The sequence below is a fragment of the Condylostylus longicornis genome, unplaced genomic scaffold (assembly GCF_029603195.1).
Source record: "Condylostylus longicornis isolate FDR11 unplaced genomic scaffold, ASM2960319v2 ptg000044l, whole genome shotgun sequence".
Taxonomy (NCBI): Eukaryota; Metazoa; Arthropoda; class Insecta; order Diptera; family Dolichopodidae; genus Condylostylus; species Condylostylus longicornis.
In genome coordinates this window covers 4200150-4488507 of record NW_026578013.1, presented here as the reverse complement: position 1 = coordinate 4488507, position 288358 = coordinate 4200150, and the positions used below count along the sequence as shown (strand labels likewise).

Genomic DNA, 288358 nt, shown 5'->3' with positions numbered 1-288358 from the left:
AAATAGTTTCGTATATGAATGAAAATAGTTTTAATAGTGTGGTGGATATACATAGATTGTTTTTAAAAGCAGTATTTTCACTTGTTGGAGGGAAAAGTGCTACAACACAAACCATTGGTTTGACCCAACTTTATTATAATTGTATCTTGATTTGCATTTTGTCATTACTATTAAATTTATAATAATTTAGTATGTAAAGTAGTAGTTGACACTTCCTAATAATAGCGAATACCAATTTTCAAATTCCATATAGTTCGAATAGTCTTGTAATTTCCGAATTTTTAAAGCTAAACTTGGGAAATTTGAAATTTTAAAATAATGAGGTACTTTTTAATTTCTCTGTAATGTTAATTTGTAATTATGACTCAATTTCCAATACAAATTGCGGCTATATGCAGGAGGACGTCTTTGGTACGTTCTATACTTTCTTTCTCAAAACTAAATCTAAAATACACGATAGATTTGCTGTTGTAAATTCCTGATTTCCTGATGATTCTATATTGAAAATTTTTTAGTTTTCAGTTTACTCTTGTTAGTTTGTCATCCGGAAAAAAAGTTGTAACGTTTATGAATGTTTTGTACATGTTTTAATACATCATATGTTTCATTACTTTGGTATATAGAGGGCAAAATAAAACAAAAAATGTCTGTTACAAAAAATTTATCGGGAATTAGGTTTTTTATTTTTTTTAGAATAGCATATAATTTGATTGTTGTTTTAGCTTTTAGCATATTATTCTCGTAAAAATTTTCTCTTTAAATTTAAAATGAGGCTAAAATTAAATTTAAGATTTTGACGTAATAAAATTCTTAAATAAATTGAAATTAATAAAGAAAATAAAAATTTTGGAAGCAGTATGGTTCAAATGCATTTGAGAATTAAAATTTGTTGCTTTAATAAAATAGTAACTTGTCAAAAATATTATAAAGTATAGTAAGTTGTCAAAATATTTTTAAAAACAATATTATTAGTGGCGCTTCCTTTAGTTATTTAGTCGGAAGTGTTCTTAATAAAAATAATGCATACTTTTAGGGGATATTAAAAATAGATTTAATTTGTTTGGTATACTAGACTAAATTTAGAAAAATGTCACATAAGAAGTGAGTACCAGAATTGCTGGCCCGAAAATATTTTGTACTAGTAGTCATTAAGAGTGCGTATACTAGGCACTTGTCTTTATACCCACAGGATTTTCATTGGAATCAGCCTGAATTCAATTTACGCCAATTCATAATTACCTTTCGGAAAACTTTTTTGAGTATGATTTAAAAACAGTCTTCACATAAAGGCCCTCATTTGTATGTCCCCATTTAAAGCAACAACAAAAAAGAAGAGTTTGATTTTAATCAAAAAATTTGTATGCTTTTCAAAATATAAGACCTTTAATGATTAACCCATTAATGTTCTCCGACAGTTTTATTTACTTAGTTTTAAAGAAATTTTTTTGTTTTATTAATTTTGAAATATTAATTTCCAATCATTGCTCATTTAAAAGTTTTCCATATTAAATTTAATTGCTTTAACAAATTATTCAGAGTTATAAAAACACTAACTGTTATACTTGAAAAAGTTATGCTTTAAATTTTGTAGCACATGACTTCAATTACATCTTGAGTAGAAATTGTTGTATTTATTTCAATTTCATTGAGATGCAGTGCTCAATCATTGCGTAACATTGCATTTGATATTAGGGTTCCTTCTCTTTTTTCTTTCCATAATTTTTTCCAATATTAATGATCACAACTTTTTTATATTTATTCTATATGGAAAACTATTATATTTACAAAAGCAATTAACAATAATTTTGAAAATATATTTAAAAAGTTTTCCAAAGTGAAATTTCAATCAAAATATTGATGAAATGTAGAAATAATAAACGAAGTGAAATTGTTAAAAAAATAAAGAAAATATAAAATATACTTGGGTTTCATTATCCTTTTTCCTTTCAGATTTATATTGAATTTATTTTAAAATGTAGCTAATTACTTGGATACAGCAATTTATTGTTTTATTGAATTCCGAAGTTTCTAATTATTTCTGTAATAAAAAATTCTGCTCTTTTCTTTACTTGATCTCTAATTAACTTTCTTAATGCTTTAAATACTAAGTTTACTTTTTATTATTATGTGCATGGTCAACTTATGAGTAAAGTTTGTTTATAAGTTAAGCGATGTGAGTCACGATTCTCATTAAACGAAATTTGTTATGTGCTTCGTATTGAGAGTGTAGAACTTATAATAAAATGATTAAAAGATAATAAGAATGCACTCAAGATTCTTCTTAATTATTAATAATAATCAATTTTCATAGAACACTTAACTAATTCTCATTTAGTTTTGATAACTTGCATCATTGTGCAACTTTGTTGTAACGATAAACGGAATTGAAATTTCATCTGAATTATTTACTATATTATTTATATAGTTACTTTTCACAACAAAAAAAAACATTATTCAAGTAAAAACTCGTAAAATTGCAGAATCAAACAGTATTAAATTCTAAGAAGAATTTTTATGAAACACAATGCACTTAATAAGGGATGTATTGTGATCGTATTCAATTTTACTTTTTAATTTTGGAATCCGAACACATTTCTTTCTATTGCAATTTGTAGATTTTTAAGGATATCTCTTCCGGACTACCGCAACAATTCGGACCTTATTGTAGCCTCTCAAAGTCGCCTATAATATCCGCGTTCTAAGTATAATACTGAAAATATTTCCAAGGGAACTGGCCAGCATTTACCGAAGGCTTAGGAAGCCCTGGCTAAAACAGTTGTGACGCCTGGCAGCCAGTACGGAGTAATTGCAAAGAATGTAAACGGCGGTTTCATCACCGCCCGCACAAAACCTGCACAAGTGGTCAATTTCCTCTTCACTTAGCGGAATGCCGTTATGAAATGTAAATTTTATAATAATTTTAAAATTTTCATAATATGAATTTAGTAACTGTTTTAGGGTAAGTTAGGATAGGTCGGAGCTAGTCTTTACGTCGCAAATTACAAATTTTTGAATATATTTAACAAAATAAACGACTACAGAAGCAAATTGGGTTATTTATTCAATATTAAAGGTCAAATATTCTATATTTGAGCATTTCTTATTAAAAGAACAAACCAATTAGTTTCTCAGATAAACCGGACTTTCAGAATTGACTTATTCAAGAATTTTGACCATATTTAATCACATTCAATAATGAATGGATCGAATTGAATTTTTATATTATTTCGTGTCTGTTCTTTTATAAGAATCATTTTTAAGAAGAATTTTTCAATGAAATCGGATTCCAGAAACATTATCGAAATCGGGTATCGAAAATACCGAAGATTGAGACAGTTATGTGCTGCACGTAGCATTTTTTTTTTCTCAAATTTATATAAATCTTACACAATCTGTAAATTACAAACTATTTTCAATTACAGGATAAAGTTCAATGAATAAGAAACAAGATTGTGTGAGCATTTTTAATGAAAGTTTTTTTTTTGTTCATTTTGATTTTTTGTACAAGTTGGTAGTTTATAAAAATTTTGTTTCTCTTTCTTTCAGTTCATTTTTTTGTTTTTTTCGTTTATTCCAACAATATAGAACAATATTGACGGATAAAGGAATAATCAAAGTTAAGCTTGCAAAAAAAAAAAGCGAAATGAAGAGAAGAAAGTTGGGGTTTTTAATTTTTTGTTTGCTCCTTCTTCATTTTTGAAAAAAAAAAATCTAAAGATAAATTTACAGTTCAATAAATTGAAAATTTTCTTTTTTGTTGTTTAACTTTTCCTTTATCGTTCGTTTCGATTGGAATATAAAGTTTAAATTTTTTATAATATTAAAAAACGAATAACAACATTGCGTTTTTAAGGTTTAGTTTTTATTGTGGTGTCATGTGTCATTGCAGATTTTTTATAACTCTAAAGCCGCCATGCAGTATAAGCCAAATATAGCGAAATATTTTATACTACATTCGTTGAGACTCAATTCTGTTATCGCAGTTAGTTGTACTGGATTTTCGCGATGAGAATTTTTAGCTTAAATGTTTAGAAATTGGTAATTTAATTTGTAATTTAATTACAAAATAATAAACAAAACTAAAATGGGACATCATAATTGAATGGGTTAATTTAAAATGTCATTTAACTCAATAATAAATGATGGCCTTCAACTATTCTGGCATGAAATTATCATAAATGTTGGTTATTCTAAGCATCGTCAAAGAGAACGAATTTAAATTTCATTATTTCGAATTTATTACCTACTTACTATAATTTAGCATAGATGCTACTTTTCAACAATTTCTTAATGTGAACTCGATCTTTATTTTATGGGGAACTTGCAATATGTTTTGAGAAATTAGCTATTTAATTATTTAGCTTATTATTAAACTAGGGATTGCTTACAATTATACAGCTTCTTGGAAAAATACTTTTGATTAGAAAAATAGTATATTCATTTTATGGTTTTGATGTTTTTGATATCATACTATAGGGAGAGTTCCCGTACCTATGCTCAGCTTTGCCTATAGACAATAATGTCACCCCAGAAAATATATACGTTATCATCAGATGCTTAAAGTTCCAGAAAACACTTTTCATTTCCAAAAATACCAGTCGAGTCTTATACTATATGCAAAGTCGTGTTAAAATATTTTATAACACTTTCACTTTTACACTATAATATGAGCAATTAATATTCCATCTTAGAGTCTTCTTAACTTATAAACAACGATATTTTGTCTTGATAACATTTTGAAAATTATAATCAAATTATATCCGTATTTTTATAAAAACGTAAATATATCTGCTGGTTCTTACCTTTATGCTATTCAAAATAAATTGTAATAAAATGTTAAATTCAATAAAATTCAAGTATACAATGGAATATGTCCACAAGTACACGCGCAGTTTCTTTTAAACTTTTCATTTGTATTTCGAGTCAACGAGTCAATAAAATCTAAATTATGTAACCGAGTATGTTAACAAAAAACTTTAAATCAAAAATTATTAAACTATGACGACAATTTTTTTCCACTCGTAGGGTACCTCACCCTACTACTTATACAAATTGCATATTTTTTCTAATTTATATTAAAATTACAAAAGTCACGTGCTTTACATCAATATTTACTGTAATCTTTTAGAAATCTAAACTAATGTTCATTCTTAAATCATTTGGCTAATTTTAAAATTTATATTGTTTATAAATTTACTAAAAAGCCTGAGAAAAAAAAACACACAAAATTGACCAAGAAGGCTAACATATTCCATAAGAAATTCTCATGTTCTTACAAATTTCTAGTTATCTAAGAATAGGATAAAACTGACCCTTTATTTTCATTATGCTTGTTAAAAAATCATAAATATTACTTAAACACATTTTTTTTTGAGAAAATTTTAAAATATGTAAGAACAGAATGTACTTACTTCAGCAATAATAACAATAAATCAAACAATAATAATGGGATAATCTAGCAAGATGGATAATCTAGCAACATGTTATAAAACTTGGGAATGTTCAATGGATCTACATAAATATAATATAGGTAGGGTACTCATATTTATTATGTTATTGCTTCATTGACCCCAAACTTATCATGCACGAGTAAATCCATTTTCCATTTCCAAATTCTTTTTGATGTTAGTTCTTGAGGAGAAAATGCAATGTTATCGCATTCATTCAATATTAATATCAAACTGTCTGATGTTTTCCGTCTTCATTACAAAAGTTAGGAGAGTAATATTTTTCAATATTATGAGAAGATAAATGTGAATAACATGATTTACTCTTACTCAACGAGCCGTTGTAATTCATGTATTATAATCAATTATAATGCAGATTGCATAAAATTACACAATTTCTCAAAAATTAAAACGCAGGAGGTTTTTCTTTGCAAGTGGTATGTAGATACAAACTTATAAAAATTGTAAGGGAAAAAGTACCTAGTTACGGTTTATATCGTATTATTGTATAAGATTGAAGTAAATATCTTAGGCTGTAAATTTTTTTTTGAATATTTTGAAAAAATAAGTTTAATTATTCTAATTTCTCACACAATAACTGCTGAAACAATACAAGGATTGCGAATGTTTTTCGTAAAATCAATACAGTCAGTCATTATTCTGCCTTCCAGCACTCTAAAGCAAAATTCAATATGAAAATTCGAATAAACAAGAAATTCGTGGGAGTACTAAAATAGCATGAAAATGTAAATGAAATATTTTTTTTTTTTTTTTTTTTTTTTTCCTTTGTTCACTCCTAGAAGGAGCATAGGGCTAGTGCATGATTTCTCATGCACTAGTTTCATAGCGTCATAGGTTTTAACTAGGTAGGTGACTAGCCTGCCGTAGTTTTTATTTATGTATTAATTATTTGAGGTTATTAATATTTACTATTTATTTTTCTTAGTTTTTTTTTTTAATATCGAATATTAGGATTTGAAAATTACTTGTATAATATTTTTATTAGTATTGTATATTAAGTTATAATAATATTGCATATAATTTTTAGAGTGACCTGACCGGGGTTTGAACCCGAGACCCTTCGGTTAAAGGACCGGTGCCATAACCACTACACCAATGGTCAGATGAAATATACAATTTTTTTTTATATTTGATGTCATAACGACAATATAAAAATGTGTATGTATATTTATGTGTGTTTGAGTATATAGCAAATTGTGTACGTCGTTATAGACATTATACTCTGCAACTATTATTAAATTATTAAATGAAGGTAAGTTTTCTTTTTAAAATAACAATAATAATTTAATTAAATTTCCTTACATTTTTATTGAATCCAATTAACATAAATATAAAAATGAAAATAAAAAATGAACAACATTTTCGTATTAATAAAAAAAAAATTGTAATTAAAATAAAAAGAACAAACTATATTTTGAAGAAAGTCTCATTAAATACAATTATAGAACTAGTACACACTTGATTTTTAATATTAAAATTTTTTCTTTTACTACAACAAGTAAAAAATAAACTGATGGGGTTAGCACATGACAGGGTACAAAGTCTATTTTCAAGAGTCAACATGCCTATAAAAATAAAAATTTCCCGCTTAGTTCAGGTAATTTTTATGTTATCCGAATTATATTCCCTGAATTCGTTCAATTAGTTCAGGTAGCGAATTTGAAAAAAGAGCGAAGAATATTTGAAAAGATTCCGATCATTAATTTCTTAAATATGATAAAAAAATTAAAATTACCCTCTGTTGAAACTATGGCTTGCAAATTCTAATAAAATAAAAAAGAACATAACAATTTCTTCCAGAAAAATTTGGTTAATTTTTTGAACAACTACTATAATAATGTTAAATTGCATTATATTGAAAAGCTAAGTTGCTAATGGTATTACAAATATGGAAGCTATACTTATATATGGAAAATTTAAATAAAAAAAATCAAAATAAAAAAATTACTTGAATTGTAAAAAAGATCAGTAATAAAGAACCTGACATTCTCCGAAAGTTTATCAATCCTTCATATGGAAACAGCAGAAATTCCAGTTGAAATTTGAACAGACCATAGTAAACCAGCAGATCAGAAGATCTAACGGCTGAAAATATTTCGTTAACGTTTCTCTATTGTAACATAATAAATTTCCGTTGAAAACTCAAGTCGAAAATTTGTTGTCATCACAGTACCCCTCCTATTATATACAATGAGGTAGCTAAAAATAGAAAAAGAATCCTTTTTTAATCGTTAAAAAAAATTAAATTTTGTTCTTTGTTTTTTCATCTTTTGACAAGAGATTCATTTACATTTTTTCCTTGCTTTCTGTCATAACGGTATGAGTTCAAAAATTTAAACTATGTGTGTGAGACTAACACACATACATACATTAATATTTATGTATTTTTTTTTTTGTTTTTTAATATAACGGTAAAACATTAATAATAAGCAGCACAAGTTAATTCTTACATTAAAATAATGAGTAGCTTGTAAGGCAAAATATTTTTGGTCATAAAATCCTCCATTAAAATATTACTGCGGCGATCATAATATTATATGAGAACATGGTTTTCTGTTTATTTTAATTCATCAGAGGCTAAAATATTAAGTTGTTTTTTCGGCGTAGATGGTACAAACATTATTATTATTGAAAGAAATATTATATACGAAAGTACTTGCATATTGCCTAGCTTTTCATAATAATTATATACGAATATACATACATATACATACATATTATATGCACTTAAATATAACGGAAAAAGTCTGCGAAAATGTAGAATCGTCTATTGAAAAAAAAATGGTTAAAACTTAAAAAAATTAGTTTTTCGCTGGTAGTGTTTAGACTAAAATCAATTTAAACTCAGATTTGTAGGTTTTTCGATTTCTACAAACTCTCTACAGCACCCGCTCGAAATCCTCCCTATTGATGAACCCGAGCACTTTGGAGACGAAAAAAAACCGCAACTCTCTGTGAGGATAAAGTTCCCCAACATGTTCCTTGTACCCGGAGGGTGAGCATCATTTTGTCATTGTGTTATCTCAGAAGGTTCGTAAATTTTCATTCGTGTAATCAACAGAACAGCATACAATTTTTTTAAACTTATTAGCTTAAAGCAATAAACATGAAAAAATATGGTTATAAAATGAATATATTCGGTTAGAAATGGTTGTCCAATGCGACAAATATTTATTCTTAAAAATTTCAGTTCTATTTAAATAATGAAGTGAAATATATAGATGTGCAGATTTGTAAAATCGGGGTCATGTATAAGAATCACAGCACCCGATCGAGATCCATCGTGCTGATGTACTTGAGCAACTTGTGAGGTGCGGAGGACCACAACTTCGCCGCCGTTAAAGTAAAGTCTCCTTGTATTTTTATTCCCTTCCGAGCGAGAGTATCACACTCTCACGAAAGGTGTGCTAAACGTTTCCCTATCTTCCTCAGAAAACCTGCAAGTATCTTCACTGCCCAGGCTCAGTCTACTGAAATGCCCCCTAACTCTGCAGTGATCCGGCAAAACCTAACCTTATCCAAATTCTTATCCATCCCTATAATTTTCTTAAAACGTTTCCGGTCATAGTCTCCCAGAAGCTGCTTGGCCTGCTGCAGCCCGGAAAAATTCCACAGCGCTCAAACTACCTTCTCTCTGATTCCTTTCATAGTTTCCAACGAATACTCTGTGGTACGATTTTGTTCTTTTAAATTAATTTTAGAAGAGGCAAGTCAATCAAATTGCATTCCAGGGCCATAAATTATAAAATGTGTATTACACACAAAAATTTAACTTTTATATAACAAAATGTGAATGCAATACAGAATATTTTATTACTTAACTACTACCTCATGTCTCTCTAAGATAAAACAAATATAAAAACTTCAATATTTTAAAGACATTCTAAGAAAACAGATGTGCTCGTTTTAGATGTCGTGTAATTCAATTTATTTAAACTATAATATATTCAGCTACAGTACATTATAGAGTACAGATATCCATCCTTACATAAGTATTTGTCAATTATAAATACAAAATAAACTTCTCATAATAACAACTTTATCATTTTACATAACAAATTTAACAATGCATATCTGTCAAATATCTAATTTATGTCAGTTGTGCAAATAAAATATTAAAGTATGGATTATTGAAAAAATACTGTGAGTTATTGCAAGTGCAACATTCCATTTGTGATGCTGTATGTACTCATAAATAATGCTGTGATGCTTGTCTTTACTTTTGTAAAGCTTCATTGCAATTGCTTGCAGCTTATCTGTAGTGTCAATGTAAGTATATCAATAAGTACTTCAATTTTTATCCCCTTAAATTTTGTCGAAATAAGTTTAAAATATTTAGTTTGGTCACAATCTAATCGACCGGATTTACAATTAATCTCACCAATGTTACTCAAAATTTCCTGTATCACAATTTATTGTTATTAGTTTAATGGAGAGGTGCAACAAAGCTACAAAATTTTTTTAATGAAATTAGGTATTAAAATGTAGTTTTTGTTCATATTAATGCTTTACATTTTGAAATCCCCATAACCTAAAGAGGTCGTTACTATATTAGCAAGTGAAGCTGAAATAGGAATTCATAAGTGAGTACGTTGAACTAGCCCAAAAATCAAACTAATTTAATATGCTCACTCAACTCAATAAATTCGATTTAAAATTTTATTTAAATCAGTTCTGAAGAAATTTAAATATGTGCTTATTCTTATAGTTAACTGAGCTAATTTAAATTATTATATTGTTTATTTGCTAATATACTCGTACTTCATATAATTTATACAGCGTGTTTCGATAAGGTGAAAGACAAATAACTTTAGGAAGAATTCTTTGACCCATAGCCAGCAAAAAATTTTCGATAGTCATTTTCGAGCAACAGTCTGCTATTAAAAAGGGAATCAGATTTTTCCTGCATATAAATGAAGGCTTATAACTTCCGAAACATGTGACATATAGTAGCTCCATCGGGGGCTTGTTCTACAGGTAATTAATTGCTATTATTTACGGTCTTACAAACAATTATAATATTAACATATTTAGCCATAAGGGCAATTATATTTTCGAGATAAAGCTGAGCAAACTGAAAATTTTTGCTTCTTCAGCTTTATCTCGATTTATAACGATAACTTTGCGTTTTCTAACTCAAAATTTCTTAAAAATTTGTGTAATGTTTTATTTTTCGATGCGATACAATGAGAGCTAATAGTTTTCCCATATAACATTTTCCTCTATTTCTTATAGCGTTGCTATAGCAAAATGTGTTAAATGTGTTTTTGAAAAACCAGCAAAAAATGCAGAGTTCATACACCATATTAGAAACACCCTGTATATTTTATATGTTTAAAAATTTATTATTAGAAAATGCATATTCAATCAAAAAAATTGCATTTCTATTGAAATTATATTATAAATGAAATTCAATAATATTTCAAAGAAAATTTTCATAACACTTGAACATTATTTAAGTGGAAATTTTATGCATAATTCAGGGGAGTGCATAAACGGTTACTTATATAATAATATTTTTATATAAAACATTTAATGTTTTCAATAGAGAAGAGAAAAATATTTTGAAAAGTTTATGGTTTTTTGTTTTTTTTTTGTTGTTATTTCTCTATGATACATCAATAATAATGTTTGTTTCTTTCCCATATAGATTTCTACTTTATTTTGCTTTACAAATATTTATGTAGAACCACAATGTTAGGCAAGATGTGTAGGTACATAAAATATCCTTGCATATTTTATGAAATTAAAACCAAAATATTTTGATGTTATTGATTTTGTTTTTATATTTTTATTTTCATAAAAAAATTTTTATTTTTCAATAATAAATTGAAGTGGAAAATCCATACTCTACTTGAATATCGTTCGGTTGAAAATAAAACACAAAATGCAGTTATAGAAACCTATGATTTGTAAAATGAAACACTTTCCTCTTACAGTTCAAACCTAAAGTTATAAAAAATAACACATTTAATTTGCATAAATTAGGGAGAAATCTTCGAAGTATTAATTTTATAGCGAGTTGATTTAGTTAAGCATAACTTTTGCTTTTGGAAGGGAAGACGGTTAAGAGGAGTTTGTTAAAGTTAACAACGTCCTTGAGGCAGAAAATCAAAAATTTATATTTTGTAAGCTTTGTAATTAAGAGAGAACGATATTTATAATATTATATTTTGTAAGCCTTTAAGATTTAATTAAGAGAGAAATTTAAATAGTAAAATAAAATATTTTTATTGATAAAAATTGTTAAAATTTAACATTGATTTAAGTTACCTATATTTAGTGAGAGAAAAATCACTTCAAAAATTTGTGAAAAACCAATTCAACATAACGCTTAATTTGAAGATTTACTTTTTTAGCGCGGCACTTATTTATAATTTCTGGTAATAGAAGATATTATTTCTAACCATTCTGCGTTTTCAGAATTTTTTAATTAAACCAATGGTAATTTCAAATTACCATTGGTTTGGACGCAGGTGGTACTTAAAAACTTAATTTTTCACAATTTTGAAAGGCTTTCACTTTAAGGCACAAATAAATAGACAGATCGAGTGAAACTAATAAGCACATTTATTCCAAAATTTTTTAAAGGATTTCAAAAATTTTTAATTAAAGTGAAGGAAATTTAAAAATAACTTTTTTTGATATACTGCGTCAAACTTAAATAAAAATTTTAAAAACGATATTTTGAATGAAATTAATATAATATGTATGTGTTCGGCGAACAAAGAAACAAACCCACTTTAATGTCAATAAGTTCTCAATGTCACCTTTTTGGCAAAAAATTGATCAAAGGTAAATATTGAACACATTTCTTTTGTACTCACAAAAATAGAATTTTAATGTAAATTTAGAATATCGAAGGTGTTATTATTGTGAATTTCCTATATCCGAGATTTATAGCACAAAGTAATATCCTTTAATATGTTTATAAATTATGAATATAATGTGTATGGAACATATGAATATATAATGATCATATTATGTGTGGGTCTATTTATTTCATGCTTATTGGAGAGTGAAAAGCAGATCATTTATTTTTTTAAAATTTTGAAATATTTTTATAATTAATATGTCAAAAATATTGTTAACCCAAAATTTAATTACAAATTTGAAACCACTTCTAAACTATAAAATAGCAAAATTATTTTAGGTTATCGAGGTGAATAAAATTTTTAAACTAATTTTTTAAATTTATAAATCGAATTTTTAATTATTTAAATTATTTTTTTAATTTATTTGAAATTCTTACGATTGTACAGTTAATTTGTGGCTCTCTAAAAATATCATCTGTCAAAATTTGTAAAATTTGAATTTTTGGCACCTTATATTTTCGAAACTGCAAGCTTTCCTATAATTTTATAAATGCAGAATGTTAAACGTAAATGTCATGCCTTTAAAAAATAAAGTTTATTTTTTGTTTTAACTCGTACAATTAGCCCTTAAATTCGAGCATTATGTTACTTGAAAACTTGTCTGCTCCTAAAGGTATGCAATTTTTTAAATATATTCGTATATGAATGAAAGTAATTTTAATAATCCATAATAGCCCTGGCAGTCGAGGATATTGATAATATTATTACAATTTATCATATAATGTTATATAAATAAATAAATAAATAATTTTAATAATGTAATTGGTTGTTTTTAAAAGCAGTATTTTCACTTGTTGAAGGGAAAAGTGCTACATTATTTTAGTAAACATTAATTTGACCCAACTTTATTTACTTTCCAACAAATCGGTTTAATTTAATACCTAATTCAAATAAATTAATTGTATAACACAAGAAAATAATTTTTTATCTATAATTTTAACCTTGATCTAATCGAAGACATAGTTCTTATTATAGGTTTTTGAAAGAGAGACAACTTAAGCATACGACGTTTCAATACTTCATTGTGAATAATGATATAAGGTTTTAAAGTGAAAGTTTTCTAATAGAAATATAAATTTATTACAGGATAGTGTAGGAATTGATTGGCAAGACACTTATGCTTGCCAAAATTTGATTTTTTCAATCTAGAATTTTAGATTAACAGAAAAGTTAAAATTATTTCGGAGTTCTAGCTTTATATAACAGTCCCAAATCTCCAAATTCTCTACATTTTTTACATAATTTATAAAGTCACTCCTCAAGTACAAACTACTATAATGAAACTATCAAATAGTTACTTATTTAATAGTTTATTTAAAAATTTCGTAATAAATTTTACCCAAATTTCATTTTGAAATGCATATAGAATAAATTATAAGAAATCACTAAGGACCAAATTTTACAAAATTATTTATTACAATTTCTTAACTAAATTATGATTGTAATTTTCTATAAAATTCTATAATTCTATTATAATAAAATTTAATTATCATTTTACTATCAACGCAAATAATTTCAGTACAACATGTGTACATACATAACCATAATTATATACGAATAGATGATTTATGCAAATACGTGTAAGAATCTAAATTACATTTTAATGATTGACAATAATATTTCTAAACATATTAAATATGGATTAAAAATTAATTAAAAAATATTTTCTAATGTAGTAATAGATAAATATGTACCTTATCTGTATTATCAAAGGATAATAATAATTATTAATTGTAAATTTTGTAAAATATTTGTACAAACAATAATAATAATTATGATAAAATTCTAGATCTTATTTCGTACAATTTACACACTTTTTGCATTGAAACGTGTACAAAATATTAATCATAGTAAATTAGGTAATAATTATGTACTTAAAAATTCATAAATTATTAAAATTCATACGATATTGAATAAATAAAATATCTATTTGCAATAAAACTTTCCCATATTACATAGCTAGTCATATTATTACGATATTCGGAATGCATTGGAATAAATTACATAGGAATTTTGTCAAATTCAAATGCAAAATAATTCAAATGAATTTTATCATAATTTATTATTAATATTGCACCTTATTACGGAATCATGTTAATTATAAAATAATTATTTTAAATTGAAAATTTGAAAAAAAAATTCTGTAGTAATTTCAAAAGAATTCTATTTTAATTCAAATGAAAAATCAATTACACAGAAAAATTGTGATTTCATTTGGATGAAATTATGAAAATATTATTTATGTGAATTTTGTTTTTAAAATTGTTTAATTATTAATTACCAAAACTCATATGAGGGAGCGAGGCAACTGAAGAGGAAAGATTTCAATTTTTATACATATACAATTTTCATAAAAATTTTTAATTTTCATTAATTCTTATTTTTTCCTAACCTAATTCAGCCGTTTATTGAATTAATTCGCAAATTCGGTCTTTAAGAAATGCACTTCTCTACCTATTTCAGCAATTCTAACTCTTTTATTTCAAAAAATCCTTAATTCTTACTCGTTCCTTAATTGTGCTTTCAAACTAGTATTCTAATCTCTACTCATTCAATTTTGGTGTAGTTTTTACGAGTTTCAATTTTTATTCACAATTTTTATTTTCCACTGTAATTTTATTTGCACAAAAATTTGCATTTTAACCAGCTAATATTTTAAATCTTAATCTTTGATAGACCTTTCATCAAAATACAAGTGAATTGATTAGTTTACTTCAAAGATGCTATTCACATTCAAGTAAATAAATTTTAGTACATCCTATCTTTGAACAACTAAAATGTCAGAAATTTTTTTCGTTTTTATTCATATAGTAATCTTGTTTGATTATTTTATGTGCAATGATAATGTTTTTACTTAACATGTCAGTAATAATTTAAAAGGGTTAAGTGTATATTTTCTAAAAATATTAGTCGAGTTTTTTCAGAAAAATTTTCAAAGGTTTTTTAAAATAAGATTCATTTCAAGGTAAACACAGAATTCAATACATTGTGTACATATAGCTTCATATATAACATAAAGCAGTAAAGTACTATCATGACGCACGTAGTTATGTTGCACTCGTTTTTCGTTTGCTAGTTATAGTGTTTTCTTTATAATATATAATGAAATTTCTTCAAATATTCCACGATTTTTTCATAAACAGAATGAAGTTTTCTGCTTGAAATTTGTTATTTCAATCTAATTGCCGAATCTCAATGTCTTGAAAATTTACTTGCTTTATACTAAATGTCAACAAAAATTTAGTTCAGTTTAGAAACTTTCTGTTCTTAAAGATTATTTTATATTGAACATAGAAAACACTATGATTCCGGAAAATTTAGAGACAACCCAAGAAAAACACGCCTTTGACTCCAGAAATTTTAAGTTACACAGCCGATAAGATATCCGATCCGATCAAAATTATCACGAAAAGTTCAAAATCGAAAAATTTTGAATATAGAATACACATTCAAATACTTCAACAGATTAGCTCAAATTATTTGAAATTCAAATTTCATACAGGGCATCAGTCTGCTACATTCCTTGTATTCCAATCTTAAGATCATTGGAATTATTATAAATTCAATAAAATATTCGTTTGTGTATTATGAATGTTACATAAGTTACTGTACAGCCATAATATTCCAGAGATATTCGAATTTCTTCTCAGCTTCCTTTTTAAAAAAAAAAAAAGTATAATATTTTCGGTAAAAATTACTTTTGACATTTTAAAAACTAACGAAAAAATAAGAAAATAATAAACTGTTAGCACTCAACAAATTTAACAATTTCTATTATTTCCACGCGATGCAATAATGCATTCACTGAAAAGAATATTTTGTATCATTTATCACACAATGTAAGTGATTACAACAGTAAAGGTGTACAGTACCTTTATAACTACTATGTACGTAACAATATTACAGTTGATTGTTTGAAATCCTTGATTTTTAAATTTTCCAAAAAAAAAAAAAATAAAAAATACCTGGAAAATTCTGAATCTTGAATGCATCAAAGTAAATATTTTGAACGCATCGTGTTTTACACCATTTTGGTGTTTCTTGTGAAGCTTTTAATAAGGTGTTGTTTTCTATGAAACGGGAAACTCATAAGATGAGTTTTTCTTTTTTTTTTTCTTTGAAATTGTATATTGGAATAAAAATGTTTTTTATTACTTTTATAAAGTTTATTATTATTACAAAAAATGCATTAAAAGGATTAAAATTCGAAGAAAATTTTATGTTGTTCTTAAAAGTGATGAAAACTTCACTCTTAAATTCATATTTCAATTGGAATTACAGGGTGTTTTAACCGTGTTTTAACCGTTTGTAACGACAAGAAATAATGTTCTGAGATGTAGACTCAAGCATATATTTTTTTTCAGAATTGGATTCTGAGTAGATTTGACCATTTCTGCCCGTCTGTCCGCCTATGTCCGCTTGTCCGTGCGTCACAGCGATATCTCAAAAACTAATTGAGCTAAGCTCAACAAATTTTCATAAATGATTTATTATACTAAATGCCAAAACTCCATTTAAATTGAATATAACCGAGCAACTGGTTCGGGTAATTGCCATACAACTACAAAATTTATTTGGCTACATCTGAGAAATTATAGAAGTTATATTATGGTATTGAAATTTCGCATCACAAACGAATATTTATTATTAGGGCTATTTTATACGTAGTCATTGAAATTGCTTAAGTCTTTCTGGTAGCTGACATATGCAACTTGAAAAATTATTTGGCTATATTTTAAAAACTGTTCAACTGTACAGTACTGAAATTTTACAAAAGCAAATATGGTAAAATGACAGCTATATGACAAAAGTTTTTGAGATATCATGAGCGCTTGTAATAGCTGCCATATAACCTCATAAGCTGTTTGTTCATAGTTCATAAGCTATTAAAGCTATAAAGCTGAAATATTGAACAAACAAATTATAGTGATGTGGCCATCATTTTCAAGAGAACTCTTTTAGGTTATATGGAAGTTTATGGTCACTACCATATTATGTATAAAGTAGCCCTGGACTACATGGCCTAACAGGACCAAAAGCAGAAGGTTATATGAAACCGTATGTCAACTACATCCGACACTTAAAATAATTTATTTGTACGGGTGTCACAGAGATGACACAATCAATTGTATCTAGTCTCATTTTAAAATAATTTTGTTTAAAATTGATAGAAAAAATATTGTTAAAATAATTTCGTTTAAATGAAAATTATTTTATTTGTACTCGTATCGCAATAATGATCGCCAATCAAGTTAAGATAAACAAGTGCCTATTGTTTTAATATTGTTTCTAACAATAATTGCACGTAAAAATAACAGGTTTAACCACCGATTGTACAATATTTACCTATTCGAAAAATTTATAATTAAATTTCGAAATAATATTAATATTTTAAATTCAATACACAAGTCAGTAAATAATAATTTTGAATCCCACATGAACATTTTCTCTTGAATAAAACTAGAGTACTATAACATGGTCATAAACCAAATTAACTATAAATTTTGATATCCGGTTGAATCATGCAAATAAATCAACCACACTTATCTAAACTTTATAAATTTTAATTAGATTTTATTGTTGTATATAAAATATTTCAAAAATTAAAATCAAAATTTTTACGATAACGAAAAATAAATAATTAGTCATTAAATAGCTCCTAAAATAAAACTGAAATAAAATATTTTTTAACTTCTGCCGTCAACATAAAATGTTATAAATTTGCATAATCTTTGCTAATCTAATCTTGATTTGGGTAAGGGATTCATTGTTTAAATCAATTTTAATCAGTCACAAACTATTCAGGTTATTACTTGTATAACGATTGAAATGTGGGATCGTATATGAAATTATTAGCTCCCTTATTAACATGCATCACCGCAGTAAATTATTCTTGCAAAATTTAGTAAAAATTCGAAGTCTCTATTAATATTTGGGTACAAATTGTATGCGTATAACATTAGAAAATCCTTTTTGGCACTTTTCAAAAAAAATTTTTGAAAAAAGTGCTTATTAGTTTTACTCTGTCCGTCCGTCTGTCCGTCCGTCCGTCCGTCCGTCTGCCAGTGTGTCTGTCTACAAAACTTCTACACCCTTGAAGATAGAAAGCTGAAATTTTATACGTACATAGATCTTCACGTTTATCTTCAACACCATACGTTGTAGGAGCCTGAAATTTTTACACCTGTTAGACACTAATAAATGCCTCACTTCGTTTGAAAAAACTTTTTCCCATCTCCTTCCCCTCTCAAGTTATTGCCTCTTGAAATTTGTAAAATTTGAATTTTTGACACCTTATATTTCCGAAACCGCAAGCTTTTTCAAATTTCTATAAACACAAAAAGCTAACGGTAAATTCCATGACATTAAAAAATATAATTATTTTTCTTATCTCACACAATTAAACCTTAAAATCAAGCATTACGTTAACCCCACCTTAAATTTATTTTTGGCTTTATTTCAAAGACTGCGTATATGCATCATCCTAAATATATGCAATCCTAGAAATAGTTTTGTAAATGAATGAAAATCATTTTAATAGTGTGATAGGTATACATAGACTGTATTTAAAAGCAGAATTTTCACTTGTTGAAGGGAAAAGTGCTACAATACAAACCATTGGTTTGACTCAACTTTATTTTTTACTTTCTCTGCCGTTCTGTTTTGAATTTAACCAAGTCTCTAATTTTTTTTTTGCATAATATATTCCAATAATTAAAATATTTTCTGTTTAACCTTTCAATGGTGTTATTTTACCTTAAATTGTTACTGTTATTGATTTTAACATTATAATATTATAAAATTCCATGACATTGTCATTTTTAACTCGTGAATTTGGTTTCAAAATTTTCTTGCAAAAAAAAGTCGAGATTATCTTGTATTATTAAAGTTAACATTATTAAAAATAATTAAAACAAATTGAATTTAAACACCATGTTTTGTAATCTAGATTATTATTGTTTATTAAATATAAATTTATATCTGCTTGTATATAATGAACGTGCAGCTACAGTGTAGTCCAATATTAGGACATAAATAATTAAAAATATTTTCAACTTTTTATCATTCTATTTTGAAATCAAAGATAAACGTAGTATGAATCATTTTTGAAATAACGCACAGAACGTTCGTTAAAAAGCTTATCAGCAAAGCTCATCCTAGAAAGTATGACTTGTTCTTTTTCTTGCTCATAATATTATCGTAGATAATGTACTTGTAAATTAATTTTGAACTATCGCAAACAGTAGACCCTGATTCGGTAGTAATACTCAGTTGCATAATACTATTCAAATTATCAAATAGTATACTCAAGTCCAGATCCTCTGATTCATTTTTGACTGTTTGTTTATTCGTGTTTTATATGACTATTGACTGCAGTTAAATTCTATATTTGTAGATTTTTTTTTTTGAAATTCTTATAAATATTATTTTCTCTTAAAAAACATTTATTATTTCTCGATATATCTATATATATATTTATGTATCATGATATTTTTATCTTCTGATATAACTGGAGTGTGTTGATTTGTACAATAAGAAAGAGTAGAAATAAAATTCAATATCATACTTTGTGATTGCCATGTACAAAGGTTGACTCATTAGACGGGTTGCAGTCTCACTGCCTTCATTAATCAAATCGAAAAGAAAGCAGAAATGGTGGATTTTGGTTAAGTTAAAGGTGAAAGCAATCATTCTAGTGTTTAAAAATTGGGTTGGCTTGTAATGTGTTAAGCATACCATGGACTGTATAATTTATTATTCTATGTACTGTGAATTGGTTTCCTAAACTTCTTGTCACGTTCTATTTCAAGGAAGATTGTATCTTGTATACGATGATACAGTGATGTCGAGTCACGTTTTCGGAATAAGATAGTTCAACAAGTTGGGAAATTGATTGGATTAGTAAGATACCGCTTCATAAGTGGTAAGAGCACGTAACAAGTAAAAATTATTGATCAAGAGCTTTTCAGCCTAAAACATTAGTCTCAGTTAATTTAAATTTTTTTGTCAAATTTTTTTGTGTAACTTTACCAGGATTCGATTTCAATATTTCCCAAATTGTATGGATCCCAAATTCGACAACACGTATACTTAATAAAATTCACGTTTATCATCCAACAAAATAAGTTTCAATTATCTACTTTAGTTGCAATTATTTTTTATAAAATTACTCTTCAAACATTTGATTTATTTTTAATATTCACTTCAAAAATAAAAAAAAACAAACAGTGTGAAAAAAAAAACACTTGAATTATAGTTCAATTTTTTTTTTATAACATTTTATTTTTTAATTGCTCCCTGATACAGAAATATTTTCAAAATGTAAATTTATAGAAATCTTTATCTTCCATAAATTTCAACTTGGAAATCGAGACTTTTACCACGTAATGATTTCAAATGAATTGTAGCTTGTCTTGAACCTGGTCCACCCGAACGTAATGATGGAATACCACATTTTGCTCTATCAACAACATTAATCATTGTAATATTGTAAGCTCCGTTATAATGAACATCCATTGTTACAACTTGTAAAAGTTTACTACCTTTTGTATAATGTCTTGAATCTAAAAGGCGATCGTATGCTTGTCTTCCACCCCATGATGCATGATCAGAAGCTACTAAAGCTAAAACGGTAGCTAGAACTGCGAAAGCAAAAAAATGTTTCATTTTTTCAGTTTTAATTATTTAAAATGTTTCTTAAATGATGTCTACTGTACCAAGTCTAGTTTAGAATTGAAGCGTCTCTTTTATATTCGTTAACTTTTATGCAAGATATAAAAAGATTTTGTTTTCGTTTTAATTTTTTAATTAAATTTAAATTTTACTTGAAAAATTCACCTGATAACAATTCATAACAATAAATTCAAAAAAAAAATATTTTTAAATTGAATGTTTTGAATGCCTGCTATCAACGATTTTTCTGATATCTGTATAATATGGGGCTGATAACAAGTTTTTTGTTTTGCGTGATTCGCTTCTTCAAACATAATATTATTGTCAGAGTTTAAACAGGTGATAAATTAGCAAATTGCTTTTATTCTTATTGTTTTGATGATAACTACGATTGTGAATTTTTATTATGATTGCTCACTATTAGCGTTTCTTCATTACAAATATTTTTGGTTGTGTTTTTTTTTCTTGGCAAAAAGGTTGTTTTTCTTTTTCTAAGAAAGATCTGTAAAAAGTTGTATAATACAGAATTCTTTGGAATTTTTTTTTTTTGAAACTATTAATGGGGTTAACAGATAACAAGTTTTAGAGAAATTGGCAGAATGTTATTCATAAACTTATAATTAATTTTTCAGTTTTGCAATCGTGAATTATAGCAATGCCATATGAGCAAAAAGTGAATACATAAAAATTGAATCCAATGGTCAGCTAAGGACAAAAACATTTCTAGTTTTTGGATAAAACTTAAACACAGCAGCTCTCAATAATATGACCGTTAATTTAGTTGGAGTATTTAAAATTATTTAGTATTGTAGATATTTTTGGAGATATCGTCCCAAATAATTATTTCGGACAATATTTTCCTAATATGCAATTAGGAATATTTAATAAGTTACACGACAATTCATTTTGAAATAGTAAAACACAAACTAACTTTTTTCAAAATTAAATTGAAAGCCGAATCACGTTAACATTGGGTTCAGTACTCAACATGGAGCGTTAAAATTCATGAATAAAAAGCAAAATGAGAATAAAAAGCATAGAGTACTCAATAATAGCTTCACAGTACATACATTCAGAATGAGTGGAATGAACGAAATTAATTGGAAAAAAAGGAAGAACTTTCGAATTTCGCTAACTGCAATGTAGCACCTGAACTGGAGTACGATAACTGAAATTGTTCTTGCTTTTCAAATCAAATACATTTATTAAATTAATACATTAAATTTAATATTATTGGAAAAATTGAAAATTTTATAGAAAATTTATAGAATAGGAAATCCAAAATTTTGTCAACAATTATTGCTACTGTCATTGCTAAGTTTTAATTACCCTACCAAAGAAAAGCTGATAATCTTCGGTGTGACGTTTAGTTGTTATAGGATGCCACGATTGCTTTCATGCGTAGAATCTATCGTCATGGGACTGTAACTTACTGTTTAATTTGCAAATTTAACTACGTTCTTAAGCTTGACTTCAACAATTTCCCCGTGTATGTTTGAATATTAATGATTATTATATTTTAATAACTTTCAAGATCATTTACAAGCCTTTTTACATTGACTTTAATTTTTCATTGAAAATATCAATAAAATGTAGTTTCAATTCCATGTTGTATCTAACGAGCTTGTTATGCATTATTCTTTACAATATTCATTCACAAATGTTTTAGAATATTTTCAATAATTAGCAATATTTTACTAATTTATCAATACGAAATTACTAGTAAAAAGTTTGCTATACTTAACGTTATACTTGTATGAATATGCAATTGTTTTCAATATTACTATACTATTATTGTACGTAACACAGAAAAATAAACACTTGTTAACAAACCTACACATTATTTTTATGGTTAATTATTATTGAATTTTAATTAGAGTAGCAATTACTCAATGAAATTTTCAGTATAACAAATTCAAACCAATTTCATATAAAAGCAACCGAAATAAAATTTTTAATTTCAATTAGTTTTTGAAAAATTGTTTGGGTAACACTGTAAAAAAAAATTAAAAGAAAAAACAAAAAAATGAGATCGCTTGGAGTAATTTTATTGGCTTTATTTGGAATTTTGGCATTAGTCCAATCTGGAAGTATTTCCCTCGGTAATCGTAATTGGTATGATCAATTATTATTGAGACAAAATATCTTTATTCATGGAAATCAATGGCAACCACGTCCATCTTTTAATTTAACTTATCCAGCAAGAGTAAGTATTTCTATTTTTCATTTCCTATATGAATATAAAATTTTTATATTTTGCAGGGAAGTCGTAATTCGAGTAAAGTAATTAATTTTATTCAAATACGAGATTTAACTAGATATCAAAATGGTGGCTCCCCAATTTTATTATCTGGTGGAATTGGCTTCAAACATGTTAATATTTTACTAAAATCACAAACCAGCAATGGATTGAATGTAACTGCTGAAATCTGGGGACGTTAAAAAAATTTTTTTTAAACAATTTTTTATATTTTAAAATATTTTAAACAAAATGTTATGGTCAAATAATTGGTATAATAATTAAAAAAATCAAATTTTGGTTTGGTTTCAAAAATGTACTAAAGAACACTAAATTTATTAAAAATAAAGATATTAGATCTTAATGAATTTAATTAATTTAATTTTTTAAAAGTATTAAACGAGATATATGCTCTTAAAAAGAAATCTCAGCCTGAAACGCGTCAAGGCCGGACACACACGAGCATAGTAGGTAGGTCACCGTCTCCCCCTCCTCCTCCTCGTTACAACAGTTCCTACAGTGACGGTTTGCCGGAAAGCCTATTCTCTTGGCATGATCGCCAATCAGACAGTGTTCAGTTAAATCTCCTATAACCGCGCAAATTTCCCTCCTCCGGAGAGATATCAGGTTTCTTGCGCGACGCAAGTCTAGCTTTGTCGTCAACTTCCCATATTACCCGAGAAGTAAATTAATAAATTTTCCAAAAAATATAGGCAAAACTAAGAAGAGCTGAAATTTAAATTAGTTTTCAAAAAATGCAAATTTAGCTTACTAAACTGAGTTTCGAAGAAATAAACCAAAATATTAAAGAGAAATAAACCAAAAAATGAGAAAATTCGAATTTATAAGTGCAATATTAACGCAACTATTATTATTGTAACAAGGATGTGAGTTAGAATTTTATTCAAAAATACAAATCTATCTAAATCCACCAATAAAATAATATTTTTGCTAATAGTAACATAATGATAATAGAGGGAGGGGTGGTCTAATTGTTAAGAATTTTTCTTTTCTTCCACGACGTATACGATCGAAATTTTTTTACTGATAGAATGGCAAGTACGAAATAGTCGAGTCATCTTTATGTAGTATAACAAATTTTCCTTTAGAACTGTTGTATTAAATATAAGTTTCATGTTAAAATAACTTTTTCAGAAATCTAGTTGAATTGAATTTACCAAAACTAATTTTACTTTGGCAGGAAATCAAAAAATATGTGCCCAAATTACGAAACACTCCAAATCGTGACCAGTTATTAATATGTATGCATACTCTATATAGACACTCACTTACCTAAATTTATTTTTAAAAAATATTTTAAATTTTCAATAATTTTTGTGTCTAATTTTTTTATTTTTCTATTATCACACACTCTTTAAATTTTCACATTATCCTCAATGTCCTTTATCAATCAAAATACTTTTTTTTTAAATAAAATCCTCCTGTCTTATTGTTTAGAATTTAATTCCGTAATCCATCAATTTTACTAGAATTCAATATAATGTTGTATGTTATTGAAAATGTATTGGGAAATTATTTTAGGCTTAATAAAATATAAAAAAAAAAAAAAAAAAAGTCTGAAAAATATTTAATATTGTCCTTTTTACTCAACTTACAAAAAAATCTTTTAACATTCCAATATTAAAATTTCACCTTAACACTATAGAGAAGAGCAAAAAACCAAAAAGAATTAGATACTGAAATTCAATAAAATGTTTTTGAGTCAAAGTTTAGTGATAGACTGGTTCGTATAAAGTTTCAAGTGTCGTAATATAAACTCGTTAGCATTGAAAAGGATATTAAATATATTTTGTCTTTTAGGCTTCCATTTTTCTGTGGTATACCTATGTTTACAATTATTTATTTTGTTTTTATTGATTCTATTGAAAATTGATTTAGATTTTAAGGCCACAAATAAGATATATTAAATTTCAAGGTTTAAAGATTAAGATTTTGGATTTAAAACAATTCAAATTATATTTTGTAACTTGTTGTGTACTAAAATAAGGTATAATTTATTTATTTTGCCTAAAAATATATTTAAATTTAAAATTTTGTATATTTTTGTGTAATTCTGTGAATTTGCGTAATAATTAGGTCACCAAATATTGTTAAGGTTGCTGGAGACTCCGCAGCTTGGTTCAAGAAAAGGATATGTTGGACTCCCCAAGTGGTTCAGATTCAAATTTTTATTATCATATTGTATGCCCCGATTTTTTTTGGAATTTAGTATTTAATATATCTATTATATTTTATAATTTAAAGCAGTAAACTATCACAATTTTCCAAAATATCGTGGCTCAGGATCAAACACTTACTAATGGCCAGTTTAGTAATGGCCGTTAGTAAGTTAATAAGCTAGTCAGTTTACTAGACATTGGAAATAATCAACGTATTTTCGGGAATTTCACATGTTGTTCTGCTTGTCAATCGCATTAATTTTTTCAAAGATATTACACTCTCGTAAGCGAACTTCTATTAAGAAAAAAAATATAATTTTGTTCCTGTAAAAATTATTTAAAAGATATTGTTCAATATGGAATATGTAAATATTTTAAAGTTATTTTCCCAATCTTGTGCAATCTTTCCGTCCAACTAATTAAGATAAATTTCTGATAAAGAGATTTCTTAGTCTACTACACGAAATGTACACTGCGGCTGGTTATGCAGTGCAGAGATCATATAAATTTTTTTTTTCTACGTGACACCAAGGTAGTCTCATGTTACTCATGAGCTTTCTATTAAATTGATCAAATAAAATTAACGATGTTTTGACACCTAAATGGTGTTTCATATAGGTTTCATTGCGTTGGCTTTCTATTTTTCTGGTGGTTTTAGATTTCAAGCCGTATTCACTCTGCAACAATTAATGCAATTTGTGTTGAAAAAGCAATTTCAGATTAATTCAGAAACCAATATACTTCAATAATTCACACCTTAAATTTGAAATAAATTTTGTTATACAATATTTAATAAAATTCTCTTTTTTATGCTCAGATTTCATACAATACTCGTATTTATACACTTTACATCGGTTCATATCAAAAGTTCGTTTCACTTAAATCTTCAATATTGAATTTTAATCTCTCAAATATTTTTTTTTTTCAATTATGGATTCACTTTACAATTTAACAGTTTCACCCATTCACAATTTATTTTTTTTTTAATTTCAATTTAAATATTTTTTATTTAAAAATTTTTAATTCAATTTTCTTATTGGTACCAAAAAAAAAATAAATTACCTTTTTTTTTTCGCTAGAATATTTTTGGTTTTCATTTTTAATAATTTCCCCATTACAAAGCTAGCTACTATATCAATTTATTGACAATTTCGGCAGTTATTAAAAAAAAATTAAAAAAAATTTGCATTTTAACAAAGAATTTTGTTCAATCTTTAGTTCGATCAAATCGACCTGGGTTAGTAAAATAGCACATTTTGTTATAATAATAGTCTTAATTTAAGTCTTAAGCTTGTTTTTGTGCATCCATAATATTTTTAGGTCTAAAATAATGAAAGTATAAGTTCCCTCAAAATTGTGCTAGTAATTGTTAATTGATTGAAGGCGTACGGGCATAATATTTTTGGAAGGAGATAAGCGGATGCCTACTGTAGCATTCTTATGTTAATATAAAAGTCCGATGGACATTTTTACGACCGAACATTCTTGAAGATTTTAAAAGTTTTATAAGGAAACAGGGACGCCCAGTGTGAAACTAATGGCAATATCACTTGTAAATTTGTTTTTTTATTTAAAATGTTCTAAAAACGAATATTTTTATAGCACAAATCATAATTATTGCCAATTCATATCATGAATCAATAAAAATATTGTTTTTACGTATATAAAACAGTAACGGATGTAGGTTTTTTGGAATATATAAGTGTGTATGCATGAATCAACATTACAATATACATACATATACAGATGTAAGTTTTACGTAGTTTAACAGATTATTTATTAAATATTTAACAAAGGTAATTCTCATGAGATTTATTGAAATCATCTGAAATTCAAAATGAATTTTTTTTTATACACAGCTACACATATGCAAATATTTATAAAAAAAAAATATAACATTACATACATATAAAATTTAAATTTTCATGAAAATTTATTTGCAAAAAAAAAAATATGGAACATCAAGGATTTTAATTTTTCATTTTTAATAAAATTTCGACAGACATTTATAAGGCAGGGTGAGCCTATAACTGGGGTATTGTTCAAAAGTTTCCATATTAATCCCATAGGAAACTAAAAATGTTCTTTTTTCTTTTTAAGAAATCAAGTGAGTTCACATAACCTTTCTGTTAGGGTTTTCTTTGTAAAAAAATGTCAGCCGAGGAAGAACTAAAAAAATTCAGCCCCTCTTTTCAAAATTTATTAATGTCCCGGAATATTATATCTAAAGTTATTTGAGATACCAGTAATGAACCGGTTAGTACTAACGTATGTGGGAAAGAATCACAAGTATCTAAATGATTTTTTAGAAACACTGATAAAGTTGTTTTAAAATATTTCGGTTACGTTTAATGCTTCTTTTAAAATTCAAATTATTAAATTTAGTACTTAAAAAAGAAAATGATAATTTTTCTTTTTAAGTTTTTTCAACTCATATGAGATCAAACAAATATAAATCTTAAAAGCATGCTAAAAAAAAAATAAATATTATTGCTTTTATATTTACAGTTGAACCTTAATAAAAGAAACTGAAGACAGGACACTGCGATTTTATGAAAACATCCAGCATCAGTGTCGAACTTTAAAACTATTGCCGTTTCTATTATAAATTTTATACCGGGATTTTTATTATAAAATTCTTTTCAATGCACAAGTAGTGTAAAGCACTACTTATTATTGAAAATTAACAACTCTTCAATATACAAATTAATTTAAGAAGTACAAATTCACAAAGGAAAACAAGGAAATTTTGCTTGTATAAGGGTTAAAATTGTTACAAAAGGTTTCACTTATATCCATGTTCAACTGTTTATTATTATTATCAAAATTAAGTTGCTTCTCTCGGGTACACTAAAATTTTAACGTAATTTTTATTACACGTCATGCACTCGTTTTAAATTCACGTACATTATTTATTTGAATTGCTTTGTTTTTTCTCGAAATTCGTCAGTACAAGATAATAAATTGCATACATTTAGTTAGTAAGGATTCATCGAATTTAAGGGCTAATTGCCGGAATTGAGAAAAATAATTATGTTTTTTGATGACCTGCCAAACAATATTAAGTTTCTGCCTTTAGAAATTTGGAAAATTTCAGTTTGGGAAATGTAAGGTGCTAAAATTCCAATTTTAAAAATTTCTAGAGGCGATAACTTGGAAGGTGATTGAGGTGAAAAATTTTCTTCTAATGAAATAAACTGTTTATTGGCATCTAAAATCTACTGAAATCTCATCCGTTTACTTTTTATCATTTGGAAAGGAAACGATATCAAAAATCCTAACAGTCATTTTCCATTCCCAGCTCAACTATATCATGGTCTGGCAGAGGAAGCCGGCCAGCATTTTTTTTGCGTTCGCAAAATTAAAAAATGTTTGCAGTTTTGTTACAATGAGGAGGTAAATCAATGGCATTTTCAGAGCTTTGTGGAACTACAATTTTTAGAGAAAGTCCAAATAGGTAAAAATTTTCATTTATGGAAATAAGTTTTAAGTAAAGATCTACTTATATGTAAAATTTCGGCCTTCCATCTTAAAAGTTGTAGAAATTTTTTAAACAGATAAACGGATATAAGCATCTATTTTAAAAATTTTTTTGGAAAAGTGCTAAAAATTAATTTGCATATCGTGATGGGGACTTTATTATGTTTGTTTGATTATTTCTAATGTGAACATTTTTTTGTTTTAAGAAGACAAGTGTACTTAAATTAAATTATTAAATTTATTGTGATTTTTGTTCAAAGTGAGTTAAACAGTTGTATTTGACTTGTATTGTTGTTACTTTACAAAGTAAATATTTTACGCCGTCATAAATTAATTATAGGCACATGATTGGAATTAAAACAAATCTTTTTCCTTTTCTTCGCTTAATCTATATACGTAAAATTTCAATGTTTAATTTTCTGTCTAAAAAAATCCACTTATTTTGGAAGCTGTTCATCTTAATCACCTGTACGTTAATCTCAATTTAAATTTCATTTCATAATAAATGCAATAAATTTAATTTTATATAATTTATTAATTTTGTTTTCAAAACAATTGAAAATATTTTATTTGCGTATTAAATATTATTTTAATTTGTTAATAATTATATTAAATGTATTAATTATGATAATTTATTGCAGAAATGGTGGCATAACAAATTAATTTAATAAAATATTTTAATTTTAAATAAATAAAGATTTAATTAACTCAATTATATTTAAAGTAAATAGAGAAAGAATTATGGCATGGATTTGTATAACGTGATAATCAAACAAACTGTTTCAAATGTCTATATATAATAATATAACGGTACAAGTATGCCTATTAAAATATAATGAATGCTCAACTGTTGAATTTGCATCAAATTTTAGGAAGTAAGATGTCCCAATTTATACCCTGCACCTTTGTGAAATGTTTATTAGCTTTGATCTGGAGTCGTCTCCGGTATGATCATGTATATTATGTTTTTGCTCCGCGTGAAATTCTACGTCGATTTAGACATGTCCGTCCGTCGCACGATAACTCAAAAATTAATAATGCAATCGACACCAAACTTTTACAAGTTTTTCATTTTGTGCCAACGACGGCTGCTATTGTAATTGGACCAATTCGGACAACGGGTTCGGATAGCTCCCATACAACTCAAACAGGTCTTTTTAAATATTTCAAAAAGTAATAGAGATATTAATATCAAATTTTGCAAGGATGTATCCAATTACATTTCACATAATATATTCTAAATAATTTTAATGGAATGACTGCACTGGTTCAGGTAGCTGCCACACAACTCCAAAATCTAATTTTAAATATTTGGAAAAATGTTAAAGCTAGAACCGAAAAGCTTTGGAAGCTTGAAATTTATTTTTTATATAGGGTATTTTAAGTGTACTGCTATAATGTTCACAGACAATGGGGACAATGTTCATATCTCGACATTTTCCGAGAAACGGAAATCAATAAATTTAATCTCGACATCTTTTTGTGAGATAGACGAGTGCTATGCAATAAAAAATAAAAAAAATTTTTAATTAAATGGTTTATTGCGAATTAAAATCTAATTAATTGAAATATTGTGGTTTTTAAAGCTTCCTATGAAAATAACAAGAAAAAAAACTAAAATTAATAAAATTACTGAATTTATTTAATAATTTTGTTGTTAAACTATATATTCCAATAATTTAATTAAAAATTGTGTATAGAAAAGGGAATGAACCATTCTATTTCAGTACCAATAGCTTCATAATTAATTAAAAATTATCGTTAGTCGTTGTTACAATTTTATAATTTAATTAAAATTATTTATTTTACACTTTAAAATTTACTTAGAAAACATTTCTCAATTGATTTACAAAAAATTTTTATGAATGCTGACAATAGAGGCAAATATTGTTGAAGTTGTGTAAATTCCCTATTTTGTGAAAAATGCATTAAATTAAATGGCATTAAATTTTCTCACATTGTCCATAAGTTCCCAGTTTATATAAATAATTTTATCTTAACAATTTCTTAAATCACTTTGGAATAATATTTTTAACTTTTATTCTACTTTTGTAACAAAAATCTGGAATTCTTAACACTTTTATATTTTTCAATATTGCATAAGTCTGGTCAATTCAAAGTGAAAATAATTCTTACAATAAGAGTTTCTTGAGAATATAAATGAGTCTAAATGCTACATAGTTTTGTTCATTTTATTTTATTTTCTTCAATGAATAGCTACATCCTTTCTTCTTTCATTGTTTAAAGTTTTTTTTTAAATCTTTTAATATTTTAAAACTTTTTCTATACCACATTTTTATTCATCAAGTTTGCAAGAAATTTCTTCTTAATTTCTTGCAAACTTTTTTATTTTCTTTTGAAAATCAGGAAACAAGTTGAGAGTGTATGGAGAATGGTTATGTAGAGTTTACAAAATGTTAAGTTTTTTACAAAAACTGTGGAATACTGCAATTAAACACTCTGATACTGTACGAACGGTTTTATTGTCCGTAGTTATTTTGTAATGTTGAATTTATTTTGTTAAAACTGGAGTAGAATAGTGTTATACGTGACACACTTTAGAATAATGTGGAAACTTTTTATTTATTAATGGTTAGTAATTTTGGCGATTTTAAATGCAGAGAGCTATAGAAAACATTAGAGCAGAATAGTCGGATCGTATTCTTAGATAAGGTAATGATTCTTTACTGGAACTCACTTTTCACATTTAATTAAATTTATTAAGATTGTTTCACTTGAATATATAAAATATAATTTCACCAAAATCTAAATCAGTATTTCAGGTTGTTTCCACTATATTAAATTTTTTAAATATTTTATCATCGGTTTCTACGAACAGAAAATAACACGATTGTCCTCATGTATAATTCAATTTTTTGACAAGTTTTGTTCATGTAAAAGATTAAACTATTTTTCTTATATTATTTTGTTTTACATTCACATTTAGTTGCATATAAGTTAAATTGTCTATAACGTCATTTCCAGAAACAAGGAAGAACTCATTTACGTGTTTCTTATGTTTTTCGCTTGCAAATAAAAAAAAATATTCATTGAATTTCAATGAAAAACACATTCAATTTTCAAGAAAAAAAATTGCTCTTGTATAAACTTTAAAAGGAAGGACAACACACTTGAGCAGCGATACGTTTAAAATTTATAAAATAAAAAAATGTGCAACCAGCATAACTGTAATAATGCTGTTGTTTCAAAATTTTAACCACATTTAGAAGGGACGAAATGAAACAATTAAAGTTGTTAGTTGCTAACGCCTACCTTTGTATTGAAAATGCCATAAGTGTTTTGGAGGAAAATTTAAGATTGCTTAAAATAGTGGACGTAAGCATGATTTTTTTTGCACTAAGTTTAAATTTCATAATGAGTAAAAGACACACTGCTTATTTCGTGATCAAAATTAAAAATACTAAAATTAAAATTAGATGGTCGCATTATTAACCTATACAAAGCGAACGCTTGAAGGATATTATAAGTTCTTCGTTCCGCTCATAACGTTCAGAAATAATATCGAAATAATTAGGTATAATACATTCGTGATCCGCGTCTAATATTAAATCAGTTTAGCTATGTAACTATCTTTTCTAGCAATAGCTCAAAGGCGAAAGGATAGGATAACCAAATTTTCACAAAAAACTTTTGTTCTTCTGCGAATTTTTACAATAGTATGAAAATTCAAAAAACCATAAAATTCAGAAGATTAAAATTTTTTTTGGAAAAAGTTTTCTCACGCTTGTATAAGTAGTTTTTGCAATAGCTGTCATAGAACTTCAAAAACAGAACTCTATACTAAAATCTTAATAGGAGCTGTATAAAGAGTTTGTGGACTTATGACAGAGTTGACATGATCAACTCTTTTTTAATATTATTCAAAGGAATTTACTCCAACAAATTAGCATTTCATCTTAATATTCAATAACACATTTCCCATTTTACAACTGTTAAGAGCATAAATTCTTATGTGTAACAATATTTTTGAAAAGAAGTAGGCATAAGTTCAAAAACAAATTCTCTTGGAACTTCTATGAATACACGCTTTTATTTTTATGGCTGATGCCTATTGAATTTTTCTTTTAAAAAGACAGAAAATTGAATATTTTCTCTTCTTATACATTCTTGATTTGATATTATTAATTTATCATTAAATGCAAAGTGTTCGAAACTTTTATGAGAGTTTTCCAGATTTTGCAAATATTTAATGTTATACTTTGTTTGTTTTTTTTTTAACATAAAATTTGTAAATCTCAAATAAACCATGAAAAAAAAAATATATTCCAAATCTAATTCAATTCAATGATTTAAAAAGGAAGTACGTTTCAATAATTCAAAACGGAAAATTAATTTTACTTTTTATAAGGATGTGCACATACTGAAATTGAATTGAAAGTTTATGTAAACATTACGCGATGCGAACACAAATAAAATGTTTTTTCTTTATTTTTTGGCTTGAAAAGAATTCTTTCTGAAATTAAGGACGTTCGATTATCTTCATAACTTCGTTTATTAAATAGTACCGTGATTTTCCTTTTGTAGCGCCGAGTAACAAGTATTAGGCATGGAGTAACCGTAATACATGCCGATAAAAAAAATTTCACAATATAAGTTTCGCAAGATGCAGATCGCGAACCGGTTTATTAAAAAATTTTTAAATTATTGTCGCGCAATAGCTATTCTTATAAAATTGTTCTAATAAAAGTAGCTAATCTCGGAACATGGAAAAAAAATTAATTGCAATTAGTTTAAAATATGTAGCCCCGAAAGAAATTTATTTAGGGTTGTTTAAGAAATGATTTTACAATTCCGATCGAAAATAAGATTTAGTGACTTTGGGGCGTACAAAAAAATACCACCTAATAAAATAAACATAATTTGGACGAATTATGACAAAGCGAATGCTTTGACTACTTACCAAACAATTAAACTGTACACTTGAGCAGCAAAACTTAAGCCTTTAATTGAAATTTATTTTTCCATTAAGGCAATTAAAGGCTTAAATTAAATTAACAGAAACAGACCGAAAATCATGGTATGCGCGAATAACATGGCCCTTTTCGCCTACATCTAATTCTACTTGATTGAAAAATAAAAAAATAGGTGACAGTATTTATAGTATGCATCAGAATGATTTCCGTAAAAACGAAATATTTGAGAATAAACTGAAGAAAGTGCTTTCTTGTTTGCATAATCAATAGCAATAATTTTATTATGCTGTGAATTTTATGTAGCCGAACGGAGGCCCCGGTCTTTAGTCTGTAGTGTAATTACTATAGGTAGAGGTGAAAAAACTTATAAAATCAGCTGATAATGGAGAAAATAAATTTGCGAAAATTCCAACATTTCCAGGAAAGCCAAATTAAGAATGTGCAAATGTGCTATTCTTGCGCTAAATCATTACATCTTTTGAAGACAATTAAGATACAATCTATAAATAAAAACTTACCCCAAAAAATTTTGGGTTAACTTTTGGATAATGATATGTTTGATGGTCTGCCTTGCAATTATTTACACTAAAGAGTTCCGGAAATAAGGTAATCGAACATTTATATTATTGTATTGCACATAGATAAGCCAAACATTTAAAAAAAACCTGCCAAGAAATCCATATGAAGTCGTTTTGTTCTGAGAAACAAAAACAACGAGAACGAAGAAGATAATAATTATCAATAATAATATTTTTTTATCGAACTTTAAAAATTTACTACGCATATTGTGTGTAAGGTAGATTTATTACGCATATATTATAAATTATTTAAAAATGCTAGTATGTGTGTATTTAAAATTTAACTTTGGATGAATGGGTACCATCTTTAATTTTTCGTTAAAATCAACATTATTATTTTGTTAGAATACAAAGTAAATATTTATCTAAGCTCAAACTGTATAAAATGCTCTTCAAAATAACAACAAACAATACTCTCACACGTTGCGGCCTATTACTTATATTTATACGTAAAATTATTTGCCCGTATATTTTGTTTTTTAATGGGAGTAGGTATGTTTGTGTTCGGCTTAAATTTTTCCTTTTCATAACGTTTATTATAATTTTTACATGTTTGTTTTCCTTTATTTTTTGAGGTTCTGATTTTATGCCATCGTTTTCTTTTGAAATTCTCATTATACAATCAATTCTTCTTCCTCCTTTTTGTTATTAAAATAAAAATATTACATAGAATTTATATGTATAAAATATTGTGTTCCTTTGTAAAGATCTCTCGTAATTTTGTTCTCAACAATCCGCTGTCAAAAATTGAATTTATATTAAGTTAAAATAAGAAGTACATGTGTGTTTATTTTATCCGAGCATCTTTTAATATAAAAAATTTTCCCAGTCGGAAAATTTTTATAAATTCTTTGGGTGACCTCTTTGATTATAATTTTTTTGGGGTATATCTTCACCGAACTCTCTAATTAGATTTAGAAAAGATTTAGTTAAGATGATTATAAAAAATAAGTTTATAAACTTTAACAATTGGAAAAGAATTCAAGAATAAGGTTTACTTTTTAACAGAATCATGTACTTGGCATAAATAAAGATAACTTATGTGAAAACCCGTTCTGTAACATTTTTGACACTTAAATTTTTCAAGGATTTTCTTGAGTAATCCAATTAATATCAGAAAAATAAAACTGACGAAAAACAATGCTTATTCAAAACCGAAAAAAGTGTAGATTTGCTTTACTAAGCCGATTTTCAATTAAATTAAGTAATAACTTTGGCAAAATTAAAAATTACCGACTGGGAATTAAATTTGTGCTTTTAAATTATATTCCAAATTATGCGTATGATCTCAATGTATACATGCATGTGCTTATGAGAGCGTGTATTTATAAATAATATGAACAACATTTAAACTTTTTAGATTGAGTACATGTACAATAATAATTTTATCCTTGAAAAAATAAATAAAAATGTTATTTAAAAAACAAAAAAAAAAAATTAAAATAATAAAAATAAATAAAATTATATTTTCTGCTATCTGAAATTTTTTTAGAATTTCGTTATTCTCTCACACACAATATTTTCTAATTCTCTTCCTAATCATTTTCTTTTCTATAGGATCTTTTGTGATTCTATCCCCACCTACATTAGCACTATATCTAGGCCTCGACAAATTGATCAGACCACAAAGCCTCTTCCGAAGATCTGAGCCGTTGGTAAGCATTAAGCAACCGCCGTGCATTCACACAATAAGTTCTCTACTGTACATCCTGTTCCCCAAAGAGACGACAGAACTCGGCCTTGGCTTTGCCCATCCTTTTCAGATAGACCATTCTGTGAGGACACCCATCAATTGCTTCAAGTGTGGCCAGTCCCCTATTTCACGCCTCAAGGGAAATATAAATTTTTTGGAGTGAGATAGGCCCGGCCAATTATACCAACGTTCGATACTGGGTCATTCCTTTCAACGCTAAATTGTAGCCCTAAGCACCTCACAACATGGCTCCAGAACAACGAAAGGAGTTGGGGCTGCCCTCTGGATGAGACCATCAGCTCTTTCATTTCCGTCTTTGCCGTAATATCCCGGTGTCCACATTATAGTTACATCGTTATCTTTCTATCCATATACTAAAATAAATCGTGAGTTATGTGTAGAATTTAGGATGAGAATTAAAATACCGCAGTGATGATATCTAACACTCGTAGAGCCTTATAAAAGAACGAATAGAAAAAGAACTTAACTTTTATTACAACAATTCCACTCTATAGATCGTTAGATTTTTACTTAGTATTTTAATTGTTGCTGTTTTTGTTATTAATATCGTTATTATCTGTTATTAGAATGTTAAAGGATAGGCATCATAAATATAACTTTTATTTTTATTCCATGACTAAGCGTAACTTTTTGTGTTCACACATTAAAAATGACTTTATACATTATTACAAAATTGTGTAGGTATGTACATGATTGTATAACGAATTAATATTTTTAACGAGGATTATTTTGAATTCTTGTCTCTTTTCCATTATTCTTCTGTTTCCCTGTTTTTCTTAACCTCATAAGATGATGATAATATAATTTCACACAACTGTTTTGTTTTTCATGTTTCAAATTTTCTCTGTACAAATAAATTGTTGAAAAAGGGGGGAAAAAACTTTTATTTAAAAAAATTTCTTAAAAATAAAGAAAAATGGAAGTATTTCTTGAATTTTTCAAGTTATTTACAATAAGAAAATTTAAAATAAGAAAAAATCATTAAAAACGTTCTTTCTCTCCAAGTTTAGCCAGAAAAAGCGTTTAAAGTTTTTCAAATAATTTCTTCAAATATCTTCAAAAACGCGTTTAAAGTTTTCGAAAAAATATCTCCAAAAATATTTTTCCTAGACCCTATTATTTTATTGGCAGGTATTGTGAGTTCCCAGTGATCACGAATAATGATAAGAGCGCTCAATCCCATCTAATTTACAATTATATTGAAAATTATGACATGATAGCCATAACGTGATATTATAATTTAAGTACTTCAAGATCAGTTTAATTCAGAATCTTATGATAAGATCAGTTTTAGCTAGAGAATGCTTATACCTTAAACGATTTGAATTCTTGAAAATTTTTTCAAAAACCATTTGGAATCTTGATGAAGCTAGCTTCACCTAAGACATTATGAAACACACAATGCACCAAAAAGCACTAAAATGTCATTGTAGAATGAGAATGTCTAACGTTATGCTTCGGAGTAGGATAAAAGAAATTTAAAAATTTTCTGTTTCGTCAATATTAGACGGCACGATACGGCAGTTCAGAACTGAATCATTACATGTGCCTTGTTTTAAAAGATGTTTCGACTCGAATTTTATATACTCTATAATCTAATAAAGTTCTAAAAAAATTCGACAGATTTGAACAATATCATGAGTATTACGTAAGTGCAAAGTAAAATCATTTTGAAATGCAGTCAGAGAAACTGTTTTAACAATTCTAATAACAAAAATAACAATTGATTAAAATAAAATAGATACGTCCTCCACAATATTAACATTTTCGATCAAATTTTTTAAAATCATTAAAACAATAAAGACTGAAATAATAACAAGATGCTTGAAATTTATTGATTTCAATTTAATACTTTTCCTATATCCATAGAACATAATATACATCATAAAGATTAAAGAAAGGTCTAAAAATTTTTTCATAGCTAATTACAATATTATAAGGGAATCTATCCCATATATACAAAAAACCGACAATCGATTGAAAATTTTTTCCCATTTATAGATTTAAAATTTATAATAATAATGTATCCTGTATCCTGTAAAATAGGTAAGCAGTTATCATACTTATGTAGCGTAATAAAATATGGTTTTTCTAATGATTTGATTTTAATTTTCCTTTTCTATGAAATTCTTATATGTATATATACTAGCTATGTATCTATATTGTTCTACGTATTTATAAAGAATAGAAAAAAGAGACCTTTCTTTTATCGTTTTTCCTTTATTATTAAAAATACAAGAAAAGGTTTTCTTTTTCATAATATAAATAATAATAATGTTGATGGCTCTACGTGAAATCTTGATATTTTCACAAAATTAAATTAAATGCGATAATACTGCCTAATCTGTTTTGTTATGTGTGCGACAATGCTGCCTATATTCTGTTTTGTTTTAAAGTGTTGATTTAACTAACCTAAGGTTAAGGTGACAATCCAAATCGAGTTTATGATTACGAGATTTTAACAGTGGCAACCATTTTCTCTAGGTGATAAGATGATATCCTGAGCTTTAAAGATATTTCTATGGAATTTTATTAAATTTCGCAGACGACATGAATTGGAAAACCTAGACTTAATGCTGAAATATTCATTTTTTAATTGTTTCTGTAGAAAGGACACTGATTATTTTTAATTTTACCATATATTTTCTTTTTAAAATAGATTTTAGAAAACAAAACATTCTTGTTACCTTTGAATTTTGTTTGTGATATTAGAAGTAATAAAAATATAATGTAAGTGAGGCTTATCGAAATTCTTCTTCTACTGTATTTTTTCGAAATTTCGTTTATGTATTTTAATACCAGTCTCTATCATTAACATAACTGAAATCTTGTTGGAAAAGTGGTAAAGTTGATGGAAACTGAAAAAAAAAATTTAAAAATAGTTACCCATGTTCTGTTTTAGACCATTAAATAAAAATACAAACAACTCATTGGCTTGTTAAATATTTTATGTATAACTTGGAATAGAATACGAACCTATATTATAGACGGGTATCCTTCGGATTTTAAAAAGGCCTGATATTGGAATAACACAATAAATTTCTTGGTAATGTTTCCTTTTATTTTTTTCAATTTTAAATTGATTTCAGAATCCCATTTTATATAAAAATAAGGTAGCTGAATAGCTATTTAATTTCACCTATACTCGTATATAGGTACAAAATATGTAGGTCTATTAAACCTGAATACATTTATTTATCGTTATATAAATATAGATTAAAATATTCTGTTAAAGAGGTTAATTGAATTAAATTTTAGTTATTTTTCATACTTCTTGGTTTTGTTAATTTAATTTAAATTCTTTTTGAATATTTCCATTTGACTTTAAGATTAAAAAAAAAGAAAAAACAAGGGAAATAAAATTTTTATTGACGTAGGTAAAATACACATTAATTTAGTGTGATATGAAATCAGGTTTGGGAGAAAAATTAAACCAAAAATTTTTGGTATTGACACGTTTTGCTTTTATTTTAAAATATTTTGTAAAATTTATTGTAATGTAGGAAAATTTAATAGAGAATTGGTTTATCTAAAATTAATCAAAAATTTAAGTTTCCATGGAAAATTATGAAAAGCCTCAGGTTTATTAACACTTTCATGACACATTAATGTCAAACAATGATATAATTTAAAATTCATAGGAAAAGATGCAAGTTTTAAATAAAATTGAGCTCAAATTAAAGTGGAATGCTTAAGAGGGATGTTAATTTCTAAATGGTAAAGAATTGAAACTAAAATTCAATTAATGGGGTCAATACTTCCAAATTAACGTGCTAAATAATAAAAATTTTAGTTTTTACTACTGCATACGGATTTAATTGCAAAATTATGTTTGAACCTCCTTTTGTTCTGCTCACAAATACCTAAGAAATCATGAATGGAATGAAAAATTATTCGTTAATTTTGTGTGAAAAAAATAATTTAAAAAGAAAAATGGCGATAAAAATATCCTTTAGAAATTTTCAACTTCTTTTTTTTATTCATTCATTTTTTATTATATTTTTTTTTTTAAACTTGGGTTTAAACTTTTAACACGATTGTAATCAATACATTTTCACTTTAGGCTAATTTTTTATTTAAAATTTTTTTTTTATAAAAAAAAAAAATGCTTGAGTGCCTCTTATATTCAAATTGAATTTTATTTTTTTTTTAAATAAAGAGTGTTTTGTTTTTGTATGCGAAATGAGCTGAAAATTTACGCAATTTAAGTAAATTGTTAATAAAAATGGTATTTTTTTTTGCTTTGCTTTCTATTGTACTTTAGTGAGGAGAAAAATTCAATAAAATATAAAAATTTAAGCACTTAAATAAAATTAATGGTAATTAAACAGAATTGAAATTTAATTTTCAATCAAGAAAAATTAAGTAAATTTTTTAATGTTTTTAGAATTTAAAAAAAAAAAAATAAAAATGAAGTTTTTAATATTGAAAGTTATGGGCAGTTCCCGGCCAAAATATTTCCACAAATTGAGTTTAAGAAAATTTTGTTTATTTATAGCTTCGAATTAAAAAATACTTCTATAATAACAAATAAACTACAATATTTAGAGGAACACACTTTAAACAAGTGAACACCAAATATATTTCAAAAAATTGCATACATTTAGGGGGGAGGGAACTAAAAAGGTGGTAACATTTTAGAGGGAGGAAGATAGGTGAAAATTTTTGTCTACGAAAATAAGTTTTTAGTAAAAACCTGTGTGCATATGAAATTTCAGCTTTGAATCTTCAAGGGTGTAGAAGTTTTATAAACATCTCCACGGACGGGCTGACGGACAGAGTGAAACTAATAAGCACTTTTTTTCAAAAATTTTTTCGAAAAGTACCAAAGTATTTAAATAGTTTAAATACATACCAAAGTATTAAGTACCAAAAGTACCAAAGTATTTAAATAGTTTAGTAAAAAAAGTGAAATTCTAAAATAATTTTAAATTTCCTAATCCAATATTACCCCTAAAAATAACGGCAAATTTTCAAACAGATTTGATTTAATAAATTTCTTTTTTCTTACTTATTTTATTGTTAGGTGGGAAATGACAATATATGCAATATATGCTAACTATTAATTATTGCAAAGTTAAAAAGATGAAGTATTTTTTTCCCGAAGTAATTCGTAAAAAGTTGAAAGAACTAGCGCAATATGTTATTAATGGCTGAAATTCGTATAGTCCAGAAAACTCACATCTCCACAAATTGGAAGCTCCTGTCATTATTATATGTACTAAAGTGTACATATTTGACAGATTTTATCGCTCTTTTGGCAAATTATTTTGGTGAAATTGCTATTTTTTTTTCCAAAATTATTATAATTTTTAAATTTTCTTGGGAAAGCCAATATTCAATAATTTTAATAAATCATTTTTAAAAATTCAGGTATTCTAAATAGTTCTTGGTTTCCCCAAGTACACATAAATTTCATGTAAAATAAGACAATATTGCTTATTCAGATTTGTATACTATTACTTATACAAGTTGAATTGCCGAATCTATTTTAATGTACGAATAGAAGTAATTTCCTACTTTATTATAAAAAATAAATTTTGTTTTTGTAATTATTGTGTTTATTTCAAAAAAAATCAGAAAAAATTTAAAATTTAAAGTTATGTACGAAATTTATAACAAGTAGAATTTTGTAATTTTATTTTATACGTAGACGTACTCAAATTATGCGCCAAGTTTACATATATATTTATTTATGTATGTTTGTGTTGAAAAAAGTGTATAGAAATATTTTAATTTTTCATCACTATATATTTTGACTATGTATGCATTTTTATACTGAATAAAATTTCAAATTCTTGTTAATATTTATGTATATATATACACATATATATCTAAGTTGTTTATGCATACAATATAATGGACATTCATAAATTTGAATTAAAACAATGCATATAAAACTCATGTTTCAGACACTATACTTATATTACCGTCTGCACACCGTATATACGAGTACCGTTTATTTGTAACATATATGTATACGTTACGTATATGTAAGCGTCTAAAATTATGTTTCTGACAGCAAAATATTTATTAAATTGTTTTTCCTTTGGCTTCTTTCCTAACTTTTATTATAATTTTCCAAAGGATAACAACATTACCATTATTATTAATAATAATAATGACGGTACAGTTGCAATCGTAACAGTGTAGTAACAAGAATTTATATGTTGCTGTTATAGCACTAGTATAACAAACTATTTTACATTGCGAAGAAAAGTAAAATTTAAAATGACTCAATTGCTTTGTCTTCAACTCTTTTTAAATATAAAAATGCACTTTATTAGATTGCACAGTTATTTTTGTATTTTTAAATATTAAAGCAAATCAATTTTTATATTAGTTTTGCTTTTTCTCTTTTGTTTACAGAATAAATTTTTTTTTTTTTGCCTTAAGAAGTTGATTATTTCAATATTTCAAGATTATTTTATAAAATCTATTGTTTTTAATATATTTTTCATTTTAATTTACTCAGGGTCGTTGTACAGGTCTTATACTTCAATTACATAGTAAATATGTCTAAGGAAGGAAAAGTATATTCTTATAATATAACCTAAGGGATATTGTTAACTGTAATAAAGATGCTTTAATAAGAAACTTAGAATAGTGAAATAAAATTATGTAAGCGTTATCCGGATATTGTTAAAATGGGATTAAAGCATAAGGTAATAAAAATAGGAACAATAAAATAGGTAAAAGCAATTATCTATATTTACAATAAATGATCGCATAGACAACTAACTTGGTTTTCAATAACAAAACTTTTATTAAAAATCAAATTAGCTGTATATGATTTTCTGTGTCATACTATGTTACAGCCATTTTCCTTTTCAATTACTCATTCTAACCTCCTAAAGGTTGGAAATTTTTTTTAACATTTGATGAACCACTTAGTTATTGTGAAAATAGATATAAAATTTTCATGACACAAGGGGTTAAAGAAATATTTTCTGTTATATAGAATTTTAAAAACAGTTCCTAAAATCGATTACAAATTTTAAAGTTGGACTTTATCAAAACTGTCATCAAAACTGTTATCGAATGCCAACAATTTGAAATTACGATCTTGATAGGTTCGCTTTTTGGTGTAATAGAAATGATGAATATAGGCAATTGTCTTGTATTGAGTTCCTCAAGGAGACATTATTCTGCGGAGGTAAGGTTTAATAACAGAGTTATTAGGTAAATCCTGGAGAGGTTGGATTAAATTTCCGATCTAGATGTTATGTTGGATTGCAGGCTCGATTTTAAGACCCGTCTCAATTTGGTGATCAATAATGAAAATTCTACCCTAGATTTGGTCATGAGATGGTGTAGGAAATTTCATTATCCTTTTCTGGCGAGATATTTTTATGTTGCTTTCGTGAGGCCCATTCTAGAGTACGTATCCTCCTCGTACGCATATTGATATAAGTAGATCGTATTGAGGCTGTTCAAAGCGCGTTTCAAATGTTTTACTCTTTGTGGTATAGATATGTCGCATCCATTTAAACTTACACCTTATGAGTGTCGCCTCGTTATCGTTTGGTGGTTTCCGATATAGATTGCAATTTTCATTCATTAATTTCTGGTGGGTAACGTAGTTGACCCAGTTTTATTGAATTGAATTTCTTGGAGGGAGAATGCTAGTAACTTAGTAGCTAGGTCGAGCTTTTTAATCTCCCGCTTCATAGTACGAATTATTTTAATTATATCCACATTTGTTGCCTAATTGATGTTTATTCTGCTATACTAAATGCTTGTACTAAGCAATCGTCCGGCATAAATTAAAGTATATGAAAAGAGGTTGTTTAAAATTAAAAAGAATATTTAAATATTTAAATGTAATCTAAAATTTATCTCTATTCAACTTTCCTTATTTGCCTATTTAATAAATAAATTGTTAGAAATTTCCTTCATAAATTTTGAGTCATACAAATTTCGCAAATATACTCGTATTCACGAATACTTTACTATTATGAACAGCATAGACTTTTAATAATAATTATGTACATATATAAATTTATAAAAAGTAAACTAGAAAAAAAAGATATGTGTACTCTTCTCTCTTGCATATAAAAAGTTAAATGCTTCAAGTTAAATGGCATAACTTGAATTTAATTTATGCAAATTTAGATTGTTCAGTGAATGCAATTTGCATAGAAATTTGTAAAATATAAAACTTTTATAACTAAATTTTTTCTGTACCTTCATACAATTTACATACATGTTTAAGATGCAAAATAATAATTTTAAGTGACAAAATTCTCACCAAAGTTTATAGTTGAATTTTGTTTTAGAAATATTTATATGGCGTTGCAGAATATATCAAATTATTTGGCATAAACAAATATGCAAATTTATATTACATATTCAAATTATAATACAGAATAAGGGCCAAAAGTAGGTCAAAAATTTGGAAAAAAAATATGTTAAATTTTTGTTCTCAAGTCACTTTGAGTTTCCCAATGATGTAACAGCGGTTTTTAATTCCATAAAGAAATTTGTATACTTAAAACTATTATATGCTAAGTAGATGTTTAGTGTTTTTTCATGACTTCGCGAAAATGGAAGCGGATCAGATCTAGAAATCAAAAAATTATTTTTGATATAACTGTGCTGAAATATTACTGAGCCTAGATATATGCTTCATCGTGAGGGAGTAATTAATTTAAAATTATCGCAGTTGAAAGTAAATCTTCTTGCAAATATTTTGCCCAGGTAAAGGAAACTTCAATAATCAGCAATTAGTAACTGTGACTTGAGTTTAATAAATACATTTTGCAGCTTTGTTAAAATGACTTGCCCATTACATGAAATTTATTAAACCATAGTCTTATAACAAATTGCAATTCGATCTATTTTTATTATATTTAGCTGTTAGTAATTTTTTTCTCACTTTATCACCATTTCCCCACAAAAAATTAATGTTAATAAGCCTAATGAAAATACGGTCATTTGCCAATCTTGGTAGTCGTAGGTGCTCTCTTAACATACGTTCTCTTCAAACTGATTCGTTCGTAATCTATATAGTTATGTATACATCAGCGAAACCAAAATTTTCACAACCGTCTCTCACTGATAAGCTGCTCTTCTTTCACTTAAATATTTTTTAATTATAGCACATTTTTTAAATGATTTGAAACCCCGAAATACAACTATTGAAGCTTGTTAACTGTGATCATACGGGGTATTGTTAAAAAGCTCTCAGGAAAACCTAAAATTCTTGTTACGAAATCAAATTTTAATTATTAAATTTTTGGAAAGCAGCCTAGAGAGGCTCCAGATTATCCAAAATAAAAAATCCAAAAAAAAATATCTTAAATATAATTCTTTGTAGAGTTTACATTATTTAAAAAGAAATTTAAGAAGAAATTTATAAAGATTTAAAAGCCTACGTAAAATAGGAGACCTTAAGGTCCCTGTAAATATAGTACATGAAGACATGAACCAAAAGTGTATAATCATGTAAAGTATGATGGGAAAGGTGTTAATGCTTTCAAGGAATTCGTTAAATCTTTTCACTTCCCTTTGAGATCACAGCAATCCGGCACGAGTATAACGTTTTATTCAAGTATAATATGAATTAATGTGCAAATATTTAACTTTTATTCAGCCTTTTATTGTAACATAAAGTGTCTCAGCAGGGTCTTTTACTTACACTGAAATGAAAATTAACTTTAGGCTGTCAGTTTCATAATTCTTTTCCTGATAGCCAAAATATAAAATGAAATGAAATAAAATTATTTTTCTATATAAAAGTTAAGCGTTTTCATGTACGCTTAAATGATTAAAAATGAGGTCCTTTTGATTTCTTCTTGTGTTACAAAAATGGTTATTGTTATTTGACTTTTATTTTTCTTTTAACTTTTATCTTGTGGTTGATTTCTTTTTTGTAATTTAATTTTAGTACTTTTTTCCTTTTTTCACTCATTAATTATATTGTGTATTGTGGTTTAACTATTATACGAAAGTCATTATATTGTGTTATTAGGATTTAATTTATAATAAAAGCAAAGAAAGTGAAAGTTATTTCTCTTATATAAACTTGTTGCGTTTATAATCTTTGAAAGATTTTTCAAAATATTTTGAAAAGGTTTCTATTCCTTTGGTATGTTCATAAGATAATATGGATTTTATATGGTAATTTTTATCCCAATTAAAATGGTAATTATTTGGCAATCAAGTGTGTATGAATTTCGAACATTAAAAAAAACTATTTGTTCACACTTTGGAGTTACATCGGCAATTCTAAGTCTAATGAACTTTTTGGATATTCAATCGTAAATTATAAGAGAAACGGGCTTTTAAATTCTGTTGGGTTCTATGAATTCTAATTTTTTTGCCTTTTGATTCTAATATTTTGAAGCTTCGATCGTTAGTGTTGTTTATTGCCATGAATTATATTTACCTACCGCATACAATTAGGGAGGTTATGTCTTGGAACCAAATTTTCTAGTAGAAACTGTCGGTCTCTGTTTGCACGCGTTTATCACAAGTTTGTCTTAACCGATTTTAATGAAATTTCATATGCGAAATTATTTTGGCTATGTGTCGCGGAATGATCAACTTTTGGGATATGTCACGCGTCGAGAAGTGAACCTTTTTGCAGGCCGACCTTACATGTTTCCGCATATAAATAGCGGACTTGTAAATTTTTTGCGAATATTTTTTGGGAACAGGCGTCAAAAACTGAATTTTCACTGCGGGCTAACTTTACATTTTTTACAATATATAAGGAAGACTGATGGAATTTGTTGAATTTTGATATTTGAGAATGATTTTGATATTTTTATTGGAAGTATCTGACGCACTTTTTAAGGAATTCGAATGACACAAACTGAGACGCCACTAAGAACCTGTATAATACCTGAAAGAAGTATTTAAAAGGCGTTTTCATAATCTTCTGCAGCATTTTCACTAAACTAGACAATACACATTGTTATCCATTACGGGCTAATCACATCAGATTTTTTTATATATATGAAGCCGAACCATTTATTACGAACTGTGTAATATTAATTAGTACTTTATCTTAGTAAATGATTTCCTAGTTATAATTAACAAATTACTGGAAAAAAAACTCAAGATTTTAATCTATGGTTGGTGAAATTAATTTTCCTCGCCAATAATCCTATACCAAAAATATAAAGAAATTGGGAAAGTAAAAACAGGATGTTGTGCATCGAAATTCTGCCCGAAATAGAACAAGAGTTAAAATACATTTTTTTTTATAAAACCTTGTATGAATAATTTTCATAAATTTCAAGTATATAAAAATATGTTGCTTTATGCGGTTCAATCAAAAGTTGAAGGAAAAAAAATAACCCCTTACGTTCAAATTTATTAGAAAATTAGCATAAAAAAGCATATAAAGGCATATTATGCTTATGATTTACATTTCAAAAGGAATAAAAGCGGTATAAAAGAGAGACAAAAATATATTCTTTTTTCAGTCGTAATTTTCCACCTACACCTTCTAAATAAATTGAAAAAAAAAAATAAAAAGAACTTAAAGCAAAAAGCACTGTGTGTGAATTCTTAATAATTATGCTAATGATAATAATATTTTTAATAATAATATAGAAGAGTGTATTTGGAATATGTAGGTCGTATATGAAAAAAACAAGCCGAGAAGCCAATCTGTTAATGAGAGCTTATATATTATGCTCAAGTGAAAGATTTATTGCGACAGGTGGAAGAAATACTTGGCTTTAGTTATTAAAATATTTTTTTTTGTTTGTAGATTTTCCATTATGGTTTCATAAAATAACATTGACATAATAATTACTTAGGCATGTATTATGAAAATTGAATAGATAACGACATTAAAAATAATGCTAAAATAAAGGGTTTTAATGGAAAAATGTATAAATTTGTGTTAGATGGAAGAACCATTCCATAATGAGTAGTACGTATGATAAGTGGGTATTCAATAAGAATTGTGAATCCCCACTTATCACACGTAATAGGTATTATGGAGTCAACAGAACATTGAAAATAAAATGAGGTTTTTTTTTGAGTGTGAACGACGAAAGTTCTTCTCATTATAAACATTAAAGTAAAATAAATGTGTGTACCTATAAATTATGTCATCAATTTAATGTGACCACACCATCTATGAATTTGGATATCCAATTTTGCGTATCTATTCGAGTAATTACCCTCTTTCGCGCGCAATTTCTACATTCTTTGGCAGGCAGGTAAGATATAAGAGTATCTTGTGCCATCAGCATAAAATAAATTTGATAGAACATCTCAAATGGTAGTTATCAATTTCACAAAGACTTTATTTCCATATGACTATAGAGTTAAACTGAAATTTTCAAAATAATTTCCCCTTTTTGAGTGCATTACCGGTTGATACTCATAAAACAAAATTTTAACCCAAAACTCTTCAATATTAAATTATAATGATATAAAATGTGATGTTCTAGGAAATTAATTTTTAAAATAAATTGTATTTTCACTTTGATGACTATGCAAAAGATGAGATCCTTAAAAAAAAAGAATTATTTTCCCGGAAAGCATTTTTTTTACAAAATATAAGAAAATGTTTAAATTCTCTCTTAAATGTTAAAGGAAGCTGTTCGATTGACCGATTCATTTTTTTTTCTTGCAATCCCTGAAAGAAAAAATTCAGAAATAGTTCTTAGAATTTTTTTGTACAAGAATTTTTATTCTATCTTTCTCCTTTTTCCTTTAGTTTAGCAACACATAATTTTTTCTTAGAATTTTTCCTCTTTTTTTTTGTGAATTCAATCGCAGATATCCTTACACCACCACTCATACCTAAAAAAATTTTATAATGCATTTTATTTAAAATGTTCGTGATGTTGAGTTTTAAATTAGAAAAGAAAAAAAAATGCACTTACGGGTTTTAAACATAATAAAGCAAAAATTATGTTCTTCAATAATTAAAATTTCGGTAGAAAATGTTGTCTGTTATAAAGAGGAAATTTGGAAAATTTACATAAAAATCTGCAATTAAAGTGTTTCTGCAGTTTTAAAAATTTGGAGAGTCATTCATGTCATTCATAAGTCATATAGCACATTTATGTGTAAAAAATAAATAAAATTCGAACGTATAAAATTAACTAATTTTTTTCAGTGTATTCCAATATTTGCATTGACTTGGTTACCAGGTAAGAGTTCGAGGAGAGGTCTTAACAAAACAGTTTATCTAGTTCTTTGCCTCAGTTAATATTGCGAAAGGTACTTTGGTTGTTCAATTATAAATTTCCGTTCGGGAAATTATATTTCTATTTTAATTTGATGCTCATATTGTAAAGCTTGACAACCTATTTTTAAAGAAATTTAGATTATCCGACACTTTTTTATTACAATGCGCTTACAATAATCTCAAATTTTTTTAGGTCAAAAACTCTTTCCGTTTTCATTAAATTCAGTTTTTTTTATACACTTCGGCAATAAATGCACATCGAAGGCGAAGCGAACAACTATGCTAAGTAGCAAATTTTTCAAAATTGCGTTTTTTACACCTATACTAATTTTGAAAGGCACTCTTTTTGTGATTATAGCTTTCAGTGAAGTATGTGAATTAGTTTCCGAAATCGGTATAGCTAACAAATACGTTAAGCGCAAAGTCGAAGTAGCGAAAAAAGACTGAGTGCTTAGAATGACAAACCACAAACATTCTAATTTGACGATCTTATTTGAAATCAAAAACTATCAACGTTATTCCAATTAATCGTTCCAATAATTCGCAAATTTCAAAACGTTCCTCTATAAAATCTTAAATTTGTTAATTATATGCTAATGTGCGCTTCACCATCGACATTTTCAACCAAAAAGTGCAGTTAAAAAATAAAAAGATTCTTCATTTTTCTTTTTTGCGAACATTCTAGGTATAGACATTTCACATTAATTTTAAATAAACTCTGTTTGAGGCAGAAGAAGATTGTATGGATTGAAGTGAAAATGCATTTTTAAAATATACGGGAATAAAGAAAAAAAAATAATAATTATTAGAGCATTTGTATACCAAGCTCAAGTATAATTGATTTTAAATTTAATGGAAGTTTGAAAGGATGAAAAAAAAAATTCTCAAGTGTTAGGAAAGGTAGAGTTAGTCTTGTGAAAGCAGAAAACTTTTGCATGTTTTTTTACTCATAGTTATGCACCTACATACCCTCTATACCTTGAATTAATTTTCATTCAAGAAAATTTGCTTAAATAATTTTTCTTTTAGAAAAAAAAAATTTTGTCATGTTCAATAAATAATTTTTTTTTTTGTAATTTTGTTCACGCTTTAAAGACATTTTTTCTTATTTTTTTTTCACTGAAGATTTATTTTGGAAGAGTTTCAAAGAATTTGTTACAGTTTTATTTTTTTTTTTTTGGCAAATATCCAAAAAAAAATTTTGCAATAAATGTATTTCATTTTGTTGGTTGGTCAGTCTGTCGGTCCGACTATTTGAAAAATATTCAATTCTTCTCCCTCAAATTAAAGCTTAAGGCATAAATTCATAATGACGAAAGTTTTGTATAAGGTAATCCATCCGAACCAAAAGGTATATTTAAAAATTCTTAACGTAAAGGTATAAGTTGTCTTCTACACAACACCTAGTTACAAATTTTGGAATGTTCGCAAACATCACTAAAATTTATTTTGATAGAACAATAAATTTTCTTGTTTATCTATTTTTATACCCGTACGAACGTATGTTCGAAGGGTATACTAAATTTGCCTTGCCGTTTGTAACGCTAAGAAATAATGTAAGGTCTTAGATATAGACTCAAGTGTATGTTTTTGATCAGCGTCGAATTCTGCGTTGAATTAGCTTTGTTTGGCCGTCTATCCGTCCGTCCGTCCCAGCGATAACTCAAAAACTAAATGAGCCAAATTCACCAAATTTTCACAAATGATTTATTATAGTAAGTGCCAGAACCTTATTTAAATTGGACATGATCGGGGTACCGGTCCGGGTAGCTGCCATAGAACTTCAAAATTTATTAAGCTATATCTCAGAAACTATAAAAGCTGTGGTATTGAAATTTCCCACAATCGAATATATTAGTAGGGACAATGTGTTTAATAAAAATCGTAGAAATTGCTTGGCTCCTTCTGGTAGCTGTCGTACAACTTCAAAAGTTATTTGGCACACACAGTATTTTGAAAAACACAGTAATGAAATTTTGCATAAATTAATATGGTAATACGGCAACTTAAAGTCATAGTCTGTCCCATAGTCAGTTATAGCGTATTTATTCGCACATAGGATAATAAATTCGTAGTTGTATCACAGAGTTGACAAGGTCAACTCTATTTTTGCTCGTCTTACTATAAGTTCCGCAACTGTTATGAAAAATAAATACTGGATTTATTGTCTTCTTATTAGAAAGCATGCGCTTATGCCTTGACTAAATCAAACAGCTAGTACATTATGTTTTCTGAAACTTTTCAAATTCCCCTAGATTTATGCATTCCCCTAAATTTTGTCATACTAATAGAATGTGTTCTATTTAAATATTATAAGGCTATTATCATTTAATATAATGCTATAAATATCTTCTCAAGCGTCAGCTTCAACCTGTTATTCAATGGTTACGAAAATGTGCTAATTTAGCCATGGTTTGTTGAATTAAAAATTTTTTTTTTGGTTGCGGCATGTTTTTTCTTCTCGATTTTCCTTCATAAGTTTTATCCATTTAAAATTTTTTTTTCTCTCTCTTTCCCTTTTATGTCGTTTCAATTTTCAATCCTCTAGCAATTATAGAAAGAACAAGAAAAAAATAATATTTCTTTAATGCTCTATTTAAAAAGTGTTCACTTAAAAAATAAAACCAAGAAAAAAAAATTAAAGAATGAAAAAAGGATTTAAGAAATTCCTTTTCTTTTTCTTTTTTTTGTTGGCAAAACAAAAATACAAGCTAAAGAATTCCTTTTGTGTTAATTAACAAATTCTTTTGACCATAAAACGGGGCTTTTATTTTGGATAAAACGTTAGAAAAATGTTTTTTTTTTTCTTCAACCGTAAGGTACTTGAGGAAGAATGACAAATGGATGAAGAACAATATAATGGGCGAAATTCCTGGTATTTCTAATATTTATAACACCACATTATGGTTTTTTAGTTTCGAAATAGACAAGGGAAAATATCAATGATTTCAAGAAAAATTCGAGAAGTGAATTGAGGAATTGAAAAATTCGAATAAGTGAATTCCACTTATAGAATTTAATGCGTTGCATTAGATTATGAATATCAAGGAAATCGGAACGAAATACGACCATCCAGTTGCTACGATCCTAAATGGTATTTTAATGGTGAATTCGAACGTTTAGAAATTTTATGAAAATATTATTTAGGTATTATGAATTTAGTAAGAAATTCTCTATTTCTAGTTGTGATTGTTATAATCAAAATTATTTGTTATGAATACAAAACTCGGTAAAAGAAGGTCTTAAAAACGGAAGAAAATAAGAAAAAACAAAAAAAAATCTTTCATAAACTTCTTAGCTAGAAGCTGTTAAATAATTTTTTTTTATTGTAATAAAAAATTGAAATTATTTTCTTTTCATGAAAGAAAAGCAGAAAAAAAAGAAGAATGAAAGAAAATTTTCCTCTTCAGTTCACATTGGAAATTTTTTCCTAACTAAAAGTTTTCTACTTTTCGCTCTTTTTTCCTATTCTTCCAATTTATATTTTATTTACTCCGAAAGTCCTTTTAAAACCAAAGATATGGAGAGATCATCAACCAAAAAAAAAAACAACTTTTATTCTGTTATCCTTTCCTGAATTAAGATTATTAATTTTATTTATTGTTTCCATATATAAATGTAGCGGAGGATCATATAAAAATTGGTAAGCAGAAAGAATAACACACAAATATTTTTATTCTAAGGTAAAATTGAAAGGATAAGAGCAGATTTTAATGATTTTATTGCACAATTTAAATTAAAATTATTATTTATGGAAAACTGTATAAGCATTTTAAAGAATTTCTCAATCGGATTGGATTAATAGAGTATAGATTAGAATATCTATAAGAGCTATTGTTAAATAACCGGAAAAAGAAGTTGTGACAAAGTGACAGAGTTTTGTTAAAGTAGAACAAAAGGTTTCTTCTATAAACACCAGGATCACACTTCCTTCTTGAGATTAGTTCTAGTTTTTTCTTAACTTCTACGTATTTGGGAAAGAAATTTTGCTAGCTTCCGAGAAGTAATATGTTAATTTCACTGGCACTTGTAAACGAAGACTTCTTTCAACATATGTGTTTCGTTTTAGAGTGTAGTGTATGATTTATAAAGTCCATGTTTTGTGAATACTGTAGTGAAATTTCTGAAATTTTCCAATATCAAAAAATAAAATTTTTAAAAAGTGATATTTGATTAAAAATGGAATGTGGCAAATTTGAAGGTACAATAATTTTAGGGATGCAATAAATAAAATCTTTTCAATTAATTCTCCAAAAAAATTCAAATTTAGAAAATCAATTCTTCAAATTAAAATTTTAATGTTCGTACCACACAGCATTAGTAAACAAAATTATAAAATTTAATCATTTAAAAGGCTTAATTTAGTAGCGGCAGGGTATCATGAATCTTGTATCAATAATGTAATGTTGAGAAATAATTTGAATCATTAAAGATATTTAATAAAGCGTGTCAGTATAGAGTTATTTTAAAAGCGATTACATATATTATCATTAAATTCCCTACAGATATTGAGTTATTTCTCTGTAATGTACTCCGAAGTTAAGCCCCTCAAACACTATCTTAGCTTTTTTTTAAATTTAAAATTCGACTATATTCCGGCTCCGGTATCTGTAAATAAATTTTTGAAAATAAATCTCTTAAACTTTCGACTTCAACTCTAACAATTATAGAATACTGGGATACTTGAACGGAAGCACTTGTCAGAATTTGGCTTTTTGTCATATTTTTACATTTTCATTTTACATAGTTACCTATCTTGACCATCTTAAATTTTGTGAGGATTTGAATCGTTTTGTTTAAGTATCTTTATGTTAAAGACCTTATTTTTGTACGGTAATGATTTTTACTTCGACTGTATTTCTATGAGAAAAAAACAATGAACAAACCAAAATGCTTTTCATTTTTATCTTATTACTATGGGATTTAAAATTTTATTTCATTTTTTAATTTGTTGAAGTGCATCCATCAAAAGTACAATGTGGTAAACATTAATTTTATTTACGTAAAAAAATGATCAAGAAAATTGGAATTAAACAAGAGTTTTTTGTTTGCTTAGAGGTTTTTTTTTAAATGCATTTTGTGTTTGTTTAATATTTTTTTTAATTTATTTAAATTTTTATTTATTTTAATAAAATTTGTATTTAATAAACTATAACAAATGAACAAGATGTAGCTTGTATGGAAATTAATTTGAAAAAAGTAAAAATGGTTTGTGCACTTTATAAAATTAATTTATCAATAGAATTTTAAAAGTTTATGACAACGCAGTTCTGGAGAGAATTCTAATTTTAAAACCAAAATATTAAAATAAGTTTGTACTTATAATTTTAGGGATATTTCAGTGAGGAATAATTGTGAGTGGCAATTTCCCAAAACGTTATTTGGATAAAATTTGCAAAAAGTCATGAATTCCAATAGTTTTTGACGCTAGTGTCATGAAAACTATTTCAGACTTATTCGCAAGTGATTGACAGTTTTTGATTTTCTTCCATTCACTTTAATGTTATTGTGAATAGCCTTGTACTGGAATTGTAAAAGCATTGTTAAAAATGAGTGATATAGTAGAAAACAGATAAGATAGAAATGATTTTTATTTATAAATTATAAGTAAATAGCGAATTTTTTTAATTGATTTAATTGATCTCTAGTAGTGTAGAATTTTGGAACAAAGAAATACAAAATATGAACAATTTCAAAATGCTTAAGCGTCAATTGACAAGAAATGGTTTAATTGCATATGACTGTCATTTGCAAATGCAAGTGATTGACGTGATTGACATGATCGTCATATTGATGATCGTCATCGTAGAAAATGTGAGGTTGATACTGCAGCTAGATAACTCGTAATTATTGGTTTAAAGATATTGACTTTTAAAGATGCAAAAATTTTATAAAAGTCAAGTTTGAATAATATAAATAAAATGTCATTTTTGCACACGGTACATAACTAGTTAGATAATCTTAATAAGTTAGATAATCTTAATAAATTTTTACAATAAAAATTATGCAACTTAATGAGGAAAAGAGAATCTACTTTATTTAAGCAACTGTACATCAATCAACAATTTCAAAAAAAAAATTCTCAAAAAATATTTATTATTAACTACCAAAAATTGCAAATTTCTTTCATCTTTGTGCTCAATGTCGGAGAGTGTTTTCCTTTAAGTTATTTTAAAATGCTTTTCTTTTACAATTGAAACTCGGAGCCTGTACTTGTATAACTTAAAATCTATAAGTAGTGAAAACGATTTATTGAAATAATTCTCTTATTACCGGACGAACTTGCATATATAGAGTGCTGTTCATAGAATTTTGTTTTAATAAAATAAAATTTTCAAATAATTCAAATTCTATAAACTTGCATTTTGCGTGACAGAAAACTAACTCCAAAAATAAGCAAAAAACGCTGGCTTATAAGATAATAATTAATTTAGAATTTTACTTGAAGAAATAATTCTATCCCTTTCTACGAAATTTGCAAATTGCTTTTGGTTTAAACACCTTAGTTTATAAAGAATTTTAATTTTCAAGATTTTAAAGGACTATGACTTGCAGTAGAAGCGGGATATAAAAATGTTTTCTTTCTTCTAAGGTAATACGGTGTATAGAAGCTGATAAATAGAAGGATAGGCGAATAGACAATTTGTACACATTTTAACTTATAATTCGGGAAATTTGGTAGACAGAACAATTTTCGTGATTATTTATTATGATATTCATAGAATTCCCCTTCTAGCAAATCTTGCATTGGTGTCAAAGCATTTTTTAGTTCGCGACTTATGACTTATGACTCGATTTTACATGAAACTTCACATTCTCACCTTGCTTTCAATATACTAAATATTAAGCAAAAATGTTAGGAATGTCATGATAAAGTGTTGTCAATAGAAACAAACAAAATTTTTAAATTGCAAAAAGGAACATACTATGAGAATTTCTTACTTATTTGAGTACTTTAGTGCTATAGAATCCAGCCTTGCCTATAGAAACTGTGTGATATCAAACAATAATATTTTTTTTTGTATTAAATTTTCCATATAAATGCCATTGTTAGAGAAAGAAATTTTTGAATACAATCTTCTTCTAAAAATTTTTGTAAATTTTTATTTCTAGTGTGTAAAAAATAGTTTTGCACTTGCTATAAGTTTTTAATATTAAGAACTTTAAAGTTTGCTTCAAATTCTTCTTCTTTCTTATCTTCTTTGTAAGTTTAAAGTATTCCATTTCAATTTAATCCTGCTTACAAATTTTGAACTACAACCTTTGTACCCTTTTTCATGTTATTCAAGCAAATCGTGTTAAAAAGTAAAGTATTTTTAATAAACTTTTGAATTTTTTTTTACCAGAAATTTTTGAAGAAAATTCTTTTAATGCAAAGTAAGTTCATAAAAACATTCTAAAAATTTTTATTTTATATTAAAAAATATTGTTTCCCACTTTAAGTGAATTGAAAATTTTTATATTTTGATGATAGTTAAGACGAAAATCTTATATATTTGGCTTAGAATTATTCAACTCATACGAATTTGTTTTAGACTTATGTTCAAAATCCTTAATATTGTGTGATATAGGGGATTGAGAAACTATGGAAATATAAGAAAGAATTAAAAAATGGTGACACCGTTTCAAAATCATAGTTCATCAATGACCATTCATGCGATTCGAAAAAAAATTGCACCCAGTGAAAATCGTAGAGGCTTCCGAATGTCGCTAAATCAACTGACCTTAAGTTATTTTACTAAACCACTTCTGCTGATATCGTGGTGTATGAGCATAGTGGCGTAAATATACAACTATTGAATTCCTGATATTCTGAGAAATTCTGAAATTTGAATTAATTTGGGTTTAGTAATTAGGGGTTTGGTAATAATAGGTTAAAATGAAATGTCGAATAAAATGCTTGCGATAGGTCAACTTTGTTAATAAATTCCTAATATTAATTAGGCGACCATAAGGAACAAAGATTCTTCTGTAGATTGTTTGCTACAATAATTAAATAATACAAGCAGTCGCACGTTTTTTTTTAATATTATTGGCTTTAATAATTCACAAAAAAAAATTAATTGCGGTTCATTTATTCTAATTAAAATGAAATTATCCTTAATTTTGGACCTTAATTAAGAAGGATTCAAATACATAATAATTATTGTTAAATATTAATTAAAATTCAATTTTTAAAATATTATCAAACACGAAGGTTCTTATTGTGTTATTTTTAGCGGAAAATTCTTTGAAAATTATCCAAAAATTTTTATATTCAAAATTCGTTTGCGTTAATTGTTGCTTGCCTTAATATTATTGGCTGTGATAACGTATTTGAATACATAATATAAGATTCATTGAAGCAAAATAATTTGAAGAATAATTAAAATAATTTTCTATCTTGCTTGATTAGAGGCATTTCGATGTGTATAACAGTATCTTCAGATTACAAAAATTTTTGAATTTAGAGAGGATATTCAATTTTTCGTTTCAGATTTTTGTTTTAAATATTTTTGTATTTCGTATAATTTCAAATTAAAAAAACAATATTCGAGCACTTGAACACTTGCTTGTTCTTTATTAATTGAATGTCACCTAGAAAAATTAGTCTTGAGAAGAACATAAACGGTTCTCTACACACGGGTCTATCATGTACACGCGCTATATCATGATGAATGTTGACCACATCCGATTGCTTTAGAAAAATTTTTGGCAAAAGTTAAAAAATACAAACGAGAAAGATATTGTTAAAATAATTTATAAACAATACACTTACATATTCTTAGCCAAATTCAAAATTTGAACGATACCAAATGGACCAGTTCAGCGGCTGACGATACCAACTAAAACCTTTATAATATTTTTATCACCCAAAACCAAAAATTAGTAGGATAATTTTAATGCACTTTATTTTAAACAATTTTATCGGGGTCACTAGACATCCCAAGTGAAAAAATGTGTTGATGCGCTTCAGTATTGATTAAAATTAAAATATTATTTTTAAAATTGAACTACACGATTTTTTAAAATTTAAATTTAAAACACCAAACAGACAGATATCACAGAGTTCGTACGGCCAACTACAGTACTATTTTATACACCCACGTTATGCTACCTATTCCCTTACATTTCAAGGTTAATTAGAAAAGAATTAGAAAATTTTTGAACCCCAATTATCTATTCAAAATAAATTTATTAGGCAATTTTACCTTTTTAATTTTTTTTTAATTTTAGCTTCAACTCGACATTCTAGAATATTTTCAAAATCGCATATTGAATTCGGCTTTTTCATTTTCCTGTTATTTTCCCCAAAAAAAGGTAGTTTGTAGCATACATAGTTTGGTTCATTAACTAATAATAATTATTGTACAATATTTTAACTTTTCCAATGCCAAATACAAAGTTTCCCTACGAAGCTTTTCATATTATGTAAATCTGGCAGATACTTACATTTAGCCTTTTTATCCTTGCCTTAAAATTTGGCAAATTCCAGAAAATGGGAACAAAAACTAGAAAATCAAATTTGGTTTCAAAACATTTCTATGATTTCTGAAACAGATTTTCGTATTGGAAAAAGGGTGTAACGAAACCGAATTGCTGCATTTAAATTACAATTTTCAATATTTTAAATTAGGAAAACCTTTAAAATTACTTTAATTTTTTCCACTTTACAGAAACTAGTAAGAAATTTTTTATTTTTAATAACATATGGGTTCGACCTTTTATAATGTTATTATTACCTTCATATTTATTCTTATGTATGTGAATATGGGAATTTAAAAATTTTCAATAGGTACACAAATATCCTTAAATATGAGTAGGTCCTTAAAGGGATTTCTGAAAAATGCTATTCAGTTAATTTTATTTTAATTTTCTTTTATTATTTTATTTTTTCTCAAGGGTGTATGTATTGTTTTTGCAAGAAGATTGTTTACTTAAAGAAAGAATTTTATTTTCAATTGATTCGAAATTTAAAATATTTTTATTTCTTATACAAAGATATTATTTTTGAATTTTATAATACTTTAAAATAAAATTTAAAAAACGTCGTTACGTCGTAATATTAAAATAAATCCCTTATTTAAAATGTGGACATAAAAAATAACACGGATAATAATGGAATAACTATTCGAACTTATTTTGAACTTCTTCAAATAACATAAATTATACTAAAAGAAATTGTCATTCATTTTGCGATGAAATTTTGAATATCAAAAGTTTCGTTGCCAATTGCGGTAAATTGATCAACAATTTGAGTACATCAATGTGAGCTCAGTAATTAAATTGGTTGTTATAGGAGCGAACAATATGATTTAATTGACAAATTGCTTTATCTACAATAAACTGAGTGATTATTCATCATCTCAAATATTAATTTGTAAAATATTAGAACAGGAACATGAAGATTTTCTATAACACAATTCTTAACATTGTGCAAGGATTTGAAAACATAATATCAAATTCGATGATTAACAATAATTCTAGAAAATAAAATGAAAACACACTTAAAGGTTATCTGGAAAAATTATTTTACATCATATTTACAAATTACTGAAAAACTTCTCACATAAGCTTAAAAAATTCGAATGTTTTCTGTAATATGCACTTAAAAATTTTGAAAAATTCCACACCTTACACGTGTAGTAATTATGTTATAAAAACGCCAAAACCAAAATAATAGTGAGTTTTTTTTTATCACAATAAAAAAACTTGTTTTCTTCAAAGAATTGAGTTGTTTTTCAAAAATTGAATTTGAATCTTCGCATACCAAATATCGTAATTTGTAAGAAAAACAATGAATCCTTTCACTTTAGAATTTCATTTTACTTTTCCTTTTCAGAATAAACTTTATAATAAGTTTTAAATAAAAGGATTCAAAGCTTTGCGGCTCAAAACTTTATGTTCGTCTTCCAATTTACGAAAATTTATTTCACGTCCAATTATTTTATAGCACAAATTTTATTTTAAAGAAAAAGAAATTTCCTGCTTAAAAACTTTATTCAATACAGTTGAATCAAAACAGTGGTTTGTAATTTAGCACTTTTTCCTTCAACAAATGAAAATTCTGCTTTACTTTCATTCATTTACGAATAAATTTCAAAAATTGCATACCTTTAGATTGAACAATACATGCAATCTTTTATTATAGGCAAAAATCTAAAATTGTTCCGTATAAAAGGCCAGTTTCCCAAGATTGAAATATTCCAAAAGTTGATCAATCCGTGACATAGCCAAAACAAACCGACAGACTGACTGGTTGCTGGAAATAGTTTGTTTACAGTTTCCTATCATCGAGAAGTGCGTTCCCACCGATATACTCGATATACAAAATTTATTGCCATCACATAAAATACCAATGCGATCGATAAAAAATTTAAAGGGGCGTTAACATAATGCTCGAATTTAAGGGTTAATTGCCCGAGTTAAGAAAAATTAATACATTTTTTCAAGGGCATTACATTTACCGTTAGCATTTTATATTTTCAGAAATTTGGAAGAGCTTACTTGATAACGGTAAATTTTAATGGCAATTTTGTTTTCTATAAAAATTACTTAAAAAATGGCGTTTTTAGAAATTTGTGGGACTACAACTTTTAGAGAGTGGGGGGAGATAGGTAAAAATGTCTGTCTACAGGAATAAGTTTCTAGTAAACATCTAATGAAACAAAATGACAACTAATAAGTCAAAATGAAACTAATAAGCACTTTTTTTCAAATTTTTTTTGAAAAAGTTCTAAAAACCAAATGCACATACCTATACTCGTACATAGATGCAGAAATTATTTTCGTAAAGATAAAAGTTTTTAAAGTTCAAGTCATATGTGGACTCTTTATATAAATGTAGAAACACTATGGTATAATTGCAAACATACAATAATAAAGTATATGAACCAATTTGTGTCCCTGTACAGAAATCTTGTGTTTATTAAGAAAGTTTTTAATAAAAATGTTAGTTAAAAAAGTTTACTATATTACTTTGCTAGTTTAATTTTCACATGAAAAATTTGTTAAAATTATTATCAAAATTTCTTTGGAAACCTTTCGACTATTTTTATTTTAGTTTTTACTCAATGCTTGTATAACGTATACAGTTTATTATTATGTATGGAGGTATGTACGACGTAACTTTAATTTTGATAAAAATTCCCAAGTTTTCTCATGTACACTGCACTCTAATAAATCACCAAAGATGATATAAAGAAAAACATTTTTTTTTTTCTTAAGAAATTTTTGGAAAATTTTTACTAACTAGTTAACTAGAAAATTCAAATAAGTTTTTCCTTTATGAAATTATAAAATGGATTGCATGTTTTTATTGTTTTTCTATATTATTTTTCAAAATTTTTAATTGGTTTGAAATATTTTTTAAATGATAATTTGGAATAATATTTATTTGACTAATGAAACAGTGATATTTTCTAATATCATTAATGGAAATAGGAACCAGAGTCTTGTCAAGAGATTTTGTCTCGAATTTTGTACTTACTAACATATTTATGGTTTGAAACTTTGATAACAGTGGACACTTAACTGAAATTAAACGAACGACAAATTTAATGTCAAAGTGTTGAGGTTTGCAGTGTTCTCCGTCTCAAATTTAGTAATCAAATTATTGCATGGATTACCACATTTTGTTATTAAATTGGATTGGTTAAGTCATAACTTAAAAATACTAAGAATTTGCTAATAATTTATTAGTATAACGTTTGGGATTCATTTACACCAATTGATTTACTAATTTGATTTGAAAAAATTTTGAAAAGCTAATTCGCTAATTCAATCATACCAAATAATGTTATAGTTGCTCCTAATATGGTCAAAACCCATCAATTATTTTGCCTCCTTACCGAACATAAAAAAAAAATGGCGAAAATTACATAGTTGGAAAGAACATCTCGAAATTGTTCGCATTGTAATCTAAATTTTTAAAAATAAAAATTAAATAACAAAACATAAAGAAAAAGAGATCTCAACTCGAGGAGGAATACAGGAAGTTCAAATGGCTTTTGGGAAGGCGTTCTTCGTTGTCAATATACAATAAAGTTTTGATATATTATCAAATATTTAAGCCTGTCTAAGCTTACGGTATTCAGTTACGAAGCTGCGCTGCGCAGATTCATATTCAATATATTCAAAGATTTCAAAATAAGGTATTATAAAGGATTGTAAACGCCAGGAATTTCTCGATCCTAGTGTCACAGATGAAATTAAAAAGCAAACAGCCAATCATAAAATGCGTTTATCCAATCATGTCAACAACGAGGCAATCATATCAACAATCAAATCTTCATTAGGAGACTTAAACGTACGAGACCCCCCGAGTTAGTTTAATGTTTTTTATCTGGAACAATAAGTAGTTAGTACGCTATCAAAAACTGGTAAATAATCAAAAAAGTTGGACCAAAATTAATAGTTAGTGGTTTCCAACTAGTTTTATAATTTATTTTGAGAAGCGTGTTTTTTTAGTGAATTCAAGTTCCACACTACTGCTTTTCGTCTGGTAGTGTCTTTTGAGATTTTTCACCCTTCTTCCGGTAAAAAAAAATAATAAAACTTTCATTAATTTTTTTTAATTGCTTTATCTATATACTAAATTATTATATAGGTATTATAAAACTATTGCCTTTGTTGTTATACAATTATAAATTTCTTGCATGTCGTTTTACATTTTAATTTTTTTATATTCTAAAATTAGTAATCAAATTACAATTCCATTTAAATATTAAATAGTTATTTATCTGCCATAAATTTCAATAGTGAAATTTAATTTTTTACCACGACCAGATTTTAAACGAACAACAGCATTTGTTGAACCAACACCGCCACTTAAAATTGATGCATTGCCACCAGATGAATTATCAATAGCTCTTATAAAAGTGATCGGGGTGAATCCTCTATATTCAACATTCATGGTGACTTTTTTCAATGGGAATGATCCTTTTGTATATGTTCTAACTTCCAATAAACGATCATTTGGTTGTCTTGAACCCCATTGTGCACCATCTGATGCAACTAAAGCAGCTAAACTGAAGAGTGATAGTAAAATTAAGAATTTCATTTTAGAAATTTCGAGTTTCGCTTTTTAATAATAAAAAATAGGTAATTATTGTTTAAAAGTTGAAATGTAACTGTAAAATTATTGTTAGTTGGTAACATTTTTATAGTAAACAAAATGAGTGGAGAGAATTACGCAAATCACTCGATTGAAAATTTTTATCTTGAGCTTTTCTTAATATTTTTGTTTTTGTATTGTTTTGTGTGCCAATTATTTAATGATAAAAATTTTATTTTCTTGATAACGGGATTTGTTTTTAATTTTTTTTTTAATTAATAGATAGGCTCTTAATATTTTATTTATGATGTTGAAATTATCGCGAAAGGTTTTTGTTTTTTCGGAAATAAAAGTTAATAAAAAAAAAATTGTAAATAACTTTTTTCCTGTTCGCTAATACGCGGAATTAAATTTATTTTTGATATTTTTTAATTGACTGGAAATTAAATTGAAATTTTATAATTCGATAAGTAGGTGTAAGAAATATAAGGATTTTGGATTAGTGGCAATATTTCTCGGAATATTTGATTAGTTCAAGCACTTTTTAAAATTAAGTTCTTGAAAAACTAGAAACAAAAATACTGTAGATATGGGAGCAATAGAATATTAAAATTAAGCTGTTACGAATATCTTTGGAGGAAGATAAGTTCTTGTTTTGCTTTCAAGTGATTATGAGTAATAATATGGAACAATTTCTAGTAAAATTATTTGCAATAATCGCAATACTTAAATACTTACAATATATAAATTATTAAAAGAATTATTAAAAGAGTTTAATAATTCATTGAGGTTACTAAGATAATATGAACAATTTTACTTTTACTGCAAATATTTTTGCTCTGGATTTGGCCGAAAGCATTGTTTTCAACATTAATGTTCTGCAGTTTTTTCCGAAATATTGAAAAGTACGATTAACTAATGGCTCGAAAAAACACAAAAATTTGTATGGTAAAAAAATTTTTTTTTTGGGATTGAGTTGAATGCTTTTGCTTCCTTGAATTTGCTTCCTTGAATTATTCTTTACGTTGCCTGCAGTTAGTTCATTTATGTTAAAGTTTATATGCCTCTAACGCTTTCTAATGCAATTAATTCTTCTCCTAAAAGTTCCCTGCTTCGTTAGAAATAAACAGAATTGAATTTTTGTGCATAAGTATAAAATTTAATAAAATCTTTCAAGAAATAAATTGAGAATAGAAATTTACGGAATTCCAATTTTTACAAAGAGCAGTGAATTTAGCTTAAAAAACTTGTTATATTTTCACTGCATTGCATTACAATTTTTTCAGCAATTTGAATTCCCGTCTTTTAATTCTGTCATGGGTATTCTTGCTTAAAATCGAGTTCTAAGTCGTTGTATTTCGAGAAAAGTTATAGAAATTTGATACTTGACATAAATGTTAAATATGTTCCGGCGGAGAGCGTTAAAAAATATCATTAGAAACATCTCAAAGTTAAAAAATTTTGTTTGGTGACTTTTTCAAAAATGTATTTGAGAGATTTCGGGTATCAAAAATGACAGTACTTATAGTCATGGTCTAAAATTATTATTCAATAAAATTTTTAAAAACGGATCGGATGACACCTCACATTTCATTTAATATCCAAAATAATTTGTTCGCTTATTTTTTTGTACAATTGTCAGTTTTCATTATTATTTATGAAAAAAAGAAATCTGATGTAGTCACCACATAAACGACTGCAATGTATATTGTCTAATTAAATGTTACAGAAAAGGTTATGGGAACTGGTTTTAAACACTTCTTGAGATTTTTAGGAACACTAGTATGCTTTTAGTTAAGATTCCTCGAAAAGTAAAAATTTGGCTCTTAGTAGGTTTTTGCTTTGCGCTATCCAAATTTCCTGAAAAATTTGCCAATGAGTTTTGCTAACAACCAAAAATCAAACATAATTTCAAGAAATTCCATCGATTAGTTCAGACAGAAAGACAAAGATTTCTCTAAAAATAGTTGATTTGCCATACCCTTCCATGAAGAAGTGCGATCCCATAGAAAACTCGATGTCTTCCCTTATTGCATGCGATGGAATCGTTAAAAAACAAAAGCATTGTTGTATAATCATTCAATAAAATAAGTAGATCGGTCAGGAATTAAAATTAAAGATTATAAATTCATAAATTTATTGCTCATTATTATTTTTAGAAATTTATTTGTAGGGAATTCCTAAAAAATGGCAATATAAGAAAATTTGCTAAGCCAGACATTAAAGAAAATTTTAATATTAAAATAAATGCGGTATACAAAATAACAATGTGAGTGCAAAAATGAATCACCAAAAGAAATTTTCTATATTAAATGATCGTAAAATAATGAAGAAACCTTATAAAAAACGATAAAAATTCTAATCTATTTTTGATTTATTTAGAATTTTTAAAACAGTTTTAACACTCAATGAAAGCATGGTATACTCTAATAAACGACCAAACCTGATTAGATTTTAATTGATTGTGAATAGTATAACAAGTTATGAATTAACATTGTACCTAAACAATTTCTACTAGATATCAGAATATTAAGTGTTTCTTATGTGAATTGCTTTACACTGATTTACTAATCTTAATCTGAAGTATTCTTCGAAAAATTTTAATCAAAGTAGAAAAAAAAAACCTAATTAAATTTTAGCCTGTAAAGTGGTTTTTATAGGCTTATTATAGCAGTAATTATTATTGTTGAGTAATGATCTCTCTCTACAATCTCTCTCTTCTCTACGATATGGCGGTGTACAAAGTGTACAAAAATTAATCAGACAATTTTAAATTTTATGTTTTTATCGGGCACATTTTTACTTTAAAATTTTTAAGATTGAGAAATTATTAGTACAATGATTTTTTTGTATATTTTATTAGCTTTAGTAATGCATGTGAAGCAATAGTTTAGTCATTTATGCCCTTAATTAAAATATTGCACAGTTGCTACTAATAATACTAATTTATTTTTCCCCTAAATTTTGAGCACCTGGATTTTTATGACTATCTCGATTTTATCTCTATATATTGGATTTTTTTTACCAAAAATGAAAGGTTTCTTTGTTCAATTTACATAAATAGGAGAAATTTGGCAAATTTTATATCCGCAGATATAGCGACAGTCAACTTATGTATGTATATTAACAAAATATCATGTATACATAGATAACACTTTTATTGAGATCTTCTAGTGAAGTCTACGGCAACGAAAAACTTTAAGAAATCGAAAATTGAAATAAGTTATTTGGTTATTTTAATCTTATCTCTTAAATACTCTATTTATTTAAAATGTGCAAATTTATAATCCCGTTCTAAAATATTTTGGCAATAACTTGATTTTTTATATCTACCTACCTTTATTTTACAGATACTACAACATTATAAATGTTTGCACAAAAACAGAATTTCTATTTTATGCATTGATAGTATAAGCAAGTGATTTTAGTTGGAAACAGCAATGACAATTATTAAGACTTTGTATCATTAAAGTGAAATAGGTACACAGTTAAATTTTTTTCGAACTGGGATTGATTTAATTACCTTACGCATGAGTGCTTGATTTAATTACTTAATTATTGACAGGTGGCAAACAAGCCCCTATATCTCGATTTGGACAGTAGGGAGATAAATGGAGAGTTGGCTTTTAAACATCCTCAGAAAGCATCAAATCACATTTGCTAGTGGTTTTTTCTGTTCTGTGTAGGTACGGGTAAAAAGTGGTAACCATATGAGGTTTTATAGCTAACCTAGTTGTTATGTCATATTCGGAATTTTTTGCTCAGATCTCCCAGTTTCTATTGTTCTAAAATTCTTAGAGTTTCTAAGAATTTTTTTTCATATAAAAGTGCTTGCACTTTACTTTCTAATTCATTATAAAAATTAATATTATGCAAAATAGCTAGGCACTTTCTCAAAATTATGACACGAAACATATTTTTTTTTTATTTATATTTTTTTTATTATAACAACTGTATGCAAATGTATTTTTAACTGTACTCATATTAATTAGCAATTCAAACAGATAGTAATCAATATTCAATATCTGTTTTTATACTTATATGTACATAGAATATATATAAATACATGAACAGCCGCGGATCTAGCATATATCTATAATAAACATATGCAATGGGCACTGGAAAATAGAGGCGCAATTATTATACGAAATAATTATTGATATTGTTCATTGCTTTGAAAGCGGAAGGAGCGCCCTTTTTGGAAATCACGTAGGGCACCGAACAAATAACATGCGGACCTGTACATGAATGTGAGTTCATAATAATATTATATTGACATAGTAATGCAAAATTTAATAAAATAGTATTGTTCGTTTAAAAAAAAAAATTACAATTTATTTCAGTTTGTTACGTGGCCACACATCTGTTGGACAGTAAAATTATAAAATATTTTAAAATGTAAACAATATTTTGTAAAATTGAAAAGCCATGTCAAAATAAAATTCTGTAAAAATCTATGAAAACAAGGCAGAATTTGACAGAAATTTGTTAAGATCTAGATAGAAAAAAAAATAAATCTTGTAATTTCTCGTGTTTTTCAAGCAGACGCTTAAAAAAAAACTCTATCATAAGAATCTAATGTTTGATATCGTGTTAAAAATAAACAACTCTCTCAAGAAATCGTACAAATTACAAGTACTCTTTATTATATCGGAAATTAAAATCGTTATTTTATCTTACTTTGTATATTGTATACACAAAAAAGTAGCTTCAAGCTTGTTTAATATTGTGAATTAGATAAGATAACAATTTTAATTTTTGTGCAAAACTTTCATATAAAAACTTAATTTATAGATTTAAATAATTTAGTTTGACTCGCTCAATCCAATCGAATTACAAAAAAAATAAATAAAATTTTTACCATAATAAAATTTTAACGAACAAAAAAAAATAAATTATTCTCGAAAAGGTAAAAAATGTTGGAAACTCTTAATTAAAAAATTATTTTAATAAAATTAAATTTAATTGAGTGTAATAATAAAAATAATAGCGCGTTTATGCTAGTAATCTTCAGTATAGTGTGTAGGCAGTGGAAAATTTTGTAAAAATTGTTCTTAATACCGGAAGCGTCTACCCATTTTGGATCAGAGCTCATAAAATTCCCTAGAAATTTATGATAAATTTAGATTTTGAATTAATACCTAAGGCAATTAGGTCGCATAATAATTGCAATTTAATTTATTTCCGAAAAAATTAAAAATTAAATATTTGCTCGCTTAGTCATAAAGCGAACTGTAAATAGTGCAAGAGAATTTGTTGTTCTCTTTCTCGCGAAAAAAATAATTTAGTTCACTTACCATTTTATGTGCTCATTACGTTATTAAAATTTTATGAAATTCTTACGTCACAAATCACAATTACATACGAATATTTTCGATATAAAAAATTTCCTCTCATGTAACATGAAAATGAAGTCTTCTCTGTGTACCCATAATATGCTCTCAGTTTTATTAAACAAAAAAATACACTGAAAGTTTTGTTACATTAATTTAATTTTTATTTTTTATAGATGAAATTCTTAGGCTGTCTTATTTTTGCTTTAATTGCTGCATTTGCTGTTGTATCAGCAACAAATTCAACATGGGGAGCACGCAATTGGAATGATCAAATGATTTTCCGTCAAAATATCGTTATTAAAGGAAATTATCCAACATACAATTTAACTTTCCCAGCTAGAGTAAGTAAATTTGAAATAATTTTATTCTAACCAAAAATTTATTAATTTTAATTTAAAAAATACTTATATACTTATTATAGGCAGGAGCAAATACCAGAAAAATAACATATATTTTAGCTAGAGATTTAACTAGATTTGGTAATGGTGGACAAGCTACACTTTATCGTGGTGGTGTTGGTTTCAAAAATGTTACACTCATCTTTAGATCACAAAGTAATACTGGTCTCAATATGACAGCTGAAATTTGGGGACGTTAAGTATCTGAGAAAAAAATGAAAATATTTTAAACTGTTTCATAATTATTTGTGATATTAAAATCGAGAATAATATAAAGTAAAAATTTTATGACTCGAATTTCTAATGTGGTTTTATATTATAAGAATGAATTGTGTAACGCTGTAGCATACTAGAAGGCAATGTGAACGAGTTTGAAAGTAGTTTAAATCAACAATCTTGTTGCGAATGCAAAATTTTGTTTGTGGAATATTTCACCCAGTAACATTTTATTATTCATTGAGCTGAACGAAAAATAATGTAAATATGAAATAGACAGGCTTTCTTTGCACACACACTTTTTCTTTATTCAATGTGTCTTTGCACGAGGAAAAAATTAAGAACAGAAAAACATTTCTTTTCGTATATCCAAAAATTCAATTAAATTTCCTGCCAAAATCAAATTTTCCTTTGATATTTTTCTTTCACTTCTTTGTTTTTGTGCCTGCCTCTTAAAACAAAACTGAACTTCGAATTGTCATAATATAAAATTGGTTATCATTCCTTTGACCTATTATTACGTTTTTCACTTAATAATTATTAATTTAAAAAGAAAGACGTTGATTACCTAACGCGTGAAAAATGTTGTTAAAGAAAATTTATTATTGAATTTTCATTGATCTTTTTGGGTACCATGCGGTGAACTTTTATGTAAAACATTTTCTTTATGTTTGCTATTATTATTTTTTGCTATAATCATTAATGCCGTACAAAAAGTAATTGGTTAAAAATCCTTTTATGAAATTTCAAGTGGTCTGTTTGTGACTCTTGTTACTCTCTTTTTGCTTTTACATTTCCTTTTAACATTTAAATAATAAATTATGTTATGGAATTATGAGTTTCTTTTTATTACTGTCGAATAAAATAAGGATATAGTTTCATTTATCTACAATTTTGGAAAGAAAATTACAGTGCTGGTTTGTACCATAACAATAATAATATTATGGTTTCGAATTTAAGGAAAAACTACCATAATAGAACTAGCATATTTCGATTCCTTTGAAGGCTGGCTATCTTAAAAGTTACGGACTTGGTGAATGTAAAGTGCCAAGGATCTTAACCGATTTATAAGAGATTTGGCCTGGTTCAAGTGAGCGTGGGGATATGAGGTTCAGCGGGCATCACAACGGGTCTATTTGGGCTTAGTGTGTGTTACGATTGCCACGTCATCATGTGGCTTAGACGGTTATTTTCTTGCATCTAATGATGTTGTTCAAATATTCTTCGATTATGCATCCTTAATCATATCAAATAGAATAAAATTTAATTCTTTTAAGCCGAAAGTTAGCAAATTTATCCTAAAAATTCTTGGTAGCTAAAATATAAAAATTAAAATTGGAAATGGCGACAACATTAATAATATATTTTTGTTCAATCATGAATTCTCTTAATTTTTTCTTTTATTATTAAACAAAAGTACAATTACATTAAAAGTTTCCTTAATCGAAATGACAGTAGTTGATTTTATTGCCTGCTGTGTCTCTGTAAGTGATTACAATCGAAAAATCTGATTGAAATTATTGAATCAATTCATACATATTTTATTGAGTAAATTGAATGTATGTATGTGTATGCTTTTGATTAAAATTTTCGTAAAAATTTTTATAGTTATAAAAAAATTTAAAGGTTTTTCCGGAATAATTTGATTCACGTGGTAAACAAAATGTGTAGCAAAAAACAAAAAAGGAAAATTGCAAGGGTTCTTGTTTCAAAATCAAGGATATTATTTTACCTTACATCAGATTGTATACCTTAGATCATTTCCTGAAACATTAAAGTTAGTACAGAGGAATTATTTTCATTTCATGTAAAATGTATTCCGAGTTATTTACATCGGAATTTAGTGGAAGTAGTGAATTAAAAAATTTTTAAAAGATCACCTTTACAAAGCCTCATTTTTCAATTTTATCTCGAAAGTTATTTTACCTATTAGTGTTACGATGTCAGTAAAAATATAATCCTTTAAATACAATCCTTTAAATGTTATTCTTCAAATTTATTGTCATTTGGAGGTCATCTGTGTAAATATCAACTACATAAAGGAAAAAATTTGTAAATTAAAACTGAAATCTTTGTGAATTTCACATAATTCAATCATATTTAGCTTCGGCTTTAGTAATTAATTTGCATACGAGTAGCAAATCAAATTAGGAATTGTGGTCAAAGAAAAAGATAACAACAAATTCTACTTTTCGAAAAAAATTACATTTGGTTTTTTTTTTTAATGATATTTGCGATTTTTCTCTTTGAGTATTCAGAAATGAATGAAATGTTTCTAAAGCATAACAAAAATTTTTGAAAATCCAAATAACTCTTATTAAATTTCGAATTCTACAAAGCAAAATCCTTACTTTTTAGACACGGTAAAAATTCACCTATTTCAAAAGTCATTATGCATAACTTTTAATAGCCTTTACGCTTTACTGAAGACAATTTGAATATTTTTGTTTGCCAATTACACTATGATTTTGCGAATTCAAATAATTTGCGGTAAATATTGTTATAAATATTCCGAAAGGATAATTCTAAGGATATTTAATCAAAATTGCAATAATAATATGGTGACCGCAAATTATTTTCTAAAATAGATTCAGATGTTGTTTTTTGTAGAGCATTAAATCAAAAGGCAAGAAATTTGTTGAAAAATCCTAAAATAGAAAATAGTTGCAGGAATGTCATAGAAGAAGAGTTTATGCCAAATTCATTACACCAAAATTTCACAGCGAGAAGAGAATAACTACAGCTAAGTAAAAATTGTTATACGCATATTTTGCTTTCATTTCATTGATTTTATTGTTAAATCAAAATCAAAGGGTATGAAAAGTAAAAATTTTATCACCTGTACTGCCATTTTTGGGAAACCTTAAGTCTACTGCGTTTTAATTAAAACACTTTAACAAACAAAAATCCACCTTGCTTATACTAAAACTTGTATTTATAGAGTATTATCAGATGAAAATCAAACATCTGTCGAATATTTTTCCCACGTTATACAGGCGCTTCGCATTCATTAATTTGGGATATTTTGTAATAAGTGACAAAGAATCATAATGCACTTGAATTCATAACTCTCATTTATTGCAACGCGAAATTAAAGACGGGGTAAAATTTAAAGATTAAAATTTCGGAATTTCTTTTATAATTCCACCAATTAAGTATTTAAATAATTCTAAAATAAGTATAAATAGGTCTAAATTTATGCAAAATGTACGGTATCGTAGTACTAAACTCTCAATAAATTTTTAATAAAATAAAATTGCACTCACAAGGAAAGTGAATAAAAAATGAATAAAGAAATCAAAAAATTGCATATATTTAGGGACCCAACTTAATTTTCGAAAAGAATTTATTGAATCTAGCTATCCAGCATTTTTTATAAGAAAAGTAAATAAATATTAAGAGCTTATTTGTAAGAGTAAAGAAAATCTTAATCTAATGTACAAAATCATCGAAAATCATACCTTATTTCTCCCATAAAATAAATTCTGAAGTATTTTTTAAAGAAACTTTTATATGTTGTTGATTTACCTAATTTTTTTTTTATGTTCGAAACGTGTTGCAATTGTAAAATACTGTAAAATTATCAGCTGATTATGGTATATGAAAAATATTATTTAAATTGTCTGTTAATTCTTATTTAGTACCACATGAACTCATTTATATTTTTACATAAACATTACAGCTCTTTTAACATTTTTTTTTCGCTCTGTATACTGCGCAAGTTCTAACAATAACTAGTTGCTGTTTTATTTTCGAAAATTTATTTATGTTTCAACCAAGAGTAAAGGAAAACTTTTTTGGAATTGTAGTATGTGTGTAACTTCAGTTTAGTTTCAACTTTTGAATGCTTTAGTGTTGCTTTTAATGCAATTTTTAAAAATTGATTTTAAATGCGCTTTAGAAGCAGGAAAAATGACTATTGGAATAATATTGAAAATAAAGGAAGAATGGTGATCTCTTTCTTTTTTAATTGCTTAAAAATTTGCTGCTCGTAAGGAAAAAATTTTATAGAAATTTTTGTCATTTAATTTCAAACGCCGTATGGTATGCAATTTTTTATATTTTGAAAAATGCACTTTGTTCCAGAATTTTTCACTTTAACATTCTGTTTCATGCTATTTAGAGTTTAGACAGAAATTATTTAAGTTTTAAGTTAAATTCAATTTTTTATAAACCTTATTAAGGGCTGGTAGTTAACTTAAAATATGAAGGCCACCTAATTCCCAATATGTGCATTTATTTAGAAAAATATTGTATTAAAGCACTGCTAATGACCATCCAAATATAACAACATTGACTTTTTCTGCAAACATTTGCAAAAGGAATAAATAAAGCTTCCAACGTATGATTTGTTACAATGGTAACAATAGCAAAGAAATTTTGATGTTATAAAAATTATTGCCGGCAGTTGAACCAGGGTTTTCCAGTTATTGAAAATGCATACACGAGGAAGAAACGCCATTATATATGTAACACACACATACGAGTACTTATATATTCCTCTTACGAGATACGAGTACTTATAGATTTAAGCCAGTCGATTATTTAGGTGCATTTTCCAAGGTTTTCTTATTTTTGGATATGAATAGTACTCTCAAGTCAAAAGTTTATTTACCCCAGAAAATAATATTTTACAGGTCCTTTAGACATTAACAACTTTAGATATTTATTTATAGAAGGCGTGCCAAAAGGGTTTAAAAATCACCCATTTAATTTTGCACATTATTATTTTTTTTTTTTGGCCATACTTTCAATTTAGATCCTTTTAGTTATTTAGAACTCTGCCTACAAATAAATAAAAATCAAAATTTGCCATTTTATCAATTGAAAAAAAAAATTATTTCTTTTTGTCAGTATTTTATTTTTTGTCGCTTCTAGAAAAATAAGGTCAACAACTTCTGAACTTAGAGTAAAATACAAGAACTTTTAATCTCTTAAACAATATTTTGTTCAATTTGTGATCCACCCTGCAGCACACAAAAGTGATGATTGAAGTTTAAATCCTTTTTTATGTTACGTTGGATGAGTGCTTTTTTTACGCTGTTTTATTTTGTTATTTCGTTCTTTATGCTGTAAGAATGGCAATGATGTTGTGAGTAATTTTATTTATTTACAAAAAAAATTAACTTTAAAATTTTTTATTGTTGGGAATTTTATTTAGGATTATTTATCTTCTTGGTCTTTGCAAAATTGATTTAAAGAATTTTCCATAACTTCAAATTTCTATGATACCAAATAAATTTTTTCCTTAAATTTACTAAACGAAAAACTAATTAAAATACAAAAAAAATTTGGTGTTGTGAGCACATAATCGATCACAATGTGTAATGTCTAATTTAACAAAACATGTTCCACAAGATTATTAAAATTTCTTTTAAAAATCTCCTTCAAATTTTAAGGATGCTTGTCAGCTATTAGTAAACATAACTTGGAAAAAGTAAATTTTCGCAAGTAGAGTTTCGCGTTGTGTTCTATGAATTCTTTGAAAAGTTCGTCAATTACTTAAAATAAAATGTTCTTTAAATATATTAAAAAATGTAAAATCGACCCTAGGAAAAGTTCAGTTACCGAGCCCTGATATTTCCCAAAAAATTATAACTTCATTGCTTTCACACCCTGTGCTTGTATATTAACTTTCAAGGAAATCGGTTGATTACACAAAATACGCAAAAATGCAAATTTGCCTCGTAGTAAAAGATCCAGTTGCTGACTCCTAATTTTTTCCAAAAGTGGTTCATATGGTTTCTTGTAGACTATCACACCAAGCTTGTATTTAAAATTTCAAGTCAATGGGTTGAATATCTTCTTAAGAAAAAATAAAAATGTAAAATAGGCCCTTATAAAAAGGCCAGTTCCCGCGACCTTAAATATCCTAAAAGTTGATCAAACTGTCTTTTATATAGTATAAAATGTATAAAATTTAATTAAAATTGATTCTGCCAAGCTTGTGATGTTGATTTACACACACAGACTCACAGACATCTCTCTTTAAATATTTCATTTACGCTTTCCTAGCATGGAAAAACGCACTCCACATGTGAAATTTAGTGTGATCACATGACTTGTCCTTAATATATGCAATGCAGTCGGTAAAAATTAAATATAATATGTGCACGCTACAAATTAAGGTGTCTAAAATTTTTATTTTAGTGATTTGTTTTTACTTTTCTACGTATACAGCCTGTTTTGTTTGCCAGAGTTATTCAAGTAAAATTCAATTATTCAAATATGGTAATTAAAACCAATTTCACTGTTTTTTCACTTTTCATCTCAGTAGTTTTGATTGAGCACATTTCGGAAATGGGTACCCCAAATATGAAATGTAAAAATCAAATATATTGTTCTTGATTTCAAAATCAAAAACTGATCAATATTTTATATTCCTGCTTAAATTTAATATTTTCAATATTACGAAGCTCCACTGGAGAGAGAACTGAACAATAATTTAAATGTTATTTAATTTTATTATGTACTCGTAGTTCAAAGGACTTAATAGTTGAAAGGAATCTTAAAAGAATTAAATAACTTCAAGGCTATATGAAAAAAAATGTATAGAATTTTGATTATTAATTTTATAAAATTTATTTAACTGGAGTTGATAGAAGTGTTAATTAGCGGAAATTGCTTTTAAATTTCATTTTTATTTTAAGTTTATTATAAAAAAAAGTTTTATTTAATTTTCTTTGAAATTCATGAAATTACTCATTATAAACTATATTAAACAATCAAATTCTAGAACTTTTTAACAAGAAACAACGTAGAACGGATTTCATTTTATTTTTTGTCTTTTGTATTACTTAAAATTTATAAAGTATAAGGAAAGGATGTTTTTCTTCCTGCTGGTCTCTGTTGATTAAAGTTCTTAATTAAAATAAAATTAATTTTACATTAATTTGAATCTTGTTGTGGAGTGATCTTTCAACAATAACATTTTATAGGTACACAATAAGTTTTTCTAATTTTATTAGTATTTATTCTATCTACACCTTTATGCATTTTTACAAGTTACAAGCAATTGAAAACAGTAGAACGTCTGTTTTTACAGACGCTGACAAATTAAAAAGCATGGAAATTAATAAATATTTTAGTTTAATTGTGCATCTTGAGATTAAATTTTTTGCGACCCAGCTGGACATAACACTATTGTGAACAACGGTAAAAGTGCATTTTCCAAAACCTAAGTGGACAGCCTAGTTTTTAGAAAATACACTTTAATTTTTAATGTTATATTAAGAATAAATATGAAAATAATATATTAGCTTGGTTACTGAGTGATTAATGTTATGGGACAAAGTGGTCCATTGTTTACAGAAGTTGATGACTTGTTATCATAAAAGTCACGTATTTATGTATCATTTATTTAGCTATTTTAACATTTTTCATTAAAGTTTAAAGTAACTAGAAATAGTTGCTTGGACAGGGTGAACCGAAAACGTGCAATAATCTCTTACGAGACAGAAAGGTGGGACAATTTTATAAAAAACAAATATTATTTAGGGGAGCCGCTAATAAATATTTAACCCTGAAAATCCCAATTTAAAAAAAATTAATATACAATGAAAAGCTGAAAATTAAACCTTTGTTATTAAAACAGTTTGTCATTTGAAATATTACTCAAAAAGTTATTGGGGAAACAGATTAAAAAAAAACAGAAATATTCATTTGCGGCTACTGCCCAGCAACGATTTTTTTTACAAAACAATATTTTCTACAACCGGGAGATTATAACACCTTTCAGGATCACCCTGCATAATGACCCAAAAAAATATATTCAGAATCACTGCGAGAAATCAATGAATTCCAGAAATCAATGAAAGTTTAGCCAGAATCCAGTTAGAAGAAATTTCATGCAATGCAATCATTTTAAATATTTCTGACACTATATACGACATCTTTAATTAAATTTTTCAAAATTACATTAAAATCGCTTTATATGCTTCTAGATTATCCAGAAAGTGTAGCTATTTAGAATTTTTTCAAAAATCTCAAATAATATTGCTTTCACAGATTTTAATAACATATCGCTGCCATATCATAAAAACCTATGGAAAAACAAATATTTTGATATTTTTTCGTTTTCTGACTAAACTAGAAGAAATAGAACAAGCCACATCAAACCTTTACATACAATTAACTTAAACACCAATTAATACACACACAAAAAAACGTAGTATAACTAAATTCAGGAACAAATAAATTTTATTTAAAAGAAAAATTCACAAAGGCAGCTTTTTCTTTCAGCTTTCATATTTGGGAAAAACAAAAATATTTTAAAATTTTATTATGAAACCTGACTGCCACTCCATTTAAGGATTTTTTTTTAATTCATTTTTGAATTCTATAAAATTTTAAGGAAATTTTATAGAATTTTTTAATTTAATTTATTTTATTTTAAAGTATAATGAAAATTTTAATTTAATTTCCCAACAAATATTTTTAAACGCTTTCTTTTGTATTATATTGAGAACTGAATCTTATTGAATTTTCCATTCAGATACAAGAATAGTGTGGCAGCAGCAACATTGAGTTTATAACTTTTAAAATCATGTAAAATAAATAATATGTGAGAAGGGGGCGGTTGGTTTTTCATATTTTATAATCAAGAAATATTTGTAGCGGTATTGCTTTTATACATGTAACTTAATGTCCTTATTTTAACAATGAAAACCCACAATATTGTAACACAAGCAAAAACAATCAAATAGTTGATTGAGAGGAATGAAAATGTAATGAGAAAAATATGAAAATAAAATTTGACGTATTATCTTATAACTGATTGTCCTTCGATATTGAAAGGAAATCCTTTTTTCGTTTACAAAAACAAAATTATTGAACAAAAGAAATTGTAAATTAAATTTGTCAAAAAATTTTCCTTTGTTTTCATTTTATTTCTACCTTTGATTTTCTAATCCCTTATGTTTTGTTTTAATTCAAAAAGTGATCCTTGTATCTTAAAAAAAAGATAACAGATTTTCGGTTCTAAAACGAAATTTATAGAAGCACAAATAAAATCACAAAAGCAATCTATCCTTTAAATGGTATTTATGTAGCCTTGTAGTTTTATTGTGAATTTTCATCACTTTGGGATGTTTACAGGTTAAGAATACATGTATTGTGTAAAATTTTGATGAATATACTTTGGTTGTTAAAAATAGTTAAACGGAACTTAAATAATAAAAAATCTGATGTGGTCAGCACGTAACCATCCGCAATTTTTTTTTGTTTGACGAATGTGCAAAAAAAATTTATGAAAATTCACCTAGAAAAATGTAAATTTGGCTCTTAGTAGAGCATCGCTCTGCGCAACCCGAATTATCTGAAAAGTTCTCCAATTATATTCAGTAACAACTAGAACCAGTAACAAATATTAAATTTCGAAACATAACCTTTTCACATAAATGTAAAATCCGCGAAAAGGTTCAATTCTCGAGATCTGATATATCTCAAAATTTGAGCAATCTGTCCCATAGTCAAAGTTGAATCCGTGAAAAAGTTCAGTTCTCGAGATCTGATATATTTCAAAATTTGAGCAATCTGTCCCATAGTCAAAGTATACTCACATAAAAAATTTTATTAAAATCACTTCACCCACACTTGAGATATACGTGGCACAGGCAAACCGACCTGCAGACAGACAGGCAGATTTCCCTACAACAGAAAAGTGCGTTCCTACCGGAAACTCGACATCCTAAATTATCTGACATTAAGTAAGCTCCCTTAAAAACGTATCAGTCAAATTAACCATAAAATTATAAAATCAAAATTCAATAAACTCAACTACCAAAACTTATGCAAAGTGTATAGACTATAATTCGGCACTTTCCTGTGAAATTCCATAGAACTACTTTAATTAGTTTTTAAAATATTTAACATTAGTTTTTAAAATTTTAAGGCGGCCACTAGAAACTGTCAAGCTACCTTACACAGAATCTTCTGGAATATATTTAAGCTGTAATTGGTTACGCTAACACAGTAATTTACTTTTAGCAAGAGTAAACATTTTCATTATTAATATAACATTTATAGAACTAGTGTATTTAACACCATAACACGTGCCAACAACTCGACTCTTACTATAACGTCGAATTTAAATTTTTGGTTAACAGTATTTAATATTTAAATGGTTGTTGTCCAAGAGATCAATATAGAAGTTTTGAATAATATCAAGAGTCCGCTAACTTACTTTCACTAGGGACCGATTTTACATTATGGACAATATTTAAGAAAACGAGTAACGCAATTTGTTGAAATCGAATACATATTTTATTTCTTTTTCTCAACAAAACCAAATGAAAAACTTTTCAGAGAAATCAAATATCGAGGAGGAACCCTTACTGAAAGCCAAATTTACATATTTAGAGGAACACTAACTAAAAGGTTGTTGCTTTCGATAAAATTTGTGCAACTCTTTTGATCAACTAATTAGAATTAATTAAAAGGGTTTGCTTTAATAAAGAATATACACACTAGACTCGGTTATATGCCGATCAAACTCACACTGTCTTTTAGAATGAGCACTAATTAATCCATATTTTTTGTCACTTAATTTTCATACTTTTTTTTCTTCTTTGTGTTTTTCTAGTTTTTCGTTTACTTTAAAAAAAAAATTGCTAAATTAAGTCCATTTAATCAAAATAGAAAAAAAAATTTTGTATTTTCCTTTTTCCTTCATTAATAAATTATCCTTTTTCTAATTAATTAGAATGGTAATAATGTCATCAGTAACTCTGTTAATAACACTGAACAAGGACATACATTTATGTATATGTATGTGTATATTTTATTTCTGTTGCTTTTTATTATAATTACTTTATAGTCAATTAATACTAACGCTTATGTTGCAAAAAGTTTACTTGTTGTTGTTGTTCTTACGTTTTCATCTCTTAGAAATATATTGAGTCATTAATTAACTATAAAAATACACACATATTGTGGCTATAAATGATTTTTTTTTTGCAAGTGAATATAAAGGATCTTTTTGTTGACATAAGAACTATAATAATATTAAATTTTTGAGTGAAACAAAAATAGAAAGAGAAAGTAAAGTAGGCTAAAACTAAAGATTAACTATATAAGTAACTTTCGTAAAAAGTTGAAAATTTAATAATAATGGAAAAAGAGCAAGCAAATAAGTGGTATGTATTGGTGAAATAATAGTAATTACGATATTTTCATAATAGTTGGGTTGATTGGAAGAATTTGAAAATATTCGAATAATTTCATATAGTAAATGTGGAATATTGAATGCTTCACAAATTAATTGTTTTATAAATATTTTTAAAAACAATTTTTAAACATGCTGTGGTTTGACTGTACTCCCCTTTATAGGCACTCACATTATTAACGTCCTTGTACATATACAGCGTAGAAACATCAACTATTTGAGTGATAATATTAATAAGAGTGACTTAAAGAACCAGGCAGGCCCGACCAAATTAATAGCAATAGCAAAATTAATCAGCAATATTTGATTTAATTTTATAGAGGGAGGCAAAAAAAGAATTCAAGATCACCATTATAGAAAATATATAAAGAAGACTTCAACCAGCTTTTATTTTTATTACAAAGTGTGTTTTCTATACTAGATGCCTTGTCATACCTCTTTGAAATTAAAATTATCCTATAGCTTCGCGTGTGATAGGTAAAACAATATTTTCAGATATGCGCTGGAAAGTGATACAAAGGGCAACATTGGAGAAGTATGCAATTAGAATTATATCACTTTTTGTTCAGATAGGTCGCAACAAAATTTTCCAAAATTTAGAAAATCTGATTTGAGTCTTCTACTGCTGAATAATATTTTTGACGAAATTCTCCACGATTGTATATGTTCGCGAACCATCACGAGTATTACACTGTAGTTGCAAAATTTATTTTTAATATTTACGCACCTACAAATATAGTTCCACCTAAAAATACATACAGAAACTACATTAACAATTCAATAATTCTTTATATTAGAAAAAATCTGTAATTACAAATCAGAAAATGTGAACACTTAGAAAACGTAATTCGATTATAGAAATGCAATTTTTGCAAAAATTAATCCATCTAAAATTTTTAATATAAATTGGCGCGATGACATTAATTGAATGTTTTTGCCTTTTACCTTCTTCGAACTCATGAAAATTGCTACATTAAATATTTTGAAGAGGCAATTACTATAGTAATTTTGTAGAATTTAACCTTACAATTTTAAATTTATTTTTATAGACATGTTTTTGTTGAAAATTCTTGCAATTAAGACATTGTCTATTAAATTTTATTACAGTCTGACAACCATATTGTAGCAATATTATCGACCGTATTGTGTATACAATAGGTAGGTTACGTGATGACAACAAATTTTGCATATCGAATTTTCGGTAAAATGAACGCACTTCTCCATGGTAGGGAAGTGTAAATAAACTATTATTAGCAACCTGTTGGTCTGTTGGTCTGTGTGTGCACGCGTGTATCTCAGTTGTCTAATTTGTTCTAGGTTCGGCTGAACTGATATTGATGAAATTTTATATGTAAGTTTATTTCTACCATGGCACGGATTGCTCAACTTTTGGTATATATCAGGCCTCGGGAACTGCACTTTTTATAGCGGGCCTGTTTTACATTTTTGAACATTTTGAAGAAAATGTTCAACCGATTTACTTGAAATTTTATATATAAGCTCAGCTCGGCCGTCCGCGAAACCTCCTAACTTTTAGAAAAAATTAGGTGTCAGTAACTGGATGTTACAACGGGCCAAATATACATTTTTGCGTTTATAAAGAGAAATAACTAACCGATTTTATTGAAATTTAATATTTAAATTCTTCGTACTAAAACAGTGAACATGTAAATTTTTTGGAAAGATTACTGCTCGAAAATTGATCTGCGGGCCGATTTTACATTTTTCACCATATCTACGGAACGAATTGATGAAGTTTCTTGAAATTTGATATTTGAGTTCTGGTTGTTACCGAAACTCTACTAAGAGCCAAATTTACATTTTTCTAAGTATGTTAACTATAAGCTTACTAAAGTCCTAAAAATTGGAAAGAAGTATTTAACAGACATTTTTATAATATTCTGTAACACTTTCATTTAACTATACAATACATTGCGGTCGATTATGTGCTGACCACATCAGATTTTTTTATTATTAATTATTATAACATCGTCTTAGATAATTTAAATACATATAGCATGTACATTTGATATTCAAATTGAGTTTGGTACGTAATAGCAACTCATTTTATATAAACAGGAATTACTCCTTAAAAATAATATTTACCTTGCGTCTTAACATTTTTGAATATAATAAAATTTTATAATAATTAAATTTTTACTTAAGACTTCAACATTATTAATTCAATATAACGCCGTAAAGGTATATCCTATATATTTAAACTAAAACACAAAAGCATTTAGTTTTAAAATATACAAAAGAAAAGAATTATAATCTAATTTTCTAAATGATAAAATAAAATTTCATTATTAAATTTTAAAAAGGATAAATTTCTTACCTATTCAATCAATATTATGCTTTTAAAATGCATTTTAAATTTTCTTATTAAATTTTCCCCTTATATCCTTAAAATATTTTCATGTACATATTCCTCACTCAAACTACTATTCTAAAAGAAAAGAAATTAAGTTTATGCTACAGTACTTTAAGAGTTTGAGTGTTAATGTTAAATGAGTTTTAGAAATTAGAAGGAGAAAAGGAATAAGAAGAATATATGAAAGGATCTAGATGTATTTGTTATTCAATTATAGTTTCTTTTGTCTTATTAAAATATACAAACTCTTGTTTCAATAATAATTTTTTCATTAAAATAAAATTATATTTTACGTTACGTTACATATTACAATACTTATATTATATAATTCACCTAATTTAAATGAAAATTTTAGTTAAAGAAAATTATAATGAAGGCAATATGTGATGAAAATTCTATTAATTTTTTTTTTTCGCAATATAGCTAATATAAAAATTTTTAATGAGTAGGAAAGAATAAGAATGGAAATTTTACTTAAACTTTACATGATACTATGCATGTGTGCAAAAACCCATACTAAGAAAACTATAAAGTACCTATGCTTTTACCAAAAACTTCTCATTTCAAGTTGGTTTCAATTTACAAGAAAATTATCCGAGGAAACAAAATAATGAAGGAAAACTTTTGTGGGAAAACTCAAAAATATGTGAGATGAAAATTTAATTACAACATTATTTAGTATAATTATTGAGAGGAAGTTCATTTAACTGAGAAAAATATAGTTAGTTTTATTTTTTAAAATCATGCATTACAATAAATTTCAATTTAAACTAGTTCGGGATAGATTTACGTTTGTTTGGAGTGAGACACACTAATGGTATTCATATGCTATTTAAAATTATGGAGACGAATTTAAATTTTTAAAAAATATTAACTATAGTTACGTCAGAAGTTTATGCCACCTAATTCAATTTAATGCTGTCAAGTTCATTAAGCATTTTACATATCGAATACCTTGTAATTTACATCCACCATATAAATTTATAAAAAATATTGCAATAAATAAATCTATTTGTTTTAACTGCTGCTGGCCATCTGTTCAATAATTTACCTCCATATTGTAGTGGAATAAATTTATTAAATTTTAAGAGGTAAATAGATTTTTTTTCAAAAATTTTTTTCTGTAGAATAAACATTTTGTTGTGGTCAGCACATAACCGACCGCAAGTTGTATTGTCTAGTTTAGCAAGAATATTTCGTATAAGATTATGAAAATGTCACCTAAATACTTATTTCAAATTTAAGGACGTTAGTAAGGTTTTAGTGTACTTATTTAAAAAATGTGAATTTGGCTCTTAGTAGAGTTTCAATTTGGGCCGTTGGGATTCCCTGGGAAATTTACCAGTTAGTTTCGGTAATACCCAGAACTCAAATATAGTGAAAAATACAGTGAAAAATGCAAAATCGACCACTAGTTCGATTTTCGTGCCCTAATATCTACAAAAATTTTAAAAATTCATTGTTTTAACGCCCTAAATTCGTATTTCAAATTTCAAGAAAATCGGGTGATTATTTCTAAATTTGGCTTAAACTGAAAATCAAGTTGTTGGTACCTGGTTTCTTCCAAGAGTTTTGTGGTTTCTTGCATTGTTAGACTAAGCTTTACTACAATAAAACTTCAGGAAAATGAGCTTAATATTATCTTAAAAATAGTCAAAAATATAAAACCGCCTAATTATTACCGACGACAAATCGATATGTGAAAATTGTGTCGTCGCTAAATCTGTCTTATTTTATGCAATCGGATCGGTAAAAAATTGATGAAGTAGTACTTTCTAGTATCACTCTGTTCATTGCTTCTATTAACAAAACTTCTTCACCCTTTAGGGTAATAATATGAAATTTTATACACAAATCGATCTTTACTAAAAACTTAGTTTTGTTAATGAAAGTTCTTATTTCCCCCAGCTCTTTCCTCTAAACGTTATTAAAGTTTACAGAGCTATAAAAAGTTCCATTTTTTGGCCAACTATTGTATTGGAACTTATTATATTTATCAAATCCCACAAAGACAAAAGGGATAACATGCTTTTTTTCCCGGAGAACAGCATAAATAAACGTTAAATTGACAAAATGGCCGTTTAGGTTTACCGTTATCTAAAACTACTTTTTTTATAAATTTTTGATATCTTTTCTATTTTAGACTACAAAAAAAAGTTGCAAAAATTTTTAAATTTCAATAGATTTTAAGAAGAGAAAAGTTTCTTCTATCTCCGTTCCCTTCCAAGTTGTCGTCTCAGAAAATTAGTAAAATTTAAATTATTTACTAGGTACAGTGTTTTTCCGAAACTATAAATTTTTATCCATTTTCATCTATTTAGCCGTGAAGATTAAGTGTAAATTGAACATTTTATTTACGTTTCTCTCAATTTTTTACTTGATCATCCTAAATGTATGCAATAATTCGATATAATATGGGCATATGAAGTATAATTTATTCGTAAACAGTATTTTGAATTTTTTTAGGGAAAAGTGCAACTTTATGTGTTAATTGTGTTAAAAGTTTTAAAGAAGCACTGTAAGTGTATACTAAAATAAATCAGTGACTGGAAATAAAGAAATTTTTTTAAAATCAATTTTGTCAAAACTTTCAAATAAAATTCTAATCACGTCCAATTTCTCACAATCATCATGCGTCAAAACTTTTACTAAAAAAAAAAATTTCTATATTGTATTAAAGCATTCAAAAATCTTATTCAAATCTTAAATTCTAAGAATTAAAACAGAAAAAAAAAAATTTTTTTTCAAATCTTAAATTACAAACTTTGAAATTATAATTGAGAAAAAAATTTCTTTTTTTTTATATTTTTAAAATAAAATAAATAAAAATGAAGAAAAATTTCATGAATTCTTTAATATTTTTCTTTGCAGGATTTCAATCTCATAATATAATATCCTCGCATGTATGTATGTATGTTTGTACGTTTTCTTATCCTTGAACTTGAAATGGAAAGTCATTCTATATTTTGTGTACATTTTCAGTTCGGAACACTTGAATTATACTTGATTTTAAAATTCCACTTATGAGCAGTTCTTATCATCTTTTCTATTATCCTGTGAAAAAATATGATTTTGTAAACTTCATTTTAAAGAAGATGAAATCTTGCACTTCAATTAAAAATATAGAATTTCAATCTCATTAAATACATAGATTTCATTATTTAGATAAACTATAAAAGTGTAAATGGAAAGTTTTACGCACCAGATAATCTAAAAATTTTCAGGTTTTTGTTAAAAAATTCCAATTAAAATCAAAACTATTGTAATAATAGCGAGCGAGCTTTTACATTCAGTTGAAGATTAATGAAAAGAAGAGTTCTCCAGGAAAAAATTAAAGGACATTGAATTCTCGTAAAATAAAATCCACGATATTTTTGATGTCTTAACCCTGTGACTTAAATGTACTGTAATTTTTTACACAAAACTATGGAGTATAGAACAATTTTTATAATGTAACATTGAAATAAGCGCGGCCAATTGCATATAAAGCAAGTTATGAAGGCTTTAGTTTAAACTGCAGCAGTTTTAAATGGTTTCAGTTCAGAATTACTTCAAATTTATTCTATTATTGTAATTAAATTTGAATAAGTTTTATTTTAGAGTAGAACCAGGACAGTTTTTGATATTTTTCCGATTTGAATTTTTCTCGGAAATGTTCGTGTACACGGCATTCATATAAAATTATTTGGTTATTTTTTGCGAAAATCTTAAACATAAAATGTTGAATTTCTTAAAAAGAAGCGATACAAAAAATTATTCTCAATAAGTTTTCATAATTCACCAAAAAAAAAAATTCAAATTCACTAGAACCTTAAAATATGTACAAAAAACAATCTTAAATTTTCTTTTGCTACAACACAAAAAAAAAAAACATTTGCCTTGTAAGAAATTTTATTTTTATTTCATTTAGACTTACAAAAGACGACAACGTCTTCCAGCAAGGATACGAGTTTATTCTTATTAAGTTATCATTTTTTTTTCCTCTGTGTTCGTTTATTTTTTTGTGGTAGAAAAACGAAAGAAAAAAATTTTTTTTGTTGATTTTCTTGTCTTGTTTCCAAACGTAAACACACACACGAACACACACACACGGTTTCCTTTTTGTACATATTTGTTTTTTAGAATTAAAAGCAATCAAAGTAAACAGTACAATTACCGAGATTTTTTTAATGATCGAAAACACCATTAAAGTAATTATTACTGAAATGAACAGTTCAACAGTTTGTTCTTAGTTTGTTCTTTAAAGACTGCGAGAATAATTATGGCGACAATTTAATTTTAGAATACTGGTAAGATTTTTTCTTCTGTTTTTCTTTTAATGTTTTGCAATGATGAAACAATGTGTATGTCATACACATTACACATATACTGTGCTATGTAAATTGTTATACACGTTATTTTTAATATTTATAAGACGTTTATATGTGTACTACATACATTCAGTTTGAAAGCGTAGGTTTACTTTTAAAATTTAAGAAACTTACGACGTATGTTTTAACAAATTTAAATGATTTTCAGTTTTTGAATAATTATTATATTTAATTATAGATTCATTTACTTAAGTATGTAAATTAGAGTATGCATACTCTCGATTTTTAGCAGACATTATAAATAAAATATGCATATCGGGCTCAACATAATTACTACAAGGATAATAATTGGTAGTATGTAATGTAAATTTACTTGAACAAAATCACAATATTATCATAATTATCATAATGAATGAAAATATTAGTAATTCACGGTCGGATAATTTATTAAAAAATTAAATTTTAAACAGTAATTTGTAATATTTGAACAAAAAATGATACTCGTAAGCGTAGGATATTGAACTTTAATATTAATTTAATGGAAAATATTTTAACAAAGCACATCTCTAATTTCTAAAAATTCTAAAGTTTAGATCTTGCATTTATACACATATAGCTTTATATCTTAATTATTGAAATGAATGGTATATTTAAATAAGGCTTATATAATTTTGCATAAATTTAGGGGATTTTTAATTTTGTAAAATAATAATTGTCAAAAAAAAATTGTACTCACGTAATTGTTGCATAAGATTTTCAACTAATTTAGTCTTAACACTCCTGCTTTTATATAGAAATTCACTTACAATGTCCAAAATAAAGAAGATCGAATGTACGCTTTTTGCAAAGTTTGAATAATAACAATTCAGGAGGGAGAGGAAAATATGAAATACTTATTGATTTCAACAGACTTCTTAAATTTAATACTGATAAAATTTGCTATCCAGGAGGATATCTACTTTAAAAACGACCAAAAATTAGACTCAAATCAATGGTTCATTTGAAAACACCTATTCATAAAAGAGACACTTTTTTTGTACTTTTGTAGTTAGAAGTAAGGGGCAGGCCATGTGCGATTAAAGACTAACATTTTTTTTTTCAACTAAATGTAAATTTGAAAAAATTACAAGCGAAAAATGCCTAGCTTAGGCCATATTTTTTATTATATAAATGCTAAACTTAATTTTTTTGGATTTTTCTAAAGTTCAGAGGTTATCCTTAATAAATCATTAACAAAAATGGAAACATTCTTAACTCTATATAGCTTATTATTTTCGTGAATTTCAATTAATGCTCTTATTTATTCAATAATTTTCTACTATTAAGCTTAAGATTTAATATTTTAGTAAATGAGGTATTAGATTTTTTTAAAATATTCAAAGTCTTAAACAAGAAATTTGAAAATAAATCAATTCCAATATTTCAATTATAGTTAAAATAAATTTTCTGGAATAAGAAATTGCAGTAGCTCTATCGAATTTTATTTATGTAATGGAATAATTACCTCCAATTTCAAGTAAAAGTATCGTATTTAAATATGTATGCATGCATTACTGATATTGTATATTATACATGTCAAGATTTATACTGCAAATTCAAATTCATACTCGTACTACAAAATTTAGTTACAAAATTTAACAAACCATTTTTAAATTAAAATGCAAAATTTATTCATTAAATTTAAAGTAATTGCGACATTCCCATCTAACAAAGAACTCTACATAATATATGACGCACATATACTCAAACATAAATGTGTGTATCAATATTATAATATAACTGTATAAATAGCTAAAATGGAAAACATTTAGAAAATAAAAAATTGTTACTTTAATTTAAATTTCTTGTAGATAATTTTTGGAAGAGAAGTTCTAACAACACGTGTACTGAATAAATTTTAAATTTATTGTATGTAGATAGAAAATTGCGGATAAAATTAAAATTTCACTCAAATATTATTCAATATTTTGTGTGTCAATCTCACACATATACAAATATATTGATTTGCTATATTTATTTTCATTTATAATACTTTTTTTTTCAATTTAAAATAATGTAAAATTAAACAGGAGCTTTCAGTTCAATTTTAATAACTAAAACGATTGGTAGAAGATAAATTTTATTGAGTACGCAGGCAAAGGAGTAGTGAAACGAATGAAATACATAAGATTCAGCGTTTATAATAAACAATGATTGGAATAAATTAAAAAATTTATTATAGAAATAATATCTTGAAATATTTTAAGCACCTTGCTAACAAAATTTGGAGAAAAGTGTGATTATAATTTCACTGTTTCCACTGTAAGTTGTATGCCAGTTATTAATTTTTTTGTATTGCCAAAGAGAGGCATATGCAAACGAATTTCTCCCTCCAGCCACCGCAACGAGTATTGGCTAATTGCAGCCCTTTCATATACCACTTAAACAACCCTTGTTCCAAGAAAATACCCGGAGATCTCCCTCCAACATCGAGGAGATGGACGTGAGCTCGAAATATTGAGAAAGCCCCGCCCAAACCATCTGCACTTTCTGATAGCCAGAGCAAGACAGGCAGTCAGAATGTGTATGGCCGTCCCGTCAAAACCTACCCAGTCAGATTTACCCAATTTGTGCAAGATGATGTGAAAGAAGCAGTAATTGCAAGAACGCGATTTCGCTCAATTCCAAACAGCTCTAAAGAGAACTTCTTTGAGCAAGATGGAAGGAACAGTTTCGCATGATGACAATCCTCTGTAGGCTTCCAGCGAAGATTTGATTCCTCCACAGACACAACGTTAAGTCTGCTCTTAATGGCAGACATTGACACTCTACAGAAGGGGGCGGCTCGGACAAAACCGCCATCGATCTCGTTGCCCTTATGCCCGCTGTGCACTTACATCCAAATGTGCGTTATTCTGGTGCCGACTCCACAACCGGGAACACACTGCTCCAAGCCAGTATCCAAGCTTGGATGTAACCTCAGCCGATTGAAGCACCATTAATACCGCTCTGCTGTCTAAGAGCATTTAGATGGTGGGATTTTTATGTCCTCTTTCTAAGCTTATTCTCAGGCATATTTCTGTTTTTCACCTTGAAACACCAAGCAATGCGAATCCGGCCGCATTCCGTACACGCCTGAGTCTATCCTTGAGTCCGTCAGTTAGGGAACTTTTATTTTAGGAACAACTTGAAGCTTGTTGAGAAACTTTATTTCTCTAGAAGAAAATTTTTATCTGTTATAGAACAATATTTAGAATTATAGTCCTTAAAATACAAATTTCGAAAATTTTATTGTGTCCACAATAAACAACTATAAAGTATTTAAGGTCTTAAAGTTTGTTCATATGTTGAAAGGAAATGTGCTGCTTTAAAAGCTATTTGTTTGTTTCAAGTCACGTTGAAAGTTTTTTTTTGGAAATTCAGTTTTCCAATATATTGTCTGCTTAAGAAGAAAATTGACTGTTATTTTCTTTTAATTGGAAAAACTCAATAATCTTGTTGTACACAGAAGTTTTCTTAAAATATTCTAGGCCAAATAACAAATGGAAGAGCATCCTAAATAACCGAACCGAATTAGCGGACGAAAGTACAGTCATAAACAATTTTAATTTGCCTAATCTATGTTCTAATTTCTCTACTCACAATAAAGAAGCTCTGCATAAACAATATACGTTATGTTTTGAATAGAAAGTGTGTACCCAAATCTTGAAATTTTAGACTTGAAGTTCAAATAAAAAAAATATTAGAAAAGAATTGAATTCACAGAGACAGGACAGTAATTTTACTAATTACCAATACAGCGTGTTGTTGTTTATCTTTATTGTTATTTCTAATAAGAATAACTAATACAAATTCCATCATAAAAGTGCAGAATAGATGGATGACATAATCATGTAAACAAATACTTGGTAATCACGTAGATTATTGTAAAGCAATGTGAATGATAATTTGCCAGTAATTTCTTCATACATCTGTAGCTCATTTGGTAGAGCGCCTGCTTAGTAAGTTTCGAGTCCAGTTTGAGGAGAAAAAATTTTTTAATAAAATTTTTCTGCCTTGAATTGTTCCTTTGATTACGTCATTCATCTACTCTGCAGTTATATGAAGTTTCCGTTAGTTATTCTTACAGGACAGTCATTTTTTTTTAATTTTAAAAATATCACAAAAAACCTACTAAAAACATTAATTAGACTTTTTTTGTATCAAGATGTACTTGAAAAGTCACACGTTTTTAATAAAGACGTACTTGAATCTACAAAGACCATGTTATTTATGAATTCGGTTCATTACAGTTTCCTACTTATCTTCATTTTCTGTTTGACTTTGTTTTTAGTCTTTATGAACTTTTACTTTATTTTTTTAATAAAAAATATTTACAAAATGAATTTCATCTCACATCACAACATCATAATCGCTTTTAACCCAAAAAAAAAGGAAGAAATAAAATATGAAAGGGAAACTTTCTTTCTTTTCTTATATGCTATTAAAATGTTAAATTATTTAATTTTTTTAAAGGAGCTTATAAAGTATCACCACTCCACTAACACTGAAAACAACAACAATGAAAATAATTTCAAAGACCTTTCTTTCGAAAACGGAAATCATGTCAATGGAACACATTTTAATGCTTAATATTTTTCTTCTATATAAGTGGAAAAGGATATTGTGTTCCTTTCTGTTCCTTTATATTATAACGTTTAACATTTCATATTATGATCTAAAGAATATAAAAATTTTTCTTTTCTTTTATTGTACATTTTATTGGATAAAAGGAATACAACAAAAGAGTGTCATACATATTCGAATTGAACGCCAGTATGTGTTGTCCAAAAAATAAAATGGTTTAAAACAATAAAAACAATAACAACAGGTATAAAACAACTATACAGCTTCCTGTGTATCGCAATATAAAAGTAGGTACTTTAAAACTGTACATGATAAGTTGTGTGTGTGTTGTCATTTTTATATTTTGTTCATTTCATGCTTATTGTACACATGCATTGTTATAAGAATCCCTGAAGGTGAGATCTTTTATATATAAAATATTTATGAATGTGATAAGTATAAAAGCATTTTTATACTTGCAAAAGATTATGTTGTTATTGCCTTAGATAATTCTAATGCTATAATTTTTTATTTTGTTTTTAGATTCAAAAGTAAGTTAGTCAGTAAGTTTATTTCACTTTTAATTTTATTAAAAGAGACGAAAAAATTCAAATGCAATTTCTTAAAAATTTTGAGCACATCTTGGTTTTATATGTAATCCAGCTTCAAGTGGCTTTTTTGGTAAGTTAAAGTATATTTTCTTAACTAATACAATATAAATAAGAAGCAGTTGGGAATTTAGAGTCAAGGTGCCAGAGCCAAAATTGAAAAATTGAGATTTACTTCAAAATTTTTTTAATTCCCGAAGTCGAATGCTGGTCGAAAATTGAACAAAATTAATTTGGTAATTATATGCGAAGATCGAATAGGGAGTCGGGTTTCGAATAGGGAGTCAAACGAAACCTTGTTTTTAGGGTGCCGAGGACGACGGCCCTCTAGTCCCTCGATGGCTGGATTGGCGCAGCTAAGAGTGACTGGTCTTTGCTCATGAATAACGCATTCCAAGCAGTTTTTGATACTGCTCAGGAGGTAGGAGTGATCTGATCTCGTTGAGTCATCCAAACTTGAAGTAAGTGGTCGGTCCTTACTAGATATTGTCACACCATAGTCCACCTGAAAAGAATAAGCATGACGAAGACTGAGCTATATCGTCTGTGGCTGGAAAAGGACGGAGCATCTGCTATACGACTGTCAGTCTAAGACTCAAGGGTGTCGAGCTGGGGTTTATAACACCTGGAGGGCTTAGGGCTCCAGTTGATTGTAATAAAATACTATACTACTATACAATAAAAATACTATGTATTTTTGTAATTGAAAAAAAATTAAAAATTAAAAATTGTATGGAAACCCTATATATTTAGCTATAATTTCCATATTTTTCTATAGGTCTAATCTAATAAGTATACTTCACGAAAAGTACAGCTTAATGGTTTGAGTTTTTTTGTACGATGAATGAAAATTAATAACCCATATATAGACGAGTAATAATGGAGATGTTATAACACGAATACCTCGAATATATTTTTAAACTATCAACATTCAACTGTATTCAAAACAAAACGACATACAATTAAACATCTCATATAATAAATTAAATACAATAAAACATTTTAGAAGTCCAAACCGGAGGTTTTTCAAACAAGAGAATTTCAAACCATGTTTTAACAAAATGAATACACTGATAGTCATACGTTAGTTAAGGTAGATTAATTAAACGCAATTAAACAATTAACACTTTATCGACCGGTTGTAGTTGAGGCTGCCACTCAGTAAGAACCGGCTAAGTCGCGCACGAATTTACCCCCAGTACCGGCTAAATTTTCACTATGCATTGTGTTGTGCTTAATCCTTTTATTTTAAAGTAATGGAATTTTATTGATATTTGTACTTTATTTTATATTTGTTTTATACAATTTATTGCCTTTTTAACTTACATTCATGAAATAATTTCAAGGTAACAGTAATTAAATGTTTTAATATCTATTTAGAGTGTGGTATCTCTTGTAACAGTCTCCCTTATGTAAGGAATAACTGCTATAGTCTGACAAAGCATCTAAGCAAAACTCTTCATCTGCACTTTCTTTATCCATTAGAAACGGTAAAAAACTATTATAATTGATAAAAAAATAGAGAGGTCAGCTACAAAGCTGCAAATAATTAACGACGTCGGCGCTGCGAAGTTATAAAAAGAGCAATCCACTGACAAAAACCATCGATAACCAAAAGCCGATTAATAGGCTACCGGTCAATAAGCGTTGGCAATCGAAAAGCCGATAAATAGGCTACCGGTCGATGTAGTTTTCTACCATTTTGATTATGCTCTAATTTTACCACACAATCTACCAAAAACTAGTTTTCTTTAATTTATTATTTGTAAATTTTCGGATTTCATTTTTAAATCACGAAAAATTTCTAAAATTTTAAAAGTACCGCAGAAAATATTTCGAGGAAATTTTTCATACCCATACGGACGTATGTCCGAAGGGTATAAAAAATTTTCGTTACCGTTTGTAACGCTAAGAAATAATTCTCTGAGATATGCCATAAGTGTATGTTTTTGATCAGCGTCGAATTCTGAGTTATTTTAATCATGTCTCTCCGTCCGTTCGTCTGATCGTTTGTCGGTCCGTCTCAATGATAACTCAAAAATTAATTGAGCTAAGCTCACAAAATGATTACAAACGATTTATAATACTAAATTCCAGAACTTTATATAAATTGGATGTGATGGAAGTTCGCGTAGCTGACCTACAATTTCAAAAACTATTTGACTATATCTCTAAAATTATTGAAGCTATAATATCGAAATTTCACAAAGGCAAATATATTATTTGGGCTGTTATATATGACAAAAATTGTTGAAATTCCTTGGCTCCTTGTAGTAGTTAAGCTATTTAGCTGGATCTCAGAAAATATAGAACCTACAACATTGAAATTTCGCACAAGCAAATATTTTATTAGGCTATTGTATTTGACCATTATTTTCAATAAAATTTCTTGGAGGTAGTATAAGTACAAACTGCAATATACGTGTATAACAGAATTATACATATAAAAAACAAGTATGTATGGGTATCACAAAGTAGACACGGTCAACTCTACTTCTTCTCGTTTTTATATAAAATTCTTTAATGCATTTATAGAGAGCAGGAAATCTATTATTCATGTTATCCTTATGAAAGAGAATAAAAATATTATTTTTTTTCTAATTGTAAATTTAGTTTCATTAAATGGATCTTAATGCAGCATTAAAATATTGGACTGCAATGTGACTTTCTTCCTTGTTGTATTCAGTGTTATGTATGTATATATGCGTAGCATTAATTATACTGTTTATTCCGTAGTGAATATGCGGATGCATTAGAGTACAAACATAATATTACAATGTTTTAAAGTTCCGAAACTTTAGGAAAATCCTTATGAATTGTGCTTAGAAGATAATTTATTATATTGGAAAATTGGTGCGGTTCATTTTTATTTTTTATTACAATTTTGTTGAAAAAAGAAAAAAATTTTAAAATTCATTTCAATTGCTTTTGTAAGGACTTTTTTTTTCTTCATTCAATTTTTTGACAATAAAACTTAATAGTTTAAGAAAATAATTCCTTTATTTTTTACTCATAGTTTTTGTAATTAAACCGATAAATCTAAAAAATTTAAGAAATTCTATTGTACGAATGAATTGTTATGATATTTAATTAAAAACTAGATCGTAAATCTTTTGCTAAGGTCAATGCGGTTTTCTAAATTATATTTAAACAAAAAAGAAATGAAGAACGCGGTCTAATTTTCATGACACAAAAACCATTTTTAAAATGAAATTTTAATAATAAAAGCATTAAGACTGTAAGAGCAATATTTTTAATTGAAAAATTAACTTTCCAAAAAGAAACAAATTTTTAATAATTTTTTTAGGAATCAAACACAATATTAATTTATTAATTGGAGTTGTTGCAAATATTTTGATTACTTTACCATTTACAATACCAATTATAATTAAAAATTACTAATGAATTTTTGTTTTAGGGAAGTTCTAACTTGAAATGGACGTACATGCAATATTTTTTGCTAAATTGACTTTCGGAAACACTCATTATTAAATGAAAAATAATTAAAAAATAAAAGAAAACTTCAAGTTGAATTACTGCAGAAATTAGAGTGGAAATGAGCAATTGAAGAAGGAAATAGGACAAAGGTTGGACGATAAACTCTCCAATAGTGGAGAGCAAGACAATAATAACAAATCAAATGAAAGACAAAAATTGTACAGACGCTCGTTCATAGTATTATAGATGTATTATGTTTAGCATTGCTTTTAAATCAAGCACGGTAATTAATGTTGATAAGCAAAATGCCAACAAACAACAAACGCACACATACAATTGCATTTCTGTTAACACAGAATTTTCATTTTATATATCGTATACGTATTATTTATTTTATCTTGTATAACTTTGTTTGATGCAAACTTGTTATAAATAAATTTATATCCTGATTGTTTTACAATTCATGCAAGAACCAAGTGTAACAAAAATTTTTTAAACCACATTTTAAGGCACAATCCCATAAAACAGTAAATTTTGTGTTTCGATTTTCCAAATTTGTAAAATTCCCATCCCCATTAAGCCACTCAACACTATTTATAACCAAAGTTATTCATTGCTTGTATATAAACGATTCCAATTTTCCCTTATATCCTTAACAGGTAGTAAAGCTGATTTATATATTTGTGCTTCGTATACGATTCAACATGAAAATGAATTTTAAAATGTTTGACTATTTTTTGCGAAAATTGAAAAAAGGCACAATACGTTATTTCGTCCTTAACCGCACAATGTAACATGCGTTTTAAGAACACACACGATTTCTCTATATATATTCTCTATATCTTTATTAAAACTTTTTTCATTTGTAATTATTGCCATACGATAATATTAATTGTTTAAATTTAACACGAAGTTGACTAATTAATTTACGTGCTTGTTATTATCAAAAAACTTTCTCATATACATTTGACACATTACAAATTAATAGTAAAATTTTCTTAGAAATTTAAAATTTTCAATAATGAAGCCACTACACTCATTCAGAACTAATTAAATTTGACAAATTATTTTTTATGTTTCACTTTAAGAGAAGATTTTAAAAAATAATACTCTTCTGTGTGTGTGTGTGTATGTGTACTGACGTTAACAGAGGAATATTGAATCCTTATAGAAATTTATTTCCTATTATTTTAAAAATTTTTAAAGCAAACATTATTCAAACTTTATTAACACTTTTTACACACTCGTATTGTTTTAATAATTAATTAATTTCCACACTTTTACTTAAAATTTTATAATAAATTTTTTTTTTTTTTGGAAGAGGGTTTTTCTTTTTATAACTTTGCTTTTAACTAAATATTATTAATTTGAAATTTTTTACTGTATACTTGTATATTATATAGCCGGTACTATACGCACACCAATATTATATTTGAATCTAGATTATAAAAAATTCAAGTGATGTAATTAGCGAAACCTTATAAAATTTTCGAAATAAAAAACATAGAATTTCAATTAAAAATTGAGCTGTAACACAAGTAAAAATTTTGAGATTGAAAATTGTATGAATGAAATACGCAATCATTTTAATTGAATAACGCAATTGTGTAAACAACAAAATTGTAAGTAGCAAAAATGAGTTTATTTTGGAATCTTTCATTTTATTTAAATACTTTGAAAAAAATTTTTATCTTTAGTATGAGATTTTTATTTTACTTTGATTTTATAACCTTAAAAATGAAAATTTAAATTTAACACAAAATTATTGAAATTTTCATTTGTTATACCATCACCAATTTCCACACCACATCTTTATTTTTGTTACTATCACGTCACATCTTCCACAAGACTTCCCCCGAAAGAGCGAAACGGTAAAATGCGAAATGTGTAGCAATTATTTTTATTATATTTCTTTAGATTTTATTTAATGAGACAAAAATTCTCATTTTTTTTGTTTGATTTTTCATGTGTATTAAAAGTACAAAGCTTGAAGAAATTAATTGGAAAAAACAATGAGGAATTGGTAAAAAAAACAAAAATTAAGTAAATTATTACAAATTTTTTACTTTGAAACACGAAAAATACAAAATAAAATTAATGCTTTTTTTTAAATTATAAAATATTGCATATTTATAGGCGAAGAGATATTAAAATTTCCTTATTCTAATTCTAACAATTAAATAATTTTTTAAAGTGATTTTACAAAAGGTTATAGGAAGAAGTTACCTAAAATCTTAATTATTTTCTATTGAATCGCCATTTTGATTAATATTAGAAACGTTTTTTTTGTATTAGTTCTCTAATTATATTCTAATAGAACGTAGGACTTTAGTGTAGTTATTTGGACTTGTTAATGACAACAAACAAAAAGTTATACATCTACATAAATGGACGAGAATCACGTAGTGGTTTTGTCAAAATTTTCTTATACCCTTGCATTTTAAATTCTTCCGTAATACTTTTTAATCTAAAGGATCTAAATATCAACCTAAATATAATAAGCGCTTACATATACTTATATTTTTGATTTTAAAAACGATAGGTACATTTCTTTTTTGTTTTCTAATATCAAATTGATCTGCTTATTGTCGATTCAATTTTTCAAATTTCAATATACTAGATCTTTAATGTGGCTGCTTTCTAAACTTTGTGTTTTTACTTAATATTAAGAAATGTTCTTCACGAAATTCAAAATTTGAAAAGTACAATTGATAATTTTTTAATTTAGAATTTCTTAATAAGTGTTACTCATAGTTTGTGTAATCAAATTTCGAAAACCGAAAATAAAGTATTTTTCCAAATTATTTTTATTATAATTTATTCAGAAATTCTTAAACATATGTGAAATCAGCCAATATTAATTTATAACAAAAATTTAAATTTATATTAAATTTGAATAATAATCAAGTTTTTAGAACTAACACAAAATTCTATTACGTTATTAGAACAATAACGTCTACTATAAATATTTGGAAACTCTTTATTCATCAATGCACCATACAACTGTTATTATTTTTTTCCTAAATTTGCTTTCATAACAATATCTATCACATATTTTGATTAAAATTTAGAGTTTATAGAGCCTTTCAGAATTAGAGATGCATAATATGACAACTTTTTGATAGTGGGAGTCATGGTGTCTTGTCGCTTGATAACATTTTATATGTATAATATTCTGTTATAGTTTCTGTTGTTGTAGTTTCTTTAATAAAAGGCCGATTTCTAACCAGTATTTATTATATTTTTTTTAATTGTTTCAGTTTTCTAAAATTTTTGTTATAAAATATTCATTATGGTCTTTTATGCGCTTGCAATTTTTACAAACAATTAAAAATATTAAAGAAGAAAAAAATGTTGGAATAATATTAATTTTATTATTTTTATAAAAATAATTTATTAAATTTTATTCATGAAATTTTTTGTTTTCTAATTTCATATTAAAATAATTCGGACTTTATTAAAATGATGACGGTCCTTTGAAAGTTAAAATAATTTTGAATGAAATTTTATGTGAATTATTATTGAAAATTATGTTTTACTCTTTCTGTTTTATTTTTTTTTTTAAATTATTATGTACCTACATACGAATGAAATTATCCTTTGAAGACATTGTTATTTTGGATTTTTATTTCAGTGGCTTCAAGCACAAACGACTTAAGTCTGTTTTAGTGATTTCGAGATAAATGCATTTTAAACTTTAAATTTAATTTTGAAAAAAGTTATGAAGTTTTTTGAGCCAATTTTTTTTTTGATCGAAAGATAATTAAAAAAGGAAGCGATTAACTTATAATCTGAAGTAAAACAACTAATAGTATTCTCATAATTGTGAAAAAAGAGAGATAAGCGGTTATACAAAATTTATAAAAAGCACTTTGCAAAGCATATCTCGAGTTAGGCGATTTGTGAAAAATTACTTTTGCATTTTCGTCAAACTTAAGTCGACTTAAGCTGTTGTTGCAAAACTGAAGATATGGTTTTAGGTGACTTAAGTTATACTAAAAAGGGAAGAAATATATATATTATTTTTAGGTTATTTGATTTTTCACTCTTTTTTCAAATCTTTGTCATAAAAACCATAAATTGAGGCAAGAAATGAATAAACTTCAAGGAAAAATTATTTCTAAAAGTTAAAAATAATTTTTTCATTAAATTTAAAAAAGGTGACAGTATCTTTTATTCTCTCTCGAATTCTTCGACTAAATATGGAGGAGTATCTGCTAAGTCTCCAGTATTAATCGTTTTGTAAAATTTTTGAACCAAAGGATCAATAAATTGCATCAAGTACTCTAAGTTTTTCTTCTTTGGGACTAATTTTCTCTTTTTTTTCAATTCGGAGTATATCTTGAAAATCTAACTAGTTAACACCTTGTCTTAAAATATAAGAAAGCGTTGTTTGTATAAACTGTTTTTGTAAAATATTTTTTGGAAGTCAATTTTTTAAAATCTGTGGGGTGGCTCTTTCCACTTAAGGGAGTCTCAAAAAGTATTTCAATTACAAAAAGGCTTCATTGTGCAACGGATCTGAGCAAATAAATAAAGTTGTAGCATAAACATATTTATATGTAGTATCTATTCGTTTTTGTTTAGAACCCTTTTTTGGAAACAAGTTTCATCAAGTCATTGTGTAAAGGAGACCATTGTGTGTGATATTTACGTACTCTGAAATTGCTGATATGTTGTATTTTACATATTGTTTTTGTTTCAGATATGCCTATTAATGAAACCACATACACAGTTATCTACAGATATGTTCTTGTGCCCGATAGGAGTCGAAAATTTGCTTTTGAATGCTATTGAAAATCTTACATCTGTAGTTTTTACGACAAAAGAAACTTACTTGCCTTGTCAATTTTCATATTCATTTCCCAAATTCCTATCGTTGAAAGCCCTTTCTCTTGAATATTTCTTTAATTTGCTTTGTTTTGAAACCGAATATCTGTATTTTTTTGAACATCTTTTTCTACTTTATTTTTTTTCAATGAACCCGTCATTTACGTCGGATCCTGAAGAATTTTTGTTTAGAAATTTTAAAATGAGGATTGTTAATACAATCACCACGACCAAAGTCAATTGCGGTTTTCAAAACTGTATTTACTTCGGTTTTCAAAGTAAGATCTGTTGATACTTGTTTATTTACTAAAGAACCAGTTTCGCTAATTTCTATGCTTAAAAACACTTTGAATCCGTTATGTTAATTTCAAATATAATGTAATACATCTAATATCCACCACAATCATTTCAGCTCTCCTAGCAAGTTCCAAAACTTTTAACGTACATTGATTAAACGTGGATAAAGTTTATATTGGATAATTTTTATATTATTTAACAATTTCCAACATAAGCACATTTAAAAAAAATAATAAATAACTGTCTTTGTAAAAAATACTTCCTTCGAAATAACAAAAATATCATAAATATTTGAAAATCGAAGAAATTTTATCTCACGGAAATGAGTAATAAAAAGTATAACAAAATATTGTTATTCCCAGATGTACCAATTTTATTTATTGAAAACCCTTGCAAATTATAATAATTAGAATAAAAACTCTTGTTAAACACAAAAATTTGATCTTCCTAATAACATGTGTTTTACAAGGGTGTAATAAAACAACACTTTGTTTAATAATACAATTAGACCACAAAGGCAAAACAATCTACCATCAGGTAGCTAGCCACGTGTCATTTTAACATGGGAACTCCGTCAATTGAAAAAAACATTTGTCGCAGGTAAATCACGAAATGACCTACAATATTATTTGTTAAATAAAAAAATTCAAATCTTAAACATGGGATATTTGGGTAATTAGAGCATTAATAATGCAGGTAACTTGTGCAGATGTTTTATATTTTGGGTTAAAAAAAACTATCTTCCTTGTCACTGAATGTAAGATTTAATTTTAACTATAGTGAACAAGTTTTAAACCATGGACATAAAGTACCTACACTATATATCACATAAAATAATATGTTAAGCGTTATAAAATATTTTTTATTATAAAAAACTAAAAAATATTCTATACTGATCATGTATTATTTCGAACACTAAACGCTTAACTTCGATGTATTGTTCTTATTTGCACGCGTTATAAAAACCTAACTCGACATAAGAAGCCTTTTGGAATATAATTGCATTTGCAATAATCGCCTAACTCGAGATGAGTTTAAACAACCAACAATAATTATTTTACACAAATCGCTTATGTCGAGTTAGTATTTAAAAAAATTCAAAATTAATTTTGCAATAAAAGCTTAACTCGAGATAAGCGGTTGTAAAAACTCATACAAATAAAAAAAAATGTCACTAATTTCGATTTGCAACAATAGCCTATCTCGAAATAAGTGGTTTGTCAAAAACATAAAAAAGATGTTTTCTGCTCTTAACTCGATTTAGGCGATTAGTGCAAGTGCACATAGTTGCCATTTCGAGTTAGGTCATGTGTGAATTCGACAATAACTCCGGCTACAACAGTCGTAGAACCACCAAATTTTGTGAGCATATGAAACTCAAAACGGAGAATTCGCTGGTTAACATATCTCATTTTTGTCTTAACTCGAGTTAGGCGGTTTGTGTTTGAGGCCACTGATTTGTGTAAACTTTCTCTCGTCAATCGAATAATAAAACAATAGATCCTTTGAAAGGAAAATAAAAAAAAAAAAAACCTTTTTGAGAAAAGTTAATTTATTTTAAAATAAATAATTTTTCTCAAAATACAAAAAAAAAAGCAAAAACATAAGTAATAAGAACAAGATAAGAAGAAAATGAAAAAAATATTTTGTTAATGAGATTTTTCAAAACAGAGTAGAAAAAAAAAACAGGAAAATTTTCAGGATATTTTTTTGTTTTTCCTTTTTTTTTTATTATTATTTTTTGAATTAATAAAATAAAAATTTTTTTAGAAACCGAAAATTTTTTTTTTCCTTTTTGAGATCATTTTCGTACATTTGGTGTAGTTTTTCTATTTTATAATCTTTTTTTTACAGTTAAGAACCAGAAAATAAACTTTTCGTTAATAAAATTTTATAAGTTTATAATGAAAAAAATTCAAAAGTTTTTCTCTTACATTTTTTTTTTGTTTTTAAATCTGAAAAGTATCAAAAAGAAATTTATATTTATAAAATGTAGTAGAGACCACCAAAAAATTAGTTTTTCATTTCTGATAGAAAAAGAAAAATGGTCCCACAATTTGACATAACTTTTATCAAATTACTGGTACGAGAATGTCTTTCAAAAAAACGAAAGATCAAGATGTCATTTAATTCATTGTCAAAAATGCGAAAACAAAATGGGAGAATCAATTTTAATTTTCAGGCAAAATGTTTGCTAATTTTAAGCAACACCAGGGATTGAAAATATTTAATTATTTATTCTATTACATATAGAATTTATAAGTATAATGGTTGGTATGCAAACAGCTGACTATAGTTTGAAAGCTATTTAATACAGATTTAAACATTATGATGAAATCCAGGTTTTTATATGAGAAATTTCGAAAAAGGACTTTGTAGCACTGCTTGATTTATGAATGTAATTATTGTAGCATTGATTTTTCAATATGAATCATACCTAAGAAAATTCTTGAAATAAAGTTGGAACAAACAAATGGTTTGTAATGTAGCACTTTTCCCCTCAACAAATGCAAATTCTGTTTTAAAAAACAATCTATGCGTATTTTCAACACTATTAAAATTACTATCATTTATATGTGAAGTTTTTAAAATTGCATATATTTAGGATGAGCAATCTTTTAAACAAAACAAAAAAAAATTAAAGAAATGTTAATATAATGCTTGAATTTAAGGATAACTCACATAGAGTTAAGAAAAATAATTATATTTATTAATGGCATGACATTTACTGTTACCTTTCTGTTATTATAGAAATTCGACAAGGCCTGCAGTTACAAATTTCCAGAGGTGATAACTTGAGGTGGAGTGAAATTTTCTGCTAACAAAATAAACTATTTATTGTTGTCTAATAGCTGCTACAATTTCACACTACTTCAAACTGCGTTCTATAGGAAAAACGGTAACAATAATTTGGAAAAAATGGATTTTAGATAACGATAAAAATATTAACAGCCATTTTGTTTTTTTGCAACAATAAGTCATTTTCAAGTAATAATAACCTTCCAAGTAAAAGCTGCATTGTAAAATTTTTATTTTATTTTATATTTAAAAATTTAATTTCGGCAAAGCAGTTTCAGTGACTAAGTTCTGTACTTTCCGTTTGAAAGAGTTGAAGTTAATTGACTAATTGATTACGTCCTGTTCCCAGTTAAAATGAATTTTTTAAAACATTATTCTAAAATTTAATATAGAAATTTTTATAAACGATAAAATCAATAAGTGAGGATAGAGTTGTCCTTGCCAACATTGTGATCCCAGTGGAAACGTTTGATTTATAATGATCACTAAAAAGAGTTTCTCGGTTTTGTTTCGGATTAATATTTTCCACTTCGAAGAAGTCCTTGACCCATGTGTTACAATTTTTTTTTTTTTAAATTTCGTTATTGCATAGCCAAAATATTTTTTTCGAATTTTTATTGAAGATTTTAAAGTTTATTAACACCATTCTTTTTATTCAAAAATCATTCTAAACACACTAATGTAAAAAATTTTCATTACAATATTTTGGTACAAAACTCAATTTTTTGGAAATTATTTCCATATTTTAAGGTCATTTACATGAAAATTTTCCAAAATTATAGCATCTCTTTAGTTCCTTTAGGTTAAACAATTCGACTCATTATCGTTAGTCTTTAATAACGAAATCTTTATTCTTTTCATACGTTTAAAGTTTCATGGTCCTTTACATGTAAAAATCTTAATTTTCTTTTGTTTTTCACTCTTACATTTTTTTTCACACAGAATTTTTTTTTTTGTTTTGTTAATTTGATTAAAATTTTATTTTTCAAAATTTCTTTCCTCACTTTCTGATTTTATTATTTTTTTATTTTGATTCCAAATTCGTTATTATTTTCAAGTCTTGTATCTCACTTTATGTTTCATGCCTCATTTGAAGTGATGACCGTGATGGCACAAAAATTTTATTTTAAATGACAAATGTAATTTTTTTCTCTTATTCCTCTTATTTTTCTTATTTTCTGTTTTTCCAATTCGTTTCGCAAGAGCTGTTCTTTTGGAAATGAGGAAATTGAAAACAGAAATAGTAATAAGAAGGTGTGAAAGAGAGAAAATAGAAGGAAGAAAAAAAAACATTATTAGTTTTTCATATCTGTTAAGTTTTTGGGACAGTTGTTCCTTTTCAAATTTCATAAAAAGTTCGAAATTTATTATCCTCATCATATCCAGATCAGATTTCTTTTTTGGATAAAAATTATAAAAAAAAAACTTGTCACAATTATGTAGTTTCCAACCTATCTAACTATACTTATATGGTATAACTATTTTTATGTAAAAATTCGAGATCCAAAGACCAAATTGTGTAAGAATTCAATTTTATTGGAAAGTTTGCATGAAAAGAGACTAAGGATTTATAAAGAAAATGAGCTCGAATGGTAACTGGCTAAAAGTTCAAGGAAAAAGCGCTCTCTTTATAGTTTCGAATATTATTGAATTTTATTGAATTTTTTTTTTTCAAGGACTGCACTATGAGAATTTTATTTGTAAAACATTTCAGATTGAAGAAATAACAATGACATTAAAGATTCCTTTGCCACTATAAAGATTACCTTTCAGTCATAAAATTCAAAAGGATTGTGTGTAACTAAGGTGACAAACATTGAATTTATAATGAATCACGCCGCAGATTTCAAAAATTTCAATATTTGTAATATTTACAAATACTCTGTAGTTGTTTTCTTGGGGCCTTTTGTCATTTAATTAGAGTATACCAACATTTTGGTTATATTTCGGTTCATACCTTAATCCGATTTGTTTGGAGAGATTCATAGTTAATTTACAGTCAATTATCTTAGTTTAATTTAAAAACAGAAGCTTTGCTTGTAATTATAAAAGTGAATTTAAACAAATGGTCTTGATAGACATGGTATTGATCTTGGACGATGTGGTGGTCTACATCTAGCTGACTCTCGATCAGGTTCAGCTACTGTATTTGAACGGTTAACTTTTGACAATTCAAATACAATGTCAACAGTATTTTAATGGTTAATACTGCCTTAATTAAAAAACTGTATGCAGGCTTTAAACAACTGCTTTGATACTACAGCAAATAACTTGGAATCAGTGATCCTTTTATTATGTTAAACAAGATAACTGATACCTAACTAATATGTAAATTGGCAATGAATTGTGACAAGAAAAATACGTTTTCGAAACCTTATTCAGAATTTATTCATTATTTTAAAACGTGCTGAGGGAAGTCTAATATTGCTACTCAAATTTTGTTTTAGGAATATTCCATAATTCTAAAAAACTTTCAATAAAAAAAGAAAAAAGTTAGATCCTAAATTTAATTAAATTGAAATTTGTTAAGTTTAATAGACACACCCAAACCAAGTTTTTTTAAAACTAATTTTTGAATTTTTAGTAGCCACTATCTTAGTAAGGCTTCAATTCCCAAAAATTCACAATTTGCATCAATTTATTTTATTACTTAAGTTCACTTAAGTCGTCTTATTATCATAAAAATATAGAATTTTGTCTGGAAACTTTAAAATAATTAGTTTCAATTACATGAGAAATTTCGCACGAGAAATTTTTTTAATGTCAACTTTTTGACAAGAATACCGAGTAATATTTGTTAAAAATATTCATAAGTTCAAATAAATTCAATTGAATTTCATTTATTTTCACAATTTAAAACGAAACCTTATTGAATACGTCGGGAGCCAAGGTAACAGTTATCAACAAACATTGAGTAAGGTAGAAAAAGATGATATTTTCAAAATGAATCAATGTAACTATTCAATATTTTCCGAATTGCAGTGAAATTCAAAATTGCTGTTGTTGCTCAAGAAGCAATATTATTTGTCATATTCGTTATTCAATGCCATCTACCTTCATTGTTGGGTTAGTCATTGTCAATTAATTTTTAACTTTACAATTTGAATTACAATAGACTTTCCTTGAAATATTTTTAAATAATGCACATTCTAAGCAAATTTTGAAAAGTGAATGAAAAGCCCCAGAAAAATTAATTTTCACAATGAAATTTTTAAGCGTTTTTGGAGTTTTGTGATACTTGCTACATGTTTTGCTGTACCTATTCCAAATACTGTTACTGAACCTGATACAGAATCCTTTGGACGTAGACCAAGGTCTCCACATTGTTCAAAACCAACACCACGTCAATCAAAACCAGTTGAAACTATCGCATACAGGATTATTAGAATGAATTTAAAAATACAGATGAAGTTAAAGAAAAAATGCATATTGAGATTTTTTTAATATTAATAAAGGTGTAAACCATAAGATTTGGGAAGGAATAACTACGATTTTACGTTTTTCTTGAAGGGGAGTCAAAGTTTGCAGTTTTGCTTGGAGGGGAGTCAAAGTGTATACAGCTAAGTAGGATTTTCCCAGAGTTGCTTTGGACGAGATCAATCAGTAAAATATCATCTTCATAAATTGGTTCGGTATGACACTCTTCTTTGTAGATTTTCTCGGCAGGATAAAAAGACAATCATACACATTTAGCGCAACTGTTCTGCCATCATAAGGAGGCGCACATGGCTCGAGCGGGGCTTCCTTAATATCATCTTCAATATTAAGGCTTACTCATTGAGCTCAATGAGTATTCATATCTCCAAGTATTTTCTTGAAACCGGGGTAATATAAGTGAGACAAGGTAGCGTGCCACATGTTTCTTCAAAACTTTACAATTAAAAAGTAACAGTAAACCAATATTAAAGTTTTAAATTTGCATTACACATTTCTCACATCATTATTATATCACATATAGTACGATATTGGTAAACATAAGTTGCACATGAGGGATACAAAGTGCATAGTTAAACAAAGTCTATATTATGTGTCTTGATAATCGTTGAGGTCGTTAACCAGTTATATTGTTCTACATAATTATTCATTTGATAACTTTCTCTTCTATGTTTTTGTTCTCTTCTCAACTTTTAAAGCTATAAACGCGTTATCACAAAGTTACTTCCGAATATTTTTTATTTAACCGGCAAATAAGTGTGTAATTCTTCGAAACACAAATAAAATTCACAAATTTTGCAAATTTTTTTTTTTGAGTAAAAAAACATTTTATTCTAAAGCTTAATTTTTCCCAGGAAGATTTTATTATTCTGTACATATTGTTTTATTAAAATAGTCTTGTTTTTGTAAATCTTTATTTGCATTCTTAAAAGCATAGCTTAAAATGATAAATAAAGTTGCTTTATTGACAAAGTGGAATTATAATTCACTATAAAAGCGTGTTGTGATTTCTTTTCACAATTCAGTTTATTTTCAAAAGTCGTTCATTTTTCCTTAAAACACGAATTTTGAATATTAAGAAGAGAAACCAATATGAAATTTTCAAGTATATTTGGAATTTTGATGGTACTTGCTATCGCATTTGCCTTTGCTATACCAAATGCAAATGCTGAGCCAATAAAGAGAAAACCAAGACCACCACATCGTCCAAGGCCAAGACCAAGACCGGTACCAAGACCAATTCCTCGACCTGGCAAATAATGAAAGCTATGAAAGAATTTTGTAAGCTGTGGACCAATAAAATTTCAAAGAAATTAAAATGGTTTTGTAACTATCGAAAATAATTAATTTAAAATTAAATAAAAGTAATTCATTTTCAGTTTAGTTATTAGAATTATAAATGATTAAACATTTCGAAATCAGTAAGTTTAAGAATCCAAAACAGCATTTGAACCAATCTTCAATTTAGTAAAATTGGAGAAGTTTTTTATTGTTTTTATACTCTAAATAAGTAAATAAATAAAAATTAATCTGATTTGACCAGTAGTCTGTCCAAAAACAACATTGAAAAAATTTACTAGAATTGTTTACATTGGATCGTAATAGAGTGGTATTTACTATGGTTTCCACGTTGATTGTTAATTTTTATTTGCTATGGTGCACTTGATTAAGTAGAAGCACATTTACTATTTATTTTAATTTTGACCGTAATTTGTAAATTTCAATGTAAATATTTTTGTTAACCCTGAACTTAACCCTGAACTTAACCCTACTAACCCTGAACTTAACTTAAGAAAGTTTGTATTAGAACAATAAAAGTTGTTGAATTTTTTAAAATATTCTTAAAACATGTAAAGTGTTAGTAAGGCAGAGCTTAAAGAACGTAAACTTACGCAAATTTCGAAAGTTTACGTTATGGTACTGCTTTTCTTGTAAAAACATAAAAAGTGTTCAGTTCATGTATATTTAAGTTGACACCAAGCGAATGAATTTCTTTCGCGTATTTTAACTATTTAATTTAGTTGAGGCATGCATTCTTATGAAAATTATTAGCATGAAAGAATCGAAAATACCTGGTAACACCCCCTTGAATGTTGTTATAGAGAAATATTAAAAAATTATAGAATGTTTACAATGAAAAATTGATTATTTTTACACAGTTTCCGAGAAATTTCTTATGAAGCAAATTTTTATTCAAAACCTTAAAAAATCTTCGTCTAGACACAACCCAAAAATTAGATGCCTTATGTTGATTTCGAGCTATAAATAGAATTTTTACTAGTACAATTTTTAAAAATAAAAACCAAATAAAAAAAACTTAATTTTCTAAGATAAGGCTAAGATGCCAATTATGCGTCGTCTGACAGTATTATTAAAAGTAAGAAGCTTTTCAGCGATACAAAACTAAAAGTATTGCTTAAGATGACCAAGTGGCAGTTTCTTACAACTTAATTATAAATATAAGAATGTATAAATTATATTATAAAACACAAACAAATTAATTCTTATTAATTACAATAAATTAATAAATAGTTTCCTAACTGCAATGACAAGCACGTTCGTATATATCTTGTATTTCAAATTCTTCAGCAAGTTTGGTATCTGCTATACAAAAGCTAACATTTGTAACAACACAAACCGGTTTCATTCCATCAAAATAAATTTTACGCCAGAAATTTATATTTCGTGACGTGAGAAATCTTAGAAATTCATCGAGGCAAGCACACTGCCATGGGTTTGCTTCAATTGCAACTTTTACAAGTTTCGGCCAACTATTATTAGTTATAGGTATGTAGGTAATTTTATTATGATCAAACAAAAATTCAGTTAATTGTGACAAATTTTCAATAAATACTGATGTCAATTCTTCAATGTGATTATGTCCAATATGTAGTTTTTTCAATTTTTTTAGTTTTAAACCCAAGTCTGAATCAATTCTTGTTAATTCATTTTGATGAAGTTTTAAATATTCTAAATTCGTTAAGGGTGAAAATATTTCAATATTTAAATTCGGTAAGTTATTGGTCGATATATTTAGAGTTCTTAAATTCAATAAGGACTCTCCGAATATAAGTGTTTCCAAAGAGTTTAAATTATTTGCAGCTATATCAAGTATTTCCAAATTTTGTAATGATGCAAATGTAAAATTTTGTATTGTTTCGATATCATTTTCTCCTAAAGAAAGACGCCTTAAATTATCTAAACCATCAAAAGTTGAACTACGTAGTTTACCAATTGAATTTTTCGATAAATCTAGTTTTCTCAAATTTTGTAATCCATTAAATGCTCCAGATTCAATATTTTCAATATTATTATTACTTAAATCCACAATATTTATTTTGGATTTATGTAGCCCTTTAAAAATATCAGTTCCTATTTTATGTAATTGATTAGATGATAAATCAAGAAATTTAAGCCGATTTAAATTTTTAAAAGTTTCCTCTTCAATTTCATTTAATTGATTATCAACAAGAAATATTGATTCGAGTTGAGGCATCTCGATAAACGTATCTGAAGTTAATTTAGTTAAGAGATTTTCATTGATGCTTAATAATTTCAGTTTTGGCACTTGACCGAAATCGATTTCCGTCAAAAGATTCAAATCCAAATTTAATATAAGTAAATTTCGTAAAGAGCTAAAGGTTCCTCTTTGAATACTTTTCAGATTATTCTGAGAAAAATCAATTTCCTTAATATTTTTTAGATTTTTTAAATTTGTTGATGTTAAATTGTTTAGAGTATTGTGAGAAAAATTTAAAACTTCAACTGAATTTCTTTCAGTAAACCATTCAGATTTCAAGTCATTTAATTTTCCATGTGAGATATTTAGAAATTTCAATGAATTCATGTTTCTAAATGCACCACTTTCTATATATAAATGTCCTATTTGAGAAAGATCAAAATATTCTATTGTCTGCAATATATTCGGCGGTGATCCAGCTAAAATATTAATAAAGTAAAAACTGTATAAGTACAAAAGTAAACAACAAAATTTATTTGCTTACTTACCGGCAACTTGTATTATTTTTTTGTGATTATTAATGATTGCGATATTAGACCAATTATCTCTTAATAAATTTGATAATTCATTGACAGATTCAATTTCATAACATTCCATTAATCGCATTTTATTACTATTCGTTATCAGTTTACATTCTTGTTCGAGATTAGTTTTACTTTTACTATGACACATAAACAAACCGATGTTTACTAGAAACAAGAAAATTTTTTCAAAAGTATTGCTAATCATTATCACTTCTAAATTCTAAAAAAATAGAAGACTTTCTTGTTCGACAGCTTCACTTTGACTAAAATCTTAAACTGCTCACTGAACAGAAAGAAGATAGTGAATTATAACATAAAAAGTTTGGGAGTGCAAAAATTCTCTCTGATTTGCGATTTATTTTTATTATTTTGTCATTTATATGCTTACGTACGTTTAAGTAATGATATTCCAAATATTTTTGCAAGATCAATACAGATAGTTTTACGAAAGGTAGTTTTAAAAGCTTGTTTGCTTTTAGAGACTTTTTGATACTAAAATAATTTTTTTGCTCTTCTCTCTAAGTGAAATTTACGTGATTTTAAGTATGAAAGACAAGATCCTGACTAAGTGATGCTTTGTTTAAATTGGCGTCAATCAAAGTAGTCGCTTACTATACCAATGGAGTTCTATATTGTGTTAGGATTAACATTAACTTACTTTGAATCAAGAACCTCTAAAAAAATTCCAAAAACTTTATATTAAAGTTCAGACCATTTTTGACAACTTAACGTAGAAATAACTTTTGAGGAAAAATCTGCCAAAGCTGGTACATAACTGCTTGAAAATATTTTTCTTTCTTCCATATTTTAATTTTATTTAACAAGAATTTATTTTACTCACAAACTTCAGTTCCGTTTTCGTTTTGTATGTCATAATTAATCGCTTTATTATTTCATATTAAATTTCTACATAAAAAGCTGCTATAAAAAGCTTTTTTCATAAACTGTTATACTTTTGAAAAATACTACGGTCAGACGAATAAACTTTGAAAATTTAAATTGGGTTTCATTTTCATTGTTACAGAACTTTTACGCAAAGCTTTTAAAAAGTAATTTGAAAAAGCTTTAAAGGTTGAATACAATAAAATATTAAATTTATGGTAATTTGTAAAAGTTAGAATTACGATAAACGGATTCAAAGAATATTTAAAATTTAAAATAGTAAAATGTTTGGTTTTTACTGTAGACTCTTGATGCAACAGAAATTTTGCAAACCTTTTAAATTAAAAATCATTCAAAAAATAGCAAAAATTGGCTGATGCAATGGTTCAAAAAAATTTTTTTTTTTGTTTCTTAAGATGTACTATAATCTGGAAGTAATTTATATCGTTGTTTATTAATGCATACATTTAACATACACCAGTATATATACACGTCTCATGCTAATGACATTTTACTACATTAGAAAACTGCCGCATTAAATGTCTAATTTGAGTTCAAAACAGCACAAGAGCCAATTTTACGCAGTAAAATGTCAAAATTTATATGAAATGAACATATTTTAAATGGGATTGCCTAGAATCAAGCGAAATTACTGCTTCGAATTTCACCGACGTCGTTCAAATAGCCTAAATTCTTGTTTTCAAGGAAAAATGCTTTTTGTTTTCATGCACAATACTGTTCAATTGATTTCGCCGTTCCGCTTTTTCTCTTAAATAACAGCGGGAATCATTGGTCCTTGTTACTCTTGGTCTTTAAAAGGTTATCGTATTTTTGATAGATTTTTAACTTAGTACTTAGTAAGCGAATAATACATTTTCAAATTCTTTTAATAGAGAATAAAGTTCTGCCATTTTTTAAACTTTTTCAATTTGTAAGAGATATATAGGTTATGTAAGCCCTAACTAGAAACTACCAAAGATAATTCTGAACTTGCAGAAACACTACAGTAGTTAATTTTTCAGTGTACATTTACTCCGAAATAATTCTAAGTTTCTTTACGTTAGGCTCAAAAATTTTCACTCCATATACCGAACAAAGTTCTCCTTCGTCAAATTTCAGTCAAATTTTCGCCTAATAATTTAAAATTGCAATGAAACAAGGTTAATTTAGGTTATCTTTTCAGTTTTTTCTTTATTTTTTGTAATTTTTTGCATTTTTATAGGTTTTACTTTCAGTTTTTTTTTCATTCCTTTTTTTTTTTGTTAATAATGATTTTTGTTTTTTTTTTTATATATAAATAAATTATTTTTATTGATTTTTATTATTTTATTGTATATGTGTATATAAATATATTTATGTATATATAGTTGTATAATTCTATTTAATTATTAATTTTTTATTATTATATTTTTAATTTATTATAGCAAGGAGCAGAGAATCAATGAGTTTTTTTTGCTTAGATCTTAAATTCTTTTTATTTTTTGTTAATCCTTACAGGATAACATAATAGCTTTGTTTTTGTAGTATGTGTTTTACATAAAATGTATTTTGTTTTTATTTTAATTTTTTGTTTTTAGTTTATAAATAGTACAATATATCTAAATATTTGTGAGTTTCATGTTTAATGCATTACTATCTAGCTATATTCAGTAACAAAGAGTTTTTATCAAAAGTATAATTTTGATTTATGAATAATAATTTAGAGGAATAATATTTTTTAAGAGGAAAAATTTCATTAAAATAATAATAGGAGAAAAAATTATTTAATTAAATTAAAATAGAAATGAGAATAAATTAAATTTGTTTCTGATATTTTAAGTTAAAATTATTTTTTTTTAAATATTTCGAAATTTTTTCTGCAAATCTCCTTCAACCCGTTTCAGTTTTTTAACAATTCATCTACTGACTTCAATGAAATATTGAAAATTGAATAAGTGTTTAAAATAATACCTAAGAAATCGATATTTTTACTGTTTGACCTATGTAGTCTCCAGAATATAGAATCAGTTTTCAATATTTTTTATTAGTTTATTAAAAGGTTTTTGCTTTCACATTGTACTTTTGATAAGACGATTGAAAAGGGCTAAAAAAGTTAAATTCGTTCCGGAACTTCTCAAAATGATACTCCATTTAATTGAAAATATTATGAGATTAAAGTATAAAATTAAAATTCATAAGGAATATGATAGAGATTTTAAAGAACTGAAATTAATAAAAACATTAATGCCCCCCTCAAAAAATGATGATAATTAAAAAATTATTTAAAAAATGGTTTGTATTATGTTTAATGGGAAAGTATTTTTTCGTCAAAGAATTAAAATGAGATTAGATTTTATAATGTGAATTTCAGATAGATATGTAATCCTCATGGCATAATTATAGAAATGTCAATTTTAATTTAATATTAAGTATATTTATTTGAATATTTAATTATTATTTTGAACCAGCAAAATTGTCTAAGTTACTATAATTAAATTACTAAATAGCAAAGTTAAGAATAGCAATCTCAAATTATTCAAAGGTATAATGAAACGCTACAAGCTCTTTAAATGGTTATAAGGACGGAATTAAATGCAGCAATAATCATTGTTATAATATTATATAAGCAGATATAATAATTATTATTATACGAGTACAACACCGAAATTCACAAACGACTAATTTTGTCTAAGAGAATTTTGTATACCATATAAGATATAAGGTGAGAGATTTTTAAGGTATACAATAAAGCATTTAGTTAATACAGTTTGCTATATTTTAATGGATAGCTACCAAAGTATTAAATATTCCTTGATCAAACCAGAATACAATTAATAGGTTATTAATCCATATTAGAGAGTTGAAATGTAGCAAAATTGGAAAATGATAATCCAGAGCCATAAATTATAATTATATATTGGGCTCTAGATGTGAACAAAATTCTATAATATTATACAAATTATGTTTTTATCTAATATTTTTTGTTCTTTTTAAACAATTGTAGGTTTCGAATTCCAAAATTCAATAAAGTATCGGAATATTTTTTTAACAGTTTTCCCTTCCTTTTAAAAATTTCTCTTTCTCATTATAGGCTGAATTAATATACACTCTAAACTAAATCAATCAAAATAATCCGAAATAATTGTGATTGTTTTCACACATAGTCCAACTTATTAGTAGTAAGTTCCAACTTAGTACTAAATTTCTCCTTTGTTCGACAATAGAAAACTGCACGTGCTGCCAAAATATGTTTGATAATTCGGTACTTCTTTTACGGTTTATTTTAAATTAAGGATTTTTAAGATGTTATACACGCAAAAACACTCAGTTTTGTTTTTACTGTTGTTTGATATTACTGTTACTCGTAATAATGAAATATTTAATTTTGTGTTTTCATTTTTGAAACATTAAAAAATTAGTTTTTGCAGCAGGGTCTTTTTGTTTTTTAAGTTATTATTAAGTTCTAAGTTAGATGCGAAACTATGTTTACGATGTTTACATGAGCCCCGATACACAGTTCCTAAAAATATTAAGGGCTTCTTGGTTTATTAATAACTTGTATATAAAAAAAAATAAAACAAGAGACAACAAAATTTTTCAAAACAAAAAAAAAATACTTTTAAAGAAAAAAAACAATAATTTTTTTTTTATTTTATATTTTATGACGTAATATGTTTAATTATGCATTTTTATTATATTATTTTTATTGTTTTTTTTTCTATTTTAAATTTTTGTATTTTAAAAAGGAACAAAATATTTTTTATAAATTAATTAATTTTTTTTTATAATTTCAATAATATTATTAATAAAATTAAATTTAAAAAAAAATGCTATTTATCTTAAATTTAAACAGGATATACACATACATTTTATTGTATACATTATAGCTAATGTATTAAAAAAAAAATTAAAAAAAAAATATTTAATAAAATAAAATTAAATTAAAAATTATTTTTCATAATTTTATTGTGCTACTATTTTAAGCCTCAATATTAGGCTTTCGAATTGTTTATTTATTTTTTTTTTGTTCATATTTTTTAAATATTTTTTTTTATACAAAAAACAAATATTTTTTTTTTTTAATTCTATATAGTTTAAATTGTATAAATAGGTAAATAATGTAAAAAAAAACAAAAATATTCATAATTAAATACAAAATAAATTTTAATAAAAATTTTCTTTAAATTGTAATTAAAAAAATTAACATTAATAATTAAAATATTTGTTTTATTTTTATTTAATTTTTGAGACAATTGCGATTTTATTGATATTTTTGAACAATATTCTAAATTACAGAAAAAAATTAACAAAATATTTGTTTGTATTTAGAAATCATGTATGTATTAATAAAAATTAAAAAAATAAATTAAATTATAACTGTTATACTTTAAAAAAAAATAATTAAATTAAATTAAAAAATTTTAATAAAAATTAAATTTGATTATTTTTTCTCATTAATTTTTCCAAATTATTTCTTATATTTTTCTTTTTAATAATTTAAAATTAATTATATAAATTATTTAATTATTTAATTTTTATATTTCCATTCTATCAATCAGTCCCTATTTTTAGCCTACCTATTATACTTTTAATTAATTATTCTTAGAATATTTTTTTTGTTATATTATTCTTTAATAATAATTATTAAATAGTTTTCTTCAGTTTCTGTTCATATATAGAATATTGCCATAGCGTTTCAATCATTTTTCTACAATATATTGTGTTTATGTATATATATATATATTTTTTTTTGAAATTTTGTTCTTTTATAAATAAATATATATTATGTAATGTGTATTTAATATAATTTATATATAGTTATATGACGTGTATTTGTATAACAATATCTTAGATATTTTTTTTTTGTTTTATATTATTCAGACTATTGTTGTAACTGATCCATTATTACTAGTAGTTTTATTTGTATTTGTTTTAGTTACAATTACATCAAAGCAATTATTATTATTATTATTATTATTATTATTAGTATTATTATTATTATTAATAAAATTATATTTAAGATTATTTAATTTTGAATTTCTTGCATTTCCATTATATTGATTATCTGAATTGAATTTCATTATACCATTACTATTACTGCTATTCTTATTTATTTTCATATTAATATCAATTTCATTATTATTAAAATTTCCACCATTTTGTAATAAATTTTTATTTAAAATTGTTGCATTATTACAATCAATTTGTATATTATTATTTATTGAATTTGATAGCATATTCGTTGAGTGTTGTTGTTGTTGTTTCTGCTGTTGTTGTTGCATTTGTGTTTGCTGTTGTTTTTGATATATTGATTGATTTTGTTCACATCTACCATTTTCTATACCACCGTTGTTACCATTTAATAAATAATTTTCTTTAATTTTGCCATTTTCTTCATTTTGATAACGTTTTGTGGAATCAATCATTTTATTATTTAATAAATTCTTTTTATTATTTTTATCAATTTGTGAAGAAATAATTGTTGTTGTTGTTTTTAAAATTGTTGGTGGTATTATAGGAGAATTATTTTTATCAATATTATTATTGCTATTATCATTATTTTTATCATTAATAATATTTTTAATATTATTATTATTGCTATTTATATAATTTATTGTTGAAATTGGTTCACCAATTAATGTTGTTTTAACTGGTTTATATATTAATTTCTCCCATGGTATTGATGCTCGTCTATAACTATTATTATTATGATTATTATTATTAATATTATTATTATTATTACCATTGATAATTGAATGATTATTATTATTATTATTATTATTATTTGTTGATGGTAACATTGTTGAATGATTATTTGATAAATTAGTAAATGTTGTTGATATAACTGTATGACGTCTTGATGTTGGATGATGATTATTATTTGAATTAAAAAAATTTATACCAGTAACAGATGGTGATATAATTTCAGTTGTAGTTGTTGTTGTTGATGATCCCGAATTTGGAATATTAATCGTATAACTTGTATATTCTGGTTTACTTCTAAAAAAACAAATAAAAAAAAATTTAAATATTAAAATTATGAAATAAAATATTATAATAAGGTTTTATTAATATTAATGGTACAAGCAAAAGCTTTTAATACTAAATAATTGGAATATAATACGAAAAATATACATGCAAAAAATTATTAATTTTAATACATTATTTTTATTTTTTTTTTTTTGAAGCAATTAAATAATAATTTATTGTAAGCCTCATGTAAACGCATTTTATGAAAATTTAATGTATTTCAAAAAAAAATTTTAATTAATATTCAAATTAATTATATAAAATATAATTATATATAAACATCAAAACTAAAATAATATAAAAATATTCATTTTGTAATAATATAAGAATTTACCTCATAATTCTTTATTTGGAAGCATGCAAAAGGTAGAATTATATTAAAAGTTACGTTATGAAATAGTGAGTATTTTTTTTTTATAATATTCTAATTATAATTATGTAGGCAATTTAACTACTATTTTTAATTTTATAATTAACATATTTTTAACTGCTTTTTGAAAATAACATAAAAAACCTTTAAATCTGCGTTTAATAATTGGCTTGTTATAGAATCTACATAATTTTTTCTGGTTTTATTAAAAAATTTCCTTATACAAAATTTTCAAATATTATAGGAATTTTGATTTTAATTAGGTACAATGAGACTGAAACATTATTATTTCTACTTCAATATTATATGGACTTCAATTTTGTTATTTGCATAAATAAGGCAATTACTGTAAAGATCTTTTGAAACAAATAATTTACAGAAAGTAGAATTTGTCACGCAATTATGAAATAAAAAATCTAGGAAAATACTTATAATTTTAAAAACTAATTGATATTTCGGGAAAACATCCATAAATATTGGACAAAAACAGTGTGATGACAAATTAAAAGTCCAATTTTAAAAAAATTTTTTGAATTAAATTTTTAATTTTATAAAATCAAAAATTTTACATAATTTTATGATTCTATTTAGGCTCTCGTTAAATTAATAATTAAAATAAACTTAATATTGTTAAAGAATTTTTTAGGCGTTAATAAATTTATTTAGAAATAGAAGTTTCACGCTCTAATTATGTAAACAAGTCTATTAAATATATATTATATAATTATTAAGGATAAAATCTTAAAGAAATTTAATGTACAATAAATAATTATTTCAAAAATATTTATATTATAAATTAGGCTTTCTTTTTTTTTTTCTATAGAAATAAAATAAAAATACATTTTATACAAAATTGAATATAATTATGCCAATTTGCAAAAACTGTTAAAAATTTTAATGGGGGTTTTTTGTGTCCTTGTATTTATTATAATTTTAGAGTTCTATTATAATTGTGATTTTGTTAATTTCAAAATCAAAAATAATATATATTTTGCATTCCCTTATGCTCAATTCAAATTCCCTCACAAAAATCTAATTGGTCGAAATAAAAAATTTCCGAATTCAAGAATTACAGAAGAACAAATTTTCGAATCCATTCCCAAAAATATTTCTAACATACTATGTACCATGTAAGATCAAGCAATTTTTATCAAAGTGAAAATCAAAATTGCTTACAAGTTTTGATTAATCAATTTGCCTTAGTTACTTAACATAAAAAATTCCAAAATTGATCAATTGTAGAAAAGATTCGAATGGTATAACACTATCACATTTTATGGAAATGCTGGCATATAGATGTACTAAATTGAATTTTTAAAATCTTAATTTAATACTAATGAAGCAAAGCTTTTTAATCAGTAATTGCATATTGCCATATATTCATAATTGTTATAGGTTTCTTTAATCATATTATTTTTAATATTATCACATCACACAAGATTACAATTAAAATTAAAACTTGTTTTTTTTTTTTTTAATTTATTAAATAATTTATACAAAAAAATATATTAGGTCGAAATTTTCTTTATACATTTAACTTGTATAAATATAATTTTAATTTATTAATAATAAACATTAAAATATAAATTTAATTTTAATATTTCGTTTTCAAAATCTAATTAATTAAAAATTTTATTAAATTTTAAAGGCACGAATTATAATTTGCATCATTAACCCATGAATATGTTATGTGTATTATACAAATTATGTTAATGGCACACAATAAAATAACTGCCAATATTAAATCACATAACAGTACCTGATCAAATTGAAGTCTACATATTTTCGATACATCAACAATTTCGATTATTTTTTTTTTGTTTTATTCGATTTAATTATATGTTTTTAATTTTTGTTTTATATTTGTAATTTTGAATTTATTTAAATAATTAATTCATTAGTACAAATTGCGATTACAATCAATTAAAATAAAAGAAAATTAAATTAAATGTTAATTAAAAGTGTTAATAATTAAAAATTTTTATTAATTATTTTTATTAAATACAAGATGAAAGAAGTAATTTACATACATACATACAATAATATTAATAACCAAATACCCATACATGAAAATCCACATTTTTTTTTTATATTTAAATAATTTAATTTTTCATTTTTGATTTTTTATTTTTGATTTTTTAATTGCAATCATGAAAAGAGCAGCATGAAAAGAATTTAAGAAAAGAAAAGAAAGAAAATTTGTTTGAATTAGATTAAGAAAAAAAATTATAAATTTATTTTTCATTTTTATTAAAAATTACATTAATTATAATTTATTAATTAAAACTATAAATAAAACAAAAATAATGTAGGTAAATGTGGTGTTTTAGAAATTTCTTTAAGTTTATACATGCAATCCCACACAAAGTAACTGTAGTAGATCAGCCGAATAACTGAATACGATAAATTGATTGTTTTGCTTCCATGATAATTAATTTTAATAATGATAAGTTACTACTTATGTAGTAATAGATACTTATATAGTAATATTAAGCTACTACATTATTAAAATTATTTTCATCCATATACGAATATATTTGAAAAATTGCATATATTTAGGATGAGCAATACATATTTAAAAATAAAACAAAAAAAAATTAAGCATTGACGTAATGCTCAAATTTAAGAGCTAATTGTGTGAATTAAGAAAGGAAATTATATTTTTTGATGGTTTGGCATCTTCTGCTAGCTTCCTACATTTATAGAAATTTGGAAAAGCTAGCAGTTTCGGAAATATCAGGTGCTAAAAATGCAAATTTTACGAATTTCCAGAGGCGATAACTTGAAAGGTCATGGAGGTAGAAAAAAATTTTCTTCCAACAAAATGAACTACTTAATTAGTATCTAAAAGTTGCTAAAATTCCTAACTCCTAAAATTTGCGGTCTAAAAGAAAAACTATATTAATAATTAGGAAAAAACGGATTTTAAATAACGGTGCATTTAAATAGGCACTTTGTTTTTCTAAAGTTTAAATATGGTATGCCATGGTAGAACAAGCCAGTCTTTATTTTGTTGCGTTTGCAAAATTTGAAAAATGCTTATGGTTTTGCTGCAATAAATAGTTGAAAAATGGAAGCTTTAGGGTTTTAGGGGAGAGCTAGGAGAAAATTTTCTTCTACGGAAATAAATTTCTAGTAAAGATTTATGCACATAAGAAATTTCAGTTTTCTATCTTCAGGGTTGTAGAAGTTTTGTACACATGTCCACGGACAGACGTCCGTCGTATAGAGTGAAACTAATAAGCACTTTTTTTCAAACATTTTTTTGAGAAAGTGTTAAAAATCAAAGTAATATAAAATTAAAAAATTTTAATTGCAAGAATTCTACTAAATACAATGTCTCTACTAAATTCAAATTAATTTTTACGGTATACCTACGAGTATGTAAAATTTATAGAAAGTTTTGTTCCTACTAGATAACTATGTTGTCAAAGCCGGGTGAGAAAGATATTTGGAATTCAACCCAATATTGTTACTCACAATAGACGTCTTTATATTCATTTATTTTAGTTGAACTAAAGAATTTTCATAGAATTAAATTAAAATTTTAATATTGAATATTAATATCATATAAGTATTCAAAAAATTCACTGAATATTTTAAAATTTCAACTCCTTTACATTTTAGAATACTTCCAATATATGCATGTTACTCAAATTCATAATTCAGTTAAAGTCACTGAACGATTCTATTACAAATAAAGTTTTCAGTTACTTTTCGGTGGAACCCATGTAATTCACTAACTATAAAAAATCTAAAACAATAATTCGTGTAAGTTACAAAACATAAAAACGGGAATATTAATAAAAAAAAAAAAAAATTTTCATTATGTTAGACGTAATCCAGCGCATATTAAATACAACATTAATATTTTTATTAATAATTTAATTAGCTCTGTGAAATAAAATGTTGATACTAAAAACTAACGTATATGATGATTTTTATTGAAAAGAACATTACTTTCACACAATTTTTCAAAGTTTTTATTACTTATTTTAAATAAATGACGTATGAAGAAGATATTAAAATTTTTTTATTTTCCCATGATGAAATCGTGTGATTTTGCAATGATTTTCAATCCTATAGCGCATATTCGCGGATTTTCTATTTTAAAAATTTTCTCACTGTATTTATTGTTAGCAAATTTATTTAAAGTCAAATAAAATGCAATTTAAATACATAATTAAAAATATATTTAATTCAATAATTGTCTTGTGAACTGCTATATCGGAGTTTTCTCGCGATTTGTTTTAGTTGTTACCAGGGTAATGTTTAACATGTCAAAATTGTTTCATGAACTAACAGATAATAATTGAGAAAGAAATAGTAAAATATTGTAAGCTTAAAGTTTTTTGAACTCAAAAATTCTAATGAAAAGTTACAAGCTAACGTAAATAAAATTAAATTTGTTTAAAATAGTTGAACTCGAAATATTTTAAGGTTATTAAAATTGATTTGAATGTAATTATAATTTTTATCAAAAGCAAATATTAAACGGGCTGACTGAATATCAAACACATTTCTTGTCGGCGACAATAATTATTGTGAGAATTCGTTTGCCTGCCAATCACACGTTCAAAAAATTATTTTTAAAAAATTTCGTGTGAATCGGAAATGCTTGACCGTAAATGGTAATGAAATTTGTTTTAAAATAGCAAAGAAACAACACTTACTTAATGGCTACGTACCTAACAAATATTTCACAGTAGCTAACTTATAAAATAATATTTACATTAAATCAAAAATTAATAAAATATTTGCAATATTTTTAAAATAATCTTCCTTGTATAAAATTAAATAAACTAAATATATTATTATAATAATACGGATTCGAATCAAAACGATTATTAATAATTAAATATCTCAAAGCTAAATTAATTCGATTTAATGAATTTAATATGAAAAAATTATTTCGATCACTTAATATAGACAAATTAATAAAATTTCTGCATTGATTTCGATTTAAATGAAAATTATTAGCGTTACTAATTATATACTCTTTATAATTATTTAATTTTATTTTAATAATATTACATTTCTCTGCAATAAAATTGTAAAGAAAATTAATTATATTTAAGAAAAAATCATAATAATTGAAATTAATAATATGTTTTAAAGCATAACAGCTATTATTACTGTTGCAGAGGTAATTATTATTATTTTTATTATTACAATCATTGCTATTATTACAATTATTACTGTTATTATGTACGATAGTGTTAGAGTTTGTAACATGATCTGTTAAAATAATATTACAGCTGGTATAATTTTGTAATGATTGCAATTTTTGAAAATTGTTTTGCATTATACGATAAAAAATATTTGGTAATGAATTTTTTACGATATTTCTTGAAAAATTATTAGAATTATTATTAATAAAATTTTGATATTTTAAATTGTAATTATAAATGTCATTCATTTTGAACCTTATTGTTTTTAATCGAAGAACGTTATTTAAAATGCCGGTTAGTTGTATAATTACATAGAAGATAAATTAAAATTGGTGGGTATATAAAAATTAAAATAAAAATAAATGGAAAGAAAAGAAAGAAAAAAAAAGAAATTATTTTTGTAAATAAGAAATTTTTTTTTGTATAACTAAAAAAAAATTTTTTTTGATTTTAAATAGAAAAAGGAAATTAAGTTCTAAATAAAAATGTAACAAAATTTTATACCTGCTTAGACCCTCCTGACCTATTGATAATGGACGAACCTGAAATTTATTAAAAAAAAATTTTTTTTGTATAATTATAAATAATTTTTTTTTTATTAATATTGAGATATTTTTGATCACTAATTTTGAATTACAGTTAAGACCGCACGATGAGAAGGTAAAATAAGGTACTAGGAAGCTTTGATATAAGCAAATTTAGAAAACATGTTGGTTGTAAAATTACTTCACATTAGCACAATGATCATATTTCCGGTCATTTGTGTAAAAGGTTCCCGTTTCACATGATAAGTATTTGAACCAAATTCTAAGTCTCTGAATTTTTCCGTTTTCAAACGAGATGGGAGAAACTGCCGCATATGAAAAGATTGATTTAGATACAGATTTCCGGACAAAAATTCATGTAGGTATTTTATCGGTTTAGAAATTATTTCTTCTTTTGGAGCACGCTTATAAATCGGTACAATAATTAAACATAGGATTATAGATTATAGATTGTTAACTATTGTGGCGCCCCCTCCATGGGTGCGAAGCGCGATCCTACAACACCCGTTCGATTTATACCGCCCTCGTACTCGGGCAACTTGTGTATAAATTTTTCCAGAGCTCCCACCGTCCCCTCTCCGATTTCTTTCTTAGTTCCCAATGAATAGTATGTGGTCCGATGCCGTAGAAGGGCTTCGGCTCTAGGAGAGATGTATTAGCTAAACATAGCATCAAAATTCGATCAAGTACCATAAAAAACAGTATTTATTTATTTTAAAGATTTTAAAACCAATTTATTAATTTTATGAATATGTATGTTAATATTATTAAAGATTACTGTCTTATACTTACTCTTTCTGTTTGTGTTGCTGTATTAACAACTTCTTTTTCTAAAGCTGAAGCATTTAAGGAAGGATTTGCAAATGATTCACGTGATTTTTCACTTTCATTTTCTAATTTTTCAATTAAATTCTTTTGAAAACGTATTGTTCTTTCACGATCATCAACTTGACTCTAAAGTAATTTTTTTTTTTTAATTTTTTGTGGAAGAAAGAAAAAACAAAAATTTTTTTTTTATTTAAAAAAATTTTTTTAATTTTAAAATATTTTATTAAATTAAATAATGGAGAATATTGTGTTATGTATGAGTAATAATTTTAAGTTAGAAACAGAATGGCATCCTATAAAGTCAACATTCTGTCAATAACTATTTTCTCAATATAATAATCTTCAAATTATAATATCAATTAAAATTTAATTCCAATTTCATATTCAATTAATGCAATTCTACAATATTATGTTATAAAAAATAATAATTTTAATTTATAATTGTTTTTGTTAATTGAATTTTTAAATTGAGAAAAATTTTAATCGATATCTTTTAAAATTTTTAATAAAACATCAACAATTCATAGGATTACAAACCTAAGATTATAGAACACTATTGTATATGTTTTTAAGAATTACAATGTAAAGGAAAAAAGCTATATAAAGGCTAAAACTTTTTATATTTAACTACAAAAAAAAAAGAATTATAAAACGTACAAAATTGGGAAAAAAAAATAAAGAAATTGTTGTAAACACCAATGGCAGCAAGTTTATAAACTCAATTGCCGAATTCTAATATTTGTAATTTAGATTATTTTTTGGTCGTACTAGATGACATCTGCAGTTTGAACACTTAAATTGAACAGCATTTATACACTAATTATACAGAGCGCAGTCTATATCTTGTTTACTTGACTTAATTTTTTCATTGAAATTGAAGATTTTCATCGGTTTCTCTAAAAATGCATCTCTTATTGTAAAAATAGGAGAACTTAAAAGCTCTACATACTATTTGATGCTTATGCTTTTAAAGTTTGATAATTGTTACTAACAATAGCAAAAATATTAATAACGTTTTTTGTATACTTCCATAAATTTGTATGGAATTTTAAGTTCCTATAAGTAATCATAATTATTTATGATTGAATTCTCAACATTTTTTTGAAAAATTTTAATAGTCGCAATCGAATATTATTTTTCTCGTGCAAGCAGTATGATGGGCCCCAAGGCAAGTTTCTACATATGCGGCACCTATAATTAACAGAAAAGAAAATCTTCAGGCTTCCCGTTGCAGTTTTACCTCATCAAACAGCCTTCGTTTTTCTTTCTTCAGAAAATTAATTAAATAGAATTTAATTCTTAATGTAGAACTATGGGTCAATATCAAAAAATTAATAAAATTATTTAAATAAACTTCACATTCTTTTCAATTTATACAGTCAAATTACCAAAAATTTTTTAAAATTTTTCAAAAATTTACAACAATTTCTTTAACTATATTTCATACTTTACTAAATCTAACTATATGTATGTATGTATGTATTTTTAACTAAAATGTTAAAATTAATAAATTGAAATTTTCTTCCATTCAAGAATTTGTAAATTATTTTATGATTTATATTAAGTGTTTATTTAATATAATAATGTAAAAATATCTGAAACAAGTAAAAAGTAGTTAAAAAAATAAAGTTCGTGTTTATATTTGGCATATTGTGTATTTATTAAATTCATAATAAAATGAAGATCATGTAGAGTTTTGTGTAAAAAATATGTAATTAGAGTAAAAATTGAAAAAAGAGAATATTTTTTTTAAAAAAATATTTAAATAAGCCATAGACAAAGATATTATAATTTAATATAATAATTTATTAGCGTTGTATCTACAACACAGTCATTGAATATTTAATAATATTGGTTATGGTATATTAGATACACTCACTACAACTATGTATGTTAATATATTATAATTTACAAATATTATTACATATTAATAGTCTAATTTACACAATATCAGTCATGCAGGTTTAGTAAAAAAAAAATCAAAAACATTAATTCAAAGAGGCTAGACAAAAAAAAAACTGTTTAAGGTATACAGAAATTAATTAAAAAAAAAATAAAAAAAAAAATAATTAAAATTAAAAATTATTGTTTTCTTTACTTATAGATACGTTCTATTTTTTTAGTTTTTAAAATCCAATCTTGAAATAAATAAAATAAAGAACATTAAAAAAATTTATTAAAGCTTTTCTTGTTTTTTTTTTTTTGAATTTTTAAAATGGAATGTCCTGAAAATTCAGAATTATTTTAACTTACTTCGAAATTTTACCATAATCGGCTTTTTTTTTCTTAAAAATAAGTTTGAATTTATTCAAAATTTATAACATATTATTAAATTAATTATGATTATTAATTGAATTTATATTAAATTTTTCTTTATACACCTATAAAATCGTTCAAATGAGGAGTTTATCGCAGCAAAGGGAATTTTGGGAAATTTTATTTTTATTACGCTGACAATACCAAATATGCTATGATTTTTATTTAACCCTCAAAAGGATATATTTTTGAAACAAAAACAGAAAACATGTGCCTAACATTAGGGATGTGGGAACACTAACTACTGGTTATTTCAATACTCGTTATTTCGAGGATCCGAAGTAACAGGTTTCTTATAGATCGAGAATACTTGTCACTCAACACTCGCACATAATCTTTTATATTGTCACATCCTGTACCTATTAATTAGTATTTTTTTTTAAATAGTTAATGGGAAAATCAGAATTTGACAGCTGATTCGTATTAGAATTGATTCATGTGTTGTTGTTATTGTATAGGTAAGGTTATTTAATTATTATTTTAAGTAAATTATAATATTGTATGTATGTATAAGAGAATTTACAAATTTTTCTTTACATTTAAATATTGTCTATTATTAATGGATGTAAATGCAAGTGTAAAATTAAATCATTTAGTTGAAATAGCGTTAATATTATAATCATGATTCAAAAAACGCATTACTAGATTTTGATAAAGAATTTCAATTTGCTCTTATTAAAGAAGTTCTGATATCTTGGTAGCCACATCGACTTAATTCAAAAAACTTAATCCCCGATCCTGTAATAGAAGCTAAAAAAATGGAACACAACAAATGGCACAATGTTTTAGAACCCCATTTTTTTTGGAGAAAGTCGAACGGCTTTACTTTTCAATTATTTTTTTTGGTCTTTACGGGAATCCAGGAATACGTTTTTTAAATCTTTTTAAATCGTGTCTGTCCGACTTATGGTTTTCAAGATACAATGCTTCATTACAGAGCCTTAAAAAAATTTTTGAGAGTACCAAGTAAAAAGTAACGGGTATTGATTAGTGAAATAACGAGTATTAATGAATACTGCAAAGTAACTGGATTGCACACCCCTACCTAGCAGGTATATTATGAAAAATAAAACATTTTCGCTGAATATAAAGCTAGAATATAAACATTACACTTAATATTGTCGTAAATTTTTCGGAACTGTATAGAAAGAAGCAAAATCAGCATAACTAATTTATGAAGAGAATAAATTGAAGAGAATAGTTGTTACAGAAACTAAATCCTTTACATCAATTCATTTAAATCCTAATAATCAATTAGAGAATTCTCTAGTGTTATTTTCAACCACTTCTATTTTTGAATTAGTTACTAATGATATTTGAATAAAATTTCTATTTAAAATGAAATTAAGTATACTTTTTGATATTTTTATTATTGACTATAAATTTTGGATGAAGATTTGATGAACTTAAAAACTAATTGTATTTTATGGTATATTTAAAAAAAATTATGCTATAATTACATCAGCTTTAAATCTGACATAATCGTCAAACTGACAAGCTACAAATATTTTAAGTATGTAGTAGTACAAAATACTTATACGGTTACTTAACATTGTATACCATTTTTTGTTTTCTATTTAAAGTTTTATAAACATTATTGTTATTAAAAATTCTCATTTCCTGTATATACTTTTATTAATTTCAATTATAAAAATTAATACAATAATAACAACTTCTTTGTACACCTATATAACCCTCTTATATCAAAATAGCTCGTGCTATTAATAACTTTATGAACAAATTAAATGAAAAAAATATTTTCAATTTAAACCACAAGTTGGTGTTGTGTATAAAAGTTGTAAGAAAAATAGCTTTAAAAGAAAAAAAATCTGATGTGGTCAGCACATAACCGACCGCATTGTGTATTTTCTAGTTAAATGAAAGTGTTACAGAATATTATAAAAATGTCTGTTAAATACTTCTTTCCAATTTTTAGGACATTAGTAAGCTTATAGTTAACATACTTAGAAAAATGTAAAATTGGCTCTTAGTAGAGTTTCGCTTTGTGCTACTCGAATTCCCTGAAATGCTCGCCAGTTAGTTTCGGTAACAACCAGAACTCAAATATCAAATTTCAAGAAATTCCATCAATTTGTTCTGTGGATATGGTGAAAAATGTAAAATCGGCCCGCAAATCAGTTCTCGAGCCCTGATCTTTCCAAAAAATTTATATGTTCATTGTTTTAATACGAGGAGTTCATATATTAAATTTCAATGAAATCGGTTGATTATTTCTCTTTATATACACAAAAGTGTATGTTTGGCCCGTAGTAAACGTCTAGTTGCCGATGCCTGATCTTTCCAAAAAACTTACATGTTCTTTGTTTTAATACGGGGAATTCTTATATTAAATTTCAATGAAATCGGTTGATTATTTCTCTTTTTATACACAAAAATGTATATTTGGCCCGTAGTAAACGCCCAGTTGCTGATGCCTGATTTCTTCCAAAAGTTAGGAATTTTTGCGTATGATAGAGCAAAGCTTATATATAAAATTTCAAGTAAATCGGTTGAATATTTTCTTCAAAATGTTCAAAAATGTAAAACAGGCCCGCTAAAAAGTGCAGTTCTCGAGGCCTGATATATACCAAAAGTTGATCGATCCGTGCCATGGTGGAAACAAACTTACATATAAAATTTCATCAAAATCGGTTCAGCCGAACTTGAGATACACGCGTGCACACACAGACCGACAGACCGACAGACCGACAGACCGACAGACGGACAGACCGACAGACCGACAGACCGACAGGTTGCTAAAAATAGTTTATTTACACGTTCCCACCGAAAACTCGATATGCAAAATTTGTTGCCATCACATAACCTACCTATTGTTTACACAATACGGTCGGTAAAAAATTTCAGTGAAATAATTTTGGTAAAAATTTTGTCAGCTCAAAATTTTAACTGACTGTAAATTTGTAATTTGTATATAATTTAATTTTGTATAAGCAGCTACGTTAAATAACAAGTGAAAGTGAGGTTAGAAAATTTTAAAATCTTCATAATTTTCTCTTAATCAAAATTTTAGGGTTTTATGAAAAGATTAGGAAAATTTTTTTGTATTTTAAATATGAAAGTAAATTTTTTTTCCTCTATTTTCATTTTCTTTACAAAAATCGTTATACGCAAAACGATACTAGCTAAAAAGAGGATGATATCTGGTACATAAAAAAGTCTTAATTGTACAAAAATTTTTCATTTCAATTTTCAAAAAAGAAGTCATTACCAGCACGCAATATCGTAAGCAGTGAATTAGAAAAAAAAAAAAATTATGAAAAATATCTCATTCTTCTATGATTACTCTGAGTCCATTCATATGACAAACTGATGCTTAAATATACTTGTACTTTGAAATGAAAACTAATTTGTCTTCGTTATTTTTTAGAAAAATAAAAAACTAGCAAACAAAATTTCTATTGTCTAACACTGATAGTTTAGTGATGAACACTTTCTTACTACCATGTATGGAAATTTTAATTCTTATAAAACCGTTGCCTATTAACAAATGTTATAGATGCCTACTAACAATGAGTGAGTGGTAAGTATGTAGTATATCTAGCAAGTAGAAGTATGTTTTCTATTATTCAATTCGAAATGGTGTAGTTTATTGAATGTTTTGCTAAAATTTTGATATCAAATAAATTTTTGTTTTTTTGTATTAACACATTCGAATTAAGACCATCTAACACAATTAGTGGGAGCAAATATATCTTCCCCAATCTATTTTTAATATTAAATAATTAAAACTAACACACTTAAGCGATAATCTTTCTAGGTTATGGATGTTGTTATAAAAATTCTAGTTGATTTCTAGATTGACAAAGCACAGAAAAATATTTACGAAGAGAAACTTCATAAATGTGGAATTTTCTTGCAAGTGTTATTCATATTAAGTTCACAATAAAAAATTACTGTCCTCCACCATGTCAAATTACTGCCTTTATTTACTGATAATTCTAGTTGCTATACTTGTTTGGTATCCCTACTTGCAATTGGACAAGATATTTTAAAAAAAAATGCTGATACGTACTTGTTTTGCAGAGAATGTCAACTTATGTGTATACCATACCATTACTGGCATTGAATACAATTACTCTCTCTTTTGAGAGTAAAAAAGTGGAATACGATTGACTTAAATATTAAATAATAGTACTTGCGCTTGTGTCATACATTCATATTTGCACATTTATCAAATTCTCTCAAGATAATATGCAATACAAAATTTACCCGAATGTGTTAACTCTCTTTTCGCTCTTCAAAATTCATTTTTATGGCTAAAAACAAAAAGTTATTGTTTTCGAAGCAAAAAACTAAAAATTTTGTTTTGCTTTTTTTTTTCAAAACGTAAAAATAAAATAATCAGAAAAAAAGTAAAGAAAATTTAATGTTATAATTAAAATTTTGTACAAAGAAAACAAAATTTACTAAGAGAAACGAACAAAACTATAACGTGCAAATACCTGAAGATAAACCACCTGTCTACGTAAATCCGCTAATTCTTGTATTGGATCATCTAATGATGTCAACGATTGTAAACTATTTCCAAAATGTTTTTCATTATCGCTACCACCGCTACTGCCGACAAAATACTGTTGTGCAAGTAAATCACTTTGATTGGAAGAAATACTGTTACCACTGCCACCATGATTATTTTTTGTTGATTGATGTTGTTGTTGCTGATTATTAGTTATTGCAGATTGTGCTGTTGTTGTTGTTGCTGCTCCTGTTGTACCATGTACTGGTGAGGCAAAGAATTGCCCATTGTTGACTTCAAATGGGTTGAGAGTATCGGTCTAATTTGATTTTTGTTTTTTTTTTTTTTTTTTTTTTTTGAGTTTTAATTTGTTTTTTAGATGCATGTATGATTAGTATACAAAATTGCAAAAATGTATTAAAAAAAACATCAAATATTAGGAAAAAATATTAAAGAAAAAAAAAACAATATATAAGAAAAAAAAATTAATTAGATTATTAAAAAAAAATATTTTTTAAAGCTTTATAAAATTTTATTGCATATTAATAAAAATATTAGTGACAAACAATTATTAATAATAATTAAAACATTTAACATAAAATATAAAGGAATGTGTAAAATTTTACAGGTGAACAAAAAAATAGCATTTTTAGCACTTGGAGTAATTAGAACATAAAAGTCTTGTAAGGAAACTTTAAATAAAGAAATTTTTACTCATTCATATTCGTACATCCACGAGAATTTTTCAGATCAGATATTTTAATCAGAAAGGCTTTGTATTTTTGGTCAAGAATGATTGGCAATAATAACGGCAAGCATGTATTCCAGACACAAATATATTTTTGTAAAAACACATTTTACAAATATATATGGTTGTCCCTAATATTTAACGCTAAGATGATTAGAGCCGGTAATGGAAATTATCCAACCGACAGATATGACGATAAGAAAGATTAAATTACGGACACACAATATAGAAAATCATAAAAATTCCATATTAAATATTATACTCTTATTGCAAGCGGTATTAACAATTTAAATTCGAAACGAAATTGGTTTTTACAAGCAAGTCATCAGCACCACCACACCACGAGCTTTACTTTCAAAAATTTTCTTATCTATGAATGACTTCATGAAAAACCTAAATTATTTATATCTTGTCTTTTCACCTTTTGATTTAAATGCATTGAAATGACCTCAATTCAAAATAACAAAAATTGACTCCCTTTACAAACCAAAGATTTTCATTTAAAATTCAATTTAATGTTTAAATTATACTTGTATAAAATAGACCAAATTGTGGATATAGCAGAGTACTGCTTAAGAATTACTATTTAGAATTTTAGATTTATCATTCAATTTAAATGCAAAATCAAATCAAACATGAAAATAAAATCTTAGTGTATTAAAGCTTTAACACGTATGTTGTTTATAACCCCTTTCAATGCAATAGTAAAAAAATGCTAATTGCATGAAATGGGTAAAAATCGTTTGATATTTTAATATATGAACGTTTATCATGAACATCACCCTATTCTTGCACAGTTAACTTAAATGTACTATAAGGCTATATTACAGACCTAACGTTTTTATATCTATGTTATGGATGTACACACACTATATATGTATAAGTATACGTATAAAGTAAATAGAAGACGCCGAAGTAGACAAAATTTTTTCGTATCAAGATTTAGATATTTAAATTAAGTTGCGGAAGTAAGTGGAATACCCATTTACATACATATATGTTTGTCTGTGCTAGAGGTTTGCATATAAATAAGTAATTAATGCATTCGATTACCCTGCTATAATGTTAGCCATATACAAAGGTGAAAGAAAACTTGTCTTAAACGGAAATACGCGCCAAAAAAAGATTTAGAAAAAAAAGTGTTTATCATTGTAAAACTTTGTGATTCAAATTAAATCTTTAGGAAATCTCATATTTAATTCGAGTTTTTTAAGTCTATTCACTTCCGAATATAAGATTGTAATAAAAATATTAAAAATTGGATATTTGTTGTGTAATTTTACGCAGAGGAGAGCGCAAGATAAGCCCACGTATATGTAAAATTTAGGTATAACAAAGAGACATACAGTGGTTGCAATAATACGGCACGGACGAGACAGAACCCTGAATGCAGACGCTTCCAAGAAACACAGCATGCTGTCGTGTATACTTTTTTTGACCGTAACCGAGAAGAAACTTGAAGCCACAATACCAGAAAGGGAGGCCAAAAATTAAAGAAGAAGACAAATTTTTATGTTGATATATTCAGAATGTCATGACTCGAACTGAATTAATATTATGTGCAGCGGTTTCGTATTAGATTCATCACGCGTGGTTTATTGAATACCAGTATCAAGAGAATTGCAAGTAACCACGCACCGTTTTTCATATTTAGCCATAAAAATATTAGCCATTAACAAAATCCGAAATAGTTTTGCCATATTTTCTATAGGGTAAAATTAAAATGAATAAGTATAGTACTGTTATACGAGAGTAATGGGTTCAAGGGAAAATCTTTAGATGCCGAAATTACCTTAAAAGATTTGTGTTCAATAGCAAATTTTATAGTCCTTTAATCTATCCTATCATTTACTTATAAAAATCTTAATTTTATTTTATCCTGATGTTAGAAAATTTCAAAATTATAACTAGGTTGTGTTAGAAAATCTTTTTATATAAAAGTATGTAACACCTACCCTCTGCAAACATTCTTCGTCCTTTTTTTTCGGTTAATAATTTTGAATTTTTATTACAAAAATTTTTTGTTTTTTTTTTTGATACAGTTATTAAATATGTACACACACATTTATACATATTTTTGTTTTTTGATAAGCGGTATATGTGCGATATTTCAGTAGAATGATTTTCATATACATAGTGTTTATGTGGTAGTAAAACATAAATTTGAATTATAAAAACATAATTTTCAACATAAAATGAACATGCGGCAACATAAAAATGAAAATAAAATATAAAAAAATAAATTTAATAATAATTATAAAAAAAAAAAAAATAAATATTAATTACAAAAGAAATAAAAATGAATTAATTTTTAATTATAATCACCTCCTGCAGAATTCTTCTTAATCTTAATAATTGTTTTTTAAAATATAGAACATCCTGGATCATAGAATTCCTAAATGATTTATCATAAAGTAATAGATCATCAGATGAGCTATTTATTTCACGATTGCTTAAATGTAATGATGATGTTCTACTGGACGATGTATTTTTACGATTTAAATTAAAGCTATCATTTGATTTTGGACTATCTGATCCAGCTGTACTACCAAGTTGTGTTTGCTGTTGGAGACGTGAACGATTTAATAAACGTGTTGCACGAGCCGGTAAATGTGAGCTGAAAAACAAAATTTAAAAAAAAAAAGTTATTAATTAATTCAATTAAAACTCAAAATAGATGAAAATTTTCAGTAGCCTTAAAATATTAAAAAAAACATTTTAGAGTAAGCGATAGCTATAGTCAAAATACTAGACAGTGCTAAAATATTTTAACATTTTCGAAAAATGTATAAGAAATGCACAAAATTTATCTACATAATTTCATTTTTGAAAACAAATGAATAGTTGTTAACAAAACTCAACGCTTTTAGCGGTGCATACCACCGGTCTGGAATTATTAAGTAACATTGTCCAGTTTTATTATATTTTAGTTTATAAAGGGAAAAATATGTGAGTGTATTACAATTTCAAATAACTTTCAATGAAGAGCGTTGTGATAAATTAGAACCATTCGGCATGAATGTGAACAAATCAAGCCCTTAAATATCAGTTAAATTTTGGCTTTTATATTCAATTTCTAATACTGAGGACAATAAGGAGAAATAGTATACCATTTTGTTAATAATAATACCACACAACACTTTTGTCGCCTCCAATCAATATTCTTCTAACAAATATAACATAAATAGTTATCTAAACGTAAACGCCCATATAGAATTTTTAGAATCCGCAAAATGATTTGGTGTTTCCCTGAAATATTTAGAATAAGTTGACTTCAATTTTGTTAATAATGTTACGTTACTAGCCTTAGCATTACAAAACTATTCTTCTTATAGTTTCTTGAAAAAAGACTTTTCCGATATTAATTAAATTAGACCTCTTTGCTCAAAGCAACCATGAGTTTCCGGAAAATTTCGCTTTTAAGTGTTATGTATCCTCCCATTTACACTGATTTTACTATTATAAATCAGTTCCAATCTATATATCACCTTCTTGTTATGGAAATTTAAATTTAGCACCTCTAAATTTCACGGCATCCAAAAAATTTCAATATCAATAATTTATAATTTTTTAAATTGAAATTTAAAAATGTTGGCCGACACATAATTAACTAAATGGCATGCAATTTATTTTCTTTTTTTACATAATGAAGCCATTAAACGCAATATTTTCCTTTTGAGTTCTATTATCCATATTGTTGGAGGTCTACTGAATTAATATTACGAAAGAAAAAAAACGAATATTTTTTTATCCTTTTAATGTCCTTGTATACGGTATAATCAGTATAGTTTAACAAAATTTCAATATATATAAAGGATATTTGTTATATTTTGTTATTTTTTTTTTCTTCTCTAATGAAAATCCATAATATTATCGAAAAGACGCACCCTTTTTATGGACAGATGAAAATATGTAAAAATGTAAAAGTGTCCTCAATTTTAAAAACTACATTAAGTTTTGCTTCTTATGTATGGATAGAGGTACGACATTTAGTTTAATTTCGTTCTATATTAAGGATATCATAAAATGTGGTAAGAACAAATTTACTTCAACATCGTTTTATACTTCCGATTATATAGATCTTAGACTACAAGCTATGTTGTAGCCACAAATTTGCTATATATGGGATACGCACCAACATTCCAATTTAAAATTACCACAAATTTATATACAACAAAAGGCTTATTAAGAATATAAACAGAACAATTGAAATACAAGGAAGGACCAGATCCTAGTTTAAAATTAAATTTTTAATTGTAATTTTACTTGGCTTTTACATTTGTATACTTTTGTTCTTCGTATTTTTAAACCAAAATGAAAGTGAAATTTTCAAGGTTTCTCCTTTTCCATTATATACGAGTGTATTAGTCTGTATATGTGTTATACAGCATTTTCCTTTACAATTTTATAATTACCAATTTTAAAAATAATATACAATTATTTTTATGTTCAGTCCCATGATGCCACTTTTAGTATGACCGTCAAAATTCATATTGTTATCATTTTCATTTGGTATGCAGTTACGGTACAAGTACCTACATTTTATACACATAATATGGTTTTTGTTTTTATTACCTTAATGGGGATGGAGCAGGTGGACAACTAGATGAATAAATATATTGATGTTGATTTTGATGATGAAAATTTTGTTGATGTTGTTGTTGTTGATGATGATTTTGATGTTGCTGTTGTTGTTTTTGATATTGTTGAAATCTTGTACCATAATAATTACGTTGTTGTTGTTGATAATTTTGATAATTGTTAATATTATTGTTATTGTAATTATTATTACTGCTATTGCTATTACTATTATTATTGTTATAATTATATGATGTATTTGAAAATCTTCTGGGGCTGATACGTCTTAAACTATTTGGTGGTGATAAAGTTCTCGGACTATTATTTGTGGATAATAAATAGAAATTTTCTGATGTATGTAAATCAGTACGAACACGTCTAGCACCAATATCGACTGGGGCCGTCATTTTATGTTATTTTAATTTTTTTTGTTTTATTATTATGACATTATGGAATTTATAATTTTATAAGATGTCAGGATTTATTTAATGATTAGTCAGAGTTTAGTGATTTTCAATACACTTAAAATTTTTCACTGTTTTCACTTTTTGTTATAAAAAATAATTAAAGTCCCGATTTTAATTTTATTTTAAAAAATATTGTTAGTAACTGTAAAATTACACGTCTTAAAGAATGTTTGCTTTTTTTTCAGTGTAAAAGATTTTTTTTTTCAGTAATTTTTTTATTGCAAAAATATATTGATTAACTGGTCCCGTAGGCACTGATATGAAAAAGGATTTGAAGTTTTTCGTATTAAAAATGAAATGAAAAAAAAAATTTTTTTCTATTCGTCAAAATTTTTTTCCGATTTTTCTGCCACAATATGAGTTTTTTTTTTTATTTTGTAATTTTTTTAAATGGAATGACAGAAATAAAATTTACGAAAGAGAGGAATAAAAAAAATTTTTATAAAATTTGAAAATTTTTTCTTGATTTTTCCGATTTTTTTTTTTTTTGCTTTTTGCGAAATTTAATTTTATTTTTAATATTCCGTTTTGTTGTTTTGCCTTTGATTTTGTCGGTATTTTTGTTGTTTTTAGTTTTTATCGTAGGTTTTAGAATGACACAATTCGCGCAATCGTATTAAAAGAGAATGAAAAAAAAGAAAGAAAAACTTCATGCATCCTTGTTTTTCTTCTTCATTTGTTTTTTTCTCTTCTTTTAATTCTCATTCCCTCTATATTTTATATTATTTGTTATACTATAGTTGGCGACAGGGCAATTAAGTAACATAATAAAGATGAACAATAATAATTTTTTGATACCGGTATTTTCTAGGTCATTTTTATAAAAATGATAAAAAGGCGTATTGTTATTTTCGAAAAAGCTTAAATAGAAAAATAAAGTTGTTATGTTTGTGACAAAATCTTGAGGATGTTAGAATCTACTAAAATGATAACATTTTGAGTCGGAAATAAGTTTCTTCATTTAAAAATTCAACATTGTTTTGGTTTCATATTGGCATCCATTTTGGGTCCATAAGTTTATGCATAATATCGGCTGATTTTCTCGTTACAATCGTAAATCTCATAATTAATGTGTAATCAATTTAATATTTGTAAATTTGACACATTTTTAATTTAGTATGAAGAATAATATAGAAGAAAATTCTATAAGAAGAGTTGCATACTCAATGTGTGGTGTCGTCAATATAATAAGATATTGTTCTTAGTTGTAAAATTTATGGTAACTGCATTCAAATAAAAGCAAATAATTGAACCAAGTGAATTTCAAATATCTTGCCTATTCTGTTACCACCTTTATAAATTACGTATATTCCATTAGCATTTAATTTTAAAAAAGCGTTAATTTCCCGCTATCATAAAATTTTGTTTAAAATATAAAACTTTTCTCTTCTTTCTTATACAATTTTTGCTATATACGTATCAGAGGATTGAATAATTCTGTCTAATTTCTTAAATGACAGAAGTTGTTCAGAACCCAACTAATCCAATTAAATGCTCCTTGTTTGTTCTTTTTAAAATTATTTACTTCCAGTAATTTATATCAAAATTTTGTAAATCATCCTGTATCATTCAATTACGTATACATAAATTATATTTCCTGTTTTCCTTTTTTATTCTGTACAGGTACCTTATTATACCTTATTTTATTGAATTATTGTTTAAATATATACAAGTACTTTATTAACAGTTTCTGTATAGATATACATACATAAGTATATTTTATAATCATATTCAATTATTGTATCCATATTTTAAAGCAGCTGATTAAATACGAGTATATCGGTAGCCAGCCAGTTCTATTCTTTCTCCATATGTGTAATTTTTCTATTCTTCAAAAATATTATAACATTTAAATTTTCTATTCCAATTTTTTTATTTAAACAATAATTGTATGCATTTATTTACCATATATGTGATATGTATGTACATAATATATCTGCATATTTATTCTTTATTGTTATACATATCTGTACTTATTCACAAATATTATACACATATATAAATGCAGTTGCTTGTTATGTTAAAATAAAATATTGTATGCATAAAATTATTATATTTTTCTTTAAAGGTAATACAACAATCCGAACACCGATTTTATTTGAATGTCCTCATTAAATTTGAAAATGGTATAACAGTTAACGATTTAAAAGTATAATACTTGTTATATTAGCTATATATATATAAAATATAAATAAATAAGTATATTGGCAAAGACATTGTTTTGCTGTTGTTTTTCTTTTATAATAAAAATACACAATAAAGTTCTAAACTTCAGATTATCGCACTATATGTGTATATACATATAGATATGGTTTATGTTAGTTATATCGTTCAGAAATAAGACTAATTTGACATATCCTTCACATTTTGTGCCAGAAACATGTTGCTATATATATGTATGCGTAAAAACAGAATTATTTATAACTTTATGTCTAGTATATAATATTATAATAGTGTTGTTAATTCAATAAATGTGGATAGTTCGAACAGGGATGAAATGGGGTAAAATGGGGTAAATATATAATGAATAAAAACGGAGATCTATATATAGAACCCTATAGGGATTTTTTTTATTATGTTTTACTTTTTATTAAGAACAACAAAATGGTTTAGTTTTTGTTTTCTGGCTTTATGTGTTTTTTTTTCTTGTTCTTTGGCTAATAACATAATATAAAAATTTTATTTTTAATACTGAGGTGAGATTATTATTGCAGTACTCATTTGTTTTATTTTTTGTTATGTATTTAAGCATAATATTTAATATTACTACAGAGTCAAACAAAATTTTTCCAACACAACCAAATTTTTATGAAAAAAAAAGTTGGGAATTTTCAAATATAAGAGAAATCAAAAACGTATGAAGAGACAAGTTTTGCTTTTATGACTATCAAAAACTCTATAGGTGTGCAAAATAATTTAAATGATATACTGTTACTGCTACAATGACTGAATTTTAGTTTTCTAGTACCGCTCAGTGATGTGTTTTTAAATGACAAGCAAAATGCTTTTTTCAACCTTACTTTGAGTCTTTTTAAATACATGTAAGCATTAATTGGTATTTTGACCATTTCGTATGTCAAGAACTTTTGACGAACTTTTTGACTTCGTTGAAAAAAACGAAGCAAATTTTTTTTTTTTACTAGGTGAAAAAATTCGGGAAGACGAAGAAGAACGGCGCTACCAGCCTTTTTCCTCCGACAGTTGGGGGGGCCTGAATCCCACGCTAACATACGGATAAAACAGGTCGTACAGACCAACTATTACCTCTTCACTAACTTGGTTTTTCCGTACAGGAATTAAATACCTTCCATAAGGAAATTGGTATTTTGTGTTAAAACGAAAGGTCTGTTCGTTTAAGTCTTTCTGTCATAACGCCGTTGTCTAGCAGCCGAGGTATTTTTATGTTCACATGATGTTCTAGACGAGCCCTATGCCTTGTAGTATAACTCCTATTTTCATCTATAACCAAAGGAATTCCTAAGTCTATGTGGACGTCATTGTTACGCATATACCCGCAGAACTTTATTAAAGGAAGCAAATAAAGATGCAAAAAAATAAACGAGTCGAAATTTTTCAAAAAACCAAAGGAGACAGTCTTTGTTAAATGCAAAGATGACTCACTTTTGCTTTTAATGAAAAAACAATTTTTGTTCCGATAATTTTATCTCGCACTGTAGTCTGTTCTAATTTTTATAACTGGATAAGTGCTTTCTTAAGTATTCATGGCATGTTACAAACATAATTTTTTTATAGCTATTTAAATTCTATTTTGGAATAAAATTCACAAAGTTGTTCTTTTTATGTGCATAAGAAGAGAATGTTTTTCATTAGTTAATTCCGTATGTGTATGCTTAGTATACTCAAACATATTACATAATTTTGCAGTATTTATTTTTGATTCCTACTGGGAATTATTTATGTTTTTTTTTTTTGAGAATAACAATAAAAAAATATGATTTGTTTACAAGTTAATTTTGCCAAAGATTTTTCTCCTGATTCTTTAAACCAGATCTTATTTTGTTTTACACTCCTGGTATGCTATGAAAATTATAATAATTCAATTAGTGGAGTTTAAAAGTTTTCAATTATGTTATACTGTATGTCTACACAAAGATTTGCTCTATGAACACAACACAAACAGGATAAAAGAGGGGAGATTTTCTTTGAATGATTTAAACTTACGCTCCTCATAATTAGGTACCTAGATTCAGTGATAAATTAAATTTATTCAAAATTAGCGCCCTATAAATAATCCCTTTGCTTCTTATAATATTTTCAATATTCCTTGTATACTCGTCTATTTAAAATTATAATGCAACTTTCGCTTAAATTAATTTTATAAAGACAAAAATTAATCAACACTGATCAGTAGTTTATAAAATTATGGAATTTTAAAAATTTCTCCAACTCAAGTAAGAGACATCTGAATATTTAAGGTTTAAGGTAAATTCTAAAATCATATATTGCCTACATAATTGTATGACCTCCGAAAATCACCTATCAATCTTAATCTTTAATTTAATTTGATATTTTTTTTTAATATTCATTTAAAATTTGAGCTCCGACTGATTTCATCAATATGATTTCGGCAGTTTTTTTTTTTCATTTTTTCCAATCTTTCCTCAGATAATAATTAATGTGAATGAAAAATTTAAAAGATAAATGAGAAAAATAATTCGAAAATCTTCTAACGTGCACGTTTTTAATTCAATGGCGATTACATTACAATTGTACTAAAAAAAAAACAATTCACTCTTTTCGGATTTTTTTTTTCGATTTCAACAGCGTTAAAAATTTTAAAGATATAGATCGATTATAATTTATCATTTAAATAATAATAAATTATGTCAGAAAGTTATCAGTTTTGAAATGAATCTTGGTAATTTAAAAAAAAAAAAATTTTTCTTTCATTTAATTTAACCCTTAACGGTTTTCAAAATTATTCGAAATTTTGTTTACTTGTAGGTTAAATGTTCTATATGACACAAAAAAAGTTGTGTTTCCGAACGCTTTAGGTACTCTTCTTTATGCATTACCCAATCATGCTCATCCCTAGGCTATTTCAGTTCGCTTAACAGTCTGTTGTTAAAATGCTCACTAGAGAATGAAAAGAGCTACAGCCTTGAAACTAAGAACAAACACATTTTTTTTTGTAAGGAACATTCAAGAAAGATTGAATAATTGCAGATGCTCTCATACAAACGTTTGGAAATGATCTTGACATAGGCCTAACAAAAAATTCAAATTCAATATGGTTAAGAAAAATTACATACTTTCAAAAGTCAGACTCAGAATACCTCAGGTTAAAGAAAAGGTCCAATTTACGTATCTTTTAAATTTCTTATTTTAGACAAAATATTGAAATTTCGTTTAGAATGCGCATCAATTTTCATTAAAGTACAAAACTAAATTTTTACTTCTTGTAGATTTCAATTTCTGGCCAGTCTAACAATCGCAACAGGAAAGTATTTTCTTAGTATATAAATAAAATTTTTACTGTCTGTTTTGTTGCTTAATAAAAACAAAGTACAACAAGGGGTTAATTGAAAAAGCGATTTTAATTGCATAGATAGAAAACACGAAAATAGTAAAAAGTAATTTTTTTCCTCACTATGCATTATGATAAGTATTTGAAGGGAATGAATGAATGCTCGATAATAGACCCAATCTCTTGAATTTTTTTTTTTTAAATCGAAAAACTTGAGTTCTTTAATTCTCAATAAAAGTTAATTTTGTTGTTGATGAAAATGATTGAAATGTGAGCGCGTAAAAAGGTTACCATCGATTCGTTATGGCTTACGAAAAAAAAAGGAAAACAAAAAATAAAAATAACGTTGCTTTTATTTTCCAAAAAGTTTTGAAATTTAAACATTTTAATAAAAATTATTTTATATTTTCAAATTTTCAACGTTTTCAGGTCATTGCTATAATTTTGTTCTTATTTTTTGCTGTTTTTTTTTTTCATTTAATTTTCTATTTTTACTTTTCGTAAGATTTTTTTTTTCTCTTTTGTTTTTTTAATGATTTTTCACGGATTAATAGACTTCTATTACGAATTTTAAACAAAGCATAAATAAAAACTTCCGTAAGCCGCAAGTGAAAGAATCTTTTTTGCCTTGCTTTTTTTTGTAGTTTTTCGCGTTTATTTTGGAAAAGTTTTCTGATGCATAATGTGGGTTGAAAATTTTGAAAATGTTAATGAACGGTTAAACAAAAAAAAAAAAATTTTTTTTTTAAGTTGTTCTATTAAGGTACCATCAGTTACGATTACCATTATTATTATTACCTATTATTATTGTTACTGTTATTATTTTTGTAATAGTGAAAATTTCTCTATTAACTGCGGCGAAAATGTAAATGATATTGTTGTGTAGGTTCATTATTTTTTTGTTTTTAGAATTTTTGATCCAAATTTTTTGTTCCACCGGCTTTTCTTTTTTACTGTTAGGTAATATGAATACATTTTACAACAAAAAAAATTGCGTTATGCCGGAAATGAAAGTCACATAATATTTTTGTCAAATTTTTATAAAGTTCATGAACGATCAAAAGGTTATTTTCGTAAATAAAGTAATGCGACTAGATTATAATATGCAAATGTATGATGGGCTATTTTTAAAGCGGTCGATCTTCAGTTTTAAATAAAAAGGCACAAGAAAATTGCAAAATAAATAAACTTCCATATTCTTTTTAAACTCAATTTCAAGTAAACGTATGCGGGCGTGTTAGCAGTCAATTGGGAATATAAGGTTCTATTTGTGGTCACTTTATCAATTTTGATGACCAAAATATCACAAAATATACGTTCAGTATTCTACATCTATTTTACGTGAGCAACAATTAACCATATAAAAAGAGTATTTATTATTTTCTACACTAGCAAATTGACAGTTCCAAACAGTGTCCCGCAAAATGCTTTCCGAACACATTTTCAGTTTATTTATATTATTTAAATATTACAAAAATTTGATAGAGTCGTTCGGGCGCCAGATTTTTCAATGTGAAATTACGTGCCAAACTGAGTCGATTTAAAGTTTACAACACTGTAACCGAATCATGAATTAGGTATTAAAAATTAAAAATACAAAACACGAGAAATCACAAAAATCACCTGTTATAATCAAACAAACGTGAACACAAATATAAATGGAAAGATTAACTTTTCTTATAAATAAGTTTCTGGTAAAATATGAACTTATGGCATCATTAAATTAATATTATTATAATGAATAATTTATGTGATATTTAATATTAAAATCTGATATAAAAAATAAAAATTATTAGTAGTGGGCTGATGATTAATACTACAAATATGTTAAGTTGATCGTAATTAAGTTATAAATTACCATATAAAGTAGAAAATAGTAATTTAACAATTTTGATAAGTTTCACAAGCATCCGATGAAATGTTAGCAATTAATATTATTTAACAGGAAGTTTGTGCGACAGTAAGAGAATTTTAAAAAATTTTAATAGCGCTGTTCAGCAATTAATTATTAAGTATGATTTTCCAGTTTCAATAATTGCAGGGCAATAAGCGAAAAATTTATAATAATTAAAAAAAAAAAATAAGAAAAGAGATTGAGAGAGAGCGAGAGAGGGAGTATAATATAATACTTAAAAATATCAAAGGTGTGGATTAGAATATTTTGTTTTTAGATTACCTGTAAATTCATTCTAATTAAAGGAGCACACTACTGCATTAGTTTCAAAAGCTGAACAAGTTTTCACAACGAAATTTTATACAAACTTTTAATTTGGAATACAAAAATTGATTTAAAAAATTTGAAATTTTTGAAAAGAAAAACTAAAATTTTAAAAACAAAAAAAAATCTAGTAATCAAAAAATTTTTTTCGAAACTTTTCTTGGTAAAAAAAATTGATAGGTTTTTTATTTTTGCCAATTTTTATAAGAAATGGTACCTATATGGTTTAAAATTTTTAAATGCATTTTTCTCAGATTGGGTGCAATTTAAAAATTTTAAAAAAATATTTTCGAAATCTAGACACCATTTGGCATCTGAAGTTATTAAAATTATCCAGCTGGAGCGAATTTTTATAGACATACCATATAAATTTTGATATTTATTTTATTTTTATTTAGGATAAACATTTTTTTTAATAGGAAAATTTAATTTTTTTGAACAAAGTTGAGTTTGTGGTACTTACATTATGAAGACAATAAATAGTTAATAAATAATTTAATGGGATTAATAAATTTCAAACATATTTCTACAAAAACTAAATTGGCATACGGTTGATGCAACTAAAGAGGTGTTCCAGTAAAACAATTATGTAATTTGAAATATGCGATTGAATAGAAATAGATTTGAAAGAAGAAAACAATCTTTTGAGATTTCGGAACAAATGTTTTACCCATTTTCGATTCTTTAACCCATGGAATATGTTGTTGTACAGTTCATATGATTTAACAGCGCTACTCATACTAATTTCGTAATAGAAAATTTAGCAATTTTTATGAGCAATTTATGTTAGCAACAATATTATTGTTTATCAACATGAAGTGCAGTTTTCAAAACACTACATCGCGATATACTGCGTTTATGAAAACGCCAAGTATAATATTTTTGAGAAAGTGAAATACATTATTTACTGCAGCAACAAAATTTCGAATTTAATATTAAAGTTAAAATTTATTTAATGAAAAAAATCGTAAAATATTGAATTGAATAATTTCATTGTAATAATTTAATTTAATTTTTTGATTACTTTCTCAATTTCTAGCTTTTACATTTCCTTTTATTACCTACATAATTAACTTTCATTAAATTTAAATTATCTTTAAATTATTTTTAACCAACAAATAAAAAATAAAATTCAATTTTAACCAATGATTTTTCACATTTATTAATATTTATGGTTTGCACCTACTAAATGAGACCCACCCAGCGTAAAAGAAAATAAATTTTCTCATTTTTTTTCATACCACCTACAATTATTACAAAATTTCACATTTTTTTCTTTACTTAAATTTTTAAATGACAATTAAAAAGTGTTTCATCTGAAAGTAAAGTAATTAAATTTAAGTAATTAATGGAAATTTCTTTGTACAAATGCAGAACAAATGGATGACGTGAGTCGTCTGCCTAGAAAACGGTACATCACTAGTTCCAATCCAATTTGATGACTCGCTCCTTTGTTTACGTCGTCCATCTGTTCTGCACTTACATATTATGAAGGAATTCCCATTATTTATTTCTAATTAGAAATTGGTAAAAAAGATAAATTACAGACTTTGTTTTAAAGGTGTATCATTAAACATATTGTTTCGTGTATGCCGTTTTCAAACATCTTCTCATATGTAAAATTGAAAAAGGTGTATAACATGTAAGGTACAGTCGTGCTCGCACCATGTTTAACATTTACATTGATTTTTTAATTGTTAGCCTTATTATCCCAGTCTTATTTACAAAAACTTAGCACCGTTCTTTTGTACTCTGTTCAATATAATTCGATATACCATTTCGTTCTGAGAAGGAAATTTTTTAGCTTTATAGTAAGCTAGAAAACCTTATTGTAAAACAAACCAATTAATATAAACGGTTTATGTCTATGATTTTTTAAGATATATATCGCAACCACTGGCTAAATTGCTTCACTGAGAATACGCCAATATTTCCTCGGAGCTACATATTAAAATTACCATACATACGTTATATTTTACCCATGATGTCACGAAATAGCCGACGGTTGACTTTTTTATTTTACTAAATTTTTGATTACTATTTTCGAATTAGCGTTTTTGATCTACAGCATCTACGGAGACTTCACCCTACTTAATAACAGTTCTTAAATTAATGTAATTTTTAATTGCATATCATCAAGATTAATTCAATTTTAAGTCAAATTTAATACATGAAATGCTCATATTAAGTATAGAAATTTAAACAAAAGTTCAACATTCTTTCAACATTTTGCATTCATACACACAACATATTGTATTAAAACTCATTATTTGACTTTGAGTCCACATAACTTTTAATTTTTAAAAATAGAAAGATTATTATGAAAATTAGAAAGTACTATTAAGCAAAATGCTAAACAATAGTACAATCTTACAATTTTTTGCACCTTTTTTATAATACTGTTATAATTTTCTTTTAAATCCCATTCTTTATGATGTTTTTTTAAATCCCATTCTTTATTTATTTTCTGATTCCTTTCATTTCTATAATACTAAAATATTCAATTGAGCATCAAAAAAATCTGATGTGGTCAGCACATAACCAACCGCATTGTATATTGTCTAGTTAAATGAAATTGTTACAGAATATTATAAAAATGTCTGTTAAATACTTCTTTCCAATTTTTAGGACATTAGTAAGCTTATAGTTAACATACCTAGAAAAATGAAAATTTGGCTGTTAGTAGAGTTTCGCTTTGTGCTACCCGAATTCCCTGAAATGCTCGCCAGCTAGTTTCTGCAAATAACGCAAATATCAAATTTCAAGAAATTCCATCAATTCATTCCGTAGATATAGTGAAAAATGTAAAATCGGCCCGCACATCAGTTTTCGAACCCTGATCTTTCCAAAAAATTTATATGTTCATTATTTTAATACGAGGAATTAATTAAATATTAAATTTCAATGAAATCGGTTGATTATTTCTCTTTATATACACAAAATGTATATTTGGACCGAAGGAAACCCCCAGTTGCTGATACCTGATTTCTTCCAAAAGTTAGGAATTTTTGCGGACAGTCGAGCAAAGCTTTTTTATATGAAATTTCAAGTAAATCGGTTGAATATTTTCTTAAAAATGGTCAAAAATGTAAAACAGGCCCGCTAAAAAGTGCAGTCTGATATATCCCAAAAGTTGATCAATCCGTGTCACAGTCAAAATAAACTTACACATAAAATTTTATCAAAATCGGTTTAGCCGAACTTGAGATACACGCTTGCAAACAAAAACCAACAAACAGACAGACCGACATCTCTCTATAAGTAGGTTATTTAAACATCCCTACTATGAACAATTGCATTCCCACAGAAAACTTGATATGCGAAATTTGTTGCCATCACATAACCTACCTATTGTATACACAATACGGTCGGTAAAAAATAGCAACAAGCACAAAAACCTTCAATTCTTTATTCCATCTACATGAACAATACCTAGTAGATATACGAGTACGTATACAGTACGGAAATCTATATTAATGGTATTGCTAACCACTATTGAAAATATTGAAATTTTGAATCTTTTATAAATTAAGTAAAACGAAATTTAATAGAAAATTAAATGAAACAATGAAGAAAATAACAATTACTCGAGCACAAAATATAGAAAAAAAAATCGACAATCTCATCAATCAAATATTGATTCAAAACTATTGTATAGCTAAACCTTTATAGCGTAAGTGATGAGTAACAGAACCAAGTTATTTATATCCTGAACAGACCATTGAGCATTTGAAAGGCTAAAAACAAAACGCAAAAGAAAAAAAAACTCTTCAAAGTAATAGGACTGAAGAGTTAACAGAAAAAAACCTTTATAAAAAAAAATTTTAAAAATCATCTTTTGTTACAAAAAAAAAATGAAAAAAATGTAAGAGAGGTGATCTAAATAACAATAGAGCACATGAGATAAGATCAAAATTTAAACAAAAAAAATCATTACAAGAAGAAACAGCAAAACAAAAAAAAATAAAATAAAACATCCGTAAAAGGTTCGTAAGTATGTTTATTAGATTGAGTCTTTATTAATAAAAACTTAAATTTATCTAATACGCGATACTTTACGTAAGGCAATATTCGAAGTCAGATCACATGTTTTGTCGACCAATTGACCATTCTCACCGTCCTACGTTAGTTTACTAACGAGCGATATCGAAGACCAACCGTTTCATTATAGTGCATTACAAATTTGCTCCCCGAATCAAGTCAATTTGTAGTTAACAGCCCTAGCGAATCACACATATCTTTAAACAATAATTATTTACGTTATATACAATATTAAGAGATCTATTACGTAAAATGCGTACGTATCCGTAAATATGAGTTCGTATCCTAAAGCATTGTCCATGCAATTAGAAAACAATAATCGAAAAATGCTTAAAAATTAGGAAGGTAATGAAAATTGTTTTCGATTTCTGTATAATACTAAGTACAGATGCACCGTCAAACTTTAAATAATAAAATTTATAATATTAACTTACATACTATAATTAGTAATATGACAAGAAGAAACATTATACACGATAATTAGTCTTAGGCTATAGAACATTTTTTGTAAAATCAACGAAAGCGCCTAAATCGATTTGTAAAATTTCGAATATTTAAACTTATTTTTCATTCAAAGCTATTTGTTTTCGGTTTTCGAACATTTTCTAAATTAATGTTATTGTTTATTGTAAATATTTTTAAAATCTTGTTAATTGCTATTATTTAGCACTTAATTATCTTTAGTCATTAATTTTTCAATAATAATAATTAGGAAATAGAAAAATATAAATTAATTGTAAAACGAAATTTCTCGAACAAACTTTTTTTTACTACGATTCTAAAATTTTAAGACCTTCAATACGTATTTAATTTTTTTTCTTTTCTGTAATTCATTTTTAATTGATGATGGAATCATTAATAAGGTTCAACATTATGAAAAGATTAGTTTAGGTAGGTAGGTATAGTGATTTTCTTTTCATGCTTCATAAAATTGGTATTCAGCTGATTTTTTTTAGTGCACAATAATAATTTTATTTTTATTCGTTGATTTCGCATTTTCATATTAGACCTACATATATTAAATTCAATATCTAGCTAAACAGTTGCAAAGCTACGTATAATATTCTCCCAGTATGTATGCCATTAGCTAAATGAACAGTTTTCTACTCAATGGATCTAATCAATTTGCAGAGAAAATGGTAAATTAAATAACAAAAAATTAGAAAGAAAACGTATTTTTGCTGATGACATCTTTCAAACGGACTCCGTCACGTCAAGAGTAGAATAATTTATGGAAGTTGTGCTTAACTGCAACATTAATATCAAAAAGTGCCAAATAAAATCAAGTACTTATTTTAAAGTTTACGAAACATTCTGACCAATCTTTTTAAGGAAAACTAATGAAATCTGAGACCATATCAAAATTAACTATACAATAAATTGCATAAATCATGTACCAACATTAACAATACAATTGTATACAAATTTCTATTACAGTTTGTGCCCTTCAATGTTTAATTTTTTTTTTTGTAGATTTTCTATTTTATTTTTATTTTTTTCTGTTGGGCAGAAGAGAAATAAATTTGCAAAAATTTTATTATATTGTACGTGCAATTTTTAAGTGCTTTTTGTTTTACTAAGATTTTTTGACCTCCATCAGCATCAAAAATAATGACATGCACATTGTAAAAAAAATTATTATTCTCTACAATTCTGTGAATATTGTGTGCGATGTTAACTACATAGAAGTTTTGTGTTTTTTGTACACAATATTTGAATGCAAGTTGGTATACTGTATTTAGATTGAAGATTTTCTGATCTTACATAGTTTACGTTTACATATACATGTACGATTTATATATAGGAATTTGAGTCGAGATTTAAAAAAATTGATACTGTTTCAAAAGATCTACTATAGTTGCGAGTTCATGATTTGGAACAATTCAGATGAGATACACTTAGGTTGAAAATTTTTTTTTCTTCAATTAAGTAAGCTTACGTAAATGTATATTTATATACGATATACCATTTATTGTATTGCATGTGCAAATGTGTGTTTTAGCAAAATGTTTAGCAGAACACTGTGATTTAAAAAAAGAAGTGATAAAGTGATTAGCATATAAATTTTAAAATGCATTCTATCAAACTTAAAATTGTGTTAGTTTTCTATTCATAAGAACGACGTTACGGCATTCATTATAGTTTTCCACAAGGTTTACAATCAGAAATTCTCGAATTGTGTTTTAAACTCCTATCATTGTGCAACAGCAACATATCGTCGACAAAACGTGTGGTATTACAGTTTTTGCGACGGCATAATATTAGGCATAAGATCTTATAATAAAGCTGCGTATGTTATGCATTATTAAAATACTTATATTTTGCAAAAGTTTCCCCGATTTTGATAAAAATACATTTTGATAAAAAATTTACTGAGTATTAAAAGACCGGGATTTAGAATGATTACGATCATTTGAAATTAAAGGAAAAACGTCTAATCACAGTCAATCGTATGTAAATTTGAATACTGCAGCGCATTGTAACAATGTATTCTAGGTACACTTAAAATAAGTTTGGATTTTCGACCTGTTCAAATTTAGGAAGTTATAGTTAGAAGAAAAGTTTTTTTTTTAAAATAAACACAAATATCACGAAAGCAACATTACTTTATAAATTAAAATCTAAATTAAGAATAAAAATTTACGATAATTATCCCAGAAGCTCGTATAAATCAGGTAAATGCAAAAATGAGTGTAATTTTGATCAACTAAATTTTGATTGATTCTTTTTGTAATGTTCGCTATCTCGCTCTTTTATAAAGGTTTCATATTGAAGAATTTAATTGTAAGGCGAATAGATACGGCAACATATGTATGTACATACCTCACATATGCAATATGTACATACATACATAATTTTGTTCACATAAGCATAAACACATAAAAATGTTACTCTATTCAGTGGAACATCTAAGGTGAATGTAAGGTTTGGTTTTAAAGGTGAATAGAATGGAATTTGTTCAAAAATCTTATTTTGCTTTTTTTTTATTTTTGTTCGCATGGTTTTTTAAGATTGTTTTGTAATTTCGCTGTTGTTGTTGCTGTTATGTCATTATATTGTTGCTGCTGCCGCCGCTGTTATTGCTATTTTCTTAATGCCACAGATACAGAATTAAAAGAGAATAGCAATGAAAATAACAAAAATTTATTGTTATTGTAATTATTATTGTTGCTGTTATTCTTTTTCGCTGCTTTTTATGATTTTTTTTTGTATTTTTTCTCTACCAAATTCATATGATCATAATCACTTCATGCCGATGGGAAAAAACTTGTGATTTAAAATTTTTATTTTATTCATAATATTATTATTGCAATATTATATTATTTAATACGTGGTAGGATTCAAAAATTAGGAGACAAACGCTTCCTGAGAGAAATTTTATAGTATTTATAGTAGCATGTCTTTCCCGATATAGATGGGTTTTTGCGAAAAAACCCTAATTTTAAAAACCATAACTCATAATCTGCACTAAAATCGTTACATTTCAAATCATTATACCTATTTTTCCTCTCGGCTAATATCTTTGTAAAGGTCGATGTGATTGAGAGTGTAATAGTGTTATTAACTCTAAAGTGTTATACGAGTACGCCCTCAGATATGGTATTGGTCTCAGCCTTGATATACCTGAATAACTTATACGTGTCATAGGGTAATTCAGTAGGGCATACACAATCATTGTTTAAATTAGAGCATCAAAAATGAGTAAAAATTTTGTTCGGAACTAGTTGTCAAATCTCAACGATTTCCCAGATACAGGGATATTAACGAATTTTGACGAATTTTTTACTTGCCCAATCTTTTTTTGTTACAACTTCCCTTTCAAAAAAGATAAAAGATTTATAGAAACAGTTTTTGAAAGGTCTGGTAAAGCGGTTGAAAGCAAGATATTATTTGATTACCTATTTTAATGTTATTTCGGAAGCACATGCATACGAACTTTTTAAAATATTTCGATTTTTTTTCATTTTGTATTTTTTCATATTTTCTTTCTTACTACAATTTTATATAAAAATTTTTAAAACTTTAAAATTGGCTAAAATTCCTGTATCTTGAAAACTCTTGTATTTAGTTTCAAACAAAGGTTTTAGCAAATTTTGATGCTCTAAACAACGACATATAATATTGTACTCACTCTAATAATTTGATATAGTTTTATAAGATGTGATAAATTATTACATATATTGTTATATACAGTGTACAAGTAACGAAGTAACTCTTTTGCAATAATATTTTCCACGAAAACTAAAGTTTTATTTGTTTTCTTATTTTTTTTCCTATTATATTTGAAATGTTTTTTTGCATTGATAAAACTAATGCAGAATTAAAATAAGTAAAATAAAAACCATGAAAATAAAATTAATAAAATAAACTCATTAAAAATTTTATGAAACAAAAACAGAGCCGAAGACAACGTTAAAGAATTAGCAATGGTCATTACTACTACAGTAAATATGTACAACAAACTGAAACCCGCTACTTCATTATTATTGTATATTATTGTCTTCAACATCTCATAAAATACACAACAACTAAAATTATAAAGTGTGGAGATATTCAAAAATAAAAAGTTTTACACGCTTCAAATCTCTTTTAATCGGCGCAGTTTAAAATTGTAGGAGATAGCAATTAAGTTGATGAAAGGAATAATTAAAAAAAAAGAAATAATGCTCATCTCATGTGTAATAAAATATAACACAATTTTATAAAATGTGCACATTTTCACGTATCTATATATTTGAAAGCATCAGCGTTCACATATAACTTTGTTCATATTTCCGATGATTTCTGAATAAAACTATAAAATTAATTAACCGCTTAAAAATTTTCAATAAAAATAAAAACATTATAAAATTATTAATAAAATGCAGTTCCATTAGAGTAAACATTTAAAATATTCAATATGTTAGTGTAAAATTATTGGATAAACGCTACAGAATATTTAGATTATATTGTATGATAGCATAAATGATCCTTTCACTTTCGACATTGTACGTAATTAACTGCAAAACGCATTCAAAATATTTTATTTGTGTTCTCTAAAAGAGTTACCAATTTGATGTGGGTTATAACAAATTACTGTTTTAATTTTTCAGAAATAATATCATTTTAAAGCGGAATATAGTGGAAAAATTGGTTATTAATTAAATTGAATTTATAATAAATTATTATTTATCCGCAATACTCTAAGATTTTTAAAATGATAGAATTTTAAAAATTTATTTACTGTATTTAAGTATAACACTTATTACAAATATTGTAATACAAACAAATTTTGATAATTTAGAGAGCAATACAAGCGTGTCACAATTTCGTCACAAAAATTATCCAAGCCTTTTAGACGTCAGGAAAGAGAAAATGCATGTAAGTTTCGAATTCTACCATTAACATGCTGAATTCAAGTCATACATGCTGACATACTAATACATGCTACATTATTTTACTTAATCAATAATTAAAATGTCTTTGTCTATATATTAGATACCTCTTTGTTATATAAAAAAAGAAAAACTTTGTTATATAAAAAAATAAACGTTCAAGTATAACAAGTTTATTAGAAATATTATTATTAGGATGCAAACGCCCAATTAAGTATAAAAAATATAATCAAGTGCAAAAATAAAAAAATCAATAAAATTTTAACAGCATTTTATATAGCAAGCAGAGATCGAGGACTATTCTTAACCTAATCTTTTATATTTTTCTGTATTTAGAAAGATTTAATTTTATTAACACAAATTGCACTATAATATAAGCAATTTTGTTGAAATTTATGGTTGCAAATAAGTAAAATAAGTCTGACACGAAGGTGTCATTGAAATTTTTTTTTTTTCAAACATTTTTATATTAATTAAATTTACAATTATTATTAATACAGTATGGATAGTTTTATAAAAAATGTGACCAGAAATTCATTGAGAGTAAGAACATAATATTTATGGAAAATTGACTTTGTATTTGCACGCAATACTCTTTAGATTATTGCAATTTTTGCGGAGAAAAAAGTTTTGTGCTTATAATTTTAGTATACTTTTTAAGAAAATTCAAAATTTAAATTACAAACTGTTTTACAAAAATTCAGATGATTACATTCGAGCAAGTATATAAATAAAAGCTCAAAAACCAAAATATTCAGAACTATTGTTAATTTCGTTCGCAGATCCGAAATTCGGAAAATTACAAATTCCATATTCTCGATTTCGAAATACGAAAATTCTTTTAAGAATTTTCGTAATAGAGTAGTCGTAAATTATGTTCGTATAGTAAAAATAACTCTCAAAAGCCTACGAAAGAGATAAGCACACGTGACAAGGAATTTAAGAGAGCAGTTGTTTTAAATTTTCAAATTTTGAATTTTTTTTGTTTGAGTTTGAGTTCCTCTAACACATACCATGAAGAGAAGTCAATTCATATTGGCTAAAAAAAAATTGAATATTTTTGAAAAATAGAATGAAAATTTGTATGAAAGTTGTTTACCTAAATAGCAACAAAAAACATAAATAAACAATTTTGGCAGTTGAAATAAAATACTGATTTTGACACTTCGAAAAATTGTGTTGTCATTGCTGATTCATATTCACTATGAAAAGAGTTTGTGATTATTAAAAATCTACGTCGTAGCTAGATTAAGAATTGCGCGTATAAAAATGACACTGAAAAATTTAAATATTATAGATTTCAATAGAATGTTTGAAAATATATGCAGATTTCAAGAATATTACTCTAATACTTTTGTGATTAAAAAAATGTAGTTAAAAATTTTTTGTGTAATGTTTAATCGCTTGGCTCTAGATACAGATTTCTCGGGGCCTTGAACTTGGATTCTTATGAATCGTTGTGCGCAACGGACCGGTTAAAATTTATCGGGAACCTTAATCTTGAGTCCTAATTATCTAGCGCGGGGACGCACAAAATATCTGTATTATCTAGGTGCTGATTAAATTTGTCCCATACATACTATAACATCACATAACATAATTGCTTGATTTGAATCCGGTTGGTATTGAGTTTTATAAGTGATAGTTTGGCATCGACAGAAACCAACTTCATGTGTTCTTTGTTAATTTTGATTTAAACATTAATAAATACCACAAATTGTAGAATGCCATACATATTATACACAATACATTAAAACTACTAGAGATTTTTGTTTAAATATTCAATTACTTCCCTATATAGAAGAATTAATTTTAATCTTTTAGCCACCTTATACCGAGTAACTCTAGTGTAACTTCATGATCTCATCCATAAAAAAGCAAAATGTTATGTAAATTTTGCACAAGTATCTTTTAACTTATGATGAATAAATTAAAATAAAAATTTAATTTACAAAACTTGTATTTTACATATTAAATATATTTTAGTGCTTCAAAGTACATATATAATATATGTATGTATTTGTAATCTATATGTTACATAACATTTAAAGAGAGAAGTGCAAATAAAAATTTAAAAATTTACAAGTAAAAATAATTTCCTTATAGCCGGTCGGTCAATCAACTTTTTATGCTGTTTTAGTTTTTTTTTTCGCATACCTACATAATATTATACAAAAAAAAAAAAACAATAAATAATAATAATAAAATTGTTGAATAAAATTAAAAGTTATTGGAAAAATCAAGTTTTCTTCATTATATTACATAAAAACCAAGCAATTTTCCAAAGTTAGTATGAAATAATCTCAAATATGAATTTTCTAAGTCTATATACTCGTACGAAGGAAATCAAAAAGAAGAAAAAACTAAATAACTTGACAGTTAGAAAACAAGTTTAAATCATTGACTTGCTGTTGTTAAAAGTTAAGCGTTTCTTTATATACGCCTATATAATTTATAAATTCATAATTAAATTGTACAGGAGGCATCCGAGTAATAAAATTTAGAGAACTTTTACAGTGCGGAAAAATTGATCAGTGAATATTGAGTTCACACCTTAACTTTGATAGGGCATGCCAAATTCATTAGAGTTCACATCGTCTAGAACTTATTCTGTCAAAATATATATATTTGAAAGAATAAAATAAAAAAGCCATTAATATCTAACTGACATATTACGAGGGAAAACGGTCTCCTCTTCCATAACGTATTTTGATATGACATCTAAGATATTCTTTTTCATAGTATGTGCAAATAGCTTATAACAAGTTTAAGGAAATCAACCTTGTATACCTAAAACAAAAATTAGCAATATGATTATAGCGTATTTCTGTAGTCGCATTAAACTATATTCGTGAACTTTCGACTTATTTCTTTCGAAGTGCAACCCTGATCAATTCCTACTAAAGTTCTTAGACAGTTTTAAAATTTATATTATAAAATAATTTAAAAATTATTCTAAGACGAAATGGAGAACTTTCATCTGCTAAATCACACTTTAATTCTTTAGGTCCTAATATTAAAATTAAAATATATTTTCAAAATTTCTCTGACTTCTCTTCCTATTGACACACCCTGCAGGTGGAAATTTCATAAAGAAAAAATAAAAATTTCAAAAGAAAAAATTTAAATAGAATTTACCAATTAACTGCAGCATTACTGTTATCCATTAGGAGAATTCCTTCGTTGTTTTTCATAATTAATATGGTGTATTTTTTTATAATTATTACTCGATTTTAAATATAAACTTTAGTAAGTATTAAAAATATTTATGGAAATGGAAAATTTTCACTTATTTTCTCATTTTTAAAATTTATAATTTTATAAATTACATAAATTAACACTTTTATTTTTATAATTTCATTATTACTAATTTATATTTTGCCATTTTATAGTACTAACGCAATTTTTAATGAACTCTAATGAAATTTTTCTTTAGTTAATTTTAATAGGACTTTTAACTGTTATTATTAATTATGACCATAAAATTACCAACATTTCTCAATATTAAAACTTAACTAATGTGTAATTATCTATTTTTTATTAAATAATTTATTGCACTTAAGTAAATTTCATTATTTTATTAAAATTTTTTTTTAATAATTTTTTATAGCCTGCAGAAAAAAATTTATTTAAAATTTTAAAAGAAATTTATAGGCGATTGAAAATATTAATTGAACGCTAATAGATAATTAATAAATTATTATTAAAATTGTTAATGGCTTTAAAATAATTGGTTTTAATAATCGTTCAAGAGAAATTATGTGATAGGTAATTGACGAAATGAAATGCCTACAGATTTGCTTTACCGTCATTTCGTTATGACATTAAAATTAGTTTCTATATAATTTGATTATTTTTTTTTTAATTTCACGCTTATTAATTTGCAGTCTATTGAAATATTAATTAAAAATTTATTTTATTTAAAAAAAACGGGAGACAAAATGTTAAAATAAGCTAGGCGATAAAACTCTTTAAAGAGTAAACTAATAAAGAGCAACTACTTTATCATATCTTATTGATTTTTTCTACTCTTCTAAAAATTGCGATAAAAAACCTTATCAAAACCATAGATGTTTGATAATGCCAAATTAAAAAATAAAAAAAAAAATTATGATTAAAAAAGTTATCGAATTTTTTGTTTACTTTGTGGGGATATCAAAAATCCCTATATCGATAATTAAGTCAGGTAATCTAGATACGGAAGCAGTTTTGCAGAAACAAATAAATGGGTACATCGCACAATTTCTGTTTTGCTATGAGTGTTTTTTTAGTATGCTTAGAAATAAGGAGTAGCCGTGGATGAAGACATTCTCGTAGGCAGAAATCTTACCTTAAATACTTTTATAAAGTACTATATAATAGAAACAGATCATTTGGAAGCAGTAGAGGAACGTTAGGAACCACAACACCACAGAACATGGTCTAAATTCTATATTATATTAGAAATTACACGGTCCCGAACCCAACCAATTTAAATATGGTTTCGGTATTTACTCTTATAAATCATTTGTTGACTAGCTGAAATTTGTTGAACTTAGCATAGTTTTTGCGCTATCTTTGAAATGGATGGGAGGACGGAAAGACGGACATACATGGTTATATCTACTCATAATTCGACGTTGATCAAAAACATATCGAACATGCGTTCGTACGGGTATGATAAGCGGATAAATGGAAATGTAATCTCTGATTTAGCACTTAGACAAGAAAATGATTATAATGCTTCTATAAAATTCTATAAACTTTGAATAATAAATCAACGCATTTAACATTCAATTTACTAAAATTGTAAATTAAATTTTAAAATTGTTTAATATGATAAATTTGATAAATTTTAAAAAAAGTTTTATTCGGTACTACCATATACTAGATTTACAACATAGATTTACAGCATACTAGTATATTACAACAATTTGTATACGAAAAAATTTTAAAATGAATTAAGCGAAGTATTCAGAATAGTTAAAATTGCTTGAATTTATTATGAATGTAAATTTTCTAACTTAAAAAAATAATTATGTAATTTCGTCTTACAAAAATTTATAGCTATTTTTTTGTTAGCAATGGTAGTGAAATAAAATCTTTGAAATTAAGATTAAAATTTATAACTTAAATAGCAAGCTAGACACTTTAATTAAAATACTCATTTACATCTTAATGGAAATATTATTAGAAATTTGAATAAAGTTAATAAAAGTATTGTAGTTTTTGCTTTTATTAAATTTTAAATTACCACATAATGCTCGTATTATGATAAACTTAGAGATTAGATACTAAAATAGAATTAATAGATAGGACAGTGAGGCACATCAAAATTTTATTAGAATTAAAATAATAATGTTATAAACGTTTGAAATGTTATGACGTTACTAAAGCTTATTAATTTTATATGTATAAATTTATCGGAATTTATTCAAAAATCCATAAACTTCATCGCCTATGGTTAATAGGAGAAAAACTTGTAATATGTATATTATTCGCAGGTTTCTACGTAAAAAAATTTAGAGTAAATATTAAATAAACAAATAATTTTACTTAACACCTGAATAAATATGTCAATAACAGTTCAAAGTTGAAGGAAAGGTGGCAATTATAACATTATTACCACCGTATAATATACTAGGAGCTATAATGTTATGTACATGTATGTATATGAGGTAGTGATACAGGTTTATGTATATAATTATTATTATGTAAGTATGTACTCATTATTATAGTGACCGTTTACATTTCTATAGGCCGTTCTATGTAAATCTATATATTTTATTGTACATAAGTAATATTTATTATTCGTGTTTTCTATTAAAAATAATATGTAAGTATGTAGTTATCTGAAAAATGTAACTAACTACAACGTATAAGAGTATGTAAATACTTTACTATAGAATATTTAAGTTAAAAGAAGGCAAGTATTTAACGCGACAAATTTATCGATTTCTTATACTAAACAGCATTACTATTACTCATTAATGTTATAAGCAACATAAGTAATATGCAAACGCGGTTTTTAACAGTACTATATAAACACTTTCATAGTTAGAACCACTAACAAAAAGTCCAAAACAATTTGGATTGGTTGTATGTACACATATACATATGAGCAAGTAAAAACTCTTATATTTGTAGAATTATACAAAATGTAAATGTACTAGTAACTTTATTGATTGCTCTAAATTTTCAAAGCATAAAAAATTCAAATAAAAAAAAACTAATTTAATTTTCCGAAAATTCTTAGAAACCTTACAATTACATTCAGTTTCAAATTTCATAAATTAATTTCGGTATACCTACATATATAGAATTATATTAAGGTTAAACAGTACTCTCTTTTATGCAACATTATAGTTAATAAGAACCGACTAACATTATTAAAAAAAAATTGCATTTTTATGAGTGTCTCAAGTTTATTCTTACTTCTCTTCACTGCCAATTCTCATTTTTAAATTATTTGTATTGAATTAGCATTGATTTTTTTCATTTAAATTTACTAAATATAATTACAAATTACGAAATATAATTACAAAAACAAAAATTAAAGTTAGTCATCAACACAAAATACAAAACTTTTATACTGTTTGTTTTTTCTTAATTATTTTATTAATAATTTTTACTAATTTTTAAGATTTTCTTTCAAACTCGTGTTTAATATTATTAAATTATGTATTCGCACTTATTATTATCATTATTGCGTCAACGATATGGGAATAATTGAACCGACCGCAATCACCCTTTACGTATAAAATAACACAAAACAAAACAAAATTTAAACGCGAAAAAAAAAAAAAAATAAACATCAAAAAAAAAATATCAAATGCCGCAATTTTACACAATAAAGAAAACGAAAAATATCAGACAAACTATACGTAGTAGAGCGCACTCGACGCGGTTTTTAAACAAACTAAATCTAAAGTTCAATTATTTAGTCTATCTAACCTATGTTTATTTGTAACCAAACAGCACTCACTAGTGTAATATTTCTTAAAATATAGAATGTACCAAACAAAAAGAAAAGCAAAAAAAAATCAAAAAATTCAGAAAAAAAGAAAAAAATAAATCAAAGCTGTACAGGTATTTTACCTGTACCTATAAAAAAAATAATGGTAAACGGCACACAGTTTCCGTTGATAATTTATTTTACTGTTCGTTTCACAAATTATTTTATGAGATTGAATTTCTTGGAAAAAAAAAACGTAATGCATTCTTTTATTTTTTATAATGCGTGCCATTGGTTATGCTAACATATTATAATTAGGTAAAATAATTAACTGTAAATGTAATGGAACTGTAACTTAGGTGTTGCACTAATGACATTAAAGACGGTATACCGGATTCGCTTTAAATAAATTACACTATGACACTGTGGCGACAAAATTATTTAAAGTTATTAAGTTTTTGAATTTTATGGACACTATAGAAGTGCGCACTTGACGTGGTTTTCCAAGATCGTGATTATTAAAAATTTCATTTATTGAAATTTTATGATTTGAATTAAAATATTACAGGAATACAGGGCCTTACAGTTTAGATACTTCAATAGAATGAAATGTAATTGAATAATAGAAAAGAAATTTAATAATTCAATAGAAAAGCATGGGGTTCATAAATTGGAACTGAAATATCCACTAGGTGATTGGAACTGAAATATCTAAGTAGCCATTTATAAATTAAAACTTCAAGATAATTTTAAGATTTGAGATTTGTTTGATCCGGAAATAATTCCTATAATATATTTCTTTGATTAAAATTATTTTTTAAAATTTAGGATTAGAGCTTGTTTATTCAATAAGCTTATTAATTATTTAGTAAAGTATTCACTGTTCAACTCTTAATTGCTTTAATTTTTTATAAAAAAAATTATTATTCACGCAAAGATTTTAAAAATTGCTTTGGCCAAAAATTTCATATTCTTTTATATTATATTTTATATAACAATATAAAATGTAATTATTATTTTACGGGATTATTTTTAGGCGAGGCCATTCCATTTTCATGAATTCTTAGCAATATTTCCTTTTGATCATTAAAATTAAATATTTTCATGGTTTGAATTTTAAACTTGATTTTTTTTTTAGAAATTTATTTATTTTAATTTTTTATAAATTATTGTAAGATTATTACAGTTCACCTTTCTCTTACTCTGTCTCTTTTTCATCTAATAATCTGTACTCTAGTCTAATGTTATAGAACATTTGTTTGTCATATTTTTGCATTCACTTGAGATTAATGAAAAAAAATTTTTTTTGCTTCCTTCCCACCTTTTATACATGAATGTACACGTATGCAATTTATTGTGTATAACAATATTCTTTATTTACTTAAAAGTTAAATTCTCTATTTAAATTTTATTAATTCCATAATTTTCCATAATTTAATCTTGTAAAGAAAAACCAAGCAAAAAAAAAAAGAGCAATAGCAGAAAAATTTCAAATATCTGCAGGTTATATAGCATGTGGATGGAAAACAGGTATTCAAGCCCAAGCAACAAAAAACCGACCAAAAACCAAACCAAAAAAAATACTTGTAAAATGCAAAACAATTCTGTTCAAACCTTTTTTCATAGTTTTGTTGTTTTTTTTTTAACTTGCTGCCTCTACCTAGCGCAGCGTACCCATTTCTTCTCTTCCTTTCTTATTTGCTTTGTAAAAAGCAACAAAACACTTTTAAATATTCGTTTTTGATTTTTGTTTTTTTTTGCTTCCCATAAATTCCCCGCATTTTCAAGAAAAATTACAACAGAAATTGCTAACGATAAAAATGAGAAAAGAAAAAATAATAATAAAGCGAAATAAATGTATAAAGAGAAGGCAAACATAAGAAAAACAACAATAACAGCAGCAACAATAACAGCAAACAACAACAACACAAACAACCTACAAAATGCACAATTCATCTATTATTTTTATGATATTTTAAAGAAAAATCTTTTATATTTTATTTATTATTATTAGTTTACCTGTAAGGTAAGCTACATTATTATTATGTTTGTGCATATACATACATATATCTAATTGAAAATTATAATTAAATATTTTTCACATAAGTGGTTCTTTCCATTTTTGACGAAATTTTTTTAGATGAAGTTTTTGAAAAATATAAAAAAAAACTAAACAAATAAAAATAACAATAAACATGTTAGAAAAGTAGGTATTTTAACATTCCAAAGTAAAATATCGAAACGGTGGAACTAATTAAAACGGTATATCATGTACTTCCATACATAATAATAATAATAATAATAATAATAATAATAATAATAATAATAATAATAATAATAATGAATCGAATGAACGAACGGAGGAAAAATAAAAAAAAAACGAAAAAATAATTTATAATTATAAGCATTACATAAATACAATTTTGTATATAATATAATTTATATGTACATAGCTATTACATACATATTATGTATTTATGCATCGCATACCATATTCAAATATTCATGATTAAATAATTAATTTTGTAGCTACATACTTATGTAAACCTTTCTTACACTAGTAATTTAACATTCTATTTTATTTAAGTATGTAGATATGTAAAATAACGGTACGCAAAGCTTATATTGTTGCTTACATATTATGACTTTATTATAATACGAATTCAGCGAGAAAATTTTTAATAGTGCAAAAATTTTACTAAAATTTACATAACATCTCGATATTGTAAACGAATTCTTGATTCAATTCATGTTTTTATAATAATATGCCAGTTTCAAGGTAGTTTAAGATTCACTTGAATTCGAAAATTCTTGGAGTATAACAGAAAACTAAATTATTTATTAAGACAGTTAAAAATATTTAAGAGATTTAAAAAAAATTTAAAAACCTTTAGTAAAATTAAAAATTATAAAATTGACAGAAAATTTAGCCAAAAAATAAGGAATAAGAATTTTAATCAGATAACATTGGTTGAATTCACATTTACAGTTCTGACTGCCAGAAATCTTGTTAGTTGAAACTGTATTGCAATAGAACTATTGAAGTAGGGCTGCCAACAAAAATTCTGGTGTCAAAAAGTTCGATTTATATTCTTTACTAATTGAGGTTATGTGTGAATATAAAAGCAGAAAAAAACTTTATGATATCGATTTGACAGAAGATCTTTTGCGGTCCTACCAACAAAAATAGGATGCCTTTTGTAGAAAACTACAAAAACTTGCTGCCGTTGCAGATCTTTTCTAGAATTTCGAACGCGAATTCAACTATTATTACCGGTTCGACTGATTTTTACTAACTCAACTTTGCAAATATTATTGGCTCCTGTTTTGAGAATCCAGAGTAATTGTAAATTGTAACAAAAAATTCCGTAAATTTTTTAAAGTGTCTGCACAGTTGTTACAAATTGCATTAGTTATACATATTGCTAAGAACGAAACAAATTTTTTGAAAATTTGAAATGATCGTATAACACACTTTTATTGCGTTCTAATTTAATATACGAAAGCTCTTTGCAAAAAAATAATTGATGTACGTGTATATAAAATAGATCCGTGTGTGTACCTACAATTTTTAATGCAAATTAATTGTTATGAATAAATTAAGGTGGTGGTCGTAAAATTAAACTTATAACTTCTTATAAAAAAAATTTCTTAACCTTTTTTCGGAAAACTTATTATAATTAGAATTAATTTTCTATTTTCGCTTAAATAACGAAGGATTTGAAATACGTATTTGAAGTAATTATACAATCAAATACAATAATATCATAATATGCTTACGAATGCATATATTATTATGTAAGTACGTACATGCATTATGTACTTTGCTTTGTTTTGCTAATATTCACTTAAATTTCAACATGAAACACATAACGTACATACATACATACATCAATATTCACAATATAACCAATATATATAGTTCTTTTTTTTAAATCCGATGCGATTAATCACAAATTAATAATACCGTTTACTTATCTACTACACAAGATAAAAATTATTATGGTGAAAATTTCAACAATTATCAAAGTTCAGAACCAGTTTTTACAGTAATTTCAATTTCCCCTTTTCTTTCTACCTATTCTATTTTGTTGTTTATTGAATTTGTATTCATTGAAAGTGCTCAACGATGGCGATGGTATATCAACAACATTCAGCTGTTGTATTCAGCAAATTATTTCTTTTTCATTTTACATAAACAGCTGGTTATGTGCCGCTATTTTTGTTTTGATTCATTTTTATTTTGATGTTCTTGTTTTTTGCTTTTGATTTCTTGTTTTGATTAAGAGTGTGTACGTCATTATTCCGCATATTTTAAGTATTTTTCTTCTTTTTCTATTGTTTTTCATTTGTTTTTTTTTCAAGAGGAAGTCGTATACACTGGTTTCTTGTTATAAAACGAGTCAAGTACTTATTTGTATACTTCTATAGTGTTTTATGTACAGTACATTATTGCTTACTTAAATTTCGATTAACATTCTTTTCCTACATTAACATATGATTTGTATGTAAATATAATATTATAGAATTGTGATAAAACAAAATGAAACTAAAATATACACCTATTTAATTATTTTAAATGGAAAGATTTAGATTAAGTTAGGATGCACCAAATGCCAAATATACAAAAGAGCTAATGTATAGGATAATCATTATTATATGTAGGTATATTAAAAAATAAAACGTTCTACGACTTATTGAAATTTAGTCCACGTAATATCATTTACGTGTATACACTAATTATGAATAGAATATTTTTATACAATGTATGTTCAATTCTTTGAAATTCTTTTTAAGTATAAATATATACATATGTACATTATGTATGTATTAGCTAATTGATAAATTAAATACTCTTTATTCCAATACGGTTTAAATAAAAAATTACATAATAGGTACATATGTCACGAAAGGCAAATAATTAATAATCAAAAATTGTATTACATGCATTATGCATATACATATGTATGTATGTATATTAGATAAATCGTATCGGATAATCGCTAATAATGGCAACTTGAATTACACTCGAATTTGTTGAGAAAAAAATTATTATTATTATAATAAAATTCGTTTAAAAACCTTAGATTTTTAGGGTTGAGACACATAACAAAGGCTATAAAATTAAAATAAATGTATGAAAAATTTAATCCAGGTGCAGCATTTGACAAAATAAACAGCTCTTTAAGACAAACACCTAAATGCAAATCTAACGAGTTTTTAGCAATTAAAATTATATTCCCGGTAACAGTTAATTTCTTAGGGAAATCCCCAAGAAATCTGATGAATGTGACATTGTAATATAACGAATGGCGAATTTTCTAGATTTTTTAGTGAACTCGAAAAAAATCTGGCTAATCAAAAAATAATGACAGAAGTGCATAAATTTTTCAAAAGAATTCAATTTCATTTTAATATTTTCCTTTAGAAACTATTGCTATTGCGTAACAAAATTGACGAAAAAAGCTACATATTAAGTCAAAAGTTTGCGAATTTTGCCAATTCAAGAGAATTCGGAAATTAAGAAATTCGGAAGAACATAACAATTTTAGTAACAGTAAAAACCGCAGTTAGTCCATCATTGAATACTTATTATGTTTTTCTTCTGCCGATGTTTTGAGATATAAAAACAGTAAATGAAGATCTAATGAACCCACAGGAATAATAAAAAGTGTAACCGTATTTTCATGCTCAAAAATGTTTTCAATCATTAAAAATTGCACTTTGTTCAGAATATGTTTCAAATTAATGTTTCACTGTTACAAATAATTAAATACTTTTGTTATAATTTTTTTATAAACATGGAACGTCGTTAGATTTAAGCTAAAATTGATTGAATTTATTTCAAATAAAATATTGCACTTACATAATACTGTCTTTTCCAGTTCTATGAACTCGTAATATATTATTCCATTCGCGAATCATTTCATCGCCTTTCGTCTCAAATTCAGCTAATAGTTCTGCATCATCAAATGCTTTTAATGCAGATGCATTTACACCTTTAATGGATTGTGAAACTCTAAAAGAAAAACATAACGATAGAGACAGCTTGCAAAATTTTAAACGTAATATTAAACGGAATAATCTACCTATCAATTGAATCCATACTACTTGTTTCAAAATCCATCATTAAATCATCTGATGCAATCGATTCACATGGTGATAATGTATCCCAAGATTCTGCTTTACTTAACATTGTTGCTTTTCTTAATGAAATCGGTGTTCTTAAACTTAATTCAATAGCAGCTTGCATTAAATTTCTTGATTTCGAATTACTTTTGGTTGATCTTTGTGAAACAGCATTATTTCCAATTGATTCCATTAATGTTGGAGTTGTATCTGTCATAGAATTTGTTGTATGTTGCCCACCTTCAATTGTATCATTTTTCTTATCGCTAAATAACAATGCTGGTTGATCAGCAATTTCATCATCAATTAAAAAATCTTTCCCAATATCTGATAATGACAATGAATTAGATGCATGCGTTGGTGTTCCAGGTGATAATGGACTACATGGATCTAATTCTGGTGAAATTTCATCAATATCTTTTTCTGGAAGTTCTTCATTTGTTTTCTTTTTAGTTTTCTTTAGCATTGCTTCTTCAGATTCTGTACTACTAACTAAGCTATCAGTTGGTGATGTTTCATCATCTAAGAGGACATCGCTTACAGCTGCTGCCATTTCAGCAAATTTAATTGGATCACCAACATCTTTTGTTATAGATTTTGGTCTTTCGAATTGTTTTTCCTGTAAATTTTGTTCCTCATTTTGATTTTGTTTAGTTTGTGCCTCAAAATCGCTAATTAAGAAATCGAATTTATTATCAACTATGTTTTCATCATTATTATTTAGTGCATAATTTTTTGATACTTTTGGAAAAATGGCACTAGAATCTGTTAGTGAAGCTAAAAAGGGAAATAAATATTAATTTTTATAACATTCATATTAAAAGTGATAAAGAATACAGTGCTTACATGAACTATGGATTCAGTGGGAATATTATATTATGATTAAATTTGACATTAGTGTTATAATAGTACCAACCAGAAATTGGTTTGAGATTTAAACGTGCAATACTTAAAATAAGTTAAGTGGATGTCATTGGAAAATATTTTAGATAAGATTAAAGAGATAAACTTTAAAATATATCAATTTAAGTTGTGTACCACATTCGCGTTATAGGACACAGGAGATATACACCATAATAATTGCAAGCATTTAATAACATAGATAATAAATTTGAAAGATTTAATACGTACAAAAAATACTTGGCTTTTCATCAAATGTTATTGAGCTAATTTCTTCTGTTTGTATTGTAAATGTCTTTCCTAAATGATTATCTTTGCTATCATCACTGCTACTTATACTTAAACTACTACAATCTTTAATTGCTAATGATTCACCGGCTTGACACCACGATGCTCTAGAACTTGCTGGAGATGAATTTTTACTTGAGGTTAATCCGATTGTGGAGTTCTAAAAAAGAAAATTTTTTCTAAATAAACAGATTAGATGGTAATTAGAAATAGTTCGCAGTTAGAACGACTATATAATGTAAAGTTGATTAAAATGTGCACTTAAAGAAAAATACAATATGTGCTACCATTACTGCTACCAATTATTAGTGGTATACAGATGTACTTTATCATTTTCTTTTAGTAAGCTAAATATTGTGTTACAAATAATTATTGGAAAAAAATCCATTATAACAATATTTTCTTTTTAGTGATTATAACAATGATTTAAAACTTTGATTAATTTAGTTTCAAATGACGACTCACTTTATTTGTGTCTTTCTCCGCAGTTGATCTATCTCTAAATAGTTTTTCTTCATTTATACTGTCACTTTCTGAATTTGTTCTAGACGTCTTCCTCATGTCTTCCGGTGTAGATTCTAAAAATTATAAAATAAAACCTTATAAAACTGTATATTCAGTATTAATAAGTTGAAGATAACCTTGTGTTGTCGATGCTGAATCTCGACTTAAAATTGTATTACTTCGTACTAATCCACTCAAGGGAGCTAACTGTTGATTTTCAGATGAAAAAACACTTGGTAATTTCGGTAGAGCCAATGGTTCAACATTGTCACATGAACTTAAAGCATCTAAATCTCGAACTTCAAATTTATGTCGTCCGCTTATAACCATTTCTAAATTTCTTGGTCGATTTTTTGATAATTTCTTAGGAGAACCACCATTACTTGAAGTACCAGATGCAGAAGCTTTAGTTGATGATATTGATCTTAAGACAGATGATCGAGATGCATTACTACTATCAATTGTATTATCCATACTCGATAAACCTGAATCAGTCGATATATCCCGTGGTCCAAAAACACCTTTACGATTATTATTTACCATTTGTTTAGCACTTTTTATGTCCATTGATGACGATGATGATGGTGCAGTTGTTGTTAAACTTATTGGCACTGGATATTGTGGTTTTGGTAGACTAGCTGTGTGCAATGTATATTTACATGCTGTTACTGTTGTTGTTGTCATAATAGGTTTTGGTTTCACACTAAAATTAAAATATAAATATTTTCTTTAAGCAGCTTTTTCATATTTGTTTTTCTTTTTTACTTACATAACATTTGTGTGCATTCCAGTCGTTATAATTTGATTTTGATTCATCATATTACCATGTCTATTCATCATGCCAGATGACATCGGTGCATTACAACCGCTATTAAAAAACTGATTTCTTAACATTTCCGAAGTCATACCACCTGATCTACGAATATCATTTTGTTGTTTCCAATGCGGACGTGAATTGTATTCATCATCGATATCATGAACTGATGTTATATAATTTATTTTTGGGTTTTCAGCAAAACGTACTTCATTAACAACTTTTTGTTGCTGTTGTTGTTGATCATTGTTACGATTCACTAGTGTTGAACGTTTTGTAATTATATTACCACCAGCTACATTACCAATACCACCAACACCGCCGTTGTTATTTCTATTATTCTTTTCATTATCAGAACTGTAGCTGTTCTCACGGCTACTACTAACGCCTGATGCACTCTTTGACCGTCTCTTAACTAGTCCATTTGAACAGTTTGATGTTGATGAATGATCGGGAAATAATTAACATAAAAATAAAATGTATTTTAGATAAAAAGGAATAAAAAATTAAAAAAAAAAAGAAAATGCATAAATCATTTGTACAAAGTAGATGTAAAATTTTATTTTTTATTTTACTTGGAATTTTGTACGTACAGATGATTGAAAAAAGAAATTTGAAAGTTTTTGAACTTATTTTGAGTTAAAATTAGATTTTCATTTTGAAAAAAAAAAAATAAAAATTTTTTATTTTCAAATTTTGTTTATTTTATTTCAACATTATTACGTTCAGCATAAATTTTTAAGAAAATCATTGGCCCACTGAATGCAGTATATAATAAGAATCAGGTGAAATTTTGTAGGTGAATGCACATAAAAAAAAATCTAAAGCGATGAAGAAGAAATAAACATTGCTACATAAGTGAAATAAATAAATAATTCAGAAAATATATTGGATTAAAAAAATATTTCAAGGAAATAAATGCTGACTGAAATAAAAAAAAACAACTTTGATGTTATTTCATTTGAAATGACAAAAAATTCCAAAGACTAAATGGCGCCAAATATGGCACAACATCTACATTCGTATAGCATAAAATTATTTTCAGAATTTTAAAAGATTAATTGGTTTTAATGAATACTTATAAAATATAAGCGATGAATCAAATTAAAAAAGAAAACAAGAAGTCCCTCCGAGGTGATCATAGTGCTAAAACAAGATGAACAATTGATTGATTGAATTGAAAATGGGATCATTTGAACAACAAATTTTTAATGAAATGTTGAAATGTTGATTTGCTTTGTAAAATTATGAAATTTGTGTGTATTTCCGAAAAACACTCAAGACTAAATTAGTATAGAAATTAAAATGTTTATATTTTAGGAAGATATCTACCGCAAATCAGTCATTCAACTGAAAAAGGGCCAAAAGTAAGCTAAATTGTAAGCAAAAGTATTTGATGTATGTCAATAAGTACTATGCGTTGAAAACATGGAAAAAATTTGTGCTAGTAATTTTGAATTTGTGCTTACAATAATTATCACATTTAAGAGCAATGCCTCATATTTGTAAACTGCATTAAAAAATATTAGAAAGAAATCATTATATCTTGGGCTTATGCTGATGCATTATACGATTTACTTATGGTAATTTTAAGAGTGAATTTAACAATCGAGATGCCATATCAATAACTAGATGCCAGATCTAGAATATCTAGAATATTAACAGTTTAAATTATAATTGTTTTGCTACCAATTTTGTACGCTAGGTAGGTACTCACAGTTAAAACTTAAATTTTTTATCAAAAATTTCTTGCATGTAAATACATACATACATAAACATTTAGGCAACAGTAAGACCAGTAATGAAATTTTTACATGGAGAAGTTTAAAAATAAATTGCCAAGGCAAAACACTTTTGTAATTTTGATATCACTGTAATAAATTAGAGCTAATAGTTCTGCTATTGGCAAGCACATAATATTATAATTAAATAACTAGATGAGTTCTTTATATACACATTTGTAGGTATTTATATACATATATGTATATGTACATTAACATGCGTGAATTTAAAAATATTGTAGTCGTAACAAAATTTAACATAAATATGAAAATATTTTTACTTAAATATTATTATTATTTACATACATGTGTACACACATTCTTTTAAGTTTAAAGTAGGCCACAACAAGTGACAATGAAAAAATATTAATTTTTAGAATTCTTAACATAGCTAATACTTGTTTTAAAATAATTTTAACAAAAATTTTTCAAATAAATTAAAATTTCACAATAGCCCACCAAATTGTTTATTTTTTCTTCTTCTTCTCTAAATATTTCAAATTAATAATAAACACATACTTTGTTTTTTTTTTTTGGAAAAAATGAATGTAGCTATTTTGAAAAATTTTAAAAATTTTGAACAATTACCTGTAACGGTATTATTGTTACTATTATTATTATTGTTATTATTATTTGTATTATCCTGTAATTCTGTCATAATACTTGGTGCTGGAATACCAGTTGATGCTGGACGTATTATATTAGCTGAACGAAAACCGAAACGATTACGATTATTACCAAAATTATTTCCACCACCACTACCGCCACCACTTCCATTAACGTTACCGCCACCCATTAAACTGATGTGCTCTTTATTTTGTGATAATTGTGTAGCTGTTCGATGAGTTGCCCAAGTAGTTTCATTTTTATCAAATGTATTCTTAATTGTTGTAGAATTAAATTTTTGTTGCGTTGCTGTAATATTTGTTGTTGCATCAATAGTATCTTAAAAGAAAATAATATTATGAAAAATGAATGGAAATTCAAAAAAATAAAAATATTGAATAGATAATATTATATATGTATACTTGTACACACACACACACAAATACTATAGAATATAAACAAATTAAAAATATTTTTAAAGGGAAAATTATTTATATATAAAAATTAAGATATGAGCTTAAGTGGTTTTCTAAATAGAATCACTGAAAATTACAGATAAGAAATGAAGTGTTATAGTAAAAAAAAAATTATTGCAGGAAAAATAGAAATTAAGAAAAACTGTGTACGTTGCGCGTTTCACATTTTTCTTCTTCTTGAAAATCTATTTTTGACCATTCCACAACACGATCAATTAAAAGAAATTTGAAAAAAATAGTGGAAAAGATAAGTAATAAAAAAAATTCAAAGAGTATTTAAAATATTTCTGAAACGAACGTTTTCCGTCCATGGAAATTACAAAGAAGAAACAAAATTGCCTGCTGTAATTTTTTGCCTTTAATATATTTTTGGAAAATTTGTGAAAGATTTTTCATTGTATAAAAGTGAAAATGTAAAAATATGAAAACGCATGATTTTTTTTTTAAGTTTAGTGTTTTAAGTTTTCTTTTTTTATCGGTTTTCATATTCTTAATATGTTCTTTTGGTCAGCATAAATTTTTTCATGATGAGCTGTTTATAGTGAAAATTTTTTAGTGACGCATACATTTTCTTTTACCATATTTAAATGAAAATTATAGCAAAAAAAAACAAAAAAATATGAGAACAGGGAAATATTATTGAAGTTATAGGATGGTTAAAGGCAGATATTAGCACCTATTTTCACATTATTATACCCTGCACTTCGTGAAGGGTATATTAACTTTGGTATGGAGTTTGTAACTACTTGAAGGAGTCATCTGCGGTATGGACATATATATATATTCTTGCTCAGCGTAAAATTCTGCGTCGATTTAGACATGTCCGTCCGTCCGTCCGTCCGTCCGTCCGTCCGTCCGTCCGTCCGTCCGTCCGTCCGTCCGTCCGTCCGTCCGATCGCACGATAACTCAAAAACGAATAATGCAATCGACACCAAACTTTCACAAGTTTTTTCTTTTGTGCCAAGGACGAACCCTATTGTTATTGGACTAAGTCGGACAACGGGTTCGGGTAGCTGCCATACAACTCCAAGAGTTTATTTTAAATATTTCAAAAACTAATAAGGCTATAAATATAAAATTTTGTATACATGTGTCCAATTACATTCTACATATGCTCTAAAAATTATAATGGGATAGCTGCACCGGTTCGGGTGGCTGTCATACAACTCCAACAGCAAATTTTTTATATTCGGAAAAATAATAAAGTCAGATTCATGAAACTTGGCAGTCATGTGTCCAATTATAGATCAAATATATTTCTGAAGTTTTAGAGGAATCGCTTGACAGGTTCGGGTACCTGCCATACAACTCCAGAAGCTAATTTTAAATATTTGGAAAAATAATAAAGTCAGATTCATGAAACTTGGCAGTCATGTGTCCAATTATGGCTCAAATATATTTCTGAAGTTTTGGTGGAATTGCTTGACAGGTTCGAGTAGCTCCCATACAAGTCTAAAAGCTTATTTTAAATATTTGGAAAAATAATGAAGTCAAATTCATTAGACTTGGCAGTCGTGTGTCCAATTATAGGTCACACATATTTCTAAAGTTTTGGTGCGATTGCTTGACAGGTTCGGGTACTTGCCATACAACTCCAAAAGCTAATTCTTAACATTTGGAAAAATAATAAAGTCAGATTCATGAAACTTGGCAGTTGTGTGTCCGATTATAGATCAGATATATTTGTGAAGTTTTAGTAGAATTGCTTGACAGGTTCAGGTACTTACCATACAACTCCAAAAGTTAATTTTAAATATTTGGAAAAATTATAAGGTCAGATTCATGAAACTGGGCAGTCGGATGTCCAATTATAGGTCAGACACGTCCGAGAAGTTTCTATAGAATGATTTCAGAGGTTCAAGTAATTGCTACACAATAACGAAAAGTGCAGGGTATAATTCAATCGGTTTATACCGACTGAAACGTTTTTACTTGTTTTTTATATATTTAAGCACTGTATTAGTTTTCTCTGCGAATTGTTCGTTTTAATTTTTGTTTTAAAAATTAGGTTATTATTAATTGAAGGCATTATTGTTAATAAAGGTTATTATTAATTAAAGACAATTAAAATTTTAACGCTCTATGGGACTTTCGTAATTTTATAAGGCACTACCCTACGATTTAATTTATATTACATTCATAATGTTTTACATGCCAAATTAGGAAATATGATAATGGATATATCACGGTTTAGTCAATATAACAGTAAAGGACAGAACTGCAGTCGCAATTAGTTTTATAGTATGAAGCAGTTCGTATCAGTTTGTAATTCTACAAAACTCTACCCCAGAATTTTTAGTAAAATAATTAAGTTTATTTTATAGCAACTGTTGTATGCATTATAGAGAATTAAAATATTAGTTATAATTAATTGAGTTTATTGCTTCTATACGAGTATTGATGTTAGAAATTTCACTGAAATTGTTCTAAAAAAGTACGAATAATTAGTGGAGTGGAAGATGACCGCCTCTTTTACCTAAATGAAATTTTACACATATGAAAATATTACGCCCTATTTAAGTCGCCATATTTAAGGTGCAATTAAGATTAATCTAATTATCGCCCATATGAACTCAATTATTCTAAATTTGAATCTGACATGCATATACATACATAGGTACATAATACAGATTTGTCTATTCAAACATTTTAACAATTCGGAGAAGATAAAAATTACAAAAAAATTTTTTAAATAAGGACATACATTAAAAGTATCCTGCATTGTTTAATAAGAAGAACCTATAAATTTTTTACTAACGAATCTTTTATATAAAATAGACTATCGAAATTTAGGTTAAGTATCAAACATATTGCACAATTTTTTTTTATTTGAAAATTTTTGCGTCATTTTCACAGATAAGAAAATTTTGCTGCACTATGAAACTTTATAACCGTGTTTCTTTTATTTTTATATTCTTTGAATTATTTATTTCATAATTTTTATTGTATCGCTTAATAAAATGTTTGTACTTTAGATTAATTTCGAAATGCTGAGAAATAAGTTTTTCTATATTTTCTTTTTATACCCTACCCCTTCGCGAAGGGTATATATTAACTTTACAATAGAGTTTGTAACCACTTGAAGGAGTTGTTTGTTATTTTTCATAATATTATTTTCTTTTAAGATACTATTAATGCAACAACAAATATTACAGCAACGCAACAAAAATTTAATTCTACAACAATTAAGAATACATTTGATAAAAATGAAACTACTTGGGCAACTCATCGAACAGCTACACAATTATCACAAAATAAAGAGCACATCAGTTTAATGGGTGGCGGTAACGTCAATGGAAGTGGTGCCGGTAATGGTGGTGGAAATAATTTTGGTAATAATCGTAATCGTTTCGGTTGTTATCTATATTCTGCTCAGCATAAAATTCGGCGTTGATCTGGACAAGTCTTTTCATTCGTCCGATATGTTCGTCCGGCTGTTCGTACGATATCTCAAAAACGAATAATAATAACTTCGCCAAATTTTCATAAATTGTTTCTTTTCTGCCAAGGACGATTAAAGTTAATCTTAAATATTCGATGAGAATAAATTTGATGATTCTTGAGACTTGACAGTCATGTGTTCAATTATAGGTCACGCATATACTAGAAATTTTTTTTGAATGATTTTAGAGGTTTTACAGTAACTGCCTCACAACTAATGCTAAATATTTTAAAAATAACTTTTTATTTTCACATTGTCAAGGTGTAGGGTATAATCGGTTTAAATCGTCTCAAGCATTTTTACTTGTTTAATTTTTTTAACATTTTCTTATTATCGCATTATTTGTTTTATTTTTGTCGCTGTTTTCGTTTTCTTTTTCCATTGGAAATTTAAAATTTTTTATTACAAGTTGAAAACAGAACGTGCCAAAATATTTTTTTGGCAACAAATTTTAACCACAAAATTTATTTATTCATTTCGCTTAAAATTTTTTTCTTTCAGTGTACGTTTTTGTTGGATTTACTTAAGAGTTGAATAATTTGAAAATATTAAGTTTTATTGTAAAATAAAAGACGAATTGGAGATAAATTTTAAAAGAAGTGAATTATGTGAATTTTTATGTATTGAGTTTGAGCACTTTAAGTCCTTAAAGATTCATTAAGAATGAATTATACCATACAATAAGAATGAAAATGAATGAATGAAATTTTGACTTTAATGGTTGAACTGAATTGACCATGTTCATGGGATTTTGAATTGGAAAACTAATAGGAATTGAATAACAAACACCATACATTATGGTACAGCCTTACGGAATGGAAAGTTTTTCATTGTGAATGCCGTGAAATTTTAAATGAAAATTTCTTACAACTTTTAGAAGATAGCATATTGTCCAAGAAGTTTATAAAAACTTTTGGAGAAAATTGTGTATTACATAACTGTTTTAACGAAAACTTGGATTGGTAGATATAGAAGATTTTGGTTTGTTGCAGTAAAGTTCAAATTTGAGGAAGCATTTCCGAAAGCGTTGTTGATTGAACAATAAAATTCTGGCAAATATTCTGAGATAGACAAATTTAACAATGCTAAGCAAGGCAGTTGAAACGCTAAAGGTTAGAAGTCTATCGTAAAAGCATATATTATTATATTAGAGCATCCTTATAAAAATTTCATAAAATTTTCATATCTGAGACTATAAAGGCTATTGTGTTCATATTTTAGCTAAAACGACTTTTTGATAAAATTTGTTTCACTTAGTCTAGAGCGTACTGCTCTAAAACTAATTTATTTATTATATTTCGGAAGCTGTACAGGTTATCGTTCTAAAGCTTTTTTGTAAATGAGTTTTCTTATAAAAATTGTTAGCAAGAGCACTATTCGGGAAAAAAAATAATTTGGCCGATTAATGTAAATCAAGTCATGATTCTTAATTTAAGATTTCATTACAAGCGCGGTTCTCTAAGAACCAAACTAAACAACAACATTTAAACTTTACAAACTTTGTAGTTAATAGAACGAATCCTCTTGTAATCTGCAAATAGCACTTGGAAATGAATCAAATTTCGAATTTTCAAATTTATTATTCATTTATTTAGGACTCACTTTCATAAAGATATTTTTCAAAACAGAATAGAAAATAAAAACTTTTAACCTAATTAAATTTTTGTTCAGAATTTTTTCGAAATTCATAAATTATAAACTCACCTGAATTACCATTTTTATCATGAAAATTATTTAAATCATCTTTTAGTACAGGATTTGTTATTATTGTTCCATCGGTAGCAACATTATCACTATTATTGCAATTATCCTTTATATTATGTTTATCCTTTAGAAATTTTTGTTTCTTTGGTGTATTATTAAGTTTTTTACGAAATCCAAATGACATCGCAGTACCCTTTGTATCGGGACCGATATTTTTTGATTTTTTTTTACTTTCTGTTTGACCCTAAAATGAAAAAAAGAAAGATTTAAAAATGAAATAAATTAAAAAGAAATGTAGCTGTACAACATAAGAGAAGGGCGAAATCGGAGTGTAGAAAAAAAATGGGAAACAAAAATTTTTCTCCCCCATTGGGATTAATTAAATTCATTTTTTATATTATTTTTTTTCTCTATACTATTTTAAGGTGAGGTCCTTTTTAGATAAAACTTTATATAAATTTATATTTTATGTTTATTCACAACGAGTCATTCAACTATTGCAGTTTTGTGGTTTTGGGTGTTTTTTTCTTCATACTAAATTAATTTCTTTTTATATTGGAATTCTTCATAAATATTTGTGCGATTAAAAGTTGTAAAGCTTTTTATTTTCACAATTTTTATTTCTGCACGATCCAAGTATATTATATGTATATATATATAGATAAATAGTACCAATATAGCACCGATATCCTTTATATACTACCAATGCACCCTTTATTACCTTCAATTCTGTAATATTGCAATAGTAGGTATTTGCATTTGAGTATGAACAATATTTTAAATTGAGTAAAATCACAAAAAAAGAAAAAACGTAAAACAAATGAAATCAATGAATTCCTGTTCAAAAAAAACGGAAACTGAATTTTTCAGTTCCGGTTTACTTAATCCGGCATCATTTCCTTAATTATTTTTTAATTATAAAATTTTAATTTGGAAAGAAAATTTTTATCTAAATATTGAATAAAACATGAGTTGTTATTTACCTTAAAAAAAAAGGATAAATCTAAATTTATTTCAGTTTTATAAAATGCATAAGCTAGGACTATTATGGAACCAATTTGTAAATAAATTCTCATCTCAATATGAAAATATAATTTTCTATATTTGGTATCAATATTTCAATATTACATAGAATTTATTGTTGCCCCCATTGAACAATTCATATTCAAAATTTTAGTATCTACATACTTTTATTTCGAATAAATTATTTAAAAAAATTATAGAGAAGTTGGATGGCTATATCGAATATCGAAGAATTTCGAAGAAAGGGAACGAGAAGACTGATGGATCGTAGGGGCGGCAACTCTATTTGTTGGACCGGAACCTAGATGGCTGGATTGGCGAGATTAAGAATGACTAATTGAATCGTTGCCCAGGAATGGCGCATTCCAAAATCTTCGTGGAGCCCCATGAAGGAGAGAAGAAAGTCTGTCTGGTTGAATCGGCCAGACTTGAGGCCGGTGGTTGATCTCTTCACTAGACTTTGTCTCACCATGGTCTATCTGAAAAGGATGGATAGGGTGAGGAGTGAGCTCCGTAGTTTGTGCAGAACAAAAAGAGGCGGCAGGACATCTGCTAAGCAAGTGTGAAGCATTGACCCGGCTAAGGTCCAAGTGTTTTCGTCAGTGTTATGTGATCCCTTCGAAGGTCTCACGACTGCAAGCGGATTTAATACTGAGATTGCTAAAGGGCCTAGGAATAGTGCCCATGTAACTGGATTACGAATCACAAGAGATCCTATGCGTTGAAATAAGAAGGGACACGAAGGCCCCGGCCCCCCTTAGAAAAAACAATATTAACAATACTTTATCTCGGAATTCAGAAAAAAAATTCTATGTTAATAAATATGTATGTGCAAATATATCAAAAATGAAATTATTACAAAATAATTACAAAGAAAGGTTCAAGTTTACCTTACCTGTGAAATTCAGGATTTAAAAGAGATACTGTATGGAAAAGTGTCGGTAGAGCTTTTGATCGGTAAAAATTTGAGTTTTATTGCAGTACTTAATTATGGGATTTGTATTTTTTCTGGTGCTTTTGTAAGAAACACTCCGGAATACAGGAAAAAATAACATTTGAATTGGGTATTTATAAAATACTTTATAAAATAAACAAATAAAACTTTGAAAAAACTTAAAAAAGAAAAACTTTAAAATTTTCATTGCTCTACCTTCATAGCTTTGTTGTATTTAAGTCAAACTGAGTTCTCTAACAAAAGATCTCTGTATAATTTTTTGTTTATGTGTAAATAAAAATATTTGCAAGCATATTTTACAAAAATTTTACTCATTTCCAAACTAAAGTTGAATCAAAATTTTGAGAGAGAGATAAAAATGGTTGTGTAAGTACTTGTAGAATATTTTGTAGAACGTCAAATTTTGAGGAACAAGAAACTCAGCTCTATTAAAAAAAGATGTTGCCACACTGAATAAACTTTTATTTTTTGAAAATTTTTTGATATCTCCAAAACTTTTGATATTTTTTTAACAATTTTGCGGCCTTTTTAAGCAAAAAAACCTTCATCACTCAAGACCTCTATCTTTAAGCAACAATTTGTATATTCAACAATCTCTTGTTACTACAATTAACGTCCAGAAGAATGAAAGAATAACAATGAATGAATTAAACTATAGGTACAATAATTCAAATAATAGTACAATAGTAAATGAGACCGATACAAATAATTATCATTTTCAATATTATTATTATGGATGACATTTAAAAGAACAAAGAATAAAAGTACAAACGTACTTATTCATAAAGTTATAATACAGTAGATCTAGCTACCTATAGCTTCAATCTACGAGTCGGAAATCCAAAATTGGATAATCCATTGTATAGAAAAATCAATAATTGGAAGAAAATAAGAAAATAAGAAGCAAAAAGAAAATGAAAAAATTAATCGAATTTATAAATACTTTTTGTGGCCATGCGGTTTACAGTCTTAATATCAAAATGTTTGTATGTATGTACCAATATAATAATAGTGTATATATTATAAAAGTATAATAGCCTCTTATATAGCCATGTAGACGACATTTTAATATTAATGTCGGTAATATTAATTTGTTTCTTTCTTTATTTTTCTTTTACACACGCTATCAAGTGCCATACCATAATGACGTAGCATATATACCGCAATTGTATATTAGACTAAGTGTTTATAATAAATGCAACATTCTATTTTAATATCGTGATATTTAATGGGTTCAAATTATGTTTTTAGTTATACGGTTGTTCAGTAGTAAAGCACCTTTATTGTTGCAATAAAATTTCAACTATTTTTATTTGATTTAAAAAAATATTTTTTTAATTTTTAATGTCCTTTTTTATTTTATTTTTAATAATATTACTGGTATAAATTTAGATAAACAAACAGAAAAATATAAAAATAAATAATTAATTTAATTTAATTAAAAAAAAAATTTTCGTTCTTTTGATTTTCAAAACCAAACAGAAAAAAAAAAATACCACATGCCCTTGAACTTAAGTTGGTACAAAAATATAAAAATTTTGGATAGATTTTACGTTAAATCCAAGACTATTGATTATTTCATTAATCTTTTCCATATATGCCGTGCTATACGGTTTGGTGCGGTGTGATGCGGTATGCAATAAGAAAAAGAAATGAAAAATTAAATTAAAATCAAAATGATTTTCTTTTCTTTTTTCTTGATTTCAAGGATTCGCAATAAAACACAACTACTTATATAAGTATTATAATGTATATGAATGTAAGCAAGTATTATACAACTATACATTTACATGAATTAATGCAAAAAAAATTTCATAATACACGATAAAATTTCGTGATATAATCTGAAACTTTCTTAAATTTCCGTTTTATATACATATATGTATACATACATATATATATATAATTTCTGTGTAAATATAAAAATTTTCAAAAATGAAAGCATAACAAATTTGTATTTTCGCTTCTAATATCGTATAAAAAGAAAAAAATTTGGGCATGTGAATGCTGTGAACATGCGCTAATTTTGTATTTAGAAAATAGAAAAAATTTTTATGAATGGTTTTTCAACAATTCAGCATCCCGCATTGAGGAAATTCGAGGGACAAACACTAAAATTTTTAACATTACTTTTAATATTCAAAAGAGTAAATTGCTCGAATATTTTAGTTATATCAGATAGGATTATAAAAAAATATTGGAAATTAGAATTCGAAAAAAGTGTATGTTTGTTGATGATTTCGACGTTAGTGAAAAAATTCGAAAATGGGGTGAAATTAAGAAGTAAACATAAAATGAAACATTATGTAAGTGCTGCTGAGGTGTTACTGTAACACTCCACTATTATGTTTCAATACAAATGTTATGATTGCTCAGTGCTGAATTTTACGACAACTTTTATACATGTTAAATTTAGTTTATTTGATTTAAAATGATGAATGATAAAATTTGATTTTTAATTAATAACTATTTAAATTAAAAAAAGGAAAGGCTTAGACATGAAAAATTGATATAATGAAAGCAACATGAAATTTTGTGTCGCAATGTTGAATTATTTACTTACATCAGCTGTTTTAGTGATTACTATGTGATTATGTTACCAGTGACACGACAGCAGCATCTTACCTTTTGATTTTAGCTATAGTTTTTCCAATTTGCTTTTATTTTGTGCCAAATACTTCAAATTTTCCTTTTGTTCTTTTTAAATTCATGCTATCGAGCTCAAAAGTTCAGTACTGCCACAAAAATATGGAACTAAATTTATTTGTTTGAGTATTAAGAACTAAAATCACTCAATCGCCAAATCAGGAAATTCTATTGAATTTTAATATCAAATTTCGATTTGAGCGTCCGATACATGTATCCAATATTTTGAACTTGGCAATAAAGGCTTCTACTTTGTACTTGTATTCACTAAAACTTTTGGTATACGTCTTCTATCATAATAATTGTAATACTCTAAGATATTGTGTCTCAAACTCAACTCTTCCTTATTACTTTGTAATGATTTTTATGACGTTTATTACAATCTTATATGTATATGTAAACAGTGTTTTATAGAATTCTTTTGTCATTAGATATTTTTTTATTAAAATTAAACTATGTCATGTCATTTTTGTCATTTTTCGGCTTTTATCAAAGACTTTCTTTGTGTATAGACGGTATTTATTTATATTAAAAATAAAATATAAAATAATGTCAACTGTCGGTTATGTTGAATGTGACTTTTAACCAATTACAGTTACACAACACATAAAGCGTGAAAATTTTGATAACAAAGAAAAAACCTTTTTATTAAAAGAAAAAATAAGAAGCATTTTCATATTGCATAATAATATAGAGAAAGTGTGTGGAAAAAGGGAATACGTAATTCACATGCAAATTAAGTAAAAACATTGAATAAATTACAAATAATCCTAAATTATATAAAGGATTATGATATACTGCAACACGACAGGATTATAATATTAAATTGACAGCTTAAATCTATTTTAAAAATTTTGTATTGTCAAATATTGGAATATTGCCATTTATAAATTAATGTTGTTGAATTTTGTAGTTATTTGTATCGTATTTTCCTGCATGTTGGAAAACCGAAATAATGGAACGTACATAAAATTATTTATTTAGAAAAAGGTTTCTCTAAGCCCAGAATTCATTTACCACAATTAAAATCATCATAATTTACGGATGGAATGGGATAAGACAGAGGAAAAAAAATACTATTCGTATTATTTATTAAAATATTAATAAGTAAATTATAAGCTCAAACAACTTAAACCAAACATATACGACTACTGCACGGTGAGTCAATAGAAAGCATCAAATGACCTAGGAATAAATTAAACAAAATCAATGCTATTGTATAGTCTGGCATTAAGCAACCTCTTACTTATGTTCGTACAAAAAACAAATTATTACAAGTCAATTTCAACCAACATACTAACAACATAAATAACGTCACCTGCTCCTGCATTCAACTTTATCCACTAGAAAAAAGGATTTAAATTTCATATTAACTTTACATTGTAAAACTCTCGCCAAAATTGGTTTATCGGATCGCACTCAAATATTATAAACTTACAATTTTATTAACGTGTTCTATAATAACAATTTTACCAAAACATATGCCATATGGTAAGGAGAGAATTATTTTAGATCGTTTTCTTTATTCAAACTTACACTGCAAGTTTTGATTCACATCGTTAAAGGGGAACTTATGCAGTATTCTTTCAATCGTGTGTATACAACACTCTTGCTCTAAAGAACCCAATTGAAAGAAGTTAAAAATATTTTTTATTATTGGTTTTAACACAAGGAAAATACTTTTTTTTTGTTATTACTTGAATTACCGTTTTCACATATTTTTCATTATAAATTTTCTTTCCTTTTATTTCGCAAACGTTGTCCTTTAGAAATGGGTAATTCTATTAAATAAATCCTTTGTTAGCTTTAGATACGCACCATGAAATTTCAATAATAATTTTCTTCATAATATAAATGTAGTTTTTATCCCAAACTATTGTAGATTTTGACAATTCTTGACATTTTTTCATAAAAATTTTCTTTTTTCATTTGTAAAAACTCCTACAACCATTCAATTGAACAAAAGTAATCCTGGTAAAATAATATTAAATTTTTAGCAATTTAGAGAATATTATGTATAATAGAGAATAATTCATCAGAAGAACGTGGGCGAAAATTGAATAACTAATGAATTGATTAACTTTTCTTTATCAAATTCGCTACACGGACTCATAGGAAATGAGAAATTAGATATAGAGCAATATTAAATTTTGCAGTCTCGAGAGAAATTAAATTCTAATGAGTGTTTTTGTTTTCACAAATAGATACTTTTACAATGTAACGGAATGAATTTTATATTATAAATTAAATATTAGCTTAGTGCTTATATGGAATTAGAAGACTTTCTATAAAATCCACAATGATGAAGATTAGGAAAGAAAAGAAAGTAGAATAAGAAGAAATTAGGTGAAATTATGTTGATAAGATGCCTTTTTTGTTAACTATGTCATTTGATACAGAAATATGTTGCCTAAATAATAATTTATTATCATTGTCTTTCTAGATCTACAATTACTTTTGATTCCATGTCATTTGTCTGTTTATTTAGAGATACCGTAATAGTAGCTAATATTTACATTTTAGTAAAGTTGTAATTAATACCACGAAAACCAAAATAAGATCCTAGCTTTCCTGATATACTTAGTTAGTCAGTTGAAATACTTGGAGAAAAAAATTATACTTGATATTATAACATGCGGCAATGGTTTTCCACACAAATAGTTGAAATAACCCTAAAACAAAATGGTGAAATTGGTTAGACTGACGAAACACCCTATGTTAAGTATGTTTTTGTAGTACCGCTGAATCTTTTTTCTATTTATAAAAGGGAAGTATATGCAAAGTCTATTCAAGGTCTTCTTGAAATTGATTTTGAGTATTGCTCTCATAAACTATCAAACTAACAAATCAGTGGCCTCAAACACAAACCGCCTAACTCGAGTTAAGACAAAAATGAGATATGTTTACCAGCGGATTCTCCGTTTTGAGTTTCATATGCTCACAAATTTTGGTGGTTCTACGACTATTGCAGCCGGAGTTATTGTGGGATTCACACATGACCTAACTCGAAATGGCAACCATATGCACTTGCACTAATCGCCTAAATCGAGTTAAGAGCAGAAAACATCTTTTTTATGTTTTGGACAAACCACTTATTTCGAGATAGGCTATTGTTGCAAATCGAAATTAGTGACATTTTTTTTTATTTGTATGAATTTTTACAACCGCTTATCTCGAGTTAAGCGTTTGTTGCAAAATTAATTTTGAGTTTTTTTAAATACTAACTCGACATAAGCGATTTGTGTAAAATAATAATTGTTGGTTGTTTAAACTCTTCTCGAGTTAGGCGATTATTGCAAATACAATTATATTCCAAAAGGCTTCTTATGTTGAGTTAGGTTTTTATAACGCGTGCAAATAAGAACCAAAAACCAAAGTTAAGCGTTTAGTGTAAGAAATAATACATGATTAGTATAGAATATTTTTTAGTTTTTTATAATAAAAAATATTTTATAACGTATTAACATATTATTTTATGTGATATATAGTGTAGGTACTTTATGTCCATGATTTAAAACTTGTTCACTATAGTTAAAATTAAATCTTACATTCAGCGACAAGTAAGATAGTTGTATTTTCTAACCCAAAACATAAAACATCTGCACAAGTTACCTGCATTTTTAATGCTCTAATTACCCAAATATCCCATGTTTAAGATGTGAATTTTTTTATTTAACAAATAATATTGTAGGTCATTTCGTGATACCTGCGACAAATGTTTTTTTCAATTGACGAAGTTCCCATGTTAAAATGACACGTGGCTAGCTACCTGATGGTAGATTGTTTTGCCTTTGTGGTCTAATTGTATTATTAAACAAAGTGTTGTTTTATTACGCCCTTGTAAAACACATGTTATTAGGAAGATCAAATATTTGTGTTCAACAAGAGTTTTTATTCTAATTATTGTATTACAAAGCAACACTTTTATTATACACTAGTAAAACACATTTTGTTAGGATATTCAAACTATTATAATTTGCAAGGGTTTTCAATAAATAAAATTGGTACATCTGGGAATAACAATATTTTGTTATACTTTTTATTACTCATTTCCGTAAGATTAAATTTCTTCGATTTTCAAATATTTATGATATTTTTGTTATTTCGAAGGAAGTATTTTTTACAAAGACAGTTATTTATTATTGTTTTTAAATGTGCTGATGTTGGAAATTGTTAAATAATGCAAAAATTATCCAATATAAACTTTATTCACGCTTAATAAATGTACGTTAAAAATTTTGGAAGTTGCTAGGAGAGCTGAGATGATTGTGGCGGATGTTAGAGGTATTGCAATATATTTGAAACTAACATAACGGGTTCAAAGTGTTTTCAAGCATAGAAATTAGCGAAACTGGTCCTATAGTAAAATATTTACACAACAGATCTTACTTTGAAAACCGAAGTTAATACGGTTTTGAAAACCGCAATTGACTTTGGCCGTGGTGACTGTATTAATGATCCTGGTTTTAAAATTGACAACATTCAAAAGCAAGTTTTCCGGTCCTATTGGGCATGTGAACATATCTGTAGAGATAAAAAAATATGAAAGGCTTTCTACTTTTATTCTTTTAAGAAAAATTCTTTTACAATTTGCCGAACGGTTAGAAAAATTCGCTTAATCTTTCGCGACCGGGCTTCCTGAATGCACTTAAGTACATGAACGCTCGAAACTGACTCGTGGTCAATTCGTATGTAGTCTTAATTGAAAAGTAAATGCTGACAGCTAAAATAAAAATGCCGTGCAAACTTACAATATTCTTTGTTTATTTGATAATCAAATACTTATATACTCTATGATAGGAGAGCAAATTCCGAACGAATTTACTTTGCCACAACTTTTTAAGGAGATCTATATACTTTTTACGGCAGAACTTAGAGAAAAACTGACGAACAAACCATTTTCTATATGTAATTAATAATACGTCTCCAAGATTTAATTTTCACAAGTATCGAATTACTTCGAGTTCATTATCAAATTTAACTTTTCATTACAGTAGTTGTAATGACTCACACTCGATTTCATTTTGTTTTTGATTTAAAAATTTTAATTAATTCGCATTTAGTATCATTATGAACAAGTAAGAAAGTCATATGGACTATAGTACATAAATAAAATAACAAACACCAAACTCATAAACTCATTTTAGAGATTACTTTATGTGCTCATTTTTACAATAATGTAACAACTTTGTCAGATCCGTTGCACAATGAAGCCTTTTTGTAATTGAATTACTTTTTGAAATTCTCTTAAGTGGAAAGAGTCGCACCACAGATTTCAAAAAATTGACTTCCAAAAATATTTTGCAAGAACAGTTTATACAAAGATTTTTTGTATTTTAAGACGAGGTGTTAACTAGTTAGATTTTCAAGACATGCTCCAAATTGAAGAAGAAGAGAAAATTAGTCCCAAAAAAGAAAAACTTAGAGTACTTAATGCAATTTTTTTATCTGTTGGTTTACAAATTTTACAAAACGATAAAGACAGGAGATTTAGCAGATACTCATCCATATTTAGTTGGAGAATCCGAGAGAGAATAAAAGATACTGTCACCTTTCTTAAATTTAATGAAAAAATGATTTTTAAACTTTTAGAAAAAATTTTTATTTGAAGTTTATTCATTTTTTACCTCAATTTATGTTTTTTATGACAATGATTTGGAAAAAGAGTGAAAAATCAAATAACGTAAAAATAATACATATATTTCTTCCCTTTTCAATATAACTTAAGTCACCTAAAACCATATTTTCAGTTTTGCAACAACAGCTTAAGTCGACTTAAGTTTGACGAAAATACAAAAGTAATTTTTCACAAATCGCCTAAGTCGAGTTATGCTTTGCAAAGTGCTTTTTATAAATTTTGTATAACCGCCTATCTCACTTTTTTCATAATTATGAGAATACTATTAGTTGTTTTACTTCAGATTATGAGTTAATCGCTTCCTTTTTTAATTATCTTTCGATCAAAAAAAAAATTGGCTCAAAAAACTTCATAACTTTTTTCAAAATTAAATTTAAAGTTTAAAATGCATTTATCTCGAAATCACTAAAACAGACTTAAGTCGTTTGTGCTTGAAGCCACTGAAATTTTCCAAATTTAAGATATATTTAATGTGATACAAGATTGGAGTCGCTTGAGCGCAACGGACGAGGTGAAGCCATATATTTCCAAATTATCTCTTATTTTTTAATTTATCACACGAAAATAAGAAAGGTTACTGAAGAACACTTAAATTTTATTTAAGCGAAAAACACTTATTTGGATTGCCAACCTCCGCCTCCTCTATTCTCCCAAAAATTTTTCGACAAACAAAAATAATTTTTGACCTTAATTGAAAATATTAATTGACTTACTTTTTTAAATTATAATTAAACTTTATTTGCAATATAACACTTTAACTATACGTTAAAGTTTTATAGATTACAATTTTAGGTTAAAATACAAAATTACTTAACCTGGAAAACAAATTCTGATTTATAAAATTCAGAATTTTCTAGATCTACTATGATGCAGAATACATTTTGTGTAAACGCAATACATTTTTGTTTGTATATAACTAATATATTTAAGGAATTCACAATTATTTATACAGCATGGCTATAAATATAGCACTTATGTATTTTAAAAATATAATAACATAAAACAAAGTAAGAGCACTTGACATCTCTGCTGCTATAAGCAAGGATATTATGTTTGATCACAATTTTCACATAACGTGTCTTTCCTGCATTTTAATATTATCTAGAGAGAAAGAGAAAATAAACCTATAATTGTCAATAAATTATTCTAAAGAAAACATTTGCTTAAGGAATTTTTATGCTTTTTTATAAATTTTATTTTCTTAATTCGTGTATATGTGCCTATATACCTAAACAATAATTTGTATACATATTTATAAAGCTATGAAAATTTAAAAAAGAAATTGCCAGCTACCTACATAACATGTAGAGAAACCAAATTGGTAAACATACATTTAGGTATACCTCAAAAGTTTAAGTCTTAACATAGCTGCTATATTCCATTAATAAAACAAAAGAAATCATTATTTTCTCTATAACACAACTTCTATATAAAAGGAAAAATATAATAAATTCGCTCTACATACATTCCCATTCGTTCAAATATTTAAGTGGTTTACTTTACACAAAAGTTTATACATACAAATAGCTGCTTAATCTAAGAAAATAAATTTCAATCTAGAATTTACATCAACATTTTATTGACTTTGTGTTATTGTTCTTAAGTGCTCCATCACAAATTATGGCAGATTTAAATCATTGTTACATTGTCTGACTATTTTGCTTTCTCAGGAAACGCATTTGCTAAGCGAAGTAAATTTTTTTTGCATATTATGTGGCTATTAAGCTTCGAACCGAATACTGCTATTTGAATAATTTTAAATCTCGAATTAAAGTTAATTGTTTAATTTTGTCCTTTAGTATTGATTTCAAACACTAAATTTAACAAAGAATTTAAATATTCAAAGTGAAATTGTAGATAATAGAAAGTTGTGTGCAATTCTTATATTTTTATTGCCAAAAAATATATGTACATACAAAATGCTTAATCACCGCTTTTATTTTAGTAATTATAGCGTATTTCACGTTAGTTACAATATGATACATAAAGAATGGAGAAATTACAATTCGGAAAATGTACGATCTACGTATGTTTTTACATTCAAACGCCTTACGTATACGTTTTTCGATTACGATATGGAAACGCCTGCTCAATTTTTGATTAACAGATTCCTGTAATCGTTTTTCGCATCCCGAGCAAAAACTTACTGAATATTTAACAACAAATTTTTAACTTAAAAAATACAACATTAATAATCAATATTATTTGATGTAAAGTTAAAGAATGGCAAGTAATATTTTAAAGGGGTTTCGTTTAATGTAGAAAATTTCAATTTGAATAGCAAAAGATTACTAGTTACTTATGCTTACCATTAACATTTTAAGTATTGTTGAGTATAAGAAATTTTAGCTTACTCATATTTTTTCCATTATTCTTCGAAAATTTATAGTACCTACTTCTAGATTCCTATCAACACTTGTAAATGTATACACATATAAACATATAATTACACCAAATGTTATAATTATATAGAAAATATCATGCACCTATACTATTGTAAACAAAATTATGTATACGGAAAAGAGAAAAAAAAGTAACAAAAAAAAAATGAATCATCATTTGTAATTCTATTTGTTTTCAAATAAATATCCTCTCTATCTCCCTGTCTCTCTATCACTCTTTAGTCATACATATTCTGCTCTTTTCCATGAAGAATAAAAATAATTATTATTAAAAAAAAGCGTCTGTTAACATCAGGATATTCTACATGTCATGCAAACTAATAAATGCGTTAATTTGTATGATTATGTGTGTATCGTTAACAAAGAAAAGGAAAATAAACAAAAAAGCTTCGAATTTCTTATGAAGGACAACAAAAATTTTCAATGCAAAGTGACTTATAATACTATGAATTTTAAATTTCAAGATGTGATTACAGTGTTATGCATTAATATTTCACTAAAACAAGAATGGAGAATAGAAATACTTAAACAACTATCTAATAATGAATATTCATCGCAATCAGTGATAGTTCACATAAGTCAAGTAACTTTTTAAGAGCATTTCATTTCAAAAAGTTTGCGAACAAATTATATGATTTCTGTTAAATTAACAGTATAACTGTAATGACTTAAATCAAGTACGTTATACTTACAATGATCACATTAACATCACTCGGTCCACAAAAATGAGTCAGAATACGATTATTTACGGGAGTATTTCAATTAATAAAAATTAACTGAATATTGCACATCCGAGTCATTCAGTCACTTTTGCTGTGATCGGTAGCATGGTGACAAAGATCACCTAAAAGAAGTTGGACGTCGATAATCGCTTAACGACAGGCAGTTTTTAGTGTACAAACAATTAAGAGTGCACAGTAACTTATTAGGAAAACAACTAAACAGTAATTTGAGAAAATTTATTTTTTGTTTATTAGAATTGCTCGAAATTGTTAAAAACTGTAATTGACACACGGAAACCGTACTGGATTCGAATTTATGGGAACTAAAAGAGTATTTTCATTGTTTTTATCATATTGTACAACACTGTCAATCATACATTTATAACAACAAAAGCATATAGAGTCACACAACACAATTTCGGTATCTCACAACGGCAATTCGAATATGGTTATCAGGATTTTTATTACCGCATACAAACTGCTTTCCGCGTCAGTTTAGGTTTACCCTTAAACTTTCTAAAATATATTACTAAAAGTAAATGTAATTAAGAAGAAATATCCTACCAAGTACATCAGAAGTACATTTAACCTACCAGATCCTACTAAGTGCATGTCATATTAGAATCCGATAGAAGTAAAGCATCAAAATTTCTGGCTTCGAGTTTAATATTTTAATTGTAAGATTGGGTGAATCGATTTTTTGCTTACCGGCATCTATTTTTATACCCGTATTTAAAGTTTTATATCTGTATATAAAAACTATTTCTATATAATTAGAAAAATTTATAATTTTCTGTACGTTCCGATTCTTTCAAGTTAATTTTTATTTTTGTAAAAATATTAAGATAAAAAATCTTTTATACTATAAGTGACCCAAATAATGTAACCTTATTTTTGTTTGGTAACTCTTTTTTTTTTTTTTTTTTTTTGTTGTGAAAAGAAAGAAACATATTAAATGAAGTGTAAACGATTATTATCCTTAAAATTTATTCTTTAACAGCTACTTAAAATAAATACAACTTTCTATATTATCTGAAACAACTACTGTTATACTAATGTATATATACATATATAAAATTGTGTGTACATACAGAAAGTGGTCAGTATATATGGTGTACATAAAAGTAAAGTTTAAAGGACTTTTACCAATTTTTTTTGTTTATTTTTCACCCTATAGGTAAAAAACTCATACCATTTAAATTTATTTGTGTTGTATAATACAATACACACATACATCTATAAAAATATTTTCATATATATATAATATAGGTGTACGGTATTAAGAAAAACAAGTTTATAAACCTTTATTTTAATTTCCTTAACGTTATATTCAATTCTGTATATTTATATATATATACTAAATATAAAGGTATTGTGCTATAAGTAAGAATGGAAAAAGAAAATGAACAAACAGCCCCATTATATGCAATCATATTTTTTATTATATGAACGGGTATAAGTATTTATGTGAAAATTGTGCACAAAATATTATATAAATACACAATTTATACATACTTAAGTATATATAGTATAACACATATACAATAATTTTCTAAGGAAAAAAAGGAGCAAGGAAAATTGCAAGTTCTTTTAAATTAAAATGAAATTCATTTGAAGTTTTTGTTCTTCATTTTTGTTTTTAATTTTTAGTTTTCATATTTTATATTTAATCCTTTTCTTTTTTTCAAAAAATGCACCTTTTTTTTTTGTACTTATATAAATGAAAAACATAGATGGGTTTCCAACACATACGTAGTTGAATTTTATGTAAATAGAAGAATGGTTGTTAAAACTTTTATACAAAAATTTTTAATTTATAATTTAAAAAAAAAACAACTCACTATAGTTCTTTTTTTATAACACTTAGAAGGAAAATTTTTTTATATATCACAATATTATATACAAATATATATATATATATATATATATATATATATATATATATATATAAACTTTAATATTTTGTGCATTAATGTACAATAATTTTTGTACTAACCATTGTTTCTGCTACTTCGTCATTAATTGCTTCCTCGTAATCTTCTAGATCGATGACGAGGTTTTCACATTCGTCCATCTTGATATAATCGCTCCGTTTTGAAGAAATTTTTTTTTATCTCGTTGTTATTATCGAGATATATATATATATATAGTTATATATAATAAAATTAATTTAAAATTAATTTTATTTTGAAAAAAATATTCGTGAAAATTTTTGCTTTTACAAGACACTCCTCTGTATTTTTTTTTTTTTTGATTATTTTTCTTTCGCTTTTTGAGGTTATGTTATGTATATATAAAATGTACATATATTAGATATATACAGATACAGATATGTATATGATTATTATTGTTGAACGAATGAATTTTTATTTGGAAAATTTTAATATAGGATGTTTTTCCATTTTATGCAATCGAATTTTCTCTTTACTCAGATCTTTTAATCTTAAAATTAATTTTAATTTTAGTGTTTTTTTTTTTGCAATTAATTAATTTTTTCACTCATTTTTCATTTAAACTTTCACACAATCTTCATTAATATTAAAATGGATTTATTTTGAATTTTTGCAAGGATTTTTGTATTTTCCTTTAAAAAATTTTCTATTTCGAATTTTTCAAAATAATTTTGAATTTTAAATATTGTATTTTTATTTTTTATTTCAATTTGAAATTTAATTGTTTTTTATTTTTATAATATTTTTTCAAAAAATTCAATTTTAATTTTCAAGTTAGGAAAAATTTACACAAAAAAAAAATTGCGTTTCAAAATCAACCACACACCATTAATAAAAATTTTTCTGTATGTTTTTTTTTTTTTGGTTTTTTTTTTGTATTTAATAAAATGAAAAGTATTCGAAATACATTATAGGCCTATGTATATTTGTATGTATGCATGTACGAGTATATTGTAGAAAGAAATCGCGTGTAAAAAATTACAGTCGTCTGCAAAAACAAAAAAAAATGAGAAAAGGAATAATAACAATAATGAAAATTGTAAGAAAAACAACAACAACAATAAAATATCCTTGAATACAACAAAAATTTGTATATGAATAAAAATTATTTTTTTTCTGTTCCTTATTCTTTAAGTATAGGTTTTAAGTAATAATATATGTATGTGTGTGTGCAGATTTGTATATATATGTATGTAGTTTTATTATAATTGTGTATACCCTTCAAAAAAAAATATTAGTGTATATGTATGTATGTATGTAGGTTTGTATGCGTGTATGTATCACTTTTTAATATTTTTTTTTCGCAAGAGGGTTTTTTTGTTCTTTCTTCTTTCTTTCACTTTGTATAACTTTTTCAATCGGAATTTTTTTTTCTTCTTTTATAATTTTTATTACACAATCTCAATAATTTATTTTTAATATTTTAAATATATTTTTAATAATTTTAATATTTTATTTATAATAAATATTTATTTTCTTAAACATAATTTTTAATTTTTATTTTAAATTTTCTCTCTTTACTTGAAATATTTTGTAATTCAGCTTTTAATGCAACCACTAGTCGACTACTTCTGATTCTCTGTAGAAATATTCTTTTCGTCAGAATAGACGTAGCAATTATTCTTACAAAAAAAAAAAATGTGCACAATATAGAGAAGAACTGGGCATACGCATGCGTATAAATATAACAGGATATTTTTATTATTATATTAACAACATTGTTTATGTATAACTGTTATATAGCAGAATGTAACTTTATTATTTTTTTTTTGTTTGAGTGAAATTTCAAAATATTTTCATAACTTTTAAATTATTTTAAATATTAAGTGATTTATTAAAGTTTTTATTTAATTTTAATTTTTTTACACGATTTAAAAAATAAAATTTTAATAATTTTATTTGGGTACATTTAAAAACAAAATGAGACAATAATAATTTTGAACTTACTAGCTATGTATGTACGAGAATGTAAAGTTAAATTTTAAAATTTGTTTACATGAATTTTCTTTTCACTATGATATTGAAGTTAACAGATATATAAAACGTCAATGTTAAAATTGAAATTCAATTATAGGAGAGAAAATTTCCCTTTTTTAATTTTACGGGATTTTAGTCTTGTCTGATTTTAAAAGGATAGAAATGACAAAAATAATCTAGCTATATTTCGATTATTATGATTTTTGCTTCGTTATTATTTAATATAACAATATTGTAATACAGGGTAGGTCATTATGCAGCGAGATGTATAACAATTTCGTTAATTTTGTTATACATTATATTAAAATTTCACTATTTTGTAATTAATATTTACTACTGTAATATTACCTACTGTACTTAATGTTTTTGCATAAATATTAATTTTTGTAATAATTATAAATTTAAATGATTTTTATAAGTTTAAATCAAATTAAATTGAAGAAAATGAAAAAATTTAAAAATTTTCTATTTAAGCTTAAATGTCACTATACTTTTATTAATAAGTATAATTGTAATTTTTATACAATTATGTAAAAATGTTTTTTAATTTTTATTTATAAAAGTTTTTCGATTGCCATATTCTCTTTTCTTTCAATGCAATGGAACTAATAAAAAAGATCTGTTAATTTTTATTGTAGTTTGTTATATTACTTTGCTAACCTGTTTCTGTCAAAATTCGTTAAAATGTCACTAGCGTTTTCGTTTTTCTATGTTGTCATTTCCATTGGGGGGGAGTCTAATTATTTTTTACAATTTCGTACATAATTCTGTGAAAAATCGATAAAAATATTTTGGGAAATTTTGCGTATTGAGAAAAAGTTTCTATTGACATCTATATTTTCTTTTATGAAATACTGTTTTGAATGTTTCTTAACTTTTTTTGAGAAAACTTCCTAGAATTGTTTTTTTTTTGAATATGAAGTTTTTTTGAAATTTGAAGAAACTGTATAATAGTAATAATCTATATGATTTATATAAAAAAATTTTTTTTAGAAATTTATTTTACCAAATATTACACGACATACTATAAACTCTGGTGGTTTGTGTAAAAGATTGCCTATTAAAATGAAATCACGCTAAAGAGTAAGTAGTTATTTTTTGAAGGATATAGAAAATTTAAATTTCATTTTCCTCTGTTAAACAGAACCATTTTTTGTTTTCTAATTTATTAATTTTTTTTTTTTAAATGGCAACTTTGATATTGAAACGAATAAACTGAAACAATATTGAAAACGGGTTTATGTTTTAGGTAAAATTGAAAATAAAATATATTTTATAATTTACTAGAACAAAATGTAGAGGGCATTGTTTCAAAAACAAACTGGAATTTTTAAAATGGACAAATTTCGAATAAAATATTTTTTAAATAAAAATTTTGTGTAATATAATTTAAATATTAAAATAGTTATGAAAAACATAATTGAAGACATCCATGTGAAATGAACAACAAATTACATAATATATATACATATATATAAGTTAATTAAGCACACGTTATAAACCGTTATACTTTCATACAAAGTTGAGCCGTGTTTTTTTATACAAAATGTTTTCACGAAAGAAATTTCGATATTATACAAAACAATTTTTTTACCCACATATCTAGGCACGTAATTATTATGACTTGAAAATTCAATATAATTAAAATCATATTTAATATATTGGATTTCGAAGAGTTTTGCAAACAAAAGAAGATTTTCAAACGGATTATTTTGAATACGCTAGTTTGATTTTGATAAGAAAAAATCCACCTTTCAAAACCAATTTACTATACAAAGCGTTCGTCTTAGGGTCAAGTTGAACACAATTTTGTTTGGGATAAAATTAAAAGAGAACCAATTTCTTGTTCTATTGAATAAACGTTCTCTAAATGTGAAAAAATTAACTAGTTTTAACTCATTTAAATTAACAATAAATTAAGATTATATACTCAAATTTTCTTACGACTCTAGATAAAACTGCAATATATTAAACTCTAATATAAAAATATTTTTTAAATAACTTTTATACATTTATCATCTGTAGGTCAATAAATTTGGAATTTTAAAATTTTCAAGTTAATTTTACAAGATTAATCTTTTAACCCCTATTATACGTTTAAATTTATCCAACAACTTTAAAATTTTAAATTTATTAAATTCTGGCACATTTTTATAACAAACAAAAAAGAACTTCAAATTTCAAATAATAAAATATTGAATTTTATGAATGAAATTCGATGAAATAATCAAAGTGCATTTGATTCAACAAACAGATTGCATAGTATGCAAAAGCATGTAATTTTTAGAGTTTAAAGGAGTTTTAAGAACATGGAAAACTTCTATTGAATAGTAGTTATTTTCACATTGAACTATTTTCTTGTTTTTTATTTTATTTGTTTATTTATTTATTTATTTTAACTTGATCACGTTTTAAATTAATTTCATTTGATTTTTTTTTTAGTACAAGGATAAAATAAAAGTAGAAACTCTTTTTTGTTTTTTTTTTCGGAAAAAAGTCTTTCAAGATTAAAAAAAAAAACAAAAAGCTGAACTATATTTAAACAATGAAAATAGAACAATATTTGCTTTTTTTTAATTTTTTGTAAATGTAAATAGAACAATTGCTAGCATTGAATAGCTAGAAACTTCCGGAACAAAACATTAAATTAAAATTTTAGCATTTGGGATCATTCGTCAGAGCTAACTGAGAAGTCGTACACATTGTATATATAATATTGGTGACAAATTATAATTGTTGTAGGCTCCAGATGATCTTAAAATTGAATCAAATGAAATTTTGTTAATATTGACTGTTCTTTTTGGAAAAATTTCAAGCTAAACTATTCTAAAAAAAAAATCACGAATCACAAGTTTATTAGAGATGTCATTAAGGGCTGAAATTTGAATTTCCTTTAGATTGTTATAATGGCTATAATATTATATGGTCAATTAAAATTTACCAAATATTCATTATTTAAAGAATTTGGCCATTTATTCGTACTGTTAGTATAGATAACTGTTATATTACTGCCATATTTTACAACAGTTTTAAAGTGTTATATTTTGTATTAAATTTTTTTGAAAAACTGCAAGACAGCTAAAATTTGCAGTATTTAATATTAAATTTTAATTTAATTAACTAACAACTTCGATAAATCTACACCATCAACATTAAAATGCATTATTTTATATTCAATAGGAATAGATTTTTTTCATTTTGAAAGAATTTTGTTATTTTTTTTTTGTTTTTAAAAAAATGTTCGAATAGAAAAGAAAAACAACACTTCAATTTTCACTGTCATGTTTTTGATTGCTCTTTTAATTTTTTTTTCATTTTATTACTAGCATTGTTTTTTACGGGACTGGTAGGTATTGTGGTCGTAAAAAGATACGATAGGATTTTAGATTGCAGAATGGAGCGATCCGGCCCAAAAAAAAAACAGGAACTGGCGCATGGCTTTGCCAGCATAGGTGCTTCCTCGGTTTCTTCTACATCAGTGTGCCCTGGCACCCAGCATAACGTGACGCGATTGTTCTAACCCAAGTTGTTGAGCTTGCCAAAACAGTCCATCCACTATCCGGGAGGAAATCTGGCAACAATCCAGATCCTTTATGGTAGCCTGACTGTCGGATGTTTTTGCTGTATCGCACCCGCAGTAACCTCTACCCAGGTTGCGTTAGACGCACTTTTCTTGGCGTGTATTTCTTCCTGAAGGATACTTGGATATATGGGCTTGGATTTTCGTATAGGTTAGATCCGTAGATCTAGACTTATTTTAGATGAAAGGTTTATTTTGTTTCAAATTTATTATACTAGCTGTGCTATGTTTAAAATTGAATTTACATAAATAACACATAACGTTATTTAACGCAATAAATTATAATTTCAGCTATATTCGTTTGTAGAATAATGTAATCAACTTTTTGTTAAGGAAATAAAATCGCAAAAGCAGGACCTCTATACAAACAACTGACTTGTTATATTTATAATTTAGTAATATTTTTCCAGTTTACATCAGATCTCAATTCTGTATAGACCCATTAGATTTAATATTTTTGGAATTATGCACATCGACGTGTTTGCTGTCGTCAAGTATACTGTCCACATCAGATTTTTTCTCTTAATACTAATCTACAATTTCCAATATACAATTATTTTATATAATATGTAGGTATGCCTATTATATACCTGCTATTCTGTTTTTAACAGAAATTCTCAATTTTGAAATTCTAACAATTTCTAAAGTTTTTTTCTTATAAAACACAATACTAAGTTATATACAATATTGCAATCTATACGAGTACATATAAAGTATATTATAAGGATTTATTAACAAAGAAAGTTTTCGATAATTGTGTCGATTACAAAACGAATAATAGGTTTCACTGATTAATTGATTAGTTCGATTATATTTTATTTTGTAGCAATGGAGGCAAAAAGAAAACAAAAAAAAAACAAAAAACATGGTAAATTGAGATTTAAAAGAGAAGGAAATAGTGAAAATAAAAAAAAATAATTTATTGAAAAAATTACAATTTTTATTTTTTTTTTCTTGTTTTACAGTTTTTCTCCTTGTTCCCTTTTAGCTAGTTCTTCTATTATTTTATTAGTATTGTTTTAAGTTCTTGATGATATTATATTCTGATATGATCGCAGAAAGAATAAAAAAAAGATAGAAAAGGAAAAATAATAGTAAAAAATTCGAAAACAGTAAATGGAGGAAAAACAAGAGAAAAAAACAACAAGAAATTTCTAAAGTTTTACAAAAAAAATTTTATAAATTTTTTATAATTATTATTACATACATACTTAGGTACATAGATAATAATATAATCTACATTGCATATTTATACAGGAAGTGAAAATGTTGTATTATAGGCTGCACATGGTGTAAATTAGGTAATCACAGTTAACGAAAATACGTAAGCCTAGACACTGATTGAATTTTATCATTTTCAATTGAAAAATTACGGACACATTTTTATTTTATTGTAGATTTACCGACGTTGAAAAGGGTCCATTCTAACTTTCGTATAAAAACACTTATATAAATTCGCTTTTTTTGCCGTTAATGAACTTTCGCTCTCTCTCAGTGTCAAAGTTTATATTTTTTGCAATTAAACAAAAATCTTTAGTACAAATGTTTTTCACTTGATTTTACTGTTATTCCTGCTACTAAAATATCATTAGACACACATATTCTCTGAACTCTCTACAATCTACATCATTTTTCAAAAATTTAGAGGGAAAATTATACAATTATAGCAAATTTTTTTTGTCCGTTTTACTCCTAAAAAAATAATCCACTAAATAAGTTTCAGGTGCTACTGTTGCGTAAATGAAACATCGTACTATTAACATAACATAATTAATACGAGTAGTAGCATTCTAAATCAGAAGATAATCTACCGCTTTCACGTATGTATACATATTGTGCTTTAAAAATTTTTCAAAACCATACTACAGTGTAATTAAATAAATAACTAATGTAATCAATATTTTTATTAGGTCTTCTTATTTATTTCTCAGAATCCATGGCTGTTCATGATAAATTTTATTGTAAATTTTTACGACAAAAAAAAATGATAAATTTTATCGTAAAAAGTTTAATTTAAATCAGTGTGAAAACAAAATCAATTTGAACAAATAATTTCTGTTTACTTAAAAAATTTTAAGATTTTTACGATAAATTTCATTATCATTCTTTATAATCCCCTCCTGTTCTCAGAATAAACTCAATTTTGTATTTAATAATAACCGAATAAATGAATACTTAATGTTGTAACACCTTGTATCTAATAACATTTTCACAAATTTTCACCAACTCAAACATACCTGCAACAAATAATAGGTATATAGTATATCTATGTGTTATACAAATTTCTAATTACGTTACTGCACATACATAAGTACTTAAATTTCTATTTGTGTCTTTAGAAATAGAGCAATAATAATTTAAAAATGTGACAGAAGAGTTAATCTTACTCATTTAACAATAATTTCATTTCATTCTATTGTTTTAATTTTTTAATGATTTGAGAATCACAAAAAAAAAAATAAATGAAAAGAAGAACATAATTAGACCTTGGATGGAGATGATTTGATGATAAATTTTTTATTATTGTATTAGGAAATTTAATTTTCTCTTATTGTTCAATTTATTTTTTTTAAGAGAGCAGCGAATAATTATGCTATGTATTTATAATTGAAAGAATATTTTTAATAAGTGCATAATTTAAAAGAAAATTATCACAAATATAATTAATTAATTTTAAAAGTACTTATATAGTCTTAAAATTAATTTTTTTGCAGCACACTCTCATTAAAGTGCTTTTAATTTGAAGTGCGAAAATTCATAACTCTCTACCCGTTTTGATTTTTGGAATTTCTAAGAAAGTAGGAGTTTTGTCAGAATTGGAAATCAAATCTTTAATATTTTAGAGTAACAACCCCACCATAACTTTAAAACACCGATATTATTCGAAATCAAGGACTTTCTCCAGTTTAATATTTTTTTCATTTTTGTTAAATTAAACGATAAAGGTGTTATTAATTTTAATACTCGTATTAACTGGAAATATTAGCATGTCAACATAATTATACTTTATTAGGAATTAAATGTTTGCATTATTAATATTATAAATTAATAATAATTTGAAATTTTAATTACAATTTTATAAAACGTTTAGCTAAATATATCATAACTAAATTTTCTCTATACTTTCAATTTATTTTATATGAAAACACCCAATCAGGAAAAATTTTAATATTTTTGTTTACGTCTAAACGTAAACTAGTTATCTATTTACTTTAATTACAATATTAACTCGTTTTCTATATTTTACACTTATTTTCTACACGACACTTACTATTTTGCTCTCTTATAATTATAATGATGCTGGCATGCAAATTTTATAATACTGATAATCTAATAACTTTAAGATTTTATCTATGTATGTATATTTACATAAAATACTTGTTGTAATTACAAAAGTCATCGATAAACTAAATATTCTTTCCATGTACTTGTCATTTGTAAGAAATTATAAGAAAACAAACAAAAATAAAACCAGAAATGTCAAAATAGAAATATTGCAAAAAGACTATAGTGGTATTAGCTGTTACGTAGATACTAAAACAGAAGAGATGAAGAGAGAGAAACCGGCAGAAAATAAATTTACAGCAACAAAATTACAAAAAACAAATTGCGTTATTTATAGAGCACATACAAATATTTTGTTGTTGTGAATATGAAAATTATTTTTAAATAAATTGTATTATAAAAAATAATTAAAAAAAAAAAAACAAAACAACAAGTAAGAGTCTAATTAAGCGCCGCAAATATTGTCATTTGAAAAAATGTTTAATAGTTGTTTGACATTTTCGCACTTCTCATAAAAAATGAATAAATTAGACGCGATCAACTTTGATATTTTAGTTTAAATTTTGAAAATTATTGTGAATTTTTCTTAAATATACGAAAGAGTACTCTTTATAAATTTCAATTTGGGAATAGCAACATTGCATCTGGGTGGTTGATTGACGTTGCACGTGCAGAAGGTGCAGCAGGTCCATCGCATCCATATTAGCACAAATGTGTTGTTTTGCTACCGCTAGCTCGTAATCACCGGGCCGTCATTGAGCGAACAATTATAGGTAGCCTGCCTAAGTCACCCGGTTCTCTTGAGGAATCTAAATCGTCGAACTAATTTACAATAAAAAAAATATTGCATTTCCTTAAACCAATGAGAGTTTCTTCAAATTGTTTCCAAAACAAAATTAATTTTAATTCTATTTTCAGGAAATTTTCAGTAGATGCTTACACTTTTCACATACATACTTTTGAGCCTCATGTAAATTTTTCTACAAAATTTTTCTCCAATAACATGCAACAGAGAAATTTAAACTATTTTTCAAATTATTTCATAAGCAGGCTCACCATTTCAAAAAAACTATAGCTGAAATTATATTCAATTCAAATGGCAATTCTGGTACAACTCGTATAATCATACAAGTATCATAGAGTTAATACTCGTATACTTTGAAGCCATTCAACGTCATATTATAAATTTTACTTAGGCTTAGTTTTGATTCAGCAAAATATAATTATGGTTTTGTATAATCAAACTTTATTCATGAATTTTGTTTTATTTAATTAAATCTTGACAAAAGTTTGATGTACAAAAATGTTCGTAAATTTTGTTTCATTTCAAAAATAGAAGCTATTTTTGATAACTACATCTTATCAAGTAAAAATAAGGAAGCACAAAATTAATATTAATTAAAGAATTTTTAATGTTATTGTTATAATGGCTTTAATTAAATAAATGTTATAATTAAATAATTTATAATACTGACGCTTCAAGCGACAAAGAACGTGATTTCTTTTGTTGGATATAGTGCAATGCGACTTTAGAAATTACATAAAATTTTTTATATTGTTAAATGCTTATATAAATAATAGCTACTATTAATATGAAAGAATCCTGTAAAATAATTATAGTACTTATGTAATTAAATGCTAATATACCTTGAATAAAAAAATTAATTTTACAACATTAACAATTCACACATATTTGAATATCTTTTGTTCAAACATCATTTCATATGCATAATTTTAATATTAATTTTTTTATTTTTTAATATAAAAACTTATTCTTTAGATTAAAAACTTAAATTATTTAATTTAGTTTTTAAAAATTTTGTGTAATTCATTGTGATTAATATGGTAATGTGGTTAGTTACAAGGCAGCTTATTAAACTCATACAAAAAAAAATTAAATCATACATTTTTTGTTTGATGACAAACAATTTTTTTTTACTTCCTGTTAAAATATTCACAGTATGCAGAATTGCTTTGTTTAGCGTTGTTTTTTATAATGCTTAAAATTTAACTAAAGTTGAAACTGTTTAAAAAACACTTTATTTTTTTACACTGTACCTACTTATATTTTGCTTCTATGAATTTAAAAAAAAGCAAGGAGTTTAAATAAAACAAAAACCCGGTTTTTATCGTTATTTAAAAAAGGAATTGGTACAGTTGCATAACTCAATTGTAAGGTACCACACAATATTCTTCCAACTAAAAGTAAGGAGATGAATAAATCAATAATTAAGAGTTTGATAAAGTTTCAGTAAAACAGTGGATTTGTAGATTTATATAACGGGGCAACAGTGCACCGCGACCACGTATAAGGATCTATTGTGCGCCCCCATCGGAGTGCGGGGCATGCCCTTAGTTCCCAACGAATAGTATGTGGTCCGATTCCACAGAAGAGCTTCGGCCAAAGAAGAGGTGTGTTTGCACCCTTCTTTGCAAGCGCATCAGTGGCCTCAATTCCTTCCACGCCCACATAGCCCGGCACCCAACACAGTGTGACCCGGTTGCATCTGCCCAACTCATTGAGCTTCTCAAGACAGCCCCATACTGCCACGGAGGATACTGAAAACGAGTTCAGCGCTCCGATCGCAGCCCGGTTATCCGACACAATCATTATCTCCTGTCCTCGATACCCCCTTTTCAGACTGAACCGCACGCACATTTTAATGGCGTGCAACTCAGCCCGAAACACACTCGGAAAAGTTCCCATGGGTTCGGAGAATTTGGTTCTTGGTCCAAATACCCCCGCACACGTCCCAATACAGTGAATAATTCAAGGAATAGTTTTTTTTCGCTATTTGCTTTTCTCCAGCTTTGTGACTTAATTCAGAAACGTTGTATTAATTCTGTGGTTAAGATTTTAAAATTGTAAAGTTTTTACAATTTATTTTGATTGCTTTGTTCTTCTTCAAACGCTTCAAATAATAAGGCTAATGAAATAGTAGAATTTCTAAGTGCAGTTATGATGCGCTACGAAATGTAATACTTCATTAAAAAAGCCAAGGACAATTTTTTGCAAAAAATTCTAAATATTTCATCAAATTGTTATTTAAAGGACTTCAATTCAAATGAAAGGGCTGAAAATATCGGACAAAATTAAAGCATACTTTTGAATATAAACCTTAAAGATGTAAAGATTCAAGTTCCACAGTCCAAGAAGAACCGATTCACTTTCTATTCTATTTAAACAACGTACCCAAGTCAGAAACCTGAAAACAATTTTGTAACACCATAATTATGCCTTATTTATGCGAATTATAAGAAGTGCATAAAATATGAATAAAAAATTCAAAAAAAATTTTTTCTTTAATTTTCATTTAAAAAATATTAAAAAGTCTTCTTGTTTCTTTACATTAGTAACTTGCTTTGTAATTAACTTTGGAACCATAAAACTTTATACTTAAAACAAAAAACAAATTTTTTTTTTTATTATTATTATAATAAGGAAACAACTTTAATAATTTGAACAAACTCTGTGAAATTTTCTTTGTTAAAAAATTATTAATACAAGCAAAACTAAGAAAAAAAAACAGGGACAAAACAAATCCTTTTTGTGCACAGTGTTCTTGTAAGAAATTCAACTTACTAACTCTAAGTGGAGATACTTCTTTTCTCTTCTTCGTTTAAGTACTAGTTTGTTAAGTACTCGTACAAACAAACAAACATTATAAGCAGAGAACATTTTTTAACTGTTATGCGAATAACAACAGACACAACAAAAAAACAAATTAAATCAGTAAACTTCAAAACACACAAAAAATCAAAGTACAATTTTTAAAATTTCCATACTCTATTTTTAACCCATGATTTCATATTAGCGAAAATGACAATTAACTTTTTCCTGGCAAATGTTTTACAGTAAAAATGCTCAAGAAATTTTATGAAAACTAAGCTTTTCAAAATCTGTTGCATTTAAACCCATTTACCGTCATTGTTTTATTAAATGTGTCCATTCGGAATACAACAAATATTAAAATTTAGAGACAGAAAGAGCTGGGAGATAGAAACTATTTTTATATTTTAGAAAAAAAAAAGATCAGTTTTCTTTCCGCTCTTAATGGTAGCTCATGCCCATATTTTCAATCAATTGTATTCATATTTTCAATCAATTGTACAAAACGAGAAAAAATAGAGTTGACCGTGTCGACTCTGTGATACCCGCACGAATTTCTTATCCTATATGCGAGTACATATGCTGCTGTCAAATAAAGTCAAAGTCTGTCCCATAGTCAGCTAAATTACCGTATTACTATATTAATTTTTGCAAAATTTCAGCACTGTGTTTTCAATATTTTCTAAGATAATGCCCAATAACTTTTGAAGTTGTATGGCAGTTACCAGAAGAAGGCAAGCAATTTCAACGATTTTTATCAAACACTATGGACCTAATAATATATTTGCTTGTGCAAAATTTCAATATTATATATTCTATGATTCCTTAGATATAGCCAAATAAATTTTGAAGTTGTATGGCAGCTACCGAAACCATAACCTCAATTAGTTTTTAAACTTAGCTCAATTAGTTTTTGAATTATAGTTAAAATGGATGTAAGCTAAATCGACTCAGAATTCGACGCTGATCTTAAACATATAGTTGAGTCTATAATATCTCAAACCATTATTTCTTAGCGTTGCAAACGGTAAAGCAAATTTAGTATACTCTTCGAACATACATTCGTACGGGTATAATTAGTATAGCATATTTTTATTGCTACTTGGATTGAGTTAACAGTAATTTATTTTTATTAATATTATAATTCTCTACTGTGCGGTATCTCCGAATACATTTCACGAAATCTGACAATATTTCTATTGTATTTTTAAAATATTGAAATCTATGGTTGTCAATCATTAATAATTAAATTTTGAAAATTTACTTCCTTTAATCATTATTAATAATTTACCTATCCAATACCAACAAAAATTGATAAAATTGTAAAATTGTAATTTTATAAATTAGCAAATCATCGTAACGAAGATCGGATATTACTAAAATGTATAAAAAGATTTGTAAAAAGACATTTTGTTTAGGTTTTACATGTAAATGAAATTTTATTCAATATTCTTTTGAAAACCTTTAAAAGTTTTCCTTTATCGAAAACATTTTCTTTAAAAATAACATTGTTTTCCTCCTTTACGATAAGAAATTAATTGGAACAAAAGATTTTTTTAATTGTTTCAATGAAACACAACAATGTTTTTTTTTAGTCTTAATTAAGCTTACAAATACAAGTATATTTTCATTGTTCACTTGTTTTATTATACAGCCACCCGATACCCAATTAGGATTCAATTAATAATCATTATTATTATACAATAGAATTTTATACAAAAGAATTAATGATATCCAATTTTAAATATTATACAAAAATATTACGATATAATAAAATAAAATTTTAAAACACGCAAAATTAGATCAACCCTAAAATTTTCTTCATTAATAACAAATTTCCAGGATGAACCACGAAACTTCTAAAGACGAATAATACTTTTTATAGAATTAAATATGAAGTAGTATAAGAGAAAGTTCTAAGAAATTATATAACGGCAATATGTCATATAATTTAAGATATTTGGTTAATTCAAAATCATTTCTTAATTTTAATAATTTTTGAAATAATTTAAATCTATATCGATATTATGTCCAGCAATTTTTAAACCAACTAATAACATAGCGTAAACTAAGCATTACTCGATTCTATTCCGTGTATATTTTCAGTAAATCCATTTTAAATTTCTGATTCTTCAAGTTCCCAAGGGATTCCGGAGACATGTTTCCAATTATTAACAATTCCAGCAAGATATTTTTGGAATTTTTGAAATTTAAGTTCAAATTTTATAAGATTTTGGACCAATTTTTACAATAAAAGTTGATTAATATCACAGATTATTCACGTAAAATGGTAGTTGTACTCCAGCATATGACCAGCACCCATCTCTTACGTGCTTTTCACAATCACTAATTAAAATGACTACAAATATTTACCAACAAAAAAATCTAAAAATCCTAATTCAGCAATTGCTATTATATAGTTACTAAGAATTAGTTAGGAGTTCAAATAAAGAATAACATGTAAAATATTTTGGTGAGCTTCACTCTCATTTCACCAGAATCAAAAATTTCATTTTAATCAGAAAATATTTAGAATTTAAGTAAACATCAAGTGATTCAAATTTGAATAACATTCATTATCCTTAACTCTTATATGTATATATTTATTATTATACAAACATAGTATAACAATTTATTAGAATATCGGTTAAATTTTTAATGAATGAATTTATTTTCTTATCTGCTTTTATATAATTTAACTCCCATTATAAGGGATAAATCTTAAAAGGAAAATCAAAATTACACTCCACGTTATTGAAGGTGATTAATTAAATTCTTTATAAATCGGAAAAAGAAGAAGAAAACAAAGGAAAAAAAAAATACTAACCATAAAAATTTGAAAAGGAAATCAAAATGTTTTTAAACTCACCTCATTATGTAAACTGAAATTATTTTCTTTAATCACTTCCTCATCTTGTCTTGCAACTTCCTTCAATTCCTCCTCTTCATCATTTTGTATTAAGATGTTTTCTTTATCATTTTCATTTTGATTATTATTATTTTTATTTTCATCAATCTTATTGCTATGAGATTTCTTTGTATTTAAACTTTTTAAGATTTCATCAGTATCAAGAGAATCTTGACTTTCATTTTTGCTTAAACATGAAATTTTTTTTGCACTAAATAATATACCATTACCATTTGTATTATGATTTCCATTTCTATTGCCTATACTATTCGTACTGTTATTAATACTATTATAATAGTAATTACTGCAATTTTTAGTGTTACATTTATTTTGATTTTTACTATTTTCTTTGGTTAATGGCAATTTTTTTAATTTCTTATTGAAGTAATTATTATTGCAGAATGAAATTCCTGCAATTGCCTTTGTATCATGATTTTCATTATCATGTTGATTATTGTCGTCATCATTATTGTCATCATGGCTATTGTTACTATTGCAACTATTTAAAATTTCAATTGTATTATTGTTGTTATTGTTATTATTGTTACCGTTACTATGTATTTTAAGTGTAGTGTTGTCGTTGTTGTTGATTTGCTCTTTTTCTGATAACTTTTGATTATCAAAGTTTTTTATTTTATCAAAATCTGGTTTTATTATTGTTGATTGTTGTAAAATACTGGAATCGTTGTCAACATGAATGTTCTCTTTATTTTGAAAATCAATAATATTATCCTTACTATAACAATTTATTTCGGTTGCTGTTGGTTCTATTGTAGGATTTATACAACTATTTGTAATAGTAAATTTGGAAATTTGTGATGTTAGATTTTTTACAATATTACGATTTGTTACAACAACAATTTCAGATTTTTCATTTTTAGTTGAAAATTTTCTTTTTTTACTTTTATTACCATCATTTTTGCTATTTTTATCATTATTATTTTGATATTGTTTTTGTTGCTCTTTTTGACATTTTGTCTTTTTATTTTTATAATCTTCGATTACTATGGTATTGTTAGAAAGATTTTTATCATTTTTACTATATTTTTTATATTTTCTTGTTGTTTGTACTGTTGTTGCTGTTGTTGTTGCTGGATTTACTGTTAAGATATCTGTTTCCGTTGTTGGTATTGGAATATATTCACTATTAATGTAGATACTGTTATCAGAATTGGTATTTTCGTTTTTTATTGTTATAGAATCAGTATAATTTTCAATAAAAATTTTATTATTTGATGTCAGATATTCTGCTGATGCTATTGTTATAGCTGACGGATGTTTAGAAACGCACTTTCCCATAGAATTTGATTTTCAATTGAAATTATTTGTGATGGTAACAATAACATAAGCTTATATTTTTTATTTGTTAATTATTTTTTTGTTTGGGTTAAAACATGGAGGAGGAATATATTTTTCCTCATAACAAAATTTTATGTGGATTGTTTTTTTGTAATAACCGGCACTGTTTGAAATATTCATGCACTACACATCATTCCTGAAAATAATAAAAAAAAAATTAATAATTCTGGAATTAAAATCTTATGAATTTTATAAATATTTTATTTACAATAATTATTTCGTAAATTCATTGAAAGCTCTACCATGTTATACTCCGGAATTTTTTTTTGGTAGTCAACAACAAAATAATCATACATGTAATTTTTTAATTCGGTTGCCAAAGTAAGGAAATCACGACACCGGTTACCAAAACAAAAAAAGTTTTAGGAATATTTTCATTCATGTTTAAAATAAAAACGAATAAACAACCTATACTCAGAAAAAAAATATTTGAAAATAACATATTCCAGCCTTTTATACGGAAAACAATGGTTAAAATTTTAAATATTAAAACAATGACAATGTCAGTTTTCCATAATTTATGGTGTATGTATCCGAGTTAGAATGCGTTAAAATACATTACCTAAACCGAAGTACATACATATACACATAAAAAAGTGATTTTATACTATAAGTTGTAATATAGAGATGTGTTTGACTCGAATATCAAACAAGATTGTCATTTTCCCCTCTCGAAGAAATACTTCAGCTGGAGTCTAGATTCTCCAATACAATAAAACAATAGGACTAGGGTGATCAAAATAAACAAGCAGTCTAAAACTAAACGGCCAAATGTAGCTCTTTAATCAAGACGGGTGGCAAGAAGGTATAGAAAATAGGATCAAGGTGGCTAGGGCAGCATTTAACGTGTTTTATGCAACCGATGTGGAAGAACAAGATATCCTGAGACATCAACCTTTAAATATTTTAGTCCTGTATAAAAAATAAGTTCTAATAAAGACAAAAAGCACCAGACCAGATGTTGCTAACCAAATGTCGTACAAATTATAATCCTGAAAAAAATAAACAATATGGAGCTCTGGATAACAGACAAGAAACTTGTTGATAAACAGATCTGAAGGAGAAAGTGGAAGTTGAATGGTCAATTGATTAAGAGTGCTTCGCAATATTCTAGCGAACGGGGTGTTCACGGGTAATACTTGGCGGGCATTAAGCAAATAACCGAAAACAGAAGAAGATGGAGATAAAGATTAAAGAAAATAAAAATAAATTATATGTGTATGGTGAATAAATGCGCATGATATTCAAATTTTCATATTCCATATTGATGAAAAGAATAAAGCCAGAATTAAGCTGAGTTTTTAAAATAATCTTGAATTTATCACTTTTGGTTTATGGTTTATAAAACTTAAGATTTTCGATGTATTATACAATGTAATGATAACATTAAACTAAACTCAAGGATCTATCATATCTCATGAGTAGCTCATCATTTTAATTTGTCACATTTCTCATTTCCATTAATATATTCAAATTATTATACCCTTTTTCCTATATTTTAATTTATAAAATAACTTAATGAATTAATGGTAATAATTATTATTCTCAATAGATGTCTACCAAAATAGTAACATATATTAATTAAAATTATTAAAATAAATTATATTTTATAGAATGAAAATTGAAATCTCACATACACAAATAGTTCTATAAATATCAAAAGACAAGCCCATTAATTGACGCTTTTGATAGTTTTAATTAAATGATGCGTGGGCTTTAGTATGCCAGCAATAATATTCAAACATGAAAATTATCATTATAAATTATAATAATATTATAATAATAATATTATTATTTAATTAAAATTTTAAAAATGAGTTTTTTACACATTTTGAATGAATGAAAATATTCTAGATTTTCTATTTAAAGACTTAAAAGAAGAAGTGATTATCAAATAATTTCCACTTGTGGAATTTAATTCAATTCATCGAGTAAATTTTTAGTGTATATAATTTCACCAGTTCATTTGTTGAACTGAGAAATAAGGGTTTGAATGCAATATGTAAAAATTGATTTAGCTACCGTCTGTAGTTATTCACCTTTCAATTAAAATTCTAAAATTAATTCAGCTAATTTGAATAAATTTTCACAAAATATTTATGGTATTCATGAATTCGACGTGATCGAAATAAGATGAGGTTCGAGTAGTTAGAATAAAAGTAATTTGGATTTAAGTATCTAACAAAATTATTAATCTTATTAATAAAGGCTGATTTCTTTTAAATATGTCTTCTAATTACCAATATAATGATACCTTAAATGATTATCTAACAAAACTTAAGTCAATTTTAACCAACTTTACAGCAAACAAAAACAACTTTCATCCATCCAGGTCTGTTGTGGTGCCGCCGGATCTTTCCCCTCTCCTTATCTTTCTTCAAGTTATGTAAGTTCGACATTATGTTCAAGTAATTTATTAAAACTCCATTTTGTTTTTATATTCTTCTCTTAATAATTAATAATATAGAAATCAAATTTTAATTATTTCAAATCTTAATTTCATATAATTTTCTATTGCGTAATGCAATATTGGAACAATAATAAAATATTCACATTATTTTATATACAAAATATCGTAATTAAAATTTTAATAGAAAAATAATTGTAAATACCTACATATATAGTTATATAAGATTTTAATAAATAAGTTTTAAACAATTGAAAGAAAATAAATTGATTTTATTAATAAAACGCTTAAAGTTATAATTTTCAATATAATTTTGGTACTTTTCTCAAACTCTTTTAACTTTATTTTTTGAATACTATAAACCGGAATATAATGGGAACACATATTTAAATTTGAAGTGTTATAACAAATTTGTTATTATTAAAGAATAACAAAAAAAGAAACAAATAAAGTTATGAAACTTTTACAAAATTAAAATATCCTTGAAGAAATAAAAGGATTTTGAAGTAAATTACGTACCTACATACTTATTGTTATATTCAAAAAGTTTTATAAAATAATATTATTACAACTTATATGTTACATAAATTTATGTAATTATATTAATTGTATGTAAAGGAATTGGAATACAAAATTTTATAAAAATAATATTTTTCATCTTAAAAATTATTTTATTTACCCAAATTCCACTTTAAAATCGAATTGCTATTACAATATATTTATTTGGTAAAATAAAATTTACAATAAAATAAAATTTTAATAAGTTTTCAATATTATATTTTAGCATAGCTAGTAGGTTTACAACTCTTTCTATGTTTTTTTTTTGTTTTCTATATTATAAAATTTTAAAATGAAATAAAACAAAAGGACACAATATTATTATTATTATAAGGATACGGAAGTTTAATATTTTCTATATATAGAACCCATTTATTTCTATATATTACAATGAACGTATATTATAATAATAAAATGTATAGAGGACGAATAAATCATACTAAAATCTGCATAAAAATATAAAAGAGCATTAAATTTAACAATAACAAATTATACACTATTTCTATTGTTTTTCATCGTTTCAGGGGCATGTAAACAATATTTGAAGAGTATTACAAATTATTTGTTCGATTCATTGTACGTAATATTTAGAAATAATTTGGCTACTCTATAAACGGGAGGTTGTTCTATGTCGCACGGTTCTCAAATTATAAATAGAAAACAATTTGGTATAAAATAACATTTGCAGTGCTCTAATTTTCTCAGTAACTCCTAAACCATATCAGGAAGCATAATTAGTCGTATACCAAATTGAAGCTTAGTTTATAAGGTAACCAATTGTGCTAAAATTGAGGAAAGCTCCAATGTTACATTACCTAGTAAATTAACGTTTTTTAAAAAATGAGAAGTTAAAATTTCAAATTTTTCGAACTTTAAAGTCATGTGATTCCGAAATTTAAATAGATTTTAACTAATGCAGATATTCATGAGAAAGCCCTTACTCTAGGGCTCCCAAATTATATTCACTAAGGTGTCTGTCTTATACAAACACGAAGTTACACTTAAAATTTCGAAAAATAAAAAAAAATTAGTCGAAATTAATTTTAAAACCCCGTAAATCTGAACCTGTTAAGCTGTGAACATCGCGATATACAAAAGTTTTGTCTACTCATGAGGACCTATACGATGGTATACAGTCGTGCAGTTTGATAAGAGATACCTTGTACAGTTTTTCATACAAGGGGCAAGGATTTTCCAAATTTAGCCCACACACTTGTAACGATTGTCCTTATAATTTATTGGTGGTTATTATAAAACGATGTAACGTGTTTCGTGGGATTATTGTAAGCAATTTCTCAAAGTTTCATAATAATCGGATTAATAGTGCAGCAGTATATTAAGGACAAACACGCGAACTCATACTTTTTTTAACTATACATAGCTTACATATTTAAATGGCTTGTAGAATGTAGACTACCACTTTTTTTCTCATCTAATGAATAAAAAACACTATACTATAAACTACCAGTTTTCGGAGCTCTTAAGAAGATTTTTGATATTATACAATTGTAAAATCTCCTGTAGATGTTATCTCCACACTTATACATAATTCGCTTATTCTTAAATCCTATAGTCAGGCAAACTAACTCTATTTATATTCGTTTTTATTTTCATTACTTATAGTTCATTCATACTGCTTTAATCGAAAGTATTTTATCTATATAAAATCATTATTTATATTATATGTATAATATGCACATAAATACATTTATACATATTTTATAATAATAATAACAATAATATTAAATTCTTCAAGGATACTAAAGAGAAAAAAAAATTCACTTTTATAGGAAATAAGGATATAAAATTATGAATGTACGCAATTTAGGTAATTTTACACATTTTCATTTTTTTCTTATTCTTTTTTATATTTTTTTTTTTTGTTTAAATTCCTAAAAGACCAATTACAATAATTGACTAAAATTCATATTTAGAAGTTATAAAAGCTTATATACTACTTTATACTAATTGAAGTATAAGATTGCTAATAATTTATAATAGAAAATGATACACAATATACGCATACATACATAAAAATTACATGCGTGAATATTGTGTTTATTTGATTGTATATATTTTCAATTACAGTACTATACAAAAAAATTTTTGATATTGTTTAAGATTTCTGTATCGGTATAATTTCTGTATAATATATGGTGCTAATTTAGTAGAATAATAAATAAAGTTGGGTCAAACCAATGGTTTGTATTGTAGCACTTTTCCCTTCAACAAGTGAAAATTCTGCTTTTAAATACAGTCTATGTATACCTATCACACTATAAAAATTATTTTCATTCATATACAAAACTATTACTAGGATTGCATATATTTAGGATGACGCATATATGCAGTCTTTGAAATAAAGCAAAAATTAACATAAAAAGGGGTTAACATAATGCTCGATTTTAAGGGTTAATTGTGTGAGTTAAGAAAAATAATTATATTTTTTAGTGTCACGAAATTTACCGTTAGCTTTTTGCGTTTATAAAAATTTGGAAAAGCTTGCGGTTTCGGAAATATAGGGTGTCAAAAATTCAAATTTTACGATTTTCAAGAGGTGATAACTTGAGAGGGGGTGGAGATGGAAAAAAAATTTCTTCTAACGAAATGAACTATTTGTTAATGTCTAAAAGCCCCTAAAATTTCAAAGTTCTAGAATATAGGATCTGGAAGAAAAACGACATCAAAAATTTGGAAAAAAAGGACTTTAGATAACGGTAAATTTCAACGGCCATTTTGTTTTTCTAAAGTTTAACTATATTATACCGCGCTAGGGGAAGCAAGCCGCTGCCTTTCTGCGTTTGCAAAATTTCAAAAATACTTATGGTTTCATTGCAAAAAATATTTAAAAAAGGCCATTTTTAGGGTTTTGGGGGGGTATAACTTCTAGAGGGGGGGAGATAGGTAAAAATTTTGTTCTACGAAAATAAGTTTCTAGTAAAGATCTATGTATATATAAAATTTCAGCTTTCTATCTTCAAGGGTGTAGAAGTTTTGTAAACAGACACACGGACAGACGGACGGACGGACGGACGGACGGACGGACGGACGGACGGACGGACGGACGGACGGACAGAGTGAAACTAATAAGCACTTTTTTCAAAAAATTTTTTGGAAAAGTGCTAAAAAGTGGCAATTAATTTCAAGATTCATGGCTCCGTTCTAATTAACGGCAACAGTATCTAATATTTTTGTCTTACAAATCTTGATTTCTTTGTGCAAAATTTAAGAGATTTTAAATGTAGTGTCCGAATTAAAATAGTATAATTCCATTTATATTTCCAATTTCCAATTTATAAGTATAAATTTTTGGATTCGAATCCAATATCATGAAGCCGAAAATTCAATTCTATTGCACATTTTATTTCAAAATTTGTATTTTAAATCTTAGGAGATTAAAAAGGTGTTTTAGTTCTTTCAAGTAACAGGTTATGTAAATTAAATCGTTTCTTACATTCTTCAAAATTTGATTTAATTGAGGAATTCACACTGAAATCAAAATATATCAAAATTAAGATTAAACAAATTTTTGTTTGTTAAATTAATATTGTTCATTTTTTTTGTTAAGAGACTGTTATATTTAAAATATTCAATATAAAATTAATATCTAAGGATGTAAGTATATTTTTTTCTTTTGGTTTTAAACTTGATATCCTTAGAATATAATATTTATAGAATTTAATATTTTTGCAGAAAATTTTCTTAGTGTATTTGGAATAATAGCTGTTTTCAATTAAGAAAAGCTCTTTGGAAATGAAACAATTGAAAACAGTTTTTTAACAGCCCTTAAAGCATACCTCAAATAAATTCAACTATAATAACAACATTCAATTATCGTATATCGTAAAATAATTTGTATTAATTTGTTTTATAATTTTAATACAAATCTCACACCTTAAGACATCTACTATTAACGGCTAAAATCAATATTCTTTCACTTTGTAACGGACCAAAAATATTAAATTTTGGGATTTATTTAATAAACTGATTATTTTACATTCTAAGGAATTACTGGTTGCTTTATTAATTTTAATGACAATTAATTTAATGTAAAATTATATTATAATGTATAACAATAAAATAAGAATTATATAATATAATTTTGAGTATATTTTGATTGGTTTACACCTCATGGCAATACTCTTAATTTAATATATCAAAGTAACGTATCGGAATTAATACATAATACAAATAATTAGTTTTTCACAGCAATATAATTTTCTTTATTTCAAAATTTGAATAGATTTTTCAAATATTGAATTATACATTTAAATCCCCTTGTTATTAACATATATTGCCTGTATAACAGTTTCGGTGAATGTAATATTGAATGAAATCGAATCCGAAACTCAATATCAAAATGTCTTGAAATCATGGTGATGACAAGGCAAAAATTTAGAAGCAAAAGCTCTAGTGCTTGAATTTCTTAGTGGGAATGGTACACAAAGGGAGGAAATTCAAATTTAAATTATAAGACGTAATGGTTGAAGAGTTGATATTCAAAAATTAGCGTATATAGATTCTGCTTTTACAGTCATACTTTACAGTTAACAAATTAATATTGTGATGAGCACAAAGACTCAATATACTTAGTAAGAAAAAGAACAAATTAACTTAGAATTTTGAGAGTGACTCAAATAGAACCCAAATGTTTAATACAAGAATCTTAGAATAAGTCAAGTATACCCGAATTGTTCCCATAGATTTCAATATCTTCCCAAAATTAAAAAAAAAACCAAAAATTTTGTTATCATAAACGAATATTCTAATTTACAATTTATAACAAAAAAAAAATTCATTTTTTTTCTAATATGGTTGTGTAGCATTGTAATGAAAATGTAAACTTTGGAGCATAAACAATATTCTACGTAAGAATGTAAAAAGGATAATAAAAAGAAAACAAATTTTTTAAAAAACAGAAGCAAAAAAATTTTTATTCTCTCTGATTAATATTGAACCAAAAGAATTTACATTTCTATCTTATGGATCAATTAAGAAAATGTTGTAGGTTTCTTTCTTCTTATTTATTATATTTACATATATGCATAAGTATATAATATTGTTTTGTAATGGAAAATAATTATAGAAAATGAAATACCAATATTTTATAAGCCCAAGGAATTCTTCTTACTTTAATAATCTTAAATTGTATATTGTTATTTCTTGGTATGTATATACAAATAAAGCTTGTGTAGCTCTGTTTCTATTGAAAAATATATAAACATGTAAACATATATGTATATACATAAATTTTGATTCCTTTTAATTATTTAATTAAGAAAATTGCATAAAATGGGGAGTATTAAAATTCATAAGAAATTTATTACAAGCTTAAAATTCTTACACCAAAAATATTATATAGAGAGAAAAATATATTATATATGGAAGCGTTTTAATAGAATTAATACATATATAGAAATTCTATACTTCTTATATAGAAGTATAGAATCTTATAACAATATTATTATAGCCGGATATTATAATTTTTGTTAATCACTAATAATTGTATTTATTTAATTTTGTATAGAGCAAAAACAGAAACGAATTTACATTATAAGAGTAAGGATATTAAATATTAATAAGTATGTATGTGTATAATTAAAAGGATATTAAATAACACAAATTTGATATGACACAAGGCTAAAAATTTTTCTTTTACACAAATTTAATGAAATTTTTATTATTTAATTTGATGAAAAAGAAAATTTTTGGCGACAGGAAATAAAAAGGATATTGTGATGAGAAAATGTCAAATTGAATTAAAAAATTTTTTTTTTTGTTTGGGGTTTCTAGGGGATTTCTGTTATTTAGGCTAAAAATTATAAGATTGTAATTGAATACTTTGAATTATTAATAGTTAATCAATAAAAACAAAAAACAAAAAATTTTGGCAAAATTCAATTTTGTATAAAAAATTAATTTTGTTTTTTTTTCTGTTCATAAGCTAATAAATCATTTTTTCAATTACGGTAATTCTATATAGTATTGCAAATATATTCTTTATATCCCGCCAGAGTTGGCAATGTATGGAATTATTTTATAAAAATCATATAGAATGGGAGGCTTTACATAACTATTAGCAAAGTGAATTTCAATTAATAATCTGCAATATTATTTTAAGAATAAAAAATTAGGATAAGGAAATGTTGACTTTGTTTCTCTCTATTAAAGAAATACGATAAAATTTATATATTTATATAAAATTATAAATTATTAAATTGAAATTGGTTATAATTCATAAATCATTTCAATTAAATAAGTTGTTAGATATGATACTGATACTGATTCGATATAATTTCGAAAAGTAAGAGTTAAAAGCCAATTTATTTGTTATAAAAAAAACTAATGTGATTAGCACATAATTGACCGCAATGTATATTGTCCAGTTTAGCGAAAGTGTTACAGAAGATTATAAAAATATCTGTTAAATACTTCTTTCCAATTTTTAGGATATTAGTAAACTTTTAGTTAACATGTCTGAAAAATGTAAATTTGGCTCTTAGTAGAATTTCGCTTTGGATAATCCGAATGCCCCGAAAAGTTTAGCAGTTAGTTTGGATAGCAATCAGATGTCAAATACCAAATTTAAAGGAATTCCATCAATCCGTTCCATAGATATGATAAAATCAGCCTCCAGTTCAGTTTTTGAGTCCTGAACTTTCCAAAAAAATCAAACGATTCATTGTTTTAAAACCCCAAATTTAAATGTTAAATTTCTTTGGAATTGGTTCATTGTTTTTCTTTATACACGCATAAAAATGTAAAATCGGGCTGGAAAAAGGTCCAGCTCTCGAACTCTATCCTAAGAGTTGATCAATCCCATAGCCAAAATAAACTCACATATAAAATTTTATCAAAATCGGTTAATCGATTTCATCAGCACTCGCCACCCAAAATTTGGTGCCATCACATAACCTTCGTTATTGTATGCGATGCAGTCATTAAAAAGATTTCCAATAGAATTTAAAATAATTTTTTTTTGACTAATATTAATATTAAGATTTATACGAGTTGGTTCTTGCGAGAAAAATCAGAAATAAATCTAATCTAATTAAAGTTTTAATTTGCTATATTTGAGTATTTGTTCAGAGTTTTCATATTAGTAAGAAGTTAGTAATTATACAGGTTTGTCAAAAATTAATTATTAAAGGGAAAAACCTCGAAAAGCTGCAATATTATTGAAGAAATTCCCGAAGTTTTAAGTTTTCTGCTTCCAAATACTAAAAATAGTCATTTAAGAATCTTATACTCGTAATAGTTCCAACTATTCACAGTTTATCAGTGTTTAAGATTAATATTCGTAATCTCAGATTGAAAGTGAAATGAAATACTACGATAATATTTTAAAGCTAACAGTTAGATCAAATTGGAAGCAGAAAGTACTCAAAATAGCATAATTTTAGGCACCTTAAAAAAATTCAATTAGAAAAGTTCAATAAGAGTTGTAAAGGAAATAAAATTCTATCTCCTTATTAAAAATCTATGATAAGAATCGCAACATGCTAATAGATTTACTATACTAAAAATATTTTATACTACTTTTTCATTCTCATAAAAATTAAGTTAAATTTAAATTTTATAAAAATTGATAACTAATATTAGAAAAATATAAAGTCTAACAATTACAATATTCACAAAAGTAATATTAATAATGATTGTAGGAACGGACCTCTTAACATTAATAAGGTATAGGCAAATATTTCCTAATTATACATTATAATAATATTTTATTGATCTATAAAAGAAAGTTGTTTAGTTCAATGCCCTACTTACAATTATTCTTTTATAATAAGTATACACTTACAAAATTTTAAATATCACAAAAACAAAAAAATTCGATTTTCTTATTAACCTAGAATTCGTGAGTTCATTTTATTTCCGTATATCATTTTAGTCAATGAAGTAAATTTTGAACAAAATAACAATAATTTTTTTTCTAAGTGCTATATAATAACGGTTAACGATTAAATTATTTGATGTGAATGTATCCTTTTTGAATTCCAAAATAATATTAAAATAATAATCTAATTAAGGACATTTTAATGTCACAAACCACACGAACAAAAAAAAAAATGTCTTTTAGAATATTAAAAGCTAATTTCTTAAAGTTTATTTCCCTTATATTTCCAGTTTTTATAGAACCAGTCCATTTGGTTATATATACATACTTGGTATATTTATATTCCTATTTAGAAAATTATTATATATTGTATGTGTACCACAAATACGATATTAAATATATTGCATAAAAAGAAAAAATTTTTTTTTTATTATCATTTTTATTTACGATAATAAAATTATGTCAAAGTATATTAACAAAGTGTTCCAATATTAATTATGTGAATGACTCGCCATTTGTTGACCATGTTACACCGTGCAATATGTTGAAACGCTTAATTAGCTTTGTAGAACTGCAAAATGCTTAGAAATAATTTAAATTTTCTTTAATACACTCCACCCTTTCTCAGATTATCGAATTCGAGGCCATCAATTTAAATTAAACCTAATTAAACAGGTACTATAAACGACACATAGACGAAATTGCGTTCTATTTCATAAATTTTAAACTTTATGACTTTATGTCTCTAGATTATTACACACAATGTAAGTGACACAACTTAAGGAAAGTGTCTTTATAATTTACCAGTATAAAGTTAATAAGTTTTTCAAGAATTTACTCCAGAATTTCATTATCGTTTACCGTCTACCGTTCCGATGTTTGTTCTTAGTCTGTACATAGAGATAGAACACATCTCTGAACACTGTCATCTGATTCTTGTTCAACAACACTTTACTTGTTTATATTTCCTTTCATAATTAATTTTGAGGTGCATTTAATTGTCATTTTCATAACAAAATCCATAAGTTAATTGAAATCAAAAAACTTCAATTTTTAGAAAAATTTGAAATAATTTTGGCGAGAAAATTTAAATATTAATTATTAGTATTTTTGAAATTGTTGTGATTTTTTTAAAGTGGTCAATACAAATTTATAATTCACATTCAATTTTAATTCTAAAGCTTATATTACTTATTTTTTTAAAAATTTAATGTGTTATACGCCTTTATAATAATAGAATTTTATTGTTCCTTATACATGTTAGTTCTCAATTAATTTTTTATTTTTCTTTATATTTGATGATGAGTTCTTATTCACTCGAGACACATACTACATAATATATATATATATATATATATATAAAGGAATATTTTGCGAGTCAGTATTTTTGGTTTTATTATCCTTTATCTTGTATACAATAGTTATTCGTGTACATAGTATACATGTACCTACTATAGCTATATTGTTGTAATATAAAATTATATCATTACTTCCTCTAAATGTATGTATGTATGCAAACCAAAAAAAAACAAAAAAACAACATCCACTTAGCTATTAACTTTTAATAGTACAACATCGTCCACCCAACTTATAATAAAGACATTTATTCAATCTAATAATACTTTCTTGGTTTTTGTGTTCTTATTTTTATTTTTTCTATTTCAGTTCCATATAACACACAATAATATGGCGATATTATAACAATAACAGTGTTGTATATAATAATATATGTATTGTGTTAATGATGGTAATGGTTAAAAATTATAACTGAATTTTAGATCCTTTAGAACTTCTTTTCGGGTGGTTTGTTTTATATTATTTTTTTTTATTGTTTTGTTTCTTATTTTTCTTATACATGAAATTTTATAAGTTTTTATTTAAGAATGTCGTTAAGTCTATTTTTAATTTCATCTAATAATAATTGTCGACTTTATAACTTTAATGTTTGTATATATTTTTGTATACCTAACTTGCGTATACGCCTATACAATTATACGGTGTTAAGAAAATTTAAAGAAGAGGATAAAATATATCGAATTGTTCATGCATAATGTAATTATAAATATAGAAGAAATGAAGAGGACGAACTCAAATACAAGAAAAAAAAATTACCAACATAAAGTAGCGCGTAGCGTAAAACGCGAACACGATTTTTGGAATATTTGCACGTTTAAATTTTTATTGCTCACGTTCAGTCTTTCATTATACTTGAAAAGCTTTTAATTAGTTAAGTCATAAAAATGTTTTAAAAAAAAACAAACGAAATAAACGTTTATCCAATGTAATGTTATACTTACATATATCTAATAAAATTATTATAAAAATAAGACGAAAATTGTTTGGTGCTTTATTACATTTTAATAGCATTAGTATTTTTTATATATATAAAATTTAAAAATAAGAATATAAGGAAATTAAGGACCTCAAGAGTAATATTATACTCGTAGAGAATTTGAAAATTATGTAAACATTTGGAAGAAATTTAGAAAAATGTGATCAGTACATAACCCGCCGGGAATTATATTTTCTAGTTTGGAATAAGTCGCAGAAGTCCTTTAAATACTTCTTTCAAATTTCCAAGATTATATAGTAGAATTTCAGTCCAGAAACCTATAGAAAAATGGAAAATGCTACTAAGTTGTGATCTAATTTTACGACATTTGAAGTCGTCAATTGAAAAGTTTGTCAATTAATTCCTAATATATGGTAAAAAAATATAAAATTGGCTACTAAGGCGAGTTTGATTTCCGAGCCCTACATCCTCCTTATAAGTTGATTGTTTTAACAATTTAAATATATTCAATTTCAAGGAAATCGGTCGATGATTTCTCTATGTACTTATGCAAAAAAATATTAATTCGTATTAAAAGTCCAGTTGTTTACTTCTGATCATACCATGTATAAAATTTAATAGAAATTCAGGAAATTTATTGAAAACTTTATTAAAAACTACCATAAATGGAAAGCTAAATAGTTAAAGTAAATATTCAGACCCTTGATAGACCGAAATTGCGCTAGAAATACTTACCTATTTATATTTTCCTACTATAAAGAAACGCATTCCATCAAAAAGTCAATATGCAATTTTGGTGTTATCGCATAATCTCCGTAACTTTATGTAAATACGATCGGTAAAATCGTAGTCAATTCAATTTTTGGTTTGTAAAATAGTACATTTAGATTTAACAACTAAAGCCTACAGTTCGTATGTAAAATCTATTATAATTTCAAGTACAAATCCTGAAAACGACTTATTGAAATAATTTTCTTATAACCTGAAATTTTCTCATAAAGTAAAGAGAAATCTTACAGAAATTATCTTCAAAAAAATTAAAACTTAACAATGAATTGCTTTGCTAATTAATTTAGTTCAGCAATTACGTTACAGTTCCGATTAAGTGATTTCACGTCTAATATAAACACGAAGAAACAGGAAGAAGTTTCACGTTTTATATAAATAGGAAGAAGTTTTATATAAACAGGATAAACAGAAAGACGAAGTGAAATATTCCATTGAAAAAAGGGGCATTGCAATGTTAGGTGATTGACTTTGAGATTATCATCAATTTGGAGATAAAAAATAAATATTAAAAATTTTTAATTTTATTTCTTCTCAAAAATATTCCTAAAATTTTTATATTTGCACAAAAAAAAACTTTAATCCTTTTTTCCTGTTTACTTTCCTTTTAGCATCATTAAAATATGAAAACAATAAATAAATTCTTTTCAATACGAATCAATATGCCGTCATAAAATGTGCATAAATGAAAAAATGTCCTTCAATATAACTCAAATATTTCATACACTCATATAATGGAAAAGGCTTCATAATATCATCCCATAAGAAAAAAAAAAAACAGCCCAAAATAATAACAATAAACAAAACAAATCTATTAAATTTAATGAACGTAAAATGAAATTTGTTGACTTTACATGATTGACATTGCAACTCATCCAAAAGGAAATCATCAACCCCTTTATGGGTTTTTTGTTTTTTTTTTCCTTAAATTCTTGAAATTCTTTATTTTTTCATTTTATTAATACGCACACGTATACAAAATTTCATTCTTTGGTGTGAGTGATGAAAACCATAAAAAATTATAAAAAAAAAAAATAATAACTCATGTCCTAACAACATTTTATTGACCCAATTGGGAATTTTTTGTTTGAAGGGTTATCAAAAATTGTAAAGATAATATCTTAAAAGCCGATTAAATCATCAACGGGAAAAAATTTCTGTAAAATATTTCATATATGGTTGATCGCATTCGTACAATATGAAAATTAGGCTTGCCATATTTTCTTTTCAGTAAATTTAAATAGAAAACAATAATATTAACAGTAAATTCTTCGCAGTGAAACATAATTTAACTTAACTGTTTTATGGAATTGCAAATAGTGTTTAGAGCGGAGCACGTTATATACAAATATACTGCCCTGTTCTGAAATTTCACATATTTTTCTATGAAAAGGAAAATTCATGGAATTTGAATGAAACAATAAGCAAAGTGTGACTATAAAATAAAGGAGAATAGAAACTGTCATAACGGTAATTTAAACTTAAGTCCATTTGGTAATCCATTTGACTCAATCGTATAAGATAAACAAAAGATAAATGAAAAATGACATAAATATTATAATAAAAAAAAAACAGAAAAAAAAATTGGAAACTTGATGAAAAATGAGAGGTAGATGTCGCCCCGGAAGAGGGAATTGCAAATATTTCTGATAAAAAGAAAAAAAACCAAAATGAAAATATTTTTTTCTCTCTTTTTTTTTCGTGTAAAAGGTTCTAAATATTTTTTTCCGTTATTTTGTATATACGTTTTATGTGCATCTTAGCATTAAATTCAACAGCATGTCCAACTATAAGGAATGTATTCCCGCTTTAAAAAGTCAGCACGAAATTAGATGAAGGACGTATTCGGATGAGAAGTACTATATAGGAGGACAGAATCATTTTATATTTTTAGCTTACCACGTTTGACCTGCTTTGAAATCTTCATTTTGAATATCAATGGCGTAATCGTACAAATTTGTTTTCTATTATTAATTTGGATAATTATTCGTTTTGCCTAATTAAGAGTATGATCAGGCCTTCTGTGAAATTGACTTTTTTCTGTTTACTCTCTCCCAAAAAAATTTTACTGAGCACGTTGTACATTAAGGTAATTAATAGGGTAATGTTAAAGTTTCATAGTTTCATTTAGAATTTAAACTTCTAATCAGTTTTCACAATTTGCCTAATAGGGACAAAATGCTATATGCAATCCTCCAAAATGTATTCATCCCCTTATGATTTGCTAAGATATCCTTGCATTAATCTGCAAAGTGATCGATTATCTTTCTATTAATTCCATTTTGGTCTCGTACTGAGGTGAAATAACTCAGAACATCCTGTAAAATATAGCTAAATTTCAATGAAAAAAAAAGAAAAGAAAAAAGAGGGAGAACGATAATAAAAATGTCATCGCAATGAAAAAATTCTTTCAATATAATATTATGAGAACATTGTTCTCTGTTGTTCACATCTCATCATTGAAATATCGAGAAAAAAAAAATCATATCGAAAAATGGAGCCGACATTCATATAGCCCTATACACATATTTACATATATATACATTATGCTCGAATTTAATGTCAAAATTGTATAAACAAAATTGTAAAACAAAAATACCGCATAAAGTTATTGCAACAGCGTTATTACATAGCATAAAAATATTACATGCGAACGTTCACTAATAGCTATTTTACAAAAAAAAAATTATTTTTTCTCTCCCTCTCTCTATCTCTCCCTTTTATTTTTTATTTCTATCCGTTTAAGAGAAAAACAACAATTGATTATATTGTAGTTGCTATGTCGTTGTTGCACGTATAATGTTATACACTTTTATATCACGATTACATCATCTCACTCCTGCTTTCTATAATATTTACATAGCATATTTTTTTATGTCCTTTTATAGCTAATATAAGGAACAAATAAACAATTTTTTTTTTCCTTTATGAAGCATTCCCGAAATATTATAATATTATTATATTATATCTATATTTTTTTTTTTGTTGTTTACGTAGCTTTTGTTGTATTTCGCCATTATTTTTCCTTTATTCTCGCTATTTATTTAATATTTTGTAATAGAATAGCGAATGCTTATATGTACGTTCACATTACATATAATAATATACGCTTATTCACATACGTGTTATGTATACAATCGTTTAAAAAAATCTACAAATATTTGTGTTTGAAAATATAATTTTGAATATTACACAAGTTTATTTGAATTTGTTTTTCTTTATGAAATGGTGGGAAAAAGTAAATATGATCAAATCTCTTCAGACGTTTTAAAAGTTTAAAGATTCACTAAAATTTTTCACTATATCTAATATTTTATAAAATTTAATTTAGTCATATTCTTCAAAATTTAAGTTATAGTAATTTAGTAGATTATAGTGGAACTGTTGCATTTAAATTTTTAAGATTTTGATTGGCAATCTTTCAAATTCAGTAACTCGAATGTAATTGGGCTAAGAATTTATTGATATTTGTTAATTTGTAATTAACAAATTTCCGAGTTATTTTGCGTTGGGAACCTAATGGTAACTGTACAAAACAAAACAAAATAACTCGGAAAAAGCAAATACCCACTAGTATACACAGTTTATGTACGAAAATCCCAAATTCTACATCTAATGTGCGAGATTCGTACCTCATATTGAACATTTTTCACATTTTGATAAAATTTTTTCTAAGAAATTTAATAAAATTTCTCTGTATTATAAAAAGCTTTGAATTTTACACATATTTTTTCCTGCCATTCCATAATTTATATACATACACCCATACACACACAAAGTGGATGTTTATTAAGTTTAAAATATGAAAAAGTGAATAATTTATCTTTAGGCGCCAGGATCAAATTAAAAATGTCATATCAATATTGTATCTATATGAGAATGGATAATATAAAAATTTAAAATAAATTGAATATCAATACAAGAGCGAATAAAATAAGAATCAACTCATATCAAAAAAAAAAAAATCACACTATTTAAAAACACACACAATATATGGCACCTTATACCTTGTTACGTACGAGTTTTTATATTGTTATACTCGTTCAAAATATTTATTTGGATATTAGAAGAGCAACTGGTGGAAAGACAATCATTTTTCATACTTTAAAATTATCCTGTTTTTTATCTTCATACAATATTATTATATTTGTTGTAGTAACACACTATTCATACCGTAGAATAAATGTATAACAATACTCGTATAACATAAGTTATAGTCACTTTTATGTTAGTAATACGAAAAAAAAAATAAAAAATTATATTAGTTTTTTTTTTTTGTGTCCCGTTATAATCCTTTTGTTTTTTGCTTTATTTTTGGTTCTATTTTTTTTTTTTGTTTTTTTAAGTTACTTTGTTGATTGAAGATTAGAAGCACAAAATGAGAATATTTTTTCATTAAACAAAAAATGATACCGGAAAGATGAACGATTTTTGAATCCCTTAGGGCATTGACGAAAACACGTTGAGAAGAAAAAAGAAAAACTGAAACAAAAATTTGAGGTCATGTAGTTTGTGATTTATCAGAATAACCTATAATAGGTTGTGTCTAAAGGGAATTATAAATTAAATATCAATGTTGTAGTTGATTTTAAAAATTCAAGTTAATTCTGAACCCAATTTTTTTTCTGATGTAAGAGTCCTGTTGGTAAGTTTTTAAAATAACGAATTGAAAATCGAACTGGTCAAACAATAAAGTGGAAATCGTTGAAGGTTGCATTTATTATTGTACATTTTTACTACCGTACGTTTTTAATATAACAGCATTTATACAACAGCAGCAATTTCAATCATTTTGGTTTTCACCCAATACCGAATTCAATCGAACACCGAACCGAAATCAAACATTGGAATTCCTTGCTTACCTTCTCACAACTTTTTATTCGTTGGAATTCCTTGCTTACCTTCTCACAACTTTTTATTCATTAATTATTTCTATAGTCCACACCGCCTTTGCAAAAAATATTATACTGGAGTAACAAATTATCATACATGTTTTATTAAAATTATATATTATATAAGTTTTATATCGTAAAATTTTCAAATGGGTGTAATACTTGTCAAATTCAGCATCTTGTGTTATGTCTTTATGCAAAATGCTTGTGAGAAAATGCAAAATAATGTCGCTCTCTTCTAGATGGAATTTTATTCAACTTTTTTTGTATGATATGTTGAGAAAAATTTAGAAATCTTGTTGAGCCAGTGAGAATCTTAATTCAAAAATATATTTACCCCAACATTAACATTATCCCAAATGATAATTACCCCAATCCAAGTAACAGCATTACCCCAAATGATAACGATGCAAGATATTGTTTACTCTTATAATATCAATGTTACAGTATCAATCTCGTTATTATTAATATTTTTAATTTTTTTAACATTATTTTGTTTGTGTATCATACGGATAAACTTTAACCGATATATTAATTTCAATATATAGGGACAAAACATTCAAATTTTTACAAAATTGTTGTGTATGGTGAGAATATTATTTACTTTGTAAATTACTCTTTAAAATTATACACCTTAACATTGTACTCGTATAATAAAGTGTTTGAAAGTTTTATCGTAAATTGTTATAATTTGTATTTAAACATAACAGAAAAAATATTTTTAAACTTTTCAAAAAAAAAAAGCAAGAAAAAATGAAAAAGGAAAAATTTTTTTTTTAAAGCAGATTAAATCGATAGTCCTAAGAAAAACTATTTTATTTTATATGAAATAAGTATGCCTATATTATAAAACAAGCGTGCATAAGTTCTAAAATGCACTCTTATTTGGATACAGCCATAACGAAATTAGAAGTTTTTAATAATTCTAATATTACCATATTTATAACGAAAAATTTATTTGTATGATGTATTTGTATGATACTGATATTATGACAAGTTTTTAAAGGAGAACAACTTGCAAATTTATTGAGGCCAATATTTGAAATCAATTGATTTGATGTCCAATATTGGAATAAGAAGAATTAAAACCTCTTTTTCTTACCCAACATGATCAAATTGCGATTAATAGCTTTCTAATATGTATGAGATATAAAATTAGCTGATCAGTCGTATGTTTACTCTCAGACTCATCATACCGTTTGCATGATTTCTAAGGTTGCCAATAAACAAGTACAACATATTTTGAATTTTTTAAATAAATAAAATATTTTAGAATCCTACCGTACGAGTAACCCTAAACTCTACTTACCAAATTCAATGTCATATTCTACTAATGAGTGTAATTTAATGTTTCTCACTTTATACCATTGGTATTAAGTTGGCTTTTTAAAACTTTTTTATATAAATTTATATTTTAACATACATTCCGGTTACAATATGTAAATTTCATAAAAATATAAACTATACACCATTTTTATAACTTGTACAAGTTAAAGTCTTAAATTTCATAAACGTGTACACTACAGTATAATAAGGGTTTTTTAGGGGGGGGGGGGGGTCCATACGTATAAAGAGATAAAATATTTTGTTCTCTCGTTTTTTTGTTTGTTTCATCGTATGTAAAAAAAAAACAACATAAAAACAAGAAAATAACTTTGTAAATTGTTGAAGTAAAAATGTTGAAAAAAAAATGTTTTGTATGTAAGAGGGCAAAAATGCAAGAAAAACAAAAAGAAAAAAAGAAAGAAACAAAAAGAGCAGAGTGTAAAAAAAAATTATTTTACCAATAAACAAAGTGACATTTACATTTATATTCAATTTTTACAGTTATTTTTCATTATTTCCCTCTCCGTTTTTTTTTTCTTATTTTCATTTTATCTTTTGTTTATCATTTTATTTTCTTTTATTTTTATATTCTCATATTGTTATTATTGTTATTGTTTTGTTATTTAAATAAAAAGGATAAAAGCTTTGTTATTTTTTATTGCATTTGTGTATGTATTGTGTGTTTGTATATATTGTTCAAAATATATAAACAGTAAAAAATATTGAAATGTCTACATAAAAGTATCAGACAAAATGAAAAATAAGAATAAAAATGGAAACAATAAAACCAAACCAAACAATAGCAAAACATTCATTTTTGCTTCAAAACACAATATGTAAATTGTGTTTGTACTCGTATGTGTATACATTTGTGTACCGTTATAAAATCATTTAATATATTATAAAATGTCAATAAATTACAGTTATATTTTGTATAACACAAATATGTGCATTATATTTTATGTTTAAATGTTAAATAATATAAACAATATGCAAGTAATGTGAAAAAATATTATTAATATTAGAGAATTTCAAGTAATTTTAAGAATTTCAAATAAAAATTTGAAAAACAACATTATTGAAAAATAATAATAATTTTTGTTTTTCTTCTTCGTTTACAAATTTAATTTTAGATTATAAGAATGTTATTTTTATAACATTTTGTTATAAATTATTAATGTTATAATTTTCACATATTATTTAAGAAAATGAAATATTTTCCATGCTTTAGAGGAACATAGAGAAATTTTGAGAGTATTTAAGTAATTGAAGTAAAATTGAAAATAATGAAGTTTTTAAAAATATTTCCGTGCAGTTACTCAGTAAAACCAAATTTGATTAGAAGTTGGTGCGGATAATTTGAACTATTAAAGCGAAAGCAGAATTGCAAAACATTCATAATATACAACGACTTATACAATTTAAGATGCATATGGTCATATAGAAATTAATTCAACTTTATTATTAAAATCTTGATGTTTTGTACTAAGTATTGGAAATTCGAAATTTAATAATTACTTATAAGAAACAACTTCGGTTTTGTAAACTAGTTTTTTAAATTTCAGAATTAATTTGTTTAAAAATTATCGAGGTAATTTTATTATTTAAATTTTAAGCGAGAATATGAGTAAAAACTGCTTTGAAACTTTGAATTTGAAACAAAAAGATGTGGAAGCTTTGAATATAAGCATTATTCACTGGATATATTGTATGTGAATATGCAGTTTTCATAATAAGTAATTACAATTAAGTACATAATATGTACTTTAATATCAAAGTTAATTTGGTATGCAATATATACACATTTTATACCCTACACCTTATATTACAGAGTATATATGACTATTCGACTACTGTATGAAGATATAAAATATATATATATACATATGTACTCTTGCTCAACATAAAATCACTGTTTTGATTAAGACATGTCCGCCCGTACGTCCGATCAAACAATAAATACAAAATGAATATACATATGTGTGCAGTGAACATGACCAAATTTTTAGAATATTAATTTCTTTTTTATCAAAGACTGCTGCTGTTGTATCTGAACTGAACTGTGTAATAGATTCGAGTAGCTGCTATACAACTGAAGGAAATTGTTTTGAATATTTCATAACTTACTAAAAATAATGAAATTTTGTAAATATCTAATCAATCATATCTTACATAATATCCTAAAATTTTTAATAGAATGGCTGTATTGTTTCGGGACACTGCTATATTACCTTAAAAGCAAAATTTATAAAGTCAAAAAATTGTTTTCAAATTCCAGACTGTTAAGGTGTAGGGTAAAATCGAGTACAGGTTAAGATCGACTGAAATGTTTTTGTTTTTTTGTTTATAATATTCAATTGAAAAAATTAATTTTCAAATTGTTTCGTTTAAAATTCATTGTATTGCTGATAAATTTAAAGTGACAATAATATAAATTTTATATCCTTTTAAATCAATTCAAATTAATTATATAAACGCAAATAAATCGTTACCTTTTCCCGTCTTTTTAATTACGTTCTTGTATGTACCATAAACCACACAAACCTATACCATTACGCGTATTGTGATATACACAAATAAAGGGATGTGTACTTAATAAAAAAATTATATTTAAAATTATTGCAAATACATAAATAAAATATAAAATTTTAATTTTTTTTTAAATAATTTAAAAAATTTTTAATTAAATTATTTTAAAAATATCAAAAAAAAATAAAACAAAAAACACAATTTTTCAGCATAAAAACCTGAGGAATTGAAGCTTCTGTGGACATTTTTTTATTATATTGTCATTAAATTTTTTTTTTTATTATTTGACCTGAATATGTTAATTCTAGTAAATTAAATATTTAATTATTTTCATTTCAATTACCATATTTTAATTTTTTTTAATGGTATTGCGATATTTTCATTTATATGTAGGTACTTGAAATTCTTTTATAATTTAAAATTAGGTAATTTAGAAAATTATTAAAATTTATTGGTTATTACGAGTATAGAACACCATTAATTTATTAGTGTTAATGAAAAGTATGAATATTTTTATTATTTACATTTGAATTAAAATTTAATTTAATTTTAAATAAAGGTGAATGTAATTGAAGTTGTCATACTGTGTGCATCACAAAAATTAAAAATTAATTTCTTAACTCAAATATTTTATAAATTTAAGCTGGGCGGAAGGGAAAAATAAATATCAAGACCATATAATGCATCAATCACTTTTTCCTCTTTTGTTGAAGCAACTTATAAAAAAATTTGTAAAGCTTTCTACGACACGAAGTGTCAAAATCCTAATGAAATTTATTAAATAAAAAATCATTTTTTTCATAAGTTGATTAAAAAAAAGTGGTTATGCAATAGAGTCCTGATACCTGCACGCAGTGATCACATTCGAACTTTAAAAACGTATGTAATTGACGATTGGCAAGATTAGACTCTGTTCAAACCGGACTCTTCCGTAATATATGAAGCAAACTGATCATTTACTGTAAAAACATAACTAAAGCGGTGAGTAGCAACAGCGGACAATTTCCTTTGTTAACAGAACAAGAACGAAACGACAAAGTCAATTGCATACACATTTCCATGTTAAAAAAAAAACCGCCATCGGAAAAATAGGAATTTCAAGTTCTGGCACACTTTTACTTCCCGAATAAGTTGGTTCAAGAAATTATCCAAAAATAGAGAAACAGGATACAGTCGCCGTTATACTTTTGATGATTAATGTATTTCAATATTATTTCTCATACATTTCTAAATAGTTCCAGGAATGTAGTTTAAACTTTTAATTAATTTGATTATTAAAAGTATGAGCAACTATAGCTAATCCGTTTCGTAATTATTTTAGTGTTTAATCTTAGCAATTTAATCTATCCTTCAAAAAATTTCTTTACATACATTGTACTTATATTAAAGTAATATACAAATTATTTGAAATATTTTTAAAGCAGGAAGGAACGCTTGAAATGCACAATACATATTATATAACCTATGTATATATAAAAGTAATAATTAAATAGCATTGGTACGTAAGTTAATTTTAATAATGCGTAAATATTATAATTTTTGATAATTGGGGTTTCACATAACATTTTAAGGAAAATAATTTAAATGAATGTAATTTTACGATTTTTTTATAACTATTTCATATTTCTAGGGATGTATACGAATATTAGGATTCTTCTTTGTGCTTTAATTTATGCCTAGTGTTATAATGCTAGGAAATTAATTATTGTTGATATAAAAGTTGTTAAATCACAATATTAATCATAAACATTGTCTTGAGCTTCATTCTTTACTGTTTGTTATAATAAATCTGTGAAAACACTTTTTCATTTCCTGGAATGGAAGGAATAATATTCAATGCTCAGCTAATTCAATGCTTCTATATTTTCTTTTTCCGTGCAAAGATTAACTAATTTCTAAACTACATGTTCTCTTAACTCATAATTTTGGAACACAATAGTTATGCAACAGCTAAAGGTGATATGTTCATATAACTAAATCAGAATACAATAGAAATGATTTTTACTAATAACTTATTATTAACGTTAAGTAATTTTATTATAAACACGATAATTATTATTTTATAATGTTGGTAATAATATGTAACGTATATACGGGGTGACTCTGAAAGTTATGCAACAACATATACCATTCATTAGAAGATCGAAAATGGGTAAAACTTTTGTTCCAGACTGGGTGCTAAATCTTAAGGGTTTCCGAGTTCCAGAGACTTTAACGAATTTTTTACTTATCTAAGTTTTTTGGATTATAGCTTCCATTCTGAAAAAGATAAAAACTCAAGCTTCAAATAGACATGCTGCTTGATTCCGTATTTTATGTACCTTCGGAATACTAAGCATTCAAACTTTAGAGGAAATCAAATTTTTTACTTGTTTTATTTTCCGGTTTTTTCATAAAAAATTTCTTAAAAACATGAATATTTTTTTATAGAATTTTGCCTAGCCGTTTAAGCTTTAATGTAAGTCACGCATCAAATTTTTTATGGTACAGAAGATATAGCACAAAAACAACAAATATTGTGAGCCATAAATTCAATTAAAATCAAACCAGATATTGATAAAATTAAAATTTAATTCAATTTATGATTCCTTTATCAAAAAATTTGGAAAATACGAATTCTTCATCCAAAATTTTACAAATTTCTCAAAATGAACACAAAACTTTTCTATGAAACTCATCTAATTCGAGAAAAATTTATGTTTTTGTTCTTTTAAATTTATTTCTATTCAATCACATATTTGAAATTATTTGCTTACATGGAACACCTCTTTAGTTGCATCAGCCGTACACCAATTTTAGTTTTTGCAGAAATTTGTTTGAAATTTATTGATCCCATTAAATTATTTTTTAACTAAGTATTTATTATCTTCATAATGTAAATACCAAAAACTCCATTTTGTTAAAAAAAAAATAAATTTTCCTATTAAAAAAAATTTTTTTTCAATTAAAATAAATGTCAAAATTTGTATAGCATGTCTTTAAAATCTCACTCCAGCTTTATAATTTTAATAACTTCAGATGCCAAATGGTGTCTAGATTTCGAAAATAATTTTTTAAAATTTTTAAATTGCACCCAATCTGAGAAAAATGCATTTAAAAATTTTAAACCATATAGGTACCATTTCTTATAAAAATTGGCAAAAATAAAAAACCTATCAATTTTTTTTAACAAGAAAAGTTTCGAAAAAAATTTTTGATTACTAGATTTATTTTTTCGGTTTTCCTAATACAAAATTCTAGTTTTTTTTTTCAAAAATTTTAAATTTTTTAAAATCAATTTTTGTATTTCAGTTAAAAAGTTTATAAAATTTCGTTTCAATTTTGTTAGTATTTGTTACATTTTAATAAAAATATTAAAATTCAAATTTTTTATTAAAACATCAAGTGACTATTCAAAATGTCGAGTGACTATTGTCATCAAAAATTAAAGATAGTTGATAATTACAACGCTTAAAATACTTGCCTTGACGCTTAAAATCCTTGTCTTTAAAATCTTGACGTAGGAGTGGTTTTTGTGCTACATTTTCTATAACATAAAATTTTTTTTAATGTTTGAGCTTTAACTTAAATTAAAGCTTAAGTAGCTGGGCAAAATTCTATAAAAAAAAAAACAATGGTACATGTTGTTGTATAACTTTCTAAATCACCTTGTATAGATGCGCCCATAATAATAATTTATGCTTAATGTGTTAAAAGAAAATAACGTTTTAATCATAACGTTTATTTTGTATACAATTTCCATAATATCATTATTATGTTGTAATTATCATATAAAGTATTCGACACAATACATATAGATATATTTACAATAGATTATTTAAGTATGATACCAGCAATGTGTCACATTTCTGTTAATTTTTGATTTCCTGGAAGGAAATTATTTAGCTTTTCATTCGTTGAATTTCCATATAAAATAATAGTTATATTAATATACAAAAATGTTGTAACAACTTCCTTATTATATCATTATTATTATTGTTATAATAATTATTATCGTAGTCGTTGGTTTCATTTATAATCATAAAGAAAACACAAAAAGTTTTTTTTTTTAAATTTATTATGCTTATGGTTGTAATGAAAAGGCGAAAAATCAAAAAATAAAGAAAATCCACAAAAAAAAAAATTAAAAACTTTATTGCCTATGCGTCTGGTTTAAATCATAAAATTTTGTAATTTTATTATTTTAAAAGAAAAATCAGAAAAACTTTTGAGGTTTTATAAATTTGTTAAAATATTATTATTTAACTAATTATCTTAATAAATATTATAAATAAAACAGTTAGTGAAAAATGCCACCAAAATACTTAAATTTTAATAGTTTCTAAAGATTTTCTTATTTTCTTAATTTTTTTTAATGTTCGCTTCCGTTCTTTCAAAATTTTATTGGGATACCTATATACTTTTAATTCTTACCGTTTTAATTAAAATAACACAACAGACGTTCAATTCAGATGTAAAGGTAATAAAAACAAATTTTAATTATACAAAATGCTTACCTAATTAAAATATTGTTCTATAAAAAAAACTTTTCAATTAAATTTTGAAATACCGATATAAGTGTTCCCATATTTGTATGTAACATTGTATACAAGTGTAAGTTTTGCAAGAGTTGTAAATGCGATTATTTAAACTCCGTAAATTAAAATTTTGCCATCAAGTTGAAAATTTCAATTTTAACCCGCTTACAGCTTTCCTCACTCAACATTCAGAAATCGTGAGACAACAATATATATAATAATTTTATATAATACAGAAATAGCTGCAGGTCGCCATAATATGCTTGACGTATACAAAAATATCGAGATATTAACAAATAAGAGCATCAACTTGCTGTTGTTGTCAAAAATCGACACCCAGTCAAAAATTTTAATACGATGACCTACTTAACTTCATTCAAGATCGAATATGAGACATGGAAGGAATATTTCAAAATAATGGGAATAATGGTAGTAGCATAAACAACACTGGAATCTCAGAGCCAGAACCAAGAATTTATAACCAAAACTGTCACGTCGATTAGTACCACAAAACATAGAGGAATTATGCAGGCTATTGACAAATTGAAACGTAATAAAGCCAAAAGGGTAAGATGTCGTAGCAGTTAAATCATTGGATATAGCAAATCTGAAATTTTGCAGTCGATCATGGGTGAAATTCGGCATAATGGGAATGTCGCAAGAATAGAGGATCATATAGATTTCATGAGAAAATAAATTGATAATCTTCGTGAAGCACTAAAATTAGTGTAATTCACAATTTTACATCACACTGGTTGATTTCAAAACAGCATTTGACGCAATTTATCCCGAAAGTACATGGGAGGCACTAAGAAAGAAAAGAATGCCGGAAGCAATAATCAGTATATAATAAAGGCCATATTCAAAGAAAATAAAACAATAATACTGCAAACTCGGCCATAGGAGTAAAATAAGATTGTGCACTGCCTCCTAAAAAAAATTCAGCTTTTGTATGGGTTTGTTGAATTGATACAGCAAATAATTCTACTAGAATCTATTACAACCTAATTACTTATATAGATACTAAATGTAAATCGAAAATTTAATAGCATTTTTGTTATTTATACTTATTATATGTTTAATGATATTTCATAATTAATTTCATGTTTTCCACTTTATTTGTATAGCTTTATTGAAATTAATATTACGTAAGAACGCGCAAGTAGGTACTATAAATGTAATCAAATATTTTATTTAATGATCAATTTACTCATATACTTAAATTGCATATAAATTTTTCTTATACATTTTGTATAAATGTTAAATATTTTAACCCGAAAACAAAAAGAAGTGTAACAGGAGTTGGCAAGCTCTTTAATAATCCCAAGCCATTTTTAAAATTTTGGGAGCCTTCATCTCAAATTAAAGATTACAAATTATATCGCTTAGAAAGAGCGATACAAATTTTTATCTTCAGCCAAAGTTCAATATCAACTGTCCATTGCACTGAAAATTTACAAATTCAAATAAGCCTGGAGTTAATGGATTACAAACTTAACAATCGCAACCTATTGCTCACCTTAATACTGTGCAATTAAGATAAACAGTATGTTGTTTCAATGAGTCATATCATTTAAGTAGGACGGAAATGAAATTTGTTATAACGGTAAACTTCGTCTTTCATATTTTTTTTCAGTAATTTAAAACACTTTCTGAAACACACACGGAGCGATCACGTTTTAAAAAATAAAACAAAATTTAAGAACGAAGTCGGCTATTTTTATCGAGAGTCACAATAAATTCTGCAGAGTGCCAATGTGCCCGCCCTCATAGGGTGCTGGAATTAATATTATCGTATGCCTATCAATTATGTCGTCCCCATATAATATACATAAAATTGTACACACGTTTTGATAGAAATTGGCAGGCATTCTGGTACAGGCAGGCAAAATGTACAGGCTGATTTGAAAAATATTGTAATAACAATTTATTTTTATTTTATGATTCTTAATACTTTAAAGGAAATTTTTAGGTTTTCTTTTTGCTTTGTCTTATAAAATATTTTATAAGCTTGTATACATTTTTTTGTTGGTAATTTACAAATTAGCTTTTTAATAATATATTTATATTTCAGGAATCGTTATATTATATAACATTAAACATACAAATAATTCTAAAGCATAAATATTTATGTATTTAAAATATGATTATAATAATAACGGAATATTGGAAAAAAAATTTTGTTTGGTCATGTCAATTAAGGGGACACATAGCTAATATGTTTCAAATTTTGAATCATATAATAGGAGTCTCTAACATGGATCTCAGAACTTTTTAAGAAAGTTCATTATATCTTGTTGTTGGAAATATGAGTGACAGTAGGTACAAAATCATATACTAACATACATATTATATTTTCAAAATTTCTTTACAGAAATGGACAAAATATGTACTTCCTTTTGGGAACAATTTTTTGAGAATGGGAAATTTGACTGAAAAAAATTATACACGAAATGATTTTAAACACAATTTTTTTCAATAACAATTTTTACGTATTTTTCTATCTATAGTTGTTAAAATGCAAATTTTCCATCAACTAGGTCCGATACAAAAGCAATTTACTATCTAGTTGAAATCAGAAAGATCGAACAATTGATCTTTAGAAAGAGGAACAAATTCTTCTAATACAAACAATAAATAATAATTAATGGTAGATTGCTGAATCGAGTCCTTAATTAAAATTGATTGTTGTCTTCAATTGATTTATCGTTAATTTTGGAAATAATTTTTTTCTACGACAACTTGAATGGTCCTTAAATTTTGATAGTTCATTGGTCGATACCTAATTTCTTTTATGCACTATATTCGTTTGAGCAAATGCCATTTCTACGAATTTTATTACCTCTCAATTTGTGCAAAAAGTAAATTTTTGGTTTTCCACATTCTTAGAAACTAAAAGTTCTATTAAACTTTTATACAAGCAAGGATGTTAAAGTTTTCATCTTCTAATCGAATAATATAATATACTCAACATGATTAATACCAATAAAACTTAATCTCTAGACTCTCTAGACAAAAATTTCTGAAAATTATTAATATTTCCTCCTAAACTTAGGCAATTTTATTACGGTAAAAGAATTATTTAAATTTTTTGTTTTTATTACTTACAGAAGCCCCTAATTTTTTTTAAATTACAAATTTGCATGAAAATATCAAACAAAATTTTTAATCCTTATAAATTTTCAAAATTTCTTAATTCTTCATCCCATTAATTAATTTGACAAGAAGAACTATACTTAACTTGGCAAATTTAATTCTTTATATAAAAATATTTGAAAAAGTAATAATTTCAATTTAAGATTTATAAAAATTACAATATTAGATTCAAGGATCTTTATATTATTAATAATATATTTATAAAATGTAAATGATTATGCATTTCAATTTGAAATTTCTGAATGTTGTAAGGTAGACAATAAAGCGATGCTCAACAACAAAGGATATTGTTATAACGTTTTTTTGTACCACGAAAGGAAACCACATAAAAGACATTCTTATTTTATATTTTTGGTTTTTTTTTTGTTACTGAGGTTAAATCAGCCATTTTTCATTTTTATTTGGTTAATTTTCTTGATATTTTTACCGACCGTATTGTGTAAACAATAGGTAGGTTATGTGATGGCAACAAATTTTGCATATCGAGTTTTCGGTGGGAACGTACTTCTCCATAGTAGGGAAGTGTAAATAAACTATTTTTAGCAACCTGTCGGTCTGTCGGTCTGTCGGTCTGTCGGTCTGTCGGTCTGTCGGTCTGTCGGTCTGTCGGTCTGTCCGTCTGTCGGTCTGTGTGTGCACGCGTGTATCTCAAGTTCGGCTGAACCGATTTTGATGAAATTTTATATGTAAGTTTGTTTCAACCATGGCACGGATCGATCAACTTTTGGTATATATCAGGCCTCGGGAACTGCACTTTTTAGCGGGCCTGTTTTACATTTTTGAACATTTTGAAGAAAGTATTCAACCGATTTACTTGAAATTTCATATATAAGCTCAGCTCGACCGTCCGCAAAAATTCGTATGTTTTGGAAGAAATCAGGCATCGGCAACTAGACGTTTACTACGGGCCAAATATACATTTTTGTGTATATAAAGAGAAATAATCAAGCGATTTCATTGAAATTTAATATATGAATTCCTCGTATTAAAACAATGAACATGTAAATTTTTTGCAAAGATCAGGCATCGGCAACTAGACGTTTACTACGGGCCAAACATACACTTTTGTGTATATAAAGAGAAATAATCAACCGATTTCACTGAAATTTAATATATGAATTCCTCATATTAAAGCAATGAACATATAAATTTTTTGGAAAGATCAGGGCTCGAGAACTGATTTGCGGGCCGATTTTACATTTTTCACCATATCCACAGAACAAATTGATGGAATTTCTTGAAATTTGATATTTGAGTTTTGGTTGTTATCGAAACTAACTGGCGAGCATTTCAGGGAATTCGGGTAACACAAAGCGAAACTCTACTAAGAGCCAAATTTACATTTTTCTAAGTATGTTAAGTATAAGCTTACTAATGTCCTAAAAATTGGAAAGAAGTATTTAACAGACATTTTTATAATATTCTGTAACACTTTCATTTAACTAGACAATACACAATGCGGTCGGTTATGTGCTGATCACATCAGATTTTTTTTTTTATATTTTCCTTTGTTAAAATTTTACAATATTACAAAATTTTATTTAGAGTATACATTTAATGCTATTCAAATGCAGAATTTTCGATTTGAAATGTTAATAATCGAATTAAATTGCAATTTCGGGTTATTTGCCAAGTGTTTTGTAATCCTGCGTTTTAATTAATTTTAAACCATCTTGTTAATTGAAATATGAGATATTTTTCGTATAATCCTGCATTATTTTCACATTACTCGTCCCTAAGCGCAAAAGTAAATCCACTCTCTTTTCTATATACTTCTCACATTATAAAGTAATTATTCTTACTACTGTTATAGCGTTATTAATCGTTAAGCTTTACAGACCATTATAACACAAGAAAAAATTTTATCACAAGTAGATTTATACGCTAATACTCTCAGCAAAATTTTTCCCATGAACAATATTATTTCTTTCCATCAACAGAGAAATTTCTTCATTCGTTTAATTTACCCTCACTTGTGGAACAAGATATGATGTAGTTCATTCTGTTATATTATAAATTAAAGTCTTCATGCTTTCTCTTAAACGTGTCTTGCATAATATTCTATAATTTTATTGCACATTTTATAATACTTAAATTACGTATTTAATACCTTACATATATGTTTGGAAACTATAATACGGACATTCCCATAAAATTAATTTTATGTTTATTCAAATTTCTGTTTCATATCCTATTGTATTGTCTTATATTAATTTTAATAATTTATTTATTTCATATTTTAAATTCTAATTAAGAATATCCTTTCTTTATATAAAAAAAAAACCTTCAAATGTGTACGTCTGTTATTCAATGGACACGATAGCTGCTCTTTACAGTATAACAAAAAAAAAATAATTATAGAAAAAACCAAAAATAATATCAAATAATATAAAAATATCGAAACACAAAGAAAGGATCAAATACTAAGGATAGAGGATAATAAAGATATTTTTTTTAAAATGTTCTTGATTTGAAAGTAAAACTCTTCCATAATTTTTACCACAGTGGGAGAGAAAGAGAGAGAGTTGTATACTTATAAAATATTCTTAAGCATTTGAAAATTTTAAGGTGTTTTGGGTACTTTTTATTTTGTTGTTGTTATAATGATAATTTTGCGAGGGAATGAATATTTTCCTATTAAAGTAAAACTCGTGATGGTATCCTAAAAGTTTTTTTTTTCTGTCCAATTTTTCAACATTATTAAAATATTATGAAAAAGAATAAAAATGCCTGAAGTTGTAAATTTTTTAATTTTTTTTTTCTGGGTAGCAAGCAACAACGGATCCTTATTGTTAAAGGATATTTTATTCTTTTGTAATAATAGAATATTTCAAAATGAAATGAATACATTTTTTATTCAAAATTATTTTGTTTTTTTTTTTTTTGTTTTTGTTGTTGTAGTTTTTATCCTTTCAAATTTCACTGGGTTTCTTATTGAATAAATTTGAAAAGAGAGCAAAGAAATCGGTTATTTCACTTATTTATTTTATTTGTTTTTGTTTTGTGATTCACCACCACAGAAAAAAAAAGGAAAAAAAAAATTTTGTACGCATGTATGTATGTAGTATTTAGTAAATTAATCATGTGATTTTCCTGACTGGTTGAATTTTTATTTAAAATTTTATAAATTTTGTTGTTTTGTAGATCGAAATTGGAAAACGTACCTCAGTATTGCCGTCATCTTATGCAAGATTATTTTGAAAAATATTAAAAAATTTAAATTATTCATAATACTCGTATCATGATAATTATGCTCTTCTAAATAATGTGGTGCTAATACTTAATTCTAAGTTACGACGAAAGGACTGTAACTCTAATGTGGGTACCGGAGCATCACATAATGGGCAAGAGGGAAGGCAAGATCTGCAGTCTCTATTTGAAGAAGGAAGAAACGCTGTAGCATTTATTGCGCGAATGCGAGGCGGTGGCACGCCTACGATTAAGATGCTTCGGAAAGGGCTTTGTTACAACGATGAAGATCTCGTTGCTGAGTTGGGTGCTATATTTAAATTTTTTAGGGGCCTAGATATAGTGTAATGTAGGTGGGGATGCGAATCACAAATTATCCAATGAGTTCACGTGAGAACTATCAAATGCATACCATAGAACTGCTGTTTCTTACTTAAATTGTTTCCAAAATTTCATTCTATTTTAATATTTCAATTTTAATTTAATTCATAAATGTCGGGAAAAGGTGGGAAAGCATACATTTTGATTTTCCAAATCAAATCGTTATACATAGCATCTGTGTATAGTCAAGAAAGTAACAAAAAGGCACTTCTAATTATAAGACTTTTTAATTTTTAACTGAGATGTTTTGCCTGATAATACGCTTATTTTAATATAGAAAAAATAATAAAAGGAAAAAACAAAAAAGAGAACAATAACAATATCAACTGTAAGGGTTTTAAAATATATTTAATTTTAATTAATTTTCTTGCTAATTAAAACTTATAACAGTTAAAATGTTACTGTGTTTAATGAAACAAGAAAGAGAACAAAATAATAACGTGCGCTCATTTTTATTTTAGAAAAGGCGCCATTGTTACTTTTTGTTTCGCACAAAATTTTGTGTATTGCCAATCCTTTATACAACAAGAATTTTTAGATTTAAAGGTATTTTCCGTTTTTGAGTTGTTATCCTTTAAAAGTGTTTTAAATATAATGAGATTTAATTCATCATAAATTATTTTAATTTTAATTTAATAATTAAGTTGCTGCTGACCTTGGAAAGCATAATGATAGAAATTATTTTTAATAAATTTTTGTTATTGTATTTACCTATGTTTTTGTATATTTGAAATTTCTTTAATTTTAATTATTAATAAATTTTAGGAAATTTTGAAAATCAAATTTTATATTTTAACAAATTAATTTAATAAATTAATAGTGGGCCGGTGTTGTTAGTATATTATTAATTTTAGGTTAGGTTAGAGTGAAATGCACATACATAGGCCAGATAGGCCCCTTGTTGCCTCACTTTAATCCCACCGAGTCTTTAATAATATTCACAATTTTGGTATTAATTAATTTCAGTTTATAATCTAAAAGTGTCAAAATAAAATTTTTCACAGAATAATAATTAAAGAACATGCAAATCGTAAGTAGCTTTACAGTCAGAATCAATCAGATTTTACTAACTTACATTAACCTTTGTAGTACGAAAAATAATATAGTGAAAGCAAGGTAGAAGGAAAATATTTTATTCATATACCTTTATTTTGAATTGCAAGAGTGTTATTGTCCAATAAACAACTTTTGTGCCAACTATACATAAATTGTCCTCACAAAACAATAATTGGTATTGTATTAAGTAACATCTTATAATAAAGCGAAATGAATACATTAGCGACAATGAAATCTCCATGAGAATACATTAAGAAATATTTTAGAAGTAAAAATTTGTCAAATTAACTAAAATTTGCAGCGCTAATCAAAAGTTCGATGGAAGAATGAAAATTTATTTTGTAAATCTGTTATGTATCTGTTAACTATTTATCAGAGTCTTCGTTGTATAATACCTTTCTTTTTCATATATTAAAATCGCAATTGAATAATTGTGAATTACTTACAAGTCACGTTGAGAAAATTTCATTAAAATTTGAGCTTTCGAAACTAATTTATTTAAAAGGCTACCTGATAATTTTTTTCAACTTATTTTAATAATTTCATTTCTTACTTTCATTTCCAATTCCTTTGCACAACTTTCATTGTATTCGATGAACTCAATCAAAATGTTTCTATACACAGTATAGTATTATTTGTGGTAAAGTCACAAGAAGGCAACATTATCTCTGCAGCTGTGGCAATTTGCTTAATGTCTTAAGTTTTTTTTTGAACGTATTGTTTTTCGAGCTCCACAATCTCCACGTCCCACCTCCCCCTCCCACGTTTTAGAAATTTTTCATTTGTTTAATTCTATATTGTTGACTTTTTACACATATTTATCTCTTCTATAATAACAATAAAGTATTGTTTTTGGATTAAATAAAAATAGAGAATTGGGAAACAAAAAAAAAAACTTTTTTTTGTTGTTTTTTATTCATTTTTACAGAAAAAGTTTTCCACTTTTATTTTTTATGCTAAAACTTCTATATATACACAATGAAAAAAAAAGTTTTACTTTGAATTCGTCTATACAGTGAAAAAAAAAACAGAATAAACATTAAATTTTCACATGCTGTACATTTGGTAGATGGTGGCGTGAAAATTGTTAAACAACATTGAAAGAGAAGATTTGGTAATGCACAGAGAATTGACCAAAAATTTGATGGTGCCTTAATATACCAGAAATATTAGGAAACTGAATTTTGAGTTTCAATATATTCAAAACATATTTTAAATAATTTTAAATGGTAAGAAACGTGCAATGATAAATGAGGTTTCCTTTCACACAAACATTTACAATCTGAAATAAAATATTTTTTTGATCCGAAAATCTGTTATAGAAATTAGTACACATAGGCTCAACAGGTTGTAATTAAGTCGGTGCTGCTTTACGGAAATGAGCCATGGTTGGTATCCAAGGTTAATATGCAAAAGTTACTGGTCTCCGTAAACAAATGCCTCAAAATAATATTTTGAATATTCTGGTCAACAAGAATCATGAACCAAAAGCTGTGGGTAATGAAACAAGCGCCAAAATAGACAAAATATACTCAAATAAGAAAAAAATGGGAATGGATAGGCCACATTTTAACGCGCCAATAATCGCTTGCGCGTCAAGCTCTTGATAGGAATCCCCAAATAAGAAGCAATGTGGGGAGGCCGAGAGAGAAATAGAGAAGAAATATGAATATGGAGCTAGAACAATCAGGCAGAACGTGGGCAAAAATAAAGGAATTGGAACAAAACAGAGAGAATTGGAAAGGCTAGGTTAAAGCTCTATCTTCCCAAGGGGAATAACAAGGAAAACAAAAATAAATACACATAAGTACTTTAGTCTTAATAAGTGTATGAAAGCGACTCTACAATAAATTGGATTTTTTCAATTACTAATAAAGGCTTCGTATTCCCGCAACAAATCATATTGATACCGAAAATTTCTAAATTGTGTTCAGAATAGCCCAAAATCCTATTGATTTTTATTGATTTTAGTCTAAAAAAAATTCAATAAATTTTTTCATAACACAATGTAGACAATGTGAAAAGGAAAAATTCTCAAATAAAATCGAATATGTTATTATTGTTCTACTTTCCTCCTCTAACCCAATATACCAATAAAGTTAACAACTTATTGAATTTGCATAAAAAACTGACATTTTTCTTCCATTTTTTTTTTCTATATTTTTAAACAAATATGCCTTTTTTTTTGTTGCACTTGAAGTTTCCTGCTCTTCTTTTTTTTGTTTTGTGTCAAAAAATTTTTCAATATTTTTTTTACTTTTTTGCATATTTGTTGTTGAAAATTTTGCGGAAATTGGGGCCATTAAAAAATTAAAAAAAAATTTTTTTTTTGTGTATTCCCATGGGGTTATGGATGCGATGCAGAGAAGAAGGAAAACAGAAAAAAAAAAAACCTAAGTTTTGATTTTATGGCGGCCATGGGTATTCAGAGATGCATTCCCGAAATAAAAAGTTTTCTGTCCAATCTATATAAAATAAAAGTTTTCAAAACTGAAATAGTTTTCAAAATATTCATTTAGCATAAATTCTATTGAATTTTTGAAGCAGAGTTTTGTTTTTATGACTTGTATAAACAAAATTCTCGATAGGTGACAATACTATTAATAAAAATAGAGAAAATTTTTATTTTGCAGTGTTACAACATAGTTTTGTAAAAATTTAAAATAACTTTGAAATAAAAACAAAAAGTGGAAAAAGCGGTCTTATGTTTGGTAAAGATAAAGTTTTTCTAGAGATAAAAAATAAAAATTTTATCATAATTTTATCAGAGTGTATTTTCAATATGGCACAATTGTCATTGATTGTGGAAAATGATTTGTTTGATATAGAATTGAATGGAGAAGTTGCTTTTAGTTGACTAAATCAATAGTAAATAATTGTTGAAATTTAAGAAAATCAAAAAATTTAGATTTCTGTTGAAAAAAAGCTCCTGCGAGGATTTGAAGTGTGGCAACAAAAAAAAATATTGGGAGAGAACTCATTGGAAAGTCCTCGTTGGCGGGCTCATTGCTCATTGTGTGTGAGTGAGCGGAAATCTTTAACATTACAATTTAAAATTTTAATCTTTAACAATTTCGGTGCAGATTGTAGATTGCAGAGTGAGGCGATGGTGCACCTCGACCTAAAAGATTCCGAGCAATTTTTGAGGAGTTAGTATGAGCGCTTCAGAGGAGTTAGTATTAGCGATGTAGAATTATTGGAAATATTGAATTTAAATTTAAAATTTGAATAAATGCTTCAAGTAAAATTTGATACTTTAAATGAAAGAGAAAGCAACCATTTCTAAACATTGTATAATGTTAGTTATTAAAAATGGAGTTTTTATATACTTAGTTTCCACTTACAGCCCTCCTTTAATTCTGGGAATAATTATCTGATTCAACAAATTTAATGTCCCTCAGTAGTTAGTTTAACATTTGGACCACAAAACTAAATTTTTGGCAGAGCGCTCTCCCGCTCTTTCCTTCTATATTCTTTCCGCCGTTTTTCTTTTCCGCCGTCGATTTTGTTTTATGCAATCTGTATAACCATTTTCCCACTATTTGACCTCATTTTTGTCATTCTACTATAAGTGCAGTTAAAAGTAATTATTAATTGATACTTTGTTATGTAGTATCAGTTTAGTTTATTGTCGAAGTTTCCGATTCCCTTGCAGAAAAAATTTGCAGCAGCCGAAATTTAAAAATCTTTGTTTCAGTCCCAAATCTACATTATTCTTCTAGCATCGTTTGTTCTAATTATCATTATGCTGCTATCGATAAAATTTTTATTTAGTTCTAATTTACGTACATATCGAGAAATTACAGTTTTTTCTGTTTTTTTCCCATATTGAGCTCGCGGTTTAGGAACTCTCTTAGAACCACTCTAAATTTGATTATTCTTTTTCAAAATTTCGGCAAAATAATTTTTTAAAATAAATATTATTGTGTTTAGCCAAAATAATATTAACGTGTCATTTATGATACATTATATGTAATTAAGACTTATTAAACCATTTTCATAACTGACAGCTATGTATATCGAGATGTCAGTTATGTATTAATAATATTAACACAACCCTGTTCAATCGTTCATTTTAGAATTTTCAATATTTGTAATAAATTGGCTGTCTATTAAAAAATATTTCAATTTATAGGCAGAGAGAAGAACAGTATTGATGGTGCATTAAAAGAATTGTTTAAAAAATAAAAGTTATTTTACTGCAAAGTTTAGTGAATTAACTTATCAATCATTTTGAAGTGGTAAAAAATGACACTTCAATTATGACACTTTATTGTTATTATTTTGGTAGACTTGTGTTTTGTTTTTTTTTTTCTCTGTGGTATTATGTAAAAACTTGCAATTTGTTTTTGTATTCCTTGCGACAATTGTTCACATTTTTGTAATCACAATTTGTTTTTTTTTTTACAAAAAATATTCATTTAAACATTTTTTTTTCATTTTGCTGAAATAAATTATAATTTTTTTTTCTTTGAATAATAATTCTGGTAATTAATATAAAAACAGTTTTTATTTTCCTTCAAAACCGATAAAAATGTGTGGTTATTTTTAAAGAGTACCACAAAAGTTAAAAAAAATATATAAATTTGACAGATTCATTTCATTATTGTCAAAATAAATTATACATTTAACAAAAAAATTGAAAGACTTTTAATTATTAAAATAAAATTGTGTTGTGACTTAAAATATCATAGGGGAGAAGGAGACATAAATGAGAAATTTACAGTTCCATATGAGAATATTTCGGGAAAAATTCTGACCTACAGAAGTTATCAGCAAAGTTGTTAGGATTCACTTCTGAATCTAAGCAACGGTATAGACGTGAAATGATTTCTTTTTTGACAACACTCTTAAAAGTTTCCGATAATAGTGAAAATTTCAAAACCAAATTGAAAAATTCAAAGCCAAAATGCCTGGTTTTTCTGCGAAATCTCTTCTGCCGAATATTTTACAAATTTTATTTGTAATTTTTGAAATTTTTAACTAAATTCTAATCATAACTGCGCTACTTATATAAATTTCATTAAAATATTAGTGATAATTTAGCAAACCAAAATAAGTTTATGAACATATATCGGTATACACTGCGTTTATGAAAATTTTGTTACTCAATTACGCGAAAACTGTCGCAATCTTCCACAAAAATTGAACCTTTACCATATACAAAGCATATTGTGTAAATCACATATCACATATTAGGGATTATCATTTAATTATCAATAACACGGTGACATTTCTCTCGAAATTAAAATTTGAAACCTCTTAAAACTCTTATAACATTAAAACTATTAGGATATCTTAACCAATTATCATAACCATCATCATAATTATCATAACCAATTAAAGTGTTGGTAATGAAATTTTTAAAAATTTAGTAAATTAAAGAAAGGTCAATTCGATACTCTCAATTTGCAATAATTTCGAATGCAATTCATATAACTTACACTGCAATTATTAATCGTTTGAAAAGATATTTTTTACGATATAAGTGTGACGACTTTAAATGTAATTTTCGGATGTATACGAATGCAAATCTTTTACGACTCTAATTAGACATTGATTTTGATTAATAGCTAGCAATTAAGTTTTTTTTTTCACCTTAGTTTTTAAATATTGAAGTAGAAAGGAATTCGTGAAATGAATGCTTCCAAGAAAAAAAAAAATATTAAATTCAAATATTTTATGTATCTAGATATTTTTGATATATCATTATAATTAGTATGCTATCATAATAAATCAAATTTAGACTTTCATTTTTCTTTTTTATTTAATTGTGTTTTCTTCAAATGTAGTAGCAATAGCCACTTAGAAATTAATCTTTTTTTTTTCTAAACACTTCTTTGTCAGTTCAACATTAATTGGTTATTATTAATAAACTATTGATAAACTCTTATTAATTACCCTTAATTATACAAAGAAAGAACAAAATGAATATTAAAAAATAATCAAACGAAACATATGTAAAAATGTTGTTAAAAATATGTTAAAGTTAAAGGCTCTAGCTATAAGATTAACTTTCCATAATTATACACAAAAAAAAAAAAAACATATTCAAAGTTTAAGTATTGTGAGAAAAATAATTTTCTCTACTCCAATAGCTTCGGTGATTAATTACAACTTCGCACTATGTAATTGGTTAATGGAATGGATAACTGTGTGTTTTTGGTCGTTTCCAAAATATGCATGGAAAAACTATAATGAGTATTTTATTATAAGACAAAAATATCTATAAGTCTTTGAAACTTTTATGTAAATAAGGAAATGCTTTGGTACCAGAATTAAGTATTCCGAGTGAATTAAAGTTTAACATTCTTAAAGAACTTTAAAAATTTGCTCTTTTAAAATAATGTACCTATATTATTTTCATTTTAGTTTTACGATATCAAAAGCACTTAATAATATTCTGTACAGGTAACAATTTCTTAGGAAAATACGGTAAGTATTTATGCTTTTCCGTAAAGTGGTCTTAGAAGAAAGCGAAGTTTAGTCTGTTTTTTCTTAAATTTAGGCAATTTTTTCTTATAGATTGAATTTGACAACCTCACTTTATACATATTTTGTATATTGCTTTGTTTTTGTGTAGGCTCGTACTAAAATATATGCATGTACAGAAAAATACTTATAGAGCGAATAATACAAAACCTTTCAGACATTTTTGCATGAAATATTGAATGAACTATTTGAACAAAGTTAGATATGATATGAGAGATAGGCCACTTTGCTTCTGAGTCACTCAGCTAATATAATAAATTATTGGCCAACAAAATTTCTAGATTTTGATAAAATAAGCAAAATTTCGTAATTGTAAATCTAAAACAAGAATAAAGTTTATTACGGAATCAAAAATATAGCAGCAATTTTAACTAGAATGACATTACTTGATTCAAATTAATTTCTGGGATATTAGGTAACATAAAGTAACTGTGTAGTTTGACAATACTTACTAGCTTGATTATAGTTTATATTGGAAATTTGAAATTTTGTTTATAAATTTTCCCAATGTACAAATAATTTTCAATTTATCTCTCAATTCATAATGATTTCAATATTTCATTAATTTTGGGTAAAATGTTCAAAAAATAAAATTATATTGAACGTTATTGACATTGAAATTTCTTAAACACATTTACTAATGAATTTATACTAATTTATTCTATACATTCGAATCAAATTTCTTTTAAGGGATTCATTAAAACTTGTGTTCCTCACAATAATTTTAAAGAATCAATTTGGAAAATTTACAGAGAAAATTATTAAATTTTGTATACTTATGAAAGTATGGCATTTGAAATATCTTTATTGCATTTAGTTGTACTCATGGCATACATGCTAGAAGGAAACGCACACATTATGCACAAAAATACATTAAAATTAATTTAAAAAATTCCTATTAAAAATGATATTGCTATAGAGTACTCGTATATAGATATATAATCGTACATTAAATCATAATATTCATGCATAAATATAGATCTGTGTCTGTTGAATCTTCCCCCCTTAATATTAAAGGAAGTGAAGCGTTTCAATTGAAAATCAATTTTAATTGCTAATTTCAATAATTTTTATGGTTGATTACATCCTTTTTAATTCATTTTCATAATGTTTTCTTGTTTTTGTTGCATTTTATGTAGAAACATTCTTTGTTTTAATGTTCTACAAGTATACAAACATATTTTTTATTTTAACGCACATTTATTCAGGAATTGTAGAACTATTAATGAGTATATCGTAATAGTATATTGAAAATTCTATTAAAATTTCATATTTCTTTTCAATTTCCCTTTTAAATACTCGTATTCTTTCAGAGTAAACATTTTTATATGAAAGTCAATTAAATGTTGAAAAGAAATGTTATTATAGGTATACATATACGAGTACATACATACATACTGAATGTAGAATTGCAAATATCGTAAATTATTTTAAGTTCAATTTGATTTAAAAGTTCAAAATACAACAACAAATAAATCAACAAAATACTTTTTCTATAATAATAAGACTAATTTAAGGAAATCATTAAAATGTTGCATATAGTAATTTGAAGTAGGCCCTTCGACGCACTAAAATTGACAATTATAGAAGATGTCTTAAAGTTGCCCTTTTGAATATAAATGTTTTTTTCCTTAATAATTTTATCATATATTAAAGACATTCGAAGAGGTAAGTGGACAAAGGGGTTAACTTACATTTGCAACTTCACACTTTTTTTTTCATTAATTGTAAAACTATTAATTTTTTTGTTACTTAACTTCTATGTGCCAATCTTGTCTTCAATTAAGTTTTTTGTTATAAGAGTAATCACAGTTGAAAATACATGAAATTTAATGATTTTCTATCCGAAAAGCTCGATTTTCTTCAAAATATTGGCTAACCCCATTTTGTCCACTTACCTCTTTCATAACTGAGTCTCAAGCCTTTCTGAACTTAATGGATTATTTTTAACAATACCAGATCTACAATAACAAAATATTTGTATAAAATATAAAATTGGCATAATTATGGTTCTTTATGGACGGTCTTAGTATCATTCCTAATTTTCTTAATTATATAAGTAAATTAATACTTTATTATAATTTGAATTTTTCGCCTATGCGCGCATGTATACATACAAAGACATCCCACCTCATACAAAAGATATTCCGAAGAATGCATTATTCTGTGATTAATTTCATTCGATGTAAAATTTTACGGTTTTCCTGAAAATGGTCCGATAAATTTGTTAAGAATAAAGTGCCAACCAACACTTAAGAATTAAAAATGTATTAAAAATTCTTGTTATTAATTTTATTATAAGTAATTTTGTATGATTTTAAAAGAGAAACTAAAATATTAGAGGAAATGGTAAATTGATGGGAAGTGAATAAGTGATGGATAGCGCAACTTGTACTTTATTAATTAAATAGCAATAAAATTTAAATTCAAATAATTTTTTTTATAAATAGCGTGACGATAGTGTTTATTTCAGTGAAACAGTGACGTCAATCAATTTCATTCGTTTTTTATTATTTTTCTCAACATAATCTTAAGTCAACCTAACAATAAGCATCAATCTTTAAAATTCAATTTTTATATTATTCTCTAATAACTAAGGTGTTATAAAAGCTTATTATATAAGTGGTAAAACGAACATTATTATTAAATCTCTCAGAATGAATTGTACTATAAATGAGAAAAAATTTTATATGAAACTGTTTTTGAATGAATTCAGGTTATTTGATTCCACCTGTAGATGGCAGCTGCTTCTATTACCGATTGAAATATACATATAAAGAATTGTCAAACTAAGAGAATTAATCGTTGATAATTTTTTCAAGTTGGGAAGCTCAGTTGTTAGAAAGTCCGTCTAGAAAACAGCGGCTCAAGCGGCTAGTGTTTGAGTTTAGTTTGAGGAATTTTTTTTTTCGTTTTTCAACTGTTCTGGAGTTATAAGAGAATGTTTTACTTTCCTAAACTTTAATTGATTAAGAAGGTCAATCGAACAATTGTAACCGCTGGTTAGACTTATCATCATTAGACGAATATTATTAAATTTCTTTAGCTCTTGCTTAATGATTCTGCGGCAATCAATACGTGTAATAATATCAACATGTAAAACTAGTGATCTTTTCAAAGTAAAGCAAATACAAACGAACAAAGTTTCTGATTAAATTAAAGCTTTTTCGTATCTACCCTAAAAAATTGTTTTCATCATTATGTTAAAATAGATACTCATAATTTTTGAGAAAATTATTTCAGAGGTTAATAGATTTCACAAAGACTATTCGCGTGTCGAAGTCATTTAATAACAGTAAAAATTTTTGTGATTGTAGAATAATGATTGTAGAATTCGGGACGCATGTACACACTTGTGTAAGCATTCGACTATGAAAAACTATCAAAAACAACTAGCAAAAAAAATTTAACTTTTGTTTTTTCTGTCCTACATTTCGGTTTTTTCTTAAAAAAAACTTCATATTTTTTACAATATTATTGTTATAAAGGTCGCGTGAATTAACTTCTATCTAAAATGTTCCTACATGTACTTACTATCGTAACTATTCATTACTGTAAGTACTAAGTGTAGTCAGAATAAATGTATGTGTGTAATAATGTTTAAAAATATTTTTATGTTATTGTGGTTGATGTTTTTGTTTAAGTTACAGAAAAAAAAATATTTTACACGCATTTTACACACAGCAATGACACTTAAAAGCAAAATAACTGAAATGACAGAAAACAATTTTCATGGTTTTTCAGGTATTTTCCATGTCTGAATTTTATTCATAAAGTTTATAATAATTATTAAATCTATTTTATATTAAATTATACCTATAGTACTTAAAATGTTAAATCTCATTTCTCGGTAAATTATTTTAATCTTTGAGCAACTATTGCGAACCTGCAGCACGAAATTTTGTATTAGAAAATTCTGAATGCTTCAAATGAGAATGTCAAATTCTGTCGCAATGCAAAGTTTGAAAATTGAATGTCTGAATTTGGAATAAAAGTCAATTCGGAGCGGTTATTGCTCATTCTGAACTTAATTTGCCTCATGGAATAAACAATGTTTGCAACGTCTTAAAATCTATACGCATTAATTTTATACTTCTACCTGATTCTTACCGTCGAATATGAAAAGCACTGCAAATGGAAACGAATAATTGAAAATTAAAATTTCATTTTCAATTTCTTAATGAATACAATACTTTAGAATCTTAATATTGACATGATCAAACTATAAAGTTATTGTCATATTGGAAAAGTTTTTTTTACAAAACCAAGGGTAAAGTTTTTTTTTAGAGGAACGAAGTTGTTAAGTATAAAGCGTGAATTCTATTATTTGTTTAGATTTTAATTTGCCTTGTAAAGGTTATGGCATGACTGAAGTTACTAAAATTAATTTTTAAAAGTAGATAGAACTTACATGATAATAAATGAAAAAAAAGCAGAGAGTTATTAAATAAATTTACAAATTATTAAGTATAAAGTCGTAAAAACTGAAAAAAAAAAAAATATTTCGAAAGTGTTTTTGTCTCTTGTTATTGTTCACAAGCAATTTATAATTCGTGAATTTTATTTTTCGTGGTTTGTGCCAAAAATTATGATTTTCTTTAAGTATTGTTTCTCAAAAGTATTTTTTATAAAGTTATAATTTAAGTTACATAAAGCAATAGGTGAAATAACAAACACATTTTAATGACATGCTTTTCGAAACTATGTGAAAAGTACAATTAAACAATTATATACTGCTATAACTGTGATGATGTAGGTTGAGGATGTCACGAAAGCATTTTGAAAAACAATTTTTAAATTCATTCGTATATTAATTGTCATAAATTTATTATTTTCCTCTAATAATGGTGCTTGAAGTTTGAATTTGGTGACACGTTCCTGAAATTACTTTCGAATTTTTTGTAATTGAATGAGTTTTATACAACTACAAGAATGAAATTATTGATGAAAATTTTTTGGAATTGCAATTTGACACGTCATACAAATGGAAAAATTTTATAATTTCCGGTTCACAGCGCTGATTTTACTAAAATTCTTATAATATTTAAATTTTAATTAAATGAAATTCAGGTCATGTTGGTTTGCATTAATTTTAAACCGAAAAACATAAAATGTATTTTATTTTAATTATTTTATTTATTTTTAACAGTATAAATAAACATTACAATATTATTATAAATCTCATTGTTGAATTGTGTTTCATGTATTTTTTAAGTACTCAACATAGTACCAACCATACCAAGTATTAACAACCACATGTTAGAGAAAAAAAACCCCAAACTTTTAGAAATTTAAAAATTTTCGCATTCACATATTGAGGCAAACAAAAAAAAAAATAGTTCACTAGAAGTTTCCGTAATGTTTTTGACAAAGTCTCCATCTGTGATCTAAATTAAAAATTAATTTTACTTTCTTTATAACAATTATTTTGCGTGTCCATTATAAAAGTTGAAAGTTTTGCAACTTATTATTGCAAATTTTTTACATTATAATTTGTTTTTTTCTTCTTTGCATTTTTTTTTTGTTGCGCGTAAGGAAATCAATGTGCACAGTGGGAGATTCAGAAATATAGAATTATTTATAAAAAATAATGGTAAAGTTTTTTTTTTCTTGTTGTGTTGTATGGCAACTACTATGTTATTATTACGAAAAATATAGAGCAGATAACTGTGAAATGATAAAGAAGGGTAAAATGAAAAAAATTGTATAAAAATTTTAGTTTTGAATATTTTGCGTTTGACAATGCCTTATAAATTGTGGGAACCTTTTTCAATAAGATGTTGAAAGCCTTATGTACATAATGCAATTAATAATATAACTTTTAAGGCCTATAATACTAATGCATCAAATATAAGGCACTAATCGCATATCTATGAGAAATTGATTGTGTTCATTATGTTTTTAACTAAAACTTCTGAACGAAAATAAAACACAATACACACTTCAATGTTATTACTTAATTACAGTTCTTAATTCATTCCAAATTTGTTGATTTGTGCTTAAATGGACAATAGAACTTTTGCAGTGCGATCAGAAAGTGATCTTGTAGATCTTAATGGTGATACTGACGCTACGCAAATAACCATTTATTCAGTAGTCTGCATTATACAATCAAAAATTTCTAAGATATTTTGGTAGTGCTAGCCAGCCCAAACATAAAAACTAAGAAATTTCTCGATTTACCAGCTGTCTCCTATAAGAAACCATTTGAAATTTAAATTAGCTTGTTTTTAGAAATAACGTAAATTTTAAGATTATTAATTCTTACTAAATATTTCCATAATTTATTCAATACAGAATTAAGGTTTACATAAGTGCAATGTACACCCATTCATAAATCATTACATAGATAGTTACATGTAAGTTCAAATTAGTTTTTCACACACAATAAATAAGGTACATAAACCAACGTATAATATTATTGTGAATTACATTGTTACCAATATTTCAAAATAATAATTCGAAAAATCAAAGCAATGCTTATATACTCAAACTATGTATACATATATATTTAAGCGTTTTAATTATTTCATTATTTTATTAAAGTTATGCGTTATTAAGTATTTTAGTCGCATTTTTTCCGCTGATTATCATTTCTGATTATATAGTTACGTAAAAAGAAAACAATAGTTACTTCACATAGCATGTGTTGTAATCGATTATATATACATTATGTAGGTATATAATATGTATGTAACAATATTATATGTTAGTGTTCAAATAAAGAATATTGTTTGAATGAACTTAATTTACGCGTTTATAGAAACACTCAGAGCACATGTAACATTCTTGTAAAATGTAAATTTACTTATTAATTATATTCAATTGGCTGACGTCATTTGTAATTTTTAATTGTTACATTGCGTTATAGAAAACTTAGTAATACTTAATATTTTCAATAACATACATAGATACCTATAATTCAATCAATCTTTTTTATTGTGCGTTAAAATATGGCCTTAGAAAATAGATATACTTTTAATTTTAATTTAATTTAATAATTTTACATTAAAATATTTCAAGGTCTTAAGTACACATATAATATGGTAATACATAGAAAAAGAGACCATATATGTATGTATATTACTATTTTAAATATTAAGTATATCAAATGACTTACATTTTAATTATGATGCCATTTTTGATCTTTATATCAATTTCCAAATGAACTGCGGAAATATTGAAAATAATTGAAAAGAAACATTTTATTGAATGAAATAAGAATTGCACTAGGAACCTCTCTGAAAATCTGGATTTAAATATTTCACTGAAATCTTTGTTTTTTTTTATAATGGTGACACAAATTTTTAATTTTTAGGCTAAAGATTCTCTGAATGAAAAGTAATTAAAATAATAGCACAAAAGTTTTTTCATGATTAAAATTTAAGTAATTAAAATTAAATAATTTCCGTATAGCATAACAGAATATAGTTATAGAAAATCTAGATTCACTGATCAAGATTCAAATACGTCAAATTCTCAATAACTTTGAACCGATTTTAATTGAACCAAAATATTTTAGAAAACTCAAATTAATAATGCAAATTAATATTTTGTTACCAAATTTAAATAAAGTTGATAAGATTTTAGTTAAAATTGATAAAATCATAGCAAGAAAGTGAAAATACTGCTTTTAAACATTAAATTACTTTTATTCATTTATCAAAATGAATACATCGATTTATTGCATACATTTAGGATGAGCAGAAGAAAAAAAGTGCAAGAATCTTTAACAAAATGGGTGTCGAATTGTACGGTTAAGTTAAGAAAGTCAAGTTAAAATAAATAATCATCCTTTTTGATAGCATGGCATTTACCGATTATTTTCGCTTTTTCGCTGAAATTTGGAAGACCTCGTAATTTTCATCTAATTCAATAAATTTATTTGTGTCTACAAATTGTTAAAATTTCAGATTCCTACAAGTTGCTGCCATCAACAAATTTTCAAGCAATTTGAAAAAAATGTGTCTTTGATAACCGATAATAATAACGCCCATTATATGTTTTTAATGTTCAATAGCATCGTGCAACTGTAGAGGAAAAATGCGTTTAAAATGGTAATTTTATGACTTTGAAAGGGCATAAATTTCAGAAGGAAGGGGGGGAGGTGGAAGATAGGTGAAAATTTCCTTTAAGAAAAAAAATTTTCTAGTAAGGATATATTTTATATATAAAATTTTAACTTTCTGTCTTAAAAGGTCTGGAAGTTTTCTAAATAGGCACATGGGCAGACGGACAAAGTTAAACCAAAAATAACTTTTTTTTTTTAAATTTTTTTTAAATTTATCTGTAACTGCGCAGTACTTAGCTATTATCCAAACTATAATTACAATTGATATTGCAATATTGTGTACCAATTTTAAAATTTCTTTATAAAGATTATAATTATAAAGTGTACACAATCACATATTCTTACGAATACTGATTATCATTTTTCATTGAATAATTGTCTTTTTGTGCAAATATTTCTTATTACTTGACTTATTCGAATATCGATATTGCTTTTTAATTCCAGCACTCCAAAATTAACAATTAAAATTTTCCTTGAGAAAATTATTTTTTTATTAATTATGAATTCTTAACTTTATTTATTCATCATCACCAAAAAAATATGCAAAAATTAAAATAATATTTCAATGAATCAGAAAAAAAAATATTTTTTTTTTGCTACATCTTAAATCTTAGTCATTTTTCTTCCACATACTTATACCAAATTGGTAATGTCAGTTTGAAGAATTTATTATAAAAAAAATCTAAAATATTCCTACAATATTAACACTGATTCAAAATAATATGAAGTAAGGAATGGTCAACCTCTGACTGTATGGCAGGCATGCTATATTTACTTATAAATCGCATTAAAAATTGGATTTTGTCATAAAAAAATGGTTTATTCCTACACCTATTTTACTGTTGCAGCAAAGGAGCGAAAAACTTCTAGTTCAACATGCGGAATTTAATACAAATTCTCAATAACTTTAAAGCAATATGAATTGAAACTTAAATTGAACCTCTTATTTTCGTCGAAGAAAAATTTTTACCTATATCAACCCTCTAAAAGTTATAGACCATCAAAACTTGTAAAATTTGAGTATTTGGCATCTTATATTTCTGTGACTGCAAGCTTTTTCAAATTTCTATAAATACAGAAAGCTGACGGTAAATGCCATGCTATCAAAAAATATAATTAATTTTCTTAGTTCACGCAATTAAACCTTAAATTCGAGCATTATGTTAGCGATTTTTTTTTGCATCATCCTAATTGGATACAATCTTTGGAATATTTTGGTATATAAATGAAAGTAATTTTGAAACTAGTTTTTGTTTGTTCAAGGGAACAGTGCTACATTTCTAATCATTGGTTTGACACAACCTTATAAATTTTAAATTTTTAACATAAGTATCATTTTTAAATTTATTTATACTCGTATATCTAGACATTTAGCATTATTACAGTGAAACAAAACTTCACTAATCGAATAAAATGTTTTCCATTATTCAAAATCTGATATGATATTTATTCTTAGGTCTTTAATAACTTTTCAATAATGCATACAAATGTTTACCAAAAAATACCTTGGATATATGAGGGGCTTAGAAGCAGAGTAGCGTAAGCCACAATGTGGGTACTATTGTACTATTGTAAAGCAAAAGTACTATTGTGAAAAATAAATAGGAAAAGAACTATTTTGAAACTGGAAACTAATATCACTGATTTTAGAACCCGATTGCAGCAAAAAAAACAAATTTTTTTTTTTATTTGTGGCTTACACCACTCTGCTTCTGTGACCCTCATATATGCTAAATATTTCACTGAAAAGAAAACACATCAATAATTAAATTTAATAAATAATCGCAAAAATGTTCAATGGAGGTTCAAAGAAAGTACAATATTATGTTCCCACATACATGTTAAAATAGAATTACAAAGATGAATTCTTTTTTAAATTTTTCGAGGGCACCTGTACAAAAATGTCACATATAATTTTAACAAAACACTAAAAGTTATTGAAATATTTATAAATCAAATCGGAATTTTTGATATTGAAATTTATTTTAAGTGGGTATGCAACACTATATTATAGTCATTTATTCAATTACATTCATATATTAACATATATACCTACAGGAAAGCAGCTACGTCTAACAAGACACATAAACCAATCTGAATAATAAAAATCTATCTAAAAGAGACAAGAAAACTTCTTCGTCGCTATATCGAACGAAATTTACTATGACTGATTTAATAAAATAATAATATAATCAACAAATCAAACATCTTTAATTGGTGAGGAACTGACAAACGTGACAAATTTATTAATTTAATCACTTTTTTTTTTAATTTGTTGTTATTTTTATTTTTTCTCTTAAATTATGTACATACATAAATTTTATATTGAAATTTTTTTTTAACTTAATTTTATAAATTTTTTCAATCATTCAATATTTTTTTTTTTTGTGTTTGATTTATTCACCTGAATCTTCATATATATATGAGTATATACATACATACCTACATCTCATACATTTGAACTATGATTTCAAATAATCTTTGATTTAAATATTTTTTTCTGATTATTTTCTGACTGTATTTGGGAAACGAGAGACACCTATGTAAGAAATGAATTAATAAAAATTCTAAAAAGAAATACTCAACTCATCTTTCAATACTCTGAGTAATATCTGAGTATTATCGTTTAGTTGATTATTTATTATTCATTCTATAAACTTTATTATTTTGTGTATGTATGACTGTATTTGAGTACTTGATTTATAATTTATTCACACACTTTTAATGTATATAAGATACTCTTTGTCGGTACATACACTTGGTACATATTGTATATTAAGTATGTGTGTATCAATATTTGAAATTAATATTCATAATATGCACAAAATTTCTTATAAGCATAGAATATGAAAAAATTTTATATAAAATGCCTCAAGATTTTATTCAGTATACAAACATACACATCTTAATTATACATAGTATGTGTATTACATAGAGAACTACAACATATTTTAAGTTTTTCTTTGAAAAAAAATACTATTGAACTGTGTAGTATGACGGAAAGTACTCGGTGCAATAATAATATGAAAAGTTCACAAGGAAACAAAAAAAAAATTTTTTTTAAATTCATGACATCATCTTTTATAACAGACAAATTACGGTTATTTTATTTGAATGAGATGAACCGGTACATATTGTTTCATTTTTATAGGAATGAAGGTACACCCAGCGCAGAAAAAACCTTCGCATTTAATATTAACATTGACTCAATGGAAATTTTTCCATACAACTGCAGAACAGATGGATGACGTAATTAAAGGAATGAGTTAAAAATTAAAAAAATTTTTCTCCTCGAACTGGACTCGAACCAGTCACCTACCTCTCTCTAGGCGGACGCTCTACCAACTGATTAAAGATGTATAAAGAAATTGCCGATGAATTTTTCTTTACATTGCTTTATAGTGTAATCAACATGATAACTTCTATTTGAAACATACAATCACAAGACCACATATAAATAGGTATTGTGGCTATTATACTAACGTACTGAATTGTATTCTTCGCATTTATTTTTATGGACCACACTGTATAAAATAAGAGAGGCTATGTGGGATTACTTAATTCCGCATGGTTGCGGGGAAAATGCAGTTATGTATGGTAGTGAAGCGTACATAAATATTTTTAGCAAGACGGCGGTGTGTTTGTTTCCACCGTAATAGTGTATCCAAATTTCCACTGAACTGGTTTTCATGAAAGCTATATTGACAAATTTTATTATATAGTTTTTTTTTTTAAATTACAAGTTTTGAAAAAACTAACTAACAAAAAAACAAGTGCTATCGTTAGAACAAAAACCTAAAATTTTAGAAATTTAATTAAACCCTGACAGATCTATTAAAAGATCCCTGACCAATATTCAAAAATTATTGTATTTAATTTTTAAAATAATTTCTAAAGAAAACAAGGTGTGAGAGCTTTTTCAGCGCTGGGTATAATCTACCATATACCTACCATATTAACATTTCTCTGTAGGCACATCAAATAACAGAAATTCTACAATCTCTATGCTTCTTGATCACAAAATCTAATGTAGTTGGTTTGGTAGATAAATCAAAAATATTCAATTCTAATTTATGTTTAAAATCTACATATATAGAAAATCATCTTGAATTTTGATGGGATCATCTTTTTTGTAAAATCCATATGTAGAGGCACCTACATTTATATTAGTTAACATTTTGTTTTTCTGTCAATGAATAATATCTACAAAATATTGTATATATATACCGTTTCTATATGCATAAGTAGGTATACATGTACTTATGATATATTGTTCATTTTATGAATCACTAGAATTTTTAAACAGTTCTTCTTCATCTTCTTGTATTGAATTTGAATATTTTTTTTTAATTTTTGAAAAAAAGTGTTTGTATAGTCAATAGTATGATAATTTATGGTATATTCTTTCAATAATTTGATCTTCTCTTATTCTTATTTGCATAGATATAACAAATATCTGCTAGCAGGTGTTCATTTAATAATGCTATCATTGATTGATTGAATAATAAATCAATTTTTTTTAAAATCTATAGCTTTAATTTTTTAATTTATGCTCTTTTGATTATTAATTTGATTAAAAAATAATACTAAATAAGATTTTGATATTAATTATTATGATTTGTGAATATATCAATTATTAGAAAGGATTATTGATTTCATCCTTATGTACACGTGCAAAAACACATACGGACATACACATGCAACACATACAATTTATATTGATGGCAACACTTTTGAATAAACAGATAAAGACTTATTCAAAAGGAAATTGAACTAATATAGTAGTTCACATATGAAGGAGTACTGTGACAATTTTACTGAAAATCGGATTTTTACTCATAAGCCATAGCGGGAGTAAAGACAGTTTGAATATGTAAAAGTCCGGTATTTTCGAAAAATTAATATTATTACCTTTACTCTTTCGGCCTCGGCATATGGGGTCCATTACTTTTATGTAAAACAAACTGTCTGTGATGAAAAAAGTCGCGTTAAAATTCTATTTTCCGAATCATGTAAAAACGAAATGTTACGATAGAGAACCAAATACAATGCCATTTTCAACTTTTAGGGATGTTTGGACTTTACTGGTACATAATATGTTTACCAACCAGATCAAAATTGTTAACTTTTTGATTTTTTAACCCCTCTACTATTTACAAATGTGATTTTAAATTATTTACAGGGAATGTTTGTTATTTAAGAATTGCAAAAGAAAAATTTGTTCAATTTTACTACGTAATAACTCGATTAGGGAAGCGAGCGAAGCAATTCAATTTTATAGTTCCTATAATTTTGAGTATATCATCCTTAATAATATAGATTTCTTTCCAGTTTTTAAAAAATTTAACCATTAACAACAGATTGTTAATTTATATGACATATACATATGCTATACATATGCATATTATTGTGTTCAATGATTTTTACTTGGTACCATCGACTTAACATGTGAAAAACTGAAAATTAATATAACAATTTAATATGGCTTATTTATTATTTGCATTAGGTATATAAAATAGAAGAAAGGATTGTCTTTATAACAAAAAAAAACGGAAAATGTTAAAAGATAAGAAAGGAAAGGCCATAAAGTTACTTACAGTAATTTTCTTTCAAAAAAACAACAAACAACAAACGAAAACCCCTTAAACAACGTAAAACGTGATTTTTTATTTATTACTTTCTTCAGTAATAGTACTCGTATAAATACTTTCATTGAACAATATTCATAAGTATACATAAGTTTTATTATAAATTTAAATCACTTCTAAATCTGGTTAGTTGAAAGCATTTTAAAATTCAATAACTCTTTTGCTCTTTTGTTTGGTTGCTCTTTTCTTCAATGATTTGCAAATTTTACTATACATAGATTCTGCATAATATTAGATAAAATTATATTGCAATTTTTATTTTTATTCCTGTAAGAGATTTCAGTCTCGTCTTGTATTCCCCCCTCACTTTATATGAGGATCTGTAGAGTGGAATTAATAAATTATTGTAAATAGTTAAAATAAAATCCAAGTATAATATATTATTATATTGTACACATACACATATATTCACAAGTAACAAAAGAAAGGTTACGAGTTGTCATTTAATGTCGTATCATAAACATCTACGATTATTTTAGATTAAGAAAGCAGGAGAAGAAATAAAAGGATAAGAAAAAATAAAATATTTTATTCGTATTGTGCTTTTATTTTCTCACACTGCTCTATTCTAATAAAATTACAAACATTTAACTTTCATTTTGGAAAAAAAGTATAAGAGCGAATTTGTAATAAGTGAGAGAAATAAGGAGAGGTAAGAGAGTTTATGGATTAGTTATTACTATTTGAATAGCTAAATTTATTTTTAGACTTGCTGCATTCAATGTTATTCGAATAAGAAAAAAAATTCGTAGTTTTTATTGCTGTTTCTACCTTTTTGTGCGGTATTTAAAATAATTTACTTTATAAATGAAAATATCATTTTTCATTTTGATTTCTGTTGTTGTTATTGTTATTTTTGACCACAGTATAATAGTAAATTATAATGATTTTTTTGAAATATAAGTAAGTTATAATAGACTGAGAGATAGTTTACATATATTTGATTTTATGTTTTTGTTTTTCTTTGTTATTCAAGATTCTTATGATGTCGCGATTATAGACAAAACCGTTTTACCGCGAAAAAGATGCTAAATGTGCAAGTGTATACCTACTGTTTTAAAATTAGAAATTCAATACGGCACCATAATTATTATAGAGTTTTGCGTTCTCATTTTAAAAGTTCTGCTACTAGTAATAAAATTTTATTTGTTTTAAATGAAAAATTATGATTTCATTAATATTAATGGAAATAATAATGGAAGATGTCTGGAAATTGCAAAAATTTACGAGAAATATCGAAATATTTAAATCAAATATCGTTCGGCTTTAAAGCTAGACTAGATTCCAATAAAATTGATTTGGCCAATTCGAGGAAAGAGCAGCCGCGATTCTAGCCCTATAGGAATTGTTTTTACATTTTGTAAAGGTGAAATAACAAATTAAAATTTCACTACTTAAAACTTATGGATTTGTTTTACTTCATTTTACTTAATCCATTCCAAGACCTAGGAATTATAATTTAGATAAAACGCGAAATTATGTAAGATTATTTGAATGTCCTTGACGTAACGAACAAATTTTAAAGTTAACTTTAACTCCGTTTTCAAATTAATTGTTCCAAATTAAAAAAAATTTTGTATAATTATAGTTGAACGTTTTTAGAAATACTACTTTTTCAGAATGTTGCCAACTCTAACTAAAATATTGAAATGAATATTTAAATATTACCAAAATGCATAAAGATGAATGGGAAGTTAGAACTTGTTAATTGAAAATTCTTAACAGAAAAGAATCAAGTACGAATCATGGAAGAAATTATATTGAATGTGTACTTAAATGCTCTATACCTTAACATAAAATACATTGCTATATATTTATAAGTATTTTACATAATTTACATTTTTTACTATAAGCATATTGACTCAATACTTTTAACTAATTTTAGTTATAATATGTACATTAAATTGAATTCAGTTTACATATAAACTATTAAAATAACAAGTTATCTTGAACTTTCAACTATACTTATAATATTTCTGCCAATTTTGGTGTACACTCCATTTTAGAATTACAAATTTGTAACCTGAACTCGCTGTTCAATGTTCAATTTAGTGAATTTATTTTTGTTATTTTTTCTTATGAATTCATTTTCGTGTTTATTTATTTTTTAGATTTCACTTGCTCAGTATTCCTATGAATTCCCCAAAACTGTAATAGCTACGATAAAAGTATGCGAATTTCGAATATTGCATAGAAATATAAGACATGTATGGTATAGGTATAGGTACCATAAAATTCATTAAATTAAAAAATAAAACTAATTTTTAGAAAATCAGCACAAAAAAAAAAAAAACAATAAAAATAATAGAATAAAAAAAGCATAAATTGCATATTTTTTTTATTTTTAACATTTTAACTTTTTTAATACTCTTAACATTTTTTTATTATTTTTATTAACTTTAGCCACCTAAGTTGACTGACTTTTACAATGTTTTTCTGTTTTTTTGTTTTCTTTTCTCGAAATTTCGTTATTTTCGTTTTTCGACTCTTAAAAAAAAGAGAAAGAAATATTTATAGCTCACGAATTGAAATCAATAAATTTCTTTTTCATTCATGAGAACAACAGACTATTAAAAAGAAAATCGCCTACAACTAAAACTCTACACTAAATCACGATCTTTTGACTTTTCTATATAAATTTGTTATAATGTAGGAAAAAAAAAAGAATGAAAAAAGAAATAGAAAAAATTTTTTCCGTCTTTAAGTTTTTGCACTATTTTAATTGTGTTATTTTTACCTAGTTTGCGCTTTCTTTTACAAGATACATGCCTCAACACATTAAGTATTGTACCAGTTAAAATTCTTTGTGTATACCATTATAAAGGTGTAAAACGAAATTAATTCCAAAATTTTAAAACAATTTAGTGTTATAATCTAGTACATGGGCCGCCACATATAATGTGTAAAATCTTAATATACCAATAATATTAATGGTCTTTTGTATACAGCAACTATTAAAGAGTGCAGAGCTAATTGAATTCGTTTATAGTAAGTATAGATAGAGTAAAGAGCTAATATTTTTATATTCGTTAAACGGAGTGAAGAGTAATAAATTTAACAAAATTATATGGAATTTCGGTAAAATTTTTGTTGTCCAAGCAATAAATTTGTTGTAGAGTAAAAATTAAGTGATGTGTAATTCATAACATACTCCAAGGGTTTGAAAAGAGAAAAATATTTGTCGATCGATTCTGTCAGCGTTGGAGAAAGAATATACATATAAAGGGGCTTCTATTTTGCACAAGAAGCCAAAATATATTGTAGTAAATTAAATATTGCTTACTTATAATAATGAATAATGCCATGAAAGTCAGAAAATTTCATTTTTTAAAATTTTCATCTAATGACCATTATTCTTTTTAAATTTAATTTATAGTTATTTTCCGAATTTTAGAAATTATTATAAATATACAAATGAACCATTTCTTCAGTTATTGTACGAAATATCTCAAAATTTCTTAAACTTTCTTCTGATACTGTATTATCATGTGTGTTATAATGTTTATAAAACATTAAAAGCCCCATGTTTATTTTACAATTCTTCATCTTAAAGACTTTATTTTAATTCTTTCTTTTCAACACCAAAGAATTAAATATAATGTATGTGTGTATGTATATATATATGAAAAATTTTGAAACTTTATACCGGTATGTATCTATATCCGCAGTAATCAACTCATCTCAATTATTATTAAAGTTAAACTGGTTAGACTTTGAAGATCACCAGCAGCGTAATTTTTATTATTATAAATTATTGTGTATAGTTACATACATAATAATGTATATCTATTGTGTTTTCTAACAATATTTTTATGTATGTAAGTATATTTATGAAAATTTCAAATATGAAGGAAAAATATGAAAAAGAGAAGTTCTTATACTTAAAAATATATATACTTATATAATATTTAAATAAAATATTAATGATAACTGATATTGGGAACCGTTAAGCAAAAGCTTACAAAATTTCAAACTCAGTAAGTACCTATATACACCAATTGATTATATACAAACCTACATTATTATAAGTTTAGCTATATAGACAGTCTAAATGTTATTTGCTCGATGATTTTTACTTTTTCTTAACTATCTTGTACTCATGTTATTTTCCTCTTGTTTCTCTCAGGTATTAAAAGTTCATCTGTATACAGATTTTAATTTTTAGATAAAATGGTCTTTAATATTGTCTATGCTTAACTATATTTGTGTTTTTTTTTTTTTGATTGAAATTTATCTATTTTACACATTGTATACCTACAGGATGGTAAAAAAACTGTTTAAGTATTTCCCAAATCAGAAATTAATTGGAACAATAAAATTAATTGGAACAATTTTTTTCACATTAAATTTAAAACTTCAAGTTCTGTTGTAAAATTTCCCAGTAATATTTTTACAAGAATATCGAAATTTGCCCATATTTTTCGATGATTTCTATATGATGTCCAAATTCGAATATAATAACCATCTACACCACACTTATTTTCGTGGAACAATTTACTCACTTTGGGGTCTATCAGACCCCTTTTTTTCAAAGCAATTATTTCATTCATAATTATTAGAGCAAATACATAGGTATTCTGTGTAAATTTCAAATTGTCGAAATGCACAATTTTCATGAGAAGGAAGTTATTAGTCTTATCGTCTTTCCTGGGACTAAAATCCAAATCTCTTACACATTATTCAAACTGAGGGTCTCTCAGATCCTAAAATGACTTTGAGGCTGTTTTTTGGGTATTTCCGCAAAAAAGATGGTTACCATTCAACTTCTTATCGTAGACTAATAATAAAAAAGAAATTTTACATATACTTTTCGAATAGTTTACACTAACATTGAAAGAGAAATCTATAAATTCAATTCTGTTGGAATATTAACCAGACTACAGTGCAAGTTTCCCGAGTTAAAATTTTAATTTTTAAATTATTAATAAACTAAATTCAAATTCAACTAGAGATTCTAATAATGATAAAAATTAAATTAAAATTAATCGGTAAAAAGTAAGGTGATGTTCTCCGGTTTTAATTTATTTGCATGTTAAATATTTTTTTTTATGTTAACAATATTTTTAATTCCTTTTGGCAATCCAATGATTTGCTTAACAAACTTTATGAGTATCAAAATTCTTATACATAAATTAAATTTATGTTGCAACATTTTTGAAACAGTATTATAAAAACTCATATTAGTTACCCTATAATAAAAATATGAAACTCTCATATGTAGTTTTTCCTTATACTTTCTAGATTATGACGTAGTATACCCGCATGTATAACAATATTTTTTATCTTTTTTAATTCTTATGAAAAGTCATATGATTTTTTTTCCAAATTATTGAAATAAAATTGGATAGGAAATTAGATTTTAACTATATACCCGATTATCTACTTTATAAACTGCGTGATGATATTTTATTAGGGTAAATTTTATGTTCGAAAACGAAAATTGTAGAAAAAATGGAATCAAAATAAGATTATTTTAAATGTAATTTTGATTATTTTAGCTATTTATTATGAATTTGATGGAAGTGATAGTTAATTTGAACCTGTTACTTGAATCTTTTTTTTTTACAAAACAAAGTTTTTCGTTGTTCTTATTGAAAAGAGAAAAAAAATTGTGAAAATGATAGGTAGATACCATTGGTTAGGAAAATAATTGTTAATTTATGGTTTTCAATCAAAAAATTATTTTTAAGCAATTTTCTACTTTTATATTGTATTTAATCTTTAGTTATTAAAGTGAATTCTTATAGAGAAAGAAAAAAACCGACTTAATAATTAGGTTATGGTTTAAATTTATAGCACGATTCTATAAGATGTTTATTGTGTTTGGTGTACTTATATTCTGAATATAATGAAAAAATGATCCAAAATTATTAGGTATTGTAAAATGATATTGTAATTAATTTTAAAATTTGACATTTTTTTTTTAAGTTCAATTTTGTAGATTTCACGCCTGTAATAGTTAAAGCACATAATAGTAATTAGAGAATTAATATTGTTTAATTTGAGCAGTGCTTATTTTAGACTTGTTAATTATCGTATTTTTATGTCACTGCTATGTAATAATTAAGACAATATTAATCTTCAAAGATCTTTAATATTAGGGCTTATTCCGAAAACGGATAAAAAGCCAATAATATTCAAATGGGTCTTTAGTGATAGTGGTTTCCAAATACAAGCTAATTTGAAACAACTATGGACTATATTATTGAGAAGAAGGGCAAAAATTTTCCTGATCATTTTGGTTATACTATATAATATGTTGGAAAGGAATAGAAAACTACATGTACTCGTAATATCTAATATTACTTAAGTATTACAAATTTAAATTTTAAAATTTTCAGTTTATTTACATTTATTTAATTATAATTACATAAAATAATTATTTTAAATATTAAAATGGTGTACAACGAAGTTGTTGCATTTGAAGTAAGTATTTATTTATTTAATTTTAATGTTATTATTATGAATGTTATAATTAAAAACAAAATACCATTATCGTTTTGAGGTTTGTGACATTAAAACACAATTATTATTTGATAATGGCCACAGGAATTTGCTTAGAATCAAATGTAAGCATAATACAATAAAAATATTATAATTATTATACGTAAATAAAAAATATTTTGCGGTTTAAAGTAGGTCTAAAAAAATATTAATTCAAGTAGTAGTTATTAGGTGTATTTATAGTTTATAATAGCATGTTTAATGTCAAAATAATTAACACTGAAATTTTAATTATAAAAATATTGTGTAAGTAATAAATTAAAATTACAAGCCACAATCAATAATATTAAAAATAAATATATTATAGACATATTTTCTTGTCAATGCTATTTAGATAACCGTATTGTGTAAGTGAGGTTAGTGAATAAAAATTTATAAAAAAAAATTTGGTGAGTTTAACCGCATCCTTCAAAACTCTTAAGACCATTGGCTTAAAGAACCTTGTTTTATTCGAAGAATGCTTTAATTTTGTCTTTTTACAAGTTTCGACAAAAAGGACTACGTAACAAGTAGAACGCTATCAACGCAATTGCTGTAATGGGACACGGAGCGCCACTAGCGGATGCCTCTCAGTATATTTATTTTCAATACACGTTATCTATGGTTTAGTTAAGTGTATTTCAAAATTATAGCTAAATTTAAACTTACTCATTACTAACTGTGATTAACAAAATGTAACTTGGAGAATAAGGAAATTTAATTATCTATGTATAGTAAAATGTACCTACATTGCAAAAACCCAAGTATATATTAAAAACTTGCGCCTAATACCTCCAATACAAAATGTACACGTATCTATATAGAAATAAATATACATATGTATATGTATGTATAGAAAATTTTATTTTAAATTTAATTTAAACTAAACTAAATTAAATTTTAATTGCGCCAGTGGAATATTTTATTAATTTTGAAAAGTTCAATTACATTTAGATAATTATTAGGTATTAGGGCAATTAAGTAAAAAAAAATTATCCCGTAATTAAGTATGTCGTAATTTTAAGCTTGAAAATAAATACATAAATAAAAATTTTAAAATTTTTAAATGAATTTTCAATTTTATTAATAATTTAAATTTTTAATAATTATAAGTACTTACTTATTACATAATTTGTTTGCATATTATGTAAAGTATTGGTGTAATTAAAATTTTTGTAATGCAAAAAAATAATTCCATATACACAAGTACGAGTAGCTTTGTCATAAAAGTAATAAGCATTTTATACTGAAATTTCCATACATACATGTATACAAATGTAGATCAGGGGCGGCAAAATTGCGACTTGTGAGACATATGTGGCTCTTTGAGCATTTTGTTAGTAATAAATATACTTGAGTTCAATATTAATTTTTGAGTTATTGTATTTTAAAAAAATTATTATCGTTCTTTAGGTATTTGATTCAAAATATTTTTTAAATTACTGAAAATAAGTAACAAATTTTATTTCCGTTCAAATTAGGAATCATATGACACGTCAAGAATTGGCCGAATAAAGATAAAGAGTTCGGTAATCGTTTGTAGTCGATCAACTCCCCAACTGATTTCTAAAATTTAATTGTAATATTCATGTTGAGTTGTGTCGGAAACAATTTATATCATTTGTGCCACGGTTGATATTAATAATCTAGAATCTTATATACTTAAATTAACTTTTTAAAATACAGTTTCAATAGAGGATCTCAAAAAAGTTCAAATTTTGAAAAATGAATCGAAATACCAATGAGGTTGGCTTCTTTAGATTTTTCGTTATATATTTTTATAACTTTATGAACTTGTGTCATCATTTACGCAGTCGGACAATTAAATATACAATACTTATACTTATATGAAATACCTATAATAATTATAAAAATGTGCGATTTAAAAAACAAAAAGAAAAATAAATAACTTTATTAAAATTCATGTCATATAATTTATTGTCATATCCTCTTAGAATACCAAAAACAAAATATATAAAAAATAGAAACTGAAAACAAAATATAAAAAATCTTGTTAGAAGAATAACCAGACCGTGAATTTCGCTATTTATATTTAGGAATTTTTATAACCTTATAGAACAATAATAGCAAAAATATTAACAATAATGCATAGAAAAGGCAACAAAATGTGACTAAAAGTACGAGTAACACAGTCAACCTTAAGTTTTTTTTATACTTAATTTTTTTTTGGTATATTTGAGATGTTGAGGTATTTAGTTGCTATAAAATTTGAAAATTTGTCCAGTCGAAATTTAAGCATGTTAAAATTAAGAAATGGACCTGAGAAATTTTAAAATTTGACCTAATATGCTCTAGCAAGTTACATATTTAAATACATAATTCTATGTGGATACACACACACAAATGATAGTATATTTAAATTTTAATGAGTTCGTAATTTTAATCCTATAAGTAAACTTAATTTATGAAATTTTTACAAAGATCTAAGTATATATACACATTTTAAGTTGCAATTTTGAAATATCTAATTATTTCTATCTTACCCATAAATGTTATTATGTACAAGTATGGTATGCGCACAAATATTATTTTAATGGAAATTCCAGCACACCCATGTTATAATAAAGGTTAGTACTACATTTATGGTTGTGTCAAAGTTAAAGTAAAATATTTATAAATTGAGTCATTATGAAGAACATTTTATTAGTTACTTGAAAAATATTTTTTGCTTTTAATTTTTTAAACCATTGGAATTTTATGTAATGTACCAATATATTCCATTCATAGTAATATTATAAATATGTGTACTTATATAATTATATATGTATATAAGTACATAAATAAATTAATTATGTCTTATAAGTAATATGCATTTTCCAATTCGTGTACGAAATACGTAAAATACTGATTTATGTACTCATTTTAATGCGTTTGGAGTTACATTACTTATATTGAATTACTTTATTACTTATGTATATGCAAAATTTGTTACAGAATCAATACAGCAAAATGTTTCTTTAGTGGTATATATACTTATTCGTTAATAAAATGTACGTAAGCAATATCGAACGCAATACAATATAAAATGTGCAGCAAAAACTAGAAATTTAGAGCAATGAAATATTCTACTTATAACATTGTATAGTATGTTGTGCCTATGAGAAGATTTTGGCTTCATTATAAAGCCACTACACATATATAATAGAGCGTTTACACACATATAATACAGAACTAAATTTTGTATATTCGAAGTGCTGTCACTGTATATTTATTGTATTGATTAAAAACCGTAATTCAGTACTTAATTAAAAAATTTCTATAATATGCAATCTAAATTACTCTAAATTTTAATTAAATTATTATTTACCTTTCTAAAATTTTATAGCGAAAAAAAATTATGTGGGATAATTTACAACTAAAATAATTTCTCTATTACTTTGTATTTGGATAGAATTAATTAATTTATACATATATAACATAACTTACTCGTATATGACAATTTAATATAAAATATGAGTGTCATTTTTAAAAATCACAGCTTAAAATGTTACAATAGAAAAATAATTTTCGACGAAGGCTTACATACATATTATATATATATATCTATGCTAACATATTAAAATTACCGATAATTAATCTTATCTTATGTATATACGAGTATATACTTTACGCCTAATTAATTTTTTAAGATTATTATTATAACAAATTGTTTTTTACTTTTTTAAAATTATATGATTATTGTGTATATAGTGTATAACCTTAGCTGAACTCCATTATGCATTGCATACAAAGTAAGTACATAATAATATATGTATATAGCTTGTATATTCACATAACAAATAATATTTTCTTTATACAAAATGTTGAATTTTATTAAATTAGTCTTTTATGTCTCCTACGAAATTACTTATCATGTTTTGAAGTTTATTTTCAAATACCAAAAAGAAAAATGTCTTTTGACTGTGTCTTTTCCTTTCTTTTTCTATTTCCTTTTATGTATTTATTATAATGTATATATAGATATGTATATTATAATTTTGTTGTTGTTTAATAGCCAAGATTTCAACCTATTTTCAACTTTTTGACATTTTTCGTTACAACCCAACAACTTGTATTATTTATCGTTTTCTCCATAAACAGTTAATAAAATTTGTTATTCTACTATCATTTTGTAACGGTATACATGTTTTTCTTTTTTGTTTTTTATAGAGTTATAATTGTTCAAATATAACAATATGATAAGTATATTATTATATTTGTATATTATAAAATTTATAGAATCACTTAAAATTATTCTTGTGTAAATTGTGCTCCTAAAAGTATGTATAACAAGATTATGTTTTTATCTACTACCATGCTACTATACATATAATATATTGGTAGACTATTTAGTTTGTACGTTTTATGGTATAATAAAAAATAATAAGGATCAAATTTTCATTATTTTGTAGAGTTCTTCATTACAATGATCGACGAGTAGCTGAGAAATTTCATTTTGATCTAATATGTAAATGTCTTAAGGTTTTGAATAATGCTGAACAAAATTGGCATTTCATTTACTAATTACTTAATCAAATTATTCTAGCCAACATCATATTTAGTCGTGCGTGCATTGTTAGTCATTTGTACTATTAAAATTTAAATATGCTTTATTCCAAATATGCTATGAAAATTCCAAATATGCTTTAACATAGCTAATATGCTTTTATTATAACTAATTTGGATGGAATTTTGTGCATTAACTCAAAAATAAATTGCTACCAAAGTTATAAATTTACACAAATACGCTAAACGTAGAGTTTATGAAATCTAAAAATATATCTAGACATTTCCAGAAATTTTGATAAATATCTCAATCTGTTTTTAGGGGTGCAAAATAAAAATATTCTACAATTTACGTATGTAAACATTGTTTATTACTTACATATAATGTATGTATATCAATTTTAGATATACACAATATATACCAACATTTAAATAAACAATACAGCAATAAAATAAATGTTAAACATGTGATTGTTGTCATCTTAAATGTCTGTCTTTTAGATTCTGTCAAAAAATTATTGTTATTGTGTTGTTATATTATTATATGTATTTTTAATTGTATGTATTTTGTTTTATAATAGCAACATACTATTATTAACAAATATTATTATGTACATATACTTATATATCAATATAAACATTTACGTTATTATTTTAGTTGAAATATTATCGAAAACGTACAAAAACATAAATTACATATAAGTAAGTATTGTTGTATCTACACTATATTCTTTGTTTTTTATAGAAAATGAGACGGTGTAGATAAAGGAGAGAAGTGTTTTTTAATGAATTTTTAGTATTTTTGTCTATTTTTTTGTTGAAAAATCTATAATAGTATTTATTTTGTAAATAGCAGTAGAATTAAATTTGTCAACGTACAGAAATTTATTCTTCTACGTAAATGAAATATATGTACTTATATATGTAAATACCTACATATGTACATACGTCAGTACATTATTTATGTATGTATTGAAAAGTATTTAAACAAAATTTTAGACTAAGTCTATAATATGAATAAATAAATCAATCTTTCTCTCTTTGATACATTTCAAAATAGTAAACTTGTGATAGTGAGTGTGTTAGACGTAATGTAGCACAAATGTTGTCACTTAAATTGGTGTTTCTTATTACATTTATTACATATTTATTATTAAATAAAAAGCAAGGATTTACTTATACAATTGGAACGAATGGCATAAATACCTTATATCTTTAGTGCATTTCTGTAAATTTTTAACGTACAGAGTCTAGGAGACAATAAATAGAATCGGAGAAGAGACGTAGAATTTTACCATAAAATTCTACTACAAAATAATCATAAAATTTCACATAACTCAACAGAAACTCACAATTCAGTTTAAATCGCATATTTTCAGATTTTTGAAAATATTTTAGTGGAATTCTTTACAAATTTTATTAAAAATTTATACGTGATCATTTTTTCAGTGATCATTAATTAAAATACCCAGTTATGACATAATTAATAAATAACAGATTAAGTTCGTTGTTAACATATTCATGAACTTCAAAGGAGACACCTTATAAAATTTCAATATTATTGTAAAAATGTACAAATAATTTAATATTAAAATAAATTGTAATTTTTATATACTTATAAAGAGAAATTTAATGTTTTATTTGTTTTACATTACATTTACATAAATTAAATATAAATATACATAATATATAAGTATATGCGAATTGCATATTATGTATTTAATCTATGTACTTACGTACCATATAGGCATAAATTTTGATTGTTTATTGAACCGTAGCAATTCAATTGAATAAATTTTAAACGTGATTTGAAACTATGTAGAAAAGTTTATTTATAATAATGAGACTGGAATTGTAATAATTTTACAACAATACAAGTATATTTACATACTATATTTACATATGTATATGTACTATGCGTTTATTATTATGCTTTGCATTATTATACGTGTAAAATTAAAATTTATTACACAATATCAAATTCGGGAAAATTGGCATAATCTCTTTATTTATCAACATTCAAAAATATAAATTAGTTGGAATTAGAAAATTTTCTAGAATGGAAAATTTACTATTCAAATTATAAAAATTTGTACATCTATACCTATATACTGTTAGATTGACCTATTTTATTTTAATTCATTTTTAATTAGAATGTATTCATATTTTAAATAACAAAATATAATATCTTATTGTCAACAGTATATAATTATTACTATTATTAAACGGATAATTTTATAATTATAAAATATAATATTTTGTCTTTGTTTTAATTAGAAAGTTTGACAGAATCATATTTTTAGGTTAAAATCACATTGTGTTATTATACATATACATATGAATTATATTCCCATGATCTAGATATTTAATTGAGTACATAATCCGATACCATTTGAAATTACAGTCTTTATGTATGAACTATTTTAAATTTAATTCCTTTAATGTGGGCAACACTATTATTGTATAGAATAAAATTTTTATAATTGCTTCATCTTATTATAAAGTACACTGTATAAGTCTCTGCAGCCACTGCAATTGAATTTCGTGGAAGGCAATTCTTATTTTTTAACTAAACATAGACTCTCGTGCCAATTAGCGAAATTCAATCAAAACACCTACATATTTTCCACTCCGCTTTATATTTTTTGAACATAAGTGATAAGAATAAAAAATCTTCCCAACTTCAATTAAATTGACCATAAGACGTTAGGGACATTGAAATAATTAACATTTTAATACTCGTAATATATGAGCTGGTTTTTTTAAAAGTGGTTTATGTAACTCATTTTTATCATATAAGTATATTGAAATATTTAAGCAAAACTGTTTTTGTCTATTTTATGTCTATTGAAATTGTGATTGTAACTGTCAAGAGAAGATGTCTATAGTTCATAAAAATTTCCATTAACTTAAGTCTTTTTAGAAAGTGGACTTTCACCATTTTCATAAAAACCAGCTCATATTTTAAAATTTTGAACTAGCTGTTGATGTAAGGAAAAATTAAAAATTCTATTACAAAACATATCGTAAATATATTAAGAAATCAACAAATTATTATCGTTCAAAAATAATAACAATTAGCATAAATTATTGTCATTTAATCAAAGTATAATATTTTCAAAATGAAAACTCTTGCTACAGTCAACCTGTCACATAAAATTAAAAAAAATATTTTAAATTTTTAAGTTTAATCAATTTAATTGGCTATTTAAATCGATTAAATTGTTTGGAAAGTTTGTTTTTTCCATTATAGCTATCATGCTTACTAATAACGTATCTAATTACCATGATGTCAACATCAAAATAAAATATGTAATTTGTATTTCTTTTGGACATAATTAACTGACCTAATATTTATATTCATATATATATACAAATAAGTATATTTGCAAATATTTATTATCGAGTTTTAAATCAATGAATGAATATTGCAATATATTTAATACTTTTAAGTAGATTTTTGTATTTGGTTAATAAATCATACATGAAATTGAATCTGTTTGTTTTTCCGGTATGCATTGCATGTATAGTTGATATAAAAATTGTGTATATCAATAAGAACGAATTTTATAAAAACTGCTTTTGAATTTAGCTACCTTGGGAGCAGTATTTGAAATAATAATATGAATCGAACAGAAAACGTTTTTAATCGATCGAGAGTTTTGAAAAATTAGTCTAACCTAAAATCTATTATGGCATAATTGTCCTGAACACAATTTCAGTTAAATTTTTCTGAATTTGATTATTGTAATTTACGATTTTTTCATGGTAATAAAAAATTGTTTTCTCTATAAAGTCAATCATAACTAAGTAATTTTTTACTTCAGATTTAAAGTTGAAAATGATGCCAAATTCCACGTATAATGTAAATTTCTCTATAAGAAAATAAAGGAAACAAAAAATTTTTTTTTGATTTTTCTGAATTTCAAGTCCTAGAATTTTGTATAAGTATATTTTACTTATGTATTTGCTCTTCAAGAAATCAAAAAACTTTTTTTTTGACATACTTAAATCAAATATAAATCTTGTATAATATGTACATAATGTAGAAAAATAATAAAGGTTATATATTATTTAATTTACTTGTAAATACTAATTAGTATACCTTGACACTGATAACATGCACGTAAGAGTATTTAATCCCATTGAGCACAGCTAAAATATTGTTGTTGTATACGAGAAAACACATTCCAAAATACGTTGTTGAATTGTAATTATTGTTATTTTAACTGCTTTATCACTTATTTTTATTTATACTAGGTATTATTTTTGTTACATACACATTATTTTCTATTTGATTGACAGATTATATTTTGCTTTTATAAAACAATCATATGACTTTGCAGCTATTAAAAGCTAAGCTTTATTTTTTTCTTAATATTTTTTTCTCTAAAACATTTGTTGATTATTAATTTTTTTGAAAAGGCACTACTTACACTCACATGACAAAATTTTATATTACAGACAAAATTTTAACAGAAAAAAAATTAAACATTTTTTTAATGTAATTAAAATGATATAAAAAATGCTTCATCACTTAATCAGTTATAAAAATTATCATTGCAAACATACACAAAAAAAGAAAAAAACAAAACAAATAACTACGAAAAAATAAATTAAAAACAAATAAATGAAAAAAACTTAAACGTAAAAATATTTTCTTTTGCCGCTGTGTTAACAGCTGCTTTTTAATAAGCGCCGCATTTAACTTTACAGTACGAATGAATTGCACGATCTAATAACAACTACTACTGTCATCATTAATTTTTACCTTTAAAAAAGAGATAATATTATAAGAGACAAAATAGAGGAATAAAATAGAGTAAAAGAAAGAGAGTGAGAGAGTTAATAAAAAAGAGTAAATAAAATAATTCTAAAATTTATTAACTAGTTTGTTGTCTTTTAGTTATTTTTGTTTTCAAACGGTTTTTGAATTCGCCTCGCCGGTTAGTTAAGTGATCGTTTCTATGTAAATTATGAAGTGATACGAATCACATGTAAACACATGTTTACTTACTGTAAATAATTTTTTTTTAATATCTACTTATCAATATGTATTCATAAAGTGCATAATAAATAAGTGTATAATACCTAAAGTAAGATGCGAAAACTCAAACGAATAAAAAAATAAAGATTATTTAAAATTTTCCTCCTCCTCTTTTAAGTATTAAGCCATTATGTTGGGCAATGTGAAAAGCGTTACTGTCTAATTATTACCCAAACATAAATCACGGGAATTGTCTGTTCTTTGAAACCTTTATATATACTTGATCTTCATATATCATTTTTCTTAAAAAATTAACACTTTTACTGCTTTTTTAAGTCAGCAAGATCAATTTAATTCAAAGTGTACACATTATGTACATTCTAGTGTTATCATACCCAATAAAGTTGGATCAAAATAAAATTCGGTCTTGTGCATATATTTTGGCCCTATGGATACAATTTTGTCCTGCGGATATAATTTGGACCTATGAACATAATACGGTTTTATGAATACATGTAATTCGGTCCCTTGAATATATTTTGGTTTTTTGAATATAATACGGTCGCTATGAACAAATTCCGGGTCTATGGATATAAATCGGTCCTATGAATATAATTCGGTCCGACTGATATATTTCGGTCTATATTTTACTATAATTTATAGTACTTACAAAATTATTTATTGATATTATTTATTGATATAAAAATATAATATTATTGGATTATATTTTTTGCGAAAAATAAAACTCTTATCGTCATTAAAGCACATCATAGCGGCTCTTACAAACTTAGAATTTAAGATAAACTTTCAAAAATTTATAAAAAATTATATTTTTGTTTGTTATTTTTGGCTAAATATTTACTCTATCGTTTTTACACGAAAAAAGAGAGAAAAGTACTTATATTATAAGGCATATTTTGTTTGTCTTACGAGCATATGGTGTGACGATCAGTGTTCCCGTTGGGAAATTTTAAAAGGTGCAAAAAAGGTGCAATTTTAATACACATATTACATAACGATATGCAATAGTTCAAAGTATATATTTTTTTTTCAATAATTTCGTCAATTTCGAAACTTTATTTCAATTAAAAGTGAATCTGCTGACACACCAATAAATGGCTTCAGTTACTGGTCTGTGGAATCTTTCATTTAAGAATAATCTATATCACTTAAACTATTATTACCCCCACTTAAAAGGTATTCTTTTTTAATAAATTTGTTCAAAATAGTAAATCTTAAGTGTTTGATTGTTTCATTTAAGGAAAAAATTTTACACTGTTCAGGTTGAAAAATTTTATTTATATAATTATAATAATTTATTTTATAAAATCTTATTTTTAAGAATTATTGCATAAATCAGTTTTGTAATATTTGTTTTAGGTAAATGCAAAAAAAAGTGCAAAAAAATTTTTGCACAAAGTGTGAAAACGGAAACACTGCTGACGATACCGAGAAGAGAGTATTCTCCGCTTGAAAATTTGCCAGATTTTTCGATACTTTCACATAAATAATCATAAAATACGTAGCACAAGATGGCGCTCTTTTAGTCAAAATATCATAGAACAATCAATAAAACATTGCATATAAACGAGAAATGAGATATGACAATGTAACAAATATAAGAAGAGCAGCAGTAGTAAACAGATAGGAGTTGAAAGATAGACTGCAAACATAACCAACTCATTTAGGTATAAAATTTTAAAGTAATAAATAATTTTTTCATTATAATTGTTTTAAAGATACAATTTCTAAGTTAAAGATTTAATAGATATGAAAATAAAATTTCTGTATTATTTATTATAAAAAATCATTGACTCCAATATTTCCCACGTGTATACTCGTAATAACACGTTTTTCATAATATAAACTTTTGCAATTATACGGATTAATATTATTAAAGTTTAACATAAAAACTATGGGGTATTAAACACTAGGAGTTTCCATTTTAGGAAATGTTTTTGTTAAGACCTGCATAATATTTTAAAACTTGACTTAAACAGCTTTGTTAATTTACTTATATTTACTATTTACTTGACAGATATACGTATATTTTGTGTGCAAGCATAAAAATATTTTTAATTTCTTTCTTTTTACGGTTCACCTTAAAGTGAACCCAGTGATTTCAACAAAATGATTACTTAAATGTGGATCTAGTCAATAATTGAATATTCAAACTTTTTTTTAAGCTGTTAGTTAAATATTCAATAGAACTGGAAATTATTTTTTTGTATATTGACGTCTACTAATAAAAATTTTTTTTTTCTTTTAAATTTATAACAGTTCAACGTTGTAAATCATAGTGTCTTTGAAACAGTAAAATGAAAACAAAAAACCAAAAGACAAAACAAAAGGAAAAACTAATTAAAATGTAACAACAGCTGCTGTTGCACCAGCAGCATGATAAATTTTATTTGCAAAGCACTTAAATGTCTTGGTAAAATTAATTGCTTTCATATTAACTAATAGTTGTTTTGAGTTATTGTTTTACACTTTAATCTCTTTTTTTCTTTTTTTTTTTTTTTAATTTTATGTTATTGTTTTCCATTTAGTCTTTTGAGGTGGTTCAACTTAATCATATTTAGCGGTCAAATTGTGTAATTGCAAAGTGTAATTAGAATTTCTGTATAAGAAATACATAAAGATTAATAATATGGTGAAGTATTTTAAATTAGCAATTTATGACATTAAAATCAATAAGCTGTAATGCTAAATTATGGAAATGTTTATATTATTATGGGCTTGCGAATGTACTTACTTGTTTATAATGTATTATAAAATATAATATGCAACTATTTTTTAAGTATAATTTTACTTTTACTTTACTATTGGAAGTAGTTAAATATTTTTTCATGAAACAAAGTTATAAATCCATTTTCGGCATTAGCTGCACTAATAAAATTATTATCATCTTATAAATTTTGAAAATATAATTTTTCTTAGACTTTTAATTATTTACATAATAATTTTTTATATATGTATATAATAAAGGCAATCATATATTTTCTACAAAATTGAAATATTTGATTGGTTATGCCAAAACTTAGAAGAAAGAAAAAAAAGAATTAGGAAACAATCGGCGACCAAAACGGTTCATCTGTTCTAAGAGAAGGACAACCTCAACCAAGAAGCGCAGTGAAATTGGAGATCACATCTGCCAAGAGAGATATAAGAATGCCAAATCTAAGATTACTACTGTGTTTTTTCTTAGAAGTGTAAGGTTAGTTTAGTTTAGTTTAGAGAGGGGGGTGGCAGCTCCAGCGGTGCCACCCGTCACTAGGCCAGCAAAAGACCTACCGGCATTCCTCCACAGCACACACCAACCCCCTAAATCCACTGAAGTCCCTTGAAAAAGCCCAGCAGATGACTAAGAGACGCCTCTGAGAGCTCCTCCAATCTGTCAAACCGATGGATTCAGAACAATAAACAGTCTCCCTACAGGATCCCCACCGCAATCCTGAGATCCGCTCTGCTTAAGGTTAGCAGCTCCTTCGTGCTTTCACCGCTCTTTTTTCGGCCATCGGGCCCTTGTAGTTGCGCAAGTTCGCCCTCCACACCGAAGGAAGTCTCCCCTTCTTCTAGTTTCCTCATCTATATTGTTCCGCAACTCCCCTAAGGGCGGAAGCACCGACCAGTCCATTGCCTCAGTGTTGGCCTCCGCCCCCGATCTGGCCAACTCGTCGGCTACCTCGTTCCCTTCTACGCCAGTATGTTCCTGGCACAAGGTTACCCTACATAGTCCGCATTAGACCCCCAGGGCCGCCCTACTGTCCATGTAAAAGATGATCGGCCCGCCGATACACCGTTCGCCACCGCCGTCTCGACAACACTGACCACCAACCCCACCTCTTCACAGAAGTGTGAGGTCATAACAGGGAAATCCACATCTGAAATTACAGGACCTAAAAAATTGCGGCAGCCGATGGTACCAAGGTAACTTAAAAGTCAAGAAAAACTACCGTAAGCAATTTCAAGAAAATATTACCCTTCTGTTGGCCAAAAAAGAGAGTAGTCGAGGACTTCAGAGCGCGACTCTGAACATTCATTATTTCAGGGTAACTTCAGCTATCCTTGAGAGGATGTTCACCAAAGAATACATAATCATAGCTGCAATATACATGAGCACTTTGGTATATATTCGAGACAAATCGAAAGATTTAGGTTCTATGAAATTGGTCAGATTGTACCCCGAACCCACGTTCTTATAAGAAAAAAAATTGATTATATTTTAAGTACATCACAAGTGACTTTAAATCTATCAAAGTTAGCCCTTATTGTTGAACAACGGGAGAAGAATCACACCCCTAGCAGTACATGGGTTTATGCGACGTTGCAGCAGATCGATGTTGCAGATATCATCGGGATGGAGCAGCTGATATATTAGTTTAGGATTTATAAATATTAAAATCGTTACTAGAATTTATTAATAGAAAACTCAGAAAAATACATAATCGCTTATAGTTATTTTGTTGCATTTTGATTATGCAAAGTTTATTTCCTCTAATCCTCCAAAAATCTTTTCTAAGACATTACTATTTATTTTCCAAGAGAAATATACAGATATAACTACATCTTTTATAGGATTGTAATAATATATTTTTAGTTCAATATATGTATTATAATAACTAAATTCAAGACACATAAGTACTATGCTCATTAAAATTGAATAATTTGAAATATTTACTTAAATTTAGTAATTTCCTTAATTTTTCCGTTTATAAAATAATTGAACAATGATGCTACCGCATTTATTGCATTTTAATTAATAATTACTTTTCTCCTAAATGAATTCCTTCTGAATAACAATAATAATTAAATGTAATAATATTATTATTATTACTGTTATCATTTTACAAAGTTAATTATGTTGGTATAAGAATATGTATGTATAAATATATTTATGCCAATCTTTATATACACATTTAAGTATTATTACACTTTAGTATAAGTAATATTGAAACCGCAACAATAAAAATATAAATTGATTTAATCACTTCCGTCCTAAACCCATTAGGGTTAATATAGTTAAGTATTATTAAATAATTTAACAATCTATATAATTATATTTATTTTAAATGAATTCCAATAACGGTATTCTTATAATATTCTGCGTCTCTTTTCAGTTAAATGCCGTAATGTAGTAATATAAATTTAATTATAAAATTATTTTGTAAATGTTATAATAAAAGAATTTAAGACACTGTAAAAGAATAAATTAATAAAGTAAAAATGTATTTTTAATTATACATACAAATACATTATGTATGAAATGTACACACATATTTCCTGTATTTTTTTCAATATAACTACGTATACATAAAACTGCATTAGAAATGACCGAATGGTTCTTAATATTTTATGCAATTATTGTTTAGTTTTATTGCAATTCCTTGTTTCTTTAATATCATAAAATTATTACCATAACAATTACCATTACCATCATTATCATCTCCACATTTACTGTCATAATAATGGTGTCATATTTTTTTTCTTGTATATTCTCTTCAATACTGTATGTATGTGTATAATTCAACTGAAGAAATTCAAATTCATCATCAATCATTACAAAAAACCTACACAAATTACAAATATAAGTATATAGGAGGTAGATACTTGCAATAGAAGAATTTTGAAAGTCTTTCTAAACTGAAAAATTTGAAAAATACGAGGAAATTTTAAGTCATTCAACCATCATAATTCATTTGATATCAAAAATATGAAATTCTTTTTTTTACTTGTGATTTTAGTTTTTTTCTTTTTTTTTCAAAATGAATTTTATTTATCCATTTGATATTTTGTGTAGTTTTAACAATAATTGAGATGATAATCATCACCCAGTTTCTTTCCTATTGATTCGATACAGGTGACGAATAAAGAAAAAGAAAAAAATTAAGAAAATGATATTTTCATAAGTTCTTTTCATTTCATGTTAGGAAAGTAGCACTGAGTGTCTCAACGATAAATATCATAATATTTTGTAATTTTATAATTATATGATTCGCACGATTTTTGACTTTTATTAAAAATTTTTTACCATATCATTGTATGTTTTTGTAATTTTTAACTAAAAATCTGTCAAATATTCTTGCTTTTAATAAATTAACTTTAAATATCTGAAATAAATGAGATACTTTACGAATTTTGGCATAATGTAATTATAACTTACTCGAAATGGTGCTTCAAGCACACATGCGATTTTTAGTTATGCAACTTTTTGATTGCTTATTTGCATTTTCATAGGTTTATATTCAAGTGCGCACACATGCAGCTGTATGATCGCATGCATGTTTGTAATATTTTACAAACTGACTGCAATTTTTGATTAAAGCACTCTATTTGAATTGACGTTATAGTTTAGTTGCATAGACGTGACCGTATCGATTTTGCTATAATTGCAAAACTAAAGATTACATGAGTGTCTGGGCCTTTACGATTTCAAATAAAACAAAAATTTTTTTAGTTCGATACAGTCATTTTTTAGATGTTACCATAAATACCATCCATGTGCTCTCAGACAATAGGACGGCGTTGTTGGCGCTAAAATTGGCTAAGGTCACATCCAAGTTGGTTCGGCGCTGTGAGTTCGCGTTTGTGGTGTTGGCATTAACAAACAGAGTAACGCTGTTTTGGGTGCCGGAACACAACCGGCATGAGTGTAAAGGGATTGCTTTCACAAACTGGGTAAATCGGACTCCCTTTAATGTAGATTCTAAAAGGATGACGAGGAGACGGCCATACATATTCTGTTTCTGGCTGACAAGAGGTGCGGATGGTTTGGACCGGGCTTTCTCTTGAGGGATATCTCCGCGTATTTACTTGAACCGGGATAATATAAGTACGAAATATTATTGGTCCTTAATAAAATATTTAATGAATTGAATTACGTTAATATTGGCATATTTTTAATAATTTACTTTATTAATC

The 288358-nt window shown here is 25.9% G+C and overlaps 6 protein-coding genes across 15 annotated transcripts; 2 read left to right on the top strand and 4 right to left on the bottom strand.

The window, feature by feature from the left end:
- Nucleotides 1-20621: 20621 nt before the first annotated feature.
- On the bottom strand, nt 20622-21084 carry LOC129610340 (probable salivary secreted peptide). Its single transcript, XM_055522885.1, has one exon. It carries the CDS (start codon nt 21008-21010, stop codon nt 20684-20686), a length of 327 nt encoding a protein of 108 aa, XP_055378860.1. The 5' UTR covers nt 21011-21084; the 3' UTR covers nt 20622-20683.
- A 1912-nt stretch (nt 21085-22996) lies between these two features.
- On the top strand, nt 22997-23619 carry LOC129610440 (uncharacterized). Its single transcript, XM_055523030.1, has 2 exons — nt 22997-23222; nt 23279-23619. The coding sequence occupies exons 1-2, from the start codon at nt 23043-23045 to the stop codon at nt 23456-23458; spliced, it is 360 nt and encodes a 119-aa protein (XP_055379005.1). The 5' UTR covers nt 22997-23042; the 3' UTR covers nt 23459-23619.
- A 39234-nt stretch (nt 23620-62853) lies between these two features.
- LOC129610366 (uncharacterized) lies at nt 62854-63411 on the bottom strand. The gene has a single exon (XM_055522932.1). It carries the CDS (start codon nt 63342-63344, stop codon nt 63021-63023), a length of 324 nt encoding a protein of 107 aa, XP_055378907.1. The 5' UTR covers nt 63345-63411; the 3' UTR covers nt 62854-63020.
- A 4721-nt stretch (nt 63412-68132) lies between these two features.
- Nucleotides 68133-69369, top strand: LOC129610342 (uncharacterized). Its single transcript, XM_055522886.1, has 3 exons — nt 68133-68247; nt 68848-69015; nt 69096-69369. Exons 2-3 carry the CDS (start codon nt 68848-68850, stop codon nt 69270-69272), a joined length of 345 nt encoding a protein of 114 aa, XP_055378861.1. The 5' UTR covers nt 68133-68247; the 3' UTR covers nt 69273-69369.
- A 36380-nt stretch (nt 69370-105749) lies between these two features.
- On the bottom strand, nt 105750-111319 carry LOC129610388 (insulin-like growth factor-binding protein complex acid labile subunit). The gene is made up of 4 exons (XM_055522954.1): nt 111136-111319; nt 109982-111066; nt 108257-108413; nt 105750-105853 (listed from the first exon to the last, which is right to left on the bottom strand). Exons 1-4 carry the CDS (start codon nt 111317-111319, stop codon nt 105750-105752), a joined length of 1530 nt encoding a protein of 509 aa, XP_055378929.1.
- Nucleotides 111320-116132: 4813 nt separating this feature from the next.
- LOC129610437 (uncharacterized protein DDB_G0283357) lies at nt 116133-281171 on the bottom strand. 10 transcript variants are annotated; one of them, XR_008697090.1, is made up of 18 exons: nt 280556-281171; nt 208923-210456; nt 178264-178507; nt 172623-172979; nt 170209-170668; nt 169577-170142; nt 169401-169513; nt 168879-169095; nt 167708-168524; nt 167485-167637; nt 134843-135134; nt 134473-134493; nt 131756-132088; nt 124941-125102; nt 124108-124145; nt 120192-120207; nt 117935-118032; nt 117709-117729 (listed from the first exon to the last, which is right to left on the bottom strand). XR_008697090.1 is itself a non-coding variant. In XM_055523011.1 (17 exons), exons 2-17 carry the CDS (start codon nt 210258-210260, stop codon nt 117695-117697), a joined length of 5244 nt encoding a protein of 1747 aa, XP_055378986.1. In that variant the 5' UTR covers nt 210261-210456; nt 280556-281171; the 3' UTR covers nt 117600-117694. The 10 variants fall into 10 exon arrangements, 9 of the variants coding, with proteins under 9 accessions (XP_055378982.1, XP_055378983.1, XP_055378985.1 ...); XM_055523011.1 differs by lacking the exon at nt 120192-120207 and having other exon boundaries at nt 117600-117729; XM_055523012.1 differs by lacking the exon at nt 117709-117729 and having other exon boundaries at nt 117889-118032.
- Between the last annotated feature and the right edge of the window lie 7187 nt (nt 281172-288358).

Bases quoted from the DNA above. Each gene is read 5' to 3' on its own strand.
- LOC129610340 (XM_055522885.1), bottom strand. From the start codon at position 21,010: ATGAAACATTTTTTTGCTTTCGCAGTTCTAGCTACCGTTTTAGCTTTA.
- LOC129610440 (XM_055523030.1), top strand. From the start codon at position 23,043: ATGAGATCGCTTGGAGTAATTTTATTGGCTTTATTTGGAATTTTGGCA. The intron at 23,223-23,278 runs GTAAGTATTTCT...TATATTTTGCAG, and splicing joins ATTTAACTTATCCAGCAAGA to GGAAGTCGTAATTCGAGTAA.
- LOC129610366 (XM_055522932.1), bottom strand. From the start codon at position 63,344: ATGAAATTCTTAATTTTACTATCACTCTTCAGTTTAGCTGCTTTAGTT.
- LOC129610342 (XM_055522886.1), top strand. From the start codon at position 68,848: ATGAAATTCTTAGGCTGTCTTATTTTTGCTTTAATTGCTGCATTTGCT. The intron at 69,016-69,095 runs GTAAGTAAATTT...TACTTATTATAG, and splicing joins ATTTAACTTTCCCAGCTAGA to GCAGGAGCAAATACCAGAAA.
- LOC129610388 (XM_055522954.1), bottom strand. From the start codon at position 111,319: ATGTGTCATAGTAAAAGTAAAACTAATCTCGAACAAGAATGTAAACTG. The intron at 111,067-111,135 runs GTAAGTAAGCAA...TTAATATTTTAG, and splicing joins AAAAATAATACAAGTTGCCG to CTGGATCACCGCCGAATATA. The intron at 108,414-109,981 runs GTATTTATTGAA...ATTGGTCCACAG, and splicing joins ACATTGAAGAATTGACATCA to CTTACAAAATTCTTTCATAG.
- LOC129610437 (XM_055523007.1), bottom strand. From the start codon at position 210,260: ATGGGAAAGTGCGTTTCTAAACATCCGTCAGCTATAACAATAGCATCA. The intron at 170,143-170,208 runs GTAAGTAAAAAA...TTTTAATTTTAG, and splicing joins GGAATGCACACAAATGTTAT to TGTGAAACCAAAACCTATTA. The intron at 124,146-124,940 runs GTAAGTATAAGA...AATAAATTTCAG, and splicing joins CAGCAACACAAACAGAAAGA to GTTCGTCCATTATCAATAGG.